Source organism: Cnephaeus nilssonii (genome assembly GCF_951640355.1).
Source record: "Cnephaeus nilssonii genome assembly, chromosome: X".
Lineage (NCBI taxonomy): Eukaryota > Metazoa > Chordata > Mammalia > Chiroptera > Vespertilionidae > Cnephaeus > Cnephaeus nilssonii.
The window spans coordinates 76,824,468-77,112,825 of NC_137071.1; the positions used below are offsets into that span (position 1 = coordinate 76,824,468).

The 288,358-nt window shown below is 40.5% G+C and overlaps 2 protein-coding genes across 4 annotated transcripts; one reads left to right on the forward strand and one right to left on the reverse strand.

Annotated features, from left to right (window-relative positions):
- Window positions 1-26,686: 26,686 nt before the first annotated feature.
- Window positions 26,687-176,348, reverse strand: GUCY2F (guanylate cyclase 2F, retinal; the record flags this gene model as incomplete). Its single annotated transcript, XM_079764569.1, is given in 31 exon segments — window positions 26,687-26,774; window positions 26,860-26,955; window positions 57,582-57,601; window positions 57,605-57,678; window positions 60,801-60,899; window positions 64,841-64,862; window positions 64,866-65,015; window positions 69,044-69,236; window positions 70,002-70,171; window positions 72,580-72,591; window positions 72,595-72,719; window positions 75,079-75,228; window positions 80,511-80,615; window positions 80,618-80,672; window positions 98,653-98,736; window positions 98,740-98,829; window positions 101,873-101,932; window positions 113,392-113,498; window positions 116,959-117,080; window positions 122,341-122,348; window positions 122,352-122,425; window positions 124,129-124,315; window positions 124,319-124,483; window positions 144,116-144,159; window positions 144,162-144,336; window positions 144,339-144,392; window positions 144,396-144,415; window positions 168,879-168,903; window positions 168,907-169,088; window positions 169,091-169,465; window positions 176,315-176,348. Coding segments are annotated over 31 exon segments (3,165 nt in total).
- Window positions 176,349-259,805: 83,457 nt separating this feature from the next.
- On the forward strand, window positions 259,806-266,166 carry NXT2 (nuclear transport factor 2 like export factor 2). Of its 3 annotated transcripts, XM_079765760.1 has the most exons (5): window positions 259,806-259,862; window positions 260,058-260,142; window positions 261,187-261,273; window positions 262,856-263,000; window positions 264,059-266,166. In XM_079765760.1, exons 2-5 carry the CDS (start codon window positions 260,128-260,130, stop codon window positions 264,241-264,243), a joined length of 432 nt encoding a protein of 143 aa, XP_079621886.1. In that variant the 5' UTR covers window positions 259,806-259,862; window positions 260,058-260,127; the 3' UTR covers window positions 264,244-266,166. The 3 variants fall into 3 exon arrangements, with proteins under 3 accessions (XP_079621886.1, XP_079621885.1, XP_079621884.1); XM_079765759.1 differs by lacking the exon at window positions 259,806-259,862 and having other exon boundaries at window positions 259,982-260,142; XM_079765758.1 differs by lacking the exons at window positions 259,806-259,862; window positions 260,058-260,142 and adding an exon at window positions 260,333-260,418.
- Window positions 266,167-288,358: the final 22,192 nt, after the last annotated feature.

Sequence of the window (288,358 nt, forward strand, 5' to 3'; positions counted from 1 at the left end):
TTGGCAGAGAGCACAAATCCTTAGGCTCTGAATATCAATCCTCCTTGAGACACCCCTTAGAGAATTAAAAAATGAATTGTTTGTGATACAAAGGATCACTTGATACAGGAGGTACTTGAAAGCAGATAAGGGTCACTTTGACTGTCCATGCTTCTGGATTCTTTGTGCCAGGTCTCTATATTAAGCCAGGTTTAACAGAAAGCAATCTACCTTAACCATACTTTTTATTTTTATTTTTTTTTTTTCCAATTTTTTTTATTAAGGTATTATATGTGTACATATCTTGCCATTGCCCCCCCCACCCCACTCCCATATATGCCCTCACCCCCCAGAGTTTTGCGTCCATTGGTTATGCTTATATGCATGCATACAAGTCCTTTAATTGATCTCTTATCTCCCCCATCTCTCCCTAACCTTCCCCCTGTAATTTGACAGTCTGTTTGATGCTTTACTGTCTCTGTATCTATCTTTTTGTTCAATTTTATAATGTTCTTTATTATCCATAAATGAGTGAGATCATGTGGTATTTTTCTTTCATTGACTGACTTATTTCACTTAACATAATGTTCTCCAATTCCATCCAGGTTGCTGCAAATGATGAGAATTCCTTCTTTTTTATGGCAGCATAGTATTCCATTGTGTAGATGTACCACAGTTTTCTGATCCAGTCCTCTGCTGACGGGCACCTAGGCTGTTTCCAAATCTTAGCTATGGTGAATTGTGCTGCTATGAACATAGGGGTGCATATATCCTTTCTGATTGGTGTTTCTAGTTTCTTCGGATATATTCCCAGGAGTGGGATTACTGGGTCAAATGGGAGTTCCATTTTCAGTTTTTTGAGGAGTTTCCTTAACCATACTTTTTAACCTTCTGAGGGAAAAAGACTCTTACTGGTTGAAGATTTGACATTTTACAGCTATTTTTTTGAAAGGGAAGAAAAGATATTTCCGTTTGAAGATTATATCTATATCTTTTATAAAGCCACATTGTCCGTTATGATAAGCACTATATATTATACAAAGAATTACATGATAAATTCCTCCTAGAATTCCATGGCAGAAAAAACAACATCTGTCTAGGCAGTTGAACTCAGCCATTTTTTTTTTACTTGACAAAGAACCATGTGACTCAATTATGTTGTTTTCTTTCCTTTTTACCTTAACTGCCAAAGAACTCAGAGTAAAATTTAGTGGTCAAATACAGTGATTTATCATGAGGCTCTCTGAAGCTTCTAGTTCTGTTTCTTAGAACATTCTTTCATGTTTTCTATTTGAATTGATCTGTTTATATGTGTTCTTAACATTTGGAAACTGCTTAAGTCTATTTTAAGTAATCATGGAACCATAGAATCTCAGAGTGGGAAAGGATCTCAAGGGATCATTTATAACAAAAAATAATAATTTATCCCAATACCCCATACAATGCTAAGAATATCATCTACTCTCTCCCCACCACATGTCCATTCAGGCTCTGTTTGAATACCCATAATATCAGAAAACTCACTATCTTTGAGGTCAAAACATTCATTTTTGGACATATTCTATTTACTGAGGCCACATAAACATGGTCCCCCTGGTATCCTTTCACATATATCAAGAGAGCTATCATGACCCCCCTTAGTCCTTTAGTTACCACTTCACTTGGCTAAGTGTTACAATGCCTAAAATGGGCACCTCTCAACACCTCAAGAGAAAACCATAGTAAACAATGACTGAATTCAATAATCAATGCATGAATGGGGAGCATTTTGCTATCAATGGTCACTTCCCATCAAGACAAAAAAGTTAACCAACAATAGCATAATAAAAATATGCTTTATTTATCTGTTTAGAACTTTATGAGAGGAATATGAAAGCCATTACTGCTTTTCAGAATAAAACAAGGCATCTAACCTAAATTTAATAAACACAACAAATTAAAAATATACTTTATTTTTATAATGGTTAATTAAATTATATATTTTATTTTATATGTGTATATCTATCTTTATCTCCATGTCTCTATCTAGCTATATGTATATACAGGGTGAGGCAGAAGTAGGTTTATAGTTATGAATATGCAAAACATGGAGTTTATTCTTATATTATTATTATTGATTAACTATTGTATTACTTTGCATATGAACAACTATAAACCTACTTTTGCCCATACCCTGTACACACACACACACACACGCACACATAGTGAGAGACAGAGGCAGGTGGAGCAAAGAAGAAGGGTGGGAGATTGAGGGATGGGAACACAGGAAAAACATTAAGCAAAAAAGGAAAAGAGTTGAAATGCCCAGAGGAAAGCTACATACACAGAGAGGCATAGAAACACACATTTATTCATTCAATAAATACTTATTGTGTGCTGTTTATTTTTGTCAGGTACTATACAGAGTACAAAGATTAATCAAACATGGTCCCTATCCTCAAAAAGCTTGTAACATTTATTTTTTTCTCTAGATCAAAATATAATAGAAACAACAAGTGAAAAAATAAGAGGTATAGCTAAATTTATTATGGAATGCAGAAATAGGGACATATCACTAGAGGGATTAAGGAAGGCTATCTGGAGAAAGTGATATTTGACTAGACTTTGAATGATGGGTAAAATTGGATCTGTGGTGGTTGGAGACAGGGATGAAATTTTAGGTAGAGTAAAAAGCATGAATAAAGGTATGGAGTCAGAAAAGGTCAGGACAAAGTACAAGTAATAGGTTTGGGCTATAGCATAAACTATAAAAAGGAGTATAAAGAACGCTAGGTTGTACCATAATAAGAAATTTATAAAAATAGAGAAATATTGAAATTTTTAGAATAGGAAAATTAGAAGATCTGAAATTTCATCCCAGAAAAATATACTGCAAAAAAAAAAAAACAGAGTTATACACACATGAGGGTGGGGGGAGAATTACTTCTCTGAAGTAATATAACAATTTTTAACATAATCTTATAACACTCTTTTGGAATACTATCATGTCAACCATTCATGTAGTGTTGCACTTTCAAATTATAGGCATAAATGGAGATACTTCATGTTAATATTTGTTCTGTGGTGTTAGTGACTAGGCCACCCCAAATCTGACCAAAGGGGCAGGTTCTACAGACTCAAAACTAACCCAATAAATTTACTCTGACCTTTTATTGCTCTTTGACCAATGTATACCCAAAAGAGCAAGCATGCCCTGCTTCTTAATTACACCAAAGATGTCACAATGAAGTTAACATACTAACACTTATGAAGAGTCTAGCTCCATGATCTAGTCCCCTTGTGGGCTCCAAACAATTGTTTTTTCTTTGATCTCTTATTCTCGGAAGGCATCCTTATAGGAAGTTCACCTGGGTCAATCATCCCTGAAGCAGGTGGAGTCAGTGAGTAGAGGGGCAAAGTCCCCCTCTGGCTAGCTTATATCTACTGGGTGCACTACTTTACCCACAGCTCAGATTTCAAGGCTTTGGAGGAGAGAGATGGTGTCAACAATAGAAATTGGAATTAGTTCTTATCCAATTTTGTATGAAGTTTGCAGGCTTGGTTCTGTTCTGATCTCCCTCACTATATACTGGAGCTCCTATTTGAATGATGTGCACAGTGAAAATACACCTAAGATGTTCTCTGAAGTCAGGCCTCTTTTTAGATATATCTGGGATTTTAATTTTACACATAGAAAAAAAGGCCATGTGCTATATAAACTACAAATAAATCCATTGGTCTGGGAAGAAATAGAGGTTTGTTTTCCATCCATTTGGGCCAGATCAACTTAGGAACATGTATGGTTCTGAATGAGATCTTGTCTGCATGGTAAAGGTGATTTAGTGACCAATAAATCTGTCTCTCTCTCTCTCTCTCTCTCTCTCTCTCTCTCTCTCTCTCCCTCTCTCTCTCCCTCTCTCTCTCTCTCCCTCCCTCCCTCCCTTCCTTCCTCCCTCCTACTCCTGTTTTGTCAGTACAGTAACCTACATCAAAACACTACAAACGAAAGTTTTCCTGCCAAGCTTGTGCCTACACATACAGTTAGGGGTCTTACTCCAGGATCTCTAACAAGAATTGTTCCTAAGGGTCAGGGATTTTCTTTTCTTTTTTTTTTAATTTCTTTATTGAAGAAATTAAATATGTGTCCTCATCCCTCCATTAACCTCCCAACCCACCCACCCCACTCATGTCCTCACCCCCCTGTTGTTCATGTCCATTGGTTAGGCTTATATTCATGCATACAAGTCCTTTGGTTGATCTCCTTTCGCCTACCCTCCCCTAGCTTCCCTCTGAGGTCTGGCAGTCTGATCAATGCTTCTCTGCCTCTGGATCTGTCCCTGTTCATCATTTTATGTTGTTCATTATATTCCACAAATGAGTGAGACCATATGGTACTTATCTTTCTCTGACTGGCTTATTTCACTTAGCATAATGCTCTCCAATTCCATCCATGCTGTTGCAAATGGTAAGAACTCCTTCTCTTTTACTGCAGCATAGTATTCCATTGTGTAGATGTACCACAGTTTTTTAATCCACTCATCTGCTGACGAGCATTTAGGCTGTTTCCAAATCTTAGCTATGGTGAATTGTGCTGCTATGAACATAGGGGTGCATATATCCTTTCTGATTGGTGTTTCTAGTTTCTTGGGATATATTCCTAGAAGTGGGATCACTGGGTCAAATGGGAGTTCCATTTTTAGTTTTTTGAGGAAACTCCATACTGTTCTCCACAGTGGCTGCACCAGTCTGCATTCCCACCAGCAGTGCAAAAGAGTTCCTTTTTCTCCGAATCCTCGCCAACATTTGTCGTTTGTTGATTTGTTGATGATAGCCATTCTCACAGATGTGAGATGATACTGCATAGTTGTTTTGATTTGCATCTCTCAGATAATTAGTGACTTTGAGCATGTTTTCATATGTCTCTTAGCCTTCCTTCTGTCCTCCTTCGAAAAGTGCATATTTACGTCCGTTGCCCATTTCTTGATTGGATTGTTTATCTTCCTTTTGTTAAGTTGTATGAGTTCCCTGTAAATGTTGGAGATTAAACCCTTATTGGTGATGTCATTGGCAAATATGTTCTCCCATGCAGTGGGCTTTCTTGTTGTTTTGTTGATGGTTTCTTTTGCTGTGCAAAAGCTTTGTATTTTGATGTAGTCCCATTTGTTTATTTTCTCTTTAGTTTCCATTGCCCTAGGGGCAGTATAAGTGAAGAAGTTCCTTCGGCATTTGTCTGAGATTTTTCTGCCTGTGGATTCCTCTAGTATTTTTATGGTTTCCCGTCTTATGTTTAAACCTTTAACCATTTAGAGTTTACTTTTGTGTATGGTGTAAGTTGGTGGTCTAGTTTCATTTTTTTTGCATGTTTCTGTCCATTTTTCCCAACACCATTTGTTGAAGAGACTATCTTGACTCCATTTTATGTTCATGCCTCCTTTGTCAAATATTAATTGGGCATAGTGGTTTGGGTAAATTTCTGGGTTCTCTATTCTATTCCATTGATCTATATGTCTGTTCTTGTGCCAGTACCAGGCTGTTTTAAGAACAGTGGCTTTGTAATACAGCTTGATGTCTGGTATTGTGATCCCACCTACTTTGTTCTTCTTTCTCAGGATTGCTGCAGCTATTCGGGGTCTTTTTTTTATTCCAGATGAATTTTTGGAGTGTTCTTTCTAGGTCTGTGAAATATGCCATTGGTATTTTAATGGGGATTGCATTGAATCTGTAGATTGCTTTGAGTGGTATGGACATTTTGATTATGTTGATTCTACCAATCCATGAACACAGTATGTTCTTCCATCTGTTTATGTCTTCCTCTCTTTTTTCAGTGTCCTGTAGTTGTTCACATATAGGTCTTTTACCTCCTTAGTTAAGTTTATTCCTAGGTATCTTAAATTTTTTGGTGCGATCATAAATGGGATTGCTTTTTAAATCTTGCTTTCTATAAGTTCACTATTGGTGTAAAGAAATGCCATAGATTTCTTAGCATTAATTTTGTATCCTGCTACATTGCCGAAATTGTTTATTAAGTCTAATAATTTTTTGATGGAGTCTTTAGGGTTTTCGATGTACAATATCATGTCATCTGCAAATAAGGACAGTTTTACTTCTTCTTTTCCAATTTGGATGCTTTTTATTTCTTCTTCTTGTCTGATCACAATGGCTAGTACTTCCAGTACTATGGTGAACAGGAGTGGTGAGAGTGGGCATCCCTGTCTTGCTCCTGTTCTTAGGGGAAATGGTTTTAGTTTTTGTCCATTCACTATGATGTTGGCTGTGGGTTTTTCATATATGGCTTTTATTATGTTGAGGTATGATCCTTCTATTCCCACCTTGCTGAGTGCTTTGATCAAGAAGGGGTGTTGGATTTTGTCAAATGCTTTTTCTGCGTCAATTGATATGATTATGTGATTTTTATCTCTCAATTTGTTTATGTGATGTATCACATTCATTGATTTGCGGATATTGTACCATCCTTGCATTACTGGGATAAATCCTACTTGGTCATGGTGTATGATCTTTCTGATGTACTGCTGGATCCAATTTGCTAGAATTTTGTGGAACATTTTGGCATGTATGTTCATGAGGGATATTGGCCTGTAATTCCCTTTCATTGTGTTGTCTTTATCTGGTTTTGGTATTAGGGTGATGCTGGCTTCATAAAAGGAGCTTGGAAGTGTTCCTTCCTCTTGAATTTTTTGGAATAGTCTGAGGATGATAGGTTTTAGTTCTTCCTTGAATGTTTGGTAAAACTCCCCTGTGAAGCCATCTGGACTGGGCTTTTGTTTGCTGGGAGCTTTTTTATGACTGCTTCAATTTCTTCCATAGTTTTCAGCGTATTGAGATTTTTAGAATCTTCCTGATTGAGTTTTGGAAGGTTATATTTTTCTAGGAATATATCCATTTCCTCTAGGTTGTCTAGTTTGTTGGAGTAGAGTTGCTCATAGTATTTTTAACAATCCTTTGTATTTCTGTGGGGTCTGTTGTTATTTCGCCTCTCTCATTTCTGATTTTGTTTATTTGAGTCCTCTCTCTTTGCGTCTTGTTGAGTCTGGCTAGAGGTTCATCAATCTTGTTTATCCTTTCAAAGAACCAGCTCTTGGTTTCATTGATCTTTTGTATATTTTTTTTGGTCTCTATGTCATTTATTTCTGCTCTGATCTTTATTATCTCCTTCCTTCTACTCACTCTGGGCCTTTCTTCTTGTTCTCTTTCTAAATCTTTGAGTTGTAGAGTTATATGATTTCCTACCATTTTTTCTTGTTTTTTGAGGTAGGCTTGTAGAGCTATAAACTTCCCTCTTAGGACTGCTTTCATTGTGTCCCATAGATTTTGGATTGTTGTGTTTTTGTTGTCATTAGTTTCCAGGATGCTTTTAATTTCTTCTTTGATCTCTTTGGTAACCCAGTCATTATTTAATAGCATGCTATTCAGTTTCCAAGTGTTTGAGATTTTTGGATTGTTTTTATTGTAGTTTATTTCTAATTTTATGGCATTGTGGTCTGAGAAGATGCTTGGTATGATTTCAATCTTCTTGAATTTGGGAAGACTTTGCTTGTGTCCCAATATGTGGTCTATTTTTGAAAATGTCCCATGTGTACTTGAGAAAAACATATATTCCGTGGCTTTGGGGTGAAATGTTCTTAAGATATCAGTTAAGTCCATCTGATCTAGTGAGTCATTTAGGATTGCTGTGTCTTTGCTGATTTTTTTGTCTAGAGGATTTATCCAGTGATGTCAGTAGTGTATTAAAGTCCCCTACTATGATTGTATTGTTGTCTATCTCTCCCTTGATATCTTCCAGGAGTTTTGTTATGTATTTGAGTGCTCCTGTGTTGGGTGCATATATGTTTATCAGGGTTATATCCTCTTGTTGTATAGATCCCTTTAGTATTATGAAGTGGCCTTCCTTATCTCTTGTTATGGCATTTACTTTGAGGTCTATTTTGTCAGATATAAGTATTGTTACCCCAGCTTTTTTTTCATTTCCATTTGCCTGAAAGATATTGTTCCATCCCTTCACTTTCAATCTGTGTGAGTCTCTTGTTCTGAGGTGGGGTCTCTTGTAGACAGCATATATATGGGTAATGTTTTTTTTATCTATTCAGCCACTCGATGTCTTTTGATTGGAGCATTTAGTCCGTTTACATTTAAAGTTATTACTGAAAGGTATCTGATTGTAGTCATATCTATTTTTGTGTCTGTGTTCCTTCTTACCTGTTTATTTCTTCTTTTTACAGTATTCCCTTTAGCATTTCTTGCATTGCTGATTTGGCGGTGATAAACTCCCTTAGCCCTTTTTTGTCTGCGAAGCTCCTGATTTCCCCTTCAATTTTGATTGACAGTCTTGCTGGATAGAGTATTCTTGGATTCAGTCCTTTGCTTTGCAACACTTTGTATACCTCCTTCCATTCACTTCTAGCTTGATGTGTTTCTGTTGAGTAATCATTTGATAATCTGATGGGTGTTCCTTTGTAGGTAACTCTCTGTCTCTCTCTTGCCACCTTTATGATTCTCTCTTTGTCATTTATATTTGCCATTGAAATTATGACATGTCTTGGTGTGGGTCTTTTGGGGTTGATCTTGCTTGGGACTCTCTGTACTTGTGTAACTTTTTTCTTCCCCATATCTGGGAAGTTTTCTGTCATTATTTCTTCAAATAGATTTTCTAATCCTTGCTGCTCTTCTTGTCCTTCTGGCAGCCCTATTATATATATCTTGCTTTGTTTCCTGTTATCCCAAAGCTCCCTTAGGCTTTCCTCCTGCTTTTTAATTTTTTTCTCCAATTGCTGTTCAGATTGAGTTTGTTTCTGTACCTGATCTTCTAACTCACTATTTCAGTCCTCTGCTTCTTCTAGTCAACTGTTGAAACTTTCCATGGTGTTTTTGATTGTAGCTATATCACTTTTCATTTCTTCCTGATTCTTGCATAAGTTGTTGATTTTCTCATCCATCCGATGTATAAATTCCACGACCATTACTCTGAACTCTTTTTCGGTCATGTTGCATGCTTCAATTTCACTAATTTCCTTTCTCAGTGACTCCTCATTTTCTTTCCTCTGTGGATTGTGTCATCTCCCCATTCTGACTATCACCAGAAAGTTCAAGTTTCAATTTGCGTGGACCTGGGCCGTGTGCTGTGGGAACTTCTTACCACCTGAGTTTCACTGAAGTGCTCTGACACTAGGACGTGTGGCTGCCATGAATTGGTGGGAACCAGGCTTGCCCAGGGTAAGTGTCCCCAATGTTCAGTGTGGTCTTGTGTGCACACTTAGAATCAGGGACCCTGCCTGCACCACACTGTTGGTATGTGCCGAAAATGAGTCCCTTAGCAGTGCCAGGAGTCAGAGTTTCCCTGTGTCTGTACCAAGAATCGAGTGTCAGAGTCTCTGTGTCTCATTGAGAATCAGGGTCCCTGTGTGTGCATGCACCAAGAATTGGAGTCACTGGCTCTTAGTGTGAATGTGTTGTGAGTCAGGGATCCCAAGCAGCTGTGTCCAGCGCACCAAATTCCCCGAAGGGGAGCAAAGTCCTGTGCGTGTGCTCTCTATTGAGCCAAACTGGTTAGGGCTTCACGCACTCTCAAATTCCCTGAACTGGAGCTGCGTTGAGTGCGTGCTCTCTCTACTGAGCCAAACTGGCTAGGGCTTCGCGCACTCTCAAATTCCCGAAGAGGAGCTGCGTCCCCATGAGAGCCCTTAAATTTTCTGTAGAGATGTTGCACCTTGGGCGAGGGACGGGTCTATCAGTTACTATGGCACTATCTGAGAGCCTGCGGGGAGGGGGATAGGCTCTTTGACTCACAGTAATCTGCTCCTGGGAAGTCTGGATTCTTGTTGTCTGTTGGACTGAAGCTGTGGTCACAGGTCTCTGTCCCCAGTGGCTGCAGGGTCCTGGTTTGCTTCTGAGACCAGATTGGGTGGTGCTGAGGCCAGGATCCTAGTCTCAAGCAGCTCTGTTTCTCAAGATGGCATGGTCTCCATGCCGCACCGGCCACCAGAAGTGTCTGCTTTGTGCACGGGCCTCCGCCGTCTAAGACTGCCCGGTTTGGCTCCCCTTGGAGGGCCTGCAGAATCTAACTGTCCCTAGCTCATACACACACACACCACACACGTCTACACTCTCCTCTATGGGTTCCTCACTCTCTCACACTTTCTCCCTCCCTACCTTCCTGCCAGTCGTCATCTTCCTCTCTCTTCGGGTCAGGGATTTTCTTGATACCTCAGATCTCATTTTGACTTTGGTAAGAGCAATACCACTTCTACCAACCATATGGTGACTTTAGGAAGATGGTTTCTCTTTTCTGGACTGAATATCCTTTTCTACATTTCAGCAGGGTTGATAGTCTCCAAGGCCCTTAGCTCTATGATTCTATGTGCATATTCATTTGCTTGGGATTAGGTCATCTTTGAAAAATCTTGAGTGGCATCTGGAACCACTCTAATTTGCAGTGAGCCAAATTGAGAATATAGGTTAATCGTCACCACTGCTCTCGGTGCCTCCTTGAAAGAGATTCACTATTGCTTGGCCTGCAGCAAATCCAAACTGGAAGAAAAAATAAGGTAGCAGGGTTTTTACAAACCAGTTCAGAGAAACCCAAATAGCATACAAAAAATCAAACCTATAATGTTTTTTAAAAGATTATAGCTTGTGTCTATGTCTGTGGTCCACTTATCAATCATCTTGACCCAAGAAGATGGCATGGATCATAGAAGAGGTGAGAAAGGATTCTATTGCACAGATTCTATTGTTTCAAATGGGCTATAAGCAATCAGCCAATAGGAAATGTGCTTGATTAGGTCAACCCACTTTGACTAGAGAAAAGGTTAAAATAAGATGATCAATCGATTATGGCCTTTTGTCTTATTAATCCTTACTTGATTCAACTGAGTCCTTAAGTTACATCCCATGGCTTGATGTCGCACAGACGTGACCACCCAGTGCATGAAGTATTTGGCTGCTTGCCACCTCCCACTCCTTGAAAAATGATTCCACTTGGATTAAGGACAAGAATGTGATGAGATGAGTAGCTTGGTAATAAAGTTGTTTATACACTAAGTTTAAGACAGGGTAGACAGAATGGGAGTTCTTAGAACAACATTTTTTGGTAGAGTAGCTTTTTGTAGTAAACCAAGTTACAGCCCTCTAATGAGGTAGATAGCCACTTGCTATCTCCTCCTGTTTAGCAACCCCAAGTAAAATAAGAAACAAGTGCATCACTGTAAGCTGTCTACAATCTAAACAGATCCATCCTCTACCATGAAAAATATCAGCAACACTGCCAGCAATAAAATAAAAGCAAAATGAGAATCAGCTGATTTAAAGTATTCTTTGTCTGGATATATGTTATAATGACATGCAGTAATCTATGAAATGAGTCCAAACAGGAAGGATAAAATAGAATAAAGGATCAAAAGGGATTCTGAACAATTTTAATTTCCTAGGTGTCTTTCTGTGTTTTCTAAATTTTCTGTAATGAAAGTGTATTGCTGTTGAGACAGGTGAGAAAAAAAATCTAACAGGACTTAAACAATCCCCCATGGGATGACCATTTTGTTAAGTTACATTTATAAAGTAAAGTAAAAACTCAATAAACAGAACCTAGCTTGCAATTCATTAGCATTAGCTTTCTTTTCCCAATAATTTATTTTGAGAAGTAAATCACAAGAAAACAAGTGATGTGATAAAACTAATTTGACTTTGTTTGAAAATTTTATGTTGTTTTATAAATATTTTGTTTTGGATGAGGAATATAAGCTACTTAGAAAAACAACTGTGAAAAAAAATCACTTTTGTCTTTCTTAACCACCAACTCAAGCCAACATGCTAGTAGTATCGGGTGAATAAAGAAAAATATTTGCTTGTATGTAAGAATAAGGCTATACTCCACTAGGTCAGTGAAATGGTACATGGGAGTAGAGAGTGTTTTGCTTCCCCACAAATAATTAAAATACTAAGGCAAATGGAAGAAAGCTTAGTTTAGGTCAATGCAGAAGGCCTTAATGAAAAAAGAATCCAAGAAAGGATGGAGTGGTTTTAGATAGGAGTTCATGACAGGATCAAGTCAAGATGTGATGATGAACAAGACAGGATCAGTAGCCTAGATGAGGTAGGTTTGGTTGACATGCTGAACTAGAGAAATACCAAAGAGGAAAATAAGGAATAGGATCAGACACAGAGCTAAGTATCACCTTCAAGGATCTTGTTATTCAATAAAAGACTGGCTGCCAGTCCTTATTCTGCAGGCCTAGCCCTGGGGCTACAGTTCTGGGTATAAAGGACTAGCTCATGTTTGGGAAAATCCTGATCTATGAGCCTATACCTACACCCCCATTTCCTTGCCCCCAACAATCCTTCCCCATTCCTACTAGAATGCAGTATTATTTCCTCTAGGAGAAGTAAAGTCCTGTTTTGAGTTAGTAACTTTCCTGGAAAATTCCCTTAGACCTTGCTTCTCTCTAGAATTCTTTTTTTTTTTCATTTTTTTATTAAGGTATTATATGTGTACATATTTTACCATTGCCCCCCCCCAACCCACTCCCATACATGCCCTCACCCCCCAGAGTTTTGCGTCCATTGGTTATGCTTATATGCATGCATACAAGTCCCTTGGTTGATCTCTTATCTCCCCCAACTCTCCCTAACCTTCCCACTGTAATTTGACAGTCTGTTTGATGCTTTACTATCTCTGTATCTATCTTTTTGTTCATCAGTTTATAATGTTCTTTATTATCCATAAATGAGTGAGATCATGTGGTATTTTTCTTTCATTGACTGGCTTATTTCACTTAGCATAATGTTTTCCAATTCCATCCAGGTTGCTGCAAATGTTAAGAATTCCTTCTTTTTATGGCAGCATAGTATTCCATTGTGTAGATGTACCATAGTTTTCTGATCCAGTCATCTGCTGATGGGCACCTAGGCTGTTTCCAAATCTTAGCTATTGTAAATTGTACTGCTATGAACATAGGGGTACATATATCTTTTCTGATTGGTGTTTCTAGTTTCTTAGAATTCTTAAAAGCTTAGCTTTTGACTGAGATCTTGCCATGAGTAGAGATGATTTTCAGTCTTCTCTTCCATGTCTATACAAGAGAATTAGAAACTCAAGAAGTTTGAAAGGCAACTTCTGCCTTTTCTGTACCCTCTTGAACAGCTTTAGCATAGTAAATAGACCACCTGAGGCTGAAAGAAGTTAGCTTCTGTAAAGAGTCCCGGGGTGCATTGACTGAAGGTGTAGGGAAAACTGCTGGGAAGATCTTTGGATTTGAAGCTCATATTCAGGTGAGTTAATAATGAAAAAATTAAGTATTAGTGAGAAAGGTATCAAATTATACCTTAGATATTTCTTTCTTTAAAAAGGTTTGTTCTAAAGGAATTAACTGCATTACTGGCTAATGTGTTTGAGTTCACTTGCTTTAATAAAGAGATTATCTTTATCTATACTAATAAAAGAGAAAGATGCCAATTGACTGTACCTCTGCAACACCCACCAGCCAATCAGGAGTGAATATGCAAATTAACCCACCAAAGATGGTGGGTTAATTTGCATACACAGGTGCTGAGAGGCCTGGGTCCCAGGAACATCCTTGAGACCTAGGCCACTCCTAGCCTATAGGCCTGCATGTAGGCCCTGATCGGCCGGGGTCCCAGAAGGCCCCCAGCCACTCTGGGCCTACGGGTGCAGGCACCAAGCAGCTGGGGATGGGGCGAGAACATGTGCTGCATCACCCGCCCTGCGGCCGCTTGTGCATACACCAGCACCAAGCAGTGGCCCAGGTCCACGCCACCAGCCCAGCGCCCACAACATGGGGCTGGCTGCCGGCCTTGGAGGTGTGCCCCCCCGGGCTGTGGGGACATGCCCCTAGCCCAGTGGACACAACGCAGGGGGTCCTCTGTGAATGAGCTGCAGAGGAAACACCTTTTCTTTTTAAAAAATATATTTTATTGATTTTTTACAGAGAAGAGGGGAGAGGGATAGACAGTCGGAAACATCAATGAGAGAGAAATATTAATCAGCTGCCTCCTGCACACTCCCCACTGGGGATGTGCCCCCAACCAAGGTACATGCCCTTAACAGGAATCAAACCTGGGACCCTTCAATCTGCAGGCCCATGGTCTATCCACTGAGCCAAACCATTTTGAGAGTAAATACCTTTTCTGACAACTCATTGGCTAAACTCCCTGTAGGCCACCAATTGCAGTGTTCTTGGTAACTTGGGTAATAAGAATCCAAGAAGGTGATCTAGGGTTTTTCCACCACACCCATGGAGGAAAAAACGAAGGTCCGCTGCTGGAGGAGCTAAGAAATGTCATATCCTGCCCTAGCCAGTTTTGCTCAGTGGATAGAGCCTCAGCCTGCCGACTGCAGGGTCCGGGTTCAATTCTGATCAAGGGCATGTACCTAGGTTACAGGCTACTCCCTGGCTAGGGCCCAGGTCAGGGCTCATGCAGGAGGCAACCAATCAAAGTGTCCCTCTTACATTGATGTTTCTCTCTGTCTCTCCCTCTCTCTTCCACACTCTCTAAAAATCAATGGAAAAATATCCTCAGGTGAGGATAAAAAGAAAAATGAAGGAAAGAAATGTCATATCCTATGAAAGACACATCTTGAAAATGCCTAAAGAAAGTTGTCATTTTTCAATGGTGAAGGGACTGGAGTCCGTGTTGATGAAAACACCTTGGCGGCTGTGGTGTCTGGAAGTGGCTGCAGCAGCGGGGTGATGGGGCTGGCACCTTCCCCTGATAAGCCCAGTCACCTCCCGCAGAGGGAAGCCAGACTGTGGCTTAGGCCCTCTCCCCGAGGGAAGCGGGCCTAAGCTGTCAGTGGGACATCCCCTGAGGGCTCCCAGTCTGTAAGAGAGGGCAGCTGGGCTGAGGGACACCCCCAGTGCACGAATTTCATGCACTGGGCACCTAGTCCTATCTAATAAAAGAGAAATATGCAAATAGACTGTACCTCCGCTATGGCCCACAAGCCACGCCCACCAGCCAATCAGGAATGAATATTCAAATTAACCCAACCAAGATGGTGGTTAATTTGCATATTCAGGCACAGAGCGAAGACTGAAGACAGTGTAGAAGGAAGCCAAGCACTGCAGAAGGGAGCGAAGCTGCAGAGAACCAAGCGGGGTGGTGAAGACTGGAGGGAAGCAGGCGGGGCTGCGGAGAAGGAGGGAAGCAGGTGAAGTGGGGGAGAAGGGAGGGAAGTAGGTGGGGGAGAAGAAAGGGAAGCAGGCGGGGCTGCGGAGAAGGGAGGGAAGCAGGCAGGGTGGTGGAGCCTGCCGCAGGAAGCCCTATTGCAGGAATCTTCCTGTAACGGGCCTCTAGTCCTACCTTATAATAGAGAAACATGCAAATTGACCGCACCTCTGCTATGCCCACAGCCAATCAGAGCGAACAAGATGGTGGTTAATTTGCATATGCAGGCGCTGAGCGGCCTGGGTCCAGGAAACATCCTCCTGACCCAGGCCGCTCCTAGCCTGTAGGCCCGTGCTTAGGTCCTGAGCGGCAGGGGTCCCAGAATGCCCCCATGCCACTCAGAGCCTATGGGTGTAGGCGCCAAGCAACCTGGCGGGCGGGACATGCCCGCATCGCTATAGCGACGCGGGGATGTTCCGCCCCACCCCAGTGGCTTGCAAAGGCTCCTGCACAAAGCGGTGGTTTGGGGCCATGCCCCCAGCCAGGCGCCCAGGACCGGGAGCTGCCGCTGGCCTCTGGGGTGTGCCGAGACCCTGGCGGCAACTGCTGTGTGCTGCCCGGCGTCCCTGCAAGCCCCCAGCCTGAGCGCCTGGCTGGGGGCATGGCCCCAAACCGCTGCTTTGTGCAGGAGCCTTTGCAAGCGGTTTGGGGCCACGCCCCCAGCCAGGCGCCCAGGACCGGGGGCTGCCGCTGGCCTCTGGGGTGTGCCGACACCCTGGCAGCCACTGCTGTGTGTTGCCCGGGGTCCCTGCAAGCCCCAAGCCTGATGCCCATGGTCAAGGTTGGCTGCTGGCCTCCCCAAGCCGCTTGCAAAGGCTCCTGCACAAAGTGGCGGTTTGGGGCCACGCCCCCAGCCAGGCGCCCAGTACCAGGGGCTGCTGCTGGCCTCCTGGGTTTGCTGAGACCCTGGCGGCCACCGCTGCGTGCTGCCCAGGGTCCCTGCAACCCTGAGCTTGGGGCCCATGGTGGGGCTGGCTGCTGGCCTTGGGGCATTTGGAGACGGGGATGTTCCCACCCCGCCCCAGAGGCTTTCCAAGCTCCAGCACCAAGTGGCAGATTGTGTCCATGCCCCAAGCCTAGCGCCCTCCACAGGGGGATGGCTTCTGGCCTCTGGGGTGTGCGGAGACCCCAGCAGCCACCACCGGGTGGCAGGGACACGCCCCTAGCCCAGTGGACACAACCCAGGGGCTGCATGAGCTGCAGAGGATACACCTTTATAAAAAAATTTTTATTGATTTTTTTTTTTTACAGAGAAGAGGGGAGAGGGATAGACAGTGAGAAATATCAATGAGAGAGAAACATCCATTAGCTGCCTCCTGCACACTCCCCACTGGGGATATGCCTCCAACCAAGTTACATACCCTTAACAGGAATCAAACCTGGGACCCTTCAGTCTGCAGGCCCACGGTCTATCCACTGAGCCAAACCATTTTGAGAGTAAATACCTTTTCTGACAACTCATTGGCTAAGCTCCCTGTAGGCCACCAATTGCAGTGTTCTTGGTAATTTGGGTTATAAGAATCCAAGAAGGTAATCTAGGGTTTTTCCACCACACTCTTGAAGAAAAAAATGAAGGTCCCTTGAGGGGTCCCAGATTGGAGAGACTGCAGGCTGGGCTGAGGGACAACACCCCACCGCTACCCCCCCCTCCCCGCCGTGCACGAATTTCGTGCACCGGGCCTCTAGTATATATATAAAAGCCTATGTGACTGAATGACTGAACAACCGGAGTGACCGGTCGACCAGTCACTATGACACACACTGACCACCAGAGAGCAGACACTCAACTCAGGAGCTGCCCCCTGGTGGTCAGTGCACTCCACAGCCAACCTCCCAGAGGCCCTCCTCCTGGCTGGCTGGCCTCCCTGATGGCCCCAATAGGGAGGCCAGCCGGCCAACCTCCCGCAGCCCCTCCCTCCCCCACTGGCCAACCTCCTACAGCCCCTCCCCCCTGGCCAGCCAACCTCCTGCGGCCCCTCCCCCCGGCCAACCAACCTCTCGTGGCCCCGATGTGGACTGGGAGAGATTGCCCAATCAGCCCTGATCACTGACCAGACTGAGGAACTCCACCCATGCACGAATTCATGCACTGGGCCTCTAGTTTTTTATAATAAAAGGGAAGAAAGCTTGCTTAACTATTTTAAACATGCCAGTGACTTATACCACTGCCAATAACCCCTTGAAAGTAGAATCTGAAAAACTAAAAGCATAATTAAGTAAAAACAAATGTTCAAATGGATTTATATTAGGGAAGGGGTAGGGATTTGAAAGGCCAGTGGGAAGGGGGGAAGGCAGGGAAATTAAAAAACTTTAAGGGAATTTCCCAATTCAATCCACTACTTCTATATCTTTTACCTTGGTAACAACTTTTACATCTCTGAACATGACTGTGAGGCCCACTTATATACTCACCTATCTAGCAAGGAAATTCAATTATGTTGCCTAGATTATACTTCCTTAGACAGTAAAAGAGGCCACAACAGTTATGGAAAGATTTTGAATAATAAGCAATAAGAAAACAAACTTCTTAGCTCTCAGTTATCCAAACAACACAATTAACCAGACTCTTTTCCTCCCCTTACCTCCTATGCATTCCAGCCAACTGAGGTCACAGTGGACTGAAATTCAGATGTATGTTTGCTAGAAGATTTTTTCTGGGCACTAATCTCATAGTATCTGAGTTATAGATTATGCTCATTACTTTCTATAAATGCAAACAAAATGAAAAATAAAACAAAGTACCTTCTACTTTTTTCTGTGAAAATAGAGACCTTCTTATTTTAGTCTTAGTTGTGCCTGCCATTTTGAAATGACCCCACTTGGAAGTAGTTCCTTCCCGTTCCTTAGGGTTCACATTCATTACCCTTTACATCAAACAACTTTTTGCATGATGGCTATGTAATGAGAAAAGCTTATTAAAGTTACTTCCAAGATTAACCAATATCACCAAAATAAATTTAATAAAAAATAAAATAACAATAATAAATTACTTCCCAGAGACCCTTACACTGTAATTAGGCTTGAATAACCCTGGATATTGGTCATCCTCATAGGTATAGTCATTCACTAATTTCTTGCCCAGGCATAACAATTTGTTGAACTAGAGTGAGCTTTTCCATTCCTTACCAAGAGAAGATTTCAATCTTGGGTCCTTTTACTCCTGGGTTGGAAAAAGAAAACACAGTAAGTCTATTTTCTCCATTTTAGGCTATTCACAGGATTTAAATATGAATGTTTCCAAACCTCTAAACACCATTCTATTCCACAAACAACTTGCAAATTGCTAAAGTTTCCTGAATCACTGAACAAATAAACATTATTATATTTGTCAGGTTTACATAATTAGATGTTGCTATTTACAAGATTTTTTTACAAATTTCACAAAAAGGGAGACATGTTAATATACAGGTAGTCCTCAACATACTAATGACGTATGTCCAAAACATTTATCAGTCACTGATTTGGATGGACATTGGAATGCATTGCTTCAGAGAAAGAGTGCTATATCGCCGAAACCGGTTTGGCTCAGTGGATAGAGCGTCGGTCTGCGGACTGAAAGGTCCCAGGTTCGATTCCGGTCAAGGGCATGTACATTGGTTGCGGGCACATCCCCGGTGGGGGGTGTGCAAGAGGCAGCTGGTCGATGTTTCTCTCTCATCGATGTTTCTAGCTCTCTGTCCCTCTCCTTTCCTCTCTGTAAAAAATCAATAAAATATATTTAAAAAAAAAAAAAAGAAAAAAAAGAAAGAGTGCTATATATGTGGTGGTCAGGTTTCTAGGCCAGCCCACATAGGTTGATTTAACCCACATGGAGCAGAATTATATTAGAGTTCTAGCAGGGGTCCTGGGAGCAGAAGAAAAGGGATTCTTTCTTCCCATTTTGGGGGTCTAAGGAAAACCCAAAGCAAATGTTTTAAGTGGTAGAATCTAACCATCATGAGCCTCCATTCCTAAAAACTAACAACTTTGTCATTTCTCCTTGTTCCAATCAAAATGAAACTTCTTTGTCCTCCTGGACATCTAGCTTAGTTCACCTTCATTATATGACTAATTGACCCTTACCCTCCAAAAGGTACATCTATTATTGAAAGAGGAGATTTATCAACCCCAAATGAACCCCAGTTGGTGAAATTTTAGAGAAAGTAATCAGATTAAGTGATAACTTTTAGGAAGGTTTGGTGAGTGGTGGATTTTTGGAAACATGCCGAAGGAGCTACTAGGTAGACAACAGGGCCTTGCCTGAGATATAGCCCCTGTAGTCACTTTCACAGCATGTTTCCTTCCTCCATGACACCACTGGACAATCTAAAGGACTCAAGTTTTCCCCTAACAGCTCCCATGATTGTGGCAGTGGATGAGAATCATTCATAGGTACTCTAGGTCTTTTGTAAGTTGGATCTATCTCACTAAAAGAAAGGCTGAAACATTCTGAAATAGATGGTATTACTGGGTGACATCAACATAGGATATTTAATGAGATAAGTGAGATATCTGGGAGCTCTTGGATTTAGAACAAGCCTTTTGAAATTTTTTAAGAGTGCCCTACTTGAGGATTTTTGTGATTTGCACACCCTTCCAAGGCCACTGTGGTTAATTAAAATGCTGATTAAAGCACAAATGCTAATGATGACAGGATCAGAGATCAAATCTACTTTTAACCCAATTGGCTTCAATCTATTCCACATGTCCACAGCCCACAGAAGCCTGCCTTCTGTCAAGGTGTTCCAAAAGAGTGAGTGTAAATGGCTTAAGCCAGTTGTCTGCAAACTCATTAGTCAACAGAGCCAAATATCAATAGTACAACGATTGAAATTTCTTTTGAGAGCCAAATTTTTTAAACTTAAACTTCTTCTAATTTTTTAAACTTCTTAAATTTTTTAAACTTAAACTTCTTAAATTTTTTAAACACCACTTCTTCAAAATAGACTCACCCAGGCCGTGGTATTTTGTGGAAGAGCCACACTCAAGGGGCCAAAGAGCTGCATGTGGCTCGCGAGCCGCAGTTTGCCGACCATGGGCCTAAGCCACATCCATCTGTAATGCTGGAAAAGCACTACCAAGCACAGCCAATGATAGTGAGTCTGCTTCAGTGCCTTTTGCTGAAAACTCCAACATGTTCTTAAGAATGGAAAGTTTTTTTTTAATTTTTTTATTGCTTAAAGTATTACAAAGAGTAGTACATATGTCTCCTTTCTTCCCCCCATTGACCTTCCCCCAGTCTCCCCTACCCCCCACCCCCGTATCATACGTCCATTGGTTATGCTTATATGCATGCATACAAGTCTTTTGGTTGATCTCTTACCTCCTCTTCCGCAATCCTCCCCAGCCTTCCTGCTGTATTTTGACAGTCTGTTCCATGCTGCTCTGCCTCAGTATCTATTTTTGTTCATCAGTTTATAATGTTCTTTATTATCCATAAATGAGTGAGATCATGTGGTATTTTTCTTTCATTGACTGCTTATTTCACGTAGCATAATGCTCCCCAGTTCCATCCATGCTGTTGCAAATGGTAAGAATTCCTTCTTTTTTATGGCAGCGTAGTATTCCATTGTGTAGATGTACCACAGTTTTCTAATCCATTCATCTGTTGATGGGCATTTACGCTGTTTCCAAATCTTAGCTATGGTAAATTGTGCTGCTATGAACATAGGAGTGCATATATCCTTTCTGATTGGTATTTCTGGTTTCTTGAAATATAGTCCTAGAAGTGGGATTACTGGGTCAAATGGGAGTTCCATTTTTAACTTTTTGAGGAATCTCCAATACCATCTTCCACAGTGGCTGCACCAGTCTGCATTCCCACCAGCAGTGCAGGAGGGTTCCTTTTTCTCTGCATCCTCTCCAGCACTTGTCATTTGTTGATTTGTTGATGATAGCCATTCTGAGAGGTGTGAGATGGTACCTCATTGTTGTTTTGATTTGCATCTCTCAGATGATCAGTGACTTTGAGCATGTTTTCATATGTCTCTTGGCTTTCTGAATGTCCTCTTTCGAAAAGTGTCTATTTAGATTTTAGATTGTTGTGTTTTCATTGTCATTTGTTGCCATGATGCTTTGTATTTCTTCTTTGATGTCTTTGGGAACCCAATCATTGTATAAAAGCATGCTATTTAGCCTCCAGGTGTTTGATTTTTTTTGTTTGTTTTTATTTTAGTTGATTTCTATTTTTTGCCATTGTGATCTGAGAAGATGCTTGATATGATTTATATCTTCTTGAATTGGAAGAGACTTTGCCTGTGCCACAATATGTGGTCTATCTTTGAAAATGACCCATGTGCACATGAGAAGAATGTAAATTCTGTGTCTTTGGGGTGGAATGTTCTAAAGATGTCAATTAATTCCATCTGGTCTAGTGAGTCATTTAGGATTGCTGTTTCTTTGCTGATTTTTTGTTTAGAAGATTTGTTCATTGGTGTTAGTGGGGTATTAAAGTCCCCTACTATGACTGTATTGCTGTCAATCTCTCCCTTGATATCTTCCAGAAGTTTTTTTTTTTTTTATGTATTTGGGTGCTCCTGTATTGGGTGCATATATGTTTACCAGAATTATACCTTCTTGTTGAATTGCTCCCTTTAGTATTATGAAGTGGCCTTCCTTATCTCTTGTTATGGCCTTCACTTTGATGTCTAATTTGTTGGATATAAGTATTATTACCCCAGATTTTTTTTTTCATTTCCATTCACCTGAAAAACCTTTTTCCATCCCTTCACCATCAGTCTGTGTGAGTCTTTGTTCTGAGGTGGGTTTCCTGTAAACAGCAGATATATGGGTCATGTTTTTATATCCACTCATCTACCCTATGTCTTTTGATTGGGGCATTTAATCCATTTACATTTAAAGTTATTATTGATAGGTACTTGTTTGTCACCATTTTTATTCTTTATGCCTGTGTTCTTTTTTCCCTTCCTATTTCTTCTTTTTTATAGCAGACCCTTTAGCATTTCTTGCATTTCTAGTTTGGTGGTAATAAACTCCCTTAGTCCTTTTTTTTTATCTGTGAAGCTCCTGATTTCACCCTCAATTTTGATTGATAGCCTTGCTGAGTACAGTATTCTTGGATTCAGACCCTTGCTTTGCATGATTTGTATATTTTATTCCATTCCCTTATGGCCTGATATGTTTCTGTTGAGAAATCAGTCTATAGTCTAATGGGAGCTCCTTTGTAGGTAACTTTCTGTTTCTCTCTGGTAGCCTTTAACCTTTTGCACTTGGATGTCAAGTGTGACTCGACACAGTTAGCATCGGTAGCAGCTCGAGAAAAAAGCAAGCGAGTGCAAAGGGTTAAGATTCTTACTTTGCCATTGGTGTTTGCCAATTTAATTATAATGTTTCTTGGTGTCGGTCTTTTGGGGTTCATCTTGTTTGGGACTCTGTGAGCTTCTTGGACTTGTGTGAGTTTTTTCTTCCCATTATTTCTTCAAACAGGTTTTCTATTCCTTGCTCAGTTTCCTCTCCTTCCGGTACCCTGATTATGCGGATGTTGTTTCATTTTGTGTTGTGCCAAAGTTTCCTTAAGCTCTCTTCCTATTTTTTAAGGTTTTTTTTCTAGATGCTGCTCTGCTTGGGTATTTTTCCCTACCTTGTCTTCTAGCTCACTGATGCAGTCCTCCACTTCTTCTAGTCCACTGTTGATGCTTTCTTTTGAGTTCTTTATTACAGTAATGTCATTTTTCGTTTCTTCTTTGTTCTTCTTCATTTCCTCTTGGTTCTTACACATATTGCTGAAATTGTCTTCCATCCTTTTCAGCAACCTTATGACAATTGCTCTTAATTCTTTCTCTGTCATATTGTTTGCCTCCATTTCATTTACTTCCCTTTCTGGTGATTCCTCCTTTTCTTTTGTATGTGAGCTGTTACTTTGTCTCCCTGTGATCGTTCCTCTCAGGATTTCTGGTTATGTGGCTCTCTCTCTCTCCTGTGTTGACTTAAAGGCACAAAATACAACACAATAAGACACAACACACAGGGCACCAAACACAAATGTATTCACAATACTAATACCCTTAAATAAAGGTGATGGCCAGAAAAAAAGAGAATTAAAGAATAGAGATGAGTGCAAAAATGATATTGAGAAAAGGAAAAAAAATGTAAGAGAGAAAAGACATAGAAGAAAAAAAGAAGGGGAAAAATATGTATAAGGGGAGAAAACTCCAATAAAATAACGAATCTAAAAAATGCAAACAACAAACACATAGAGATGAATGCAAACTACAAAGAACAGCTAATATAAAAAATGCAAATAACAAACCTCCAAACAACACCCTGATGAATCTGAGGAGGCAGAGCTTATTTCCACGAGGTAAGGTCAAGGAATTGAATGAATGGGGAAATAGCCACAATTCAGTATAGAGAAGGTAGAAAGAGAATGGGTGTATAAGAAGAAAAGTAAAAAACTAAATACAAAAAAAGAAAAAAAAAAAAATATATATATATATATATATATAGAAATATATATATATATAAAAGAAAATCATATATATAAATTTCCTCCTTCTTTAATCTATCTATCTATGTATTTGTTTACTATTGGAAAAGGAGGATAGAGAGTAGATAGGCCTGAGTTGGTGATTGGAATTAGTTAAGCTATTCGTAGAAGAAGAGAACAAACAAGGAGAGGAAAAACAGAAGCAAAACAAACAAACAAACAAGCAAAAAAATAACCAATAATCAAACAAACAACAAGACAGAAAGAAAGAAAAAGGCAAAAAAAGGAAAAAGAATTTGGATAGTGAAGAAAGCCAAGAGAGAAGTGTATATGGGTTTGGAGCTGGGGAGAGGAAATTAGATGTATGCATAAGATCATTTTTTTAACAGGGAGTAAAAAGAAAGGGTAGACAAAAGCTAAAGCAGGAACAGGGTAAGAAAAACAGGACAAAAAAGGGGAAAAGTGATGAAGAGAGTGTTGGCATAAAGGAAAAATTGAGATAGAGTAAAATAATGCTAAAGGGAAAATCAAAATAGAATGTATAACACTAATCCCAAAATAAAATAAAGAAAAAATAACATAAAACTTTTAAAAAAGGGTAAAGAATAGTATTAATACTAATCCTATATAATAAAGAGGTAATATGCAAATTGATCATGACTCCAACATACAAGATGGCCGCCCTCATGTAGTCAAAGATGGCTGCCCCCATGTGGACACAAGATGGCCACCACAAGATGGCTGGCAGGGGAGGGAAGTTGGGGGGAACCAGGCCTGCAGGGGAGAGCAGTTAGGGGCAACCAGGCCAGCAGGGGAGAGTAGTTAGGGGCGACCAGGTCGCCAGGGGTGGGCAGTTAGGGGAAACCAGGCCTGCAGTGGAGGGCAGTTGGGAGTGACCAGGCCTACAGGGAGGGCAGTTAAGAGTGACCAGGCCTGCAGGGGAGGGCAGTTGGGGGGAACCAGGCCTGCAGGGAAGGGCAGTTGGAGGCAACCAGGCCAGCAGGGGAGAGCAGTTAGTGGCAACCAGGCCTACACGGGAGTGCAGTTAGGGGAAATCAGGCCTGCAGTGGAGGGCAGTTGGGAGTGACCAGGCCTGCAGGGGAGGGCATTTTGGGGGAACCAGGCCTGCCAGGGAGGGCAGTTGGGGGCGACCTGGCTGGCAAGGGAGGGCAGTTAGGCGTGACTGGGCCAGCAGGGGAGGACAGTTAGGGGTGACCAGGCTGGCAGGGGAGGGCAGTTAGGGGTGACCAGGCTGGCAGGGGAAGGCAGTTAGGGGTCATCAGGCTGGCAGGAGAGGGCAGTTAGGGGCAACCAGGCCTGCAGGGGAGGGCAGTTGGGGGGAACCAGGCCTGCTGGGGAGGGCAGTTGGGGGCGACCTGGCTGGCAAGGGAGGGCAGTTAGGCGTGACCGGGCCAGCAGGGGAGGACAGTTAGGGGTGACCAGGCTGGCAGGGGAGGGCAGTTAGGGGTGACCAGGCTGGCAGGGGAAGGCAGTTAGGGGTCATCAGGCTGGCAGGAGAGGGCAGTTAGGGGCAACCAGGCCTGCAGGGGAGGGCAGTTGGGGGGAACCAGGCCTGCTGGGGAGGGCAGTTGGGGGCGACCTGGCTGGCAAGGGAGGGCAGTTAGGCGTGACCGGGCCAGCAGGGGAGGACAGTTAGGGGTGACCAGGTTGGCAAGGGAGGGCAGTTGGAGTATAGCTGTCCCTCACTCACAAATACTGACACTCCCTGCACGTCCACGCGCTGTCCTTTCGTTCTCTCACTCTCACACTATCCAGCAGCCTGCAGTCTTGTGGGCAGCCATCTTGGATCCTCTCCGAATGGATAGGTTTTTTTTCTACAGTGCCTCCAAAGCCTGCACTACCCTGCCGAAAGGAAAACCCTTCAAGAGCTTCCAAACCATTTTCTGCTGTGTGAGAGGAAGACAGAAAGAGACAGAAACTGAGACTGAGTCTGAGACAGAGACTGATTGTCTGTATGTTTCTTTCCCCACAGGAAAGAATGTTCCTGAAAACTGGATGTGTGTGTGTCCCAGCTGCTTATCTGTTTGTATTAGTCCATAGGAAAGAACAGAGCCAGGACCCAGGTGGCAGGGTGACAGTGGAGCCACATGCTCAGTACAGAATCCTTTCTGAAGTATAAATGTTATGACTTATAGAGAGTACTTCTGATAGTCACAAAAATGAAGATGCACTGGGTTTTCCTAGGAGAGAAAGAACCATAGAGTTGATAAAGTCAACCAAGGCTAGTAGAAAAATTGGAAGCATGTGGATGCCTTTGGTAGTTGCTGCTAGGATTGTGATTATTGTAGAACATGTTAAAAAGAAGTGAACAGGAGTTAGTGGAGATGCCCTAATGCTTACTTTAGAATTTTGTGATTTTCAAGGATATGTAGAGGGAGCAATAGCTCCTGGGTTCAAAGTCCCCATGTAAGCAAGAATTTAAAAAGCAAGATAAAGAAGAGCAGAGATATTGACAGAAGCCCAAGAAAGTAACGGATCCCTTACAGATAAATACAAGGGAAGAATTCTCGATAATTAGGTTGTTGCTGCTTCATAATCATATCTTTCTAGTAGAGGAGGAATTATCCTGAATTCAAGCCAAGCAGTAAAAGAGTAGCCAGTATTAGTTTGGTTGGCAATGCCAATCTTGGAAGGGATCAGGTAGTGCCTCCTTAAAGATGGTCTTGCCAATAGATCCCAGGAAAGGGGGGTTAATGCAATATTGCTGTGTTGCTTAGGTAGATGTGAGTCTCACAAGTCTTGAGGTGACTCACTATGTGGCCCAGGTTCACAACAATGAAAAAGACAGGTGCACCTGCTTGATAACTGGATAACAAGCCCTGCTTTGTTAATGTGCAAATGTGTTAGTGCAGGAGGCAAGGGTCTCTCTCAGGCCAGGGCAGCTGACCTCCCTCAGATGCAGCTTGCTCTGCAACAGGCTTCTCCACAAGGTTTTTGGCATAATTCAGCGGAGCTTGGAAATTCACCAACTCCATCACACTCTGCCAACAGAGTGTAGGTTGAGATTGGCACTCATGCCAAAGGGAGCCCTAGCTTTGAAAATCTGGCAAGCTCTTATGCTCTGTTTTCCTACTGGTCATTACCTTATGGCTTGTTTTTTACCAGCTGCCTTTCTGCTTTTCTTCTTTGGAGGGCTGCAATCACTACCAGTTTCAGGCCATGTCCCACTTGACTGCAGTGTAGGAGAGCAACAAAAATAGTGAAGAGAGTGTGGCAGAATAGGACATAGGAAGACTCTAATAAAGTGTGAACTTCACTTACCCACTTTGCCCACTGGTGGGGGCACAAGAAGGGGCTTTGTGAAACCTTTTTTTTTTCCAACCAGCCAGAAGGTCTCTTCTGCTTTGCCCTTACTATAGAAAATACGGAAAGTTACAGACATGCTATAAACCTAAAGCAGTCCTTCTGATCAATAGGTTACAAGCATTTATTTTGGCTCAGAAATTGCCTCTGCTTTCCTTTTGTCATCACTCCCTGGAATCTTCCTTCCTGTGTGGCTTGCTTGCTATATATACCTGAGATTCAGGCAAGCTCCATAAGCTGCCAAAGCAGTCAGATGAAAAGTGAATACCATTTCAAGCTGTCATCCAGATGTTTTATCTACCTGTTGCCATGCAGCTCCATCTTTGGGAATGTGTGGCTGTTTAGCTTCATAGCAAGTAAACACCTGGATGCTCAATTTAAGATTTTGTTCGTCATTTTTACCATGATATTTTGGCATTAGGCAAATCATTGTGGGTTTTTTTGTATCTAGAGTACATACTTCCCCACAACACCCCACCATCTAACAATGCTCACAAAACCCAAAAAAGGAATAGAAATGGAAAAAGGCTGTGCAACTTTGTTTTTATGCCCAGGGCATCCTGGCTGCTTTGAGAAGTCTACACATCTGCAGTGTTTTCATCTTGCCAGGGGATTCCTACAGGTAGGGAGAGACCCCGGGGGGTGGGGGGTCTTCATCTATAGTTGGCTGTCAAGAACCATTGGTCTGAGAAAATACTATAAAAGGAGTATAAACTCAAGCTGGTCATCCTCGAGCCTGAGTGATAACCTTAGAGGAGCCAAATTTTCAGCCTCTGCTCTGTCCTCCCTTTTTTTTCAATAAATCCTCCTCTCAATGAGTTTCTCTCTCCTCCTTTCAAAACTCTTTTGTCTGTCCTCTCATTTCCTTCAATCCATAATAAACAAATGTGCTTACTAAGACTGAGGGAAGTAATGGGATGTGCTTCTAACTCATTAATTTGAAATATGGTCTTACTTGCAGCAGATCTCATTTGGAACAGTTCAAAATTATTTAACTTACAAATTCAAATTAGGTTTGCCTCATTCAAGTATAAAATCCATTGCTCTCTATTTTATATCACATATATTCATCCCTTAACAATAATAACAACTATAACAATAATTAGCACATTGAATTGGAGAATCTGAAAGTATTTTGCAAAAATTTGCTTCAAGGCTCTGAACAACCCCTCCATGAAGAAAGTAGGAAGAGAATACCATGACTGCCATTAACTGGCAACCAACTCACCTAAACCTCATATAATTGGACTGTTTGGGCCACTCTGTTTTCAGAAGAGGTGAACAACTTGAAAATATTCTCACATCACTCATTCTTACATTTAACCCAATCTCACTGTATCAGGGCTGGGAATATAGATATGGCTCTGTCCATAAAGGGCTCAGTGTAGTTAGATAAAAACAACTGTCTTAGGCTCTAAACACAAGCCCAACTCTTCTGCCCCTTAAGCTCTTTCTTTTCTTCACAGTATCTAGTACAGTGTTCTGAACAAAACATTTGATCTGTAAATAATCAGATTGTTCTATTAACTGGAGTTATCAACCCTTGAGCATTTGGAACACTCAAGGTATCATCGGACCTCAATTTGGTAAAACTTACTCTTAACGCTCAAACTTGAGAACCCCAATCATTAGCCATATTTGACTGTCATAGATCCAGAAGCTATTAGGACAGCATGCCATCCCCAAGGAAGCTTTGCAGATTCAAGGATGGTCCAGAAATTTGAATGAGTCCTTGGACACACTGGAATGCCACAACTACTGGTTGCAAAAGATGATGGTAGTGTTATAGATTCAGGCAAGTTTACAAATCAAAGAGTATGAAGGGGAGAGGCAAAGGTTCCAAGATGGTGGCAGAGTAGGTATAAGTTTCACTCACCTCCTCCCAGGACCAACCTGGAATTACAAATAAAATATAGAGCAATCAACTGAAGATTAGCTGCAAAGAAGTCTTATAACCAAGGATTTATAGAAGAAGCCACATTAAAACTGGTAGAAAGGGCAGTAATGTGAAAAGGGCTGGCTCCACTCCCACAGGTAGCGGCTGAGATTTTAGAGAGATATTTCAGCTGCAGGGGGCTCCCCTTGAAAAGCATGGGGTCTCAATCCCAAGCTCAGCTCCACAGTCCAGAGCATCAGAGCTGGAAAGAGACACCCACATAATATCTGGCTATAAAAACCATCAAGGTTTCTGTTTGCCAGGTAGAAGTGGGAGTACTCTAGAGACACAGGAACACTCTAAAAGAGCCAACACACAAAATATCATTTTCAGCCACTCATCCTGGGCTCTGGTTGGGGGTAGGGTGTAACAGATAAAAGTTGCATGAGGAGAGACTGGTGTCTGTGGCTGTAGGGAGAGAGCTAAAGGGACCGCTGCCAGAATCCATGAATTGAGTTATTCTCCCACACCACAGATGCCATCTTTCTTGGATGGAGCATGCCCCTCCATACCCCATCAGCCTATATGAATGCAATAACCCAACCCTCTGGGCTCTTTGCCATCCCAAACAGTGGATCTTATGCCCTGATGAGGAGTCATCTGGCTTGGCCAAGGTGTAGAGGTCTGGGAAGATTCAGGAAGTGTTAATGACTGAGTTGTGTGGTTTTGGACCACAAATGCCATTTTCCCGTGAACCTGACTGGCACTTCTCCCACACATGAGATCTGCTAGCCTCACTCTTCAGGCTCCTGGAAGCCCTACCCTCCTGACTCCTGGTGGCTCCGCTCTGCCAAGGTCTGGGCAGAATCAGGGACAGACTGAGTTGTGTGGTTCTGGGGCAGGGTCTGCCCCCCCGCCCCCACTTTCTCCCAAGACTGACTGGCACCTCCCACACAAAGGAGATCTGTGAGTTCCATCCTCCTAACTCCTAGTGGCCCCACCCAGCTGAGATCCAGCTCCTGGCAAAATCTGGGACAGCCTGAGTTGTGTAGCTCAAGGATGTGGGCCATTTTTTGCTCACATACCCTATCAGTACAGCGCTCTCCCTTCAAATAGCCACATCTTGGTCTGTTTGAGCCTGATAAATTCTGATGGCCTCACCCTGACAGCTCTCTGAGACCCTGACCAAGCACAAAGGTGTGCAAGCATGCAGCACCTAGACTTGCTATACCCGGGGACTTTCGCTGAGTGACCTCAGACACAGCATTGCACTGTGTTTGAACCTGTATCAATCTGGTGAACACCACACATCCTACCTGGTGACTACTAGTAAATGAGAACCTACCTCATGCAACTCAAGTACTGCCAAAGGCTATTTCAGTGACTGAGTCTAATAGGCAGCTGGTAGCCGGAGACATGGAGAGGCAGATCTTGGGGTGCCTTGGGCCTTTTGTTGACCTGCCCCTGGCTTAGTACTGGTGAAAACTGGCCTAGGTGTGCAGCGTGGTCCTTCCTACGCACACCCAGGCCCAGCAGAGGCATCCACAAACTGCAGATTGCTTTGTAGCCCCAAACAAATTGCCTAGGGCAAGTCACAGGAAGCATCTGAGTTGACCTATACCAGAGGACCTCCCAAGAGGCTCCAGAACCAACACACTAATTAGCCACTTTCAGACAACACCAGAGCAAGATCCAATTAGCTTTACAAGCAGCAAAACCATAGGAAGATCTTAGCAGGAACAAGACCCTGCAGAGGCAAAATCTATTTCTTGTGATCAGCACCTGAACAGCAGCTCATACACTGTGGCCAGGAATCACACTCACAGTCAGCCAAACTGAGGGTCAACGCCAAGCACAAATGGGCCAATAGCAATAAAGAATTGCAACAGGAGGACCCACACAACACAAAGTATCATTCCTAGAGCACCCAGCTCAGGGGATCAAGGAGACTGCACCACTGGGTTTCATAGGCCATCTACTACATAATACAACCCAACCAAGACTGGGACTCATAGCACATCTATCTAATACATAAAAACAAACACAAACACAAAAAGTTAGCTAAAGTGAAGACACAAAGAAAAATGCCCCAAATGAAAGAACAGGAGAAATATCCAGATAAAGAGCTAAATATAATGTAAGAAAGCCATTTATAAGATATAGAGTTCAAAAAGTGGTTATAAGGTTGCTCAAGAAACTTGTGGGAACTTCAACAGCATGTAAAGGAACATAGAAGCCATAGAAAAGAACCATTCAGAACTGAAGAATACAATACCTTAAATGAAAAATACACTTCAAAAAAGTATTTTTGATGAAGCAGAGGATTGCATCAGCAATTCAGAAAAGTTGGCAGGAAACACCCAATCAGAGCAGCAAAAAGAAAAAAATATTTTTTTAAATGAGGATAGTTTAAGGGACCTTTGGGACAATATACAGCAAACAAAAGCCACATCATAGGCTTACAAGAAGAAAAGAGAGAGTGAAAGACTGAGAACCTATTTTAAGAAACAATAACTGAAAATTTTCTTAACACGGTGAAGAAAAAAGACACACAAGTCTAGGAAATGCAGAGTCCTAAATAAGATGAACCCAAAAAGGCCCACACCAAGACACATCATAATTAAAATGGCAAAAGTTAAAGACAAGGAGGGAATATTAAAAGCAGCAAGAGAAAGAAAGTTAGATAAAACAAGGGAGCTCCCATTAGGCTCTCAGCTGATTTCTCAACAGAAACATTTCAGGGCAAAATGGATTGGCATGAAAATAGTAAAAGTGATGAAAACAAGGACCCACAACCAAGACTACTTTACCCAGCAAGGATAGCATTTAAAATTGAAGGAGAAATAAAGAGCTCCCCAGATAAGAAAAAGCTAAAGGAGTTCATTACAACCAGTGTTACCAGAAATGTTAAAGGGTCTTCTTTAAAAAGATGAAGAGATTTTTGTCCATTGAGTATGATGTTTGCTGTGGGTTTATCATATAAAGCTTTTATTATGTTGAGGTATGATCCTTCTATTCCCACCTTGCTGAGAGTTTTTATCAAGAAAGAGTGTTGGATTTTGTCAAATTGCTTTTTCTGCATCAATTGATATGACTATGTGATTTTTATCTCTCAGTTTGTTGATGTGATGTATCACGTTTATTGATTTCCGAATATTGTACCATCCTTGCATTCCTGGGATAAATCCTACTTGGTCATAGTGTATGATCTTTCTGATGTACTGCTGGAGCCGATTTGCTAGAATTGTGTTGAGGATTTTGGCATCTATGTTCATGAGGGATATTGGCCTATAATCCTCTTTCATTGTGTTATCTTTATCTGGTTTTGGTATTAGGGTGATGCTGGCTTCATAGAAGGATCTTGGAAGTGTTCCTTCCTCTTGAATTTTTTGGAATAGTTTGAGGAGGATAGGTTTTAGTTCTTCCTTGAATGTTTGGTAAAACTCTCCTGTGAAGCCGTCTGGCCCCGGGCTGTTGTTTACCGGAAGCTTTTTGATGACTGCTTCCAATTTCTTCCATAGTTACTGGCATATTGAGCTGTTTAGATTCTTCCTGATTGAGTTTTGGAAGGTTATATTTTTCTAGGAATATGTCCATTTCCTCCAGGTTGTCCAGTTTGTTGGAATAGATTGTTAATAGTATTTTGAAACAATCCTTTGTATTTCAGCGGGGTCTGTTGTTATTTTGCCTCTTTCATTTCTGATTTTGTTTATTTGGGTCCTCTCTCTTTGTTTCTTGGTGAGTCTGGCTAAAGGTTCATCAATCTTGTTTATCCTTTCAAAGAACCAGCTCTTGGTTTTGTTGATCTTTTGTATTGTTTTTTTGGTCTCTATGTTGATTATCTCTGCTCTGATCTTTATTATTTCCTTCCTTCTGCTTACACTGGGCTTTTCTTGTTGCTCTCTAAGACAGGGATGCCCACTCTCACCACTCCTGTTTGACATAGTACTGGAAATATTAGCCATTGCGATCAGACAAGAAGAATAAATAAAAGGCATCCAAATTGGAAAAGAAGAAGTAAAGCTATCCTTATTTGCAGATGACATGATACTGTACATAAAAAACCCAAAAGACTCCATCAAAAAATTAATAGACTGAATAAATGAATTCGGCAATGTAGCAGGATACAAAATTAATGCCAAGAAATCTATGGCCTTTCTATACACCAATAGTGAACTTATAGAAAGAGAGACTAAAAAACAATCCCATTTACCATCGCACCAAAAAAATTAAGATACCTAGGAATAAACTTAACTAAGGAGGTAAAAGACCTATACGTGTAAAACTACAGGACACTGAAAAAAGAGATAGAGGAAGCCATAAACAGATGGAAGAACATACCATGTTCATGGATTGGTAGAATCAACCTCATTAAAATGTCCATACTACCCAAAGCAATCTATAGATTCAATGCACTCCCCATTAAAATACCAACGGCATATTTCACAGATTTAGAAAAAACTCTCCAAAAATTCATTTGGAATAAAAAAAGACCCCGAATAGCCACAGTAATCCTGAGAAAGAAGAATAAAGTAGGAGGGATCTCAATACCAGATTTCAAGCTGTATTTCAAAGCCACTGTTCTCAAAACAGCATGGTACTGGCACAAGAACAGACATATAGATCAATGGAATAAAATAGAGAATCCAGATATCAACCCAAACCAATATGTTCAATTAATATTTGACAAAGGAGGCATGAACATACAATGGAGTTAAGACAGTCTCTTCAATAAATGGTGGTGGGAAAATTGGACAGATACATGCAAAAAAATGAAACTAGACCACCAACTTACAGCATACACAAAAATATACTCAAAATGGATACAGGACTTAAACATAAGATGGGAAACCATAAAAATAGTAGAGGAATCCACAGGCAGCAAAATCTCAGACATATGCCAAAAGAACTTCTTCACTGATACTGCCCCTAGGGCAATGGAAGCTAAAGAGAAAATAAACAAATGGGACTACATCAAAATAAAAAGCTTTTTTACAGCGAAAGAAACTATCAACAAAACAACAAGAAAGCCCACTGTATGGGAGAACATATTTGCAAATGATATCACTGAGAAAGGTTTAATCTCCAACATATACAGGCAGCTTATGCAACTTAATAAAAGGAAGATAAATGATCCAATAAAAAAATAGACAACAGACCTAAATAGAATCTTTTCAAAAGAAGACAGAAGGAAGGCCAAGAGACACATGAAAACATGCTCAACGTCACTAATTATCCGAGAGATGCAAATCAAAACAACAATGCGCTACCATCTCACACCTGTCAGAATGGCTATCATCAACAAATCAACAAAGGACAAGTGTTGGCGAGGATGCGGAGAAAAGGGGACACTCGTGCACTGCTAGTGGGAATGTATACTGGTGCAGCCACTGTGGAGAACAGTATGGAGTTTCCTCAAAAAACTGAAAATGGAACTCCCATTTGACCCAGTAATCCCACTCCTAGGAATATAGCCTAAGAAACTGGAAACACCAATAGGAAAGGATATATGCACCCTTATATTCATAGCAGCACAATTTACAATAGCAAAGATTTGGAAACAGCCTAGGTGCCCGTCAGCAGATGACTGGATCAGAAAACTATGGTACATCTATACAATGGAATACTATGCTGCCATAAAAAAAGAAGGAATTCCTACAATTTACAGCAACCCGGATGGAATTGGAGAACATCATGCTAAGTGAAATAAGCCAGTAAATGAAAGAAAAATACCACATGATCTCACTCATCTATGGATAATAAAGAAAATTATAAGCTGTTGAACAAAAAGATAGATACAGAGACAGTAAAGCATCAAACAGAAGGTCAAATTACTGCGGGAAGTTTAGGGAGAGGTGGGGGAGTTAAGAGATCAACCAAAGGACTTGTATGCAAGCATATAAGCATAACCAATGGACACAAAACTCTGGGGGGTGAGGGCATGTATGGGAGTGGGGTGGGGGGCAATGGTAAGATATGTACACATATAATACCTTAATAAAAAAATGAAAATAAAAAATTAAAAAATAAAAGTATGAAGAGAAAAATCAAAAAGGAACATAGTTAAAAGAATAAAATGGCAATAAATACATACCTATCAATAATCAATTTAAATGTCAATGGCTTAAATGCTCCAATCAATAATAATAATAATAATAATAATAATAATAATAAATGTTCCAATTATAAGACATAGGTAGCTGAAAATTTAAAAAAAAGTCCCATATATGTGCTATCCACCTCAAAATGAAAGACACACACACAGGCTGAATTTAAAGGGATAGATAAAGATATTTCATGGAAATGGAAAAATAGACATCAAAACAAGGGCTGTACTAAGAGACAAAGAAGGACACTATATATGATAAAGGGAACAATCCAACAAGAGGATATAACCCTTGTAAACATTTATGCAACCAACATAAGAGCACCTAAATATATAAGGCAAATCTTGATGGACATAAAGAGAGATTTCAACAGTAATACAGTCATAGTAGGGGATTTTAACACTCCATTAACATAAATAGATATAACTTCCAGACAGAAAATCGACAAGAAAACAGTGGCTTTAAATGACATATTAGATCACATGGAATTAATTGATATCTTCAGAGCATTTTACCGCAAAGCAGCAGAATATACATTCTTTCCAAGTGCACGCAGAACATTTTCTAGGATAGACTGCATGTTCAGTCAAAAAATAAGTCTCAATAAATTTAAGATTAAAATCATATCAATCATCTTTTCTGACCACAATGGTGTGAAATTAGAAAGCAGTCACAGGAGAAAAAAGAAAAACACACGAAGACATGGAGGCTAAATAACATGTTACTAAACAATGAACGTGTTAACAATGAGATCAAGGAAGAAATCAAAAGATATCTTGAAATAAATGAAAATGAGGACACAACCACCCAAAATCTACGAGGCACAGTGAAAGCAGTCCTAAGAGGGAAATTCATCGCATTACAGGGCTACCTCAAAAAACAAGAAAATTTTCAAATAAACAATCTAACTTTATACTTATTAGAATTAGAAGTAGAACAACAAACAAAACCCAACATGAGTAGAAGGAAATAATAAAGATCAAGGCAGAAATTTTAAAAATAGAGTCTAAAAAACAACAGAAAAATCAATGAAACCGAGAGCTTGTTATTTGCAAAGATAAATGAAATTGACAAACCTTTAACCAGACGCATCAAGAAAAAAAGGGAGAGGACCCAAATAAATAAAATCATAAATGAAAGAGAAGAACTAAAAACTGACACCAAAGAAATACAAAAGATTGTAAGAAAATATTACAAACAACTGTATACCAACATATTAGACAATCTGGACACAATGGATACATTCCTAGAAACACACAATCTTCCAAAATTGAATTGTTAAGAATCAGAAAATCTAAATACAGAGATAACAACTAATGAATTTGAATCCATAATCAAAACACTCTTAACAAACAAAATTCTAGGATCTAATGGCTTCACAGGAATTTTACCAAACATTCAGACAAGAATTAACACCTATCCTTTTCCAACTCTTCCAAAAAATTCAAGAGGAAGAAGACTCTGAAGCTTATTTTACAAGGACAGCATTATCATAATTCCAAAACCAGAAAAGACACTACAAGGAAAGAAGATTATAGGCCAATGTCCCTAATGGACATAGATGCTAAAATCCTCAAGAAAATATTAGCAAACCAGATCCAGCAATACAATGAAAATATTATACACCATGATTATTATTCTGAGGATGCAAGGTTGGTACAATATCCACAAATCAATATGTGATATATCAAATAAATAAAATGAAGGATAAAAATCATATCATATCAATAGCCGCAGAAAAAGCATTTGATAATATTCAGCACCCATGTATGATAAAAATTCTTAACAAAGTGGGAGTAGAGGGAACATATCACAACATAATAAAGGCCATATATGACAAACCCATAGCCAACTCAGTGGGCACAAACTAAAGCAGTTCCTTAAGATAAGGAACAAGACAGGGATGTCCACTTTTACCATTCTTATTCAACATAGTACTGGAAGTCCTAGCCATAACAATCAGAAAAGAAGAATAAATAAAAGGCATCCAAATTGAAAAGGCAGAAGTAAAACTGTCCTTATTTGCAGATGACTTGAGAATATATATATAGAACCCTAAAGATCCGACCAAAAAACTATCAGTACTACTAAGTAAATTCAGTAAAGTAGAAGGATACAACATAAATGTCCAGAAATCAGTTGCATTTTTATGCACCAATAATGAACTATCAGAAAGGGAAATTAAGAAAACAGTCCCAGTTGCAATTGGATAAAAATACCTAGAAATACATTTAACCAGGGATGTAAAAGACCTGTACTCAGAAAATTATAAGACGCCAAAGAAAGAAATTGAAGAAGACACAAATAAGTGGAAGCACATACTGTGTTCATGAATAGAATAAATTAACATCATAAATATGTCCATATTACCCAAAACAATCTATACATTCAGTGCAATTCCTATCAAGTTACCAATGGTGTATTTCACAAAATTAGAACAAATGTTCCAAAAATTTATATGGAAACACAGAAGATCCCGAATAGTCACATCAATCTTGAAGAAGCAGAAAAAAGTTGGGGAAGTCATGCTACCAGATATCAAATTATACTACAAGCCCATAGTAATCAAAAGAGAATGGTACTGCCATAAAAATGAACATACAGATTAATGGAATGGAATAGAGAGCCCAGAAATAAACCCATGACTTTATGGTCAATTAATATTTGACAAAGGAGGCAAGAACATACAATGGGGCAAAAATAGTTTAGTCAATAAATGGTGTTGATAATTGGATACATGCAAAAAAATAAAATAAAACTAGACTACCTCCTTACACTATACACAAGAAAACTCAAAATGGATTAAAGACTTAAATTTAGACTCAAACTCACTAAAAAACATAGAAGGAAACACAGGCAGCAAAATCTCAGACATTTATTGTAGCAATATTTTTTATGATATATCTCCTCAGGCCAGGGAAACAAGAAAAATAAACAAATGCGACTACATCAAATTGAAATGTTTTTGCACAGCAAAGGAAACCATCAACAAAGTGAAAAAACTACCCACTGAATGAGGGAACATATTCAACAATGATACATCTAATATGGGGTTAATAGCTAAAATTTATAAAGAACTCATAAATCTCAACACCAAAAACAAGCAATCCAATTAAAAAATGGGCAATGGACCTGAATAGACACTTCTCAAAGAGGATATACAGATGGCCAATGACATATGAAAATATGCTCAACATCACTAATAATCAGAAAAATGTAAATTAAAACCACAATAAGATATCACATCACACCTGCTATAATGGCTATCATAAATAAATCAACAAACAAGGATGTAGAGAAAAGGGAACCCTTATGCACTGTTGGTGGGAAAGCAAATTGGTGAGCCACTCTGGAAAGCAATATGGAGTTTCCTCAAAAAATTAAAAATGGAATTGCCTTATGACCCAGTGATTCCACTTCTGGGAATATATCCAAAGAAATATGAAACACTAATTGAAAAGATTGCATGCACTCCTATGTTCATTGCAGTGTAATTTACAGTAGCCAAGATCTGGAAGCATCCCAAGTGAGCATCAGTAGATGAGTAGATAAAAAGCCAGTCAGTGAAAGACAAATATCATATGATCTCACTTTTATGAGGAATGTAATAAATAAAATAACTGATGAACAAAATAGAAACAGAGGCATGGATACATGGAACAGACTGACAGCTGTCAGAGAGGAGGGGGAAAGGGGGGACTGGATGAAAGAAGGTGAAGGAATTAGCCAAAGAACATATATGCATAGCCCATAGACACAGACAACAATGTGGTGATGGCCGGGGGGGGGGGGGAGGAGGGGAGGGGAAGGGATGGGCAAAGGGGAGGTGTGCAAAAGGGGGGAAATGGGTATATCTGTAATAGTGTAAACAATAAATATAAAGTAAAAAAAAAAAAAAAGCCTGGTACATGTACACAGTGGAATACTACTTGGCTGTAAAAAAAAAAAAAAAAAAGAAGGAAATCTTACCTTTTGTGATAGCATGGATGGACCTGGAGAATATTATGCTAAGTGAAATAAGCCAGTCAGTGATAGTCAAGTACCTTATGATTTCACTTATATGTGGAATCTATGAACAAAATAGAAACAGACTTATAGATACAGAGAGCAAACTGACAGCTGTCAGAGGGGAGGTGGGTGGGGGGTTGGGTGAAAAAAGTGAAGGGATTAAGTAAAGAAAAAAAAAACTCATAGACATAGACAACAGCATGGTGATTACCAGAGGAAAAGAACAGTAGGGGAGGGGAGGTAGAATATGGTAAAGGAGTGATAAATGGTGATGGAAGGAGACTTGAATTGAGGTGGTGAATACACAATGCAATATGCAGATGATGTATTATAGAATTGTATACCTGAAACCTATATAATTTTATTAACCAATGTCATCCCAGTAACTTCAATTGGGAAAAAGAGTATTAAGGGGAGTTCTAGGGGCTCTCTGAGGTTTTGGAGCCCATCCAGAAGACTTCTTAAAATCCTAGTTCTCTTTTTACCCACCCCCCTTCCAAAATTCTGCTGAAGAGAGAGGGGTGGGGGGAACAAGTACATAACAACTAAAGGCTAAAGCAAACTCTTTTACTCAAAAATCAATCTCTAAGCAGTCCCAGAGACACCCCGCCCCCCAATAATATTATCTTACTTTTGTCTGAAGCTTTTAAGACAGTTTGGCATCTCCTGTCTTTAATCCTCACTAAACCTCTGAAAACTAGGTTTATTATTAACCTCATTCTGCAAATGGGTTCACTAAGGTTCATGGATATTAAATGTCTTGTCAATAAGCAGGCATAGCTGGCACTTGGACCTAATTCTACTAGACCCCAAATTTAATTTTTTACTATGACTTTGCTAATTTTATTATACTATAATTGGCATGCAATGTTATATTACTTTCAGGAGTACAACATGATTATTCAATATTTGTATATATTGTGAAATGGTCATCACAATAATTCTAGTTAACATCTTAGGTTCCAAATTTTTATTGCTCTTGCCTCCATACTATATAGATTTTCCAACACACTGGAATCAAGGGGCAGGTTTAAAAGCCAAAAATCAACTGTTGGGAATTTTTAAGTTTGTAATAAATGAGTTTCCTGATAATCACAGGCCAGAAGAGGCTTTTATGTGGAGAAATGAAAGCACAGAGAGGATGTAGTTACTTGTACATTTTCACACATGAGTCATTGATGAGACAAAAAATACAGACCAGCTCTTCTGACCCTCAGAACGCTGTCAATACAAACGTTATTACTTCTTAGCTCAATTGCTGGTGTGTGTTTGTGTGCACATTCTTACATGTATGCATGTTCATGTTTATTTGTTAAGAATTGAGGGTGGGAGTGGAAAAGGTTGAGAGAAAAGAGAAATCATAAGTAAAACAGGACTACTGCTTAGGGGCCTGAGAATCAAATATTACTTAGCTCCTGAATTCAGACAAAGGTCAGAAAGTGTTCACCCCTGGCAAGGACAACATAAACTGGCTGAGAACAATCATTTGAGTAAGTCTTCTTCTTCTTCTTCTTCTGAGCTACTTCTTCTGAGGCCCTGGTAAATACAAATGATAAGCCAAGATATATACAAATCTCAGCAAGGAGCTTCAAATTTATCAGGGAATAATGTAAGAAAAGAAGTAATATGATGACTTATCACCAGGCCATCAGAAAAGAAATATCGAAAAATGCAGAATTCGTCAGTTAACCACTTATGATTTGTTACCAGCATAGTACAAGTGGGGATTGGAATGGGCAGTTGGACAATTCCCCATAGAGGCTGAGCTTCACATCTCTAAATGGGTCCTCCCCCAAGCTACCTCAGCTTCCCTTCTTTGGTCTCTTTCTTTGTACCCACCCAATTACTCAACTTCTGTATATTCTCTTCTCTTACCTAATACAATCTACATCTTTGATTCCACTAAAGGAAACATCTTAAAGTGCCACCACTCCAATGAAGAAGATGGGATGGGATGGGGGGCGGGGAATGAAGAGTATTATTAGATCCAAGCCTTGAGGCCAAGAGAAGAGACTCTGATGAAGGAATTGCAAATATCAGCCAGTTGGAAGGAGATAATATTTTTAGCTTTGAAATCACACCTGGTTGGACATCAACTGTGGTCTTTCTGACCCATGTTACGAGAGCAATTCTTGTTTTCAGTGGATGAGGAGTGGAAATACTGAATCAGAATTTCTGAAGTGTGCTGGTGATATGGTCTTATTGGGGAAGGAATCCCCCAGTCCCTACTATGTAATGTCTAATACCTGTCCTCTGCTGTGGAGGTGGGGGACACAGATAGAAAGGATCTCACCTTCTCTCCCTTCCTTTTTTTGGGGGGGGTCTTACTTTCTATCATTTTCCTTCTTCTCGTTGCTTCTTCTTTTTCCCTGGAGCGCCTCTATTCTGTCTTTGTATCTCCCTTTCAGTCTCTCTTCCTTAGGAGTCCCCTGCCACCTCAATAACCAAGACCTAAAGTGACCTTAGGGGAAGCATCTCCCTGCCTCTTTCTCCAATTTGCTGTATAGCACATTCCTAAATTTCCTGGGGAAATTGTGATGCTGCAAAGGGCCCTTTTGAAGTAGTCCTGCTTTTGTACTTAAAACACCCAAAGATCTGATTTCTTCTGAGTGGAATTTGGGGGACAATAAAAACCATGGATATAAGGGCATATTTTTCCTTTTCAGTTTCAAAGTGGCACCTCTTTAGCTTTTAAATAATTGTATTTATTTCCAGCAATACAGAGATAAAGGTGCTTCAGGAAACAAAGCTGCCTTTGTCCTATAGAAGGATCACAAAAGCCTTTGGTGACTTGATTCACCGCCCAGGTAATATCCCCATTCCCATTATCTCACTGATTTCTCTGCAGTGGTTGAAAAGAATCTCTGTCCCTTCATAAGTGACTCATCCCACCTGCTACAAGATATTAAGGATCTATTGGAAGGGACAAACTAGAACAAGCCAGAAAAGAAATTAACTAGAATCAGGCCTTCCAACCTTTAACTTCTGAAATATGTTTACATTTAAATTTCCACCATTTGAGGAAGGCATGCCAAATTGTGCATTACTCAGTGACCAGGTTTTGCTTTGCCAAGAATAACTACTGAAGAAATAATTTTCATGCACAATGGTATAGAAAGGGTACTGAATGGGAAGTCAGGCTTCCTGAGTTTTGGCCTGATTCTGCCATCAATTGACTGTGTGAACCTAATCAAATTACTTCACCTTTCTTGATCTGAAATGAAGGAATTAGATTATCAGATCTCTAGAGTCTCTTACAGCTGGACAGCCAGGGGTCCTGGAGTCATCCAGAAGATGATGGAAAAAATCCAGTGGAAATAGCAAAGAGAGAGAGAGAGAGAGAGAGAAGAGAGAAAGAGAGAGAGAAATTATTCTAATCCTGAATCCTAGATCAAATGATAATCCTAACAAAGAGAAAAGGTGGCACAAAATCTTTGTCTTTCATGGGAACTTACTTTATTCCTCCTGGTCCTTGGATAAAGACATAACAGGGGATCAATGGTGGAGATGAAAAGTCGGAAAGGTTTTCTGATCAAATAGAAAACCCAATTTCACCAATACTGTAGCTTATGGAACAATGTCTTAAATTGCCAAAAAGTAAAAAAAAAAAAAAAAAAAAAAAAAAAAGGAAGTTAAAAATGTAAATAATATTTTGGGGGGAGTGGCATCAGAGGAATGGCGGCCTAAGGGCGCATCTATCTTCTCCCCCTAACATTTCAACAAAATAACCACCTATAATTCAACAAAGTAGTCCCTGCTCAACACAGATGCGTGCCTGAGAGACCTGCATACTAGAACAACTAAGGTGGGCTCCTTGAAATAAGCGGGGAGGAGAGACAAGGGAGGGAAACCGAACAGCGCAGCATTGTGTCTACAGCACAGCCATCAACTGACGGCAACCATCTTGGGCATCTTCCTCAGCAGGTCTAGACCAAAGGAGCTAACCTAGCATGTGGCTGGCTGTCGGAATAGCCACTCGAGTGGCAGCATTGTGTGGTCGCACACACAAAGAATGAGAGAGTGTATGAACCGTGGGGGCGTGCAGTGAATGGGATCTGAGTTGCATGCGTAAACTGTGAGTCAGTAGACACCCTCCCTACAGAGTCCCTCCCCACAGCTGGGCCTGGCTGCCGGCTTTCAGGCAAAGAAAGTAAATCGCAGAGATTAGACTCCCAGGTCTCACCTCCTATTGCCCTTGAATTGTTTCCAGTAGTGTATTATCTGTAGGCCAAGAGTTGTTGTAGTAGAAACACAATTTCCCTGTGACTGAACCCCAAGAGGGGTACTTGGGCTAGACCCTTGGAGGTCAGGGACTGACATTACTGCGAGGGAAAAACAAACCTCACCCCCAAACAGCAGAGGCAGTACAGCCCTACAGAAGCCACAGAGGCTCAAAACTGTGAGGCCACAGAGGAAAATAATCTTGCAATTCAGCGCCATCTACTGGAACAGAGTAGAAAGACCTCCTCAAAGATAAATGGGAAAACAAAGAAGAACAAATGCCATGAACAACCACAACAACAACGATGACAAGAAAGAAAATGAAAAATCCCCAGAAAAAAGGCTGTAACACACGGAATTATGCAAGCTGAATGACAGAGATTTCAAGATTGCAGTTCTGAAAATACTCAATGAGATGCAAGAAAATACTGATAGGCAATTCAGCTCACTCAGAAAACAAATCAATGAACAAAATGAGTATTTCTCCAAAGAAATTGAATTATTAAAAAAGAATATAGCATAAATCCTGGAAATGAAGCAGGCAGTTAAAGAAATTAAGAGTGAACTGATGAGCATAGAAAACGGAACCAACCAGTTAGAGGAAAGAACTAGTGATATTGAAGATAGGAATCAAGAAATGATGTAGAGGGAAGAAGAGAAATACCTGAGAATAAAGAAATACAAAATAGCCCTACAAGACCTCTCTGATTCCATAAAAAAAAAAAACACAACACATCAGAATCATAGGCATAGCAGAAGAGGAAGAGTATGGAATGAAGAGTGTATTAAAACAAATAGTGGATGAGAACTTCCCAAATTTATGGAAATAAATAGATCCATGAATCCAAGAAACAAACAGAACACTTAGTTACCTCAATCCAAAGAGGCCCTCTCCAAGGCACTTGGTAATGAAGCTGTCAAAAATTAATGACAACAAAAAAATCCTCAAAGCATCCAGGGAAAAGAAGAAAGTGACCTACAAAGGAAAACCCATCAGAATTTCACCTGACTTCTCAGCAGAAACTCTACAAGCAAGAAGAGAGTGGAACCAAATATTCAAACGCCTGAAAGAGAGAAATTACCAGCCACGCATATTATATCCAGCAAAATTATCCTTTAAATACAAAGGAGAAATAAGAACATTCCAAGACATACAGAAACTGAGGGATTTTATCTCTAGAAAACCTCCATTACAGGAAATACTCAAGGGAGTTATTCTATCTGAAACAAAGAACATAAGGTCATAACACTACCAGTAACATTGCCAAAAACTTACAGCATAAACAGGGATAATTTGTGACAATAAAAACATACAAGGAGAAGAGGGACAGGTATAGACAGTCAAAGGAAGATGAAGATCAGATGTACTCAAAAGGGAAAAAAAACACTATGGTATATATGCAACTTCACTTTTTATAAAAATAATGGCAACCACACACAGAAATTTCCCAAAACAAGACATATAACTTAGAAAACAAGAGGAAACATGTATGGAATACCACCAAACAAAAACAACAGATAGAAGCATAAAGGAAGAGAACCAGTGGAGGCACAGAGTTACCAGAAAACAAAAGTTAAAATGGCTATAGGAAATCCTCATACATCAATAATTACCCTAAATGTAAATGGTCTAAATTCACCGGTAAAGAGGCACAGAGTAGCAGAGTGGATCAAAAACCAAAACCCAACCATATGCTGCCTACAAGAAACACATTTAAACAGCAGAGACAAAGGGAGATTCAAAGTAAAAGGGTAGAAAATGATTTTCCAAGAAAATAACATCCCCCAAAAAGCAGGTATAGCCATACTTATATCTGATCAAATAAATCTCAAGATAACAAAGATAACAAGAGACAAAGATAGACACTTTATAATGATAAAGGGAACACTACATAAAAAAAAATAACACTTCTCATGATGTTGAAAAACATGGTGGCAGAGTAGGAGGATGCTGCACAGACATGCTCCCAGGAACAAGCTGGAATTACAACTGAATGGAAAACTCACAGGCGAGAATCCTGATACCCAAGGACCAAAGGTGGAGACAGCATGGAGACTGGTAGGAGGGGTGGAGGCATGAAAAGGCTGTCCGGGCACCCACAGACAGCAACTGAAGTCCCGGAGAGATATCTTAGCTATGGAGTGGGGGTGCCACTGAGAACTCTGGGACTAATCCCAAAGCTGGGCTCCCCAGCAGAGAGCACCAAACTGAGGAGGGTACCCACATAACATCTAGCTATGAAAAGCAGTGGGATGCTGTCTTCCAGGGAGTGGCAACTGAAAGTTGGGCACCCTCTTAAAGGGTCAATGCACAAAAATTCCCTGTCCAGCCACCCACCTTGTGTTCTGGCAGAAGGAGGGTGAAGTGGACTGGAGCTGAGAGAGTAGAACCCAGGACTGGGGACTTGGGGGGTAGAATTCAGAAGGCAGACACCCCAAGTTCCCTGAGCTGTGTCATTCCCTCACACAATGGAGGACATCTTTCCCACATAGACATCTGCCTTGCCTGGGGGAAAGACAGTCCACACACCCTATTGGAAAACACCTAGCCCTGAGGCCACTTAAGAGATTAAAAGTAACAATTAGCCTCCAGGCAAAAGCAACTGCCCGACCCTGTTGAAAAAACTCTCGCCACACCTGAGGATGATTGCCTGGGAGCAATTCAAGTTGAAATCCTATTAGTCTGTAGACAGAGGTGGTCTCTGGAGGCTTTGAGTCTTTTAACACTGTCCTGCACTAGAGACTGAGAGGTCTAGAGGATCTACCTAAAACATAGTCACAAACCCAAACAGATGACCAAAATGAGGAAACAAAGAAACAAACCCAAATGAAAGAACTAGAGAATTCTCCAGAAGAAGAGATAAATGAAGCAGAGATAAGAAATTTATCTGAAACAAAGTTCAGAGTAATGATGTTAAAAATGCTCAACAGTATGAAAAAAGATATAGTAATTATGAAAAAAGAACAGTCTGAGATAAAGAATGACATAACACAAATAAAGAACACATTGGAAGGAATACACAGCAGATTAGGGGAAGCTGAGGATCGAATCAGTGAATTAGAAGACAAAGTTGAAAATATCACTCAATTAGAGAACCAAAAAGAAAAAAACAATTAAAAAACAGGAGGAAAGCTTAAGGGAGCTATGGGAAAATGTGAAACATAACAATATTAAAATAGTAGGTGTGCCAGAGAGGCTGAAAGGAATAGAAAATGTGTTTGAAGAAATAATGGTATAAAACTTCCCTAACCTGGTAAAGTAAAAAGTCACGCAAGTTCAGGAGGCATGGAGAACCCCAAACAAGAAGAACCCAAACAGACCCATGTCCAGACACATCATAATTAAAATGCCAAAAATTAAAGACAAAGAGAGAATCTTAAAGGCAGCAAGAGAAAAGAAAACTGTTACCTACAAAGGAGTTCCCATAAGGCTGACACCTGATTTCTTATCAGAAACTCTATAGGCCTGAAGGAATGGCATAAAATACTCAAGGTAATGGAAAGCAAGGATCTGAGAGCAAGATTACTATATCCAGCAAGGCTATCATTCAAAATAGACGGTCAAATAGAGCTTTCCAGAAAAAAAAAAGGCTAAAGGAGTTCATCACCACCAAGCCAGCATTACAAGAAATGCTAAAGGGAATGCTGTAAGGAATTGCTGAGAAGAACAAACAGAGAGAGAAACCTACCATACAGAATAAAAATGACTATAATTAAGTACCTCTCAATAATAACCCTAAATGTAAATGGATTAAATGCTCCAATCAAAAGGTGTAGCGTAGCTGAATGGATACAAAAACATGACCCAATTATATGCTGTCTACAAGAGACCCACCTCAAAACAAAAGACACACACAGGATGAAAGTGAAGGGATGGAAAAAATTTTTCCATGCAAAGGGAAAAGAAAAAAAAGCTGGAATAGCAATACTCATATCCAAAAAAATAGACTTTAGAAGCATCATGCTAAGCAAAATAACCCAGTCGGAGAAAGATAAATATCATATGATCTCACTTATTTGTGGAATATAATGAACAACATAAACTGATGAACAAAAATAGAGCCAGAGGTGGAAAATATACTAGAATACAATAGAAGTTATCCTGTTATTTGTAGATTTTTAATATTTCTTACAACTTTTGTGATATCATACTATGTTAGTACAGTTTTGGTAAATTATTATACTTAAAATCCTCTTATTCTTAAAATATTAATGTTTATTACATGTAATATTATCATATGCAAGATAATTTGTCTTGAATAATTAGTATTTTTGCATGTAACATTATCATATTTAAAGTCATTTTTCTTGAGACATTAATGTTTATTGCATGTAACATTATTATATTTAAAATCATTTTTCTTAAAATAAAAAAAAACTGAAAAGAAAAAATAACACTTCTTAATATATATTCACCCAACCAGGGAGCACCAAAATACTATATTAAAGAGCTACTCACAGAATTAAAGGGAGAAACACATCAAAAGATAATTATAGTTGGAGACCTTAATACTCCATTGACAACTCTAGACAGATCAACCAACCAAACAAACAAAAAAAAACAATAAAGAAATATCAGCCTTAAATGAAACACTAGACCAAATGGATATAATCAACATTTACAGAACATTTCATCCCGGAACATCAGACTATACATTCTTCTCCAGTGCGCATGGAACATTCTCAAGGATAGACCATATGTTGGGTATGTTGAGTCACAGAACAAGCATCAACGAATTCAAAAAGATTGAAATTATTCCAAGTATATTTTCTGACCACAATGCCATAAAATTAGAAATCAACTGCAAAAAGGAGGTAAAAAAAAAAAAAAACCTACAAATACGTGAAGATTAAACAACATACTACTAAAAAATGACTGGGTCAAAGAAGAAATAAAAGATGAGATTAAAAGATATATAGAGACAAATGAGAATAACACAACATATCAAAACCTCTGGGATGCAGCGAAAGCTGTAATAAGAGGGAAGTTTATATCACTACAGGCCTATCTCAAAAAGCAAGAGAAGTTCCAAGTAAACAACCTAATATCACATTTAAAAAGGCTAGAGAAAGAAGAACAAAAGCAACCCAAAGTTAGCAGAAGAAAGCAAATAATAAAAATCAGAGCAGAATAAAATTAAATAGAGAACAAAAAGACTATAGAAAAAAATGATAAAAGAAAGAGCTGGTTCTTTGAAAAGATTAATAAAATTGACAAACCCCTGGCTAGTCTCACTAAAGAAAAAAGGGGAAAGACCCATATAAACAAAATCAGAAATGAGAGAGGAGAAATTACCACAGACATCACAGATATACAAGGGATCATACTAGAATATTATGAAAGCATTTATGCCACCAAATTCAATAATCTAGAAGAAATGGCTAAGTTCCTAGAAACATATAACCTTCCTAGACTAAATCATGAAGAACTGGAAAATATAAATAGACCAATCAACAGTGAGTAAATTGAAACAACCATCAAAAACCTCCCAAAAAACAAAAGTCCAAGACCAGATGGCTTCACCAGTGAATTCTACCAAACGTCCAAGGAAGAATTAAAGCTTATTCTTTGCAAAGTCTTCCAAAAAATTGAAGAAGAGGCAATACTTCCTAACACATTCTATGAGGCCAATATAACCCTAATACCAGAACCTGGCAAAGATAACACAAAAAAAGGAAACTACAGACCAATATCCCTGATGAGTACAGATGCAAAAATCCTAACCAAAATACTAGCTAATCGAATACAAGAGTACATCCAAAAAATAATACATCACCATCAAGTGGGATTCATTCCAGGGGCACAAGGATGGTTCAACATTTGCAAATCAATCAACATAATACACCACATTAACAAAAGAAAGGATAAAAATCATATGATCTTGTCAATTGATGCAGAAAAAGCATTTGATAAGATACAACATCCATTTATGATTAAAACTCTCAATAAAATAGGAATAGAAGCAAAGTACCTCAACTTGATAAAGGCCATATATGATAAACCCTCAGCCAATATCATATTCAATGGTGAAAAACTGAAAGCTTTTCCCCTTAGATCAGGAACAAGACAAGGATGTCCTCTCTCATCACTTTTATTCAACACTAGAGGTCCAGGCATGAAATTTGTTCGCAGGTACAGTCCCTAGGCCTGGTCTGTGATCAGGGCCATCTTCCCCAGCTGCCCACAGTCAGCCCTGCCCTCTGCCGCCACCCATGCCTGGTTCCCCATTCACCATGGGGGGTGGGGAGGTACCAAGAGGTGATCAGTGCACCTCATAGTGATTGGTCGAGCGGTCCTCTGGTCATTCCACCATTCCATCAATTTGCATATCACTCTTTTATATATATAGATGTGCTCCAATCCTTCCACTTCCAGGGAAAGGGGCAAAGGAGTGTTGCTGAAAGTGATAAGGGAGGCAGCAGGGCGAACTTTATTTTGGTGGGAGGAGTTTCCTCTGATGAGGGGCTTCAAAGGACAGCAGCCTACTTCTGCTACCCTCTGTCTCCAGAGACAAAATTTCTGATTGGCATCTGGCAGGACAGAGCAGTTGCAGGTATAGGACTGGGAGCACCTTTCTGCATGCAGCTCCCTGGAGAGTCTCTCCCGGCCAAGGAAAGCTTTGTTCTAACCACTTCTCTCAGATCCAGGGCTGCTGGGTGGTCTGGGGCAGGAAGGAAGAATGGAGGTCGGGCTGGGCAGGGCAGGAAGAAGTATGGGGTAGAAGACAGGAGGGGGAGGGGAGGGAGAGGGTGTAATCTGTGTGTGGGGGGGCGGGGAGGGCTGGTGCAGAAGGGGAGTTGGGGTCAGCATAGGAAGGTTTGGAGGTACTGGGGGAGTAAGAGGGACCAGCAGATGCCAGAACAGGGGAAAGGGTCTATGGAATCAGGTGGGGGTCCGCGAGGGTGAGTATAGACTAAGTCCCTTCCCCAGAACCTGCCATCCCAGGTGGCTAGTGGGAGGGGTCCATAGCGAGGTGCTGAGCCCCCTACATTTTTGTGTCTGAGACTCCAGAACATGTGGCCAACACGCCACACCCCTGCCACCCCTGCCGAAGTGCTGCCATTTGGAACACATTTGCAGACACATGGATTGTTTTTAAGTTAATGCTTTTTAATTCACTCTGTTTCCCACTTGTCGTTTTTTATTGAAAAGGCGGATTCTGCTGGTGTGTGTTCCTTTGCAGAGGAAGCAGGGGTGTTCTCCACGGGCAGAGATCCCATGAGAAACAGAGACAAAAGGCCCAGTGAGATATGGGGAATGAGTAAACAGGGTCAGAGAGCAAGGAACAGGGAGAGGGATGCACAGGGTGAGACAGACAGCCACAGAGAGCCCAGGAAGGCTAAGGGAGGGACTCAGCCCTAAGGGCAGAGCGAGTGTGCTGAGAAGTCCTGCTTCGGAAGGCTGATCCCTCCACCTCCAACTAAGGCCCCTGGGGCTGAGCTTGCTCTCCTCTGCTCTCTGGTTCCCTTCAGCATAGACATGGCTGAACTGGCCTCAGGGAAAGGACTGGAAGGATGTGGTGAGCAATGGACAGAGTAAGCAGGACCAGGGTAGCCAAGGGCTAGGTATCCAAAATCAGACAGAGAGAGGAGGACCTGGAGGCATTCCCTCCCAGGTCCCCGCACACCTTCTGTTTTTGAGCAAAGCCCGAATCCCAAATCCCCGTGCCAGGGCTCTGGAGAGTGGCGGCCCTGGCCTCCTGTACTGCCTATGGTGAGTTCCCTAACCTCTCTGAGCCCTGGCTATGCCACCTGTAGGACAGGAGCACTGGTGGCTGAGGTTCTAAATGGCTCAGGGGGCAAGGAGACAGAGCATGGTCTAGGACACCTCGATTTGGTGGTTACATCTGAAATCCCAGGAATTTTTGGCCTTGGCTGCTGCCCCCGGCTCACATTTATGTAGGACTTGCATAGACAGGAGAGCCGAAAGCTAGCACTTCCTTCACAGCTGAAAACCAGTTCATCCTCCCCCTTCCCCCAACCTGCCACCCCCTCCTCTCCTCACTGGTGCCTGGTACTCAAGAACCTTCCCAGCAGCCAGTGTAGACACACAACCTAGGACCCACAAAGATATCCCCAAGCCAGCACGTGGTGGCTGTGTACACAGTTGGGCAAACACAGACACACCACACAGGGTGCTGTGGATGGGGATAGAGCTTGCCCGCCCAGTGAGAGGGCTCATTCTGCGGAGCAGTGGCTCCGTGGGTTTGTTCAGCCCGGGTGCAGCTCCCAGGCCTGGAGTTGGTGAACTGAAAGCCCAGGATAATTAGAGCTAACTACATGTGTGCAAACAGCCACAGAGGATGCCTGGGCCGGCCGCCCCTCCCCCGGCCTGCCCCTGTGATCCCACCCCAGTGATCCCACCCCAGCAAAGGGGCTTTGCTGGCACAGCTGGGGCTGAGCGCCTGGGGAAAGGGCATGCAGGCAGAGAACCCCTGGGGCCCAGGGGTTGGGGTGAACCTTCCACTTCCAGAGCGCCCCCGCAATTACACACTCCAGTGCACACTGTGGCCCCAGGATGGCAGGTTGTGATTGGGTTAGGAATTGGACCAGAACTTGGTCCGAGCTCCCCTTGGCCTTGTGCTGAGAGGGTCCTGGTGGCATGGGCCCCAGCATTTGGGTCCTTAGGTTTCTATTATCTTGGCCTCCTGAGCATTCTCGTCTCTGCAAAGATTCAAGACGGGGCTCTCCTTGTATCCTGCCACGGGGAGTGCCTGTCTGGAGGAAGGGACAGAATCTGGTGCTTGGCTTTTAGTGATCAGTTTGTCTCTGCCTGGATGTGCCACAGGACCCCAAAAGAGTGACTCTTCTGAGCTTTCATTTGCGTGTCCATATGGTACATGCTTCCTATGAGATGCGGAGTCCAAGGGGAAGGGGAAAGGTGTGAATTCCTCATGTGTGAATGAGGCTTTATACTTTGAACTGCTAGCCTGAATCAGTGATCTAATTGTGGTTTCAGGAGCCTTTGGTGGATTGGGTTGGAGTGGTGGTGGGGTTGGGTTTTACATTTTTATAGAGGCCCAGTGCATGGGTGGGGTCTGGCTGGCCTGACGTGATGGGAGCCCCTGATTGGGGTGGGGGTCCCCACTGGGGGGTGGGGTGGCTGGGACGAGGTGCCACGGTCATTCTGGTTGTTCTGGTCATTCTGGTAATTCCACAGTTTTGGTCACTGGCCTTTTATTATATAGGATAGTACTGGAAGTACTAGCCAGAGCAATAAGGCAAGAGAAAGAAATAAAAAGCATCCAAATAGGGAAGGAAGAAGTCAAACTGTCACTTTTTGCAGATTACATGATGTTGTATATAGAAAACTCTAAAAACTCTACCAAAAATCTACTGGAAACAATAAACAAATACAGTCAAGTTGCAGGATACAAAATCAATGTGCAAAAATCCATTGCCTTCTTATATACCAACAACAAAACCTCAGAAAAAGAAATGGAGAAAACAATTCTGTTTGCAATCGCAACCAAAAGAACAAAATACATAGGAATAAACTTAACAAAGAATGTGAAAGTCCTATATACTGAATATTATAAAACATTATTAAAAGAGATTTAAAAAGACACAATGAAATGATAAAATATCCTGTGTTCATGGATTGGAAGAATCAACATAGTTAAAATGGCCATTTTACCCAAAGCAATATACAGATTTAATGCAATCTCCATCAAAATCCCAGTGTCATTTTTTTTAAAAAAAAATACAACAAGAAATCATCAGATTTGTATGGAACCACAAAAGACCCAGAATAGCAAAAGCAATCCTGAAAAAAAAAAAAAAAAAAAAAAGAACAAGGCTGGAGGTATCACGCTACCTGACTTCAAAATATACGACAAAGCTACAATAATCAAAACAACATGGTATTGGCAGATAAACAGACACACAGATGAACAAAATAGACAGCCCATCTATAAAACCAAACATATGTGGACAGATAATTTTCAACTAAGGGGCCAGAAATGCACATTGGAGTAAAAATAGTCTCTTCAATAAATGGTGCTAGAAAAACTGGAAAGCCACATGCAAACTAATGAAATTGGATTGCAGTTTGTCCCCAGGTACAAAAATTAATTCAAAATGGATCAAAGACTTAGACATAAGACCCAAAACTATAGGTCACATAGAAAAAAAATATCAGTACCAAATGTATGGACCAGGGTGGCAAATAACATTTTATGGACTTGACCCCAAAGGCAAGGAAGGTAAAGGCAAAAATAAATGAATGGGACTATATCAAACTGAAGAGCTTCTGCACAGCAAAATAAACGAACAACAAAACAAACAGACAGCCAACCAGATGGGCGATAATATTTGCAAACAGTAGCTCCAACAAAGGTTTAATTTCCAAAATATATAAATAACACATAAAACTCAACACCAAACAAATAAACAACCCAATCAAAAAGTGGGCAGAGGACCTGAAAATACACCTCTCCCAAGAAGACATACAAACAGCCAATAGATATATGAAAAGATGTTCAACTTCACTGGGAACATCAAATTAAATGATTGAATTGATTGCAATCAGGGAAATGCAAATTGAAACTGCAATGAGATACCACCTTAAATCAGTTAGAGTGGCCATTATCAACAAGATAAACAACAGCAAGTGTTGGAGATGTTGTGGAAAAAAGGGAACCCTCATTCACTGCTGGTGGGAATATAGACTGGTACAACCACTATGGAAAGCAGTCTGGCAATTCCTCAAAAATTAAAAATAGAGCTACCATACGACCCAACAATCCCACTCCTGGGTATATACTTGAAAAAACTCGAAATCATTTATACGCAAAGATATATGCACCACTATGTTTATTGCAGCATTATTCACAATGGCCAAGAGTTGGAGACAGCCGAAACCGGTTTGGCTCAGTGGATAGAGCATCAGCCTGCGGACTCAAGGGTCCCCGGTTCGATTCCGGTCAAGGGCATGTACCTTGGTTGCGGGCACATCCCCAGTGGGGGGTGTGCAAGAGGCAGCTGATTGATGTTTCTCTCTCATCGATGTTTCTGACTCTCTATCCCTCTCTCTTCCTCTCTGTAAAAAAATCAATAAAATATATATATACTAGAAGCCTGGTGCACGAAATTCGTGCACGAAATTCGTGCACGGCGGGGGGTTGTCCCTCAGCCCAGCCTGTACCCTCTCCAATATGGGACCCCTTGAGGGCAGTCGGACATCCCTCTCACAATCCAGGACTGCTGGCTCCCAACTGCTTGCCTGCCTGCCTTCCTGATTGCCCCTAACCGCTTCTGCCTGCCAGCCTGATCACCCCCTAACCACTCCGCTGCCAGCCTGGTTGATGCTTAACTGCTCCCCTGCCAGCCTGTTTGCCCCCAACTTCCCTCCTCTGCCAGCCTGGTCACCCCTAACTGCGCTCTCCTGCAGAGTTGATCACCTCCAACTGCCCTCCCTTGCAAGCCTGGTCCCTCTCAACTGCCCTCCCTTGCAGGCCTGGTCCCTCACAACTGCCCTCCCTTGCAGGCCGGGTGCCTCCCAACTGCCCTCTCCTGCTGGCCATCTTGTAGTGGCCATCTTGTGTCCACATGGAGGCAGGATCTTTGACCACATGGGGGCAGCTATATTATGTGTTTCAGTGATGATCAATCTGTATATTACTCTTTTATTAGATAGGATAGAGGCCTGGTGCACGGGTGGGGGCCAGCTGGTTTGCCCTGAAGGGTGTCACAGATAAGGGTGGGGGTTCCCTTGGGGTGTGGGGCGGCCTGAGCGAGGGGCCTGTGGTGGTTTGCAGGCCGGCCACGCCCCCTGGCAACCCAAGGGGAGGCCCTGGTATCTGGAATTTATTTTCCTTCTACAATTGAAACTTTGTAGCCTGGGGCGGCAGCCATTTCTGTGGCAGTTAATTCACCTTCTACAATTGAAACTTTGTAGCCTTAAGCAGGTGAGCCGGGCCAGGGTGTGCGGAAAGCTTTGCTTCCCCTGTTGCCATCGGCAACCCTGGCCTGCTTTCTCAAGCTCCATTCTGCCGCCATTTGTTTGAATTTGTTTACCTTCTATAATTGAAACTTTGTAGCTTGAGTGGAGGCTTAGGCCTGCAACGGCTATGGAAAGCTTGGCTTGCTCTGTTACCTGGGAAACCTTGCTCTCTGTGGCTGTAGCCATCTTGGATTGGGGTTAATTTGCATACTCGCCCTGATTGGCTGGTGGGCGTGGCTTATGTAGCGGAGTGATGGTTAATTTGCATATTACTATTTTATTAGAGAGGATTTTTAAAAAGAGTTGGAAACAGCCAAAGTGCCCTATGATAGAGTTCTTGGATCAAGAAGATATGGTATATATACAAAATGGAGTACTACATGGCCATAAAAAATGATGAAATAGTGTCATTTACAACAACATGGATGGACCTTGAGAACATTATGCTAAGTTAAATAAGTCAAACAGAGAAAGCTAAGAACTATATGACTTAACTCATATGTGGAATATAAAGCAGAAACTTATATACACAAACAGCAGTGTGATGGTTGCCAGAGGGAGGGGGAGGGGGAAAGAAAGGGGTCCTAATATGAGGTGACAGGAGAAGATTTGACTTTGGGTGGTGGGCACATGGTCCTATATACAGATTTTGCAAATTAGTAATCCACACATGTAACCTATATGTTCATGTAGACTAATGTTACTCCAATAAAATTTAAAATAATGGAAAAAAATAAAATAAATTCCTATATAATAAAAGTGTAATATGCAAATTACTGAACGACTCAATGACTGGTCAGCAGGAGGCGGGGCCAGCGAGTGGGTGGCACCAGGCCAGCCAAGGTGCATGCCAGCGGGCAGAGGGAGGGGGCAGCAAGGGGGGGGGGGCAACAGCAAACAGCAGTGGTGCAGGGGTGGTCAGGAGGGCAGGGCCGGCTCCTTGCTTGCCAATGCAGGTCCCTGATCAGTTTGTCCAGTCGCTTCCCACAGAGGGAGGCCACCAGTGGGGCAATGGGGGGCGGGGCCAGCCACTTGCCACTGGCACTGTCCCCTGATCAGCCTGCCAGTTGCCTCCTGCAGAGGGAGGCCAGACTCTAAGCCATCAGTGGGACATCCCCTGGGGGCTCCCAGACTGCAAGAGGGTGCAGGCCAGGCTGAGGGACCCCCCTGAGTGCACGAATATTCATGCACCAGCCTCCAGTAAAATCAATTAAAACATGTAAACAATAGTGCACCTCATAGGAAAGCCAAATTCTGGGCAATAATTTAAGAGAGAAAGATGCAACTCATAGTCTAAAAAATGTGGGAGTTTTAACAATCTTACTCACTGTAGCCATATATATATATGGCTAATATGCTAAGTGTCTGACCATCTGACCAGTCGCTAGGACATGCACTGACCACCAGGGGGCAGACGCTAGATGCAGGAGCTGCCATAATGTGCACTGGGTATTTACAAAGAAACGGCACCGCGTACCTGGAGCCCACAAAGCAACACTCAGCTTCCCCCAAGTGGGACAGATGCCCCACCACCACTCCAGAGCAATAGCCCACCAAATTGCAGTCAACACTGGCCAGACACCATGGCACAAAATTCGGCCCACAACCCAGTCCAGCCCAGAAACGGTTACTGTGGGCACCGGGTAATGACATCATGTAGCAACACCCAGTTTCCTCTCCCTAGCAACTAGCCTTCTTGGAGTTTCTTCAAGCCCAGCAACATGACTTGCTTTATAGCCAGGTGGAAACATTTTACACTTTAATCAAATGTCTGTGAAGCATTTTCCCATGCCTCATTTCATTCGCTCCTCACAGAAATCCTGGAGTAGGTAGATAGGAGACTCAGTGGAATCCAATTTTCTTTTCATTAGCAGGAAAATGGAGAGTTAGAAAGTTTAGAAACTTGACCCAACTGAAAAGAAGTAAGAAATAGTGTTCTCACTGTGCAGAATACAGTCCAACACTGCTGCAGTTAAATATTTTACCCTTTGTTCTCCCTGCATGATCTATAATAATAATCTGCTTCATGTTGATATTTACTGCTGTGTTGCTGACAATTACCTGAAGGAGAAGTTGGGGTGCTTCACTGGGCTGGAAAAAGTTTAGCTAAATCAGAAAGCAGGTCTAGTTAAGCAAGTTTATTCTACATATATAAAAGGCTAAGTTGACTCACACATCCGCGATAGATATAAAGTTCTCACTGGAGCCAATCGCATGTGTGTGCTTTGATCTGTCATTGTAGATCTTGAATTTGGTTGACACTTCTATTATAGAGAAAAGGCAAATAGCGATATTAAAATATTTATTTTATTTTCCTTTCAATGTGCACAAATTCATGTACCAGGCCACTAGTATTTCAAAGAAAACTGAGGCAAAAGGCAACAATATTTTGGGAACCACAAATGGGGCTGAAAATTCTGCCCAAATTATAGCTCTGAGTCTCAGACAGCCAGGTAAACTTTTTCAGCAGACCATGACCTCTCCAGAAGCAGGTGTGTCCAAGGATTTGACTTACAAAACAAAAGGACATTATATCTTCCTCAAAGTTCCACTTCATAGCCCTCACTCAGAGCTTGAAGAATTGTCTTGGTGCTATGACTGACATGAATGTGATAAACTGTAAAAGAGAGAGAGAGAGAGAGGGAGAGAGATATGATTTTGGATCCTTTTAGGTAAAAAGAAATGAGAAAATATTAATATAATAAATACCACCACATCTAAGTGAACTAGACCGTAAACAAAGTCCCTGAGAGAGAGCTTTATACTTTTTTAATGTGTTTTTATTGATTTTTAGAAAGGGAGGAAGGGAGAGTGAGAGAGATATAGAAATGTCAATAATGAGAGAGAAAAATTGATCAGCTGCCTCCTGCACACTCCCTACTGGGGATCAAGCCTGCAATCTGTATGTGTGCCTTGACCAGGAATCAAACCAGTGACCTCCTGGTGCATGGGTCAACCCTCAACCACTGAGCTACACAAGCTAGGCCCTGAGAGAGAGCATTAGTTAGTATTTCATAGGAGGAGGGGGGAATTATGGTCTTCCTCACCAGGCCCAAATAAGGTTATAGCATCTTTTAGCTCATAGATACCACCTCAGATGAAAGACCATGCAATAGAAAGGTGTTAATTTAATTTGAGGGTTGAGGTGGAGAAACCAGCAACCACTGTTGTGCTCTCAGCTGATATGTGATCTCCTCTGAAGGAAGTGAGGCTTCAAGGAGTCTCTCATAGGCTGCTGCCAAGGTTGAACTTCCAAGGTTTACATATCCTACTTAAGAGACGAAAGAGTGACTGACTTTTCCATATACATCCATACAACCATCTTTCAATATTTCTGCACATAAAATTTTAAAAATCAATGAGAAGTGACTCAAGACCTCTCATAACATTTTGTGCCTACTACATATTTATAGTTGACCTTTGAGTAGGTTTATCTAGCTGTGTACACATATGAATGTATTATTTTTCAACTAAGGATCCTAACCTGGGGTGAGAGCTTTATATGGGGAACTAAAAAATTTTGTTGGAAACTAAGTGTAATTACTTGGTAAAGAAAACTCATTTATTAACTGAAGCAGATTCCTTGGCCTTCCTGAAAACTGTTGTCCTATAAAGTAAAACCTTGTTCAAGTTGAGTCTTAAATAAAAGTCCAAGATTTATTCTCATGCACATTTGAGAAGGTAATTCTTTTACAAGCTTAGTATAATCTAAGTAGGAAGGCATGGCTGAAAAGTATTGGAAGAAATTTCTGGTATGTTTACTCTAAATGACTTTCCTTTTTTGACATGTCACTACTGTTGTTGGTGTCTTCCTCACTAACTCATGGCCACCCAGAAAACTTGTTCAAAAAGGGTTGTCCTATTCCTAAAAGTCATATAAGCATCTAGTGTGTTCCTAGCCAGCCTTATGTGTGCCATTTCACTAGCATCTGGTTTTCAGGGAGCCTTTCACTAGAGTAATCCCACTGGCGAGGAACACACAGCTCATAAGAGAGAGACCACCATCTACTTGTGTGGCAAGGAGGATCACTCCAGGGCTATGTCACTAATCACTTCCATTCCAGAATCAATGGATACAACTGGGCACAAAGGAGGTATTGATGAAATTTACTTTTTAATAGACCTGTGACATGCCCCAGTCTCATATCCAATATGAGATTAGAGGTACCATTTTACAGACACTCAGTCAAGTATAGATTTTAATGCCATATTTCAGTTATTAGCTTCCAGAAAAGCATATTAACCAGCTCTTTTAGTGCAAAGATCACATGTGTATACTTCTTTGTATCCCTCCTAATGTCTTCTTTGCATAGTCACTGTTAAACACCTGCTGTATATGATTCATTCCATTTTCTTCTTCCTAGCTCATCACAAAACAAGATGCTGTCTAAATCTGAAAATTCAATTTCTGCTCTCAGCTTTATATATTCAATGTGAAATGTGTGGAGTTTCCTTGGTGCAGACCAGAATATGACTTTAGTCTTCTACAAGCTTACATCAGTCCAATAAATTGTGCCAAATCTGCATTGCGGCTCCATGATCAATTTCACTTAATCTTGAGATGCACTTCAAAAGCAAAGTCATATGCTTATAGCAGTTCTTGTAAGACTATGTCCATGTCCTCAGCCATGTCTATAGAGTTTGAAGACTTTCCCAGATGTCAGAAAATTTATTCTGACAACAGCTTCTAAATTCCATGCTGCCTCCTTAATCATGGCTGCATAGGCTAGATTGACTAAGACTGGACCCATTGTGCAAGCCTATTTCTGCACATGAGTGATGAGGAGTGGGGTCAGACAGGGCACCACCCACTGTGATATAGGCCACCATATCATCAGGGACTAGTTTGCATATATTGCTGAAATTTAAGACGAGCTGTGTTACCTGGTAACTGCCAAAGCCAGGGCTACTAAGGGCCTATGTTTTTTAAGTATAAAAACCATAAAAAGTATATATAAAATTTATTATTTTCCTATACTAGCATGAACAAATCTATGCTCAACCAAGATATATGTTAAAGCATATTGTGATTCAGATACTGCCTTAGTAGTAGCAGTACATAACCAAGAAAGAGTTGCTGGCAACAGACAGATGTCATAATAGTTTGTACAGTTTTCTTCTCAAAGAAGGAGTGGTATCATGGACACAGTGGATATTTTGATAGAAGCTAATGGTTTCATATACAAGCAAGTTGGAATTAATTATTTCAGAATCCCAAACTCCTTAGGTTGGGGGGTTATTGGTAGCTAAATTCAAGGGAGATATTTGATAAAGCCAGAACTCCTGGGGTCCTAACTAGTTCAAAAAGAGGACCAGAGCAGCAAACAGCAGCTGGCTCTGGGTATGTCTCCATAAACTAGTTGAAAAACTAAAAATGTCAGTTCCTTAGTTATTTCTTTTTTCAACATGATTCCCCTAAACACATCAAGTTGGCAAATTTTTTCCTTTACCCAAATAATTTTTTTACTTGTTTTGATCAAATACTTGCTGCTTCAGTGTCACTTAGCTACAATTTCATTTCTATAACAAGAAAGATACATGTTCAATCCAACATCACCCCCTACTGTTTTGCCATTACAGACCAGGAAAAATATGTTAAATCTTCTTAATCTTCTCAAATTGTGTTTTCTTTTTCTTCAAAACATCAAGTACTCTGCTCTCTTCCTCCTCTCTTGAGGAAGAATTACTTTCTCAAAAGTAAGAGATTACTATCCCATCCACCTTACTATAGGTACTCACATAACCCTGTTGATTCCATCCGAGAAGCTGTGTTCACAGTATCTCCGAATAAGCAGTATCTGGGCATGGTGAGGCCTATCACTCCAGCAATAACTGGCCCTACAGAGTAGCAGGCAGTTGGGATTACAGTCAACAGGTATGCATTCAATGCTTCATAAAAGAATAAAGTTGCCACCAAATAGCTCTGAGAATCTGAAGGAAGTCTTATAATGAGTAATTAATTCTTTGACCTATGAGAAGCAAGTTTATAATGATGCAGACATGACTACTTTTCTGATTTATAGCTTTGTTCCAAGCAACAGTTATACCCAAGATGCTTATATTTGTCAACAAGGACAAATAAGTATCAAACCCAAACCAGAAAGAATGGGCAGAGACTCAGGATCCAAACATATTTGTTGCAAGGAAAAAAATGGGACACTCTCTTGTGCCTTAGTATTGGAAGTAGAAATGCCATAGGGCTATATGTCTCTCAAACTGTGTCTATCAAGACAATTATTACTAAGACAGTTTTAAAATCCAAAAAGAAGTGGAGTTGACTTTCAATCATTTGTATTAGGAGCACGGAAGAGCAGTGTATATAGATAACCCACGAATATTTTCTATTTGCCCTTAGAATGTTTTTTGTTCTTATATTTTAATATGGTTGTGTTAGGTGTTCATAGAGTGAACATTACTTGAAAAACTTCAACAACCATACTGAAAACCTAGTTCTAGAAGTAACTAGGAAGTTCTTCACCTTTACCTTTCTGATTTCCACTCTGTTTCTATTAAATTTGTTCAGCATTGTCTTATTGTTGTTTCCTGAGTTAGAAAAAGTAATTAGTCTTTCTGCTTCAAAAAGTCCTTTCTAAACTTTAATTTTTAAGAATAAAAATAATAATTACAAAACTTAAGTTTCTCATTTTAATTCATTTCTTACCCATTCAGAAGCATTCACTGAGCCCTGAGCTGGGCACCTAGGGGAATAAAAAAGAAATGTAACACATAGTCTCAGTTCTCCAGGAGATTATAATCTAACTAGAAGCCCGGTGCATGAAATTCGTGCACTGGGAGGGTGTCCCTCAGCCCAGCCTGCACCCTCTCCAATCTGGGACCCCTCGGGGACTGTCTGACTGCCGGTTTAGGCCCAATCCCGGAAGTCGGATATCCCTCTCACAATCCGGGAATGCTGGCTCCCAACCGCTCGCCTGCCTGCCTGCCTGATTGCCCTAACCGCTTATGCCTGCCAGCCTGATCACCCCCTAACCACTCCCCTGCCAGCCTGATCGACACCTAACTGCTCCCCTGCCAGCTTGATTGACCCCAACAGCCCTCCCCTGCCAGCCCAGTCACCCTTAACTGCGCTCCCCTGCCAGCCTGGTTGTCCCTAACTGCCCTCCCCTGATGCCTGGTTCCCCCCCGCAACTGCCCTCCCTCCCCTGAAGGCCTTGTCACCCCCAACTACCCTCCCCTGCTGGCCTGGTTGCCCCTGCTGGCCTGATCATCCACAACTGCCCTCAGTGGCGGCCATCTTGTGACCACATGGGGGAAGCCATCTTGTGCAAGGGTGTGATGGTCAATTTGCATATTACCTCTTTATTATATAGGAGGATTGAAGAGAAGAGACAACGAAACAGGAAGCAATTAACTAACAACCTAGAACAATGTATGGTTGAGGCAAGATAAATGCTACAGGCAGAAGTGCTATACTAGTTTGGGGAGGGGGTGGTTATTAGGACCTGATTCAGTTAAGAAGGGTCACGTGGAGAAAGCAGAATTTGATCTGAATTTTGATGGGTGGGTAGGATTTAAGTAGGACAAAAGGGACATGAATCAAAGGTTTGTTGTTGGGATCAAGCATGAAATTTGGGGAAGCTCATAGGGAAAGCAATCTGTGTAGTTCAGGTGGCTAGGGAGAAACTGTAAACAAGGTTGGATATTAGTTTGTACAAGCTATAGGACATTGAACTACTAGGTAACTTTGAGCAGGAATTGTAGGATGAAAATGATTTTTCTTTTTTTTTTCTCACCTCAGTATATAGAATGCATTGAAAGTAGAGAAAGTATAACCAAGGAAAACTGTTAAGTGGAAGGTGCAGCAATCTAATTAAAATGTTGTGAGTACTAGAAAGGAGGTGCTGATAGAGGAGGGGGAGGGCAAAGAGTTGATAAAAGAGAGAGACATTGTGAAAGGAGAACCAACAGACTTGTTGGCTATCTGACTGATGACCATGAGGAAATTGGCATGATCTTATGAACTTATGCTGGTTTGTGGGAAAAGATGACTTGAAGTTTTAGGTATGTTGAATTCACAGTAATGGTGAATTATCCAAGAATTGATGTGCTAAGGGGTTTTGGAGATGTTAAACTGAAGTACAAATGAGAGATGAGAGCTTTTCTTTAAAAGAAAAATACTGAACACTTACAAAGTGATAAGCATTCAGGATACAAACATGAGTAAGATATGGTTCCAACCATCCAGGAGTGTATGTCTAATGGAAGGACAGACAAACAAATGTAGATTATGCTGATGACTATGAGAAGGATGGATAGAAAAAAGTAAGAGTGGAACCACAAAAATGCAATAGCAATGATCCAGGCAAGAGATGCTGGTGACCTAGCCTTGAGTAGTGAGAGTCAAGAAGAGATAAGACATATTCAAGAAATATTTAAAAGGTGAAATATTCAAGACTTAATAGTTGGTTGAATGGTGAAGGTCGGGGTGAGGAAGGAGTCAAGGATAATGACTCCCAAGACTAACTGGAATAACAAGATGATTGGTGATACCACCAATTGAAATAGAGAATAAAAACAGAAAGAAGAGGAAGTTAATGTGGGAAGAAAATAATTATGTTTTGGATGTGTTGAGGCTGAGGTTCGTGTAGAACATTCAGGTAGAAATGTCAGCTGCAAGTTTGGTATGCAAGACTAAAGCTTAAGGAAGAAGACATGTGCTGAAGTTGTGCAGTTGGAAGTCATCAGCATACAAGTGGCAGTTAAATAATAGACATGAATGAGATCACCCAGAAGAGTATATAAGGAAAGGAGAACAGTGGATTAAGGACAGAACCCTGAGTAATATCAATATCTAAGGGAAAGATAGAGACAGAAGAGATTATCAGACAATGGTAGAAAATGAAAGGCAGGCTGCAGTGCATAGAGAATGAATTAGAAGTTAGAATGGGCAGAGAGCAAGGAGACCATAACTCAGAGTTTTGCAGAAAATATGGGACCAGCCACACTTAGAGAGTAGGACTAATTAAGAGCGGCAGGAAATGAAATGGAGAAGAGTCATTTGGCAAGTGAGAAGCATGTCAGAAAAGCCAATTGAGGGAAGATTTTTAGGGAGGATTTTCAAGAATATAAAATGCTGCAGAAATAAGAAGAGAACAGAACTGGGGACAGTGTTGAAGGCTGAAGCCAGATTACAAAGGAGCTAAAGAGGGAGTGGATATTGACAAAATGGCAGAATGAATATCAATCACTCTTTTAAGAAATATGGTAGGAAAGGGATGAAAAGAATGGAGGAAGAAAAGGAGCCTAAAAGAGCAAAGCAATGATAAAGAGGAGGTAAGTGGAGATGGGAGCAAGAAGGACTACCAGGCCAGATATCTGTGACATCAAGTGAGATATCTGTCAAGATAACTGTGAATTTGTTAAAGTAGATGAGAAGGATACAACGAAGGAGAGATCCTGAATATATTCAAACAAGTGGGGAGTAGTGTGGGAGACAAATACTTCAGGAGTAGAGATTTTAAATAATTAAGTGAATTATCCTAAATACAACATATACATGTCGATCTTGTATCATATAGTCAAACACTGAAATGTTGGCTTTAACAAGAAAGGTAGACTGAAAGGGTTTGGTATCTTGAACAAGGATGCTGACCACTGTGAAGAGAATAAATTTGAGTGGGCTTAAAAGAATTATGCAGCACTAGACAGCTGGATAATCCAGCTACCAATAATCAGGGAAATATATATCCTCTCCCTCCTTTTCTAGTTTTCCCTTGAGGCACATGGGATTGTCATCTCTTGTTTTAGCTGGTCATTGTTACTTGAGTGCAGGCCTCGTTGAATCTAGACTGGCACCTCTGGCATGTGCTGCATCTTGAAGATACTCACGGAGCTCAGGATACCTAGGGACATGCTTGCAATCTCAGCTGCATGCCTACTGCTATTCTTCTTTGGGAGGCCTGATACCACCATGTAAGCATCACCAATGGTCTCTACCTGGGAAATAGGGGAAAATAGATTTAGCAAGCAAATAACTTCTGGGGTGTGTGTGTGTGTGTGTGTGTGTGTGTGTGTGTGTGTGTTCACAAAGTTTAAGTGGTATGATGGGAACCAGGTGTACTTTTGTAAAGTGAGAAGGAAAGGGAAATTGTCAGTGGTTCATAGGACTGGCTGCACAGTAGAATCACTTAAGAAACTTTATTAGAAAATACTGATGTCAGGTCCCACACCAATAAATTCTGAAATAAGTACAACTACTTTGTAGGCTTCTGGCTGGCCTTAGAGCACTATTAGGCTCCATATAATTCCTGGGAAAAGGAAAAGGGCAGATTTCTGAGACTGTCTGTGGGTATCCATGGGGAAGTACCCTAGGAAAAGGTGCACATGGTACTCCTCCATCAAACATTTCGCTAAATGATTTCAGATAAACGAGCTAGGGCAACCTTAATGCAAGTATAGGAAAAGGGAAATAATGGCGGTGGAAGAGTTCATTCCTTTTGCTTTGCCTTCTTAATATGATAAAATTAGTTTTGCAGTCTCATTGGATATGAGAACTGGGTCTTTTACCACCAGCTATCTCCTCCTCTCATAGTGCTACTACTTAAGGGTCAGCACTACTAAGCCTCAACTGCTTTGGAGGGGACAGTTAGAGCTGAAAACTTGTAAATAAAGGAAAATCTGTGCTCCTCATCTTCCCCACAGAAATGTGCTCACTTTTTTAGGTGACCAGTAAGTTGGAGCTTTTCAAGTAAATCCAAAAGATAAGTAAGCTGAAAGGACTTCTGTGAAATCTGCCAATCTGACTCTGCTATTACAAGTGTGGATGCAGTTTAAATCCATGTTCTCCTAAAGAGCAGTACTCATGACTGCAATGGTTAAGACCATGAAATTGTGAAGCCATGCTATCTTGGTTAAAATCCAAGATCTATCATTTATAAACTGTGTGGCCTTGGGCAAGTCACTTAACCTCTCTGTGCTTCAGTATCCTTATCTGTAAAATAGGGATTATGACAGTATCTACCTCATAGAGTTTTCTAAGAACTAAAATCTTAATACATATCAAAGCACTTAAAATCTGCCTGGTGTATGATAAGTGCAAGATATCTCCTCATCATCATAATTGGCATCATTACCAAACTGACAAGTCTTGAAACGAGCCTTAGAGAAAGTAATCAGTAGTAATCAGCAATAGGCCTCTCATCATGATTTTCTATATAGCTAATAATAATGATCTTTTGCACTAATGAGACTTTGTACCTCAGCATGCTTCCAATCAGGGCCTCCCTTACCTGGTGGACTTTGAGAAAAGGTTCCCTGCCCTCAAATAAGCATGCCTGTCTACACAGCGGGAGGCAATGGGTATCGTGCAAATGCTATATGGGAGGGGAAAACTCACTGGCTGGCCATTATCAAAGACTGGTGGTTGACCATTAAGATTTGAATCAGTCACACAGGAGTTCCCAAGGATATGGATAAAAAGATTTGAAGGGCAAGGAGCATAGGCACTGCCTAGCCTTGGTGTGGGACTGCAGGGGGAAACTGTGGGTTGCATAAGTCGACAAAAGGACAGAGAAAGGGAAGAAGAGGTATAGAAAAGGGTCTGGTTGAGACGAGGTACTAGCAGGAGAATTGAAATTGAAAACAAATCATGCACTTCGTAATTCTGCAGTAGCCTTCTCATTTCCATTTCAGATTATCAAGTGCCAGAGGAAGCGATTCCAATTTTATGGGGGGTGGGGAAGAAAACACAAACAGGTTTGATGAATCACTGCTGGTTCAATATTTTTCCTTTGCACTGTTTATTTTTAATAAACTGGACTAAAAAATCAGATTCCAATTTTGGATTCACATAGCCCTGCTCTGTCCTGGAAACAGCCAACTAACTCCCTACTATAACCATAAAGTACCAAAATATCTAACAGCCTCATCCCTAAGATCACCAACAATTGTCTGAACAATATCAGCTGGACTTGATTAAACCAGTGACTGTGTTACTGCTCATGCTGAATCACCGTTTATTTTAGTTTCAACTGAATTAGCTTTTGGTGATTTGTTTTTCTCTTCAGGCTGCTTGAGTTCAACAAGTTGAGATGAGTAGTCTGATTCCATGGATTTTTTCCTCCTTCATAGTCTCTATGTGTGCTTCTTGACTAATTTGCAGTTCCTCCTGATTGGCAGGTATGATGTCTATTTGTGAGTCCTATTTAGATGGCTTTGCCTAGCCCTGAGGCTCTCTACCTGACCTGAAAGGGCCCTGTCTAATCTGAGATAAACACACTACCCTGTGTGTGATTTAAGAATTGGAACATTTCAGACTCCTGTGAAGGAGCCAATGAATGGAGCTACTCATTCTCCAGCAATGCCTTGGTTCCTGGGACAGAGGAGTTGTCTAAAGTTTGGAATGCCTGTGGCATCTTTCTACACCAATAAGATAAGTATCCATGTTGCAGACAGTGTGGAAACATCTATGCAAGGCTATGGAAATTTTAGCAAGTTTCTTCCTAGAGACAAGATAACAAATAAAATCAAGTGTAAGGAAGCATCACACCAAAGTGAGTTTATGAAGTCATCTATTCTCTATTCATCTTCTGCAAACTTTGAAAGGAAGAGTAGAAATTAAAAGGCTGGAAGGGTAGGGAAAGGTGTAAGCAGGGGATTGCAACCTCACAATTAACCACTTCCCAGACCTCAGACCAATAGGTGGGCTTTTGGTTACCCTGTAGCAACCCCTAAGAGCCTCAGATTTAATAGCTCTTCAACATGAGTAATGCTAGAATTCTCTTCTGTATAAAAAAAAAAAATTTTACCTAAACGGGAAACCAACTTTTATCAGCATGTATTTCTACATAAACTTTACCAAGATGAACTCTGTGGCAGTTACCAACTACAGGCAAAGCACCAATACTTCTGTATCCCCTTCAGTGCCTAGCATTATACTGCCTACACTGTAGGGAGTCAGCCACTGAAGTGCAATAACACTTTTGGACCTAACCTCTTCTTAGTCCCAGTTCTAGAAAACAGCTCAAAAGAAATGTGACCAGCAATCATGTCTGGCTTTCATTTCCAATGAGATACTCATGAAAAAATTTTAATTTACTATTTAAATTTTAATTCCTAAATAACATTTAACAAAATAGCCTCCTTTTATTTTGAAGTATACATAGATGGGCCTCATATAAAAATTTCTCTCTGGAATATACACTGAGTGGCCAGATTATTATGACCATCTGACCTTTGTAGGCAAATTAGCCATACACTGCATCATATGGGATATGGAAGCCAAAGGCCTGTTGGAACACCGTTGCTGTCTGCAGTTACCAAGGTAAAATGTCTCCAATTCGCACAGGAACACAAGGATTGGACAGTCAAGCATTGGAAAAAAGTCATGTGGTCCAATGAATCACATTTCCAGTTACATCATGCAGATGGCAGAGTGAGAATTTCATGGAAACAGCATGAAAGCATGCACCCCACATGCATGAGTACAACCCTTCAAGCTACTGGGGGCAGTGTTATGGTTTGGGGCATGTTTTCCTGGCATGATTTGGGCCCTTTAATTCATGTGGAACAACATCTGAATAGCACAACATACCTAAGTACCGTTGCTGATCAAGTTCATCCTATCATGTTGGCATATCCCAATGGAGATGGCTTCTTCCAACAAGACAATGCACCATGCCATGGTGCTCGCATTGTGCAGGAGTGGTTTCAAGAACATGAGGGAGACTTTACCTTGCTTAGGTGGCCCCCACAAACACCAGATCTCAATCCAATTGAGCATTTGTGGGACAAAGTTAAAAGAGCCATCAGGCAGCTGGTTCCACAACCATCAAATCTCACAGAACTGGACAGTGCTATTCATTAGGCATGGTGTCATATTTCTCGCATCACCTTTCAACATCTCGTGGAGTCAATGCCAAGAAGAATTGCCGCAGTATTGAAGGCAAAAGGTGGCCCAACGAAGTACTGATGGGGTGGTCATAATAATCTGGCCACTCAGTGTATTTCTGTGCTAATTAACTTACTTTGTAGACATCATGACTGCTAATGATGGCATCAAAGAGTATGTACAGGTCATTGAGAAGATCCACCACCTCAATGGGATCACTCATGGCTGAGATGGTGGTGAAGCACACAATGTCACTGAAGTACAAGGTGATCAAGTCAAAACCCTCAGGTTCAACCGTGCAGCCCTTTTTGAGGGATTCAGCAACTGATCTGAAAAGCAGACACAGTTATTCCACAGAGGAAAGATGCTTCCTACTATGTAACACACAGATCTGCTAGAATAGAATTTATCTAAAAATTACTGTCAAGTAAATGATGAGGAAGAAAATATCACCTGGATAAAAACATTAATTCTTTCATTTATTCTACAAATATATATCAAGTGCTTACAATGTGCCAAGTATTGTGCTAGGCGCTGGAATACAGCACTGAACAGACAAACCTAGTCTGTGCCTTTGTGGAATTTTTTCAGCTCTCTTTCTTCTTCAGCATCCCATGCCCTTAGGGAATGTTCTCAGTTGGTTGCCTTTGCAAGAGACTAGTTTACCCAATTATCTCCTAGAAGATCGTGTTACAACAGAATAAGGTGCCTGGTAAATTTTGGAAATTGTAGTAACAGATAAAACTTTCAACTAAGGAATGAAAATCATAGAAATAGAACTCTACTACTTTCCTCTAGGAGTTCAAAGAACTGCTTCCTTTTAATTGATCAACTACAGGCAAAGTCATGAAATGACAGAAAAACCAAGGTACCAAAACTTAAATGACCAGCATGATGCACAGGTAGTGGAAAATTAGCAAGTGTGCTCTGCTCCCTTGATTTCCAATTATTCTTTGATTTGAATGTGTGACTCAAGCCTACTGGGAGTAGAGAGGATGCAGGAGAGAGAGAGAGAGAAGTTAGTTGATAGGTGTGTTTTTTCTATATTTCATATAACACACAGTTACAAGGATTCACACTCCTCAGGGGTTCACACATATGGTGGTAGCATCTGTGTTAGAAGCTTTTCTGTTTTCTGTTTTTCAATTTCCAGCTCTTCAGTCAATTCCTGGATCAGATCTTCCAAGTTGCTAGAATATTGTTCCAACATCCAAAATATAGAATCAATGGTATTAGTCTTTTTACCTTTATTGAAAATTTTAAACTGGAAGTAAAACAGAAAGAGGAGTCAGGGAATTCTTACTTCCCAAACTCAGTGATAATGGAACAGGACCCCTTATCAAAACCCCCTTCCTTTAAAATGCCAGGTGAGGGGAAGTAAACCCAGGTAAAAGTGGCAAAAGTCACCACCCACCCTCATATTCACCCTGGTCCATTCACAGGGATCATTTTCTTTGAGTTCTGTTTCTTTCAAGTCTGAGCAAAGGTGATCTGGGCAGGATCCTTCAGTTCTGAGATACAAACAGATGAATAGTAGCCACTTCTAAAGCAACAGGATTGTTCTTGAGCCCAGTCCAGTTGTGAGTGGTATAAGGGGAAAGAAAGCAGGGAGTGCTGTTTTACCCTTCTAGATTATCAACCTACTAAATTATCCTCATCTTCAAGTGCTGCTGTATTGCCAATTCTTGGGCAGTGGAAGGTTCCTTGACCTCTTAAATATGACCCAAGATCTACATGGTAAGATCTAACCCTATTTCTTCCCATGGAATCCAGGAAGAATGGTGTGCCCTATCACCTGCCCTTCATGTTAGTCAGGGCAATGTAGAAATTCAACTGGTCTTGTCCCATTCTATGCCCTGATTCTTTAGAAGTGACTGCATAATATAGATCAGGCATCCTCAAACTATGGCCTGCGGGCCACATGCGGGTGCTTTTGCCGTTTTGTTTTTTTACTTCAAAATAAGATATGTGCAGTGTGCATAGGAATTTGTTCATAGTTTTTTTAAACTATAGTCCAGCCCTCCAACAGTCTGAGGGACAGTGAACTGGCCCCCTGTTTAAAAAGTTTGAGGACCCCTGCATAGATTTTCAATACGCCTTTCTAGGACCCTTCCCATCTACAGAAATAGGGAGCCTGGCATAGCATTGGAATAATGATGAGGTAGTCCCACCTTGTTGCAGTATTTAGCATGCACAAGGCTGTGTTCACAACAAAAAGTTTTGCTGGGCAGACATCTAGGAATCTGTCCCAATGAACCCTCCTATATGGCTGGGCCACACATCTGATACTCAGTATGCCAAGGCCAACACTAGTAGATTTCTTATGAGCCTGGTCCACATCTACAGTCCACCAAAGTCCTGCTGATAATCTCAGTAGCCATATCAGATGCTTTGGGCTCCCCCTATTGCCTAATCCAGGGATTCCTCACAGTCTTCTCTCCATTTAAATTTTATTAGCTATAGGGAGTTGGGAGACTACCCTTGTCTTTCAGACAGTCTAAACTTCCACTGAAGCATTTCAGTGAGGGCAGCTCCAGCAATGTCTTCTTTGAAGGTCCCATGATGTACAACTCCTTCTATCACCGACTTCTCTGCTGTCTTCTGAAATAACATATCTAGCATCAACACAAGGGCAAATGCTTTTTCTCTTGATTTATGGGAAATTTTTAGTAATATGACCTTCATGGTTTTTTTGTCTTTTACATACTATTAAACACCTGTTTGAGTGTCTTCAAGAAAGCCAGCTAGGCTAATGGAGGCATTGTTAACTGGGGACACGGATGAGTTCATATGCAGGGCCTGTCAGGCTTTCAATCCAACTCTTTCTTTTTTCTGCCTCAGATACCTGCCACTCAGAAAGCATATCAGTGCTGTAATCCAGCCAGGCTCAAAAGCCTCTTCACCAAAGCTAACACAGCACTCATAGAGAGCACCCTGAGTTTCAGTATCCTGTAGTTTCAACAAAGCACTAAACTGCTGGCTCCAGCATAGGAACCATAAGATCCCTTAATAGGACTTTCTCTGTCCTTTTCTCATTTCCCCCTTTTGGTTCCCCACTCTAAAGAAAGAATCAGCCTTTTTAGAAATTTCATATTTTAAGGAGAGAGTTTATAACTTTACAGGTACACTTGCTCAAGTCATTCCCTAGAAATCTAAGGAATCTCCTGCTTTTGTACTCCACATTTGCACTTTCTTCCACCTTGAACAACCTTTCAAATACCTATATTCCTGACCCTCCAAAACAACCCACATTGCTTAAATAGTATAGTCATCATAATTCTCTGTGATCTTCAAAGCAATTATGACTGTATGAAGATCCCATCTATTCCATGATAATCATCTTGAAACAGTCTCAATGCTAGTGCCTCGCAAATGCTTGATGGTTCAATTCCACCACTGAAAAGTTTGTTAGGTCAGATTGTGGATTGTCTGGAACAGAGGTTCACATACAGAAGAGCACAGAAACCAATGCTTGTGCTCTTTGAGGCTGTGCTGGGATGCTCCAGTATGAAAGGCCTCCAAGTAGCTACCTCCATGCTTCTTTGCCTAAAGAAGTGTCTTTTTCTCTTTAGAGTTTCCTTCCAAGATATGACAAGAATCCAGGGAGTTAATATGGGATAGGCTGGGTTCAAAATGGCTGCTGAGCAGTGTTAAGATTCACAGTGTCCTTACCTGATTAAATATTTAATGAAAAGTTGGTCGTTGTTCTGAAGACTCAGCCCAGGACTTCTTCATCAGCTGGAGACATTCTGGAGGGGCATGCTCAGGAGGAGCTACTGGTCTGTGCACAGGAGGAGGCTTCTTAAGTCTGTCTATGATTTTTACCCAGAAGCAATAATAGAAAGGTGTACAAATCATGGGAAAAGCACCAAGACTTAACAAAAACAAGTGAGTTTCAGCCAAAAAAGAAGTTCTTGGTCAGCAGAAATCACAGAAAGCCCATCTCTTTGCTTTCTGCTTTGGTGACATGAATATAAATTGTATCTGAGCAAATGTTACATCAATTGAAGGCAAACAAATGGTTAGTTGAGGATGGGGTAAGAAATTAATCAGTTGAACTACTGGTATCATTTAGGCACAGCTTCATTCTGCTTCTGCTAGGTTTTAGATGAGGCCTATCAGATGCCAATTATAAAACTATAACTCCAATTATCTAACTCCCTTCACTCATCCACAAATTATCTAAGTTTTCTAATCCCCATAGAAGACACAATTACCACCTCACCCCCATAAGGTCTAAGACCAACTCAGGTCCAGGCTATGGGTCTGACAGGCCCCTAGAAAAAGGGGATTTAAAAATCCAGTAGATAGTTCAGAACCTCATTGGTATCCTCCTGGCTGTCCTTGAGCTCCATTTTGGAGGAACATTTATCAGACTATGGCCTGAGTGAATACTTTATATGCATTGTTTCACTTTATTCTCATTACAGACAGATGAAGTAGGAACTCTTCATTTCTCAAAAGGGAAAACTGAGGCACACAGAGAGAGTAACTTACTCAAAGTCACATGGATAGTAAGTGAACAGAATTCAAATTTGATCCTAGGTAATCTCAGTCTATAACATTGTCCTTCTTGCAAATGTGTCAAACCTCAACTGGGAGTTTTAAACTCTTAATTCAGACACAACAGCCATTAGTGACCAGAGGTCTATATCAGTCCGACTGATGTTTTTACAAAGGGAGAAAACTCCCTAGAAGTAGGAGAAAATGGTTAGCCTTCACTGCCCCCCAGCAACCTGCACTAGTCTCAAATTGGTCTCTGCTTCCAGCCTAGCCTTCTCAAACCATTCCTAAAACATGAATTTGGCCATGTCGCTTTCTTGCCTAAAACCCATTCATGACTTCTTATAACTCACAAAATAAAATCCAAACTCTATATCTTCAGCTCATGTCTTATCCTTAGTCTGCTGTCCACAACCCCAATCCTAACATTCTCACCATGAACCAAACCTTACTTACCCTACCTGTGTGCTCTTCCCATTGGCTATAACACACAACAGTGATGCTTCAGACCATAATAAATGTCACCTTACCCCATGAAAGAATTTCAGCTGTTACCTCTGACTTCTTAGCTCCTTGTGACATCACACCTTCTACTCTTATAACTCAGGTTTGCTTATACCAGTAATGGTTTCTCAATCACAGCACCCTCCTCTCTCAGTGCAATTAGAATTCATGTAAATCAACCCCTTGAGATACAACTGCCCCATCCACTCTCTAGCAGAGGGAGTCTTTGTTTCTTTCTCAGAACACCATCAAATTGAATGGGTCACTTCTCTACTTAGGTCAAGCATGATTCACGCCCTTGAGGAGCTCACAGTCCAATTAAGAAAATAAACAATGACCAACAATATAAGTGCTCTAGCAGACAAACATGCAGGTAAACACAAGGGGGGCACCTGACTCACACCAAAGAGTTCAGAAAAGCTTTCCAAGAGGAGGTGACACAATTTGTATGAGGCAAGGTGGGGGAAAGGTGAGGTCATTCCAGGTACTATGAACAGCCTGTGTGAATACACAGAGGTGGGAGAGACCACAAGGCTTTCAGGGCACTGCCAGTCATGGGGTTTAGGTGGAGTGTGGGAGTGAAGATAAGCCTAGAGAGGTGGTTAGGGGCCAGAATGTGAAAAGCATTATATGTCATGTGAGAAACATGTGTTTCGTTTAACAACTGATAGGGAACAGTTGGGGAGCTTTGAGTAGACAAGTGATATTGGACGCTAAGTAGGGCAAATGGTAACTATTTGGGGGGTTTTGTTTTGTTTTGTTTGCATTTTTAAAATCCTTTATTTAGAAATAAATTTAGACTTCCAGAAAAGTTGTAAAAAATAGTACAATTGCCTATATGCCCTTCACTCAGCTTCCCTTCATGTTAGTAACTTATATTACCACTAGTGACCTGGTGCACAGATTTGTGTACATTGAAAGGAAATTAATTAGAAGGTGGCCGGTGGGGTGGGACTGGGCTAGACAGACCAGACATGCCCTGGAGCCAACCTCCCGCAGTCCCTCCCCAGCTGCTGCACCTGGGGCTGCACCGTGGCTCAAAGGGTGTCTGCAGAGTGAGCGGGGTTCCTTTAGCAGGTGGGGTCCCTCGGCCTGGCCTGTGGATTGGCATGATAAACTGGGTCATGGTGAGCCCCTGGTGTGCTTTTCTCACCTCCTGCTTACCTTGAGCAGGCAGGTCCATCATGCACAATGGGGTTCCCTGGACCGTCACTTCATGCATGATGATGGCAAAGCTATAGACATCTACTGCAAAAGAACCTAACCTGCTTTCCTTGGGGGCTCTCAGCAGTTCAGGGGCTGTCCACAACAATTCTAAAAAGAAAGTATTGTGTAATGAATGCAGGGTAGATTAACTGACAGTATGTGCAATGGCCTCAAGGGCTCCAAGGGTGCTATTTCTTTGACTGCTTTATATTGTTACTAGAGGCCCATTGCACAAAATTCATGCACGAGTAGGATCCCTAGGTCTGGCCAACGATAAGGGCCAATCAGGGCCTTCCGGTTGCCGGCCAGGGCCTCGCTTTCTTGGCTGCCAGCTGCCAGGTGCTGGCCAGAGCCTTCCTTCGTTCCACACCATCCCCTGGTGGTCAGCACATGTCATAGTGAGTGATCAAACTCCTGGTCTCCCGGTTGAACTCCCGAGGGGATACTTCGCATATTAGCCTTTTATTTATATAGATTAGACAAACCGGCATGCTAGTGCCTTCCCAGGGTCTGAATCTATGAACCTAAGGAATTGTGCACAGAGAAAGCATACCACTTTCCCCACCCCAGGACCATGCAGGCATATACAACACATGTGTGGTGAAGGACAGAGAAGCTCAAAGTAGAAAACTATCTGGCTCTTGCTTTCTTGCTCTCTTGAGCCTGCCAGTAGCAGTTGGCAGGCTTCCAGGGAAAGGTAGTGCATTTCCAGACTGGTTGCCATGGATTTGCTGTTTGCTAAAATCTATATGTGCCTAGTAATTTGATTGTGCTGAAGCTCAGGGATTCATAGGTTGGTTTCTCCAGGTCTTCTCTAAAAAGATTAGAGGATCCTCAGGCCTCCTCTGTTCCTTGAAGAGCGAAAAAGGTATAGCAAATCCTTCAACTCAGTTATGCAAATATTTATTGAGGATCTACTATGTATTAGACACAGTGCTAGGTATATGCGAGGTGCCAAAGATAAATTAGGCCTTGCATTCGCCCTTTCACAGTTTACAGACCAATGGATAAGACAGATATGTGTATCCCTAACTGCAATACAAGAGAGATAGTGATGAGGCCCACTATATAGTACAAGAAAATGAATCCATTAAAAGCCAAATTTGACCACCCATAGTGTGCTCTGCATCATTTCAGGCCCCATCAAGGTAAAAAATACATTATTTCTGCTTTCAGAGTGTTATGGCAGTTAGAGACTCAGAAATTTTTTGGGAGGGCCCCTTAAGCAATATATGAAGAAATACACATTAACAATATAAATAGAACAGTCAAAAGTTGGCGGGAGTCTTTTACATTGAATCGCATAAAATTTATGTTTCTATAGGTCACAATGGCTAAATATTGACAATTTCTTAAAGTGCAAACAAATATAAATCTGAACTGATCAACTTAATCCAGAAAAGCTTCCTGGAAAAGTTAAATCTTAAAGGAACTTGTTAAGAAGGTTGAGGTGCAGTTTCCTAGAACTGAGAGGGTAAAGGCTTTGTAGGGATAAAGAACAGTACATGCAAAAGAATAAGAGGTACAAAGGAGCAAATTGCAGATGGGGGTGCTGGTAAGCAGATTAGCTTGGCTGAAAGGAGTGGCTCTGTTAGGAAATAATGAGAAATGAAAAATGGGGTTGATGAAGTGGGGGAGGAAGGATATGTGGAAGAATGAGGTCAGAAGGTGAGAGGTCCTGAGAGCCAAATGAAGGCATTTGGAATGAATACAAAAGGCAGTAGGGGTACAGAAGTTGGAGAGGAATTTGATGAAAACCGTGTACAAGAATATGAACCTGGCAAAATGCACAAGCTGGATTGAAGAACGAGAGAGGCTGGAATCAGGGAGACTAGCTAGGAAGTTGTTACTGGAAGAGCCAGAGTTGAGGTGAAAGGGGCCTTTATGGGAGTGCGGGTGGCAGCAGCAGGACAGAAACCAGATACATAGGAAGGCTACAATGGGGAAGGAAGTGATAGGGCTGGGGATAAGCTCTATGTGCTCTGAAAAGGGGTGAAAGTTGTAGTAAACAACCGGTTGATGGCCAGATACAGAGGTTGAAGTAATATTCACTGAGGGTGTGGGGGAAAGTGGTAGCTTACTTTTCATCTTGTTAAATTTGGGGTATTGGGAAGGGAGTCCAGGGGACAAACTTCTATGAAGCAGGAAGGAGAGTGAAAGGTCTGGGATTATTTTGGTTTGTTAGTAAAATCCCGGAAGGAGAAACTCACCCTGGAAATTCTTATTTTAAGCCAATCCTGATCAAAATGGTAGAACAGGGAATTCTCGCCTTTCCTCAATCATATACTCATCTTTTCTCTTTCTCTTTTAGGTATCCCAAGTCTTTTTTCCCTCTCCCCTGCCCCCATGAAAGTCTCTGATACACTATAGTGATTTTGCCCTTATGTCTCCGTACCTAAGTGGACTGATATTTATAAATAAAACTGAAAAGATTAAATGATACTTCAGTCAAAGAATATATTTATGTCTGTGGAATTTCAGGCATATGCTTTTGAGGGGGAGGGCAGGAGGAACATTTGGGAGTAGAGAAAATGGTGTGTGACTGCTTCTTCCTGGCATCCTCTCTCTGCAAATTTAAAAGCACAAGAAGGAAAAGGGGGACAGAACTCTCTGGTAAAAGCTGGATTATTAAATACAATCATTACCAGATAGTATTTTCAGAGAGCACTTACATGTATGTTGTTAATGGCTAAAATGTGGCTTTATCTGCACTATAATTATATAATTGAGAGTAGACAGTAATGAATATACTTACAAAACACCCCATTTCCCCATCCCTACTCCAGAGCCAAGTAAGAGCACTACATGCCATACTTAAACTCTCAAGAAAACTAGAAAAATTACCTTAGCTTGTTTTGTTTTGTTTTTAATCTGCTGGAGGCAATACTAACTCTGAGCCTTGCTATGGTGATAAAATCACCTTTCAATAGTCAGTGTGGTAAAGTACAAAAATAACAAATATGGAAATAAAGAGACGTGAGTTTAAAATCTCAGCTTGGTCACTAAATAGCTCACCTTTCTGAACCTCAGTTTCCCCAAATATAAAATGGAACTTGAGCCAGATCATCTCTAAGAGCTCTTCAATTATAAGATTGATTAGCCCCTATTATGTACAGCAGGGAGCAGCAAGTTACTTCATCCATTTGTTGATGCAGCAAACATTTATCCTGTCTGGTTGAGAAAGGTGCTGAGGGAAGAAAACCTGTTTCTTGCCTTCACGGAGCTTATAGTTTAAACAGGGAAAGAGGACAGCTAATTAAACACATAATACCAAAAATGTATAGTATTACAACAAAGTTCAAAGCCCTAAGGATCTTTAAGAGAACTTAGCCCAGCATAAGGAAGCATGGGAACCCTCTTGAATAAGTGGTATTTATGCTGAGCCCTAAAGAAGGAATAGAATTTAGCCAGAATCAGATAAGTATATAAAAGAGCGGGAAGGGAAGACTATCTCAAGTAATGTGCACAGTGTGTGTGAAGATCTGTAAGTAAGAGAGGGCCTGGTGTAAATAAAACAACTGGAAGGAGTTCAGCACCGCTGGAGCATAGAGATGGAGGGAGGTTTACAAGGCCCAGCCCACTCAAGGCTCATAAGCCATGTAAAAGAATTTGAACTTTATCTTAAACCATGGGAAGCCATTGAATGAATTTTGGCACAGCTGTGACATGATCAGATTTGGAGTTTAGAAAACTCCTGGCTGCAGTGTGTGAAGAATGGATTGAGCATCCACACTGCCATTGCAATTTGGAGAGTGAAATGAAACAGAAAGAGAGAGAGGTAGAGAAAAAGACAGACACAGTACACACACACACACACACACACACACACACAGTCTGCAACTATCCTTTACTCACTCTGAGACCAGAGTTACTTAAGTTTGAAAGTTGTCAACCTGTGAATTAAATGGAACTTTGGAAACTTGGCATTGTGTTTTATCTTTTGTGGGTAACTAATTTTGATAGGAAGCTAAGTACTTGCCACTCTGCAGCTGCTGTCCCAACATGTTAGCTCTAAGACCAGAAAACTATTCCAAACTTTTAAAGTGGAATCAGCCAAATAATAACCATAGGACTAAGTCTGCAATGAGAACAAGGAGAGAGAGAGAGAGAGAGAGAGAGAGAGAGAGAGAGAGAGAGAGAGAGAGAGATTTTAGATTTTTATTGCGATTACCAGGAGCTTCATCCTCCAAAGCATGGATGGATAGAGAAAAAAGAAATTAGTATATGTTTTAATTTAGTTGGATGAAAGGGCTAGTCTGCAGAAGACCAAAATTGAATTCCTGGAAATGCTGCTAAGTAGCTGCATTATTTGAGAAAATATTGAGCCTCAGTTATCTTATCTGTTAAATAAGAATTGGACTAGATGATTCCCTAAAGTTTAATATCCCACAAGTTTTGTAAAGCACAAAGATGATACCACTTGTGACCAGACTGTCCATCTCTATCTGCACATGTGTCCCTCTGTCTTTCATTCCTCATTTTTTCTATGTAATACACTCAGCAGTTTTAAAACTTATAATGCCAAAGATCCTTTAAAGAATATGAGAATATGTTGTGATTTTATCTCTCTCCTCCTGTCTTTCTTGTGTTTTTCTGTGTTTTCTGTGTCACTCTCTTCTTTGCCCTTGCAATACTGGTTAAAACTTTTAATGCTTGTTTCTTATGTGTATTTTACCTGATTCATTGTTTCTCCTTCTTACTTTTTCTCTTTCTTACTCCCTCTCTTCCATCAGTTCATTTTCTCCTAGTTCTCACTCACTCCTTCCCATTCCCCATTGCAGATTTCTATTTGATATGTGATGATTTCTACAGACATTGTTTGGTGCTGCCACTAGTGCATTAACAGAAGACAAAAACACAAAATGGACCTTAATGCCATACCTACTTATTTACTAGAATGCCATAGTTCTGTCTGAAGTCATCCCACACAACCCATAGAGCATTAACTTGCTAGGGGACCCCTACTTGCTTCTATCTCTCTGACAGAGATAGTGAGGGTAGGCACTAATGATATGCCATTTCAGAATGTGCTTTGTAGGGGTCCAGCTACCAAATTACCTTCCATTCAATCTGACAAGTATTTATTGAGCACCTACTGTGTGCCCAGCACTCAGTACTTTCCTCCAGGGACTCCTGGGGTCTACAAACAATACAGCCTAATCCTGCCACAGCAGGAACTCAACATTATTGCACAGGCTTTGTTCTGAAGGTTAGGCTTTGCTAAGATTACAGCCTACAGAATTCATTCAACTCCTTTGGCTTGGAAATGAGGCTGATTTTTCAACAAAAGTGAGGAGTTGAATCAGCCTGAGGCTTTAATTCAGTGCATATACTCATTTGAACTTTGGAGCTACCTTATGTGCATCAGAAAGGTAAAATACACCACTTACCTTCAGCAGAAGGTTTCTGTTGGGAGAGTGTTAGCATGTCCAAGATGTCATTAAAGCCATAATCTGTTACTTTTAGTACAAAACACCCATCTACCACATTGTTTAGTTCCGAGATTTCAGCTTCCCATGAGCAAACTCTCTATAGTGTAAGTACTTCATACCCTAAAGATGATACAAACAGGATTTACCTAGCAACTTATTTAACTATTTTTTGCTTATAAAGCTGCTTTCTGAGATTAATGGCATGAGCTATTATGATCCAGAATTCAGCCTTTTTTTTTCTTATATCCTGGCAAATCAAACTCTGACAAGAATTGTTTCCAGGTCCATTTTAACTCTAAAATTGTATCCTTTGATAAGGAATCATATCTTGAGTGTATCAAGAATTGTGTGTTAAACTGCCATTTCAAACACAGGATGGATTCATACATATATAATTACCAAGAATTTGAAGATTCTGAACCCCCTCCCCCACAAAGGTCTAGTGCAACTCTCATCTACTATTGGCAGGAATGGAAATTGGTACATCCATTTGGATAGGCAAATTGGCTGGAGAGAGAGAGAGAGACTTACAGATTCTAAGATTCTACTTCTTCTCCAAAGAAATGCTTGCTCATCTGTACAAGAAGACATACAAGAATTCTCATTGCAGCTTTGCTTTATAATCCTATCTAATAAAAGAGTAATATACAAATTAATCATCACTCCACTACACCCACAAGCCACGCCCACAAAGCCATGCCCACCAACCAATCAGGAGTGAATATGCAAATAAACCCAACCCAGATGGCTACTGCCACAGAGAGCAGGAGGGAGGCTTGGGTTTCCCCGACAATGGAGGAAGCCAAGCTTTCCGCCTGCCCTTGCCGGCCTAGGCCTCCACTCAAGGATACAAAGTTTCAATGATAGAAGATACATAAAGCCAAACAGAAATGGCTGCAGCCACGGAGCTGGAGAGAGCAGAAGGCTAGGGTTGCTCCTGGCAATAAAGGAAGCCAAGCTTTCCACACACCCTGGCCGGCCCAAGCCTCTGCTTAAGGCTACAAAGTTTCAATTATAGAAGATACATAAGTCCCAACAGAAATGGCTGCTGCCATGGAGCAAGCAGAAGGCTTGGCTCCGCTCCAGGCTTCAAAGTTTCAATTGTAGAAGATAAAAAAACCCCAGATACCAGGGCCTCCACTTGGGTTGCCAGAGGGCGTGGCCAACCTGCAAACCACCACAGGCCCCTCGCCCAGGCTGCCCCACGCCCCAAGGGAACCCCCACCCTGATCTGGGACACCCTTCAGGGCAAACCAGCCAGCCCCCACCCGTGCACCAGGCCTCTATCCTATCTAATAAAAGAGTAATATGCAGATTGATCATCACTCCAACACACAAGATGGCTGCCCCCATGTGGTCAAAGATCCTGCCCCCATGTGGACACAAGATGGCCACCACAAGATGGCCACCAGGAGAGGGCAGATGGCAGGGACCAGGCCTGCAAGGGTGTGCAGTTGTAGGCGATCAAACCAGCAGGAGAGGGCAGTTAGGGGTGACCAAGCTGGCAGAGGAGGGAAGTTGGGGGCAATCAGGCCTGCAGGGAAGGGCAGTTGGGAGGGACCCCGGCCTGCAGGGGAGAGCAGTTAGGGGGGACCAGGCCTACAGGGGAGGGCAGTTGGGGGCAAACAGGCTGGCATGGGCGCAGTTAGGCATCAATCAGGCTGGCAGGGGAGTGGTTAGGGGGTGATCAGGCTGGCAGGTGGAAGCGGTTAGGGGCAATCAGGAAGGCAGGCAGGTGAGCAGTTGGGAGCCAGCAGTCCTGGATTGTGAGAGGGATGTCCGACTGCCCTCGAGGGGTCCCATATTGGAGAGGGTGCAGGCTGGGCTGAGGGACACCCCCTCTCCCGTGCACAAATTTCGTGCACCGGGCCTCTAGTACTGTATAATTGGAAATACAAAAAATACCTATCTGCTAGGGTCTTTCCACAGCTAGGGTCTTTTTCGCAGCTGCAAGGGTTCGGAAATCTGGAGAAGGGCTGTGCGTAAATGAATAAACTAGACATGAAATATAAATTTGGGAGGCATGGGGGAGCCAGGGGAGGCTCTACTTTCTAGTGAAGTGGGCTCTCCAAATCTCCGGACCCAGGGCTTTTCATTCCCACATTTTTCCCTTTAGCAAAGCAGATATACATATCAAAGGTAAGGCCTGGTAAACAATAAAGGACCATCAGGTTAGGGAAATTGCCTTTGGCTGTTCTAGCAGCAGGTAATAACATGCAGATTTTTAGCCCTGCTGAAAGAGTCCATTCAACCTTTTGAGGCTTCTCACATGTATTATGACCCACTGGACTTAGTCTCCAGCATATCACCCTTTTTGATTTAATAAATTTAACAAGAATGTATGCCATTTGCAGAGCTCTGGTCCTTTTAAGATTTTTAAATTCAATGATAAAAATTGAGTTCTATAATGTCCTTTTAAATTGCTGCCAGGCATCAAAGGAATCAGTCTGCAGTAAGCTCCTTTCTGGGCCAAGTTCCTTGAGCCCCCTTCTTAATTACTGTCTAACAGTTTTTTATAGGTTCCTTTCTTAATCACTGTCCCCTATGACATGACAGCAATGATACTCTAGTTCTGGATGGTGGATAAACAGTGAGCAATGGCAATGCAGGTCTGACCTTCTTTGGCTTGTCCTGGGCAACCTGCAGCAATGCACAACTAATGTCTGCTAGCATGGCAAGGCGTCTTTACTATCCCCCATCTCTGGACTGTTTCTCCTCTGTCTCCTCAGCATGTTGCTTGGGGCCACTGCCATCTGTGGCTGGAGTAGTCTGGTCAGTTCTTCTCTTAGATCCATTGTTACAGGAATCCACACAGGCTTGGAGGAGTTTTATGGAAATATATAAGCATATTCTTGACCAAAGGTTAATAAAGGAATCCTTTCTATAAACTAGACTCGGGATCTTTTCATTCTGCCAAACCATTTTCCATTGGCTTATTTGGAGACCATGTGTGTCTTGCCATCAGCATTACAAGTGAAAAAAATTTTAAAGTAAAAATTTAAGTAATTAAGGCTTGATGTGATTTACTTACAGGAGATTACTCTTTTTTTTGTTTTAAATAATATCAAGAGGCTTTTGGAAATCCTGCAATGCAGTCTTGAGAGCTTTTTAATTCAATTCTTTGCACAGAAATATGACTGGTTTGGATTCATCGCATCATTAAGCAGCTTTCTTATGAGATGAACCATCAGTAAAAAAATTAGTTAATGCTCCAGGTATAGTTTCCTGCCTAGTACAACTAAGTTCCCCTGAATATTCACTTATTTTCAATTTGCCAATATAAATTAGTCTGAAATAAGGCTTATTTTCTAACTTTACTTGTCCTTGGCTGTGGACAGTAAATGACACTAATTGAATTTCTTCTATCAGTCTTTGAGTATATCTACATAAGCTTTGTTAGGGAGGCAAAATGCAAATTATTTATTTCTCTTTTTGAGGCCTAATACATTGACTTTTAATTACAGTTTTCCAAACATTTGAAGGAAACCTCCTTTTATTTCCTACCAGAGTAATTTCTAGGCCACCTTTAGAGAGTTTCTTTTAAAAACTTTTTTTCTTTCTTTCACACCAAGCAGCAAACATGGTTGTTTTTTAGATGCTGACTGGTACTGTGATGCCTACATATTAAGTGACTCTCTTTCTACTTACGGTGACTTTATGAATGACCAGTTTTAATGCTTGAATAATACCCTTCAGTTTACCCTGTAAATATTAGCAGAAGAGATTTAAAATTTTTTAAATTTCTCCTTTTTATTAAACTTAAAATTTACTTCTAAATAGCATTCCTTTTGGTTAATGCTCATTTGCATACACAGAGGGATTATGGGAAGTCTCAGGAACTATTTCAGAGGAATTTACTAGAATCCAATTGTTTATACAAATATTTGCTTCTCATATAACTGAAATTATATGAGACCTTGATTATATTTTAAAAAGCTAATTTATTAGGTAATTAAAGTAGGCATCTTTATTGAAAAAGCAAAGTAAACAAAATTATACGTAGGAGGTACAAATTCCGTCCCCTCCCCCAGCCTATTTGAAGTGCAGGCTGTCTGAGGCTTTTTGTCTTTTAAAATTTCGCTGCTGAATGATCTGGCTTTACTTAAGAAATATTTAGCAACTTTGCCTGCCCTCCCTTAGAGATGAAATCTTTATAATATTTAAAATATATGTATATAAATAAAATATATTTATTAATTTTTATTTGATAAAGCTTTCCACATGATTTCAAGTATATTAGACAGCCTATTTAAAAAATATTTCTTTTAAGAAGAGAGAATAAATTCTTGAATCACTCCAAGGCCCATGGAATGTCCCAAAAGCCATCTCTCAGTTAAAGTCTTAAAATTTAACTTGGAAAGACCATCATATATATATATATATCCTATATAATAAAGAGGGAATATGCAAATTTACCATCACTCCACCACAAAGATGGCAGTGCCCACCACAGAGGCGGGGGTTTCCATAACACAAGATGGCTGCACCCACAGTGGAGGCTGAGTTCCCATAACAAGCCTTAATGAGCAATCAGCAGGGACTTGACAGGGGACCTCAGGCCACACACCCCACCCCACCCTGGTGCCAGGCCAGGAGATCTTAGGCCATGCCCCCCACCTTGGCACCAGGCCAGGGTACCTCAGGCCACACCCCCACCCAGCAGGGCTTAACAGGGTACCTCAGGCCACGCCCCCAGCCCCAGAGCCAGGCCAGGGGACTTCAGGCTGCACCCCCGCCAGGTGGAGCTTGAGAGGGGGACCTCAGGCCATGCTCCCCGCCCAGCGGGGCTTGATGGGGGACCTCAAGGTGCACCCCCTGCCCTGGTCTGGGCTGGGAGACCTCAGGCCATGCCCCCCTCCCCAGCGCTGGGCCAAGAGACCTGATGCTGTGCCCCCCACCCAATGGGGCTTGACAAGGGTGGGACCGGCCAGGTCTGGATCTAGCCCAATGGGCGGGGGGAGCTGGCCAGGTCTGGGTCTCACACGATTTTGAGGCACACGTGGGAGGGCAGGGACTTGACTCTGGGTCCTGTGGTGCACCCCAGACTCTGACAGGAGGAAGATTTTGATATAAATTTTACTAATTTTTTTTCATCTCTGACACTTCTATTATAGAGAAAGGGCAGATAGCAATATTAAAATATTTCCTCTAATTAATCCCCTTTTAATGTGCACAAATTTCGTGCACTAGGCCACTAGTATATATATTTCCCAAAGATTATATTATATACTTTTTATAATTATTCTAAAAGATATCAATTAAATTTAAACTGGTTTTTATATTAAAAATTTGGTTCACACCATAGAATTAATCCTCTTTTTTAAGCAGACCATATAAAATATTATACTCTAGGTTGAAATTTTACCACACATAGTTAAGACTGCAATATATTTTAAAATACTAATTTCTCCAGAGAAAATACAAGAATTATTTTCTTAGAAATAAATTTCTATACTTTATGTATTTTGTTACCACAACTATATAATTTCTCCTAACTTAATTTGAACTTTAAATTCTTAGAGCCTTAAATTTTAGCTGGTAAGTTAAATACTTAGCATTTCTGAGTAGTAATAACTTCACATTTTTAAGAATATATTGCAAACATAAAATACATGACATATTTAATTAAATAGATTCAATTCTGTCCTCTAGATTTTTCATATGAGGCAAACTCAGATTAACATTTCAGTATTTTGTCATTTCAAAATACCTAGACATTCAATAAATTTTTATCAATTAATTTAGCAAACTCTAAAGCTCCAAGTTGCCAAAGGCTCTGGAATACCAAGTTTCTAGCTGGCAAAAGGAGGGGAAACCCAGGAAGCAAGGTTGTAGCTATTTAAATGTAAAATCACCACATTCTTTCTTTAGAAGTTGCTGCCAGTGGGAAACTAGCCCCCTCCATTAACAAAGGGTGCAGCCAGTCTTCACCTGGGCTACTGGACCTGCATTATCAATATACCTATACTTATTACTGAAAAGCTCTCCCACAAATCCTTTATCTTAATTATATTTATTTATCTATGTTTTTATAATTTTGAGATTTTAAAGCCAATTATTATCATCCAAGGCATTTACTTTGGCAAATTCTATAACAGATAATTTACTGACATTCTGGCAGCCTTAATGTTGACTTTGGAATGCGGTCCATTATTATTCAAAAACTACCCTTTATTATGGAAATACCAATCTTATTGCCCAAACTCAGCCTGTATTTTTTTTTTTGGGGGGGGAGGGTCATCTTCGCCATCTTTTTTCTTTTGAGAAAAAGAGTCTTGGGGTTTATTCTATGGCATCCATAAAGAGATTTAAACTTAGCCCAAAACTATATAAAATCCAAAATCAGATGGTATGCACTTTTTGTCTTAAGCTAGCTTTCTCTTTTTATGAGTACAGAAATCCCAGATGCATTTCTAAATTCTGCTAAATTTTTAAATGATGGACTGGAGAAAAACATGGCAAGAATGAGACTTTTTAATAGCACTCTTGGGAGTGGGCATCCATTTTACAGGATCACCATGTGTCTCCCCACCCCCACATCCCGCTTGCTTTGGAGAAATTCAGTAACTGGTCTGGCTGCCCAGGTGGTTTCTTTTCCCAATTAAACTAAAGGCATGCTTAATAAACTAACAATAAACACATTAAACTAAAAAAAAAAAAAATGACAGAAAAAAAAACACAATAAAAAAAACATATAGACAAGACCCAACAAATCACAGCTCTTTTCCTGAATCTTTTCCTATTCTGCTCTCTATAGCATTGACTGGCCTTTAAAGTTATTTTAGCTAAAATCTGCTTGTCCCAAGGTGTTCTATGGTAATTTTTAAAACAAAGTATCAGAGAGTTTCCCTGTGAGAGGATTAATAGCTCCACCCTCTCTAGCTGCCAAGACTTTCCACACTAGAAGCAGAACAAGACCCCATATAGTTAAAGATGACAATGGCACTCTTTTCCTTGAGCCTGATGTAAAAAAGTACCTTTTGATATTTTAATTTCTTTACAATTTTGCCTTTTGGTTGAATTCTTCCCCATTATGGCCTGGCTTGAAACAAAAGTTGTCCCTTCCCACCTAGGTTCGTGATTTCCTAGGCTTGGTATGGGCTTTACATGCAGTGAATCTCCCCACTGAATTTACCAGTGAACCCCACCTTTACCGGTGATCCATCCCCACCTTTACCAGTGATTAACTTCTTTTCTTTGCTCTGGCAAATAATCTTCTACAGATGTCCCTGTTTGGGCACCATAAATGCTAGGGTCTTTCTGCAGCTAGGGTCTTTTATGCAGCTGCAAAGGTTCAGGAATTTGGAGAAGGGCTGCATGTAAATGAATAAACTAGACATGAAATATAAATTTGGGAGGCATTGGGGAGCCAGGGGAGGCTCTACTTTCTAGTGAAGTGGGCCCTCCAAATCTCCGGACCCAAGGCTTTTTATTCCCACATTTTGCCATTTAGCAAAGCAGATATACATATGAAAGGTAAGGCCTGGTAAACAATACAGAGAGGAAGGGAGAGGGATAGAGAGTTAGAAACATCGATGAGAGAGAAACACCGACCAGCTGCCTCCTGCACACCACCTACTGGGGATGTGCCCGCAACCAAGGTACATGCCCTTGACCGGAATCGAATCTGGGACCTTTCAGTCCGCAGGCCGACGTTCTATCCACTGAGCCAAACCGGTTTCGGCAGGCCTGGTAAACAATAAAGGACCATCAGGTTAGGGGGATTGCCTTTGGCTGTTCCAGCAGCAGGTAATAACATGCAGATTATCAGCCCTGCTGAAAGAGTCCATTCAACCTTTTGAGGACTTCTTGCATTTATTATGACCCACTGGACTTAGCCTCCAGCACCTATCAAAAAGGGACTGTTCAAATTGTGGTATATCCAAACTATAGGATGTCCTGCAGCAGTTGAAAATAATCAGGTAGATCTACATGTGTCAACAGGGAAACATCTGTAAGCCATAGAGTAAGTAAAAAATAGTTAAGTAGAACTATATGACAGTATATATTTTAAAAAAACAAACAAAATCTGTAATGTATGCCAATACACGTGAAATTAATTACAAGGCTAATCACCAAATTGTTAGCAGTGGCTAACTTTGGAGGAGGGTATGAAAAAGAATGAATAAATGTATTTTTATATCATTTTATTTTAAAATTTAATTTAATACATTATTTTTATAATTTAAAATAGGCAATAAAAAAGAAGAAAGCTGAATACTCCTGATCTCTGCAGCTTGCTTGGCAACTTTATGACACTCAAATGTCATCTACCAGAACTCTTTCAGATGGATTTAATCATTCACATATAAATATATCCATATTCTAGTGTAATCATTTCAGATCTATTTATGCCTAGCCTTTTAAGTATCTGGCTCCATTTTATAGCCTGACATCCCTTTTATATTTGTACTAGGGGCCTGGTGCATGAAATTTGTGCACTGAGGGGGAGACCCTCAGCCCAGCCTGCCCCCTCTCACAGTCCGGGAGCCCTCAGGGGCTGTCTTTAGGCAGTGGTCAGCAAACTCATTAGTCAACAGAGCCAAATATCAACAGTACAACTATTGAAATTTCTTTTGAGAGACAAATTTTTTAAACTTAAACTTCTTCTAATGCCACTTCTTCAAAATATACTCGCCCAGGCCGTGGTATTTTGTGGAAGAGCCACACTCAAGGGGCCAAAGAGCCGCATGTGGCTCGCAAGCCGCAGTTTGCCGACTACGGTCCTAAGGCGCAGTCTGGCCTCCCTCTGCGGGAGGTGACCAGGCTGATCAGGGGAAGGCACCTCCACCATCAGCCCACTGCTGCTGCCACTGCTGACTGTGGAAGCTGCCAAGGTGTTTTCATGAACACGGACTCCAGTCTCTTCACCAGGACAAAATGTGTGTGTCTGCTTCAGGCCTGCTCAAGCTGTACCACAGTGGCTCGGGCATGCCCCCCTGTCTGTGTCTGCTCCAGGTCTGCTCAAGCCGTGCTGTGGAAGCTCGGCCAGGCCCCCTTGTCTGTGTCCCTGCCCACCAGCTCCTGCCTGTGTGTGCCTCCATTGGGAGTGGCTTCTGCCTCTGAGGCAGTGTGACATTAGCATTGGGAAGGCCTGCACACACTCTGCTGGGGGCGGAAGTCCCCGCCCTCATCCTCCCCACCATCTCCTGTGCATGTGCAGCCTTTTGACCAGTTGTGACTGAGACACCATTAGGACCAATTAGCATATTACCTCCTTATATATATATATATATATATAGATGCTTTATATCGTATGCCCTTAAAAAGTCTGCAGTCCCCTGTATTTCCTAGCAGAGTCCGCAGTGGATAAGATTTTCCCCAGGTTGTCTAATGCTTGGGTTTCATTCATCATGGGCCTGAGAGTACTGTCATTTATAGGTTCCTCCCTTAATTCACAGGACCTTGCTTACAAGGTAAGTGGAAAAGTACTAAAATAGGAATTAGGAGATTTGGATTCTATTATTGATGAGGAAAATAAGACATTTGGGGGGGGGGGGGTTGGTGCTAGCAGCCTGACTCTGTATCCCTAAATGTACATTCCTGTTAGCCTGTAGTCTAGTCACTGCCCCTTCCTTAATTATCTGGTCTTACAAGACCTATTTACCTAAATACTCTCATTTTACAGAGGCCATAAACCATGAACAATACACAACCCCCGGAGGAGGTTATCAGTGCTGGCATGAGACCAGGCCTTTAGGTGTGGTCTCAAGGCTCCCATCCCAACACATGGGGCTTTTTGCAAAGCCCGTGAAAGTTCTGGAAGTATGATCCATATTTGGGGGACAAAGAAACCTAAGGGTATAAAGAGAAAGCTTCCTCCATATTGTTTCATTCAGGATTTGGAAACAGGTTTCCCTGAGTCATGGTACTAGTACATCTAGAAATAAATGAGGTTTTTCTGTATCTCTGGGTAGTCCTGTGTATATTTTGGTCCCCTAGTAAATTCTGTAACATAAAAATGGTTTCCCTGACTGAGAACACAAATTTGCCCCCTTGAGTCACTGCTGCACGAGAGCAGGTGGGTGGGCCCACTCGACTGAGCCCCTGATGACAGGAAGGCACACTTCCAGTGATTTACTGGGTCCCAGTAGACTGGGTCTCTAGTAGACTCCAAGGAGGACAGGAAAGCCCTTTTCTGGAATCAGACATCTGACTGGTGAGTTTTCCCCTGGGGGACCAGTTTGAGTTCAGGCCTGCCTTTAGGGACAGAAGAAGTAGCTGATCACTATTCAAGCAAATTATTTGCCTTGGTTCAGGGACTTTCCATCGGTAGAAGTCAAAACTCGGACTGACTGGTGTGTGAATGTGAGTGTGAGAGCCTGTGTGAAGTGAAAACTACCTTGTATTATCCTGTGTCTCTGTTAACTGGGAGAGGTTTACACGGCTTAATGGCAAATATGGGAAGTAGCTCCTGTAAACCTGCCTTAGAATGTATGCTAAATAATTTTAAGAAGGGTCCAGACCACTGCCTGCAATGCAGATGTCTCTCCATGAAATCAGGGGCCCCCAGCTTTTGGCCGAGAATGGGAAACATGAGAGTGTTTGTTGATATTTTATGTGTCTTTGTTGTTTAATTTGTTTAAAGATGGGGCAAGTCTCGTTTTGGGGGAAGCCCAGTGTGTGTGGTGAGGATGAACACATGACAGAGATTTCAGGACGTCCCAGCAATTGCCAAGGATCCTTATTCTTGGGGACTCCTTGCTCTTCCTGTCAAGGTGTTAGCCCACCAGAAACTCTTTGCTAGTGAGCTCTCTGTCTGTCTGTCTGTAATGTAATTTTGATTTTCTAACTTTTAGGTACTTTAATTTGCTCTTCCCTGATTTATGATTTTGCTGTGCTGGGTTAAAATTTTAAGGTTCTAAGATTAATTTGAAAGTGCAAAATTTATAATGGTTGCAACCCAGGGAAGTTAAAACAAAGGCCAGCTAATTCCAAGCCTAACAAACCATTATCTTCCCCACCTGAGGCAAAGTGGGAGGGGAAAAGAACAAAAAGAGAGGGGAGGGCCATTTTACTCTGAGCAAAAGCCGAGGTTTCAGTTCCCAGGCCAGATAGAATGAAAGGCAGTACTTTCTGAACACAGCAGGGCAGATAAATTTGCAAAACCCCACCCAGCATCACGTCCATTAAGCATCCAGTTGTCAGCGTTGGTATTAAAGGGGACAGGGAACAGGACGGGAAGCGGGTGGCCTGCGCCTGCTTGTGACATCACAAACCCACACAGGCCAGCCAAGGCAGAACTGAGGCTGCCTATGAAGCAGTCACAACTTTGCGGCTTCTGTGCCCTTGAGGTTAGGGCAGCAAGGAAATGGGTGAGTGTTAGGTGTGTCCTCCCAGCATTTTCTCTGAGACATTCAAAGTATGTCGTATCTGTGACATTACTAAAATACAAAAATTTAGTAGCCAAATTGAAAATAATTAATTCTGTGGTCAAGACCAAATCTTTAATGTTAAAACCGGTTTAAGTTTTGATAATCTTTAAATTGAGTATATTTGACAGCTTTTCTGAATGTAACTGAAAGACAGCTTTGTGACATTTCAAGAGCCCTGAGGTGGCACAAAGATTTATTCTCTCTCCCTAAAAAGAAATATTTTTGAACTAAATTAGACCAATACAATATACTTTAAATTATATAAGGAAGTAAGCTATGCAGGCTGGTTTGGGTAACAAGATTAATGCTTCCATGATAATGGGCAGTTCTTGAATGAGGATGACCGCATTCCAAGGGTCCTGGGGGCACACAACTCCCAGCCAGATTAGCATGTCCTTTCCTTCAATAAAAAGGACAATCATGGTTATCTAATCTAATAATAGACAAATATGCAAATTGACCGCACCTTCGCTATGTCCAAGCCACGCCCACCAGCCAAGCCACGCCCACCAGCCAAGCCACGCCCACCAGCCAATCAGGACGAATATGCAAATTATCCCAACAAAGATGGCAGCTAATTTGCATATCGCGACAGCGTAGAAAGAAGCCAAGAGCTGCAGAAGGGAGCAAAGCTGCAGAGAAGCAAGCAAGCCGGGGGGAGGAGAAGGGAGGAGCGGAGGCGGGGCCGGGGGAGAAGGAAGTTGAGCAGGCGGGGCTGGGGGAGATGGGGCGGGGCCGGGGGAGAAGGGAGGAGCAGAGGCAGGGCCAGGGGAGAAGGGAGGAGCGGAGGCGGGGCCAGGGGAGAAGGGAGGAGTGGAGGTGGGGCCGGGGGAGAAGGAAGGAGAGCGGGCTGGCGGAGAAGTTAGAAAAGCAGGGGGGCTGGCGGAGAAGGCGGGCGGGGGAGAAGGGAGGAGTGGAGGCGGGGCCGGGGGAGAAGGGAAGAGAGGAGGTGGGGTCTGGGGAGAAGGGAAAAGCAGGCGGGCTGGCAGAGAAGGCGGGCCGGGAGAGAAGGGAGGAGCGGAGGCGGGGCCAGGGAAGAAGGAAGGAGAGCGGGCTGGCGGAGAAGTTAGAAAAGCAGGGGGGCTGGCGGAGATCGCGGGGCTGGCGGAGATCGCGGGGTGGGGGACAAGGGAGGAGAGCAGGCAGGGTGGGGTATAGTGCAGCAGGAAACCCTATTGCAGGATTTTTCCTGCAACGGGAATGTTAGTTGTTCAATAAAATGCTTTAGGTAATAATTGGCTTTAAAATCTCAAAGTTATTAAGATATAATAAATAGATGTAACTAAAATGAAGAATTTGGATAAAGCCTTTTTAGTAATAATTATAAATATGTTAATAATGAAAGTTCAGTCACTCAAGAGGAAACTGACTGTGCTCTCTGTTGGAGGAAGGGGCCAGCCTGTAAAAGTAAAAAAGCCTAAAAGAGAATATGGGCAGACAGAGGAGTGAGACCCTTATCCTGCCTTCCCCTCCCTATGTGACCAGGGGGATGACCTGAGGGAACAGCCAAGATGGCGATTTACAATCCCAGTCTCCCCCTCAGTAGGAGAGCTTTCTTGATAAGGCTCCAACCACCATGCGTCCACTGCGCCACCAGAAACCAGCTGCAAAAGGAGTTGGAGCAGTAGAAAAAAAGAAAGTTAAAACATCTGCAGGAAGAACCATGTGACTTAGCTGACTAGCTAGACTAAAAGAAGGGGGGGATGATTTAAAAGTCAGCTATAGCTATCTGGGATAGGGAGCACCTGGCTGGCCCTGGGGTGCTTTCAGCAGATGGAAGATTTCCAAACCCTGGAGCCCCAATTGGACTCAGAACTTAAATAAAGCCTTCAATATTCAGCAAGGCAAAGAAGAAGGGCCTTCCAAATTTTACCAAAGACTAAAAGATAAAATGAGAAAGTACTCTGGGCCGGGCCCTGAGAACCTGTTAGGCCAAGAAATATTAAAAATTACATTTTGTCACCAATAGTTGACCTGACATTTCAAGAAAACTGCAAAGGTAGAGAACTGGAAGGATAGAAGTGCAGAAAAGCTGTTAAAAGAGGCTCAGAAAATCTATGTGCATAAAAATAAGAAAGGCAAAACCAGAAAACTAACATAATGTTCACAATTATAGAACAAGTGGCCTAGGGAAGGGCTGGCCCAGAGGGCCAGAAACAGAAGCCACAGCAGTAACCTTAACATGTTATCTCTAAGGGAAAATCTGGCAGTTTAAATCCAAGTGGTGAGAGGCCTGGGAACAGCCTGCTCACTCCCCCCGCCCCCACCTTTTCTCTAGCCTCATATGCCTATACATAATTTTCCAAAGTCTTTGGTAACTTAAAGGCTTTGGAGCATTGCTGGGTTAAATAATAAACACCTAGAATATTTTTTTAAAAACTGAAATATTGATTGCTAGACAAGTTTTAATTCACCTGCTCTTAGCTTTTATTACAGAAGGTCTCTTGTACTTTGTTGAAGGTATATTTTCTTGAAAGTAAGAGTGCATTTAAAGTGTGTTCATAAATGCTAATCTAAGAAATACTGGCTGTTTACTTTTTGGTTATCATTGAAAAATTAAGGTTTCCAAGAGTGAAGAATTCTAATACATTTTAAAGAAAAAAGAAAGAGAAGGTCTGTACAAGTTGCTGATGATATGACAGAAAGAAAGAATATTAGAGTAGAAATACTTAATGGAAGGACTGAGGCATGTTTATCCATTTTGAAAGAAAAAGGTGGTTTCTAAAGGTGGTTATTTTTGAAAGTTGTAAGAATGTCTGTGGAAATTATAAGAAGTTTATAAAAAGAAATGTTAAAAGGACATTGATTAAATGATACAGGCCAGTAAGCCAAGACAAGCAGAACAGCGAAACTGAAATAGTAAAACAGCAATTTGAAGCATCTAGAAAACGCTATCTTCCCTAAACCAAGAGCACTTAAGAGTCAATGATTTGTATTTTGCCTCCCTAAACAGAGGGTAAATAGCTTATGTCAAAGTACTCAGGGAGACTGATGGGAAAAATCTAATTAGTGTCATTTGCTGTCCACACCCAAGGACAAATGAAGTTAGAAAATCAGCCTTATTTTGGTTAGTTCTTTTCTAGTAAAATAATTATGTTATATTAATCAGTTATTTAACAAATAAAAAGGGACCATCTTTTAATCATGGGAACTGAAGTTTGCTAGCCTATGTTCCTGTCTAATACACCTTAATATATAATCTTTTGGTAAAATCATGTTTGACAATCCTTCAAGGGTTTGAATTTTTTTAAATTTCTTTATTGATTAAGTTATTACATATTTGTCCTCATCCCCCCATTACCTTCCCAACCCCCCTTACTCATGCCCCCACCCCCCTGTTGTCTGTGACCACTGGTTAGGCTTATATGCATGCAAGGGTTTGAATTTTAAGAAACGTTCTCTTGATCTAAAATTGGCTTTAGATCATTCCAATAGGTTCTGAAATGCCTTGAATGTTTGTTTCCTCTCTCATGAAAGAAAGTTTTATACTGAAGGTACATAGGAACCTTTGTCAAATACAGTCATAACTAATGGTTATTAGTTATAATATTATAATATGTTGGGTTTTACAGAAAGGACAACATTTCATGTCATCTGCATTATAATAAAATCCATAAACATCATTTTAAATTTTGTCTTGTCATTTGGAGACAGTTACTGTTTTGTTATAACGTATTTGGAAAATATTACATCTTTTGAAGAGTCCATGGAAAGGACTGGCAAGGAAAATCAGACAATCTTAAAGTAAGTTAGTGTATTTTTCTCCCTCTGAAATTTGGCAATACTTAATGAATGAATCATGGCAATGCATTTCTTTGCATAAATTCAATAAAACCAGTTTCTAATGGTGGTTTTATTGACCAAAAACTTTGACTGGAGTATCATGTTTTAAAGAACCCTGTATGAACTCTGAAGACTTGAAGCCAATAAGAGTGCCATGGATAAAGCCTGGTATCTTGCTTGATAGCCCTGAAAATGGATGATGCTGAAGCATCAGGTCCATACCCTGCCATCGCTGGCGGTTGATCAGAGTGGAAGGGGAGCAACAAGGGTGCCTCTGTGTCCCTGCAAAATCCCCATGCACTCTAGGCCACGACAAGTAGGAGAGCTGCTGAGATGGGCCTTGAAGCCTAGGGCTTGGGCCCGGGTGGAGTCGCTGCAGGTGAAGAATTCACCTAACCCAGCAGATACTGCAGGTAGACCTGATGGCAGCTGGATGGCTTTGCTTCCTGGCCCTATGGGGCACATTGAGACTCAATCATGAAATTCCAACAAAGGTGGTCAGATACCATTCTTTTGTTTATGCAAACAATCAGGCCAAATTGAATGCAATAGATAAATTGGTCTTAATTTGGCTCTTTAATAAACATAAGGGTGATTTTAAGGAGAAAAATTCTATTTCAAAAGGAGTTATTAGAACTGAAATGTTTTCTTTCCCTTCCACCAGACCATTTGTTGTAACTCTTGCTGTTCTAATTGCTCAATAATACTAAATTTTATAAGTTTGTCTCCGCCAGGTCACAAGCCCACCTTCTTCCATGCCCAGACTTCATCATCCCTCTGACAGACAGCAAGGATCTCTTGGCTCTGAAAGAAAACTCCATCCCTCTTCAGCATGGAAGTAGCCAGAGGAGCCCACCGACACTCACTTTCCCTGAAAGAATTCAGAGCCAGGATCCTTGAGGGGATGTGTTAGGCAGTTAGACAGACATGAGCAGAGCAAGGATGATGGGCCAACTGGAGAAGAAATAGATGGAACCCTGAGATGTGTTTCTTATCACGCCAACTGCTCTGAAGCTGGAAATGAAGAAACCTGTGTAGACTCACTCTCCCTTCCTCTAAGAAAGCCAACAGGTTTTAGAACAGCTAATAGAGATAGAATCAGTAAGCCCTGAAGCCCCAGATGCTACTCCAGACCAGATCTCTGGATTGCCAGTACAATCCCTTGGGGGATGAAGATGAAAAAGACTCGAGCTGCTGAACAGCCTACTCCCTAGCTTTGAGCCTTCTATTGAATCCCCAAGGCTGAAAATCTTCTTGAGAATCAAGGGTTAAATAATGAAGAAAATAAGACATTGGGGAGGGGGGTGCTAGCAGCCTGACTCTGTATCCCTAATGCACATTCCTGTTAGCCTGTAGTCTAGTCACTGCCCCTTCCTTAATCTTCTGGTCTTGCAAGACCTGTTTACCTAAATACTCCCATTTTACAGAGGCCATAAACCATGAACAATATACAACCCCCCAAGGGGGTTATCAGCGCTGATACCAGACCAGGCCTTTAGGTGTGGTCTCACGGCCCCCATCCCAACACAGGGGGCTTTTTGCAAAGCCCGTGAAAGTTCTGGAAGTATGATCCATATTTGGGGGACAAAGAAACCTAAGGGTATAAAGAGAAAGCTTTCTCCATATTGCTTCACTCAGGATTTGGAAATAGGTTTCTCTGAGTCATGGTACTAGTACATCTGGAAATAAATGGGTTTTTCCTGTAATTTTTGGTACTCCTGTGTATTTTTCAGTTGCCTGGTAAATTTTGTAACATTATCAACTCTGCCACTTAATAGGTGGCTGATAAATACAGGTGAAGGCAAAAGTAGGTTTATAGTTGTTCACATAAAGGCATGCAGTTTATAATTATTATAATAGTTTTATTAACTCAAAAGAATGTCACAATGGCAAAGTGCACTTAGGTACAATCTCATAAGTGCTCAAATTGCTAGCCTTCATTTTTTATACATTCTTGTAGTCTACTTTCTATACTCTGTGTTTCATGTACACACAAATGTAAACCTACTTTTGCCCACCCCTGTATTTATTAAGCACCTACTATGTGTGGCAGATACTACATAAGAAAGTACACCTCATTTAGCTTCTCTGCGCCTCTGTAAAAGGAGGCTAATCACATTTTATAGATAATTGGAACAAGATAATGTCTATAAAAGCTAGCTTGAAAAAGGTTAGGCCATAATACAAAGGTCAAGACAATGATCAATATGCAAGAAGCTCAACAGGTCATTGATTATCCAGATCAGCCTCATAAAAATCCACATAGACAAAATTTGCATATTATTCCAGGGAGTTCATGGACTCCTGTGAAGCCCATCCATGAACTGTCTTGGCTGTCAATAATTCTTGCCTCAGAAAATGAATGTGCTGCCTAATAGACCCAATGGTCTTTCGTTTTTCTTGTCATGCTGAGTTCCATATCTACACCCATGGTGTGCAAAGACCCATCATCCAGTTCTAGACTGAACCACTTGTTAGAAGGTTAACCCTTTACACTCGCTTGCTTTTTTTCTCGAGCTGCTACTGATGCTAACTGTGTCGAGTCACACTCGACATCCGAGTGCAAAAGTTTAAAGCCAGGAGATGGGACTAAGCAGCACCAAATAATCTGGAAATGAGCACTTTCCCTCATCCAGAAAGCAAAGAAGTGGAATGGAAGAAAGGATTACTGAAAGTAAAGACTGCTCAATGCCAATAGGAAGTAAAATATATATATATATCCCTCAAATTTGGGTGAGGGGCAGGGCAAGTAAAACCTTTCTATATCAGTACCTTATAACAGATATGGGCAAAAAGACTGTGAGAAGGGGTGGGAGGCATACCCTGGGAAGGAAGGTAGAAGAGTGAGATCATCACAAGGATCCAAGGAAAACAAAACATACGAAAATATTTAAGTTCTAATCCACAAGGAAAATTCAAGATTTCCTCAGTTTTCCATTAACCTTAATGAGATCCAGCAGGAGTGATGATTTAAACATCCAGTCTAGTTTCACATCTTCATTCATCAGTATGTCTTCTAGACTCCTTCAGAAACAGATTTCTGTCATAATGGCAAACTTCCCGGAATCATAGAAGAAGCCCAACAAAGGGTTAATATATTCATGATGTAGGTCCTTTATCTGGAAACAGAAGGAGAGAGAGTCGGAACTGTCCTGTCTCAATTAGGGACCAGACTTTATGGCACATACCCTTTTTCACCCTTTTTATGATTGCTGGTTGTGGTAAGCAGAATTTTGGCCCAATAATCTCCAAACCCTAGTGTTACTCCTGTGATTGTGCTATGTGGCACAAGGGAGAGTATAGAAGTGGGCTTAATCTAATCATGTGGGCCCTTTAAATCAGAAAAGAAGGAATGAGAGGAATTCAGAGATTCAAAGTGTGAGGACTCAATGCTCTATTCTTGGCTTGTGGACTGAGGAAGGAGGCTACAAACTGAGGAATATGGGTAGACTTTAGAAGTTGGAAATGGCTCTCAGCTTACAGCCATCAAAGAAATGGGGATCTCAGTCCATCAACTGTATAGAACTAAATTCTGATGACATCCTGAATGAGCCTAGAAGTGTTTTCCCCCCAGAAACTTCAGATGAGAGCCCAGCATGACTAACACTTTCACTTCAGCTTGTGTGATGCTTAAGTGGAAGACTCAACTGAGCCCACTTAGACTTCTGATATACTGAACTTTTAGATAATAAATGGGTGTTTGTTTTAAGCCACTACGCTTGTGCTATTTGTAGTGGCAATAAGGATTCTAATCGCTAATTTCATTTTGTGTGTGAGACGGGGAGGGGAGTGGTTTTCCACACAACCAAGCAATTCTCTGACACCAGCTGGGTGTCCAATAACTCAATTCGATTCTGGCACTATATACCTGGAGATAGAGTCAGATCCCACAGGTTAAGGGTTCAATCCTATAAGACTATTCCAATCCACTTGAGACACCAATCATAAATCCAGGTTAACTGGGTTTTAACCAACCAGCTGTATAGATTGGAAGTTTAATTAACCCCTCTTTGGGTTTATTTAATTTGCTACAGCAGCTCACAGAACTCATAGAAACATTTTTCTTACTAGATTACCCGTTTACGATAAAAGGATATAACTCAAGAACAGCCAGATAAAAGAGATGTATAGTGCAAGGTAGGTGGAAAGGGCACAGAGCTTTCATGCCCTCTCCCAGCCATTCTCTCTAAATTTCCATGTGTTCAGAAACCTGGAAGCTCTCCAAACTGTCTTTTTGGGGTTTTATGGAGGCTTCATTACATATGCATGATTGATTAAATGATTGGCCATTGGTGACTGATTCAACCTCTCTCCCTACTCCCCTCCCCCACAGTCAGGGTGATGGAACTGAAATTTCCAACCCTCTAATCACAAGGCTGGTTCTCTTGGCAACTGCTCTCATCTTTTGGTGCTTTCTTAGAGTCACCTCATTAACATAACAAAAGGTACCTTTATAATTCTCATCACTTAGGAAATTTCAAGGGTTTTAGGAGCTCTGTGCCAGAAATGGGGACAAAGGCCAAATATATATTTCTTATAAATCACAATATCACAGGCAGTGGTAGAAAAAGAGTGCAATGGTCAGAGGGAAATTTCAGAGAGGGATATTTCTTAGCACAGTAGTCGGCAAACTGCTGCTAGCGAACCACATGCAGCTCTTTGGCCCCTTGAGTGTGGCTCTTCCACAAAATATCTGTGCGATTGAAATGTACAGTGTGATTGAAACTTCGTGGCCCATGTGCAGAAGTCGGTTTTTGGCTCTCAAAAGAAATTTCAATCGTTGTCCTGTTGATATTTGGCTCTGTTGACTAATGAGTTTGCCAACCACTGTTTTAGCATATCGTAAATGAATACTGGAACTGTGGCCTTCTTCCAGATTCTTCGTGGACTCTGTGGAGTGAAACTCAGTGACCCAGGAGGATTAAAGAAGGTTAATACATTAAAAGCTGGAATAGATTGCCTATAAAATTTGTTCCAGAAGAAACACCTAGAATTTTGGCTATATTTTCTCTTTGCAACTATTAATTTCTTCACTAATGTGAGAAGCATTTAGTATGTGCCCACAATGCACAAGACACTGGACTTCATGCTAGAGATACAGACATAAACAAAATAAAATCACAGTCCAGCCTAAACCAGCTAAGGCAGACATGGAAAATCAGCCCACACATAGCAAAGTGGGCAACTTTTTCTCAGGTTTCATTGTAGCAGCTTTTATGGACCAAGTAACCAAAACTATGGGGCTCTGAACCACTGTTGAAAGACAGAGTACAAAGTGGTTGTCAGAGACTGCTAGAAGTTCAATACAAATCCACTCTTTTTTCTTATTGGAAAACAACTAGTGCACATTTTCTAGCCTAGCTTGGAGCTAAGTGTAGCCATATGACTGAATTCTTAGCAATAGAATATGAGAGGAAGTGACCAGTGATATTTCTAGTCTAAGGTTTTTGCTATTTTCCCAGTTCAATAGATGAATGCAGATGATGACAAGGCCCTAGGAGAGAGCAGAGTCATAAAATAGTAATATATTAGGCCCCTGAATCACCATATTAGAAGAGTCACCAGCCAACTAATGAAACCTAACTTATACTGGTCTTTGGATGAAAAACTTGTGCTGTGTTTGAGACATTAAATATTTCAGGGTGTTTTGTTACAACATCTAGCTTTACACTAAGAGCCCTAGTATGGAAAAATTTAGGCCTAAATTTTCCATAGATCTTTACAGTCATATGTCCTCAGTTACAACCAAGAGGGCATACATGCAGTCATGCCCTACTCATATTCTGGACAAACCCAGGAAACAGAGAATATTTGGAACACCTGTGATAGCAAGATGGTCATCTGAACATTTACTGGGTAGGCATGTACTTTACCTCTGCCATATCTCCCTAGCTGGTTACCATCAAAAGTTCAAGATTTGAATGCGTCCTGTCACCCAATAATTTAAGTTTCACAAATCTTTTATGTTCAAGGAGGAGTCAAGATTTTAAACTGAACCCTATTACCCTATTTAGTTTCTGTCCAACCCAAATCTTCAGGCTGCTTTATTAAATAAACCACCCAAGTATTCTTTGAACATAATTGATGGGATTGGGAAATAATTTTTTTATGTAAATAGAAAATGTTAGTTATTTTAGAGAACGGATTGGTTTTATTACTTGCACTTGATTTGATGGACTTAACATCTCCAGAGGGGAACTTTTTCAGCCACACCCAATCACCCTAAAAGAAAAGGTAGAGAATGGTAATGAGACTTAGTTGCTTTAGCGCTGTACAGCAAATGTCCCTTCCACATGAAGGGTTTATAGTTAGACCATCAACTTAAACAGGCTTTATTCTTCTTCTCTCATCCTCTGCCCATAGACATTCTGTATTCTGAGCTAAAAATGAGGTTATACAGAGAAATTAAAAATTCCAATTAAGCCCAGCCAGTGTTGCTCAGTGGTTGAGCATCATTGATGTTTCTTTCTCTCCCTCTCCCTTCCTCTCTGAAATCAATAAAAATATATTTAAAAAATTAAAAGACGAAATTTATTTTTTTAAGTTCCAATTAACTAGAGATAGAAAAACAATTGAAGGTATTCAGACCCCCAGAAAGGAATAATACCACTCTCTGCAAGAACTCCCTTAAGTAACTGCAGAAAGTGCTAGGTCATTTCATTTATTCATAGTGATGTAGTACCCGGTTCCCTGTGATTAATGGTGATAGTTGGTGGTTGCAATTCTCACTGCCATGAGGCATCTGTAGTGGGAGACATAGTGCAGCAAATGTTTCCTGCATTTACCTTCATCCATTTTCTCTTGTGAGACAGGCCATTTTGAGGGCTTCTTATGCTTTAATCATAAACCAATTAGCTTAAATATAGATTAAACATTTTTATTGGGATGCACAAATGTATTACCATAGTAATATGAGCAACTTAGACTCTTTCAAAAGTCTATTTCTGAATTTTTAAGTATAAAAAAGCAATTTGTAAGGTTGCTGTCAAGTAAAAAACAACAATTATTTTATTGTCTTCACTTTAACACTGGTAACTGATAATTTTCTTCTACATGCATAGCTTCAAGAATTCATCAGTCATCAAACTCTATTTAGTTTCTGTCCAACCCAAATTTTAAAAAAAGCAATACAAATATAGATTCTTCTCCATAATAATAATAATGCCTTATATTTGCACAGTGCTTGCTACTCTTCAAAGTGCTTTCACATCTATTACCTATAGCCTGGAGATTCCATTTCAGGCTGTACCAATTTGTCATTAAGTAGAGATAATAAAGCAGAATATGAGAGTGCAACCATTCTCTCATTAAGGAATATCCAGCTGTGGTACTGCATCTGGAGACTTGCCAGAGGCAAAGGCTAAATAATAGGAGCTACAGGCATCTGAGTTTCCTGCGCACACTTTGTGTTAGAAGACATCTTCTAGCCAAGGAACTCAAAACTCTAACTATGAAATGGCTCTTGGAGGCCTTCAGCAGCTGAACAAAACGGTGCCAGTCAGGCTCAGTGCCCACAGAGTTCAGAAAGGTAGTCCAGGATCAGTGCCTGGCAGCAGCCAGTCAAAACATCAAAGGCAGCCTTCCTGGTCTTGTACCTAGCAATTCTTCAATTGTGACCCGGTGCAGCTGTATCATGGTCACCTGGGAACTAGCTAGAAAGGCCATTCTCAGGCTCCTCCCCACACTTACTTAATCGTAGAAGTCATGAGCTTGAAGTTTTAGCATTCTGAGGACTTAAGCCTTTGGAGGGGTCAAAGCTTAAGCTGAAATGAGAATTCACAAAATCAGCCAAAGTGTGGGATATGCCAGTGGGCAATAAAGCCTTCCTAGAGCCTTTGCAACTCAACTATATTACTCGACTCATGGTCACTCCTAGCCATCATGGCACCTTTGTGCTAATTAGAAAAGGGTGCTTTCCCTCAAGTAAAAATAAAAAATAGTTATTTTTACAGCCTGTGGCAGCCCTGTGATGTTGAGCAGCAGCCACAACTATAAACACACATGGATACACCACACTCTCATTTACTCATACATCTTCCAAACACCAGGGAATACTTTCCACTAGTGGCATGAATACTCTGTATACCACCAAGCCCTGCCTGCCAGGTGAGGCCTCTTTGTCAGATTTGGAGTCAGGCTGTAGAGATGGGGTTGAGAAGCTAAAACTGTATCTCCAAGAATATTAGGCAGGAGAAAGGAGTAACCTCAAGAAACTCCTGGGGTACAGTCAAGATAGCACATAGCCAGGTGCACATATGTTTACCAGTGACTATATATGTGCATGGGCTGGTATGCTGGTACAAATGTAAATATGAGAAGGTGCCCCTGACACCTCATTCCAAAACCAGGCTAGAAGGGCAGAATCTCTGCCTGCACCTGCACCCCTCTCATAGAAGTTAGTATATTTCTACAACATGAATGGTACCATCTGAGATACGGTGCCCTTGTGTAAGGCACAACCTGAACATCAGTACTGATAGCCCTGACTCTGCCTATACCCAGTACCAGATACCTGCTTCCTGAAGTCAATCTTATTATAGACACAGTTTAGCCTTCACTCTGGCTTATTAGCTTTTACAGGTAGGTAAGCAGAGCTTTTTTTTTCTCCTGCCAATTCATTAAATTTGAGAGCTGGAAAGGGTCTTGGGTATCCCTAGGCCAATCCCTTCATATGATAATAAAGAAACTGAATCCCAAAGAGATTAAAGGACTTTCCCAAGGTCAGAAAGCTAGGTGGGAACAGAACCAAGTTCTTCCATTTCTCACTTTGTTGCTCTACTTCCTTGGGCTTTCTTTGGTTTAGGGGATTTGTATGTATTTGTTTTAAGATTTAAATAATTCTCACAAATTTTATAAGAATATTTTTATTGAGTCTGTGTGTGTCCTACTTCACAAATAATGAGGGAAAGGGAGGAAATAGTCAAGTTTTATCTTTACCACACATGCACTATTTGTTTTGAGGTGTGTTTTTTTTTCCTTTTAAGAGAAAGAATGATAAAATACTTCACTCATCATTCACTTTTTAATTAAGAGGAAGAAACATCAAACTCTATCCACTAAAGTTTTTAGAAGTAATTTAATGTCCATTAGTTTTGAACCGAGGCCATGGTGTATTAACTAAGAGTCAAGAGAACTAGGTTCTAGACCTGACTCTGCCTCAAATTTAGGGGTGGCCTTAGGGTAGCCACTTAAATGGCCTAAGCCTCAGTTTCCTCACTGATACAGCTGGATGACTTAGATGATTTATTAGGTCCTTTTCAGATTTGATGATTTCATTCTATAATGAGAGAGGGAGAGGGAGAGGGAGAGGGAGAGGGAGAGGGAGAGGGAGAGGGAGAGGGAGAGGGAGAGGGAGAGGGAGAGGGAGAGGGAGAGGGAGAGGGAGAGGGAGAGGGAGAGGGAGAGGGAGAGGGAGAGAGAGGTGTTTGGGGAAAGGAGAGAGGAGGAGAGAGAGCTATAAAGAGTATAGAGGAAGGACGGAAGATGGGAAAAAAGGCTCTGGAAAAGGGAGATGAATATGAAGGATGTGAAGGGAGAGAGGGTGAAATGAGAAAGAAGAAAAGAAAGGGAGAGGGCTTGAGAGACAGATGGAGTCAGAGAATGGAGGATGATCATTTCAGTGGGTTCTCTCTGTGTGTGGCAGGGTTGTAATAATGCCCATCTCAATCCTCTACCTTAGATTGTGGCTATTAGAGCAAGATCACAACATGCTCCCACTGTATCTGCATTCACAATTCTTTATCCCAAGAGGTCTGCTCATCTGGCTTTCCTTTCACATCTCCAAGAGAATATGAAATAAAGGTTGAATTTTCTATGAAGTTATGAAGGATATGCATCTGTGTGTACAATCAAAGTATGAATTTGTATCAGTGTAGTACACTGTTATGGCATATCCTTAGAGAAGTCTGTCTTTTCCTATTAGGTGTTTGTTACTCTAGGCACATTTTCTGGAACTTCTAGATCTTTCAATAGTAATTCTCATGAAAATTTGATTTATTTTTTTAATTTCTTTATTGATTAAGGTATTACATATGTGTCCCTATTCCCCCATTACCCCCCACCCCCACATTCATGCCCTTACCCCCCTGTTGTCTGTGTCCATTGATTAGGCTTATATGCATGCATATAAGTCTTTGGTTGATCTCTCCCCCATACCCACACCGTCCCCTACGTTCCCTGAGGTTTGATGTTCTGATCGATGATTCTCTTTCTCTGGATATGTTTTTGTTCATCAGTTTGTGTTGTTCATTATATTCCATAAATAAGTGATATCATGTGATATTTATCTTTCTCTGACTGGCTTATTTCACTTAGCATAATGCTCTCCAGCTCCATCCATGTTGTTGCAAATGGTAAGAACTCCTTTTTTTACCGCAGCGTAGTTCTCCATTGTGTAGATGTACCACAGTTTTTTAATCCACTCATCTGCTGATGGGCACTTAGGCTGTTTCCAGATCTTAGCTATGGTGAATTGTGCTGCTATGAACATAGGAGTGCATATATCCTTTGATTCGTGGTTCTAGTTTCTTGGGATATATTCCTAGGAGAGGGATTACTGCGTCAAATGGGAGTTCCATTTTTAGTTTTTTGAGGAAACTCCATACTGTTCTCCACAGTGGCTGCATCAGTCTGCATTCCCAACAGCAGTGCAGGAGGGTTCCTTTTTTTCCGCATCCTCACCAGCACTTGTCATTTGTTGATTTGTCGATAATAGCCATTCTAACAGGTGTGAGATGGTACCGCATTATTGTTTTGACTTGCATCTCTCGGATGATTAGTGACTTTGAGCAGGTTTTCATATGTCTCTTGGCCTTCCTTCTGTCTTTTTTCGAAAAGTATCTATTTAGGTCAGTTGCCCATTTTTTGATTGGGTTATTTATCTTCCTTTTGTTAAGTTGTATGAGTTCCCTGTAAATGTTGGAGATTAAACCCTTATCATTGATATCATTGGCAAATATGTTCTCCCATGCAGTGGGCTTTCTTGTTGTTTTATTGATGGTTTCCTTTGCTGTGCAAAGCTTTTTATTTTGATGTAGTCCCATTTGTTTATTTTCTCTTTAGTTTCCATTGCCCTAGGAGCAGTATCAGTGGAGAAATTGCTCCGGCATATGTCTGAGATTTTGCTGCCTGTGGATTCCTCTAGTATTTTTATGGTTTCCCGTCGTATGTTTAAGTTCTTTATCCATTTAGAGTTTATTTTTGTGTATGGTATAAGTTGGTGGTCTAGTTTCATTTTTTTGCATGTATCTGTCCAATTTTCCCAACACCATTTATTGAAGAGACTGTCTTGACTCCATTGTATGTTCATGCCTCCTTTGTCAAATATTAATTGAACATAGTGGTTTGGGTTGATTTCTGGGTTTCTATTCTATTCCATTGATCTATATGTCTGTTCTTGTGCCAGTACCAGGCAGTTTTGAGAACAGGGGCTTTGTAATACAGCTTGATATCTGGTATTGTGATCCCACCTACTTTCTTCTTCTTTCTCAGGATTGCTGCAGCTATTTGGGGTCTTTTTTTTTTATTCCAGATGAATTTTTGGAAAGTTCCTTCTAGGTCTGTGAAATATGCCATATGTATTTCAATAGGAAGTGCATTGAATTTATAGATTGCATTGGGTAGTATGGACATTTTGATGATGTTGATTCTACCAATCCATGAACACGGTATGTTCTTCCATCTGTTTATGGCTTCCTCTATCTCTTTTTTCAGTGTCCTGTAGTTTTCACATATAGGTCTTTTACCTCTATAGTTAAGTTTATTCCTAGGTATCTTAATTTTTTTTTTTGGTGCGATGGTAAATGGGATTGCTTTTTTAGTCTCTCTTTCTGTAAGTTCATTATTGGTGTATAGAAATGCCACAGATTTCTTGGCATTAATTTTGTATCCTGCTACATTGCCGAATTCATTTATTAAGTCTAATAATTTTTTGATGGAGTCTTTAGGGTTTTCTATGTACAATATCATGTCATCTGCAAATAAGGACAGTTTTACTTCTTCTTTTCCAATTTGGATGCCTTTTATTTCTTCTTCTTGTCTGATCACAATGGCTAGTACTTCCAGTACTATGTCGAACAGGAGTGGTGAGAGTGGGCATCCCTGTCTTGCTCCTGTTCTTAGGGGAAATGGTTTTAATTTTTGTCCATGGAGTATGATGTTGGCTGTGGGTTTGTCATATATGGCTTTTATTATGTTGAGATATGATCCTTCTATTCCCAACTTGCTGAGAGCTTTTATCAAGAAAGAGTGTTGGATTTTGTCAAATGCTTTTTCTGCATCAATTGATATGACTATGTGATTTTTATCTCTCAATTTGTTTTTTTTCCAATTTTTTTAATTAAAGTATTATATGTGTACATATCTTACCATTGCCCCCCCCACCCCACTCCCATATATGCCCTCACCCCCCAGAGTTTTGCGTCCATTGGTTATGCTTATATGCATGCATACAAGTCCTTTGATTGATCTCTTATCTCCCCCATCTCTCCCTAACCTTCCCCCTGTAATTTGACAGTCTGTTTGATGCTTTACTGTCTCTGTATCTATCTTTTTGTTCAATTTTATAATGTTCTTTATTATCCATAAATGAGTGAGATCATGTGGTATTTTTCTTTCATTGACTGACTTATTTCACTTAACATAATGTTCTCCAATTCCATCCAGGTTGCTGCAAATGATGAGAATTCCTTCTTTTTCATGGCAGCATAGTATTCCATTGTGTAGATGTCCCACAGTTTTCTGATCCAGTCATCTGCTGACGGGCACCTAGGCTGTTTCCAAATCTTAGCTATGGTGAATTGTGCTGCTATGAACATAGGGGTGCATATATCCTTTCTGATTGGTGTTTCTAGTTTCTTCGGATATATTCCTAGGAGTGGGATTACTGGGTCAAATGGGAGTTCCATTTTCAGTTTTTTGAGGAAACTCCATACTGTTCTCCACAGTGGCTGCACCAATCTGCATTCCCACCAGCAGTGCACGAGGGTTCCTTTTTCTCCGCATCCTCGCCAACACTTGTCCTTTGTTGATTTGTTGATGATAGCCATTCTGACAGGTGTAAGATGGTACCGCATTGTTGTTTTGTTTTGCATCTCTCGGATAATTAGTGACGTTGAGCATGTTTTCATGTGTCTCTTGGCCTTCCTTCTGTCTTCTTTTGAAAAGATTCTATTTAGGTCTGTTGCCCATTTTTTTATTGGATCATTTATCTTCCTTTTATTAAGTTGCATAAGCTGCCTGTAGATGTTGGAGATTAAACCTTTATCAGTGATGCCATTTGCAAATATGTTCTCCCATGTAGTGGGCCTTCTTGTTGTTTTGTTGATGGTTTCTTTTGCTGTGAAAAAGCTTTTTTTTTTTTATGTAGTCCCATTTGTTAATTTTCTCTTTAGCTTCCACTGCCCTAGGAGCAGTGTCAGTGAAGAATTTCTTTTGGCATATGTCTGAGATTTTGCTGCCTGTGGATTGCTCTAGTATTTTTATGGTTTCCCGTCTTATGTTTAAGTCCTGTATCCATTTTGAGTTTATTTTTGTGTATGGCGTAAGTTGGTGATCAAGCTTCATTTTTTTGGATGTATCTGTCCAATTTTCCCAACACCATTTATTGAAGAGACTGTCTTTATTCCATTGTATGTTCATGCCTCCTTTGTCAAATATTAATTGAGCATAGTGGTTTGGGTCAATATCTGGATTCTCTATTCTGTTCCATTGATCTATACGTCTGTTCTTGTGCCAGTACCAGGCTGTTTTGAGAACAGTGGCTTTGTAATACAGCTTGAAATCTGGTATTGAGATCCCTCCTACTTTATTCTTCTTTCTCAGGATTGCTGTGGCTATTCGGGGTCTTTTTTTATTCCAGATGAATTTTTGGAGAGTTCTTTCAAGGTCTGTGAAATATGCCATTGGTATTTTAATGGGGAGTGCATTGAATCTATAGATTGCTTTGGGTAGTATGGACATTTTAATGATGTTGATTCTACCAATCCATGAACATGGTATGTTCTTCCATCTGTTTACGTCTTCCTCTATCTCTTTTTTCAGTGTCCTGTAGTTTACCGTGTATAGGTCTTTTACCTCCTTAGTTAAGTTTATTCCTAGGTATCTTAATTTTTTTGGCGCGATGGTAAATGGGATTGCCTTTTTAGTCTCTCTGTCTGTAAGTTCACTATTGGTGTATAGAAAGGCCATAGATTTCTTGGCGTTAATTTTGTATCCTGCTACATTGCCGAATTCCTTTACTAAGTCTATTAGTTTTTTGACGGAGTCTTTTGGATTTTTTATGTACAATATCATGTCGTCTGCAAATAAAGACAGCTTTACTTGTTCTTTTCCAATTTGGATGCCTTTTATTTCTTCTTCTTGTCTAATTGCAATGGCTAATACTTCCAGTACTATGTCAAACAGGAGTGGTGAGAGTGGGCATCCCTGTCTTGTTCCTGTTCTTAGGGGAAATGTTTTTAGTTTTTGTCCATTGAGTATGATGTTTGCTGTGGGTTTATCATATATAGCTTGTATATGTTGAGGTATGAGCCTTTTATTCCCATCTTGTTGAGAGTTTTTATCAAGAAAGGGTGTTGGATTTTGTCAAATGCTTTTTCTGCATCAATTGTTATGACTATGTGATTTTTATCTTTCAATTTGTTTATGTGATGTATCACGTTTATTGATTTGCGGATATTGTACCATCCTTGCATTCCTGGGATAAATCCTACTTGGTCATGGTGTATGATCTTTCTGATGTACTGCTGGAGCCGATTTGCTAGAATTTTGTTGAGGATTTTGGCGTCTATGTTCATGAGGGATATTGGCCTGTAATTCTCTTTCATTGTATTATTTTCATCTGGTTTTGGTATTAGGATGATGTTGGCTTTATATAAGGAGCTTGGAAATGTTCCTTCCTCTTGAATTTTTTGAAATAGTCTGAGGAGGATAGGTTTTAGTTAAAATTTGATTTATTTTAAACAGAAACTAGACAATAAATCTTCTTTAAAGCACTCTTAATAGCCCTAACCAGTTTGGATCAGTGTATAGAGCATCGGCCTGCAGACTAAAAGGTCCCAGGTTCGATTCTGGTCAAGGACATGTACCTTGGTTGCAGGCACATCCCCAGTAGGAGATGTGCAGGAGGCAGCTGATCGATGTTTCTCTCTCATCGATGTTTCTAACTCTCTATCCCTCTCCCTTCTTCTCTGTAAAAAAATCAATAAAATATATATTTTTTAAAACACTCTTAATAGAGGACAATTTCAGAAGGAACATTGGACCTCATTGTTTAATCTGTTGATTCAATTAACTTAGGCTCTCTCCCAGAGTCCTACTCAGCCCTAGGTAGGCAGTTTTCTAGTTCCAGCTGTCTTTCTTTGCACCCCATCATCAGCTTAATATTGAGTTCAGTGTGTGGTATTATTCTCATTAACACTCCTTTGGGCAGATGAAGGCCCCTTTTGACCTATATAGTTTAGAAATACTCATCTGACTGACCAACAGTCATAACGGGAACTAACTGAACTTTCTGCCTCCTTCCCAAATGAGGACATATGTGACATATTATTAAAAGCCAGTTACATACAGATGTTTATTTTTTCCCTTCTCAATTCTACACTATAACCTTCCAACTCCACCCAATAAAACATACCATAATTCAACACATAGATTCTTCCATAGTATCAGAGAATCATAGCATATATGAGCCAGAAGAGGCCTTAGAGATCTATTTGTCTAGCAATTCTCAACCCTGGCTGCACATATAGGGGAAATTTTTAAAACTACCAAATGCCTAGGCCCATCCCATATCAAATGAATAAAAGTTATTAGCCTGGGCATAGGTATTTTTAAGTTTAATCTGGAGATTCTTTAAAATATATCTTATTGATTTCAGAGAGGGAGGGAGAGGAACAGAGAAATAGAAACATCAATGATGAGAGAGAATCATCGACTGGCTGCTTCCTGCACGCCCCCCACTAAGGATCGAGCCTGCAACCCGGACATGTGCCCTTGACCGGAATGGAACTTGGGACCCATCAATCCTTAGGCTGACTCTTTATCCACTGAGCCAAACCAGCTAGCGGTCATCTGGAGATTTTAATGAGCAACCAAGATAAAGAATTTAGTTCAAACCCTCATTTTGCAGATGGAAAACCAAGAGACTGCCTTAAGTAAGTAAGATTTATTTCAGAATATTGGAGGTGTCAATACAGGTATAAAACCATCAGCCCATTCCATTGACATTCAAAAGCTATATGATCATCTTGTCTGTAGTTTTTGAAAGAGTAGAACTGTCAATTTCCCAATACCTCAAGTTTATACTTAAAGCAAATTAAATTAAGAACAAGGCACGATCCAGAGGTTTACTGCCACAAATTTAACTCAAAGCATTCAGCTATTCTGAGAAAATACATACTATGCCAATTTTGGTGTTTTAGGACCCTGTCCATAATTTATCCAATGGAGGAGAGCATTCACTTTGAAAACCCAATGTGGTAGACAATTTAAAAACTGATTATGTCCTGTTTTGGACTTTCTTTGTAGTTACTATTGACGTTGAGAATGTTTGATGCTTTTGGGAGTACCTTCAAACAAAACAAGGAAACCACATTGGGAAGGCCTCACTTAGGAGGGAAAGAAAGACAGTTTAGTTTCCCTTTTACCCCCTGCTTAATTATTCCTGCTGAGAAGAAACCGTTCATCTCTCCAACTGATGCAAGATTTGTTCTGGTTGTCAAATTCCAGTATCTTAGAACAAGGGGTCAGAGGTAGCCTCTTAAAGCTTGAAAGACAGAAACTTAAGTGAAATAAAAAATATTTCTATTTTACACAGAAGAAAGTAACCTGTTACTTCAAGAGTCAGTACAGGCTAAAAAATAAATATATGAATACTTTAAAAAATAAATAAATGAATAATCTTTAGAATTATTATTTCAATAGTATCAGAGAATAACAGGTATAGGAAGAACAACTAGCATTTGAAGAGAAGGGTTTGTCCTAAACTCTACACAAACATTTATCTAGACATTCCATCACAAGCAATTGCCTTAGAAAGTCATTTCTTCTATTATTATATCTATATCTTCTGGAAGGAGTGATATTGTTAAGTGTTTGGGTCTCACAGGTTTTTTTGGGTTTTTTTTACATGTATAGTAAAAACATGGATAAGCCAATCTGAGAAAGACAAATATCACATGATCTCACTTATTTGTGGACTCTAATGAACAAAACGAATTTACCAAAAAAATAAGACCCGAAACATGGAGGCATGGAACAGACTGATATACCTCCATGTGGGGGTGGGGGGATGAGAAGAGAGAAACCAAAGAACTTACATGCATAGTCCACTATGCATGTAAGTTCTTTGGCCCATGGACACAAACAATAGGGTGGTGAAGACCTGGGGGAGGGGAAAGGTGCTGGGCAGAGCGGGGAAATGGGAGACATCTGTAATACTGTCAACAATAAAATAAAAAATTAAAAAAACAATGAACTTACAAGTAATTTGATTAGTTGCTGAGGACAATCATTGTCAAAAATACCAACCAAACAAGTCCATAATGGAATAAAAGACAAAAAACTGAAAAGACTTACCAAAAGTGTCAATATTTTTGCCTGCATACTAAATCTTAAGTCACTGCCTCATTTTAAAACCCAAGGAGGCAACAGATTACTATAGATAGCTGTTAATATCTTACCTCATAAATCGCTATGTTGGAGTTTTCATAGGTAGCTGGAGTTAGATTCCCTGAAGAAAAGGAGAGCCTTGGGGACCTCCCACTTTGGACTTCCCTTCTGATGTTATCTGGAAGCCTACACTGGCACAACTTTCTGTTTGTGAAAGGATTAGGGGGACATTTTGTGAACAAAATTCTCATGATTTAGGACAGAGTATTAAGCTATGGTATACTCTTTTTTTTTCTTTTTTATTCCAAAGAAAGTAACTATGTGAGTCAAACTCTGGAAACATGACATTGATTAATGTTCCATATCCCCCAGCACTTTTTAAGCCAGGGTTGGTACCATGCTTGAAATCCATATACCACAAAAGAAAGGTAAAGGTTTGCAGGTACTTCCATCTCTTAGGACTAGAATCATAGATTTGGAAGGGCAAAACACACACACACACACACACACACACACACACACACACACACACACACACAACTAGTCATAATTTAATCTGGGACCCTCATTTTATTTTAGAGACAAAATGAGAAAAATCTAGTATTTTGAAAGAAATCAATTGCCAGAACTAGGACAGAATCTGCTCCTAATGTGTTGAAATTCCAACAGCTCAAAATTCAAACAAGATGTAAAACTTGACTCTTCACATAACCCTTACATAAGAGAAAGGCCAGCGAGGAATATACTTCCCTTTCATTCTTTATTTTTCATATCTCAACAGGAGCATCTAGATCTGTATATTGAGATATAGATCTCTCCATTAAGAGCAAAGGAGAAAATAAGAAAATATACCCAAAACCACATACATTTGGGCTTCAGCTTTACTTTCCTCTAAAAACTTCCTTTCCTGACTTGACTTCCACTGACCTGCTAGTTTTATATTCACTGAAATAATTTTATATTCACCAAGAGTTTACACTTTCAGATATTCCATTTGCATGGAATTCCTGGCTTGGTTTATTGACTGATTAAACACAGCCAGCTGCAAGTTTGTGACTACACAGCAATTCAGGAAAATGTATGCCCCCTATCTTTTCCCCTCAAAACCCATGATACAAGCTGGCAAATGCCAAAATGTATCTGGAAGCCAAGAGCTATGTTCTCCTAGGGTAATGCCATCCTTTTCCATTTGGACAAAAACAGTTAAAAAATAAAAAGAACATTCTCTATAAGGATATTAATCTCTATTGCTATTAATTTAATTTTTCTCACTCATATGGTGAAAAGTGATGATGATTTTTTCCTCTCATTATGACAAAATATATGCAAAGTGAAAGAAAAGATCTATCATAATAAACAAGATTTGAAAACCCAAGGTATTTGTTAATTTGAAGGTAGCACTGTTCTGCTATTTATGGTGATCTTGTGAGAACCAGTATGGGACCCAAATGCATTATTTGTCTCAGTAGGAAAATGAGAAGGCATATATGGAGGCTTTATAGACATTACTTGACCATTGCAAAGCGTATACAAAGAAAAGGATAATTCAGTCCAAAACTGAACTATGTTTATTGTTTTGATACTTTTGAGCCAAACCATCTAGGCAATTGATATGAACTGTCATTTTGACATGGATAGAACCAAAGAAGTAAGGACTTTAAAAATAGATTTATTGAAAAAATAGATTTATTGCTTTTGATCAAAACTATACTCTATATTGCTACCTTTGGACACTAACTTCTAACTATCTGCTTTCACTATTGATCATCCATTTCTGGATAAAAATATTTTGTCACAGAATTGAATACTTGCTTTTTTAGTTTTGTGTTATGTATTGCGATTACTTTAGCCCTTGAACTTCAGTATTTTCCCTTTCTAATTGAGGTGGGAAATTTCATACAAGCATATTGAGTGTGACAAATCCAGACAAATTATACCAACTCAGGGTTCTCTGGTGGCTTCAAAAATAGATACTATCATCAATATATTTTTATGACATGAATGTGGAATGTGATTCTTAGTCAGAGTGACAATTCTGGCATTCAACAATACATTTCCAGGAATATGATATCAACCTTACAACAAGATCTGATTATTTAAACAAGTAAGATTTAGAATTGTAATTAAAATTAAATCAAACAACTGAACTTTTCATTTGATTCCAACTGTATAGGCTATTACCCTGTAAATACATTCTCATCTAGCCAACTAGTTAAATTACACCTTTCAGTGTCACATTTAGGCAAATAATCAGTTTGGTCACAAAGATAATTATCAGATCTGATACAAGAGTGTAGCAAAATTAAATAGGATATGGGAACAATATGAGGGGTTTTTATCCTCTCCCTACATTCTGCCAACACCATACTAGAATTTGCAAAAACTAAGGTCTTTATTTTGGTCATAGACTGGGTACAGAAAGGCACACTCTCCCATTACTAGCTATATTTTACAAAACTCTTCTTCACACATCTCCTTTTCAAGTTTTGTTTATTCTGTCTTCTCTACCTAGGATGCCTATAGGGGCCAGATGGGTGATATAAATTGACGAAATGGACTGAGTATGACAATAGAGTAATGGAAACTGTGTCAAACTGTAAAAAGGGCACCTACTACGTAGAGTTCCAATGAATTGTCACAATGATACCTAAGGTTGATAGAGTGTCCAACCTTTTAAAAAATACCCAGAAATTCAGAATTTTATGTTTAATCTCACAATGTCAAAAATCTGGCTACTAATTTTTGTAACCATAAGGGTCGAACAAAAGTGGTTACCAGTTTCTTACCTGTGATCTAGAAAAACCCTATTCTTCCTTCTTTAAGACACAGCTTCAGTGCTGGGTCTCTAGAAAGCCTTTATCCACTGATCTGTCTCATCTGAAGTACTACCATATTTCTAGTGTCTTTTGTACAATATGTCCATAATCTTTCTAGTGTAGTATGATATGACTCTCTGCCTTGACTCTAATCTCGTTAAAGGCAGAAACTATATGCCATCACTAGCACAGGGCCAGAACATATTAGAAGCCCCTCAATAAAGATCATGAATTACAACACAATCAAAATCAGAACAGAACCCCTGGTGAAACTCAACTATCTTTCACTAGTTGATTCATTAAAAAAAACTTTCATAAGCACCTATTATATTATCAGCACCATGTCAGGTGCTTTGGGCTAATATTAAAAAAAAAAAAAAAAGATGTGCCCCTGCCTTTGAGGAACTAGCAATCAAATGTTGAGTCTAAATGAACAAAGAGGGGATGCATAAAGTAAAAAAACACACCATTGCTCAAAGTCCACTGCATCACTTCCACATAACTGTTCTAAAACAGCACTATCCAATAGAAATGTAACATGAACCACATATATAGTTTTAAGTTTTCTAGTAGGCACATTAAAAAACATAAGAAGAAAAAATGTGAGATTAACTCTAATAATAGATTGTAACCCAATATATACAATGTATTATAATTTGGCATGTAATTAATATATTTTTAAATGTAATGAGATATTTTACATGGTTTTGTACTGTCTTCTAAATCCAGTGAAAATTTTATTCTTACAGCCCAATTCAGACTAGCTACATGTCAAGTCCTCAATAGTCACTTGTGGCTTGTGAATACCATATTGAATAGTACAGCAAGAGAAATAGAAGCTCCTTACCTTACTGCCAAAATGGGGATTGATAATTGTCACATCCTCCAAAGTCAGTAGAATTCTATTGGGTCCTTTAATCAAATGGATTTTATTTATATGACACCTGAAACAAGCATAATGTCGGCATAGAGGGCTGGATGCTTTCCAAACCCAGGGTAAATTTGTCTATGATAAAAGTTTAAAAATACACAAAATAATTGAGAGAATAACCACACATGGATCTTTTTCATAGTGCCCACAGCAAAGAGAGGCACCAACCCTGGTACTCACAACTTGCAGAGTTACAAAGACCAAAAGAGAAAAGAGAAAATGCTATTCAAGAGACATCAAAGGGAGGGGGAAAGTGTTGTATAGTATGGTATCTGAGATCAAAAAGTGGTATTCCTACATCAAGGGCACATTCAAAAACATAATGTCTGAATACTTTTAAAGAACCCAATGCCCTTTCTCATATGCCATAGCTTATTTTCTAATAATACCAGGGCCAATAATTATTAATCTTTATTTTATAGTCACACAAACATATTAAAGAAACAAATAAAAATTGAGCAAATTGTGTGAGGCAGAGCTGGAACTTGAATCCTTGGTCCCTGGCTGTGGGCCCAATTTTCTTCCCACAAGACCACTTGTCTTACAAAGTTGCATGTATGTGTTGTCAAAGCAACAGTTTGAAAAGTGGAAAAATTCAATTAGTTGGTTGCTTTATCTACTTGATTCCAAACAAGTGGGCTCTACCGTTGTTTTCTTTTACTGAACTCGTCTCTTGTCTGAACATTACATAGACACAGTTTAAATCTGATTCTCTGCAAACATGCCTGTTAATTTGCACTGAATGCAATTATTTCTTAAAAATCAATTACTAGACACATAGGAGTTTATGATGTATAACCACATAGCCAGGTAGGTCATCTCAGTTGAACTGATGGGACAACTTGAGGACCTGGAAGGAATCTTGGATTAGTCCATGTGGTTGTTTGCTTTTGTTCTGTCTTGGGTGTCTGACAGCTACAGTTTGGCTTTACTTTTTCTGTAACCCCTTAATGATTACCCTGTGGGATGTATTAAAGCTGAGTACCAGAGTGGGGAAAACAACTGAATCAAAGTGCTTTGTCAACTTGCTCTAAGAAATCTACAATGTCACTGTAGCTTTAAGTACCAGCAATTGAGTCAGTTTTTTCAGTGATTCCACTGATTTGTAAACAAATAATTAATGTGTTTCTAACTGTCCGCCAACAAATATGTCCATTATCATTGTGGGAGGTACAGCCCTGCAGAGAAAATTAAAAGAGCCCTGTAGTGAATTCTTGGGTAGACCACATGAATCTATTGGCAAAGTAAAACATCTCTCCCTAACTTATCTGTTTCTTATGTATAGGCAATTGTCTTAAAGCAGGTACACCTGTCAAAATAATCATGATGCAGAATATATTCAGGTAGAAAGAGAACTGGACTCCCAATCCAAAGACCTGGGGTATAGTGTAGATTCTGTCATTTATTAGCCAAATGACCTTGGATAAATAATTTAACCTCTTCATGCCCCAATGTCCTCATTTAAGTGAGATAATTCCCCTTGCATTATCTACTTTTATACTGTAGTTGTTTTGAAAATCAAATGAGATAATACATATGAAAGTGCCTTGAAAAGCATGAAGCACTATGAAAGTATAAGGCCTCATTATTATCATTATCATAATTAGTATTACAAAACACAGGAGAGCTTTATAGAAAGGAGAGGCAATCTGTTTTGGATGAGAGAGAAAGGAGGGGTTCAAAGAATCCTTTGTTTTGGGGTGGTTGAGTTCTTTGTATGTCCTTAATTCTGAAGAAAAAAAACTTAAACAATCAAAACATAGAAAACGAAGGAACAGAGAGTCACTCTCCTGCAAGTAATCACCATCTATTACAGAAACTCATCAGCCACTCAGCTCCTCTGATTGCAGCTGTGTGGGCAGAGAGAGGTAGGTAGGTAGCAAAGAGAGGGCATCTTTTGTGCTTTGTTAGCTGAAAACCAAGAACCAAGTTACTCTGGAAAATTATGTGCTCTTCTCCCCTTTCTGAGTTTTCTGTGACCACTCCAAGTACCAATTGTCTCAAACTCATTTTCCTCTCCAATCATTTTAATCTCTAATCATGTCCCTCTCCAATCAGTTTCCTCTCCAGTCTTCTTTGCCCTTCAGCCCACAAGCTCCAAACAAATGCCTGCCAAACCCATGATTTTTGTTTCTTTTTTTCCTCCCTTTACTAAGAATTGCAATTGGACTCACTCTAAGCCCAAAGAACCAGTGAGTTCCATGGGAAAAACCAGTTAGACCAGTCATTTGGGGTGGGGGTTGGGTGATAAGGAACACAAACAGCTGAGTGACTCCATTTTCCACCTTACCATGGAATGTTTTGGCACTGGGTAGCCAGAGCCTATTAGTCCTCAAATCTCACTGGAGGGGGAAGCTTTTTGATTGAATGAAATTTATTTTCACTAAGTAGTTAATTAAATACTTTATTCTTTGGAAGCAGCTAAATTACAGACATTAAATTTCTGCTGTGAGCAGGGATATGTAACAGTCACAGAAATTAAAAGAAAAACTTCCTTTGATTTATTGATATAGTGGGCAGTTAAACAGACATGAGCAGAGTAGGAATGATAAGCCAGGTACAGAAGGTCATCAGGGCAGAAAGCCCAGGGTGCCTAGCAATGGGAAAACAAGTACTGTATGGTGGGACCTCGCCCCCATGATGGCCTTTCCTCCCATAGCATACTGCCAGTCATGTGATTTAGACCCCATGACCTTTCATATATCTGGTCATATGGTTCGGACCTTCCCCTGGCCTTTTCTTCGTTGGCATGTTGCTAGTCGTGTGGTAGACCCCCTTATAGGAGAAACAAGGGGGCCAGAGAATAGCCTCATATTACTCCCACACAAGCACTTGCATCACCACTCCCTTAAGCATTAAGCCCCCAGTACAATGAGGCTCTGTCTTGCATCAAATAATCTTAGGAACAAAGCCTCAGGTCTGTTGACCACAGAGACAGAGTTTTGGTCAAACTAGAGATAGCATTTAGGCCTCAGTTGTGTTTCAGCTTCACACTTAGAAAAGCAGCAAAACCAGATGAAGTGACACCATGGCTGACATCAGGACTAGTTTCAGTGACTAATAATCCCCTGCCCCAATCAGTAGAGACCATGACCATAAAAGGACACCCTGGAAAGCTGATGAATATTTTATTGAGATGGTACTCTGAGACCTCCCTTAAAATCCCCACCTTTGGAAAACAGATAAAACCCCTTAAGACGAAGGACCCACTCTCTCTAGAGCACACATATGCCTTTCCACCTTTCTGTTCCCCAGGTGTGTTTTCTTTGCCTTTCTTTTCCCTAAGTTCCAAGGGCCTTCTTTTGCCTCTGTAACGTGTTTCCTGAGTCCATGCAGCTCAACTGGCTCAATTCTTCTACAGATCACTTCTACCTCTGTGACTTTCTAAATAAACTTCTTATGTTAGAGTTCTTGGCACTGAATTCTTTCTTAGCCAAACTCAAGGACTGAGGTCTAGCTCCACTGGTAACATCTGGTGCTGTCCTGTCTGCTGTTAACATTTATCAAGTGTGTTTTACCAATTCATAAGTTATCTACTACTCTGTGTGGCTTTCTCAAGTTTCTAATCACAGGGAGAATGGAGCACACTGTTTTTTCACAGCAATGTCAACATATTAAACACTAAGAGCTATACTTGTTATAGTTTCAATCCAGGATGTCACAGTCATTAGAATTTCAGAGCTGGAAGGACTCTTGAAGATCATCTAATCCAATTTCTTTATTTTAAAATGAGAAAATTCTGGCCAAGAGAGGTTTAGTGTCTGGTCCAAATTTATATAGCTACTTAATACACTCTAGACATTCTTTCTTGAAGCTAACCAAAATAGCTCCATTCCATTTCCTACCAAATTGGCATCACATTGCTGTTAGTACCACCCTTACAAAAAGATAACAAAGGTGTGGCTTGCAGGGTGGAAAGCTTAACGCAGGAGAGATGTGATAGATTTAATTTTTCACTCTTCCTAAATCATCCTAGTATGGAGGAGGGCCCAATTGTTAAAATGCAATGATTATAAGAAAAGGGTGTCATATTAAGCCATCTTCAGCCATTTATCCCTGATCCTGAATTAGTTCATCAGAGTAGTTGGTCACCTATTAAGGGATTTGAAGGAGAAAGCAAAGAATGATGACAAGGATGGTGGTAATGATTAGCTAGGAGAGCTTTGGTCCAAGGGAGAAGGATAGTAAAAATCTGGAATATGAATGTCAAAGTGGGAATTCTGGGCTCCCAACTATCAACAGGCAAGTCTCATATGTCTGGGAAAGAGTTAAGATTTACTATTTGATGAGCACCTACTATAAGTCAGGTATTGTTGTAGGTACTTTACTTTGGTTTCTTTAACCCCCACTACAATCCTGTGAGTTAGTATCAAAATCCCTAAATCTTGGATTCTAGCTAATTCTGCCTAATTCTTAGAACTTTTAAAATGCCCAAACTCCGTTCCCTACAAGTCTATACCATTTAGGGAAGGAAAGATACTGCCAGTGGAAAAAAGAGGACAGATAGGGAGTCAGATAGGGCGTAGACAGGCCCTAAAGTACTAGTTCTCTTATTTTATGACTAGAAGCCCGTTGCACGAAGTTTCGTGCAATAGACTTTTCCTTCACCTGGCTGCCGGCACCAGTTTTCCGCCAGCAGCAGTTTTCCTCTGCCCACCCGCCGATCGGAGTGCCTCCAGCCAGCGTGATCGGCCACCCCGAGAGGAACTCCAAGATCGGGAGGCACTCCGATCGGCGGGTGGCCAGAGGAAAACTGCTGCTGGCGGAAAACTGGTGCTGGCAGCCACGCAATTGGCCACCCCGAGTTCCGCCACCAGCGTCTTCCGCAGGGCCCCATGGGTCCTTCGGCAGCGCTGGCCGTTTAGGCCAGCGGGAGGAGCAGAGGTCGGGGACTCACGAGTCCCCGCCTCCCATTCCTACCGCCAGCCAATCGGCCACCCTGAGTCCCGCCCCCGCACCTCCAGCCGGCCCAATCGTGGGCGTAGCTGAGTGATGCAATTTGCATGTTACCTTTTTATTATGTAGGATAGTGTTGAGCGCCATATCTACTCACAGGCAAAAACACTGACAACACAACTGAAGAAGTTATTCTTGGCATCATGAAACCGCTTCACCCTAAATGAGGCCAGTAGGAATGGTAAATCACTGATAAAAAGAAAATCAGTGCGTCATGTAATGAGGCAATTGTACTTCAACATGACTTCCTGGAAATTAATACTAACAAGGTTATTATGGGCTTATATTTTTATATACAAAAAACATAAAAAATGTACCTTATAAATTAAGCAAATCCATTAATAGATAGCAGGGGTATAAGCAAAGCAAGGCAGACCATCACAGCAAAGGCAGGGCCCATGCCTGCAGAGAGCAAGAGGAAGAGAAAGAATGGCATTATCAAAGAGAGGCTGTAAATAAATGGCACCACAAAGAGACTCTTCACTCTTTCTGGTGACTCTAAAATCAAGCCACATCTACCTAACTTAATCCTATTTTTCTACAGCACAGTCTATCTTGTTGACTTTATGGACACAGAAAGCAATTTCACTGTTCTGAAGCAAAACCACTCACCACTCTGACAATAGCAAATCACATGAATTAAGGCTGTTTGACCTGGGTGTTTCTTTGGAAGAAAAAGTCCACGAATGGAAAACTTTGAGAACCTTATTTTATGTTGGATAGCAATAGAGTTCTTCAGCATAAATATGTTATCTCACCTGTGAAGGGTAAGTATTATGTTGCCTTCATAAAATAAAAGACCTTCATAATTCATCAGAGCCCATAGACCTTGAGTTTTTTTATGAAAAATATAGCACTTGTCCTTCAAGGGGAGTCTGGTTTTGATAATTAGTGTTTTCATCAGGATATAAATTGGTCTCTGGAAAATCTAAATATTTGGATGGATTACTAACATTTCAGAGGGAAAATATATGATGATGTGAGTAAAGAGGTGGTTGGGTATGCCATACTAAAGCAAAATAGAAATGAAAGTCCATTTCAAATATATGCATTTGGTTTTAGAAGGTTGTGGTGTACATTTACATATCAATAATATGGATCCTTCCAAAGTTCCCCTCTGACTCTCAGAAATTTGGTAGTTTCCCCTATTCCACAGGCCAGAGTGCCATCAGTCAACCAAACTGCAAATATTTATTGGAGGCTGACTGTGTCAGGCAGTTGGGGGGGTGCATAAGAATTATTAGCTATAGCCCCTACCCTCAAGGATCAGTCTATTTGGCAGGAGAGGACACAATCAATATTCAGGAAACAATTGAAAAGCAATTTTGCGCTAATCTCTGAGGTACAGACTTTTAGTTCAATGGGAGTTCAGAGAGGAGAGGGGCTAGATATGGTATTTCTGCAGTGGAACCTGATCCATAGGATTTGAATATACCAAGGGAAAGACAGGTGATCTTTTTAGCGGGTGGGGGGCGGGGAGGAATAGCAGACTACAAAAGATGGAGAAGGCTCGTGCCTTTCTCTTATAACCCCTCTGGGAGTAGGATCCTTTTAAAAATAACTAAGGGATACAGAGAACAGACTCATGGTTGCCAGATGGGAGGGGGGCTGGGTTGCTGGATGAAAAATTTAAAGGGATTAAGAACTACAGATTGGTAGCTACAAAATAGTCATGGGATGTAAAGTACAGCATAGAGAATATAATCAATAATATTGTATTAACTATGTACTAGTATGGTGCCAGGTGGGTATTTGAAATATCAGAGGGACCACTTTGTAAAGTATATTATTGTCTAACCACTATACTGTAACCTGAAACTAATACAAAATAATATTGAATGTAAACTATAATTGAAAAAATAGATTTTTAAATTAAAAAATAACAAGTGGAGGAAGCTTTTAAATTGTGGATGATTACTCAAGGCTGTAAAGTACCTCGCATTGTCATTATTTTAAGTTGACTACACAGCATGCCAAGACATTTATGTCATCTGAATGCAAATGATTGGTTCTATGAGTGTTCTAATATTTAAATATCCCTAAAGAGGTTCCCTTGTACACCAAGCTGAATCAAATTGACTACCAGTGATTTTTCTATTCCTTACCTCCCCGGTAGATCTTCCCTTCTGCAAACCAACATTTTGCATCTGCTCTAGGAGGCCTGCCACGAGGGAAGTTAATGGGAGTCCCTATGAATTGTAGCAGTTCTGTTTCCACGCCCACAGTGTAAGTTCCATGGAGTTCCCATTCTTTCCAGTTGGTGTCCAGGATTACATATTCTGAAATTCCATTTCAATTTGAATCTGTCTTTATCAACTGGTTGAATGAACAGAACTGCATGTTTCTGGAATGCTGAACCAGGCTGGCAGCACTAGCCCGTCCATTTTCTTTCACAGCATTATTCATGGCTTGTGTGATAAGGTAAATTGAATTGTAGATGGTTCCAAACAACGGTGAAACCCATTTTTAAAAATTACAATTATCTTGAGTCCTAGTCACCCTAGCAATCTCCAAATATATTGCAAACCTGTATTCATTATAATGTGCTGCACGTCTGAGTGGAAGAGAGCTCTGAAAACCAAGAGGGGAAAAAACAATTGTTTCTGAGGACCTGCTTGTTTTCTCCCCTGAATTTTTCTGCTTTTCTCCCCCAGGCCTTCACAGTTTTAAATATAACAAATATGATAATTTTATGGGCAAGCCAAGTCATACAGAATATATTTTTATATCTCTAATCTAAGAAACTGATTTAGAGTTATAAAGGGCACTAAAAAGAACATGTATGGTCCTAGCTGGTTTGGCTCAGTAGATAGTCAGCCTGTGGACTGAAGGGTCTTGGGTTCAATTCCAGTCAAGGGCACATGCCCAGGTTGTGGGCTTGATCCCCTGTAGGGGGCATGCAGGAGGCAGCCAATCAATGATACTCTCTCATCATTGATGTTTCTATCTCCCTCTCCCTTTCTTTCTGAAATCAATAAAAAATATTTTTTAAAAACACACAAAAACACGTATGGAATAGACAAGAGGCACTCAACGGAAATTTACCAGATTAATTACTGGTGCAATATGCATGATAAAATCACTTTGCTGGCACTACTAGAGTAGTAAGTATATGTGGTAAGACTATAAATAATGTTTCCACAGTCCATGTCTTACCCTGTCTCAGTTTAAAATGGCTATTCTCCTAGACACATGCACCCCAGAGAAAGTGAACACTAGAATACAGTTTTAAATACATATCCCCACACATATACATGCAAACATGCATACTAACATATACACACACATAAATACAGAGCAAAATGTTGTAGTATATGGAGAATGTGGTTTTAATCAAGAGACGCTATATCTTATTGGTATTCAAAGTGCAAAGCCTTGGTGACAAGCCACCATAAAGCAGTAAGGCTGCTATGGTGGACAGCATGACTCTGCCTGCTTTATAAATACGGTAAAGCAAAAGTATTTGTGTACTATGTCTGATGTACTCTTCATTAACCTTATAAGTTTATTTTTGTAACAAATCTTGCATCTTTTTTCCATAAAGGGAGGGAGGAAGGAAGAGGGCACAATCCATCTCTCCATCCCTCTCCACGCCAGATATGGCTTCATGGTTTTTCATAACGTTTCGCTTCTAGGATGGAATTCAAGAAAACTATGGTAAGACCATTTAACTGAGCTTCATGGAAAGCTGGTACTTGATATGTTGGTTTCACAAAGTCTAGAAAGCTATCCTCCTGTAACAACATTCATCTGAGTTAAAAGATTTAATATTGAGTGAATCATTTTTGTGGTGGAAATACAAGTCAAGATTCAGAGAGTTGCAGCAGCTAACAAGACACTGCCATGCCTTACTAGTGTAGAGCAGAGGGTTTCAGTCCTGGCTGCACATTAGAATTATCCTGGGAATATAAAAAAAAACCAGCCTAGCACCAGGAATGCTCAGGGCCTACTCAAGAAAGCAAATAATCCTTTCCACTAATATTTACAGGGTAAAATAAGATGGTTGTTAGAGTATTAAATTTGACAGTAAAATAGTAGTCAAGTTTTCAGGCTAATTTAAATTGGCTAATTGAAATAAGTGAATATTCTAGAAAAATCAATTGTACTGGACAAAAAAGCTGTTCCTAAAGTGATAACTAAAATATTTATTGGTAGTTCATCTCATGGTAAAATTGCGTAACATGCAATGAACCTAAAGCAGTCACATTTTAGTGCAAAAAATTAAAATTTAAAAGTTATCAAGATTACAGCATAAAATTTCCAAAAGCCTCCTAATATTTAAACCAAAAAAGGGGGGATAGTAGAAGAATATAATGTAAGGATAAATATCCTGTAAGTAGATTACATCTAGAAAATTTTTACTTTAGAAAATTAACTTTCATTTGTAATGCTAACAGCAAGACACCCATGGAAAACATACATGGGGTCAAAACAAGCCAAAGGAAAATCGTTTGGGCAAAAAATGAAAAAGGATCGCAAGTCAAATTTATAGAAAAGCTTCCTTTATTAACTTTTGGTCGAGAATATGTTTGTATATTTTCAGAAAACAACTCTGAGACCATGTGGATTCCTGCAACAGAGAGGAATTGACAGGAGTGCTCCAGTCATGAAGACAGAAGAAAAACAGTCCAGAGACGGAAGACGCTGACGATGCCTTGCCATACTAGCAGTCAGCAGCTGTGCATCACTACAGGTTGCCCAAGACCAAACCAGAGAGGGTCGGACCTGCATTACCACCATTTGTCCACCATCCAGAACTGAAATATCATTGCTGTTATGTACACATAAGGAACTGTTGGACATAGAATTTGGGACTCAAAAGAACTGTTGGCCCAGAAAGAAACTCACTATAGACTGATTCATTTGCCTCTCAGCATAACCATTATTGCTTGTCTCATTTTCAGTTCTTATAAGTGAATTTCTAGTATCACATGAGCTCACTCATCTAGGGGAAATGATGAACAACATAGACTGATGAACAAGAACAGCATCGATCAGACTGTCAGACCTCATAGGGAAAGTAGGGGAGGGTGGGGATAAGGGAGATAGATCAACCAAAGGACTTGTGTGCTTGCATATGAGCCTAACCAGTGATCACGGACAACAGGGGGGTGGGGGCATGCGTGGGGAGGGGTTTGGGATGGGAATGGGGGGATGAGGACAAATATGTGATACCTTAATCAATAAAGTAATTTAAAAAAAATACCAATGCCAATTCCATTCAAACCCAGACCAACAAAATAAGGCACAGTAGGTTTGGAGCCCAGTAAATCAGTATTACTAAACGCTTCCCAGGGAGTCTAATATACATTTAGGGTTTAAAATTAACAACATAGAAGACACATTGGCCTAATGCCAGGATGTTGGTCAAATCAATTCTCCCCTCTCTCTTCAAAAACAAAGAGATCATCTGGTCTAGCAATCTTTCTTTCTAGGTACGAAAGGGAAACCCAGAGTAGTTAAGTGATTTTTCAAGGTCACTCACCTAGGTATAAAATTAGGACTAGAACTGAGGCCTCCTATTTCTTAGTTTAGCATTCTTGATTGAAATAGATGATCCGTGTGGTCCCTCCTAGTTCTGAACTCCTATGAAATTTCCAAACTCTTAGTCTAGTCCAGGGATCAAACTTAGCTTGCACACCTTTTTTTTTTGGCCTATATATGGGTTATTCTTCATCTCTCTGATCTTTTAACATTGGAATGCCCCACAGCTCAGTCCTTCACCCTCTTCTCTATCTATACTCTTTCCATTGATAATGTCTTCTAGTCTTATGGCTTTAAATACCATAACTTTGTCATAAATCTCCAATTTATATTTCTAGCTCAGGCCTCTTTCCTAAATTCCAGACTGATATGGTCAACTGCCTAATTTGATATATCTACTTGAATGATAAATTTTAATGTACCCAAAATCAAAATTCTAATCTTTATCACAAATCCCTCTGCTATCTACAATGAGTCTTCCCCAATTTTTAAAAGTTACTCCATGCTTCTAGTCATTCAAGCCAAAAACCTTACCTCAGATAACAGAAATAACTAATATCAGCACAGAAATCAACACCTCAGTCTCGTGAGCTTTATTTCAATGACTTCCCTTTACCACTATGCCTTAACATGTACTATACAAATAGGTATGGTGAATGGATGACATATGCAGCCACCAAGACATCTACCCTTAGATGCCTAGCACACACTGAGGTCCCTTAAGGGGTTTCATTACCTATCCATCCTGACATTCTCAGATGCTTCATTTAATTGTCTTTGGGATTTCTGCAAGATCCTGCCTGTTTTCTGGGGCTTTGGTAGGTTATGACAATATGTGAAGGCTAGAAGGTATAGTACAAAATCAATACTAGTAAAACAAATGAGTAGAAAGCCACAGGGCAGTATACCCCTGAAAGTAGAGAGAATGTTAATATTCTGTTTTGAAAGACACAGAGCTTTCTGGGAAAGAAACTACATCTACCTACAGCCAAAAGCAAAGATTGAAACTCTTAAAAACAATACCGTCACCTCTGAGTTGACCCATCTGAAAGGGTTTTCAGCTGGCCAGACTACAGTGCCCTTTGTGTTCTCAGATTGACCCCTGTTAGAGCTGACTGACAGTATCTCTCCAAGATTACTGAAATCTGAACCTTGCTGTTCAGGATTCTCTAGCCTCCACCACATAACACACACACACACACACACACACACACACACACACACACACAGGCACACACAGGCACACACACACACAAACACACATGTACAGCCACAAAAGTATGGTATTGTAGAGGGCCTTGAAACTAAGGTGAAAAGCATAGCTGTAGCAACAGTATTCCGTTGCAAAAGAGTGACTGTCACAATGGCCCACTCTTATTATAAGGGCTTGGATTTGTGTTCTAGCTGGTTTGTGTTCCTATTTCACCCATTGTGCCCTTCAGCAATGGGAATTGCCTTTTCCCATAAATAAAAGGCGCACTCAATTAGCAACTGTCTCTAGTTGCAGCTGCTCCAAATAATGAGAAGAGGAGGAGGTAGAAAGTGGGACAGGGAAACAAGAACACTCCCCACAACCCTCTGTCCTGGCTTTCGACTACAGCTCCAAAGAAGATAAACATAATTGGCAGGAACTCCTATCAGACAGATGACCTTCTTGACATCACAGCCCAGAATTGGGAAACCACTGATGACTTATCTGCCTGTAGACCTGAACCTGAATGAATTTTGAATAGTGAATGATAATTAAAACTTATACTTGTTATTCATTGACTTTAGCTACCCCTACCCTCAGCTTTTTGGAGCTTATATCTGAGAGAACAAGATCTCAGCCAAGAGCAATTTTATTTGAATTTGTTGACTATAATGGTTCATGCTGTTACTGAGTTGACTATCATCAGTTCAGAGTTATTGTGCTTGAAAGACACAAAAATGTCTTCCAAAAAGTTTTGTCCTTGAAAGCATGCATTAAACCTGGCTTAGAAAGCATCACCTGAATGACAAAATGATAACATCACTTTTGAACAAAAAGCTAGGCACATGCAGAAATCATGAAACCAAAAGGCAACTGAATTTCAGTTATTAAAGGTGGTACCTCCAATAATGCATTATCTCATCCCTTGGACTTAGCCAAGAGATGGCTAATAACCCAATCTGTTTGATATGATACCCATGAATACAATACCCTTATTTTATATAAAGAATGAGGTACAAAGACAGTTGTAGTCACTGTGAGCTGCAGGCAACCTTTTCTGACAAACTACGTGGTAGGCCCCATCCTGGAATGCTCCAGTCTTAACCACATTCCCTTCAGCCTAGCATCCCAGGCACCCATATTTAGGGTGATAGAAAACAATAGGTGCAAGGAGCTTAATGTCCTCCAGGCTAGCTGAGAAATACAGAGGACTTCCTTTGCTTAGTCAAATAAGACCACATTTGGAAAAAAACATCCAAAATATGTGTTCCAGAAATATGCACTTGTAGCCAATGGAATTTCATTGAAAACAGGGAATATAATAAAAGAGAAGCATGCAGACAACTAAAACCTTATTTCAGAAGTCTATTCTGTGCCAAAATATAAAGATACAAAGTAATAAAACTTGCCCAATCATCCTGAGACCAAATTAGGAAATTTGTCACTTGTGTCCCACTCCCCTAGTCTCTTCATTCTGATTTATTGTTCTCTTTTCATGGGTCCCCATAAAGCCCTATCACCTCCTATATCAGAGGAAAACAATCCAACAAACCCATTCCAATCAAAGTATTAGTCATTTAGTAATGTTATTTTGAGTAAAGCACTAGACATGGGACACAGTGTAATTGCTTAAAGGCTAATGTGTTGTTAAATGGTAAGGTTTTGGTAGCAGACTTAGGTTGGAATCCTAGCTCTGCCTCTTGCAAGCTGTATTGCCTTTGGCCAGTTACCTTGAGCCTCAGTTTCATTGTCCATAAAATGGAGCTTTTAATACCTAATCTGTAGGCTCGATGGGATCATTTATGTAAACTATAATCGTTCAGAGTAAGTGCTGAACACATAATAGCTACTACTGTTTGCATCTCAGAAGAGGAAACAGGACTCTAGTAATATCATCCTGGAATTGCAGTGTTCAGATCTTTTGCTCCAGTCTTGAATTTGTGACCTATAGGTAACAAAGTCCCAGTTTTATACCCAATGTCTTAGTGCCCTGAAATACGAAAACTGTTCCCCTTCACTGGGAAAGACCTTGTTCCTCTTTGTTCTACATTATATTACCTGCACAGGGACTAACCCATAGTAATAATAAAAATAACAACATTGCCCAGCCAGCATGGCTCAGTGCTTAAGCGTCGACCTATGAACCAGGAGGTCAGGGTTTGATTCCTGGTTAGGGCATATGCCCAGGTTGCGGGCTCAGTCCCCAGTGTGGGAAGTGCAGGACAGAGCCGATCAATGATTCTCTCTCATCATTGATGTTTCTATTTCTCTCTCCCTCTCCCTTATTGTCTGAAATCAATAAAAATATATTTAAAATAATAGCAATAATAATTTACATTTATTGATGAGATTAAGGTTCCAGGCAAGCTCTTTATGTGTGTTAACTTGTTAACTTATTTAATCCTCATAACTGTATGAGGTAGTTACTAGTATTATTCTCAATTTAAAAAAATTAAAAAGTTAGAGAGCTTAAGTAAATTCACATCAGTCTGCCTTCAAAGCCCATGCTCTTAACTACCATGTTATATCTGAGCTTAACAAATACTTGCTTAATTAATTAATGGATTGTGGTAAACTCATCAAAAAAAGTTACACCCTTTTGTAACTTCTTTTTTCCTTTATGACTTCCTGATTAAAGATAGTGAAATATTTTTTTCTTCACTCCCTTCCTTCTCTTAAACATCACTCCCAAACAACAAAGAGAACAAGGAACAAAAACCTCCATATCTAATGGCATTAGCAGACATCTGTAACTCTAAACCACAGAAAATGAAGATGAAAAGCTGCTACAGGAGTGGCAACTAATTTAGCAGAGTGGAGGGTGATTAAACCTAAGTACTTGAAGAGGTGAATATTGGTAAGCAACAATCAGATTTGCCCCCTGAGAATCCCGGAAAAGCTTAGGAATTAGAGGCACCAATTACTATGGAAGTTGTTGTGAGGCAGAGCTCTAAAAGAGGGAGGGCTGCTTGAGTGTCTGTATAAAGAGCAGTGAGACATCGTCATCCCCACTTCTACTAAGGACAGTCAGATCTCCATGGAAAAGAGGTTAAATTAATTCAGAGCAGCTCCAGATCTGGGACACTTGATCCAAAGGAAAGTGGGAGTTAGGTGGGCCACACAAAAAAGAGACATGGAGTTAAAGTCTTCATACTTAATGATGAAGAGTCCCAGTCTCCTTCCCTTAATGTGGTTCCTAGTGAGGAGGCAAAAAGGGCTAATTCCAACGTAGCCCTGATATTTGGGGCTAGTGATCTGAATCCAGGCCAGTAAGCTCAGTGTACATTCCTGATAACCTATAATTAAGTCACTACCTCTTTCCCAGACACTGGTCTTGCAGAACCGGTTACAAAGGCCATTGGACTGTGGATAGTACACTGCCCTGAGGGAGGGCTACTAACTCTGACGCCAGGCCAGACCACCAGATATGGCCTGGAGACCCCCAACACCTGGGGGCCTTCTTGCAAAGCCCGAGAAAAGGACCGGAAGCATAATCCATGCTTGTGGGACAAAGATCACAGGGAGGGAGATGTAAGGGAGGGCTCCATGCGTGTTCCTTCACTCAGATTTGGAAGGCTGTTCTCTGAGTCCACTGGCATTATTAAACAGTGTCCCTCCAACTTCCTCAGAAGCGTCCTTGGTGTTCTTGGTCTTCTGCAACACTAGAATAGTGACAGCCAGGATTATGATTCCCAAGAAGGAGATTGGAGCAGTCTTCTCTGAAGAAAGTGACTAGCCCAACAGGCAAGACCTACAGATATTGTCAAAAAAAGAGAAAAAAATCTGTTATCCAGTTGCCCTGTACTGAAACCCACTGGTCAACATACCCACCATGTATATACACCTTCAAATCTTTCTTTTGGAGCTTAACTCTTTGTTTTAAACATATTTTTAAAAACAAATCTTTATTGTTGAAAGTATCACCTCTGTCCCCCCTTTACCCCCATTGACCCCCTCCAGCCCACCCTACCCAGGCTTTCACCACCCTATTGTCTATGTCCATGGATTATGCATATATGCATACAAGGTCTTTGGTTGATTACCTCCCAACCATCCACCCTCCCCGCCTTCCCTCTGAGATTCCATAGTCTGTTCTATGCTTCCATGTCTCTGGATCCATTCTGTTCATCAGTTTATTTTGTTAATTAGATTCCACATATGAGTGAGATTGTGTGATACTTGTCTTTCACTGACAGGCTTATTTCACTTAGAACTTTAACTCTTAAGTGTAAACAGGCAGGCAGAATCATCAAATATTTAAGGAAAGCTCCAAAAATAAAATAGAAACACCAAAACAAAGGAGCATGAAAAATTAGGAATTGAGGAAAACACAGAGAGAAGATAACTTCAAGGGAACTATAGTGTACATCTTCAAAGAAATAAGAGAAAATACTATACTCATGAAACAAATGCAGAATGTTATTAAAATAAAATAATCAAGCAATGAAAGTTGATTCTTGAAATTAAAACTGTGATAGCAAATTTTGTTTTTAAATTAGTAAAAAAGTTCTAACAAATATTGAGGAATTCTTCCAGAAAGAAAAATGAAAAACAAAGATATGATAACACAAGAGAAATAATAAGACAAAAGAAAATTAACCCAGGCAATCTTATATCCAACAAAGAGTACTTCCAGAGATAACAAAGACAATATTAAGGAAATTATCAAATAAATAACAAGAAAAATTTCTATGCAGAATAAGCTTCTAGATTGAAAGTCTCCACCAAATGTACAGCATAATATATATCAGACATCATCATGAAATTTCATAATATCAAGAATAAAGAGATAATCTTAAAAGCTTCTGGGGTAGATAAGGAGGAGTGAAAATAGGTTGCATCACAGGATCAAGAATGAGAATGACGAGAGGAGGAAAACTCGCCATCTTGCAAGGAAAGGAGGGTTTTATTGGAGGCCTGACTTTCCACGACAATGGCAAACACTGAACAGCTGTGAGCACCAGAACACCAGCCCCCAATCTGCGCAAACACACGGATTCAAAGGAACTCTTCACTGCGCCAAGAAAACGTCAGATTTCGCGGGGATAAGGAGAGAGAGAACTATATAACCAGACATCCCTAGAAGAGAGACCATGGGGAGACAAAGAAACAGCCCCCATAGGAAAGAAAAGCAGGCATCACCAGAAAAGGAAGTAAATGAATTAGACGCAAGCAACCTATCAGAGAAAGAATTCAGAGAAATGGTCATAAGGTGGCTGAAAAGAATGGAAGACAAATTCAACAATATGAGTAAGAACCAAGAGGAAATGAAGAAGAACCAAGAAGAAATGAAAAATGACATCGCTGCTGTAAAGAACTCAATAGAAAACATCAAGAGTAGACTAGAAGAAGCAGAGGACCGCATAAGTGAGCTAGAAGACAAAATGGGAAAAAATACCCAAATAGAACAGCTTCTAGAAAAAAAAAAATTAGAAAGCATGAGGAGAGCCTAAGGGAACTTCAGGACAACACGAAACAAACCAACATCTGAATAATAGGGGTACCAGAAGGAATGGAAACTGAGCAAGGAATAGAAAACCTGTTTGAAGAAATAATAACAGAAAACTTCCCTGATATAGGGAAGAAAAACCCCACACAAATCCAAGAAGCTCACAGAGTCCCAAGCAAAATGAACCCCAAAAGACCGACATCAAGGCACATTATAATTAAATTGGCAAATACCAATGACAAAATAAGAATCTTAAAAGTGGCCAGAGAGAGACAGAAAGTTACATACAAAGGAACCCCCATCAGACTAGCAACTGATTTCTCAACAGAAACTCATCAGACCAGAAGGGAATGGGATGAAATATACAAAGTCATGCAAAGGAAGGTCCTCAATCCAAGAATACTGTACCCAGCAAGGCTATCAATCAAAATAAAGGGTGAAATCAGGAGCTTCACAGACAAAAAAGGACTACGGGAGTTTATCACCACCAAACCAGCAATGCAAGAAATGCTAAAGGATCTTCTGAAAAAAAAAAAAAAGAAAGAAAGAAAGAAAGAAAGAAAGAAAGAAAGAAAGAAAGAAAGAAAAAGAAAGAAAGAAAGAAAGAAAGAAAGAAAGAAAGAAAGAAAGAAAGAAAGAAAGAAAGAAAGAAAGAAAGAAAGAAATAGGAAGGAAAGAAGGAACACAGGGGTATAGAATAAAAATGGCAACAAATAAGTACCTATCAATAATAACTTTAAATGTAAATGGATTGAATGCCCCAATCAAAAGACAAAGGGGAACTGATTGGATAAGAAAACAAAACCCACATACCAGCTGTCTACAGGAAACCCACCTCAGAAAAAAAGATGCATACAGACTGAGAATGAAGGGATTGAAAAAGGTTTTCCAGGCGAATGGAAATGAAAAAAAAAAGCTGGGGTAGCAATACTTATATTCGACAAGTTAGATCTCAAAGTGAAGGACATAACAAGAGATAATGAAGGCCACTTCATAATACTAAAGGGAGCAATCCAACAAGAAGAAATAACTCTTGTAAACATATACGCACCCAATACAGGAGCACCCAAATACATAAAAAAAACTCCTGGAAGATATCAAAGGAGAGATTGACAGCAATATAATCATAGTAGGAGACTTTAATACCCCACTATCACCATTGGACAAATCCTCTGAACAAAAAATCAGCAAAGAAACATCAATTCTAAATGACTCACTAGACCAGATGGAATTAATTGACATCTTCAGAACATTTCACCCCAAAGCCACAGAATATACATTCTTCTCAAGTGCACATGGGTCATTTTCAAAGATAGACCATATGTTAGGACATAGGCAAAGTCTCTCCAAATTTAAGAAGATAGAAATCATATCAAGTATCTTCTCAGATCACAGCGGCATAAAACTTGAAATCAACTACAATAAAAACAATCCAAAGAAATCAAACACATGGAGACTAAACATCATGTTATTAAACAATGACTGGGTTACCAAAGACATCAAGGAAGAAATAAAAAAACATCATGGCAAAAAATGACAATGAAAACACAACAATCCAAAATCTATGGGACACAGCGAAAGCAGTTCTGACAGGGAAGTTCATAGCTCTACAAGCCTACTGCAAAAAAACAAGAAACAATGGTAATAAATAATCTAACCCAACAACTCAAAGCGTTAGAGAGAGAGCAACAAGAAAAGCCCAGTGTAAGCAGAAGGAAGGCAATAATAAAGATCAGAGCGGAGATAAACGACATAGAGACTAAAGAAGCAATACAAAAGGTCAACAAAACCAAGAGCTGGTTCTTTGAAAGGATAAACAAGACTGATGGACCTCTAGCCAGGCTCACCAAGAAGCAAAGAGAGAGGACCCAAATAAACAAAATCAGAAATGAAAGTGGTGAAATAACAACAGACCCCACCGAAATACAAAGGATTGTTACAAAATACTACGAACAACTCTATTCCAACAATCTGGACAACCTGGAGGAAATGGACATATTCCTAGAAAAATATAACCTTCCAAAACTCAATAAGGAAGAATCTAAACAGCTCAACAGGCCAGTAACTATGGAAGAAATTGAAGCAGACATCAAAAAGCTTCCGGCAAACAAAAGCCTGGGGCCAGACGGCTTCACAGGAGAGTTTTACCACACATTCAAGGAAGAACTAAAACCTATCCTCCTCAGACTATTCCAAAAAATTCAAGAGGAAGGAACACTTCCAGGATCCTTCTATGAAGCCAGCATCACCCTAATACCAAAACCAGATAAAGACAACACAATGAAAGAGAATTACAGACCAATATCCATCATGAACATAGATGCCAAAATCTTCAACAAAATCCTAGCAAATCGGCTCCAGGAGTGCATCAGAAAGATCATACACCATGACCAAGTAGGATTTATCTCAGGAATGCAAGGATGGTACAATATCCGCAAATCAATAAACGTGATATATCATATAAACAAATTGAGAGAAAAAAAATCACATAGTCATATCAATAGATGCAGAAAAAGCATTTGACAAAATCCAACACCCTTTCTTGATAAAAACTCCCAACAAAGTGGGAATAGAAGGATCGTACCTCAACATAATAAAAGCTATATATGATAAACCCACAGCAAACATCATACTCAATGGGAAAAACTAAAACCATTTCCCCTAAGAACAGGAACAAGACACGGGTGCCCTCTCTCACCACTCCTGTTTGCCATAGTACTGGAAGTATTAGCCATTGCAATTAGACAAGAAGAAGAAATAAGAGGCATCCAAATTAGAAAAGAAGAAGTAAAGCTGTCCTTATTTGCGGATGACATGATATTGTACATAAAAAACCCGAAAGACTACATCAAAAAACTAATAGACTTAATAAATGAATTCGGCAATGTAGCAGAATACAAAATTAATGCCAAGAAATCTATGGCATTTCTATACACCAATAGTGAACTTACAGAAAGAGAGACTAAAAAAGCAATCCCATTTACCATCACACCAAAAAAACTAAGATACCTAGGAATAAACTTAACTAAGGAGGTAAACGACCTATACACGGAAAACTACAGGACACTGAAAAAAGAGATAGAGGAAGACATAAACAGATGGAAGAACATACCATGTTCATGGATTGGTAGAATCAACATCATTAAAATGTCCATACTACCCAAAGCAATCTACAGATTCAATGCACTCCCCATCAAAATACCAACGGCATATTTCACAGACCTAGAAAGAACTCTCCAAAAATTCATCTGGAATAAAAAAAGACCCCGAATAGCCACAGCAATCCTGAGAAAGAAGAATAAAGTGGGAGGGATCTCAATACCAGACCTCAAGATGTATTACAAAGCCACAGTTCTCAAAACAGCCTGGTACTGGCACAAGAACAGACATATAGATCAATGGAACAGAATAGGGAATCCAGATATCGACCCAAACCACTATGCTCAATTAATACTTGACAAAGGAGCCATGAACATACAATGGAGTCAAGAGTCTTTTCAATAAATGGTGTTGGGAAAATTGGACAAATACATGCAAAAAAAAAAGAAACTAGATCACCAACTTACACCATACACAAAAATAAACTCAAAATGGATATAGGACTTAAACATAAGACGGGAAACCATAAAATACTAGAGGAATCCACAGGCAACAAAATCTCAGACATATGCCAAAAGAACTTCTTCACTGACACTGCCCCTAGGGCAATGTTAGCTAAATAGAAAATAAACAAATGGGACTACATCAAAATAAAAAGCTTTTTTACAGCAAAAGAAAGCATCAACAAAACAACAAGAAATCCCACTGCATGGGAGAACATATTTGCAAATGGCATCACTGATAAAGGTTTAATCTCCAACATCTACAGTCAGCTTATGCAACTTAATAAAAGGAAGATAAATGATCCAATAAAAAAATGGGCAACGGACCTAAATAGAATCTTTTCAAAAGAAGACAGAAGGAAGGCCAAGAGACACATGAAAACATGCTCAACGTCACTAATTATCCGAGAGATGCAAATCAAAACAACAATGTGGTACCATCTCACACCTGTCAGAATGGCTATCATCAACAAATCAACAAAGGACAAGTGTTGGCGAGGATGCGGAGAAAAAGTAACCCTCGTGCACTGCTGGCGGGAATGCAGACTGGTGCAGCCACTGTGGAGAACAGTATGGAGTTTCCTCAAAAAACTGAAAATGGAACTCCCATTTGACCCAGTAATCCCTCTCCTGGGAATATATCTGAAGAAACTAGAAACACCAATCAGAAAGGATATATGCACCCCTATGTTCATAGCAGCACAATTCACCATAGCTAAGATTTGGAAACAGCCTAGGTGCCCGTCAGCAGATGACTGGATCAGAAAACTGTGGGACATCTACACAATGGAATACTATGCTGCCATAAAAAAGAAGGAATTCTCATCATTTGCAGCAACCTGGATGGAATTGGAGAACATTATGCTAAGTGAAATAAGCCAGTCAATGAAAGAAAAATACCACATGATCTCACTCATTTATGGATGATAAAGAACATTATAAACTGATGAACAAAATATAGATACAGAGACAGTAAAGCATCAAACATACTGTCAAATTACAGGGGGAAGGTTAGGGAGAGGTGGGGAGATAAGAGATCAACCGAAGGACTTGTATGCATGCAAATAAGCATAACCAATGGACACAAAACTCTGGGGGGTGAGGGCATGTATGGGTGTGGGGTGGGGGGGACAATGTTAAGATATGTACACATATAATACCTAAATAAAAAAAAGTGAAAAAAAATGAGAATGACATTGGATTTCTCAACAACAACAATGGAAACTAGAAGCCAATGTGCCATGTCTTCAAATTGCTGAGAAAAATTATTTTTAACCTAGATTTATATACTCAAATAATCAAAAGTGAAGATAGAATAATGACTTTCAGACATGCAAAATCTCAAAAATTTACCTCCTGTATACCTCTCTTAGAAGCTATTAGAGGATGTGCTCCACCGAATGAGTAAACTAAGAGAATGGGATCCATAAGATTCACAAAACAATGGATCCAGCACATAAGAAAGAAGAAAGGAATTTCCAGAGACATGAAAAGGGAGATCTTACCACAATAGTTGTGCAAAAAGTTTAGATTTGAATAGAAAGAGAACAGAGAGCCTCAGGGAAAACAAATGAAATTAATAAGGGATTTAACAGGTTTTATCATATATAAAATTGTTTTGAGAAGTTTCTATAGCTTTATCAGACAGTACTGAAAGACTTAGAAATTTAAATTAAGGTAAACAATTTTAAAAATACAGCAATTATGAATCCAGTAAAAATCAAAAGTTATATGTAAAATGAATTATTACCATAATATACCACATTGATCAGCTATGAATTATATTTATATAGGTATAATATAAAAATTCTAAATATAAAGATTGTGATATAACTATATTGAAGGTTTAAAAGAGATAAGGAAGTATATGAAATAACAATTCTCAACTATCAAAGAAAACCTATGAATAGTGCCCAAAATTGATAAATCAAGAGACCAGTGGCAGTAAATGTAGAAGTAAATACCAAAATAGAGACTTAAAAGACATGAAAGTGTTGCTTCTGATGAAGGTTCGGGGGAAGTCTTAGGACTGCTTTGTTGGTGATACAAAACTTTCAGCATTTCTTGACTTTTGAAATTATGTGTATTTATCACTTTTATGGTTTTATTTTTTGTCTGTTTTACTTTTTAAAGAAGCAAGGGTATAAAAGAAAAGAGGTTGCAAACCATTGCTATAGGCAATATAGCCTTTGTGCAGACATTTCAATTCCACTGTAAGTTATTGGGCAAAGCAAAAATACAGCCATATTTTTCATATTTTTATTGAATCATTTACTACCTACATCTCTCACTAGAATTTAAGCCCCATAAGAGTAGGGACAAATGGTGTGCTAGCAAATGTTTATCATCTCCATGAGATGGAATTAAAACTCTTACTTATAGCATTTATCAATTTCTGTGGTGTAAATAAATATTCTCAATGCCTGATTTCAAGCTACCATCATGATGCCACTGACACTGAGTTGAGAAAAGATGCACACTATTGACTTTTTGTGTTTGTTTGTTTTTTTAATTACAGTTTACATTCAATATTATTTTGTATTAGTTTCAGGTGTATAGCATAGTGGTTAGACAATCATATAGTTTACAAAGTGCTCCCCCCAATATTTCCAGTATCTACCACAAGATTTTTGTCAGTTGTGCATTGTAGCCACAAAATCTAACTGTGTTGCTCAAACAATTTTCACACAATTGACTTTTGTGGACTGACTCCAACACACAACTGACAAAAATCCTGTCTTGATCACTATTCTATCTGGAGTTCAACATAGTGTGTGGCACATAGCAGGTACTCAATAAATAGTTGCTGATCTGTTGACTGAATAGGAAAAAAAGCACACACAGGAGCCCAGAGATAAGCAAACATTGAATTACATAATTTGATCTGAGAAAATACCATTTGGATGTTAAAAGTAAAATAATTTTGAAAGCTAGAACTACTGAGTGTCTCTGCCAGTAATTCGAAAACAAGAAAGTAGGAAGCTGAAGTCATATTGTAATTTAATGCTAAATCACATCAAAAAGATCATTCTGGCCCAAAGGAGAGGAAATGGAAAGCAAGGTAGCTATGAGCCAGGCACTCTGCTAAACACTTTACACACCATTACTTTGTTTAATCTTCACAGTAATCTTAGAAGATGTAGACCACTAATCCATTTTACAGATGGGAAAACTGAGACTCAAAAACGTCTAAGTAGCCTGGCAGGTATGGCTCAGTGGTTGAGTGCCAACCCATGGACAAAGAGGTCAGAGATTTGATTCCTGGTCAGGACACATGCCCGGATTGTGGGCTCAATCCCCCGAAGGGGGCATGCAGGAGGCAGCTGATAATGAAGTTTCCCATCAATGTTTCTATCTCTCTATCCCTCACCCTTACTCTCTATCTAAAATTCAATAAAAACATATTTTAAAATGTCTAAGTAATATAGCCACTATGCTGTACACCTGAAACTAATAAAAAATAATACTGAACATAAATTGTAATTAGAAAAAAAAGTCTAAGTACCTTGCCCAAGGACACACAACTAATAAGAATGAGAGCTGAGATTTACCAGAGTTTATCTATCTCCTTATTATATGCTCTTTCTGCTATACCAGCTGCCTTAAAAAATACCTTAAAACAATATAATTTAGGAATGGAGGTAGGGAAGCTTTGTTTATCACAAATGTGAAGATAATTGTCTCACTCTTTATCATTCTTTGGTTATGAAAGTAAAGATTAGGCACCTGCAAAGTGGGGGTAGAAGTGCATCTAAACAAGATTCTAAAAAAGCTTTTTATAAGCTTTAAAGTATTTTTTAGCTCTATTTCCTTGTCTAAAGCTGAGTACAGGCTGCCTAGCAACCAAGCTAATGGTATCTCTTTTTTTGCCTTAATTATCTTTTCCACAAGCTCAAAGAGATTGGCTCAAATATTAAGAAAATGTCTGAATTTTTTGTATCAAAATATCTGCTCATATATATTTACTAGAGGCCCGTTTCACAAAGAGATTCGTGCAATAGGCCTTCCTTCCCTTGGCTTCCAGCACCGATTTTCCTCCGGCACCCGGGACCCAGGCCTTTGCTCCGGCTAGAGTCTGCCTTCTTGGTCTTTGCTGCAGACTCCGGAGTCTGCAGTCTTGTCTTCGCTACAGCACTCCGCTCCTGTAGATCCCTTCGCGCCCTCCCCCCCCTGCCTTCCCTCTCATAGCAGGCGTCCTACCCCGCCTGGCCACTCCATGCTTGGAGCAGCTGGGCGGCTTCCATCTTTGGCCTTCTAATTTGCATACTCACTCTGATTGGCTGTGGGCATAGCGGAGGTACGGTCAATTTACATGTTTGTCCATTACTAGGTAAGATAATACACAGGCATGCGCGCGCGCGCGCGCGCGCGCGCGCGCACACACACACACACACACACACACACACACACACACACACACATTCCTCTTTCCCTAAATCCTGTGATTAAAATACAAAGACGATATAGTCTATATCTATGTGATTCCATATCATTGTCAAAAAGTACAAGGATCAACTATATTGTGGCTTGCCTATGAGTATACTAAACAACTGTTATGAACAACCATTCTTAGCAATTTGAGGGATCCTTGCAATTCTGGACCAAATTGATTAATTGTATTCAGTTAAATATATGTGTGTGTGTCCAGCACTGTTAATATCTCTGCTAGTCACTTTTTTCATCAGAACAAGAATCAGTAAAATTTTTGCTATCAATACTCAGGAGAGAAAGAGATAAGTAAACCTAAGTGTCATCTGAATCACTTATTCAGAGAGAGAAGCAGTCCACAGGATAAAGAAATAAAGAGTGGGTAAAAAGGAGAATATATATCATGGAGAATGTGATTTTGTTCACATTTTGTTCACAGTTTTCCAATAACCATAGGGTAAGTCACAGTGGTCTCATTCATCTTTCTAAATTATTGGTTTAAGTATGAGGATGGGACAAGATTGTGACAAGGACCATGTGGGGAGAAGTTTGCTTGAAGAGCTTCTTTGAGAGGAACATTCCCCATTTTTGTCTATAGACAGGTCCAGCCGTATGTGATGTCTGGAACTGTGGCAGCCATCTTGGGCACATAAGAGCAACCAGATCATAAGGTCAAGCTAGCATGCTGTGACTTGTAAAGTGGAAAGATGAAAAGAAACTGATTCACTGAAGACATCATTGAGCTGATGAATAAATGACACTGGATCTCCCATAGCTTCAAATTTTGAAAAAGAAAATTACTTGGATCATTTTGTGTTGAGCTGTCTGTTACTTACAGCCAGAAGCATTATAATTAATACAGTATGCTAGCAAATACTAGAGCACTTAAAACTTATTTATGTGTCATTCTAAATACTCCTGAAAATTACTGCCTTCTACATCTGGCCTCTAATCTAACTGGCATCTTTGGCTTCCCCATATTCTTCTTATATTCCTCATCTTTTTTATATGTGTATATTTTTCCTCTCTGTTTTTGCCTTTACTCTCCATTCTTTTCTCTGTTTTTCCCCTCCCCATTCCTTTTCATTCCTTTGCCCTTAAAAGGCAGTTATTTATACATACATTCATTTAAATATTGTTTCTTATATGTTAGAAGGTATTAAGTCTTTCTAATTCCAAATTATTTCTTTCATATAGAGGTAGCTCTATTAGCAAAAGACACCTGGCCTTTCTTCTCTCCCTAACTTATTTCTTTCCACAAAGGAGAAGTGATTTAATTGGACTGGTTAGTTTGGAAAGAGAACTAAACATGTGTAGCCCGGCCTCTCCTAATATCTTTCTCTTGGGAGTGACCTACCAATAGGGAACACATGCTCTTCTATGCTTCTCCAGGCTGTACATTTTACAAAAGGCATGCTGCCATAAGGCAGGAATATGGTGGTCTAGTAATATTGATGACTAGATGGAGAAGTCAGATTTAATCCTCAGATTCATTAGTAGGAAGGTCAAATACCTACAGATAGAAGCCAAACTCTCTAATACAAGATTTATCAATAATAAAGGTAATGTCTTCTTATATACCAGCTCTCTTGTCTTATTGTTGAATTGGTTCACAACTTGGGTCAGAAACAAGACTTCTTTTTACTAGGCCCCTTTGAACAGCACTAGTCTATATTATAGTTTTACTGCCCCATTCTTAAATATATTTTATTTAATCTTCATGGCTGTATGCTGTCATTGTGGGTTGCTTGAAGGTGAAAAAAGATCTCTAAGAATATAATATGTATTTGTTTTATAAATGCTTTCTGCAAGCAAAAAGTGTTTTTCATTTATGTGTGATTGCCTGTTACTGATTAGGTTTCCTATGGAATAGAGGCTCTTGATAGGAAAAATATTTACCTTCATGATTTCTTAGTTTCCTCTGAATCTGTGCTTACTTGATCTGACTCCAGTTTCTCAAGAATTTCACCTCTAGTTGCTCTTTATAGGCTTGAAAGAAGGTCTTTTTTTGGGACTGCACTGTAATGGTCAACACAGCATCATAGGCTTCCCAGAGTTTTGGATTACTCTTTGGGACCTGGTAGGCGGTATGCTTATAAGGTAAATTGTAGAGCAGGGCATCATAGGGAACAAAGACATAAGTTCCATCAGTCATTTTTTAAGATCATGAGCCCATTCCAAGGAATATGTCTCAGTCCCTCTCACAATCAAGGCCTAATGCATACACATGATGATTACTGTAACAAAGCACAAAGGTTATGGCAGCAATATGTCAGTAAATATATTGCCCAAAACTACAGATTTGGAGAAGTAAATAAACGTGTTCCAATCAATTTGTAAATGATTTCTATCTTAGGCCTCCAAGATGAGCAAGATTAGAAGCCCAGATCTGAGGGTGAGGTATGTTCAAGGGACTCTGGATAAGGCATAGGGATAAGACCAATATGTCTACAACTGCAGAATCTAAAGTAGATAGGAACATCAATAAATATAACAAAGAGGAGGTAGAATAATGAAGAGGCTTTGGGGTTGGAATACCTAGGTTTATATCCTAACGTCATCAGTTATTAGCTGTATACCCTTAGGTAAACTACTTAATCTCTATCTGTCTCATTCACAAAATGGAGATAATAAATATGTGCTTTATTGGTCATAGTGATGATTAAAGGAGCAATTAATATAATGGGCTAGCACATACCACTCAATAAGCAATAGCTATTATTATACTTATAATAAGAAGGATAAAAGGAGAGGATAGAGACATTCCACTAGCCACAGTCGCTTTTCATTGCCAAATTCCTAAATATGTTCCAATAGATGTTGACCAACTGTTCCCAACCTTACCAAGGACATTATAGACAATGAATGACACTAACTTACACTCACCTATAAGTGCTAATATTATGAGTAAGTTCAACTTTTAAAAATCTAACTTTTCTATAATTGAAAAACTTTGCACTCAATTTAATTATTCCTAGATTATGAAACTATGCTAATTAGCAAGACTATGCTAAAATAAAATGGAATAGAGGGAGCCATGGTTGAAGAATGGCAACCAGATCATAAGACTGAAAGTCATATCCAATTTTGCTTTTAGGCATGCCAAATGGGTTTAGTGTAAACCCACTTGTGCTTCAGTACCCACATCTTTAAAATGTAGATTCCAATGCATTTCACAGATACATTGAATAATTTATTAGTAAATAGATAATGACTGGCAAGTATTCTGAACTCCTTGAAGAAAGGAAAAGGTCCTATTGCCATTGGTAAATATTAATTATACATGTTTAAATGGGAACTTTTAATCCCAGGATATGACTGTTTTTAACTAATTTCAGTGACTGGTCTTTGGCATTTACACAGTGCTTTATCTATTTTCAAAAACCTTCTTTGCACTTGTTAAATACCCCCAGAAAGTTTCCCCTTTGAGCTAAAGCTGGTAATCTTCACTTTTAAGGTATAACTAGTAAGTTATGAAGTTGATTTAAACACCACACACACACACACACACACACCATAACCTGTTTCCAAATGACCATTAGCTCCTTCAATATAATTACCCTAAGGGGCTCTACAGGTATTTATGCTCAAATATTCCTTCAAATACTCTCAGGATATTCTTGGAGCTAGTTCATGAGCCATAAAAGGGATTCAGTCCCCTTGTGCATAATCACATCTATATATATAAAAGCCCAGTGACCAAACGGCGGAACAACCAAAACGACCGGTTGACCAGTTGCTATGACCAGGGAGCAGACACTCAATGTAGGAGCGGCCTCCTTGTGGTCATGTGCTCCCACAGTGGGAGCACCGCTCGGCTGACCGGGATGAGCGGCGATCCCACATCAGGCCAATCCCTGCAGGCCAGGCCCCCCACCAGTGCACGAATCCATGCACTGGGCCTCTAGTATTGTATAATGGGAAAATGGAGTGCCAAAGAGGTTTGATAAGGTAAGGGTTGGATTTAGAAGGAGAAACTAAAACCAAAGGCTTCCAACTCCCTAACTTATCTATACTACTAAACATGAATCAGTTTGGTCAAATTCACCCAGTAACAGGTCCATTGATGGGGAAAATTGAGTTAAGTCAAGTACTTCAGTTATTTGTACAGTTTGTCCAATAGTATCCTTGGCAAATATCTCAGTATTGACAACTGTCTTCTACAAAAACAGAGTTTAGATGACTCAATCAATGTTATCCAATAGAAATAGAATTCCATTTAATTTATTTAACAAAATATTAAAATCACTTCACCGGATGGAAAGTGCTAAATAGAACTAAGTGATTTGTGTTGGTTAAAATATATGAAATAATTTTAACATATAATACATGTAATCGGTGCTATGGTGTGCCACCCAGATGGAATTCATTCTCCTAACTACTGGGGGTGTTAGGAGGTGATAGCTGATACCTCTCTGGGAATTTCCCTCAGCCAAGAAAAGCCGCATATCCCAAGGTCACATCCCATCATTAGTGTGCTGGAGTCAGCTTGTGCTGGTTCACAAGAGTTTATGGTTAAATTTTCAGGGATTTTTTGAGCTAGTTAATGTCATATTTGTAACATGAAATTGGGCATGGTGGCAGTGATTACACCATTGAAATAAGAAAATGCTACAAAATCAGGGCTTCCTCCCCAATTCCCACCCCTGGAATGCTGACTTAATTATTATCACACTGCACCCCTTTCTCTGCATCAGTCTGTACTCAACATGGAGATTTAAAGGCCAAGAATCCTTACCTCAATTCTGGACAACTCTGAAGGGCAATTCCATCTTGAGAGTTCCCGTTGGTACTAGGCCTTAGTTGCAACTGTATGACCGGTTCATTTTTTCTTTCTGCCAAGTTCTTTCTGCTTTCTCTCTCTCACAGGTGATGTACTTGAGCATATACCCAACAACCTTCCTGCACACAAATCTTCATTTTACAGACTTTTTTCCAGGGCACTGACTTGTGACACTGGTTTAAAGCTCCATTGTACTCTGAACTGACTTCTGTTATGGCACATACAAGATGTTTTGTCCCTATTTATGTCAGACTCCACTATGAAACTGTGAGCTCCTGTTACTGTGTGCTATCCTGTACATATTATTTTGGTACATATTATGCACTGGATAAACATTGTTTAGATGAATATTTGAAAATTTCAGAAAGAGAGGTTGTACACGCGGGTATCTTTTGTTGGTTCCTTAAAAGACATCGCATATTTGAGTTGTTAGTATGGAGAAAAAATTTGAAGAGATAGTTGCTGGGCAGGTAGATATTATCATGGCTGTCTTTAATGCTTAGTATCATTAAGTATGCTCAAGACTTTACCCCCAACCTGAATATCTCCTTTTCATTTTCCTTTCATTGACCTACACTGATGACAGTTCAGACAAAAAGTCAGAAGTTTTATAATTGGAAAGACTATCTAGCTCTTCTCCCACTCCCATTATTTTATAGATGAAGCAATGAAAGCCTTGAGAGGGAATAATCATAAGTTTCTTTATTTTCTTTTTGCATGGCAAGACCCTGCTATTGAACATAATTAAAGTAAAAAGTCTAAATACTGAATTCAAACAACAGCATCTTAATTTAATATATTGAGTCTTCATGAACAGGGATTTGTGGATACATCTGGTCTACATGATGATTTTACTAAATAGTTTTATTATCTCAAAATTACATTCATTAAAATGGGATTTTTACCTGTAAATTGTTGTCTGGAAAGGATTAGTGGACAGAAATGTTAAATCCTAGACAATGCCTGGGTCAGCAGGTATTTGTTGAATAATACCAATTTGTAAGTTTCCATTCTGATTATTAATAGTCAAGCTACTCCATAACCAAAACAAAGACCAGGAGATATATTCTCCTGAAATCCCATCTCACCAAGATATAATATTAGCATGCTCTCTGAGTTACCTGAGCTCGACTCAAGCTGTCTAGCAGCTCTACGTGTTTATACTGTGGTACCCACTATGGCAAGCTGTCCAAGACCCCTCTCTTTCACCCTCAACACTAGCAACAGGAAATATGAAACTCTAGGAAAAGCCAGTCACCAAGTCAATCAACTCCTACTTATCTTCCTATATTGAAATACTCTGTCCAATAATTCCTTGAGATAGAGGAACTACGTTTCTTAGAAGGCAAAGTTTGCTTTTTTTAATTTCTCACAGATTACTGGCTCTATAGTCCTTAGTGGAGTAAACTGGGCCCAGTCTCACACCTAGTGAGATGGAAATGCTTCCACTAGCATGTGCTGAAAAAGCCCTTAAGAGTCATATTTATATTGTGATCCTATGATATTGCTCTGAACCCACAGAAACCCCCATTCTATTGTACTTGCTCTTCATTTTAACCATTTTGTGACATTTCCTACTACTGACTTGTATTTTAACCTAATTTATTCTAACAAATGTTGAGAGAGAGGGGCGGGGAGTCAGGTCATGGGAGGAGGGGTGCATGCAGTGTAATTTATCCCAAGTCTCACATTTCTCCAGGACTTATCCCATCTGGCCATACTGTGAAAGAAGTACATTCCTATCCTATTCCTCTCAGTTTTCCCCACCCAAGTCTATAAAATTGATACATAAAAAGAGGATAGGAAGGTCTAGAATCTGCATGTTTCCCAGCCCCACCCCACAGAATGATTCTGTATAGGAGGTCCTCAAAGCATACTTTAAGAACACTGCACTAGGCAGTGTGTGGCTCTTTCTATTGGCTGAGGACACCCCACACATTTCACTTGAAGTGCTGAGACCACCACTTACTTAGCTGCCACTAATGATGGTCCAAGTAGTTCAGCATGCTGTCAAACACATATTATAGTCAATGACCATTCTATGTGCATCAGATCGTGTTTTTTTCACACCCAATAAAACTGGTAGTGCAAGCATATTTTTGGAATTGGCATTGCTGCCCAGCTTGAGATAAGCTTTTACTAGGCCTCCAAATCTTGCAAGATATGTTTTCTTCAACTTTCCTAAACTGCTATACAAATAAGGCCTGTTAAATGCAGGAAGCCTAGAATTTTAGAGATTTCCTCTTGAGCTGGGTCTTCAATAAGTTTATCATTTCTGATAGTGGACTCATTTATGAGAGCAAGTTATCCTTACATCATTTATTTTCACCTTCATTTATCTATACCAAATCCTATTCCCTATCAGGACTAAGACTTTTGACAATAACTTTATGAGTATCATTATTGTTATTACCATTAGGAAAACAGGGCATGGTACCCTAAGGCACTTAAAATAATTCCATCAATGGATCAAAAAATTAAGAAAGAAAAATGGAAGGGCTGAATTATATACCATACACAGAACACAAGATCTCCAACGAGAATGCTTTAGGGGCATACCTCAAGTGGACAGGAGACAGCAGAGCAAGCATGGCTGCATGTAGCCCACAAGTAATATTTTTGCGGCCCAGCCAATATAACAGTATGTAAGAAACATTTTAATAAAAATTTCATAACTTAATTTTTATAATATCCTGTTATACATAATTATTAATAACAAACTACAATGTTCCCTAATGACTGATTAATATAATCGTGTTGCATTCATTTCCCTTAGGCGCCTTACATGCAGGCACACCATTTCTCTCCACTAATACTAGCAGCGAATATTTTAGCAGCCGATTGCCATGTCATTAGTCTTTTTTTTTCAATTTTTTTTATTAAGGTATTATATGTGTACATATCTTACCATTGCCCCCCCACCCCACTCCCATATATGCCCTCACCCCCCAGAGTTTTGCGTCCATTGGTTATGCTTATATGCATGCATACAAGTCCTTTGATTGATCTATCTTCCCCACCTCTCCCTAACCTTCCTGCTGAATTTGACAGACTGTTTGATGCTTTACTGCCTCTGTATCTATCTTTTTGTTCAAGTTTATAATGTTCTTTATTATCCATAAATGAGTGAGATCATGTGGTATTTTTCTTTCATTGACTGGCTTAATTCACTTAACATAATGTTCTCCAATTCCATCGAGGTTGCTGCAAATGGTAAGAATTCCTTCTTTTTGACTGAGAGAAAAAGATGGCGACCGGCAGGAAGGTAGGGAGAGAGAGAGTGTGAGTGAGGAACCCATAGAGGAGAGTGTAGATGTGTGTGGTGTGTGTGTGTGTGTATGAGATAGGGTCAGTTAGATTCTGCAGGTCTTCCAAGGGGCTCCCGAACAGGGCAGCCCTAGACGGCGGAGCCCCGCGCACAAAGCGGACACTTCTCGGCGGCTGGTGCGGACGCAGAGACCACGCCATCTTGGGAAACAGAGCTGCCCGAGACTCGGATCCTGGCTTCTGACACAAACCAGGACCCTGCAGCCACTGGGGACAGAGAACTGCTATCACAGCTTCAGACAAACAAACAAGAATCCAGACTTCCCGGCAGATTTCCGTGAGTCAAAGAGCCTATCCCCCTCCTCGCAGGCGCTGATAGCGCCATAGTAACTGATAGACCCGCCCCTCCCCCAAGCTGCTGAGCGCCCACAGGCGTGCGGAAAGCGCCATAGTAACTGATAGACGCGCCCTTCGCCCAAGCTGCTCACAGGCGCGCGCGCACAGACAGCGCCATAGTAACTGATAGACCCGCCCCTGGCCCAAGCCGCCGAGCTTTGCGCAGGGACGCGCTCCCTCTTAGGGAATTTGGCGCGCGCTCGCGCACGGGACAGAAGCAGCTCCCCGTCGTGGAAATCTGTCAGTGCGCACAGAGGGCTCCCCTTCGGGGAATTTGGCTAGCGGGGCACAGCTCCCCCTTCGGAGATTCTTAAAAGCGTGCACAGAGGGGCTTCCCTTTGGGGAATTTGGCGCGCAGGACGGACTCCGCCCCCCTTCTGGGACTTTGGGAGAGTGCACTGAGCCGGCTCACCTTCAGGTTTTTAAGAATGTGCGCTCTAGCCGGTTTGGCTCAGTAGAGAGAGCACACACAGGACGCAGCCCCACTTCAGGGAATTTGGCACGCCGGACACAGCTGCCTGGGATCCCTGACTCACAGCGCATTCACACTAAGAGCCAGCGACCCCAATTGTTGGTGCGTGCACACACAGGGACCCTGATTCTCAACGAGAAACCGCACAAGGCAACAGAGACTTTGACACTCGAGTCTTGGTGCAGACACAGGGAAACTCTGACTCCTGGCACATGCTAAGGATCTCATTCTCGGCACATACCAACAGTGTGGTGCAGACAGGGCCCCTGATTCTAAATGTGCACACGAGACCACACGGAACACTGGGGACACTGATCCTGGGCAAGTTTGGTTCCCATCAACCAAAGACAGTCACACGTCCTAGTGTCAGAGCACTTCAGTGAAACTAGGGTGGAGCGAAGTCCCCACAGCACACGGCCCAGGTCCACGCAAACAGAAGCTTGAGCTTTCTGGTAATAGCCAGAATGGGGAAACGAAATAACTCACAGAGGAAAGAAAATGTGGAGTCGCCAAGAAAGGAAATTAGTGAAAATGAAGCTTGCAACATGACCGAAAAGGAGTTCAGAGTAATGGTCATGGAATTTATACATCGGATGGATGAGAAAATCAACAACTTATGCAAGAATCAGGAAGAAATGAAAAGTGATATAGCTACAATCAAAAACACCATGGAAAGTTTCAACAGTAGACTACAAGAAGCAGAGGACCGAATTAGTGAGTTAGAAGATCAGGTACAGAAACAAGCTCAAGCTGAACAGCAATTGGAGAAAAAAATTAAAAAGCAGGAGGAAAGCCTAAGGGAGCTTCGGGACAACATGAAACGAAGTAACATGCGTATAATAGGGCTGCCAGAAGGACAAGAAGAGCAGCAGGGATTAGAAAATCTATTTGAAGAAATAATGACAGAAAACTTCCCGGATATGGGAAAGATAAAAGTTACGCAAGTAAAGAGAGTCCCAAGCAGGATCAACCCCAAAAGACCCACACCAAGACATGTCATAATTTCAATGGCAAATATAAATGATAAAGAGAGAATCCTAAAGGCGGCAAGAGAGAGACAGAGAGTTACCTACAAAGGAACACCCATCAGATTGTCAAATGATTACTCATCAGAAACACAACAAGCTAGAAGTGAATGGAAGGAGGTATACAAAGTGTTGCAAAGCAAAGGACTGAATCCAAGAATACTATATCCAGCAAGACTATCAATCAAAATTGAAGGGGAAATCAGGAGCTTTGCAGACAAAAAAAGCCTCAGGGAGTTTATCACCACCAAACCAGCAATGCAAGAATTGCTAAAGGGAATACTGTAAAAAGAAGAAATAAACAGGTAAGAAGGAATACAGACACAAAAATAGATATGACTGCAAACAAATACCTTTCAGTAATAACTTTAAATGTAAACGGACTAAATGCTCCAATCAAAAGACATCGAGTAGCTGAATGGATAAAAAAACACGACCCATATATATGCTGTCTACAAGAGACCCACCTCAGAACAAGAGACTCACACAGATTGAAAGTGAAGGGATGGAAAAATATCTTTCAGGCAAATGGAAATGAAAAAAAAGCTGGGGTAGCAATACTTATATCTGACAAAATAGACCTCAAAGTAAATGCCATAACAAGAGATAAGGAAGGCCACTTCATAATACTAAAGGGAGAAATCCAACAAGAAGAAATAATTCTGGTAAACATATACGCTCCCAATATAGGAGCACCCAAATACATAAAAAAACTCCTGGAGGATATCAAGGGAGAGATTAATAGCAACACAATCATAGTAGGAGACTTTAATACCCCACTATCACCACAGGACAAATCCTCTAAACAAAAAATCAGCAAAGAAACAGCAATCCTAAATGACTCACTAGACCAGATGGAATTAATTGACATCTTCAGAACATTTCACCCCAAAGCCACAGAATATACATTCTTCTCAAGTGCACATGGGTCATTTTCAAAGATAGACCATATGCTGGGTCACAGGCAAAGTCTCTTCAAATTCAAGAAGATAGAAATTATATCAAGCATCTTCTCAGATCACAGTGGCATAAAACTGGAAATCAACTACAATAAAAACAATCCAAAGAAATCAAACACATGGAGACTAAACAGCATGCTACTAAACAAGGACTGGGTCACCAGAGAGATCAAGGAAGAAATAAAAAACATCATGGCAACAAATGACAATGAAAACACAACAATCCAAAATCTATGGGACACAGCGAAAGCAGTCTTGAGAGGGAAGTTCATAGCTCTACAGGCCTATTGCAAAAAACAAGAAACAATGGTAATAAATTACTTAACCCTACAACTCAAAGAGCTAGAAAAAGAGCAGCAAGAAAAGCCCAGTGTAACCAGAAGGAAGGAAATAACAAAGATCAGAGCGGAGATAAATGACATAGAGACCAAAGAAACAATACATAAGATCAATAAAACCAAGAGCTGGTTCTTTGAAAGGATAAACAAGATTGATGAACCTCTAGCCAGGCTCACCAAGAAGCAAAGAGAGAGGACCCAAATAAACAAAATCAGAAATGAAAGAGGTGAAATAACAACAGACCCCGCTGAGATACAAAGGATTGTTACAAAATACTACGAACAACTCTATTCCAACAAACTGGACAATCTGGAGGAAATGGACATATTCCTAGAAAAATATAACCTTCCAAAAATCAATCAAGAAGAATCTAAACAGCTCAATAGGCCAATAACTATGGACGAAATTGAAGCAGTCATCAAAAAGCTTCCAGCAAACAAAAGCCCGGGGCCTGATGGCTTCACAGGAGAGTTTTACCAAACATTCAAGGAAGAACTAAAACCTATCCTCCTCAGACTATTCCAAAAAATTCAAGTGGAAGGAACACTTCCAAGCTCCTTCTATGAAGCCAGCATCACCCTAATACCAAAACCAGATAAAGACAACACAATGAAAGAGAATTACAGACCAATATCCCTCATGAACATAGATGCCAAAATCCTCAACAAAATTCTAGCAAATCGGCTCCAGCAGTACATCAGAAAGATCATACACCATGACCAAGTAGGATTTATCCCAGGAATGCAAGGATGGTACAATATCCGCAAATCAATAAACGTGATACATCACATAAACAAATTGAAAGATAAAAATCACATAGTCATATCAATTGATGCAGAAAAAGCATTTGACAAAATCCAACACCCTTTCTTGATAAAAGCTCTCAACAAGGTGGGAATAGATGGCTCATACCTCAACATAATAAAAGCTATATATGATAAACCCACAGCAAACATCATACTCAATGGACAAAAACTAAAGACATTTCCCCTAAGAACAGGAACAAGACAGGGATGCCCACTCTCACCACTCCTGTTTGACATAGTACTGGAAGTATTAGCCATTGCAATTAGACAAGAAGAAGAAATAAAAGGCATCCAGATTGGAAAAGAACAAGTAAAGCTGTCTTTATTTGCAGACGACATGATATTGTACATAAAAAATCCGAAAGACTCCGTCAAAAAACTCATAGACTTAATAAATGAATTCGGCAATGTAGCAGGATACAAAATTAACGCCAAGAAATCTATGGCCTTTCTATACACCAGTGAACTTACAGACAGAGAGACTAAAAAGGCAATCCCATTTACCATCGCACCAAAAAAATTAAGATACCTAGGAATAAACTTAACTAAGGAGGTAAAAGACCTATACACGGAAAACTACAGGACACTGAAAAAAGAGATAGAGGAAGACGTAAACAGATGGAAGAACATACCATGTTCATGGATTGGTAGAATCAACATCATTAAAATGTCCATACTACCCAAAGCAATCTATAGATTCAATGCACTCCCCATTAAAATACCAACGGCATATTTCACAGACCTTGAAAGAACTCTCCAAAAATTCATCTGGAATAAAAAAAGACCCCGAATAGCCACAGCAATCCTGAGAAAGAAGAATAAAGTAGGAGGGATCTCAATACCAGATTTCAAGCTGTATTACAAAGCCACTGTTCTCAAAACAGCCTGGTACTGGCACAAGAACAGACATATAGATCAATGGAACAGAATAGAGAATCCAGATATTGACCCAAACCACTATGCTCAATTAATATTTGACAAAGGAGGCATGAACATACAATGGAATAAAGACAGTCTCTTCAATAAATGGTGTTGGGAAAATTGGACAGATACATGCAAAAAAATGAAGCTTGATCACCAACTTACGCCATACACAAAAATAAACTCAAAATGGATACAGGACTTAAACATAAGACGGGAAACCATAAAAATACTAGAGCAATCCACAGGCAGCAAAATGTCAGACATATGCCAAAAGAAATTCTTCACTGACACTGCCCCTAGGGCAATGGAAGCTAAAGAGAAAATTAACAAATGGGACTACATCAAAATAAAAAGCTTTTTCACAGCAAAAGAAACCATCAACAAAACAACAAGAAGGCCCACTGCATGGGAGAACATATTTGCAAATGGCATCACTGATAAAGGTTTAATCTCCAACATCTACAGGCAGCTTATACAACTTAATAAAAGGAAGATAAATGATCCAATAAAAAAATGGGCAACAGACCTAAATAGAATCTTTTCAAAAGAAGACAGAAGGAAGGCCAAGAGACACATGAAAACATGCTCAACGTCACTAATTATCCGAGAGATGCAAATCAAAACAACAATGCGGTACCATCTCACACCTGTCAGAATGGCTATCATCAACAAATCAACAAACGACAAGTGTTGGCGAGGATGCGGAGAAAAAGGAACCCTCGTGCACTGCTGGTGGGATTGCAGACTGGTGCAGCCACTGTGGAGAACAGTATGGAGTTTCCTCAAAAAACTGAAAATGGAACTCCCATTTGACCCAGTAATCCCACTCCTGGGAATATATCCGAAGAAACTAGAAACACCAATTAGAAAAGATATATGCACCCCTATGTTCATAGCAGCGCAATTCACCATAGCTAAGATTTGGAAACAGCCTAGGTGCCCGTCAGCAGATGACTGGATCAGAAAACTGTGGTACATCTACACAATGGAATACTATGCTGCCATAAAAAAGAAGGAATTCTCATCATTTGCAGCAACCTGGGAGGAATTGGAGAACATTATGTTAAGTGAAATAAGTCAGTCAATGAAAGAAAAATACCACATGATCTCACTCATTTATGGATAATAAAGAACATTATAAACTTGAACAAAAAGATAGATACAGAGACAGTAAAGCATCAAACAGACTGTCAAATTACAAGGGGAAGGTTAGGGAGAGGTGGGGGAGATAAGAGATCAATCAAAGGACTTGTATGCATGCATATAAGCATAACCAATGGATGCAAAACTCTGGGGGGTGGGGGCATATATGGGAGTGGGGTGTGGGGAGGGCAATGGTAAGATATGTACACATATAATACCTTAATAAAAAAAATTGGAAAAAAAAAAAAAAGAATTCCTTCTTTTTTATGGCAGCATAATATTCCATTGTGTAGATGTACCATAGTTTTCTGATCCAGTCATCTGCTGATGGGCACTTAGGCTGTTTCCAGATCTTAGCTATTGTAAATTGTGCTGCTATGAACATAGGGGTGCATATATCCTTTCTTATTGGTGTTCCCCGTTTCTTAGGATATATTCCTAGGAGTGGGATTACTGGGTCAAATGGGAGTTCCATTTTCAGTTTTTTGAGGAAACTCCAAATGTTCTCCACAGTGGCTGCACCAGTCTGCATGCCCACCAGCAGTGCACGAGGGTTCCTTTTTCTCCGCATCCTCGCCAACACTTGTCCTTTGTTGATTTGTTGATGATAGCCATTCTGACAGGTGTGAGATGGTACCGCATTGTTGTTTTGATTTGCATCTCTCGGATAATTAGTGACGTTGAGCATGTTTTCATGTGTCTCTTGGCCTTCCTTCTGTCTTCTTTGGAAAAGATTCTATTTAGGTCCTTTGCCCATTTTTTTATTGGATCATTTATCTTCCTTTTATTAAGTTGTATAAGCTGCCTGTAGATGTTGGAGATTAAACCTTTATCAGTGATACCATTTGCAAATATGTTCTCCCATGCAGTGGGCTTTCTTGTTGTTTTGTTGATAGTTTCTTTTGCTGTAAAAAAGCTTTTTATTTTGATGTAGTCCCTTTTGTTTATTTTCTCTTTAGCTTCCATTGCCCTAGGGGCAGTATCTGTGAAGAAGTTCTTTTGGCATATGTCTGAGATTTTGCTGCCTGTGAATTCCTCTAGTATTTTTATGGTTTCCCGTCTTACGTTTAAGTCCTGTATCCATTTTGAGTTTATTTTTGTGTATGGTGTAAGTTGGTGATCTAGTTTCATTTTTTTGCATGTATCTGTCCAATTTTCCCAACACCATTTATTGAAGAGACTGTCTTTATTCCATTGTATGTTCATGGCTCCTTTGTCAAATATTAATTGAGCATAGTGGTTTGGGTCAATATCTGGATTCTCTATTCTGTTCCATTGGTCAATATGTCTGTTCTTGTGCCAGTACCAGGCTGTTTTGAGAACTGTGGCTTTGTAATACATCTTGAGGTCTGGTATTGAGATCCCTCCTACTTTATCCTTCTTTCTCAGGATTGCTGTGGCTATTCGGGGTCTTTTTTTATTCCAGATGAATTTTTGGAGAGTTCTTTCAAGGTCTGTGAAATATGCCGTTGGTATTTTAATGGGGAGTGCATTGAATCTATAGATTGCTTTGGGTAGTATGGACATTTTAATGATGTTGATTCTACCAATCCATGAACATGGTATGTTCTTCCATCTGTTTACGTCTTCCTCTATCTCTTTTTTCAGTGTCCTGTAGTTTTCCGTGTATAAGTCTTTTACCTCCTTAGTTAAGTTTATTCCTAGGTATCTTAATTTTTTTGGTGCGATGGTAAATGGGATTGCCTTTTTAGTCTCTCTGTCTGTAAGTTCACTATTGGTGTATAGAAAGGCCATAGATTTCTTGGCGTTAATTTTGTATCCTGCTACATTGCAGAATTCATTTATTAAGTCTATTCGTTTTTTGACGGAGTCTTTCAGATTTTTTATGTACAATATCATGTCGTCTGCAAATAAAGACAGCTTTACTTGTTCTTTTCCAATTTGGATGCCTTTTATTTCTTCTTCTTGTCTAATTGCAATGGCTAATACTTCCAGTACTATGTCAAACAGGTGTGGTGAGAGTGGGCATCCCTGTCTTGTTCCTGTTCTTAGGGGAAATGTTTTTAGTTTTTGTCCATTGAGTATGATGTTTGCTGTGGGTTTATAATATATAGCTTTTATTATGTTGAGGTATGAGCCTTCTATTCCCACCTTGTTGAGAGTTTTTATCCATGTCATTAGTCTTGGACTGACTTATTTGGCGTGTGCAACAGAAAATATTTCACTTTTGAGAACAAGAAAAATAGTTTTATTTCTGTTATGCTTATTAATATGTGCAGTTATTCAGTGTCTGGTAAGTTAATGCTCAATAAAAAAATACTAATTTTTATTAAAATGTTCTATTATTTTATGCTAACGATTACTCATTTATTCCCGGTTCCCACCCCACACTCTACCCTTACCTCCCCCCAATGTCCTCATCCATAGGTGTACGATTTTTATCCAGTCTCTTCCCGCACCCCCCACACCACTTTCCCCCCTGAGACTTGTCAGTTCACTCCCTTTCTATGCCCCTGATTCTATTATATTCACCAGTTTATTCTGTTCATCAGATTTTTTATTCACTTGATTTTTAGATTCACTTGTTGATAGACATGTATTTGTTGTTCATAATTGTTATCTTTACCTTTTTCTTCTTCTTCCTCTTCTTAAAGAATACCTTTCACCCTTTCATATAATACTGGTTTGGCAGTGATGAACTCTTTTAGCTTTTTCTTATCTGTGAAGCTCTTTATCTGACCTTCAATTCTGAATGATAGCTTTGCTGGGTAGAGTAATCTTGGTTGTAGGTTCTTGCTATTCATCACTTTGAATATTTCTTGCCACTCCCGTCTGGCCTGCATAGTTTCTGTTGATAAATCAGCTGACAATCGTATGGGTGCTCCCTTGTAGGTAACTGTTTTTCTCTTGCTGCATTTAATATTCTCTCTTTGTCTTTTGCTCTTGGTATTTTAATTATGCTGTGTCTTGGTGTGGTCTTCTTTGGATTCCTTTCGTTTGGAGTTCTCTGCGCTTCCTGGACTTATAAGTCTATTTCTTTCACCAGGTGGGGGAAGTTTTCAGTCATTATTTCTTCAAATAGGTTTTCAATATCTTGCTTTCTCTCTTCTTCTGGCACCCCCAGATGTTGGTACGCTTGAAGTTGTCCCAGAGGCTCCTTACACTATCTTCATATTTTTAAATTTTTTTTGCTTTTCCAGTTGGGTGTTTTTTGCTTCTTTGTATTTAAAATCTTTGACTTGATTCTTGCGATCCTCTAGTCTGCTGTTGAATTGCTATATATTATTGTTTTATTTCATTCAGTGTATGCTTAATTTCTAGTTGGTCCTTTTTCATATCCTCGAGGGTCTCACTAAATTTATTGGCCTTTCTAGAAAATTCTTGAAAAACCTTATAACCATGGTTTTGAACTCTATATCCAGTCATTTGCTTTCCTCCATTTCTTTCATTTATGACCTGTTTCTTTGTCTCTGCATTTTGGCTGCTTCCCTGTGTTGATAGAGTGGCTTTGTGTGCTAGGTGTTCTATAGGGCCCAGTGGCTCAGCCTCCCCAGTTACCTGAGGTTGACACTCTTGGTGCAGCCCTTTGTGAGCTGTGTGCACAGTCTTGTTGTAGTTAAGCCTTGATTGTTGTTGGTATCACTGGGAGGAATTGAACTCCAGGCCAATTGGCTGTGAGGATCAGCTGTATCTATGATGGGAGAACTTCTGTGCTGGATACACCCTTATGAGACAAGACTTGCAAAAGCCTCTGTGCTCAGCTTGCATTGGGCGGAGTCTCAGGGCGGAGCAGACAGCAATGGTTTCCCATCAGCTCTGCCCTAAGAGGCCCCTGTGTCTCAGTGTCCTGTGGTAATCGCTGCAAGCACCTCTGAGAGAAAGCCGCCCTCAAGTTTCGCCCGCTGCCAGATAGTCCAGTTTCTCCCCGAATGAGTCTGGGTCCCCAGAGTCTCGCTCAGAACTGGAGTTCAGAGCAGTCAGGAGCTTTTGTCTCCCTCTCAATTGAGAAAGCCAGCCACGTACTCAGTTGCCAGCCCTCTCCGCACATGCGCCTCTGTACCTCTGCCTTTTGCAGCTCCTCTGAGTCTCAGTGTGCTTTTCTCTTTCCTTCTACTTGTAGAATTTCCACTCAGCCAGCCTTCCTGTGGTTCTGGATGATGTCCGTTTTGTCTTTTAGTTGTAGTTTTGAAATTGTTGTGCAAGGCAGCAGTTTAGGTGTTTACCTATGCTGCCATCTTGGTTTCTCCTAAACCTATGTTTCTATGAAAATTGAAGCTTTTGATTTTTTGTGGCCCACATAAACTTAAACCTTGTTTACTTGGCCCATGTTAGCCTTTGAGTTTGACATGCTTACAGTAGAGCATAAGTTTTTCATTAGACTAGTGGTTCTCCAAGTGTGGACCCTGGACCAGCAGCATCAATACCACCATGAACTGTTTAGTAATAAAAATTTTGGGCCCTACCCTAGCCCTTATGAATCAGAAACTATGAAAGAAAGACCCAGCAATCTGTGTTTTACCATGTCCTGCAGGGAATTTTGGTACACACCTGGGTTTGAGAGTCTCTGCCTTACAACAACCTGAATATATATCCTGGTTTTCCCATTCACTAGCTGTGTGACATTGGGCAAGTTATTTAACCTCAGCCTCAGAAGTCTCTTTCATTAAGTGCATTAAATAATTATCACCCTTACTTTATAACGATGTTGCAAGAGTTGAGTGAGATGGTCCATACAAAGTCCTTACAAAATGATTAGCACATAATAAACTCTCAATAAATAATAGCTATTGCTATTGTTGTTATTATTTTTATGCACAAAATTTTCAACAGATGGGAAGAAGTAAGCCAGGTTCCTGGCAATGAGATAGTAATATGATATCTAATTTTTGGAAGAATAAATGAAGGCCATTTTGCTTTTCTCCTATTTACTGAACATCATATTGTCCTGAAGAATTCCCCATTTAGAGGGATTTAAAGGAATCCCCAAATAGTTCAACAACCTGATAAGCCCAAATTGAAAGGATTTCACAATCAGCCAAGCATTGATAGGCAAGAAGTTGAGGAGAAAGGCGGGGGCTTGAAATAGCCATTTGAAAAGTTTTCTAAAGCGCTTTTTTAGTGAGGCCTCCTGCTAGCCTTTGTGAGAATTAGCAAAAGAACCTTTTCAGGGTAATTGCAATCCCACAAGTGCTCTGCCTGGTGAATGGATGCTCTTTTGTCCCATTGGATCAAAACCTCCATCAAAGCTCATGGATAAAGAAGCAGAGAATGAACTGAATTTTGGCCCTCATGCCTACTCAGATTCCTTGTGCAGGGCACAACCTACATAACCACACACAGCAGCCCTGACTGTAAATTGAGGCCTTTGCCTATGATTAATATATTTCCTATTTGACTTTGTCAGAAACAATGATGATTGGTAATTGCCCCTGAAGTTTAAAGAAAATGAGTTGATAATATGGGAGAGGCTGAATCCCCCTTCTCTGTAACTTCTACATTTACCCCATTATTTGGTGTTAATAATGCCTACACCTATCTACTTGTTATGTGAGTCTCACAGGTGTTGTAAAATTTAAAAGGAAAATACTTATCTCCTCCCTAATCCTGAGGATTAAATGAGATTATCTATAATCAAATACTTTATAAACTGTAGAGAACTGTTCACATGTAAAGTGGTATTATGGTTGCTTTTATTATTTCTATAGTAGCATCTAATAACATCCGTGTTGCTTCCCAAAAGCCCACAACTATAATTATTGTTATCATATTTACTGTAAAGTTTTTATCATTGTCTTACTATTGTACAAGCACAATTTATACCTGGTTCTGAGAAAGGCAGTCTTCCTGACTCCTGTAAAGATGTTAGTGTTATTTCCTAATATGAAACATAAATTTACAAGAGAGAGAAATAACATACCAGCCATTAGTAGGCTAGCTTTCTCTCCCCTTCCTCCCACCATTTCTTTCACTACTATCACCACATGAAGCTGTAATCCAAGCATATCAAACTCAAAGGCTAACACAGGCCAAATAAACAAGGTTTAAGTTTATGTGGGCTGCAAAAAATCAAAAGCTTCAATTTTCATAGAAACATAGGTTTATTTTGATAGAGACATGCTGAATACAAAGAGCTGAAATAAATGCATAATTGTTAACATAAAATAATAGAACATTTTAATAAAAATTAATATTTTCCTTGAATATTAACTTACCAGACACTGAGAACTGCACAAATTAATAAGCGTAATGCAAATAAACCTATTTTTCTTATTCTTCAAAAGCAAAATATTTCCTGTTGCACACACCAAACAAGTCAGTACAAGACTAATGACGTAGCAATAGGCTGCTAAAATATTCACTGCTAGTATTAGAGGAGAGAAATGGTATGCCTGCGCGTAAGGCACCTAAGGGAAATAAATGCAACATGATTATAGTAGTCATTAGGGAACATTGTTGTTCGTTATTAATAATTATGTATAAAAGGATATTGTAAAAATCAAGTTATGAAATTGTCATTAAAACGTTTCTTACATACCGTTATATTGGCTAGGCTGCAAAAATATTCATTGTGAGCCGCATGTGGACCTCGGGCCTCGATTTTGACATGCTTGCTGCAATCACTGTTATTTTGAGCAGATCAGACAAAACCAATCTTCCAAATATTTCTATTATTTCCAAATATTGTCATATCTCTTCAAAGTAAGGGCTTGCTTTTCACTGTATTTTTTATATCTCAAAAGGACCTTCTCTGAAGGTTTGTTTAGAGGTCCACATTGTTAAGATGTAACCTCATATCCAACAGAATAGGAAAGGTCTGCTTTCCCCAGCTCTTCTCAGATGTCACACAAAAAGTTTAGTGCCTTTTTCCTGGCCAGTGTGGCTCAGTTGGTTGGAGTGTTGTCCAGTACACCAAAAAGGTTCTCTCTCTCTCTCTCTCTCTCTCTCTCTCTCTCTCTCTCTCCCCTCCTCCCTCTCTCCCTTCCTCTCTGTAAAATCAGTAAAAAGCATATCCTCAGGTGAAGAAAATAAAATATATAGTTTGTGGAGAATTAAAAACTATTTAAAAAAAAAACCTTAATGCCTTTCCAGTCAAGATAGATAATAACTAGGAACACTTTATTTTTTAAAATTTCTTTATTGATTAAGGTGTTATATATGTGTCCTTATTCTCCCATTACCCCCCCCATCCACCTCACTCATGCCCTCACCCCTCCTGTTATCTGTATCCATTGGTGTTATAGTAATAGTGATAAGAATAATATAGAATAAGTATCAAAGTGTGGAATTACAGTGTGATATTAAAGTATGATGTTAAAAAGTATTGAATGTAATGTAAACAGGTTGATTAAACACCCCTGAGTGGCCTGTATGTAGAAAATATATAAAGTGATCTGCTCCCCATATGTAAAACCAGATATGCAAGGCTCCTGGGACCCGCTGATAAGACACACTGAAGACGCCCATCTAGGCACATAAAAAGAGGAAGCACCAGAGGAAGATCAGAGAGGCTGCTCTGCTCCTCCACAGACGGTCACTCTCCACCCCCCTTCCTGCAATCTGCCCAAGCTCTGCCGTGGACCGTGAGTCCAAACAGTGAGCCGGAAACTGAGGCCTCAAGCAAGACGCCGAGCTGCAGCTGCAACGTTCACGTCCAGTGTGTGTGTCTGTCGGCACGGATCCCCGGGTGGCCTGCCGAGGTCTGGAAACCACCAGGACTCTGTACATAAACCGTGAGTGATTCGTGCATTGCATGTCTGTCTCCTGTGTAATTTATGCTCGGTCAATATTAAGTAAGTACCTTGGGTAGTACGTGTCAGTTTAGAGACTGGCTGAGGCACCCTTGGTCACCTGTGCTTACGTCCCTAAAGGAGAAATTGGGACAATTGGTTAGGCTTATATGCATGCATACAAGTCCTTTGGTTGATCTCTCCTCCTTACCCCCATTCTCCCCTACCTTCCCTCTGAGATTTGATGGTCTGATCGATGTTTCTCTGTCTCTGGGTCTATTTTTGTTCATCAGTTTATATTGTTCATTATATTCCATAAATGAGTGAGATCATGTGATATTTATCTTTCTCTGACTGGCTTATTTAACTTAGCATAATGGTCTCCAGTTCCATCCATGCTGTGGCAAATGGTAAGAACTCCTTCTTTTTTACTGCAGCGAAGTATTCCATTGTGCAGATGTACCACAGTTTTTTAATCCACTCATCTGCTGATGGGCACTTAGGCTGTTTCCAAAGCTTAGCTATTATAAATTGTGCTGCTATGAACATAGGGGTGCATATATCCTTTCTAATTGGTGTTTCTAGTTTCTTCGGATATATTCCCAGGAGTGGGATTACTGGGTCAAATGGGAGTTCCATTTTTAGTTTTTTGAGGAAACTCCATACTGTTCTCCACAGTGGCTATACCAGTCTGCATTCACAGGAGCAGTGAAGGAGGGTTCCTTTTTCTCCACATCCTAGCCAGCACTTGTGGTTTGTTGATTTGTTGATGATAGCCATTCTGACCGGTGTGAGATGGTACCTCATTGTTGTTTTGATTTGCATCTCTCGGATGATTAGTGACTTTGAGCATGTTTTCATATGGATCTTAGCCTTCCTTCTGTCTTCTTTCGAAAAGTATCTATTAAGGTCCGTTGCCCATTTTTTGATTGGGCTGTTTATCTTCCTTTTGTTAAGTTGTATGAGTTCCCTGTAAATGTTGGAGATTAAACCCTTATTGTTGGTATCATTGGCAAATATGGTCTCCCATGCAGTGGGCTTTCTTGTTGTTTTGTTGATGGTTTCTTTTGCTGTGCAAAAGCTTTTTAATTTGATGTAGTCCCATTTGTTAATTTTCTCTTTAGTTTCCATTGCCCTAGGAGCAGTATCAGTTAAGAAATTGCTTCGGCATGTATCTGAGATTTTGCTGCCTGTGGATTCCTCTAGTGTTTTTATGGTTTCCCATCTCATGTTTAAGTCCTTTATCCATTTAGAGTTTATTTTTGTGTATGGTTTAAGTTGGTGGTCTAGTTTCATTTTTTTGCATGTATCTGTCCAATTTTCCCAACACCATTTATTAAAGAGACTGTCTTGACTCCATTGTATGTTCATGCCTCCTTTGTCCAATATTAATTGAGCATAGTGACTTGGGTCGATATCTGGATTCTCTATTCTATTCCATTGACCTATATGTCTATTCTTGTGCCAGTACCAGACAGTTTGGGGAACAGTGGCTTTGTAATACATCTTGAGGTCTGGTATTGAGATCCCACCTACTTTGTTCTTCTTTCTCAGGATTGCTGCAGCTATTTCGGGTCTTATTTTATTCCAGATGAATTTTTGGAAAGTTACTTCTAGATCTGCAAATATGCTATTGGTATTTTAATGGGGATTCCATTGAATCTATAGAGTGCTTTAGGTAGTATGGACATTTTAATGATGCTGATTCTACCAATCCATGAACATGGTATGTTCTTCCATCTGTTTATGTCTTCCTCTATCTCTTTTTTCAGGGTTCTTTAGTTTTCCGTGTATAGGTCTTTTACCTCCTTAATATAACTAGGAACACTTTAGCATTCTCAATCCTACCAATTGAGAGGAGCTAGGAAATAAGCTAGAAATTTAATCTGGTTTGTGCTGTACCTGGTGTTTTGTAACTTTCCTCACTGCTCTATTGGTCCAAACCATACTCATTGACTTCTGGCTCAGTTTTTCACCAGATCTCCAATTCTCTGATGGGGCTGGAGATATGCCCTGAACCAAAGGCCACTTAGCTAAGTCCTAATACTCTGTCTATTTATGTTCATACTCTGGATCCTACTTCTCATGCTCCCAGTGGCTTGGGCACTGCTCTCAATGTATGATAAAGTGGATGACAGGTCTATCTTACTTTAAGACTCTTTCCCCTTCCATAACTCCTACTGTCATATTCCACCTACCACGTGGCATGTCCTCAGATACCAACAATTGGCAGTATCAACTGTGAGTACCACACACTCTTTTGGACACTTGCACACTTATCTACCAGAAGTCATACTTGGGGCACAGCCTAACCAATGGCTCACTTTCCCTGCCTGTCCCTTCCCCTCTACCCACCTACCCACATTATGACTTATGTTGCTGAGGTCCCGGCATGCCTCATCTCAGTCTGCCTATGTTTTATCAGAAGCCAGGGGCAAAATCCTGGAGTACACAGCTTTGTCTTCACTACCTTTTATCTCCCTTTCTGAGTTCCTACTGCACTTCTTATTGCTGTCCTCTTTACCCAGGGTCTGTCTTTGTTCCATAATCACATACCTTCCTCTCTAGCTTTCACCTCTAGTCTTACAAGTTTCATTCCCTTAGTGGGCTCATCCATACTGTCACAAAGAAAATAATCTGATTAAACAAGTCACAAAACAAAAATGACTAATGGCTTAAAGTAAGAAACATTCATTTGCATTTTCATTAACTTAAAGCAGTGTTTCTTTACTCTGGCTATATTTTACAAGCATCTGTGCAGCTATTTAAAATACCTTTGCTGGGACCCTACTATCAGACCATTAGAGAATCTCTGGAGGAGGCACTCTGGCATCAATCATTTTGAAAAGATGTCCAGGTAATTCCAGTGTGCAGTTGCAGTGAGAACCACTGACCTAAGGAAATAAATATCTAATAGTAGGGCAATATTGTGTACATTTGCTACTTCCCTACCTCAAAGGAGTTGTGGGTGTTGAGTACTCAGCCTTAACTTCTCTGTCTGACAGTCCAAATTGCTTCAGGACCTAGATTTATTTAACATTTCGTGGTAAAGGTCAAAATGCCATTTCAAAGAGTATACTATTTAGAATGGGTGGGATATGAAACACTCATGGAATGTAAACTTGCAAGAGACATTGGGATTCATGAAGATTTGTAACATATCATAAAGTTATGATATTACATATGTTAGTCTGTTTCTGGCATCACACCTCCCTGGAAATGGTTTTAGATCTTTAAAAATAATTCTGAGCTCTGCTTCAAAAGTATCAGCTCTATTATGAAGTAATCAGAGCCACACCAATTGCTTAACATTATAGAATCGTGTAGAGTGGAGCTAAAAGCAGACTACGATAGTTCCTGGAACTAAAAATCATTGCCCTCATCCTCCCATAATAATCATAATTAAGGTCCAATACTGAAGACACTTGAAACCTAAAATGGGATTCTGGGTATGAGCCAGGACTTAGCTGGACCATTCTCTAACAAGCCCATTGTTATGTTAAGGAAATGACTGGGACTAGGACTAATCCTAGAAGTAATCAGTTTGACAAAGTAATGTCTGAGCTATCTGTCCCAAAGTGGTGGAGTGGCTGCCATGAGGAAATGAGCAGTGTTCTTACAAATTACTGCCACTTTCTAGAAAAAAGGTAAAGTGGATATTTAAAAAATTAGAACAGAAAAAATCATGACCAAGTGTCACGAGAGTTTGCAATAAGTGTAAGTAAAAGATCTGATTTAAAAGGATCAGGAAGGGCCCCCTTCCCCAAAATGTTCCCACTCACCTTGCTAATGCTAGCTTCAGTGGGTTGATCCAAAGTGTTCACAATTTGTCCAATGCCTTTGCAAAAATTATCTTTGAACATAAAACTTCTCTTGATCAGGCGGGGGGAATGGGAGATATCTGTAATAATAGCAACATTAAAAATATATTTAAAAAAACTTTTCTTGAAAGGGGAAATATTAAAATGCAGACAGCCTTATTTTAATATGCTTTAATTTATTAGCCAGAAATGATGTTCCATATCTGCTACTTGTGTGTTGCAGAGAAAGTAGCCCTGGTTTGGGGGTAGAGGACACAAGGGGGACATGCATTTCAGAGTCCAGATAAGACAGTGATATGTGATAACACAAGGGCCTTGGTCACCTATGAGGGCAAGTACCCAGAAGGGAGTGAAAAGAAAGTCCCCCTTCAGTGACTAGAACAGACAAAAATGGAGCAATAAAAACACTCCTCTTTGGCTAAACTGAAGCCTCCAGGGTTCTAAGGGCATAGAGGGTATGTGGATATAGTTGCTCTTAATGCTATTGTTCCCCACCCAGGTGCTGAGAGCAGGCATTGGCACCTAAAGGCACTTTACTTTTTTAATTTTTTTATTTTTTCCCCATTTTTTATTAAGGTATTATATGTGTACATATCTTACCATTGTCCCCCCCGACCCCACTCCCATACATGCCCTCACCCCCCAGTGTTTTGCGTCCATTGGTTATGCTTATATGCAAGCATACAAGTCCTTCGGCTGATCTCTTATCTCCCCCACCTCTCCCTAACCTTCCCGCTGTAATTTGACAGTCTGTTCGATGCTTTAGTGCCTCTGTATCTGTCTTTTTGTTCATCAGTTTATAATGTTCTTTATTATCCACAAATGAGTGAGATCATGTGGTATTTTTCTTTCATTGACTGGCTTATTTCACTTAGCATAATGTTAAAGGCACTTTAACTGCAGAATTCTTTGTACCTTTTTTCATTCTCCAGCCTGTGTGGGAATGGAAGGGGGCAAATGCATGAAGAACTGGGGAGTAATTTGGTACCCTAGGGCATGAAGATAGGAAATAGGTTGGAAATTGTAGTACCTTTCTCTGAGTCACATTTAAACCTCAGCCAGGAGAAAAGCACTCACTGCGAATTCTGTCCACCAGGCAAATTTACTGGAGAGCTTCCTGAATGCTTTGGCTGTCTTGTCCCGTGTTCAGGACGACCCCTACAGGTAGGCAATGGCTCCGAAGAGTATTTGCAATTTGGTTGGCTGTGTGCACCCAAATGTCTTCATCTGAAGAAATTACTCCAGTCTGAGCCCACTGGAAATATTCCATGACAGTTACCAGCACCAAATGGAAGAAGGGAGTGTCTGAGAAAAGGTCAGGTAGTTTATTTTTTCATATGATTCATAATTTACACAAGCCCAAAAGAAAATCCCTTTGTCCCAGATGTTTCCAAGCAGCACGGCTGCCTCACAGTAGCTGGGGTTGACAGGTCCAATGAATCCTGAAGCCACCTGGTGGTGAGAAATGAAACTGGAAAGGGCCCTGGAAGTCTGGCAGTCTTCACTGAAAATCACATATTCAAAAGAATAACCCGGGTCAAATGATGGGTCTCTGTTGATATGTTCAGTAGCGAATTGAGCAGCAACTTCAGGCAGGGCCTTTGAGAACAAATGATCACGAGCCCAAGGGCCCACAACACCTATCTTGTGAGGGGTGCTCACACCTGCTTAGGGAGAGATGTGAAGGCCAGGAAGCACAACCACCACAAGAGCTTGTACAATGCAAGGTCATAGTGTCCTCTCTATCTTCTGAGAGCCTTAAACCAGAGCATAAGATGAGAGAAAGGCCAGGTTCCAGGAATATATCCTTCCTGTTTCCAGCAAGCTAACAAAGAGATACTGGAAACTTAATGTGCTTTCCCGAGATGGACAGTGGTATTTCCAAATGCCTATCAATGAGAGGGAAAGATGTGTTACTCACACTATTCCTGAAGCTTCTGGAAATATTGGTTATGAAAAATGGCAAAGGGATAGCAGTTCCCAAACTGGAAATATTTCCCCGCTCCCTCCAACCAAAACTCCTCCTTTTCTTGTTCTTCCTGTACTACTTATATCAGTGGATAGCACTTCCATGCACAGTTCACCCATTTGCTCCAGTCAAAAACCTGAGAGTCAACTGATACTCTTCCTTCTTCTCTGACCCCACATTCAATTCATCACCAAGTTCTGTTGATTTAACTTTAGTAATAACTGCCTACAGTGTTGCGAGGATTACATGGGTTAACATACAGCAAGCATTTCTAACAGGGTCTGGTATGTCGTTAGCATTATATTAATGATATTATCACTATTATAGTATTAAATATGTCCACATTTCTCCACCATACTGTCCTCTTGGAGAGAGACAAAAATGTAAACAGATAATGTCAATACAGAGTAAAAAGTGCTGTGATTGAAATAGCCCAGACAGAGGAAGACAGAGAAGATCACCCAAACCCAGATTTCAGGGGAGGGGAGGAGGGAGGAGAAGAGACATCTCTCTGAGTTGAGTATTGAAAGAAAAGTTAGCCTGGAGAATGGGGTTGCAAAAGGTATTGGTATTAAGAGACTTACAGGCTGAAGGAACAGCATGTAGTAAAACACAGAATTTAAAAAAGAAAAGGATATGTTAGATTTTTCAGAATTCCAAGTCATTTGCTCTGCTTGGGTCTATATTATCAGCCAAGATAAGGAGAAGATCACCAAGAGTCATAAATACCATTCATAGGTTTTTAGATTTAATCCTGTAGACAATGGATTTAAGTAATGGGTTGGAAGTGGGGCAAGACTGGGGGCTGGGAGACCAGTTTGGAAGCTGTTGTAGTAATCCATATGAGAAATGATGACAGGCCAAGAGACAGGTAATAAAGATGTAGAAAAAATGGAGATGAATTTCACCAAGATAAAAAATACCAGAGTTTAAGATAGTAGAACCAACAACAACTTGGTCACTGACAAGATATAGAAGGTAAGGAGTAAAAAGGAAGACTCCAAGATGATTTTAAGCTTTTGAGGCCTAGGCAACTGAGTTGAAAAATGATACAAGTCTCTAAATAGAGAACACTAAAGGAAGGAGTGGGAGATATAGTGCATTCTATTAGACATGTTGAACTGGTGATGCCTGTAGAATGTACAAGTGACAATATCCAGTAGACAGTTTGACATATTGCATCTCATAATAGAAAGCTGAACTAGAGATATAAATTTGACTGTAATAAATTGATAAAGGGTAATTGAAGCTATGGCAGTATATGAAATCAACAAAAGACAGTGTAGAGTATAGAAAGAAGCCAGAGGACAAAACTCTAGAACCTACATTTAAGGGTCAGGCAGAAAGAAAAGAAGTCATAATAAAAACTTATATGAAAAGTCCAGAAAAACAGCAAAATCCAGGAGACAGTGATATCTTACAATCCAAGGAAGATGAAACGTTGAGGATGAAAAGTGCCTGTCACATCTTACATTCTGTTGAAGAATTCAGGTAAGCTAAAGATAGAAAGGTGTCTGTCTGTTAGATTTGGATTCAGAGAGTAAGGTTATAAGTTGAGGGACCACAATGAGTAGAAAACGAATAGGAATAAATGAAGTGGTATCAGCAAATGTAGATACTTTCACGATGATGCAGGCTAAGTCTTTCTCCATCTGGCCCTTGCCTTTCAGTATACCTCCATGTCCCACTGTTCTCAGCTGATGCTACAGTAAAATTCTTACAGTTCTACAGACAAATATTTTATAGTCTGTCAAGCATCAGATTTGGAAAATGCCATTTCTTCTGCCTTGAATGTCCTTCTCTCCTCCCATACTCCACTTCTAGATTATCCTGATGAACTCCACCTTCAATACCTAATGGAAGTGTTCCCTACTCTGTGCAGCCTTAGTTAACACCCCCAGGTTGAGTTCATTGTTTTTCCATCTGTGCCTCATACTTATACATTAGGAAATGTATCACTCTGATTTATACACTATCCCTATTTCTGGTATATATTGTGGCAAAGATACTGAACTGTTTAATATCTCTTTATTTATAGGACTTCATACTTTCAACCACAAGGAGTGGGCAACAATGAGGGCAGAGCTGTCTATGCAGAACACAGCCCACTGGAATGGAAACTTCTAGAGGTCCTCTTCATAACCCTAATGCCTAGCCAAATTCCCAACATAGTGTAGGTACCAGACAAATGCTTGTAAAATGAAATAATAAACATTAAAGTTTATCTAAGATCAGTAATAACCACACTAGACATAGTCAGAAGAATTGCTTGGGGGAGATGTTAGTGAGGAAAATCCTTACTACCAGTAAATTGTAAATTTTGACCAAAGATAAAAGTAGTGGCATGACTCTCTTCCGGGCTGATAATCAGCACTGGCACTGGTGTGTACTGGTCAAGCTCAGCCTAGTTGTTTATTGTCAGAAACAATCTGCCTATACCAGGACTCTTAGTTATTTATAATATTGACTTGCACCATTAATTTTAGTATAAGAAAGCCTGACTTCTCAAGAGACCAGTTAGGGGAACACCTGCTGGATCTTAAAGATCTGTCACAATAGTATGTCCCAACAGTTATAAATAAGTGAAAGCTGGTTAAAGCTAGGGTGAAAAAAGAAGGAAACATCTCACAAAACAGCATAAGTCAGAGGCTGAGGAGTGTATAGGATGGAGAGGGAAAACTTCCAACTTTGCTTTGGGGAGGGGGTGGGAGTGGAAAAGTGATTCTGAACTGCCTATATGCAAAAGAGCACAAATTTATTCCTAGACCTTCAAAAATAATCCAGTTCAACTTCTCTCCCCAAAAATAGGTTTATTCCATGTGCGAGGTTGAAGGCATGAGGTTCAGATTCACCATGGATGATGTGTGAGTTGTAGACTCAGCCTTCAAAGAGCCCCAGTCTGGCACTACAATCTAAACTCTAGTCAATAGCCACATGCTTCTCTTCTCACCTTCCCCCAGCCCCAATCTCCCATCTTTGTTGTTATTGTTGTTGTTGTTAATCCTTACCTGAGGATATTTTTTAAATATATTTTATTGATTTTTTACAGAGAGGAAGGGAGGGGGAGAGAGAGTTAGAAACATCGATGAGAGAGAAACATCGATCAGCCACCTCCTGCACACCCTCTACTGGGGATGTGCCCACAACCAAGGTACATGCCCTTGACCGGAATCGAACCGGGGACCCTTCAGTCTGCAGGCCGACGCTCTATCTACTGAGCCACACCAACCAGGGCCTGAGGATATTTTTCCAATGATTTTTAGAGAGAGTAGAAGGGCGGGGAGAGACAGAGAAAAAGAAACATTGACGTGAGAGAGACACATGATTGGTTGCCTCCCAAACGTGCCCTGTGGGCATGGGTTGAACCTGGAACCTAGATATGAGGTACGAAACCTTTCAGTCCTCAGGCCAATACTTCATCCACTGAGCCAAACTGGCCAAGGCTAGCCCCAATATTTATTTTTCTTTATTGATTAAGGTATTACATATGTGTCCTTATTGCCCCATTGACCCCTTCCCCCCACCCCCACTCATGCCCTCACCCCCTTGTTGTCTGTGTCCATTGGTTAGGCTTATATGCATGCATACAAGTCCTTTGGTTGATCTCTCCCCCTTACCTCCACCCTCCCCTACCTTCCCTTTGAGTTTGGACAGTCTCATTGATGATTCTCGGTCTCTGGATCTTTTATCTGCTATGGCAAATTTGGGAGCCAAGTCACTCTAGGAACAGCCTGTTTTCTGGAGTAGCATGGAAAGGGTCCCTATTTTGGGTCTGCATTATAACAAGGATATTGAACTGTTTGATATCTCCGTTCTTATAGGACTTCACTCTTTCAACCATTAGGAGTAGGAAACAGTGAGGGCAACTCCATATGAAGAATAGAGCCCTATTCATAGCAACGGGGCAAGGAGGCCAACCTACTGCCTCTTTTCCCCCAAACACACCTAGTTTGAAGGGTTTTCTTGTAGAAGTAGTACATTTGAGCCAGAAATTAGCACTCAAATAACAAAAGCTATAGTAATTACTGAGTTCTTGCTATGTATCAAAGACTGGGCTAATCTCATTGCATGTATTATGTTATTTTAAAAACTTGATTTAAAAAAACCTAATCACAGCCCTTTAAGGTAAGGACTATTACCACCCTCATTTACAGATGATGAAACTGAAGCTCAGACAGGGTAAATAACTTGCCTGAGGACACACTGTAGTAGAATGGGGATTTGCACCCCAGTAGATTGAGCACTGTACTAGATGGCCTGCCAGCAGACCCTAAATTATGAAGTCATTGAGACCATCATTATTATACCTTTTATGCAACTCAGATTGAATTTGAATGATTCATTTGTGTGTTGTTGTTTTTAAGCCCCTTAGTCCCTAAAAAAAATTAGGTAATGAGTGGGACGGATGGAATAAACTTGGAGAAGCAAATAGAAATTTATTATCCATCTGGAAGGAATTTGCCACTAGTGTTCAAGACCAGCCTTGGGACAACCCACTTACACCTTACTCAGAGTTCAGTGCTGCACAACTGGTGTATGTTTTTTGGGGTGGGGACTGCCAACTATATTATATTCTAATCTTTGAGAATGGAAGTCTTGGGAGTACAGCCTTTGACATGTTTGCTCCGATTCTCAATTTACTCATCGGCAAAATGGAAATAAAATTAATGTAATGCCTTGATGTAAGGGATTAAATAAGATAGAATGCTGAGTATGCAACTGTATTTCAATAAATACTAGCTCTTCCTGATCTTTGGAAAGAATACTGTTGGGTATCAGAAGGTCTGGGTCCTGAATCCATTTCTGCCACTGACTCCCCAGGTAACATTGAAGAATTTGTTCCCCCTCTTTAAGTCTCGCTCCCCCCTCCTCAGCTGAATTAGAAAATCTAAGTCCCTTTCTTCTCTGATGTACATTTATCCTTGGATTCTATACTTCTTCCAGGCTGTGATTTTCTAAATCTCTGAACTATTAAACTGCATTCTAAATTTATTCAACATTCTCTAGTCTTTGCCCTTCTAATTAGTTTATTTTACTGGATTCCCCTAACGGATTTGTACTTAGTTCTATATTACATATCCAGTTCCTGATCATTTTAAATATGGTATAACATCCTCTACCAAGTACTTACAATGTGAAGTACCCCCCACCCAATGCTGGAGTTATGCTATACTGACAATATCGGTTCCTAAAATCATTCACTATCTTATCATCATTATTAACAAGTACACATTGAGAACACGGTTTGAACTTAGCCTGAAACTACAAAAAAGTGGGGGAATATAGGGCCTGGCTAGGAAATCTCACCAGGTAAAGCAACTATGTATATCAAGAGGAAGAGGGCAATAATGTTCACCAACAGGGTTCATATGTAAGGTTAAATATGTAAGTTCCCTACTTGCTCTTGCTCACCATTGTATCTCCAGTGCCCAAACACAATGCCTAACACATAATAACTACTCAACAATAATTTGTTAAGTAGTAAAGAAGAGACATGGAGCACAAATAAAATGTTTTACATTACTGTTCTTAAAAAGGCTCTATTTTAGGCGTTGGTCAGAAACCACTTTTGGCAAAATTATCTAGTAGGTAAAGTGTGTCTTCAAACTACTAGTCCAGTTCTCTATTAATCGAGAGAAATACAACTCTTAAAAAAGAAAATCTTTATATAATTTTCACTGGTATGTAAAAGATTAATCATATTAGACATTTTCATCTACTCCTCTCCAACCAACGGTGTTTGTTTCTAACAGGGGATGAGAAGTTTATGCCAGAGTAATTAATCTATATATTAATTTCAATTTCAAGCATCATTTGCAAGTAGGCAAAGGAGGATGAACCACTTTTTTATTAGAAAAATTAAGAAACTTTTCATGCTCCTCAGGTCAAAGTGATCAACTGTCTATGCTAGGTATAAGGCTGGTATTCTTATAATCCAGCTCATTCCTCTTAAGCACAATGCCTACCCATACCAAGTTCAAAAAAGTTTGCTTTTCAACTGCACATTAAAAGGATTATGCACCATGATGGATAGTAACTAGACTTTAGGGAATGATCATTTATAGTGTACACAGATTTGAATGATAATGTTAAACACTTGAAACTTATATAATAAAAAAAGAAATGTTCTTTGTAGAGAGCGCCTGGGTAAGGTCCCTGAGCTGATTGTCATCTGAATCCAGTGGCACCTGGCAGAGCCATGCCCTGGAAACATACCTTTCCAGAGGCAGGTGTGTTGTCAGTCTGACCTTTAGCTCAGGTGCCAGAGGGTGGATTTCATTATCTAAATCCAGCCAGGCACCAGGAACAAACACAATTATCCGGGCCCACCCAGAAGTGACGATTACAAAGAAGCCACAAGAATGCACATATTTTCTTTATCTTAAACTTTAGTAAAACTTCCTGGTATCTTACTGTATAAAATAGACACACTGTATCGGCTCTAGGTCCCTGTATCTCCATCAGAGGACAGCTGTCCCACCCGGTCCCAGCTTTCCCTACTGTCTTTGTGTCTGTCTCTTTCATTTTCTCAATCCCCTGTCACCTTTACTCAGGACTCCTGTCTGCTCTCTAGCCATGCTGGATGCAGAAAAGAGAGAAATATTTATAGTTTTTAACAAAACTACTTGCAAGCTGCATTCAGCACAGGTTTTTGAAGTTAATGGAAGTAATGCATGTAATAAAGTTTTTCAAGACTTTTGATAAAGACATTTCAAACTAGCTACTTTCATACAGCATTCAAGATAATGCATTTTCAGTGAATGAATTCAATAACCATTCTGTAATGCATGTAGTAAACTATTTAACAAGACTAATAATAAAGATGTTTATAACAAGGTACTTCTAAGCTGCTTTCAGGATTCTTTCAGAGAATGCAAGTGATACCCTTTCTATAATGTATGTAGTGAATCGTTTAACAAGTCTTGTAGTAAAAATGTTCCTTATAAGCTACTTTGCAAGGTGCATTCAGCATAGTGTACTTTCAGTGAATAGAATCCATACCCTTTCTGTAATTTGTGTAATTAGGCATAACAGCAGTTGTAATAAAGATTTTTCTAACAACGGTGCTTGCAAACTGCATTCAGCACAGTGTTATATGAATAAATGGAAGCACAAGCTTTTCTATAATGCATGAAGTGATTATCAAGACCTGCAATAAAGATGTTTATAACTATCTAAAAAAGGATCCTACACCATGATCAAGTGAGATATATCCCTGGGATGCAAGGATGGTTCAAAATATGTAAATCAATAAATGTGACACACCACATTAACAGAATCAATGATAAAAATCACATGATCATCTCAATATATGCAGAAAAGGTATTTAACAAAATTTAACACCCTTCTTGAGAAGAATTCTCAAATAACTAGATATAGAAAGAATGTACCTCAACATAATAAAAACCATATATGACCAACCCACAGCTAACATACTCAAAGATGAAAGAATGGATGCTTTTCCCCTAAGATCAGGAACAAGACAGGAATGCCTGCTCTCACCGCCCATATTCAATATAGTACTGAAAATTCTAGCCAAAAGCAAGTAGGCAAGAAAGAGAAATAAAAGTCATCCAAACTGTAAAGGAAGAAGTAAAATTATCTTGGTTTCTAGATTTCATGACCTTATATCTAGAAAACCCTAAAGACTCCACAAATAAACAAACTAAATCCTATTAGAACTGATAATTGAACTCAAAAAGTTTCAGGAACAAACTCAACATACAAAAATCAGTTACATTTCTATACACTAACAATGAACTATCCAAAAGGAAATTTAAAAAGTTAACCCATTGACAATAGGATCAAAAATAATAAAATACTTAGGAATAAATTTAACTAAGGAGGTAAAAGACTTGTACACTGAAAAGTACAAAACGCTAATGAAAGAAAATTTTTAAAAGACACAAATAAATTGAAAGACATCCCCAACTTATGGTTTTGAAGACTTAAGTATTATTAAAATGTCCATACTACCCAAAGCAAGGTACAGGTTTATTATTTTTTCCAACAAAATCCCAATGACATTTTTTACAGAAACAGAAAAAAAAAATTCTGAAAATGCATATGGAACCAGAAAAGACCATGTATTGTAAAAGCAATCCTGATAAAGAAAGAATCTGAAGGCATCACACTTTCTGGTATCAAAATATATTACAAAAATATAGTAGTCAAAACAGTATGGTACTGAAATAACAACAGACATAGACAGTGGAATAGAGAATATAGAAATAAAACCACTCATATACAGTTAATTGGTCTTCAACCAGAGACTTAAGAATAGACAATGAGGAAAAGGATAGTCTCTTCAACAAATGGTTCTGGAAAAACTAGATACCCACATGAAAAAGGATGAAGTTGGACCCTTACCTTATCTATCTCTATATATATATAAAGCCAGTGACCGTAATGATGTAAAGACCGGAACGACGAGAGACCAGAACACTGCAGCCCCTCGCCCAGGCTGGCCCCACCCCCAAGCAGGGACCCCCACCCCATCGGGGGCATGGCCGACCTGAAAACCCCTGGCAACCCCTCGCCCAGGCCGGCCCCACCCCTAGCGGGGACCCCCACACCAATCTGGGGTGTGGCCAGCCTGAATACCACCAGCGGCCCCTTGCCCAGGCTGGCCCCACTCCCAGTGGGGACCCCCCACCCATATCTGGGGCCCCCATCAGGGCAGGCCAGCTGGTCCCCACCCGTGCACCAGGCCTCTATCTATACTAATCTATACTAATAAAAGGGTAATATGCTAATTAGACCGGACATCTTCCGGACATCCTTCCAGAAGTCCTTCCAGACAAAGCCATGGTGGCGGGGGCAGAGGCAGAAGTGGTTAGGGGTGATCAGGCAAGCAGGCAGAGTGGTTAGGGATGATCAGGTAGGCATACCAGCAGTTAGGGGTAATCAAGTAGGCAGGCAAGTGGTTAGGGGAGATCGGGTAGGCAGGCCAGCAGTTCGGGGCAATCAGGTAGGCAGAGGGCCCCTCGCTGGACTGGCCCCACCCAAAGCAAGTGGTTAGGGGCGATCAGGCAGGCAGACCAGCAGTTAAGGGTGATCAGGTAGCCTGGCCAGTGGTTAGGGGCAATCAGGTAAGCAGATGGCCCCTCCAGGGCTGGCACCACTCCCCAGCAAGCAGTTAGGGGTGATCAGGCAGGTAAAGTGGTTAGGGGTGATCAGGTAGGCACACCAGCGATTAGGGGTGATCAAGTAGACAGGCCAACGGTTAAGGGTGACCAGGTAGGCAGACGGCCCCTCGCAGGGCTGGCCCCACCCCCAGCAAGCAGTTAGGGGTGATCAGGCAGGCAGGCAGAATGGTTGGGGTGATCAGGTAGGCATGCAAGTGGTTAGGGGTGATCAGGCAGGCAGAAGGCCCCTCGCAGGGCTGGCCCCATTCCCCAGCAAGCAGTTAGGGGTGATCAGGTAGACAGGCAAATGGTTAGGGGTAATCAGGTAGGCAGGCCAGCAGTTAGAGGTGATCAGGTAGGTAGACAGCCCCTCGCTGGGCTGGCCCCACCCCAAAGCAAGTGGTTAGGGGCAATCAGGCAGGCAGGCAGCATGGTTAGGGGTGATTAGGCAGGCAAGCAAGTGGTTAGGGGTGATCAGGTAGGCAGATGGCCCCTTGCAAGGCTGGGCCTGCCCCCCAGAAAGCAGTTAGGGGTGATCAGGTAGGCAGGCAAGTGGTTTGGGGTGATCAGGCAGGCAGGCAGACAGGTTAGGGGCAATAAGACAGGCAGGCAGAAAGGTTAGGGGCAATCAGACAGGGAAGCAGTTAGGGGCATCAGGCAGTCAGGCAGGCAGGTAAGCGGTTAGGATCCAGCAGTCCTGGATTGCGAGGGGGATGTCCGACTGCTGGCAGTCAGACATCCTCCACAGGGTCCCAAGTTGGAGAGGGTGCAGGCCAGGCTGAGGGACACCCCCCCTCCCATGCACGAATTTCGTGCACCGGGCCTCTAGTACTATATAAAAACATTAACCCAAAATGGAACAAATATCTAAATGTGAAAGAGCTAAAACTATAAAATTCCTAGAAGAAAACAGGGTTGGAAGTTTCTTGGCATTAGTTTTGAGAATGATTTCTTGAATATAACAGTAAGAGCACAATCAACAAAAGCAAAAATAGACAAGTGGCACTACATCACTCAATAAAGGTTTGCACAGCAAAGAAAACAACACAGTGAAAAGGCAACCTACAGAGTAGGATAAAATATTTGCAAAGGAGGAAGTAAAACTCTCATTATTCACAGATGACATGATATTGTACATAGAAAACCCTAAAGACTCCACCAAAAAAACTACTAGATTTAATAAATGAATTTAGCAATGTAGCATGATACAAAATTAACACCAATAAATTCAAATTTCATAAGTACCATCCAGATGATTTATCCTAGAACTTTTTTCCAGGATTACCAGCACAAGACAAAGTCCATGCAAATACTGCAGAGCTACTTTACTTCCTCCTTTGCAAATATTTTAGAGTACCTGAAAAGACAGGTTCCTAGTGAGAATCTTTCTTCTCTCTATTTGAGAAGCACCCATAGTTGTGTTTATAACCAGAAATGAGGAAGGTGAAGCACTGAAGCAACCATGAGCCAACAAATGCATGATTGCAATTGCAAGTTCAACACTGAAAAAAGAAATACCAGAATGGGCACATAGGAGGCTTTATTTCAGTAGATTAGCTCTAGACGTGCAAGATGTTCTCAAAAAGACCAAAGAATTGCCCAGCTGGTGTTGCTCAGTGGTTGTTGACCTATGAACCAGGAAGTCACAGATTTGGTTCCCAGTCAGGGCACAGGGTTGCAGGATCAATCTCCAGTAGGGGATGTGCAGAAGGCAGCCAATCAATGATTCTCATCATTGATGTTTCTATCTCTCTCTCCTTTCCTCCCTGAAATCTTTAAAAACATTTTTGAAAAAAGAGAGCAGAAAACTGAGTTTATATTTGGAATGTAACACATTTTTTAAAATGACAGGAAAGTCATAAATTCATAAATATTTCACAAGAGTGATAAACTCTCTCTTATTCCTATTTATTTACATTTAATCTTAACACCAAGAGAAAAAAAATAGCTAAGTTCACCAAATATAAATATCCAGGCATCTTTTCTTAATCTCCCCATGTTAACCCTAAGATATAATAAAATTGTAAACATCATTCATTGATGTTAGCAGCAACCATTCTAAAATAAATATATTTCTGTTTTAATGGTCACATTTGAGAAGGACTTCATCTCCTACCCTCTCTCACTCAGTGTGTTCCTTCAACATTCCAAGCACAGTCTTCCACTCAGGACCTTTGCACATGGTATTTCCTTTGAGTAGAACACTCTATCCAGACATCTGCATAACCGACTTCTTCAGTTCCTCAGGTCTTGCATTCATCTATCTGATTAGAGGCTTTCTTGAGTCACTCAATAATTCAAAACTGCTCCTGCTCCCTGCAAAGCCCCTTTCTCTCTCGGCCTGCTTTATTTCCTCCAAATATCTGTTACCACCTGGCAGATTATATATTTCTGTTTATTTATTTCTCATATTTATCTATCCACTAAAATGCAAGCTCTATGAGGGATTATTTTATTGTTGTTCAGTGCTGGATTTCCAGTTCTTGAAGTACATTCTTGCTCATAATAGGTGCTCAATAAATATTTCCTGAACAATTGAACGAAATAAAAAAAAATTTTAAATCTTACCATACATTTCTCTAGCTGGGAATACCACTGCAATAGTCTGTTCAATGGTCAGAAAATAAATTTCTGAATTTGGAACGACTTTCCAAAAAGTAAGTACTAAAATTAGAAATGTGTTTTGTTGTTTTCTGATCCCTAACCAGAAAATCAGCCAGCCATGGTATCTCAGATTCAATCCCCATGTCTTCTGAGTTTTTCCTATATTTACTTTATAATTTTAAAGATCACTTATGAAGAAAGAGTGTAAGAGATGGTAATAATCTGATTATCAGACTATCTGTACTATTAATTAGCTAATATCACATTATCTCATCTATTATTACTTTGAGAGATTTATTAAATTCCAAATGATTATAACTTGCTCTGAATCATATTGTACTCTCAGGATTATAAATCTATGCAACAAACATAGTGTATGAAGTCAAACACATATTTAAGGAAGCATGGTGTAATGGAAAGAATTTTGAAGTCAGGCATGCTTGAATTTTAATCCTGGCTCAGTCATTTAAGAGCTGTGTGGCTTTGGGAAAATGATTTAATTATTTGAATCTCAGTTCCTTCATGTATTAAATGTAGGTAATATCACCTCCCTCATCAGGATATTTTGGGAGTAAACCATGCAATAAGTGCTCAAAACCCAAATATTAATTATAACTTAAAATTAATGAAATTATGTGCCAATGCAGGAATTTTGCAGCTTAGTGTCCCATAGCAATAATAACTTCTGGGAGATATTTTTTTAAATGTATTTTTATTGATTTCAGAGAGGAAGGGAAAGAGAGAGAGAAACATCAATGATGAGAGAGAATCATTGATTGGTTGCCTCCTGCATGCCTCACACTGGGGATCGAACCCACAACCTGGGCATGTGCCCTGTCAGTGTATCAAGCTGTGACCTTCTAGTTCATAGGTTGATAATCAACCACTGAGTTACACTGGCCAGGATGGGAGATCTTTCATGAATGGGCTAGTGTATGATCATTCATTCAACAATTATTTATTGAGTATATACTCTACACTCAGCATTGTGACACATTTTGTGGGAGATACTGTGATCTCCTACTACAATGTAGTAGGGTAAACTGCTATTAACAAACTAGAGGCCCGGTGCACAAAATTTGTGCGGGGGGGGGTCCCTTGGCCCAGCCTGCACCCTCTCCAATCCGGGACTACTTGGGGGATGTCTGACTGCTGGTTTAGGCCTGATCCTGGGTATTAGGCCTAAACTGGAAGTCGGACATCCCTCTCACAATCTGGGACTGCTGGCTCCTAACTGCTCACCTGCCTGCCTATCTGATCACCCCTAACTTCCCCCCTGCCAGCCTATCGCCCCCAACTGCCCCTCTCTGATGGTATGGTGGCCCCTAACTGCCCCTCCTGCTGGCCTGGTTGCCCCCAACTGCCCCCTGGCTGGCTTGGTTACCCCTAACTGACCCCTGCCGGCCTGGTTGCCCCACGCAGCCTGCTGTTCAGTCATTGGTCGTCCCTCACTAATCCCCTTGCTGGCCTGGTTGTCGCATGCAGCCTGCTGTTCAGTCGTATGGTCATCCCTCACTAACCCCCTTGCTGGCCTGGTCACCCCACGCAGCCTGCTGTTTGGTCGTCCGTCCAGTTGTTTTGGTCGTGACGGCCCCTGGTTTTTTATATATTAGGATAATGAACTCTCAGAAAGAGAAACAAAAAAAAAACAATCCCATTTACAATTGCAATAAAAAATTAAGATAATAGGAATAAACTAATCAAGAAGGCAAAAGAACTGTACTCAGAAAACTATAGGATTTTGAAAAAAGAGATAGAGGAAGATATTAGCAAGTGGAAGAAAATAACGTGTTCATAGACTGGTAGAATCAATATCATTAAAATGTCCACACTACCCAAAGTAATCTACAGATTCAATGCAATCCCTATTAAAATACCAAGGACATATTTCACAGATCTAGAACAAATATCCCCAAAATTTATGTGGAACCAAAAAAAAAAGATCCTGAATAGACACAGCAATCTTGAGAAAGAAGAACAAAGTTAGAGGAATCATAATATCAGATATCAAGTTATAATAAAAAACTACTATACGCAAAACAGCCTGGGACTGGCACAAGAACAGGCATGTAGATCAATGGAACAGAACAGAGAACCTAGAAATCGACCCAAGCCATTATGCTCAATTAATATTTGACAAAGGAGGCAAGAGCATCCAATGGAGGCAAGACAGTCTCTTCAATAACTGGTGTTGGGAAAATTGGACAGGTATATGCAAAAAAAATGAAACTAGGCCACCAACTTACACCACACACAAGAATAAACTCAAGGGGGAGAAGATGGCTGCCGACAGGACAGCAGGCTACAAGATAGTGTGTAAGTGAGAGAACAAAATGAGAGTGAGTGGATGTGCAGGGAGTGTATATATTTGTGAGTGAGGGATATCTATATTCCAAGGAATTGTTGGGGACTGCTGGACCGGGCTCCCCTGGTCGGTCAGCAACCACTGCTGCTGAAATCTCTCCTGGAGCAGCCAGCTCTGCACAGAGACTGCGCCATCTTGAAGGGGAGAATGGTGGTGATCTGAAGCCCAGCCTTAACTTCAAATGGAGAGAAAATCGGACACCTATGGGGACCCTACAACCATAACCCCCAGGGATCAGCTACCACAGCTGCGAACCCAGGCATACCAAGACTCCAGCCTCTCTGACTGCAGGTGCCTAGAAAGTCTGTCCAGGAGGAGACAAATCAGCACAAGTACACAGATAACCCCTGTGCCTTCTCACAGAGCAGAGAGAAGGGGAACAGCTGAATCGATTAATATCCACCTGGAATTGGCAAATTAAACGCAGCTAGTGAGAAATCCGTGGACAGTGAGGAAATCCATGGACGGAAAAGTCAGCTATTGCCTAGGGAGAGTTTGATTTATATTGCTTGTTTGTATTTGTTTTTTTCTTTTCTTGTTTGTTTGTTTTTGTTGCTTTTTTTGTTTCTGTTATTCCTTTCCTCACTTGTTCTCTTCTTCTACTAATAGCTTAACTAATTACAATCACAAACTCAGGCCTATCTACTTTTCTTCTTATACACTCATTCACTACCTACCTCCACTATACTGAATTGTGGCTATTTCCCCATTCATTCAATTTCTTGCCTTACCTTCTGGAAATAAGCTTTGCCTCCTCAGATTCATCTGGATGTTTGTTGTTTGAGGGTTTGTAGTTTACATATTTTGGATTAGTTGTTATTTGTAGTTTGCATTCATCTCTGGGTAATTGTAGTTTGCATTCATCTCTGGATGATTGTTGTTTGATTATTTATTTGTTGTTGTATTGGAGCTTTAGCCCCATATACATATATTATCCCCTTCTTTCTTCTTCTCTTTCTTTTCACTCTTAATTTTTTTTTCTTTTCTCAATATCATTTTTTCACTCTTTTCTATACCCTAACTCTTTTATCTGGTGGTCACCTTTAATTGGGTTTATTAGTATTGTGAATACATTTGTGTTTGGTGCCCTGAAGGCTGTGTCTTGTTGTGGTATATTTTGTGCCTTTAAGTCAATGCAGGAGAGAGAGACAGCTACATGACCAGACATCCAGAGAGGAACAATCATGGGGAAACAAAGAAACAGCCAGCATACAAAAGAAAAGAAGGCATCACCAGAAAAAGGAAGTAAATGAAATGGAGGCAAGAAAAATGTCAGAGAAAGAATTCAGAGAAACTGTCATAAGGTCGCTAAAAAGGATGGAAGACAAATTCAATAGAATGTGTAAGAACCAAGAGGAAATGAGGAATGACATCACTGCAATAAAGAACTCAATAGAAATCATCAACAGTAGACTAGAAGAAGCGGAGGACCACATCAGTGAGCTGGAAGACAAGGTAGTAAAAAGTACCCAAGCAGAGTAGCATCTAGAAAAAAACATTTAAAAAGAGGAGGAATGCCTAAGGGAACTTAGCGACAACATGAAAAGAAACAACATCCGCATAATAGGGGTGCCAGAAGGAGAGGAAACTAAGCAAGGAATAGAAAACCTGTTTGAAGAAATAATGACAGAAAACTTCCATGATATAGGGAAGAAAAAACTCACACAAGTCCAAGAAGCTCACAGAATCTCAAACAAGATGAACCCCAAAAGACCAACAACAAGACACATTATAATTAAATTGGCAAACACCAATAACAAAGTAAGAATCTTAAAGGCTGCCAGAGAGACAGAAATTTACCTACAGAGGATCCCCATCAGACTAGCAACTGATTTCTCAACAGAAACACATCAGACCAGAAGGGAATGGAATAAAATATACAAAGTCATGCAAAGGAAGGGTCTGAATCCAAGAATTCTGTACCCAGCAAGCTATCAATCAAAATAGAGGGTGAAATAAGCTTCACAGACAAAAAAGGACTAAGGGAGTTTAATAACACCAAACCAGCAATGCAAGAAATGCTAAAGGGTCTGCTATAAAAAGAAGAAATAAGAGGGGAAGAAGGAACACAGGCATAAAGAAGAAAAATGGTGACAAACAAGTACCTATAAATAATAACTTTAAATGTAAATGGATTAAATGCCCCAATCAAAAAACATAGGGTAGCTGAGTGGATAAGAAAACATGAGCCATATATCTGCTATCTACAAGAAACCCACCTAAGAACAAAGGACTCACACAGACTGATGGTGAAGGGATGGAAAAAGGTTTTTCAGGCGAATGGAAATGAAAAAAAAAGCGGGGGTAACAATACTTATATCTGAAAAATTAGACCTCAAAGTGAAGGCCATAACAACAGATAATGAAGGCCAGTTCATAATACTAAAGGGAGCAATTCAACAGGAAGATATAATTCTGGTAAACATATATGTACCCAATACAGGAGCACCCAATATATAAAACAACTTCTGGAGGATATCAAGGGAGAGATTGACAGCAATACAGTCGCAGTAGGGGACTTTAATACCCCACTAACACCACTGGACAAATCCTCTAAACAAAAAATCAGCAAAAAAAACATCAATACTAAATGACTCACTAATCAGATGGAATTAATTGACATCTTCAGAACATTTCACCCCAAAGCCACAGAATATACATTCTTCTCAAGTGCACATGGGTCATTCTCAAAGATAGACCGCATATTGGGACACAGGCAAAGTCTCTTCCAATTCAAGAAGATAGAAATCATATCAAGCATCTTCTCAGATCACAATGGCATAAAACTAGAAATCAACTAAAATAAAAACAAACAAAAAATAAAACACCTGGAGGCTAAATAACATGCTATTAAACAATGATTGGGTTACCAAAGAAATCAAAGAAGAAATACAAAGCATCATGGCAAAAATATGACAAAGAAAACACAACAATCCAAAATTTATGGGACAGAGTGAAAGCAGTCTTGAGAGGGAAGTTCATAGCTCTACAGGCCTATCTCAAAAAGCAAGAAACAATGGTAATGAATTATCTAACCCTACAACTCAAAGAGTTAGAAAGAGAGCAACAAGAAAAGCCCAGTGTAAGCAGAAGGAAGGAAATACTAAAGATCAGAGTGGAGATAAATGACATAGAGACAAAAATATATATATTAACCAAACGAAGAGCTAGTTCTTTGAAAGGATAAACAAGATTGATGAACCTCTAGCCAGGCTCACCAAGAAAGAAAGAGAGAGGACCCAAATAAACAAAATCAGAAATGAAAGAAGTGAAGTAACACCCGATTCCAAAGAAATACAAATGATTATGAAAAGATACTATGAACAACTCTATTCCAAAAGATAGGACAACCTAGATGAAATGGACATATTCTTAGAAAAATACAAGCTCCCAAAACTCAATCAAGAATAATAAAAAAAACCTGCCGAAACCGGTTTGGCTCAGTGGATAGAGCGTCGGCCTGCGGACTCAAGGGTCCCAGGTTCGATTCTGGTCAAGGGCATGTACCTTGGCTGCGGGCACATCCCCAGTAGGGGGTGTGCAAGAGGCAGCTGATCGATGTTTCTCTCTCATCGATGTTTCTAACTCTCTATCCCTCTCTCTTCCTCTCTGTAAAAAATCAATAAAATATATTTTTAAAAAAATAATAATAATAAATCCTGAATAGGCTGATAACTACTGAAGAAATTGAAGCAGCAATCAAAAATCTTTCAGCAAACAAAAGCTCTTGTCCAGTCGGCTTTACAGGGGAGTTCTACCATGCATTCAAAGAACTAAAACCTATCGTCCTCAGACTATTCCAAAAAATTCAACAGGAAGGTACACTTCCAAGCTCTTTCTACAAAGCCAGCATTACCATAATCCCAAAACCTGATAAAGACACCACAAAAAAAATAGAACTACAGTCCAATATCCTTGATGAACATAGATGCTAAAATTCTCAACAAAATTCTAGCAAATCGAATTCAGCATTAAATTAGAAAGATCATACACCATGACCAAGTGGTATTTATTCCAGGGATGCAAGGATGGTACAATATCCGCAAATCAATTAATGTGATACATCACATAAACAAATGGAGAAACAAAAATCACATAATCATATCAATCAATGCAGAAAAAGCTTTTGAAAAAATCCAACACCCTTTCTTGATAAAAACTCTCAGCAAAGTGGGAATAGAAGGATCATACCTCAAGATAATAAAAGCCTTATATGACAAACCTACAGCCAACATCATACTGAATGGCCAAAAACTAAACTCATTTCCCCTAAGAACAGGAACAAGACAAGGATGCCCACTTTCACCACTCCTGTTTGATATAGTACTGGAAGTGCTAGCCATAGCAATCAGACAAGAAGAAGATATAAAAGGCATCCAAATTAGAAAAGAAGAAGTAAAATTGTCATTATTCGCAGATGGCATGATACTATACATAGAAAACCCCAAATACTCCATCAAAAAACTACTAGACCTAATAAATAAATTTGGCAATGTAGCAGGATACAAAATTAACACCCAGAAATCTATGGCCTTTTTATACACCAATAATGAACCCACAGAAAGAGAAATGAAAAAATAATCCCATTTACCATAGCACCAAAAAAATTAAGATACCTAGGAATAAACTGAACTGAGGAAGTAAAAGACCTGCACTCAGAAAACGTCAGGACATTGAAAAAAGAGATAGAGGAAGACATAAACAAATGGAAGAACATACCATTTTCATGGATTGGTAGAATCAACATCATTAGAGTGTCCATACTACCCAAAGCAATCTACAGATTCAATGCGCTCCCCATTAAAATACGAACGGCATATTTCAAAGATCTAGAACAAACTCTCCAAAAATTCATCTGGAATAAAAAAAAGACCCTGAATAGCCACAGCAATCCTGAGAAAGAAGAACAAAGTTGGAGGGATCACATTACCAGATATCAAGCTCTGTTACAAAGCCACTGTTCTGAAAACTGCCTGGTACTGGCACAAGAACAGACATACACTGAGTGGCCAGATTATTATGATCTCTGAACGCATAATAATCTGGCCACTCAGTGTATATCCTATATAATAAAAGGCTAATATGCAAATTGTCCCCTCGACCAGGAGTTCGACCAATAAGCGGGCCGGTCAACCGCCCATGTCCCCTCCCCCTGGCCAGGCTGGCTGGACCCTACCAATGCATGAATTCATGCACCGGGCCTCTAATATATATATGTATATATACACTGAGTGGCCAGATTATTATGCGTTCAGAGATCATAATAATCTGGCCACTCAGTGTATAGACCAATGGAAGAGAACAGAGAACCCAGAAATCGACCCAAGCCATTATGCTCAATTAATATTTGACAAAGGAGGCAAAAGCATACAATGGAGTCAAGACAGTCTCTTCAATAAATGGTGCTGGAAAATTTGGACAGATACATGCAAAAAAATGAAATTAGACCACCAACTTACATCATACACAAAAACAAACTCAAAATGGCTAAAGGACTTGAATGAAAGACTGGAAACCATAAAAATCTTATAAGACTCTATAGGCAGCAAAATAGCAGACATATGTTGTAGCAATATTTTTACAGACACACCCACTAGGGCTAAGGAGAAAATAAACAAATGGGACTACATCAAAATAAAAAAAAACTTCTGCACAGCAAAAACAAACAAAAAAACCATCAACAAAACAACAAGAAAGCCCACTGCATGGGAAAACATATTTGCCAATGATATTTCCAATAAGGGTTTAATCTCCAAAATTTACAGAGAACTCATATAACTGAACAAAAGGAAGATAAATGCTCCAATCAAAAAATGGTCAAAGGATCTAAATAGACACTTTTCAAAAGACATACAGAAGGCCCAGAGACATATGAAAACATGCTCAAAGTCACTAATCATATGAGAGATGCAAATCAAAACAACAATGAGATACCATATCACACCTGTCAGAATGGCTATCATCAAGAAATCATCAAAGGACAAGTGCTGGCGAGGATGTGGAGAAAAAGGAACCCTCCTGCACTGCTGGTGGGAATGCAGACTGGTGCAGCCACTGTGGAGAACAGTATGAAGTTTCCTGAAAAAGTTAAAACTGGAACCTCATTTGACCCAGTAATCTGACTTCTAGGACTATATGCCAAGAAAACAGAAACACCAATCAGAAAGTATATATGCACCCCTATATTCATAGCAGCACAATTTACAGTAGTTAAGATTGGGAAACAGCCTAAGTGCACATCAGCAGATGAGTGGATTAAAAAAAAACTGACCAAAACCGGTTTGGCTCAGTGGATGGAGCGTTGGCCTGCGGACTGAAAGATCCCAGGTTCGATTCCGGTCAAGGGCATGTACCTTGGTTGCGGGCACATCCCCAGTAGGGGGTGTGCAGGAGGCAGCTGATCGATGATTCTCTCTCTTCGATGTTTCTAACTCTCTATCCCTCTCTCTTCCTCTCTGTAAAAATCAATAAAGTATATTAAAAAAAACTGTGGTTCATCTACACAATGGAATACTATGCCACTATTAAAAAGAAAGAACTTTTACCATTTGCAACAGCATGGATAGAACTGGAGAGCATTATGCTAATTAAAATAAGCCAGTCGGAGAAAGATAAATATCACATGATCTCACTCATATGTGCAATATAATGTTCAACATAATTTGATGAACAAGAATAGATTGATCAAGAGACAAATGGTAGGGGGAGGTTTAGAGAGCAACCAAAAGACTTGTATGCATGCATATTAGCATAACCAATGGACACAGACACTGGGGTGGTGGGGCTTGCCCTGACTGGGAAGGGATGGGGGAGGGGGTCAATTGGGGAAAAAGGAGACATACCTAAAACTTTAGGCAATAAAAAATAAAGAATAAACTCAAAATGGATAAAAGACTTAAATGTAAGTTGTGAAGCCATAAAAATCTTAGACGGAACAGAGGCAGAAAAATCTCAGACATCTCCCTCAGCAATATGTTTATGGATACATCTCCTAGGGCAAAGGAAACTAAGGGAAAAAATAAGCAAATGGGACTATATCAAAATAAAAAGCATCTTCACAGCAAAAGAAACCATCAGTAAAATGACAAGAGAGCCCACTGCATGGGAGAACATATTTGCTAATGATACATCCAATAGGGGTTAATTTTTAAAATATATAGGGAACTCACACAACTTAACAAAAGGAAGACAAACAATACAATTTAAAAAATGGGCAAAGGACCTAAATAGACACTTCTCTAAAGTGGACATACAGAATGCCAAGAGACATGAAAAATTACTCAAAGTCACTAATCATCTGAGAGATGCAAATCAAAAGGACAATGAGGTATCAGCTCACACCTGTCAAGATGGCTATCATCAACAGATCAACAAAGGGCAAGTGTTGGCGAGGATGTGGAGAAAAGGGAACCCTAGTACACTGCTGGTAGGAATGCAGATTGGTACAGCCACTGTGGAAAACAGTATGGAGTTTCCTTAAAAAAATTAAAAATTGAATTCCCATTTGACCCAGTGATCCCTCTTTTAGGAATATATCCTAAGAAACCAGAAACACCAATCAGTAAGAATATACTGTATACGCCCCTATGTTTATAGCAGTGCAACTTTCAATAGCTAAGATTTGGAAACAGCCCAAGTGCCCATTAGTAGATGAATGGATAAAGAAGCTGTGGTACATTTACAGAATGGAAAACTATGCAACTGTACAAAACAAAGAACTCTTACCATTTGCACCAGCATGGATGGACCTGGAGAATATTATGCTAAGTGAAATAAGACAGTCAGAGAAAGACAAGTATCACATGATCTCACTCATATGTGAAATCTAATGAAGAAAATAAACTGATGAACAAAATAGATCCAGAGACATAGAAGCATAAAACAAACTGTCAAACCTCAGAGGGAAGGCAGGGGAGTGTGGGTGGGCAGGAAGAGATCAACCAGAGAACTTGTATGCATATATGCATGACCCATGGGCACAGACAATAGGGTGGTAAAGGCCAAAGGAAGAGTCAGGCTGAAAGTGGTCAATGGGCAAAATGGGGCACATATGTACTACTTTCAACAATAAAGAATTTTAAAAATTAAATATTTCTCTTTGAGATAACAGAAAAAAACGAATACCTATAAGTCAATAGCAAATAATAATAACCTGACTAAAAATGAGCAAAGGACTTATATAGATATTTCTCCAAAGAAGACATACAAATGACTGGTAAGTAATGAAAAGATGCTCACCATCACTCTTCATCAGGGAAATGGAAATCAAAACCATAATGAGATAGCACTTCACAACTCTCATAATGGCTGTTATATGAGAAAAGATATCACATGTTGGCAAGGATGTAGAGAAACTGGAACCCTTGCACACTATTTGTGGGAATGTAAAATGGTGCAGCTGCTATAGAAACAGTATGGAATTTCCTAAAAAAATTAAAATAGCACTACCATATAATTTAGTAATCCGGTTTCTGGATATATATCCAAAAGAATTGAAATCATGGTCTCACAGAGATATCTGCACTCTATGTTCATTGCAGCACTATTCACAATTGCCAAGATATGGAACTAAACTAAATATCCATTGACAGATAAATGTATAAAGACATGTGATATATACATAAAATGGAATATTATTAAGCCTTTAAAAATAAGGAAATCTTGCAATATGCAATAACATGGGTGAACCTGGAAAACATTATGTTGAATAAAATTAGCCAGTCACAGGACAAATTCTGCATGATTACACATATATGAGATATTTAAAATAGTCAAGCTCGGAGAGGACAAAATGGCAGCGGAATAGATAGATGTGTCCCGAGCCTTCTCACAGAGCAGATAGAATGAGCAGCTGAAATGAATAACAACCACCCAAATTGGCAAAGGAGACTCAGCTGGTGAGACAATTTGCAGCTGGAAAGGGCAGAGGATCCCTAGAGAAAGGTAAAATCAAGGATCTGGGCAGGAGAGATCTGCCAGACCTCTGAGCCCAGAGGGTCATAGGGAAACTGCATGGCACAGAGCCACATCCCATGGGACAGGCACAGTGTCTGACTGTGGAAAGGAGGTCTGCAGAACTGCTGGTGGCAGGGTATTCTAGATCTGGGTCCACAGTCATGACAGACTGAGCCCAGAGTGGGCAGCCTGAAAGGCTGACCAGAATGTGCAGTGCCAGCAGGAGAGGAGCTCACAGAGGCGCAGTCTTTCCCCTCTCTGTGGCCTGTGCTTTGCTTCACTGAACTTAATTCCTAGGAGCTTTTGGATATGGACACTCATCCGTGGCTGAGGTGCAGGAGAAGGTGTGGGAGAGTCCTGGGAGAGGCTGGGGAGAGGAGAGGGTCCAGGAGAAGTGGCAGTGAGTCTGGTGCTGAGTCATACCTGAGCCCGGGACCTGGGCAGCCATTTTCTCCTGAAGAGATAGTCCCTCCCTCCAGTCTCCAGGCAACCAATACAGGCACACCCAGAATACACCCTGAATGGTAAAAAGGATTTAAAAAAAAATCTGAATAGTCCCTGAGAATCCAAAGGGACTGGTCTAAAGAGAGGCCTTCAGTTTTAGCAACAGGAAACAGAAACTACAGACAATACAGAAGACTGGGATCTTAAGCCAGCCAAAGGAACAACACTTCACTTTTGCATTTTTATTTTTATTTTGTTTTATTATTATTTTGTTATCTTTTATTTCTTCATTATTTTCCTTTTTATGTTTGTTGCTTTATTTTCTATTTCTTTTTGCATTATTTTTCCATCATTCTATTTAATTGCTATTTTTTATTTTTTATACCATTTTTAAATCAATTTTTTTTTGTAAATTTATTATTATTATTTTCTTCTCATTCTCTTTCTTCTTATCCACTCATCCCCCTTCTACTTCCTCTATACTGAACTGAGATCCTCCCCATATTCAACCAATTCTTAACCTTATCTACACTAATAAAAGAGAAACATTCCAATTGACCGTAGCTCCGCTACACCCACAAGCCATGCCCACCAGCCAATCAGGAGCGAGCATGCAAATTGACCCAACCAAGATGGAGGCAGCCACGGAGCTGGAGCAAGCAGAAGGATTGGGTTGTCCCCAGTGATGGAGGAAGCCAAGCTTCCCGGCCCCCCTGGCCTGTCTTGGCCTCTGCTCAAGGCTACAAAGTTTCAATTATAGAAGATAAATTAATTCCAGATACTTCCAGCTGGCACTGGCCTCCGCTTGGGTTGCCGGGGGACGTGGCCAGCCTGAAAACCACCAAAGACCCCTCGCCCAGGCCTCCCCATGCCCCAAGGGAACCCCCACCCTGATCCGGGACACCCTTCAGGGCAAACCAGCCAGCCCCCACCCATGCACCAGGCCTCTATCTTATCTAATAAAAGAGTAATATGCAAATTGACCGTCACTCCAACACACAAGATGGCTGCCCCCATGTGGACACAAGATGGCCAGCAGGGGAGGGCAGTTGGGAGGGACCAGGCCTGCAAGGGAGGGCAGTTGGGGGCAATCAAGGCTACAGGGGAGGGCAGTTAGGGGTGACCAGGCCAGCAGAGGAGGGAAGTTGGGGGCGACCAGGCCTGCAGGCAAGGGCAGCTGGGGGCGATGAGGCTGGAAGGGGAGGGCAGTTAGGGAGGGGGTACCAGGCAGGAGCAGTTAGGCATCAATCAGGCTGGCAGGGGAGTGGTTTGGGGGTGATCAGGCTGGCAGGCAGAAGTGGTTAGGGGCAATCAGGAAGGCAGGTAGGCAAGTAGTTGGGAGCCAGCAGTCCTGGATTGTGAGAGGGATGTCCCAGTAGGATTGGGCCTAAACCGGCAGTCAGACATCCCTCAAGGGGTCCCAGATTGGAGAGGGTGCAGGCTGGGCAGAGGGACACCCCCCCGTGCATGAATTTTGTACACTGGGCCTCTAGTTTTCTGTATATAAGCTCAGCCTCTACAGATTCTGCCCCCAAACTCTTTGCTGGGTGTTTGGTGTTTGCATTTTTTTGGTTTATCTGTTTGTTCTGTGGTGTTTTCTCCCCTTATATATATTCTCCTTTTTCTTCCTCTTTATTTTCTCTCTTATCTTATTTTCTCTCTTCGATATCATTTTTGCTTTCTTTTCTCTCCCCTAATTCTCTTTTCTCAGGTGGTCACTTATATTGGGGTTATCGGTGTCATGAGTATATTTGTATTTTGTTCCCTTTGTGTGGTGTCTTGTTGAGGAGAATTTTATCCTGTCCAACCAATGTGCTAGAGAGCAAGCCACATAACAAGACACCTGGAGAGGAAACTCCATCCAGGAACGTGTCAATAACATCCCAGACCATCTACAGAGGCAGGAAGAAGATGGCAGTGAGGGAGAGAGCGTGAGTGAGGGCGGGAGCAAAAGAGGAGTGTGTGGTTGTGTGTTGTGTGTGTGTGTGTGTGTGTGTGTGTGTGTGTGTGTGAGTGTGAGGCACAGTTAGATCCCGCAGGACTTTCGGGGGCAGGCTAACCGGGCTCGCCTAACTAGGCAGTCTCTGTTACCATTGCAAACAGTACCGGGAGGCCAGCTCTTCCTCAGAATCTTTGCCTTTTTTAAGGGGAGAGCTGCTCTAACTGGGAGCCCAGCCTCACCCCCACCTAGGGTGCCCTCAGATAACACCTGGAACTCTACATCCACCGCTGCCAAGGACCTGCTACCTCAGCTGTGATCCAATGGTCACCGAGTCTCCAGCCACCCTGGACACAGGCTCTGGTGAGTTCTGAAGCACGCTCCCCTCTGACTGGCCCAACACATTAGCCCAGGGCACTATGACCATGCAAGCAGCAGATATGTGAGCAGCCCACTCCTGTCCAAAGAGCAGCAGCCCCGCGAGCAGGCAGCACAGGCAGAAGAGCAGCAGCTTCACGTGGCCTAACCATGTCCAAGGAGCAGCAGCTGTGTGAGGGGCCTGCTTCCCCATCTGAGGAGTAGCAACCACATGAGCAGCCCACCCTCGTCCGAGGAGCAGCAGCCGCATGAGCAGCCTGACCACAACTGAGGAGCAGCGGCACCGTGTAGCCCGTCCCTGTCCGAGAGCAGCAGCATCACACAGACCGCACCCTGCACCCATCTGAGGAGCAGCAGCTGGGCAAGCAACCGGCTCCCATCCAAAGAGCAGCAGCTGTGTGAGCAGCGTGTCCCCATCCACAGAGCAGCAGCTCCACAAGCAGCCTGCCCCCATTTGAGGAACAGCAGCCATCCAAGCAACCTGACCCAGTCCAAGGAGCAGCAGTCACACGAGCAGACCACCCACATCCAAGGAGCGGCAGCCCTGCACAGTCCATACTGGTCTGAGGAGCAGCAACCACATGCAGTCTGCCCCCAACTGAGGAGCAGCAGCCATGCAAGCAGCCCACCCCCATCTGAGGAGCAGCAGCCACACACAGCCTGCCCCCATCTAAGGAGCAGCAGCCTCATGATCAGCCCACCCCCATCCGAGGAGCAGCACTGCAGCGAATAGCACCCACCAGAGGAGCCTCGGCCAACTGAGGAGCAGCCGCTGCCGTGACTGCCCAAGGAGCAACTGCAGCCCGAGGAGCCACTGCCACCCAAGGAGCAGCCCTTGCATGACTCGACATCTAGATCCGTAAATGAGAAAAAAAATGGGTAGACAAAGAAACCCCCAAAGGAAAGAAAAGGAGAAATTGCCAGAACAACAGCTAAGTGAAACATAGGCATGCAATATGTCAGAAAAAGAATTCAGAATAAGGGTCATACAGTTCATAAACCATATGGATGAAAAAATGAACAACTAATGTAAGAATTAAGAAGAATTGAAGAGTGATATAACTGTAACAAAAACACCATGGAAAGTTTCAACAGTAGACTGGGAGAAGCAGAAGACCAAATTAGCAAATTAGAAAACAGGGAAGCAAAACACACCCAAACTGAACTGCAATTGGAGAAAAAAATTAAAAGACAGGAGGAGACCCTAAGGAAGCTGTGCAACAACATGAAATGAAGCAACATACAAATAATAGGGGTGTCAGAACAACAGGAAGAGGAACAAGTGATAGAAAACCTATTTGAAGAAATAATGTGAGAAAACTTCTTTCATGTGGGGACGAAAAAGTCACACAAGCACAGAGAGTCCCAAAGAAGATGAAGCTGAAAAGACCCACACCAAGACACATCATAATTACAATTGCAAATGTTCAAGACAGATAGAATCTTAAAAGCTGCAAAAGAGAGACAGAAAGTTTTGTACAAGGGATCTCCCATTAGATTATCAAATGATTTCTCAACAGAAACATATCAGGCCAGAAAAAAATGGAAGGAAATTTACAAAGTGATGCAAAGCAAGGGACTGAATCCAAGAATACTCTATCCAGCAAGGCTATCATTCAAAATTGAAGGGGAAATAATGAGCTTCACAGACAAAAAAAGGCTAAGGGAGTTTATGACTACCAAGCCAGCAATGCAAGAAATGCTAAAGTGACTGGTATAAAAAGAAGAAATAAAAAGATAAGAAAGAACACAGTCACAAAAAATAAAAATGGCTACAAAGAAGTACCTAGCAATAATAACTTTAAAAGTAAAAGGACTAAATGCTGCAATCAAAAGACATCAAGTGGCTGAATGGATAAAAAAAACATGACCCATATATATGCTGTCTATAAGACACCCACCTCAGAACAAGGGATTCACACAGACTGAAAGTGAAGGGATGGAAAATATCTTTCAGGCAAATGGAAATGAATAAAATCTGGAGTAGCAATAGTTATATCTGACAAAATAGACCTCAAAGTGAAGGTCATAGCAAGAGAGAAAGAAGTCCACTTAATAATACTAAAGGGATCGATACAACAAGAGGATATAATCCTGGTAAACATATATGCACCCAATGTAGGAGCACCGAAATACATTAAAAAAACTCCTGGAAGAAATCAAGGGAGAGATCAACAACAATACAATCATAGGAGGGGACTTTAATACACCACTGACATCACTGGATAAGTCCTCTAGACAAAAAAAAAATCAGCAAAGAAACAGCAATCCTAAATGACTCACTAGATCAGATGGACTTAATTTACATCTTCAGAGCATATCACCCCAAAGCCACAGAATATACGTTCTTCTCAAGAGCACATGGGACATTTTCAAAGATAGACCACATATTGGGTCACAAGCAAAGTCTCCCCAAATTCAAGAAGATTTAAATCATATCAAGCATCTTCTCAGACCACAGTGGCACACTATTAGAAATAAACTACAATAAAAAGAATCCAAAAAATTCAAACACTTGGAAACTGAATAGCATGCTATTGAACAATGATTGGGTTACCAAAGGGATCAAAGAAGACATTAAAAACATCCTGGAAACTAATGACAATAAAAACACAACAATCCAAAATCTATGTGACACAATGAAAGCACTCCTGAGAAGAAAGTTTATAGCTCTACGGGCCTACCTCAAAAAACAAGAAAACATTGTAGTAAATCATCTAACTCTACAACTTAAAGAATTAGAAAGAGAGCAACAAAAAAAGCCCAGAGTGACCAGAAGGAAGGAGGTAATAAAGATCAGAGCAGAAATAAATGACATAGAGGTAAAAAAAAAATACAAAAGATAAATGAAACCAAGAGCTGGTTCGTTGAAAGGATAAACAAGATTAATGAACCTCTAGCCAGGCTCACCAAGAAGCAAAGAGAGAGGACCCAAATCAACAAAATCAGAAATGAAACAGGTGAAATAACAAGACCCCACAGAAATACAGATGATTGTTAAAAAACACTATGAACAACTCTATTCCAACAAACTGGACAACCTGGAGGAAATGGACATATTCCTAGAAAAATATAACCTTCCAAAAATCAATCAGGAAGAATCTAAAAATCTCAATAGGCTGATAACTATGGAAGAAATTGAAGCAGTCATCAAAAAGCTTCCGGCAAACAAAACCCTGAGGCCAGACGGCTTCACAGGGGAGTTTTACCAAACATTCAAGGAAGAACTAAAACCTATCCTCCTCACACAATTCCAAAAAATTCAAGAGGAAGGAACACTTCCAAAGTCCTTCAATGAAGCCAGCATCACCCTAATACCAAAACCAGATAAAGATAACACAATGAAAGAGAATTACAGGCCAATATCCCTCGTGAACATAGATGCCAAAATCCTCAACAAAATTTTAGCAAATCGGATCCAGCAGTACATCAGAAAGATCATACACCATGACCAAGTAGGATTTATCCTGGAGATGAAAGGATGGTACAATATCCACAAATCAATAAACGTGATACATCATATAAACAAATTGAGAGATAAAAATCACATAGTCATAACAATTGATGCAGAAAAAGCATTTGACAAAATCCAACACCCTTTCTTGATAAAAACTCTCAGCAAGGTGGGAATAGAAGGATCATCCCTCAACATAATAAGACCCATATATGACAAACCTACAGCCAACATCATACTCAATGGCCAAAAACTAAAACCATTTCTCCTAAGAATAGGAACAAGACAGGGATACCCACTCTCACCACTCCCATTCTACATACTACTGGAAGTACTAGCCTTTGCAATTAGACAAGAAGAAGAAATGAAAGGCATCTAAATTAGAAAAGAAGAAGTAAAACTGTCCTTATTTGCAGATGATATGATACTGTACATATAAAACCCTAAAGACTCCGTCAAAAAATTATTAGACTTAAGAAATGAATTTGGCAATGTAGCAGGATACAACATTAACGCCAACAAATATATGGTATTTCTATACACCAACAGTGAACTTACAGAAAGAGAGACTAAAAAAGCAATCCCATTTACCATTGCACCAAAAACGATAAATACCTAGCAATAAACTTAACTAAGGAGGTAAAAGACCTGTACAAGGAAAACTACAGGACATTGAAAAAAGATAGAGGAAGACATAAACAGATGGAAGAACATACCATGTTCATGGATTGGTAGAATTGAAATAATTAAAATATCCATACTAACCAAAGCAATCTATAGATTCAATGCACTCACCATTAAAATACCAATGGCATATTTCACAGACCTAGAACAAACTCTCCAAAAATTCATCTGGAATTTTTTTTTTAAAAAGACCACAAATAACTGCAGCAATCCTGAGAAAGAAGAACAAAGTAGGTGGGATCTCAATACCAGATATCAAGCTCTGTTACAAAGCCACTGTTCTTAAAACTGCCTGTTACTGGCACAAGAACAGAAATATAGATCAGTGGAATAAAATAGAGAACGCAGAAATTGACCCAAACCACTATGCTCAATTAATAATTGACAAATGAGGCATGAACATACAGACACTCTCTTCAATAAATGGTGTTGGGAAAATTGGATAGATACATGCAAAAATATGAAACTAGACCACCAATGTACACCATACACAAAAATAAACTCTAAATGGATAAAGGACTTAAACATGAGACAGTAAACCATAAAAAAACTAGAGGAATCCACAGGCAGAAAAATCTCAGATATATGCTGAAGCAATGTCTTCACCGATACCGCTCCTAGGGAAATAGAAACTAAAGAGAAAATAAACAAATTGGACTACATCAACAAAACAACAAGAAAGCCCACTGCATGGAAGAACATATTTGCCAATATTATCACTAATAAGGATTTAACCTCCAACACTTACATGGAACTCATACAACTTAACAAAAAGAAGATAAACAACCCAATTAAAAAATGGGCAACGGACCTAAATAGAAATTTTTCGAAAGAAGACCGAAGGAAGTTCTAAGATTCATATGAAAACATGCTCAAATTCACTAGTTATCCAAGAGGTGCAAATCAAAACGACAATGTGGTACCATCTCACACCTGTCAGAAAAGCTATCATCAACAAATCAACAAAGACAAGTGCTGGTGAGGATGCGGAGAAAAAGAAACCCTCGTGCACTGCTGGTGGAAATGCAGACTGGTGCAGCCACTGTGGAGTACATTATGGAGTTCCCTCAAAAAACTAAAAATGGAACTCCCATTTGACCCAGTGATCCCGCTTCTAGGAATATATCCAAAGAAACTAGAAACACCAATTAGAAAGGATATATGCACCCCTATGTTCATAGCAGCACAATTCACCATAGCTAAGATTTGGAAACAGCCTAGGTGCCTGTCAGCAGATGACTGGATCAGAAAACTATGGTACATCTACACAATGGAATACTACGCTGTGGTAAAAAAAAAGGAATTCTTACCATGTGCAACAGCATGGATGGAACTGGAGATCATTATGCTAAGTGAAATAAGCCAGTCAGAGAAAGATAAATATCACATGATCTTACTCATTTATGGAATATAATGAACAACATAAACTGATGAACAAAAACAGATCCAGAGACATAGAAACATTGATCAAACCATCAAACCTCAGAGGGATGGTAGGGGAGGGTGGGGGTAAGGGGGCGAGATCAACCAAAGGACTTGTATGCATGCATATAAGCCTAACCAATGAACACAGAGAACAGGGGGGTGAGGGCATGAGCGGGGGGGGGGGGCAATGGGAGGATAAGGACACCTATGTAATACCTTAATCAATAAAGAAATAAAGAGAAATAAAAAGCTTTAAAAAAAGAAAATTAATGTTGAAAGTGCAATCACTTGGGTTCTTAAGGTCTTGATATTAACCTCTGTACCAATAAAAATAAAATGCTTGAAGAAAAAAAATAGTCAATCTCTTTTGGGGAGCACAGGAGAACTGGTTGGAAAGTTTGAAAGTTCAACATAGGGGAGATGGCTAATGGCGGCCATTCCTAATTGTTCTTTGACCTTTCCATACAAGTCTGTGTATGTACAGACCCTCAGGTATTTTCCAGAATCTTTATGCTTAATCTTTAGGTGTCCTTGCTTAAAGGACATTGCAGACACATGTGTCCTCCCAAGATTACTTACCCTACTAATTGTATCTAAAAGATAAACTTTATCTCAAACTGCTGTTACAATAAAAGCCTTAAGAGGCAGGCAATATAGGCTCTCTGGTTCCTTTAGCCCAGCAGTCCCTTAGCCCTCTCTTTCACAGCAATACTGTGTCAGAGTAATCATTCATCCATCACTCAGGGTCTGCTGGTCAGCCCCGGCAAAACTCATAGAAGCAGAGAATAGAACAATAGTTTCTAAGGGGTATGGGAAGAGGGAAATGGGGATTTGTTATTAAATGGGCATAAAGTTTTAGGTAAGATGAATAAGATGTACAGATCTGCTTTACAAAATAGTGTTTGTAGTTGACAATACTCTATTTGTGCACTTAAAATTTTAAGAGGTTAGATTTCATTTTAATTGTTCTTACTATAACAACAGATTAAATAAAATTTTGCTTTTTGATAGCATTTTCCAAGTTTACACATTTACAACATGGATCCTTCCTCAAACCATGTGTCAGAAAGTACCTCTTGCTATTTGTTCTTGGTTGTTGCCCTTTGTTAAACAACCCTCAAGCTGAAGATTTGTCCCTCCATTATTCCTGGTCTCTATTTCATGAATTCAATTGGTATTTCTAACTCTGCTAGGACTTCCTGGAGAACCAGAAAGTTCTATGTCACTCTAGGATTTAGCCTCAATCAAGATTTTGTAAAACAAAATTTATTCTGAAAAAAAAGAGTAGAAAGACATGAAAGGTTGGAAGGAAAAAAGGGAGGGATGGAAGAAGATGCACTAAGCCTTTACCTGCTGAAACAAAATTACAAAGCTCTTATGTAAAAGCCACTGTACTCAAAAGAAGCCAGCTGAAGCCTTACCCAGAATTAATGGGACATGTGGACATAACTAAATTTTTAAAGGTATGAAAGTTCGGAAATAGAATACTACTGACCCACAGCTCTTTTGGAGTCATTGCCAAGGTAAGTCAGGTTCCAACACCTGTATGGAATCAGGCTTTCATGCAAAGTAACTACAGTATAAGGATGCATCATTTCATTGCAGGTAGCTTTCAAAATCTGGTAGGAACCTTGATTTCACAAGGAAACTGTTTTTTTAAATATGTGCAAAGAAAGACTATGACAACCCTAGCTGATTTGGCACATTGTATAGAGCATTGGCCTGTGGATTGAAGGGTCCTGGGTTTGATTCTGGTCAAGAGCACATGCCCAGCTTGCGGGCTCAATCCCCAGTGGGGGGGGGGGGTGTGCAGGAGGCAGCCAATCAATGATTCTCTCTCATCATTGATGTTTCTATCTCTCCCTCTCCCTTCCTCTCTGAAATCAATAAAAATATATATATTTAAAAAAATAAATACCATGACAAATAACTGAGAAAAATGGTCCCTCATTCTAGCTTGTCAAGCCAAGGACTTATATGGATGATTGATCTTTTTTTTTATAGCCTGAATCAAGTTAACAGCTTTTGTTAAGACAACATCAGGAAGAAATAAAAAAGAATCATGAGAGAAACTAAATAAAGCTTGGATGAGAGCCTTTGAGCCCAAATCTTGATTTAAAGTGTCTTGAAAGCTCTTTTTGCCCCCTTTCTTTCCTTCTTTCTTTATTTTATTTATTTTCTTTTCCTACGTATTGCAGTAAAATTCATGTATCTCAGTGCCGCAACCTTTTGCAGTGATGATTCAGGATCTGGAGAAGGGGCTGCACATAAATGGATATACTAGACAAGAAATATAAATTTAGAAGGCATTGGGGGAGCCAGGTGGAGGCCTTACTCTCTAGTGGAGAGGTTCCCCGAATGTCTGGACCTATCAGCTCTTTATTTACTAGAATACACATTTGCCCTTTAGCAAAGTAAACATGCATATCAGTAAAAGATTATCAGGTTAGGGGGATTGCCTTGGGCCACCATTGTCTTGACAGAACAATCAGTGCATAGCTTTTAGCCCTTGCTAAAGCCCAAGGTCCATCAGCCTTCTGTGTTCCCTGCTGCACTTTCATGATAGTATAGACAATGGGTATCTTCCACATCTCCCCCTTTTTTTTCTTAATAAACTAGGGGCCCGGTGCACAAAATTGGTGCACGGTTGGGGGGTGTCCCTCAGCCCAGCCTGCACCCTCTCCAATCTGGGAACCCAGTGGAATCGGGCCTAAACGGGCAGTCGGACATCCCTCTCACAATCCAGGACTGCTGGCTCCCAACTGCTGGCCTTCCTGCTCGCCTGATTGCCCCTAACCACTTCTGCCTGCCAGCCTGATCACCCCCTAACCATTACCTGCCAGCCTGATTGATGCCTAACTGCTCCCCTGCCGGCCCGATTGCCCCTAACTGCCCTCCCCTGCTGGCCTGGTCGCCCCTAACTGTCCTCCCCTGCAGGCCTGTTCATCCCCAACTGCCCTCCCATGCTGGCCTGGTCCCCCCCAACTGCCCTCCCCTGCCAGCCATCTTGTGGTGGCCATCTTGTGTCCACATGGGGGTGGCCATCTTTGACCACATGGGGGCGGCCATCTTGTGTGTTGGAGTGATGGTCAATTTGCATATAAAAGTTGTATGCCACCTGAAGGACTTGAGTCCTTTTAAGACTTTTAGATTAAATGAAAAGGATTGAGTTCTTTCGTGTCTTTTTAAAATTGCTGCCAGGCATCAAAGGACCTAGTTTGCACTAAGCTCCTTTCTGGACCATCAGTTCTTTGAGTCCCCTTCCCAATCACTGTCCCCTGTGACATAACAGCAATGATATTCCAGTTCTGGATGGCAGACAAATGGTGGGCAATGGCAATGAAGGTCTGACCTTCTTTGGGTTGGTCCAGGGCAACCTGCACTGATGCACAGCTGATGACTGCTAGCCTGGCAAGGTGTCTTTACCATCCCCCATCTCTGGACTGTTTCTCCTCTGTCTTGTCAGTGTGCTGCTTGGGGCTGCTACTATCTGTGGTTGGAGTAGTCTGGTCAGTTCCTCTCTTGGATCCATTGTTGAAATTTCCACATGGGCTTGGAGGAGTTTTCTGGAAATACACAAGCATATCCTTGACCAAAGGTTAATAAAGGGACCCTTTCATAAACTAGACTCAGGATCTTTCCATTTAACCGGACCATTTTCCTTTGGCTTATTCTGACACCAGTGTAATTCCATAGGTGTCGTGCCATCAGCATTACAAGTGAAAAAATTTTAAAGTGAAAAAATTTAAAGTAATTAAGGCTTGATGTAGTTTACTTACAGGATATTTCTCCACTATTCCCCCTTTTTTGTTTTAACATGCAAGGGGGGGCATTTTTTGCTTGCTCTACAATATTTTGGCTTTTGAAAACACTGTAATGCAGCCTTGATAGCTTCTAATTCAATTATTTGTACAAAACTATGACTGGTCTGGATGACTCCATCTGAATTCATTGTATGATAAGCAGCTTTACTATGAGATGAACCATCAGTAAAACATAGTTAATGCTCCAGGAATAGGTTTCTGCCTAGTATAACCAAGTTCTCCTGAATATTCACTTATTTCCATTTGCCAATTTAAATCAGTCTGAAATAAGGCTTATTTTCTAACTACATTTTTCCTTGGGTGTGGTCAGTAAATGACACTAATTGGATTTCTGCTATCAGTCTTTTAGTATCTTACCTTATAATAGACAAATATGCAAATTGACCGCACCTTCGCTACGCCCAAGCCACGCCCACTAACCAAGCCACGCCCACCAACCACACCCACCAGGAAACTGTTGCAGGGACGCTGGGTGCGGCCGAGCCCAAGGCCAGGAAAGCCTGGGGCGGAGGCTTTCAGGGCCTTGGGCACCAGCGGGGAGCCTGCACCCATCGCAGGAAACCACTGGGGGTCGGCTCCTGCGATCAGTAGCAGGGACGCTGGGTGCTGCCGAACCCAAGGCCACCGCCCAGGGCCAAGCCCCGACCCTGAAAAAGGCAGAAGGCGGTGGCCACAGCCAAGGCCTGGGTCCCCGGTGCCGGCAGAAAACTGGTGCAGGCAGCCAGGGGAATGAAGGTCTATTGCACGAATCTTCGTGCAAACGGGCTACTAGTATTGAGATAAGCTTTGTTAGCGAGGCAAAATGCAAATTATTTACTTTTCTTTTTGAGGCCTAATGCATTGACTTTTAATTACAGTTTTCTAGATATTTGTAGGGAATCTCCTTCTGTTTTTTCTCCTAGAGTAATTTCTAGGCTACATTTAGGGAGTTTCTTTTAAAAAACCTTTTTCTTTCTTTTAAACAGAGCAACAAACTTCGTTGCTTTTCAGATGCTGGCCAATACTGCAATGCATACATATCAAGTAAAAGTAACTCTCTTATTACTTATGGTGTCTTATTAATGCTGGGATATAATACTTGAATAATAACTTTTAGTTTACTTTGTAAATATTAGTGGAAGGGATTTTTAAATTTCTCCTTTTTATTAAGCTTAAATTTTACTTTTAAACAGTATTCTTTTTAGCTAGTGCTCATTTGCATATGTATGCAAATTTTACTTTGGACTTTGTTAAGACCCAATTACTTATAAAATATTGGCTTCTCATATAAATGAATTTATATGAGACCTTGATTATATTATAAAAAGCTAATTTATTAAGTAACTAAAGTAGGCATCTTTATTGAAAAAGCAAAGTAAGCAAACTTATACATTTGACCTATGAAGTACAGATGCCGTCCCATCCCCCTAACCCAGTGGTTCGGCAACCCGCGGCTCGAGAGCCATATGCAACTCTTTGGCCCCTTGAGTGTGGCTCTTCCACAAAATACCATGTGTGGGCGTGCACGTACAGTGCGATTGAAACTTCGTGGCCCATGCGCAGAAGTCGGTTTTCGGCCTGGGTGAGTCTATTTTGAAGAAGTGGTTCTAACGCTGAGCCACACTCAAGGGGCCAAAGAGCCGCATGTGGCTCATGAGCCGTGGTTTGCCGACCACTGCCCTAACCTATTTAAAGAGCAGGCTGTTTGAGGCTCTTTGTCTTAAAATCCCACTACTGAATAATCCAGCTCTGCTTAAAAGGTATTCAGCAACTTTATCTTGCCCTCCCTTAGAGGTTGAAACCTTTATAATATTTAAAATATATGTATATAAATAAAATATAGGTATAATTTTTATTTGATAAAGTTTCTCATGTGATTTCAAGTATATTAGATCAGCCTAAATTAGTTCAAAAATATTTCTTTTAAGAAATGTCCCAAGACTATCTCTCATTTAAAGTCTTAAAATTTAACTTGGAAAGACTATCAAATATATATAACCCAAATATTATATTATATACTTTTTGTAATTATTCTAAAAGATATTAATTAAATTTAAACCGGTTTTTATATTAAAAAATTGGTTCAGACCATAGAATTAATCCTCTTTTTTAATCAGACCATATAAAATATTATATCCTAGGTTGAAATTTTACCACATGTAACTACTAATTTCTTCAGGGAAAACACAAGTATTATTTTTCTTAAAAATGAATTTCTAAACTTTATTATTACAACCATATAATTTCTCCTAACTTAATTTGAATTTTAAACTCTTAGAAGCCTTAAATTTTAGGTGGCAAGTTAAATATTTAGCATTTCTTAGATTAGTAATACCTTCACATTTTTAAGGATATATTTCAAATAAAATACAAGGTATATTTAATTAATAGATTCAATTCTATCCTTTAGATTTTTCATATGAGGCAAACTCAGATTGATATTTTAGTATTTTGTTATTATAAAAGATCTAGATATTCAATAATTTTTATTATTTAATTTAGTCAACTCCAAAGTTTTAAGTTACCAAAGACTTTGGAAGCAGGCCTGTAGCCATTTGAATTTTAAAACTGTCACATATTTCCTTAGAGATAACATCTAAGGTTACTGCTGCAGGAAACGTGGCCAGCCCCCTCCTTCAACAGAGAGCAAAGTCAGTCTCCCCCTGGGCGACTGGACCCCCACCATTAATATATCTATAATTATTACTAAAAAGCTCCATCACAAATCCTTCATTTTAGTTACATTTATGTATCCATGTTTCAACAATTTTGAGATTTTAAAGCCAATTATTATCATCCAAGGCATTTTATTTGGCAAATTCTGTAACAGAGATAACTTACTGACTTTCAGTGGCTTTTAATGTTAACCTTGGAATGCAGTCCATTATTATTCAAGAACTACCCATTAGTATGGAAACACTAATCTTATTGCCCAAATACAGCCTGTATATATTCCTTGTGTCATTTTGCCATCTTTTAGAGAAAAAGAGTCTTGGGTTTATTCTATAGCTTTTGTAAAGAGATGGAGCTCAGTTTAAGAGGCCATCCAAAATCAGGCAGGGTGTGCCTTCTCTTTTTTTTTTTTTTTTTTAATATATTTTATTGATTTTTTACAGAGAGGAAGAGAGAAGGATAGAGAGTTAGAAACATCGATGAGAGAGAAACATCGATCAGCTGCCTCTTGCACAACCCCTACTGGGGATGTGCCCGCAACCAAGGTACATGCCCTTGACCGGAATCGAACCTGGGACCTTTCAGTCTGCAGGCGACGCTCTATCCACTGAGCCAAACCGGTTTCGGCCAGGGTGTGCCTTCTCTTAATCTAGCCTTTTTCTCTTCATGAGTACAGAAATCCCAGATGTATCCCTAAATTCTGCCAAACTTCAAATGATGGACTGGGAAATAAAAAAGCATGGTGAAAATGAGACTTTTAATAGCACTCTTGAGAGTGGACATCCATTTTACAGGATCACCAAAAGATCTAGTAATTAATGGGCTGGGGCCTTTTTTTTTTTTACTTCCTTTTGTCTCCTAGGATATGTAACATCGACCAGTGTCTCCCCACCCCCACATCCTCTTTGCTCTGGGGAAATTTAGTAAATTATCTGGCCACCTAGGTTTCTTTTCATATTAAATTAAATCAAAGGCATGCTTAATAGACTAACAATAAACAAAAAAGACAGATAAAACAACAATCAACAGACAAGTACTCATAACACATAGACAAGACTTAATAAATCAGAGTTCTTTTCATGAATTTTTTTAGATGTTTTATATTGCCTGGGACTTAAAGCCAGAATGCAGCCTAGATCTCAGCTTATTGTTCACAGATCTTATCTTATCTTGTTCTTCATAGCATTGACTGTCATCTAAAGTTGTTTTAGCTAAAATTTGCCTGTCCCAAGGCATCATATATTAATTTTCAAACAAAGCATTAAAGAATCCTTTTGTAAAATGATGGATAACTCCATTTTCTCTAGCTGTTGAGCCTTTCCACACTAGAGGCAGAGGATCTGGGGCCTTAGGTATAACAGACTTTTGATCCCCAATACAAATTAGGCACAATATAATTTGAACAAGAGCCCACATAGTCAAAGATGACAAGGGCATTAGTTTTCCTTGAGCCTGATTTAAGAGAGTACCTTTTGACATTTTAATTTCTTTATCCTTGAGCATAGAAGCTAAAAATTTACAATGATATTCTTGCCTTTTAATTGAATTCTTCCCCATTATAGCCTGGCTTGAAAAAGATGTTCCCGCCCACTTTGGATCACAAATACGGAAGCTTGGCACAGGCTTTATGCGCAGTGAGCCTCCCCACCTTTTTCCGTGAATCCCACCTTTCTAGTGAATTTCTTTCTTTTTTCGCTCTGGCGAATCTTCTTCTCCAGATGTCCCTTTTGAGGCACCAAAATGCTGCAACCTTTTGCAGTGAAGATTCAGGATCTGGAGAAGGGGCTGTGCATAAACAGATATACTAGACAAGAAATATAAATTTAGAAGGCCTGGGGGAAGCCAGGCGGAGACCTTACTCTCTAGCAGAGAGGTTCCCTTGAATGTCCAGACCTATCAGCTTTTTATTTACTAGAATTCACATTTGGCCTTTAGCAAAGCAAACATGCATATCAAAGGCAAGGTTTGGTAAACAGTAAAAGATTATCAGGTTAGAGGAGTGCCTTGAGCTACCATTGTCTCGACAGAACAACCAGTGCTTAGCTTTTAGCCCTTGCTAAAGCACAAGGTCCATCAGCCTTCTGTGTTCCCTGCTGCACTTTCATGATATTGTAAACAATGGGTAGCTTCCAGCATCTCAGTCAGAAGTCTGAGCTCCCAAGTGAACTGTATTTTCACCCATTACAATATTTTTAATAAACAAAAGGTGACAACTACTCACCATGTCAGTCAGTGCTCAAATGTCTTCAGTTTACCTTCTGGCATGCAAAACTCTGGCATGGCTACCCAGTGTTTACATTTCAGTGAATCTTCTATGCATTCATAATACTGCCAAAGACTCCAGTCTGTTGATAAATTCCACTTATGGGGTAAATAATTGAGAGGGATACAAACACTTTTGTGAAGCACTCTTCAGCATCCCCAGACCAAGACCAGGATTAGGATTTAAACACGTCTAATCCTTTAAATTGATCCCACCTGTGGCAGACCCAGAGCTTAACAACATTACATTGACCTAAATGCATTGACCCAGGGATTAACAACAATTAGAGCCCTCTGGATAAGTGCATTCTCCACAGACTACTGCTCTCTTCTACCTTTCAGAGTCAGACTCACATACCCTTGGATTTTGTCTCTGTGTTCTTCCTTTTTCCCTTTTTTCTAGTAATCACACATCATTTTTTTTTCTCTAGGACAACTTTAAATGCCAAAACATTCATCAGTTGTGATTTCAGCCCAGAATATGAAAGATTATCTAGGCTGGCTTCCTGCATAATTCAAAGTAGGTGAAATTTGTCTCCTATTCCCCTTAAATGCCTTCACTGCCTTTCCTTCTAAGAGAGACTTCCAACTTCCCCTCACACTTCTGCACCTACCCCATACTTTATTTAGATCTATCCCTTTTTCCTTAGCAGTCCTCTTTGTCATGGACACTATCCATTCAGGGCCCAGTTCTGGGTTCCTAAAGTAAGAACTAAGTTGTTAGTAGCTAAAAATGGCTTCTATTAAATAAGGACTACATTTTAAAAATAAAATAGCTTATATTAAATGAGGCTTATATTAAATTTTTAGAATAAAAATTTTATCGAGACATAATTCACATATCATAAAGTTCATTCTTTTAAAGTGTAGAATTTGGTGTTTTGTAATATATTCACAAAGTTGTACAATTATAATAACTATTCAATTCCAGAACATTTTTATCACCCTCACAAAGAAAACCTGTAACCATTTAGTAGTCACTCCCCATTCTTCCTCTCCTCCTAGCCCCTGTCAACCACTAATCTAATCTCTGTGATGTGGCTATTCTTGCCATTTCATATAAATGTAAACATACAATATATGGTCATTTGTGACTGGCTTCTTTCACTTAGCATAATGTTTTTAAGGATCATGCATGTTGTAGCATGTGTCACTACTTCATTCTTATTTTATGGCTGAATTATATTCCATTTTATTGGATGTTACTTCTTCTATCCTAAGTCGTTCCTTGTTTCACTGTCCCCAGCTTTAATAGATGTACTCTCAAAATTTTAAAGGAAAAAAAAAACCACTTACAATAGTGCCTGGGTCATAATGCACTCTTAATGAATATCACCTATTTTTAATTTCATTCATTCATTTATCAATGGCTGGACATTTGGGTGGTTTCTACTTTTTGACTTATGAATAATGCTTCTATGAACATTGTATACAAATTTTTGTGTGGACATATCTTTTCAATTCCTTTGAGTATATACCTAAAATTGGAATGGCTGAGTCATGTGATAACTCTATGGTTAACTTTTTCAGAAATTGCCAAACTGTTTTTCAAAGAGTCTGGGACATTTTAAATTCCCACCAGCAATATATGAGGGTTCTTGCCCAAACTCATTATTATCTGTCTTTTTTTTTTTAGTATGGTAGGCATTTTTACATGTACATTATCTCATTTTATATTCATAAAAACCATGAAAGTATATTTTATTTTCCCCATTTTTTAAATCAGAATACCAAGACTCTGATACATTAGACAATAATAATATTTATTGACTACTGATGATATGTCAGGCATTCTTGGAACCCCTATCTCCTTTAATCTACATAGTGACCTATGGGGTAGATACTAATTGAATTCCCAATGTACAGAGAGGTTAAAGTAACTTAACCAAAGTCACATAGTCACTAATCAGTGGAGCCAGAATTTAAACCCAGTCTGATTCTGGATAAGTGGTAGAGTCAGAATTTAAAGGCAAACCATTTGACAACAACAAAGCCCATGCTTATTTTTGCTACATTCTACTAATGCATTTCTTGTGCTATCCCTCAAAGGCTATTTGCATTTTAACAAGGGCTCCAGGAATACACCATGACTACCTAAAGAAAACAATCCCTAACTGTAGAACTTGGGTTAACCTAATCAAAATATTTGTTCAAGTGAAGGCCTTCTAGTCTTCTCTACCTACCAGTGCCATGGTGCTCTATATGAGCCCCAGCAGCTACTTCACAGGAGAGTTCTGATGAGGACTAGGATGCTCAAAAAACCATCATTCAAGGAATGCTTCAAAATCTTGAATAGACATGAGATTCCAAATTCATAGCTAAGAGTAGCTTTGAATTAGCATATAAATAAAATGTCTAAAGTGATTTTCTTTAAAAAAAAAAAGAGTTCCACAAACACTTGTCACTTGTCTCTCTCTCAGGGTGGGGCAAGAGTATGTTTGCAGTTGTGAGTACATGAAACACAATTAATTATTGTATTACTAGAGGCCTGGTGCACAAAATTCGTGCGGGGGGGGGGTCCCTCAGCCCGGCCTGCACCCTCTCCAATCCAGGACCCCTCAGGGGATGTTAAATCAGCAAGTCGGGATGTCCGACTTGCAATCCAGGGCCACTGGCTCCTAACTGCTCACCTGCCTGCTGGCCTGATTGCCCCTAACTGCCCTCCCCTGCCGACCTGGTCACCCCTAACCTCTGCTGCCTCAGCCCCCACCACCGTATCTTTGTGTGGAAGAACATCCGGATGGATGTCCGGAAGATGTCTGGTCTAATTAGCATATTACCCTTTTATTAGTATAGATTATACAACATAAGCTTTAAGGTAGAATTGCATTAGTAGAAATAAGAGACATTTCATTAAAAAAAATGTATATTGGTTTGATATGATTCGAATCCACTTGTTTATGACAAAAATAAAGACTTTAAGAATAGGATTGCTTGCTGTAGCTGGTTTGGCTCAGTGTCCAGAGCTTCAGCCTGAGGACTGAAGGGTCCCAGGTTCGATTCTGGACAAGGGCACATGCTTGGGTTACAGGCTCGATTCCCAGTAGGCAGCCGATCAATGATTCTCTCTCATCATTGATGTTTCTATTTCTCTCCCTCTCCCTTCCTCTCTGAAATCAATAAAAATCTATTTAAAAAAATAAAAGAATAAGATTGCTTTGCTATCAAATCCAAGTAAGTGTGTCATTCATTGTCCCTGATGAAGTCTGAGCAGCTCAGTTGCTAAGTGACTTCGCTAGGTTCTTATCAAATAAAATCCGTGGAGAAGCAACTAATCACACCATGCATTTAGGCTATAAAGACTGAAAATTGGGGAGGACAGAGTGTTTCTGGGATAGGAGACAATGAGGGTCAGTGGCTGGGAGGCAGGGAAGACGGCAGGAATGCCCAGTGCCTGGAAGTACCGGAGAGTCTGGGATGTGCAAATCTGCTGGGGGTTGAGTCAGGCCCTGCACTCTGAGAGGTCAGGTCTGGAGGGAGGGCAGGGGTGCGGTTCCCGGTAATCCCCTTCCTGCAAGACTCCTCCTCCTCCCCTTAACCCCCTAACCTGTCCATTTGGATAAAGTGGGTGGGAAGCAGGTACACAATGCCTGGGCAGGATGCCCCTCAGTCCCGGATCTCTCCGGGGTGGAGGAAGGGTGTTTGTATTGGTTTATTTCATTCTTCTTACACATTGAAGGGGGTAGCAGGGGAGTGTCTGCCAGACATGGTTTCCTTCTGCTTGCTCACCAGAGCTGCCCCATGTGACGCCTTTTCCCTTCCTTCCCCACTGCCCCAAGCTAATGCACATGAGATCGCCAGGGACGAAACTGGGACCCCAGTTGTATTGTGTGGAGACTGCACTCCACAGGAACCTGCCTGATCCAGGGAGGGTTGGCATCATTCCCTGCTGGAAAGGCTCGATTTAAACCAAGCCTCCACTTGCCGCCACTTAGATAGGCACCAGCTGAGCCGTTTGCAGAGGGTTTATCATTCTTTCTGGCTGTTTCCTTGGAAACCACAAACTCAAGATAGCAGAGCCAGGGCTGCAGGGCTGCGCGCTTCTCAGTGCTGGCTCTCCTCAGTCAGCTGCTGAATTTACTTGAAGGATGTAGAATAATTTGTAAATGATACTAAAGTGTGTACAATTAGTTCAAAGCATTATGCAATTGTTTCCTATTAATTTGTACGATTGAGGGTCCTGAGTGTTTGAGGATGTCAGCTCTCACAGAGCATCCTATCCTATCTAATAAAAGAGAAACATGCAAATTGACCATACCTCCACTACACCCACAAACCATGTCCACCAGCCAATCAGGAGCAAGTATGCAAATTAACCCAACCAAGATGGCTGCAGCCACGGAGCTGGAGCAAGCAGGAGGCTTGGGTTGCCCCTGGCAATGGAGGAAGCCAAGCTTCCTGCCTGCCCTGGCTGACCCTATCCTCCGCTCAAGGCTACAAAGTTTCAATTATAGGAGATAAATAAATCTCAGATACCTGCTTCTAGCTGGCCCTGGCCTCTGCTCAAGGAGGTGCTGAAAAAAAAAAAAAGCAAAAAAGGAGGGGCTGGGAGCCTGGATCACCGGGGGGCATGGCCAGCCTGAAAACAGCCCTCAGCCCCTCACCCAGGATGGCCACACTCCCATGGGGTGAAGGTCCCCGCTGGGGGGCTTGGCCAACCTGCAAACAGACATCAGCCCCTCACCCAGACTGGCCAGGCACCCCAGCGGGGACCCCCACCCTGAAGGGGGTGTGGCCAGCTTGAAAACAGCCCTCAGTCCCTCACCCAGGCTGGCCACACCCCCATGGGGTGAGGGTCCCCACTGGGGGTCTTGACCAGCCTGAAAACAGCCCTCAGTCCCTCACTCAGGATGCCCCATGCCCCAAGGGAACCCCCACCCTGAGCCGGGACACCCTTCAGGGCAAACCAGCCAGCCCCCACCTGTGCACTAGGCCTCTATCTATACTAATAAAAGGGTAATATGCTAATTAGACTGGAATACCTTCCAGGAGAACTTCTGTATGTTCTTCTGGACAAAGCCATGGTGGCGGGGCTGAGGTAGAGGCGGTTAGAGGCCAAGAGGGGAGGGCAGTTGTGGGTGATCAGGCCAGGATGGGACAGCAGTTGTGAGTAATCAGGCTGTTGGGGGGCATGGCCATTGGGGGTAAGCAGACCAGCAGGGGGGCCAGTTGGGGGCAAGCAGGACATCAGTGGGGGTCAGTTGGAGGTGATCAGGATAGCGGGGAGGCAGTTTGGAGTGAGCAGGCCAGCAGGGAGGCAGTTGGGGGCAAGCAGGCCAGTGGGGAGGGAAGGTAGGGGTGAGCAGGCCAGCAGGGGGGGCAGTTGGGGGTGAGAAGGCCAGTAGGGGAGGCAGTTGGGGGTGAGCACACTGGCACGGGGGGCAGTTAAGGGTGACCATGACAGCAGGGGGGTGGCAGTAACGGTTGACCAGGCAGGCAGGCAGGTGAGAACTTAGGAGCCAGTGGTCTAGGACTGTGAGAGGGTGCAGGCTGGGCTGAGGGCCCCCCCCCGTGCACGAATTTTGTGCACCGGGCCTCTAGTAGTGATATTAACTATTGAATTTAACCAAAGTCTCCAGTGACTCTTTCAGCCAGGCGGCCTCCAGGCCGGGTGCAGGGTGCCCACATGCCCCTGCCAGTGGCCACTTCTGCCGGGGGCCGCTACTGGGCCAGGCAGTGCAGCATGCCTGTTCGCTATCCCTGGCTGGTGTGGCCTCCAGGCTGGGCAGTGCCGCGGGCCCGCTCGCGCCCCCACCGGTGGCCACTTCCGCGGGGGGCCACTCCTGGGCCGCGCCTGACCAGTCGTGACTATTAATCACCTGACTGGTCGTGACTAATTAGCATACTGGGCTAATTAGCATATACCTCTTTTATTATAAAGGATTTTCCATACAAACAACTGTGAACCTACTTTGCCTACCCTATATGTTAATAATAATAGCTAACAGTCATTGAGGGTTCACTGTGTGCTAGACAGTGTTCTATGGACTTTATGTATCAAATCATTGAACTATCACAACAGTTTTATAGGGTTGGTATCATCATCCACATTTAATAAATGAGGAAACTGAGGCACAAAGAGGTTGAGTAAAGTTACAAGGGCATACAGCTAATATGTAATAGAGCCAGATTGTGAAACTAAATGGTCTAGCTCTATAATCCAAGGCTCTTAACCACTGTCTCTTAAAAGAAATCAGAGGGTGGGTCTATTGGATTTATCCATATGTTCAAATATACCCATTGATCCCCTTAACTTCAGTTGCAGTATAATTAATGATGATGTTAAGACAGAAATTAAAAACCACTTAGGATCCTTTTGAGTCTAAAATATAGAAAAACTCCAAATCCATTTGGAGTACAATCTTAGGGATCATTCCTATAGACCTTTTAGAACCAGGTGTCAGAAACATCAGCTACATTGTCTGGTTAAATATTGTCCCGGGGGGATCTTGTTCATGAGATTCTACTGAATTTTATTAAAACTTATATCAGTTCCTGTTCTACATTCCCAATATGAAAGCCTAACAATTTAGAAAATTTGGTCATCATTGCATGATCTTTAATTTCTAAGGAGCCACTGAATGAAAGGATCGAAAATGGCCTCCTCCCCCTCCACAAGACTGGTTGTGAAGCCAAACATATCTCTCTAAATTCCCTCTTAACTTTAATTGCAAAGACAAAAACAGAGTCCCTTAACATTTAATATTTTTTACTGCTAAATACTATAGAGAGGGGAGGAGAAAAATGGCAGCAGAATAGACAGAAGTATTCTGAGCCTTGTCCCGGAGCAGAAAGAACAGCTGAGGGTTGCACGGGGAGTGTTTATTAGCAAGTTAAGGGACAGCTAAACTCCAGGAGAAGGTGGGGGACTGCTGGACGGGGTTCCCCTGACCTGGCAGCTCCCACTGAGGCTGGCTGGGTCCCCTCCCGGAGGTACGGGTTCAGACGCGGAAACCGCGCCATCTTAAAAAGGGAAAGTGGATCTTATCAGAAGCCTGAAAATCCTCAACTGCAGCAACCACCGAACAGCAACCACCGAACAACCCAGAACACCGGTCCCCAATCAGCGCAAACACGCGGATTCAAAGGAGTTCTTCACTCCACCATGGAAAGGTCAGATTTTGCCTGGGATAAGGTGAGGTCTCTGGTCCCGGCAGGAGAGAGAAACTCTCGCTTTGCGGGAGCTGGAGGACAATCTGGGGAAGTCTGTGCCTAGAACAGTGATGGCGAACTTATGACACGTGTGTCAGCACTGACACGTGTAGCCATTTCTGATGACACGTGGCCGCTGAGGCAGCCGCATGCCGAGGATGAAACATTTGCTGCTCCTGAGGTTGAAACATTTGCGAAATAATGTTTTTTCCTCAAAGTGACACACTACCTGAGTTATGCTCAGTTTTTTGGCGAAGTTTGACACACCAAGCTCAAAAGGTTGCCCATCACTGGCCTAGAAAAATCCATGGCTGTTGGGGCTGGCATGATCCATGAATGTGGAAGGGGATCCTCAGAGCTGCTTAACAGAAGGGATTTCTAAAAAGCAACCCATTTTGATCTGACGCGAAGGGACAGCCTAAGAATTTCAAAGGAATGCAGGCTGCTTAGACTTGCGTGCAGACCCACTGTCCGCACACTTGGGCATTTTCCGCTTCTGATTACTAAGCCCAATACATAGGATAACCCAGTTGGGATACTATGGGAGACTGCAGGGGGAAGTTGTTTTTCTGGAACCTGGGGATCAGAGCAGGGAGTGACCATAGGAGAGCCAGCTCTGAAGCAGCCCACCTCCACAAACCGGTATTGAGTGCCACAGGGAAAGAAGGCTAGAGAGACCATAGAGGCACGTAAGTCAATCCAGAAACACTGCCACCCAGGAGCTGAATCACAAATTGACTCTTGTGTAATCAAAAATAAAGTAATACAAGAAATTAAGACACCACCTGCTTAAAAATCAGGACTGGCTTACAACACTGAGGAGCAGTGAAACGCAGGGAACTGCAATACTGTCCGGACTGGGAAACAGGCGTGCCAAACAGAACAATAGAGGAAGTGAATGACCTTCACTACTGCACATTTTATTTTATTTATTTATTTATTTTTATTTTTTTATTTTCATTTTATGCATCTTTTACTTAAGAAACTATTTATTTTCTTTTTTCCTCACTTGATTTTACCTTTTTAATTATTACATTTTTATTTTCAATCACTATTATTACTACTACTATTTTACCTTTTTTTTTTAAGTGTCATTTTATTTTCTCTTTATTTTACTTTTGGATTAGTGTTCTACATTCTATTTTCATCTTTCCTTTAACATCGTATTACCCTATCTCAACTCTACCTTTATGCCATCACTCTCTTCCTAACCTTTCCCCTTTTGGTGTCCTGTTTATCTTAACCCTTTCCTGCTTTAAATTTTCCCTATTCTTTCTGTTTACCCCCTGTTAAAATTTCACTCTACTTATATACCTAATTTCCAATCCCCTGCTCCAAGTCCATACACACCTCTCTCTTCACTCTCTTAACTATCCAACAATTGTTTTTCTCTCTGTCCTTTTGTTGTTGTTTGCTTGAATGTTGCTTATATTGAATTTTTATGCTTTTTTCTGAGATTGTTTTGCTTATTCTTTTTTTGTTTGTTTTTTTTTTGTTTGCTTTGTTTTTTATTGTTTTTTACTTCTGTTTTCCCTTGCCTCGCTTAATATTAGTTGGTGTTGTAGTTTGTATTAATCTCCAGGTACTTGCTGCTGGCATTTGCTGGGATTAGTGGTTGTTCTATTGGAGTTTTCTCCCCATATATATAGTTGGTTCCCCTTTCCTCTCTTAGTCTCATTCTTGTCTCTCTTACTTTTTTTTACTTTTCCCAATTTCATTTTGACACTCTTTTTTTCTTTCTTTTTACTCTTCTCCTTTCTCTCCTATCCCTTAATTTGCCTTTCTCTGGTGGTCACCTTTATTGGAGGTTATTAATATTGTGAATACATTTCTGTTCAGTGCCTTGTGTGTTGTACCTGGTTGTGTTGTATTTTGTGCCTTTAAATCAATGCAGGAGAGAGAGAACTACATAACCAGACATTCTGAGAACAGAGACCATGGGGAGACAAAGAAACAGCCCTCATATGGAAGAAAAGCAGGCATCACCAGAAAAGGAAGTAAATGAAATAGAGGCATGCAACCTATCAGAGAAAGAATTCAGAGAAATGGTAACAAGGTGGCTGAAAAGAATGGAAGACAAATTCAACAATATGAGTAAGAACCAAGAGGAAATGAAGAACCAAGAAGAAATGAAAAATGACATCACTGCTGTAAAGAACTCAATAGAAAGCATCAAGACTAGACTAGAAGAAGCAGAGGACCACATCAGTGAGCTAGAAGACAAGATGGAAAAAAATACCCAAGTAGAGCAGCTTCTAGAAAAAAAAAAGTTAAAAAGCAGGAGGAGAGCCTAAGGGAACTTTGGGACAACATAAAACAAAACAACATCCAAATAATAGGGGTTCCAGAAGGAAAGAAAAATGAGCAAGGAATAGAAAACCTGGTTGAAGAAATAATGACAGAAAACTTCCCTGATATAGGGAAGAAAAAACCCACACAAATCCAAGAAGCTCACAGAGTCCCAAGCAAAATGAACCCCAAAAGACCAACGCCAAGGCACATTATAATTAAAATGACAAACACCAACAACAAAGTAAGAATCTTAAAAGAGGCCAGAGAGAGACAGAAAGTTACATAGAAAGGAACCCCCATCAGACTAGCAACTGATTTTTCAACAGAAACTCATCAGGCCAGAAGGGAATGGAATGAAATATACAAAGTCATGCAAAGGAAGGGATTAAATCCAAGAATACTGTACCCAGCAAGGCTATCAATCAAAATTGAAGGTGAAATCAGGAGCTTCACAGACAAAAAAGGACTAAGGGAATTTATCACCACCAAACCAGCAATGCAAGAAATGCTAAAGGGTCTGCTGTAAAAAAAAAAAAAAAAAGAAATAGGAAGCGAAGAAGGAACACAGGGGTAAAGAATAAAAATGGCAACAAATAAGTACGTACCAATAATAACTTTAAATGTAAATGGATTGAATGCCCCAATCAAAAGACAATGGATTGGATAAAAAAACAAGAATCATACATCTGCTGTCTACAAGAAACCCACCTCAGAAAAGAAGACACACACAGACTGAGGGTGAAGGGATGGAAAAAGTTTTCCAGGCGAATGGAAATGAAAAAAAAGCTGGGGTAGCAATACTTATATATGACAAATTAGATCTCAAAGTGAAGGACATAACAAGAGATAAGGAAGGCCACTTCATAATACTAAAGGGAGCAATCCAACAAGAAGAAATAACTGTGGTAAGCATATACGCACCCAATACAGGAGCACCCAAATACATAAAAAAAACTCCTGGAGGATATCAAGGGAGAGATTAACAGCAGTACAATCATAGTTGGAGACTTTAATTCCCCACTATCACCATTGGACAAATCCTCTAAACAAAAAATCATCAAAGAAACATCAATCCTAAATGACACACTAGACCAGAGGGAATTAATTGACATCTTCAGAACATTTCACCCCAAAGCCACAGAATATACATTCTTCTCAAGTGTACATGGGTCATTTTCAAAGATAGACCATATGTTGGGACATAGGCAAAGTCTCTTCAAATTCAAGATGATAGAAATCATACCAACCATCTTCTCAGATCACAGTGGCATAAAACTGGAAATCAACTACAATAAAAACAATCCAAAGAAATCAAACACATGGAGACTAAACAGCATGTTATTAAACAATGACTGGGTTACCAGAGAGACCAAGGAAGAAATAAAAAACATCATGGCAACAAATGACAAGGAAAACACAACAATCCAAAATCTATGGGACACAGCAAAAGCAGTCTTGAGAGGGAAGTTCATAGCTCTACAAGCCTACTGCAAAAAACAAGAAACAATGGTAATAAATTACCTAACCCAACAACTCAAATAGTTAGAGAGAGAGCAACAAGAAAAGCCCAGTGTAAGCAGAAGGAAGAAATAATAAAGATCAGAGCAGAGATAAATTACATAGAGACTAATGAAACAATGCAAAAGATCAACAAAACCAAGAATTGGTTCTTTGAAAGGATAAGCAAGATTGATGAACCTCTAGCTAGGCTCACCAAGAAGCAAAGAGAGAGGACCCAAATAAACAAAATCAGAAATGAAAGAGGTGAAATAACAACAGACCCCACCAAAATACAAAGGATTGTTAAAAAAAATACTACAACTCTATTCCAACAAACTGGACAACCTGGAGGAAATGGACATATTCCTAGAAAAAATATAACCTTCCAAAACTCAATCAGAAAGAATCTAAACAGCTCAATAGGCCAGTAACTATGGAAGAAATTAAAGCAGTCATCAAAAAGCTTCCAGCAAACAAAAGCCCGGGGCCAGGCGGCTTCACAAGACAGTTTTACCAAACAGTCAAGGAAGAACTAAAACCTATTCTCCTCATACAATTCCAAAAAATTCAAGAGGAAGGAACACTTCCAAGCTCCTTTTATGAAGCCAGCATCACCTTAATACCAAAACCAGATAAATATAACACAATGAAAGAGAATTACAGGCCAATATCACTCATGAACATAGATACCAAAATCCTCAACAAAATTCTAGCAAATCGGCTCCAGCAGTACATCAGAAAGATCATACACCATGACCAAGTAGGATTTATCCCAGGAATGCAAGGATGGTACAATATCTGTAAATCAATAAATGTGATACATCACATAAACAAATTGAGAGATAAAAATCACATAGTCATATGAATTGATGCAGAAAAAAGCATTTGACAAAATCCAACACCCTTTCTTGATAAAAACTCTCAAGAAGGTTGGAATAGGAGGATCATACCTCAACATAATAATACCTATATATGATAAACCCACAGCAAACGTCATACTCAATGGGCAAAAACTAAAACAATTTCCACTAAAATAGGAACAAGACAGGCATCCCCACTCTCACCACTCCTGTTTGACATAGTACTGGAAGTATTAGCCATTGCAATTTGACAAGAAGAAGAAATAAAAGTCATCCAAATTGGAAAAGAGGAAGTAAAGCTGTCCTTATTTGCAGATGACATGATATTGTACATAAAAAAACCCGAAAGACTCCTTCAAAAAACTAATAGGCTTAAAAAATGATTTCGGCAATGTAGCAGGATACAAAATTAACGCCAAGAAATCTATGGCCTTTCTATACACCAATAGTGAACTTACAGAAAGAGAGACTAAAAAAGCAATTCCATTTACCATCGCACCAAAAAAATTAAGATATCTAGGAATAAACTTAACTAAGGAGGTAAAAGACCTATATGCGGAAAACTACAGGACACTGGAAAAAGAGATAGAGGAAGATGTAAACAGATGGAAGAACATACCATGTTCACGGATAGGTAGAATCCACATCATTAAAATGTCCATACTACCCAAAGCAAGCTATAGATTCAATGCACTCCCCATTAAAATACCAACGGCATATTTCACAGACCTAGAAAGAACTCTCCAAAAATTCATCTGGAATAAAAAAGACCCCGAATAGCCACAGCAGTCCTCAGAAAGAAGAATAAAGTAGGAGGGATCTCAATACCAGATTTCAAGCTGTATTACAAAGCCACAGTTCTCAAAACAGCCTGGTACTGGCACAAGAACAGACATATAGATCAATGGAATAGAATAGAGAATCCAGATATCGACCCAAACCACTATGCTCAATTAATATTTGACAAAGGAGCCATGAACATACAATGGAGTCAAGACAGTCTCTTAGATAAATGGTGTTGGGAATATTGGACAGATACATGCAAAAAAATGAAACTAGATCACCAACTTACACCATACACAAAAATAAACTAAAAATGGATACAGGACTTAAACATAAGATGGGAAACCATAAAAATACTAGAGGAATCCAGAGGCAGCAAAATCTCAGACATATGCCGAAAGAACTTCTTCACTGATACTGCCTCTAGGGCAATGGAAGTTAAAGAGAAAAATAAACAAATGGGACTACATCAAAATAAAAAGCTTTTTTACAGCAAAAGAAACCATCAACAAAACAACAAGAAATCCCACTGTATGGGAGAACATATTTGCAAATGTTATCACTGATAAAGGTTTAATCTCCAACATCTACAGACAGCTTATACAACTTAATAAAAGGAAGATAAATGATCCAATAAAAAATGGACAACGGACCTAAATAGAATCTTTTCAGAAGAAGACAGAAGGAATGCCAAGAGACACATGAAAACATGCTCAAAGTCACTAATTATCCGAGAGATGCAAATCAAAACGACAATGCGGTACCATCTCACACCTGTCAGAATGGCTATCATCAACAAATGACAAGTGTTGGCGAGGATGCGGAGAAAAAGGAACACTCGTGCACCACTGGTGGGAATGCGGACTGGTGCAGCTACTGTGGAGAACAGTATGGAGTTTCCTCAAAAAAACTGAAAATGGAACTCCCATTTGACCCAGTAATCCCACTCCTAGGAATATATCCTAAGAAACTAGAAACACCAATCAGAAAGGATATATGCACCCCTATGTTCATAGCAGCACAATTTACAATAGCTAAGATTTGGAAACAGCCTAGGTGCCTGTCAGCAGATGACTGGATCAGAAAACTATGGTACATCTACACAATGGCTGCCCCATGTGGTCAAAGGTGGCCGCCCCCATGTGGACACAAGATGACCACCACAAGATGGCCGGCAGGGGAGGGCAGTTGTGGGCAATCAGTCCTGCAAGGGAGGGCAGTTGGGGGCGACCAGGTCTGCAGGGGAAGACAGTTGCGTGGGACCAGGCCTGCAGGGGAGGGCAGTTGGGGGCAACCAGGCATGCAGGGGAGGGCAGTTCTGGGTGACCGGGCTGTCAGGGTAGCATTTAGGCATCGATCAGGCTGGCAGGGGAGTGGTTAGGATGATCAGGCTGGCAGGCAGAAGGGGTTGGGGCAATCAGGCAGGCAGGCAGGCGAGCAGTTGGGAGCCAGCAGTCCTGGATTTTGAGAGGGATGTCCCAGATTGGAGAGGGTGCGCTGAGGGACATCCCCCCCCCCCCTGTATGAATTTCATGCACCAGGTCTCTAGTGTGTGTGTGTGTGTGTGTGTGTGTGTGTGTGTGTGTTATGTGAAAGTGGTAAAGACTTTCCATAACATTAGGTTGGGATCTATGTATTCCTTTTGAGACTGAGACACAGAATGCACAGCTCTACAAAACTTGGGCATGTGCTACAGAACTAGGTCCAGAATGGCATGTTCCTGGTTAATCATCCAGAACAAACCTTGGGCATGTAGCTCCTTGCAGTCAGGCATCACGTGAGAACCTGGGGAGCCAGGGAGGTAGAGGAAGAAGACTGAGAGTGGGAGAGGAAAACTATAAAAAAGACCTGCCGGGGTTCTTTTCCCAGCTTTACAAAGGATTCAGCATTCTGGAGAAAGGGGCTGTGCGTAGATAATGAGTAAGAAGGAGTCCAAAGATGAAATATAATTTTGAAAGGCATTGGAGGTCAGAGGATCTTCAGCTAAAGAAGCTAAAGACTCTTACCTTGACCAAGGACCAGTGCTTTTATTCAACACAATTTGTCCTAAGGCAAGGTGGAGTCATATATTTCAAAGGGTAGGGTATCAAAGGATATTGCCAGATTGGGGAATAGCCTACAGCTGTTCAGGTGTTTGGCCAACAGGAGGCAATAAAATGCCCTCAGCTGTCTGGCAGCAGACAATCCTATTCAGGTTTGGGGGAAGTGCCATTTATCCAGTTTCCCACAGGTAAACTACATTTGACTCAACCCTGTTGAGTTCCCCAAGTCCCATTAACCTTTTGATGGAACTCTTATAATTATTCCATGCTGGAATTGGTTCCCGGCAAAGACCATTAGACAAATGTCCATATTCTGCCACAAGGGCTGCTGTGTCACATAAACCCCACTGAGGATAAGGAGGAAAACAAAATTTAATAGTTGCTGTGAGTTCTACATGCCAGTCACTGTGCACCAAGCATGAAAGACACTCTCATTTCAATTGTCAAAAAAATTCTATGACACATGTAATATTATTTTCCCCATTTTCAACAAATGAGCTTAGGCAGAGCAGGTAACTTGCCCAGGCTCCGGCTAGATTCAATCCAGATATGCCTGATTCCAGTGCAGTCTCTGAACCTCTCTTTAAGTGTTTAATATAAACCCTACCCCACTGAAATTTCTTTTGGGAGTTCAGCAGTAATAACAAAGTTCTCTCTCTCTGTTTATAATGCTTAATAACATATATATGTATTCTTAAAAGAAGGATAGCTTTGGGCAGAAGGCAATGTAATAATTACTAATTATTGAGCACCCCTCTTAACTGGCACTATAAATATATTATTTCATTTATTTTTTCCAACAACCCTAAGAAGTTGGGACAATTCTTATCCTCACTATAGAAATGGAGAAAAAGATAAAATCCAGAGAGGTTATATGATTTGGCCAAGGTGGAGTCAGGGCTCAAATTGAGACAGCATGGCTGCAGGGCTCAATGCTTAATAATTCTGCTATATTGTTTCAAGATGCAGAGGAGCTATGGGAAGGTATTTTGATTATCTATCTATCTATCTATCTATGGCATTATAAATGGTTTGTTGTTTTTCTTTTAGTTTTGAGGGAGAGGTGGAATCCTGATCTAGCTTTCTGTCACATTCAGCCCTGAAAACTTGACCAGAATAAAGCTCAGTGCTGCCCTCTAGTAATCAGCTCCCAAGCTGAAATTAAAGCTGAGACTGTAATGACTCTATAAAACCACAAGATGACACTATTATACAAGTATTCTTGAATGCTTCTTAAAAGGGGGGGGGGGGGGCAGATATCTGTAATACTATCAACAATAAAAAGTTCATTAAAAAAAAGAAAAGAAAAAGGCACATCAAAAATTGGGAAACACATTTTCCAAACATACTAGTATATCTAACGAATGAAATACATCCAAAATATACAGAATTTCCTACAAATCAGTGATAAAAAGACAATCCAAGCCAGTTTAAACAATGAGCAAAATATTTAGAACAGACACTTCCCCAAGTGGGATATTCAAGTAGCCAATAGCACATTAAAATCATGCTGTACAATCATTGTTATACAAAGAAATGTACATTTAAAACCATAATTAAATATTATTCTATGGCTACTTGAATATCTCAAATTAAAACCACTGAGATGCTTGGTGCTGGGCTGGCTGTGGGACAACTCAATCACCCACACACTGCTGGTGCGAGTGTGGGATGGTACAGCTACTCGAGAAGACAGTGTGGCAATTTCTTATTAAGTTAAACACACTTGCAGCATCCCTCCTAGGTGTCACCCAAGCATCCTTCCTACCTGTCACCCAAGATAACTACATGTCTGAAATAAGACTGGTGCAATGTTTAAGGAAGCTTAATCCCAAACTGAAAATTACCAAATGTCCATCAACAGGAGAATTAAAGAACCAGCTGTGGACACTCACGCAATGGAATACTACCGTACTCAGCGATATAAAAGTAAATAACCAAATGCATGGATGTTAAAAACCTGATGCTGAGTGGAAGAACCCATTCACAAAGGATTAAACTCAGGAGGAGGAGAAAGGAACCTGTGGTGATAGAAGCAGGACAGTGCTTTGTGATGGTGTGGCGAGCTGTCTTGAAGAGAAGCACCGGGAACTTTTCTGGGGTGATGGAAATGCCTTTTATCTTGGTTGGGGTGCAGTTACACACATGTGTACATTTAAAAAATATATATGTGTATATATATATTTTTTAAAAGGTTGGGGGGAGTGAAAAGAGGTAGAAGAGGGTAAAGGGGTGATAAATAGTGATTGAAGGAGACGTGACTTAGGATTGTGAACACAATACAAAATACAGATGAGTTATTATAGAATTGTACACCCAAAACCTATATAATTTTATTAAACAATATCACCCCAATAAATTCAATGTAAAAAAATCAATACATGTGTTGCACAACCATTTTAAAGATAGTTTAGAAGATACAGAATGGTAAAAATCAGAAGCATGTTTTGTTTTCAATGAATACAGTTATTTTTTCCTAAAATTATAATCAAACCATGTATACAATTTTGTAAGCTTTTAAAAATTATTATTATTTGATACCATAACATTGTAATTTCTTTCTCACAGCTCAGGATTTGGAGTCAAGCTGGCTTGCCTTCAAATTACAGCACTGCCTTTCTTAGCTATGCAACCTCGTGCTAGTTGGTGATAAACAGAGCTACAACCCAGAACTGTTGTAGGGATTAAAAAAGATGATGCATATTATGTATCTGACACATAACATGGTAAAAATAAGGCATTTCTTAACCAAAATATTTTAAGACCATGCTAAATCCTAGTCACTCTTACTTTTGGAGGTCCCACTGCACATATATACTTTAACGTGTACCCACATTCTACATTAATATTTTAAAATTTTTTGAAGTAATTTTTAAATTTTGCTTTTGAAATATATTATTCGTTATGACTTCTTAACAGAGGTTATATATACTCAGGACTTCTTGCAAATGAACTATTTTTCCAATGTATTCAACTTTTCTGAATAAAAAAGAAATAATTATAAAATTGATTCATTACAGTTTTGACATTTTTTATTTAAACATTTATTTAGCAGCAGTTACATTCATGTTTTGTAGCCAATAATTTTTACCATGCTTCAAATATCTTTGTGGGTCCTTGAAAAGTTCAGAGGCGTGAGTCTTTGTGCCTATAGTGTTTAATGGATTAAAATTAAAGTTTCTGACTAACATTATTGTCACTTCACTTATACATTATTTTATGGCTGTGGAATATTTAATTTTGTGTATGAGCTAAAATTTATTCAACCATTCCTCTGTTATTATATATTTAAGTTGTTTCCAATTTTCCCTATTATAAATGAAGTTACAATGAATAACTTTTAGTACAAACCTCTTTTCAGTATATTAGGATGATTACATTAGAATAACTCCCAGAAGTGGAATTACTGGTCCAGAGTTTATGAAAATTAGTAATGATTCTTGATATATATATAGTCTATTTAGTTTCCAAAATATTTGGACCAATATATGCTCTCTCCAACAATGAATAAAAGTGTATTTTATTGCTCTGTCACGAGCTTCAGGTTGTCTCAAATTTATATTTATTAATTTCACAGGCCACAAAATTATATCTAGTTTCAATATCCATTTTTGGATTACTAAGAAGTTGCTTAAAAATTCTTTTACCATAATTTTCTAAGCCATTTGCAATTCCTGTTTTGTGAATTGTATCTTCCACCAATTCTAATGTTCAGTGGTAGGCAGAGAATACAGCAAAATTAGCATCTTGCTCAGAAGTGGGTAATTAGTAATGTTACGTAATAACTACAGACTGGGCCAATATTATTATTGGTTTACTCCACTTGCACTCCACTCAAGAGTCCAAAGCAGCTAGGGTTTTATATGCAAATTATATATAACCAAGGAGATATACTTATGTGAAGGCTGGCAGGTGGAAATGGTCTGACAAACTACAAAGAGCAGTCCTGTATGTATATATGAGATTCCTGCAATGTCTCTTCTCCAGCATTATGAGTATCAAGAGGAATTGAGGGGTTACCCTCCAGAAAAGGCAGCAACAGAAATTTTTTAAAAATATTTTTTTATTGCCCAGCTGGCATGGCTCAGTGGTTGAACATCCACCTATGAACCAGGAGGTCAAGGTTCAATTCCCGGTTGGGGCACATGCCCAGGTTTCGGGCTTGATCCCCAGTGTGGGGCGTGCAGGAGGCAGCTGATCAATGATTCTCTCTCATCATTGATGTTTCTATCTCTTTCTCCTCTGATTTCAGAAAGGAAGGGAGAGGAAAAAGAGATAGAAACATCAATGATGAGAGAGAATCATTGATCGACTGCCTCCTGCATGTCCCACACTGGGGATTGAGCCCACAACCTGGGCATGTGCCTCAACTGGGAATTGAACCCTGACCTCCTGGTTCATAGGTCAACGCTCAACCACCGAGCCATGCTGGCTGGGCAGCAACAGAAGTTTTTATACCTAGCTTGTAATCACTGGAGCACAGCGATGGATGTTCTTCACCTAGCTCCTTGGGTATTCAAAGACAACTGCAGAAGTGACAATGGCAGATTCTTGATTTTGGCAGAGCTCTAGGGGTAACATCAGAGATAGTAGCTCACTTAAGCTTTCAGTTCCATATTTTTGTGTAACAATTCTTTTATATCCAGCCAATACCCCTCTCCAGACCTTTCAGCAATTTTGTAAGCACTCAATTCTCTATTTTAGATTCTTCCTGTAAATTGTTAGAAACTTTAAAAAATGTAATCTATGTCTATTATAGTTTGAAAATATGTATACTCTTTGACCTAGCAATCTCACTTGGAAAATCCTATTGCACAGAAATAAATGGCCACAAAGGCATGTATTGCTGTGTTATTTTTAGTAAAAAGAAAACCCCAACAAACTGGAAAAACCTAAGCATCCATCAATAGGGGAATGATTAAATTCATTAGAACATCCACACTATGGAATATTTCGATCAAACTGAAAAAAAAATTGCTGTGTGTATTAGCCTAAAACTATGTCATGATATGTGATATATTTAATGAAACAGGTTGTATAATTCCATTTTTGTAATAAAGAGTTAGGGACATCCCTTCCTGCTTAAACTTCTTAATGTGGCTTCTGTTTCCTAAACTGAACTCTGAGTGATACACACACCATCATCATCATCATCATCTGGTTTTCAATCCAATTATAGACCACATAAATGAGATAAATATACAAGAAAAAATTTGGAGGCCAAATACTTATTAAAATATTGTACCACACAAGGGACTTCTGCTTCAAGATGGAGTAACTTAGAACAGAGCAATGCTGCTGCTGAGAACAACTAGAGAAATCAGGTTAAATTCCTTAAAAAATCATTTTTGAAAGTATCAGAGAGGCAGTATTTGAGAGGTGAGATTCCAGAAAGAAGGCAACCTCATCAAAGTAAATCCAACTTTCTATATGTTGATATTTTTTCTATTATGATATTTGTCAATTCTTGTCCCCGACATGGTACAGGATAGCTCCTAAGAGGCAGAGATGCCACCAGAGTTTTAGGTACTATCACAGGACTTGGAGGGGAGGAAAAATTGGAATTTAAGGTCTGCCAAGGCCAGCTAGGATTTGAGCAGCCACCGTCTGGAGAAAGGAGAAGCAAAGAAAAGTGAGCCTGACGGTACAGGAATTTTCCAATTAAGGCGCACAGGGCAAAAAAGTAGAAGTCTAGCAGAGTGGCTAAAAAGTGGAGTGGAGTTTTGGGAGTTTCACAGAGCTGAGAAGACAAAGATTAGAGTTCAGAATTTCTCAAGGAGGAAGGTCCCTAGAAAACATCCACCCTGATTCTCATTTGAGACCCCCTAAAGATCTAAATCCTATAATTGGGGCAAACTAGAGATAGGTTGAGTCTAGCAAACACTGTAAACCAGACACAAGTCACTTCAGTGGCTGATTGGATAAAGGTTATTTGCCCTCCTGCTGCCTTGCAGAAAGTAGGGTGAATCCCCTCTGGAAGGACATAAAATCATTTAGAACCTATATACCTTTTCAGGTACAAAGTCTGACAGTCAGTAAAAAATTAATTGACATACTAAGAAACAAGCTCAAGAAGAAACAAAACCAGCCTGTGACTGGAGATTAAAAATGGTAGCAGAGTAGGAGGGTGCTGCACTGACATGCTCCCAGGAACAAGGTGGAATTACAACTGAAATATGGAAAGGCTTACTGAATAATCAATGGAAAACTCACAGGCGAGAACCCTGATACTCAAGGACCGAAGTTGGAGACGGCAGGAATAGAAACTAGTAGGAGGGGCAGAGGCACGAAAGGGCTGGCCGGGCACCCACAGACAGCAACTGAAGTCTGGTGGGGGCGGTGCCACTGAGAACTCTGGGACTAATCTCAAAGCTGAGCTCCCCAGCAGAGAGCACCAAACCGAGGAGGGTACCCACATAACATCTAGCTGTGAAAAGCAATGGGGTGCTGTCTGCCAGGGAGTGGCAGCTGAAAGTTTGGCACCCTCTTAGAGGGCCAATGCACAAAAATTCCCTGTCCAGCCACCCACTTTGTGCTCTGACAGAGGGAGGGTGAAGTGGACTGGAGTTGTGAGAGCAGAACCCAGGACTGGGGACTCAGGAATAGAGCTCAGAAGGCAGACACCCCAAGTATCCTAGGCTGGGTCATTCCCTCACACAGGAGAGGACATCTTTCCCACATAGACATCTGCCTTGCCTGGGGGGAAGACAGCCCACATACCCTATTGGAAAACACCTTGCCCTGAGGCCACTTAAGAGATCAAACGTAACAATTAGCCTCCAGGCAGAAGCAACTGTCCCACACTGTTGAAAAAAAAAGAACTCTTTCCACACCTGAAAACGATTGCTTGGGGGCAATTCAAGTTGGAATCCTATTAGTCTGTAGACATAGGCGGTCTCTAGAGGCTTTGAGTCTTTGCCTGATCCAATTAGTCAGAAACATCCTTTAACACTGTCCTGCACTAGAGATTTAGAGGTATAGAGGATCTACCTAAAACATAGTCACAAACCCAAACAGACAACCAAAATGAGGAAACAAAGAAACAACCCCCGAAATGAAAGAACTAGAGAATTCTCCAGAAGAGATAAATGAAGCAGAGATAAGAAATTTATCTGAAACAGAGTTAAAGTAATGATGTTAAAAACGCTCAACAGTATGAAAAAAAGATATAGTAATTATGAAAAAAGAACAGTCTGAGATAAAGAATGACATAACACAAATAATGAACACATTGGAAGGAATACATAGCAGATTAGGGGAAGCTGAGGATTGAATCAGTGAATTAGAAGGCAGAGTTGAAAACATCACTCGGTTAGAGAAACAAAAAGAAAAAAAACAATTAAAAACCAGAGGCCAGCCTAAGGGAGCTGTGGGATATTGTGAAACGTAACAATATTTGAATAGTAGGTGTGCCAGAAGAGGCAGGATGGAAGAAAGAAAGAGAGAAGGTGTTTGAAGAAATAATGGTAGAAAACTTCCCTAACCTGGTAAAGTAAAAAGTCACGCAAGTTCAGGAGGCACGGAGAACCCCAAATAAGAAGAACCCAAACAGACCCATGCCTCGATGCATCATAATTAAAATGCCAAAAATTAAAGACAAAGAGAGAATCTTAAAGGCAGCAAGAGAAAAGAAAACTGTTACCTACAAAGGAGTTCCCATAAGGCTGACACCTGATTTCTCATCAGAAACTCTACAGGCCAGAAGGGAATGGCATGAAGTAATCAAGGTAATAGAAAGCAAGGATCTGAGAGCAAGATTACTATATCCAGCAAAACTATCATTCAAAATAGATGGTCAAATAAAGAGCTTCCCAGACCAAAAAAAAAAAAAAAAAAAAAAAAAAAAAAGGCTTAAGGAGTTCATCACCACCAAGCCAGCATTACAAGAAATGCTAAAGGGAATGCTGTGAGGGATTGCTGAGAAGAAGAAACAGAGAACGAAACCTAGCCATACAGATTTTAAAATGTCTATAAATAAGGACCTCTCAATAATAACCCTAAATGTAAATGGATTAAATGCTCCAATCAAAAGGTGTAGGGTAGCTGAATGGATACAAAATCATGACCCAACTCTATGCTGTCTACAAGAGACCCACCTCAAAACAAAAGACACACACAGGATAAAAGTGAAGGGATGGAAAAAAAATTTTTCATGCAAATGGAAAAGAAAATAAAGCTGGAGTAGCAACACTCACATCCAACAAAATAGACTTTAAAAGCATCATGCTATAGGCTACCAAGGAGACAAAACTGAATCTCACGTCACCCTGCTTGGCCCCGGAGGATGGCTGGTTAGCCAGAGATGGGTAAGATTCCTCAGGGAAGGAACAACCTAAGACAGGCCCAGTCGCAGTGGGGCCATCAGGAGAGAACTTGGGGGTCAACAGAGGTGGGGCACAGAACCTCACCCCCCCAACATTGCAGGGGCCTGAACCCTAGCCCCTTCTGAGGGAGGTCTCCTGCCCCCATGGCTTCTTCGTGCTTCCCATGCCCAGCTCAGATCAGGACCCAGGTGACCGACAGAGACTTGGCTGACAGCAGCTGTCCTCTCACTCCAACAAGAATTGTTTGAGTTGTCTTGTACCCATGGCGTCGGGAAGTGGGTTTATGATATCTAATTCCAGCCTACCACCAGGAATGCTCAGGACCTACTCAAGAAGGCAAATCATCCTTTCCACTAATATTTACAGGGTAAAATAAGATTGTTGTTAGAGTAATATATTTGACAGTAAAATAGTAGTCAAGTTTTCAGGCAAATTTAAATTGGCTAGTTGAAACAAGCGAATATGCTAGAAAAATTAATTGTACTGGACAAAAAGGTGTTCCTAAAGTGTTAACTAAAATTTTTATTGGTAGCTCATCTCATGATAAAATTGCGCACCATGTAATGAACCTAAAACAGTAATATTATAGTGCAAAATATTAAAATTTAAAAGCCATTAAGACTACATTATAACAATTTCAAAAGCCTCCTAATATTTAAATCAAGAAAGGGGGAGATATTAGAAGAATATCATGTAAGGAAAAATAACCTGTAAGTAAATTACATCTAGAAAATTAATTAATACTTTAGAAAATTAATTGTAAGGCTAAAAACAAGACACCCATGAAAAACACACAAGGTGTCAAAACAAGCCAGAGGAAAGGAGTTCATTTGGGCAAAAAATAAAATAGGATCCCAAGTCAAATTTATAGAAAATATTTCTTTATTAACTTTTGGTCGAGAATATGATTGTATATTTTCAGAAAACAACTCTGAGACCATGTGGATTCCAGCAACAGAGAGGAATCGACAGGACTACTCCAGCCATGAAGACAGAAGAGAAGCAGTCCAGAGATGGAAGATGCCGACGTAGCCTTGCCATACTAGCAGTTAGCAGCTGTGCGTCACTGCAGGTTGCCCAGGACCAAACCAGAGAGAGTTGGACCTGCATTACCACCATTTGTCCACCATCCAGAACTGAAATGTCATTGCTGACATGTACACATAGGGAACTGTTTGACACTGAAATTGGGTCTCAAAAGAACTGTTGGCCCAGAAAGAAACTCACTACAGACTGATTCATTTGCCTGTCAGCATAACCATTATTGCTTTTCTCATTTTCAGTTCTTATAAGTGTATTTCTAATAGCACATGATCTCACTCATCTAGGGGAAATAATGAACAACATAGACTGATGAACAAGAACAGACCCAGAAACAAGGAGGCATGGATCAGACTGTCGGGCCTCAGAGGGAGGGTAGGGGAGGGTGGGGGTAAAGGGGAGAGATCAACCAAAGGACTTGTGTGCATGCATATGAGCCTAACCAGTGGTTAAGGACAACAGGGGGGTGGGGGCATGCGTGGGGAGGGGTGTGGGATGGGAATGGGGGGATGAGGACAAATATGTGATACCTTAATCAATAAAGAAATTTTTAAAAAAAGTAAGTAAATAAACAAAGAAACAAATAAAAAAAAAAAGAAAGAAAAAATAAATAAATAAAAGCATCATGCTAAGCGAAATAAGCCAGTCAGAGAAAGATAAATATCATATGATCTCATTCATTTGTGGAATATAATGAACAACATAAACTGATGAACAAAAATAGAGCCAGAGGGGGAAAATATACTAGAATATAATAGAAGTAATCCTGTTATTTGAAGATTTTTAATATTTCCTACAACTTTTGTGATATTATACTATGTTAGTACAGTTTTGGTAATATTATTATTATACTTAAAATCCTTTTATTCTTTAAATATTAATGTTTATTACATGTAATATTATTATATATAAGATCATTTTTCTTTAATAATTGGTGTTTACTGCATGTAACATTATTATATTTAAAATTGTTTTTCTAGAGATATTAATGTTTATTGCATGTAACATTATATTTAAGATTGTTTTTCTTGAAATATTAAGATTTATTGCATGTAACATTATTATATTTAAAATCATTTTCTTGAAATTAAAAAATAAAAATAAAAAAAAGAAGAAACAAAACCCAAGCAATAGAAGTAGATTCATAGTGACCCAGTTATGGCAGTTATATGACATGGACTATAAATATTTAAGAAAATAAAGAACAACATGAGGATTTTCACTAAAAAGCTAGAATCTATTTTTTTAAAGAATCAAATTAAAAGTATAAAAATTTAAAAAACACAATAACTAAATTTAAGAATTCAATTGATGGGCCATATAATGCCTAAGGTTTACTGCTACTTTTCAGGACATGCCTAGTGCCAGGCAAATTATTTCCTTTGGAAGGTTCCCCTCCCCATCGTGTGTAGCTTTTGGGGCCTGCCAATAAATACTACCTGTGCTCCTCTGGTCAAGAGGTGGGCACAAGATCCAAGCCAAGTCTATGAATTCTCCCAGGCAATTGAATCTTAAGCTGAGTAATGCAAAGATGGAAAACAGTTGGAGCTGATTCATAGTGTCAGTGGTGCCCTGAAAAAGTGACCCCTTTATCTGGATCTAAGAAGATACCTTATTCCCAAGACCTGGTTGTTTAGTTTTTCCTCTTTGAGCTAACGCATTGCCTCTCAAATAAATTCTTTGGTTAGTCAATGTATTTGTTTGGGTAAGTAATAAACAAATTCTTAAATATTAGTGGATTTTTTAAAATGTCCATTTTTTATCTATGTCCAATCCAAAATGGGTCAGGAGGAAGACTATGCTCCATAGTTGTTCAGGGATCCAGGCTCCTTCTATTCTTTGGTTCTGTTCTCTTCTAGGTCTTAGGAGTTGCTATAGACTGGCTGTTTATGTCTCCCAAAAATTCATGTGTTGAAGCCCTAACCTCCAATGTAATTTTATTAGGAGTTGGGCCTTTGAGAAAGTAATTAGATCATGAAGATGGAGCATACATGAAATGGATTAGTGCTCTTACCAGTATAAGAAGGAAAATGAGAAGAGACATGTGAGAATACAGCAAGAATGTGGCTCAACTGGTGGTCACATTCTGCAGATAGAAATAAGGTCCTCACCAGGCTGGTACTTAGATCTTAAACTTTCCAGCTCTAGAACTGTGAGAAATAAATTTTCTCATTTTATGGTATTTTGTTATCACAGCTTGAAATAAGACAGGCATCCTCTGCATCAACTGGAAGGATCAAATGTGGGAGGTTTTTGTGGAAAATGATATATATCACTTCTGCTCACATTCCATTGGCCAGAATTCAGTTACATGGCCACACTTAGCTGTAAGGCAGGCTAGGAAACATAATATAGATGGACATCCAGAGAAAAGAGAGCACTGATATTAATGAGCACCTGCAGTCTATACCACAGCCAAAAGTCAGTTCTGTTGCTTACAAACAAAGGACCCTCATCAATACAGGCACATAGGATTTAAACAGACAGCACTTGAAAAAGAGGGGAATCAGATAGAAGAACTAGTATAAACAGAGATAACAGAAAATCAACTGGTTTGACTGGAGTTTTTAATGAATGACTGGCATTGGAGGAGGTCATGAGAGGATGTGACCACCAGTTGAGCCACAAGCTGGACCTGGGCAACTGGAGGCTCCTCACCTCTTCCCCTATAATTGGAATGTATTCCACTTGCTTTTCCCATGCTAGAAGCCACCCCAAGGACACAGCCTTGAGATAGTAATGTGTTGTTGAGATCATGGTGTATGTGACTGATCCAAGATAAGGTCTGTATTGAAACTTAAGATTCAGGTAGGCAGATACAGAGATCTACTTGTATTGCAACTGTACAAGACAAGCCTTAAAGTAAGTGCCCTTGCTTGTTAAACGTACCACCTACCAATCTGGAGAGCCTGCCTCTTTCTTCTGTCTCTCCTTTCCCTCTGTGTACAGGGGTCAGTTTGCAAACTAAAAATTGAGAGCAGTTGGAGGCAAGGTTCTTAGAAGCAGGTAGGGTCATGAATGCCTAACTTAATTCTGTAGATAAAGGGTTGACAAACTATAGCCTGTGGGCCAAATCTGAACTTCCCCATGGTTTATTTTATGTTTTATTGGAATACATCCAAGATAATTTTTATGTATTTCCTATGAATGCTTTTGCTATACAATGGCAGGGACAAGTAGTGGCAATATAGCACATATGTTCCATAAAGTCTAAGAATATTTACTATATGGTATTTTACATAAACCATTGACCTACCCCTGCTGTAAGCAATTGGGAGCCATTGAAAGTGAGCAGTATGTAAGATCACAGTGACACCACTACTACATAGAGATAAATTGGAATATGTGAGCTGGTTGTCTGGTTTGGGTTCATGGGAGGGGATGGTGCAGCTGGAGAGTGAGGAGTCAAGTAGGCCATCTAGAGACATATTACAATAGTGTCAGAAGTAATAATAGTAGCTGCCATCTATCAAGTGGCTACTTGACAGGCACTGTGATGTGTACTTGGCAAGCATTATAAGATTTTAATCTTCACAACAGCCCTGTGAATCACATACTATTTTTATTTCCATTTCACAGATGAGAGAACTGAAGTTCTTAGAGGTTATATTACTTTGCAGTCTCTTTTTTTGACTTTTTCTCCTCTTTCTCTTAGAGGGCAGTATTCTTCAAGGAAGTTCTGAACAGGGATTTTAAAACAAAACCAACTCCAAACCCCAGTTTTAAAATTTGCTTTCTATTTTACCTTGGGTAAGTTACTTATCTCTTAATGCCTCAGTTTCCTCATTAGTAAAATTATGTTAAAAATCAAAATGATACCTACTAGGGTTCTAGCAAGGATTGAATGAATTACTGAATGTAATTCACTTAGGACAGCACCTGACATTTAGAGCAATAAGCTCTTTTGCTATTACAGCGGGTCTTCGAATAGTGTCATTTTGTTCAATGCCATTTCTTTATAGTGTGGATATGAAAAAAATTATTGATTCCTAGCTGGGGACACTGTATGTGCAGAATGTACATGTCCCCATGTCTGTGTGGGTTCCCTCCGGGTACTCCGGTTTCCTCCCACATCTCAAAGATGTGCATGTTAGGTGAACTGGCATGTCTATATTGTCCCAGTCTGAGTGAGTGTGGGTGTGGGTATGAGTGGCCCTGTGATGAAAGGGTGTCCTGTCCAGGGTTGGGTCCTGCCTTGCACCCTGAGCTGCCCATCTAGGCTCTGGCTACCTGTGACCCTGAACTGGAAATAGCAGACTGAAAAAAAAATCTTACTTGTTTTTATTCATTTTTCTCAAATGTACATATAGCTCATATTTATTTCAATGCTTAACATTTGAAGTGTTTGGGGTCTTTATTTAGAAGTTTGGTGATGTTTTTGTGACCAGAAATATGCCATGGGAACTTAACTCTTGTTTTTATCAATTAGCCTAGTGTAAAGTTGGTTTCATTATATGTCATTTCACTTAAAGTCAGTTTCCAATAACCCATCGACTTCGTTAAATGAGGACTTACTGTATATTTCCCAACCTCTAAATCTTGGCTTGCACCAGAACTTGGTCCAGGACCAACATTTTTTCTCTAGCCACATTCATCTTATGTCTCTATCTAAAATTTCCTTCTTCCATGGCACTTATTTCTCATTACCCTATTTTGTTTTCAACAGGGCACAATCTGAAATTATCTTATTTGTTGTTTTATTCATGTATTTATAAATCTGTCTTCCCTACTGGAATGTAAGGTTCATGAAGGCAGGCACTTAGTCTTCTTCATTGCTGAATCCTCGGGGCCTAGAATAGTAACTGGCACAAATTTGATGCTCAATAACTATTTATTGAATGAGAGAATGAACTTATCCAAGTAAGTGGCAGATATAGAATTCAAATGCAGGTCTGACTGAGGCCAATGCCTATGTCTTACATTGCCATACCATGAAACTAGAGAGAAGTAGATGAAAGAAACATTCAAGAGATAGAATGGAGATAACCGCAACTGATTTGATGTCAGTGGAGGTGGAAGTGGAAAGGGTTATGAGTCAAATATGATTTTGAGATTTAAGCCTGAATGGGTGTTATCAGCTTAGCAATAATAGTTGAAATGCTAGTAAATAACCTAAAATTAAGAAAACGGGAGGAGGAAAGGGACAAGACAGAGAGGGAAGAAACAAGGGGGAGGAACATATTAGGGTCCCAATAGGAAACAGATGCACACTCAAAATAGGAAAATTCGAGGAGGGTTTAATAAAGGTATTGTTTAAAAAGGTATGATGGGCAGGATTTATCAAAACCACAGGGTGTGGCACCATACACTGGAGTTGTTAAAACCCTGAGGCTAGAAGAAATGAGAGAAGTGATTACCAGAACCCAAAATGATTCATATAAAAGGGTAACTCTGAGAAGAATTGTGACCTTTGGTAGATGGACACAATCAGCTCTAGATGACCCTAAAAAGAAGGAGCTGTGGGTAATAAATAGATTAACCTCACTCTCCTATCTCCTGCCATGAGCTTCCAATGGATAAACAAAACTAGAAACCAAATAATGGACAAGGGAGCCTATTGATGAAATATGTAAAGGTCAGCCTCCAGGTATCAGAGCAGGGTAAAAAAAAAAGTAGAGGAGTGGATCTGGAGGAGCAAGTGAAAGATCTCTAAAAGTCCACCCCTTAGGCTCCTCAGTGTCCACTCTTATCCTTTGTGCAGGTGAAAAGTTTGTGTCACGAGCACAGGGTTACACTAAATCCCACCAGCTACTGTTTGATCATAGGGTGATTTCAATTCGGTCATATTTCCACCTGAAACCAAAAACAATATTTACTACTAGTGTTTTTCACAAAAGGTAGTGTTGATAAAATAGGGTTAAAAACAGTACCATAAAACATAGCTGAATCAAGCTCTGTTTTTACAGTGTGTGTAGGTAATAATCAAAACTGCCTTCTTCCACCATCCATTGCAATATTCCCCTTATCTTCTGCCAGCATCTAGCTAGATACAGTCCTTAAACTTGTGGGCAAAAAAAACTCTTTACATCTATAAGATATTAGCTCTTAGTGGTCTTATCTATATTATTGGATTGCTTCAGTTTCCCTTTGACTGGTATAAATTGTACAAAGGAGAATAGTAACAACTTGGTGAATCACCTGGGTTCAAAAATATTCCTCCTTTCTCCCACTGTATATTAACCCAGTTTTCCAACCCCTCGTAACTGGGATCAGTAACTCTAACCAAGGCCCTAATCCCTTATCTGCTTATTAGTTTAGCAGCAGGGTGTGTCCTAAATGACCAGGTGATGTCTCAGCTCCCAATTCATTGGAAACATGAACATATACCCTGGAGCAAGCACACCAAGTCCAAGGTTGGAGATCTAGGAAGAGAACATTAATTATTAGATAGTATAGTAAGAAGGGCTACTCCAAAATACACTCCTTGGTTCTCATACCTATACATTCTGGCAATGGGCTGCTAGTTTTAAGCATAAACTGTCCTATAGAACAGCACTTCAACCTAACAATGTGTCTCCCAAATGTTGCCATAACTGAGTCTTCAGCTGAGCCCTACATATTCTGTCACAGCCCTACACAGCTATTTCTGGCTAATGAAGTACATGATAAGACAGTGAATTCCATGGGTGTGAGTCCACTGTTTTACTTCCTTTGCTGTAAAGTGTATTTCTGGTCAGCGGTAATGTGGCATAGATGTATTAGCCAGGGTTCTTGGGGAAACAAAATAAATAGGATGTATATGTATGTGTATGTGTATGTGTATGTGTATGTGTATGTGTATGTGTATGTGTATGTGTGTATATAGTGTCCAAAAATGTATGCACACACTTTGAATAATTATAAAGGCAGTGTTTATTAAGATACATTTCATTTTCCAAATTGAGCTATCCTCTATAGATCTTTTTGGGACACCTTGTATATCTATATCTATCTATCTAATGCAGTGGTCACTAATAGGTGGTCTGCGGACCACTGGTGGCCCATGAGGTCCTTGGCAACCACTGATCTAATATATACTAGTATATACCTATATATATAAAAGCCTAAGCAACCAGAACAAACAACCGCTATGATGTGCACTGACCACCAGGGGGCAGATGCTCAATGCAGGAGCTGCCCCCTGGTGGTCAGTGTGCTCCCACAGCCAACCTCCCATGGTCCCTCCCCCAGTCCCTGGGCTGTGACAGGGAACCGGGGGTGGGTGGTGGTAGATGCGGCCCCTTACCCAGGGGGGCTGAGGGCCAGCTCCCTCCTTGCGGCCAGTGGCCAACCTCCCATGCCCCGTCCCTCCCCCAGGCTGGCAGGCCCCAATCAGCCCACTGCCCGCCCACCATGGTGTCAGTGCAGTGACGAGGGAAGGAGGAGTTGGGGAAAGCGGGGAACCGTGCGGTGGCTGGGCACCGACAGTGGTGACATTGGCATCCCATGTCCATTCCTTCTGCACCCAACCCAGTGACCATCGTCTCCTCTCCGGCCCGGCCCTGATCAGCCTGGCTCTGATCTGCCCTGATCACCAACCAGGCCTAGGGACCCCACCCATGCATGAATTTTGTGCACCAGGCCTCTAGTGTATCTATATCTATATCTATATCTATATCTATATCTATATCTATATCTATATCTATATCTATATCTATATCTATCTATCTACCTATCTATCTATCTATATGTAGATATAGATAGATAGGTAGATAGATATAGATATATGTAGATATATAGAAATATAGATAGATAGATAGAGATAGAGATAGAGATAGAGATAGAGATAGAGATAGAGATAGAGATAGAGATAGAGATAGAGATAGAGATAGAGATAGAGATATATAGAGAGAATGTTATTTTAAGGAATTCATGCAAGTCCAAAATCTGCAGGGCAGGCTGACAGGCTAGAGACCCCAGGTAGAGTTGTAGTCCAAGTCCAAAGGCAGTCTTTTCTGTTTCTGGCAAGTCATTCTTTTTCTATTCAGGCCTTCCACTGATTACATGAGGCCCGTACATGTTATGGAGGGCAATCTGCTTTACTCAAATTCCACCAATTTAAATGTTAATCTCATTCAAAAAACACTTCCACAGATATATACACAATAATGTTTGACCAAATATCTGGGCATAGCCAAGTTGACACATACAATTAGTCATTACAGTGTGCTGGTTCTGACGCAAATAAATCATCCTCTAAATCTATGATGGTGACTAGGCAGAAGCCTGTGAACAGGAAAAACAAATCTATACCAGGATATGTGTCTATTCCTGTGAAGACAAAGTATTGCCCTTTCAGAATAGGAAAAGTCTGATGTAATCAACCTGCCACCAGGTAGCCAGCAGGTCCTCCAAGGTAAAGGTGCCTTAACAAGAGTTGGCCTATCCTGTTGGCAGGAATAGTAGCCAGAATCAAACTTAATAAGCCTTATGCTGCCGAGTCCATGCTAAATCCTTTCTATTGCACATGGGTCAATTGTGCAAGCACTGGAGTGTCTAAGAAGGGATATCCACAGGCTTGGTCACTTTTCTCACATGATCACTAAGGATCTCCTCTGAACTAGGTACCTTCAGGTGGGCATTTATATAGGGCATAATTATCTTCACACTCTGCCCAATCCAAGAGGTTCATCTACATATCCTTCCCCTAGATCTTATACCAGGAATTGTTCAATTATGTTTTTTTTCCAAATCCCTGACCAGCATATAACATATCTCAGGCCATTTCTCCTTCCACACCAAGTTAACAATGAGATGTCCCAACTGAGGTTCAGTGCACTGGGAGAAACTGCCTTCCCACTGTCTTTCAGAGCCACTCAGAGTGGACTTGTAGGGCAGTGACCATATAACTCACAACAGAGTGATTAGGGTTAAAGTGTTCTACATATTCACTGTATTGCTTAAAAGAATGGCAAACATATTGATTTACTTTTATAATTTTATTAAATATGCATGTTAACATTTCTAGGTTAACCACTAAAAGAATAGATTTATAGCATATAATTTTCAAATAGAAAAGGAAAAAGTAATAGAGATAAACAAACATATTTTACAATATAATTCCAAATGGAAGCAAGAAGTGAGGTAGACAAAGAGAAAAAAAAGAAGTAGGCCAATGAGAAAACTCAAAATATGATGTTAGAATGTAGAAACATTCAAATATATCATTAACCACAATAAATATAATAGACTAACATCTTCAATTCGAGTCAAAGGCTGGACAGAAAAAAGAAATCTTCCAATTCCAGTTGTAAGGCAGTAGCTTTTAGCAGACTAATTCTTCCACTGGAAATAATTATAACAATTTATATATGTGCTTTGAGATATTGACAAGAAACCAACACAGGCAGGACTTTATATGCTACTTTCCTTGAAAGATGGCATGCACATAAGGTGAAGTTCACATTTATACAGGCATTTCTCAGAGGACATTTTTACAACTTGTGGAATAGCAGGGGGTGGAGGGGTGGGAGGGGCAGGCGATAAACCCCAAGCAGAAAGTGTCAGAATTTCTGGGACAAAGAGACAGAAGTACAGTTCAGGGCTACCAAAGTGGCTAAAAATTCAGGGGCAAAATTATAGAAAGAAGAGAATTACAGAGAAATTAACTCCAAAATCTGCATATGAATTCCTGTCAAATCATTAGGAGATTCCGAACCTACATATGTGCAGTGTGAAACTCTGTGGTATATTGAAACAAGTGGCATGTTGGAGTCAAAACTTACACCATTTCCTTAAAGGTGATTGTGCACATCTCTTCCCTACTTCACATTCTATATTACTTGACATTGTCTATGGTGGGAGTATTTACAACATATAGCTCAGCAAATACTACATATCAGGGTTTATCCACCCCCTGGAGAACATGAAAGCATACAACAATATAAAGCCCTCTGGTAAATGTAAATAGATAGACAAATAGAGATTCCTATAATACTGTAGAGGTAGTGCATAAGTCACCTCTACTTTAGGTATAGCATCCTATATAATAAAGAGGTAATATGCAAATTGACCATCACTCCAACACACAAGATAGCCACCCCCATGTGGTTAAAGATGGCCATGCCCATGTGGACACAAGATGGCCAGCAGGGGAGGGCAGTTGGGAGGGACCAGGCCTGCAAGGGAGTGCAGTTGGGGGTGATCAAGCCTGCAGGGGAAAGCAGTTGGGGGAGACCAGGCTTTCAGGGGATGGCAGTTGGGAGGGACCAGGCCAGCAGTGGAGGGAAGTTAGGGGCAACCAGCCAGCAGGGGAGGGCAGTTAGGGACAACCAGGCCGGCAGGGGAGGGCAGTTAGGGGTGACCAGGCCAGCAGGGGAGGGAAGTTAGGGGTGACCAGGCTGGCAGGGGAAGGAAGTTAGGGGTGACCAGGTCTGCAGGGGAGGGCAGTTAGGGGCAATCAGGCCAGCAGGGGAGGGCAGTTGGGGGCGACCAGGCTGGCAGGGGAGATCAGTTGGGGGCAACCAGGCTGGCAGAGGAGGGTAGTTAGGGGCAATCAGGCTGGCAGGGAAGCAGTTAGGTATCGATCAGGCTGGCAGGGGATTGGTTAGGGGGTGATCAGGCTGTCAGGCAGAAGTGGTTAGGGGCAATCAGGCAGGCAGGCAGGCGAATGGTTGGGAGCCAGTAGTCCTGGATTGTGAGAGGGATGTCCGACTGCCCGTTTAGGCCTGATCCCACTGGGAAGTCGGACATCCCTTGAGGGGTCCCAGATTGGAGAGGGTGCAGGCTGGGCTGAGGGACAAACCCCCCACCCCCTGTGCACCGGGCCTCTAGTTTAAAAATAAAACTATAAAACTATGTCAAATGATACAAAATTAATATATTTTATGACATCAACCATCCTATCTAATAAAGAGGGAATATGCTAATTGACCCTCACGCCATCACAAAGATGGCGGCACCCACAGCCAATAAGGAGAGAATATGCTAATTGACTGCCCCACCCTAAAAGATGGTGGTGTCCACAGCCAATAAGGAGGGAATATGCTAATTGACTGCACCGCGCTCAAAGATAGTTGCACCCACAGCCAATAAGGAGGGAATATACTAATTGACTGCCACGCCCTCAAAGATGGTGCCGCCCAGTCCCTTCAACCCTGCTGGGGCAGCAGGCACGCAGCAAGGCTGGGCCCACCTTCAGGCAGGCCCAGCTGCTCTGTGCCTGCCTCCAGAGTCCCCCAGTCCCCTCAGCCCCCCAGCTGCCCAGGGCTGGCCCGAGGCACAGGCAAGCCTTGGATGGTGGCTACCCAGCTGATGTGGAAGCACAGGCAAGCCTCAGATGTCAGCTGCCCAGCTGACCAGGGCCAGCCCGAGGCACAGGCAAGCCTCAGATGGCGGCTGCCCAGCCACCCAGGGCCACCCGAGGCTCAGGTAACCAGGGCCGGCTGAGGCTTGTGCTGCCGGCAGTGGCAGCAGCAGAGGTCTGATGGGGCGTCACCTTCCCCTGATAGCCGGGTCGCCTCCTGCCCCTGAGGGCTCCTGGACTGTGAGAGTGGGCAGGCTAGGCTGAGGGAACCTCCCCTCCAGTGCATGAATTTTCATGCACCAGGACTCTAGTAATATGATAAATGTAGAAATAAATAACAGAAGGAAAACTGGAAAGTTCACAAATATATAGAAATTAAACAAGGAAAACGATCATAGATGGAAGCATAAAACTGTAGGAGAGAACAAAGAATACTGTTTAAACCAATGATAATAATATCCTATGGTGTTTTTATCATGGTAAAAACTAATTCACATAGGATTTTAAACATACATAGAAATAAAATATTTAACAACAACCACACAAAAGTTGAGTGGTCAGAAAATAGTAACACTGTTATATGGTGATTACATATTCAGGAAGTGGTATAAATACTAATCTAAGATTGACTAAAATAAGTCATGGGTACATATTATAATCTCTAAGGTAACCTATAATACCATCATGCATTTTTCTTCAGCCTGAAGTATCCACTTTCAAATTTCTTATACTGTGAATCTGCTGCCAAAAATAATTTAATTTTATTTGAAAATATTTATTTTACAAAAGGAAAATAAAAGAATATATCACTAAAAAGTAATAGATGAAAATATGGTGTGATAAAATACTTGAATAATGAAAAGAAGGCAAGAAAGAAAAAATAAAGAATAGATAGGCCAAATAAAGAATAAGTAGCAAGAGCGTAGCTATAAGCTCAACAATATTTGATAATTACTTTAAAATTAAATGGGTTAAAAATTTCAATTAAAATATAATGATTATCAGACCACTTTTTCTTTTATAGAAAATAAAATGCAACTATATGCTGCTTAATGTAAACTCAGATTAAATAATAGGATATGGAAAAGTTGAAAGTAAAAAGGGTGAGAATATATAAAATGTAAAGAGTAGAAAAGAAAGTCAATGTAGTTATATTTAAGTAGAGGCCTGGTGCACGAAATCTGTGCATAGGGGGGGTCCCCCTCAACCCAGCCTGCACCCTCTCCAATGCAAGACCCCTCTGGGGATGTCCGACTGCTGGTTGGACATCCCTCTCACAATCCTGGACTGCTGGCTCCTAATTGCTCACCTGCCTACCTGCCTGCCTGGTCGCCCTAACTACCCCCCCACACCAGCCTGATCGCCCCTCACTGCCTCTGCATGCCAGCCTGATTGCCCCTAACTGCCCCCCCTGACGGCCTGGTCGCCCCTAACAGCTCCCCCCTGCAAGCCTGGTCAGCCCCAACTGCCCCCCCTGCTGGCCTAGTCACCCTTCACTGCCCCCCTGCCAGCCTAATCACCCCCAAATGCCCCCCTGCCAGCCTGGTCACCCCCAACTTCCCCCCTCCTGGCCTGGCTGCTCCCAACAGCCCCTCTGCTGGCCTGGTCGCCCCTCATGCCTCCCCCCGCTGGCCTGGTTGCCCCACACAGCCTGCTTGTTCAGTCATTTGGTCTGCCCTCACTAACCCCCCTCCCAGCCTGGTCGCCCCATGCAGCCTGCTTGTTCAGTCTTTTTTTTTTTTAATTTCTTTATTGATTAAGGTGTCACATATTTGTCCTCATCCCCCCATTCCCATCCCACACCCCTCCCCACGGATGCCCCAACCCCCTGTTGAACTTAACCATTGGTTAGGCTCATATGCATGCACACAAGTCCTTTGGTTGATCTCTCCCCCCTCCCCCCACCCTCCCCTATCCTCCCTCTGAGGCCCGATACTCCGATCGATGCCTCCTTGTTTCTGGTTCTGTTCTTGTTCATCAGTCTATGTTGCTCATCATTTCCCCTAGATGAGCGAGATCATGTGTCACTAGAGATATACTTATATGAACTGAATGTGAGATGAGCAATAATAGTTATGCTGACAGGCAAATGAATCAGTCTGTAGTGAGTTTCTTTCTGGACCAACAGTTCTTTTGAGACCCAATATCAATGTCCACCAGTTCCTTATGTGTACATGTCGGCACTGACCCCTCAGCTCTGGATGGTGGACAAATGGTGGTAATTCAGGTTCGATTCCCTCTGGTTGGGTCTCGGCCGGACCCAGGGGCACGGCTTCATCCGGACCCAGGGGCACGTGGCCTCACCCGGACCCAGGGGGTGCTTGGCCTCACCCGGACCCAGGGGGTGCATGGCCTCACCCGGACCCAGGTGCGCGTGGCTTCCCCCGGACCCGGGATCCAGCCTCACCCGGATCCAGGGGCACATGGCCTCACCTGGACCCGGGATCCAGCTTCACCCGGACCCAGGGGCGCATGGCCTCACCTGGACCCAGGGGCGCGTGGCCTCACCCGGACCCAGGGGCGCGTGGCCTCACCTGGACCCAGGGGCGTGTGGCCTCTCCCAGACCCAGGGGCGCATGGCCTCACCCGGATCCAGGGGCACATGGCCTCACCCGGACCCAGGATCTAGCTTCACCCGGACCCAGGGGCACATGGCCTCACCCAGACCCGGGGGCGTGTGGCCTCTCCCAGACCCAGGGGTGCGTGGCCTCAGCTGGACCTAGGTGTGTGCAGCCTCACCCGGACCAGGAACCCAGCCTCACCCGGATCCAGGGGCATACGGCCTCACCCGGACCCGGGATCCAGCTTCACCCAGACCCAGGGGCGCGTAGCCTTACCCAGACCCAGGAGCGCGTGGCCTCTCCCAGACCCAGGGGCCCACGGCCTCACCCGGACCCAAGACCCAGCCTCACCCGGATCCAGGGGCACACGGCCTCGCCCAGACCCAGGATTCAGCTTCACCCGGACCCAGGGGCGCATGGCCTCACCCGGACCCAGGGGCGCGTGGCCTCTCCCGGGCCCGGGACCCAGCCTCACCCGGATCCAGGGGCACACGGCCTCGCCCGGACCCAGGATCTAGCTTCCCCCGGACCCAGGGGCACGTGGCCTCACCTGGACCCAGGGGCGCGTGGCCTCTCCCAGACTTAGGGTCGCGTGGCCTCACCCGGATCCAGGGGCCCACAGCCTCACCCGGACCCGGGACCCAGCCTCACCCGGATCCAGGGGCACACGGCCTCGCCCAGACCCAGGATTCAGCTTCACCCGGACCCAGGGGCGCATGGCCTCACCCGGACCCAGGGGCGCATGGCTTCTCCCGGGCCCGGGACCCAGCCTCACCCGGATCCAGGGGCACATGGCCTCACCCGGACCCGGGATCTAGCTTCTCCCGGACCCAGGGTCGCGTGGCCTCACCCGGATCCAGGGGCGCACGGCCTCACCCGGACCCGGGACCCAGCCTTACCCGGATCCAGGGGCCCACAGCCTCACCCGGACCCGGGACCCAGCCTCACCCAGATCCAGGGGCACTCGGCCTCACCTTGACCCGGGATCTAGCTTCCCCCAGACCCAGGGGCGCGTGGCCTCTCCCAGACCCAGGGTCACGTGGCCTCACCCGGATCCAGGGGCCACGGCCTCACCTGGACCCGGGACCCAGCCTCACCCGGATCCAGGGGCACACGGCCTCGCCCAGACCCAGGATTCAGCTTCACCCGGATCCAGGGGCGCATGGCCTCACCCAGACCCAGGGGCACGTGGCCTATTCCGGGCCCGGGACCCAGCCTCACCCGGATCCAGGGGCACACGGCCTCACCCGGACCCAGGATCCAGCTTCACCCGGACCCAGGGGCGCGTAGCCTTACCCGGACCCAGGGGCACGTGGCCTCACCCGGGCCCGGGACCCAGCCTCACCCTGACCCAGGGGCACGTGGCTTCACCTGGATCCGGGACCTAGGGGGGTTTCGTCTTCTTGATCCCATTTCCTGTTGGTCAATTCCATCTCAGCAATTCCTTCGGCCATTTTCTCAGAGCTCCAGGGCAGCCACCGCAGAACTCGTTGGGCGGCGGGCTCGGCGAAGCTCCGGTGTGCCCAGTGCGCGGCGGCGGGCTGGTCCGGGGTGGCTGCGTCGGCCCTTGGGTCTGCAGCGGTGGCCGGTCGCCGAGCGTGCGCACCTGGCCGCTTCCGGGGCGTTGAGATTCTTGAAGGACTCGGAGGTCAGCAAGCGCGGAGCTTCCCACCCCATGTCTCCCAGTGGCTCGTCTGTCCGTGCTCGGCAGCGAGTGGGGCCTTCCCCTCAGCCGGAGACCGCCGGGGGAACTGCACCGAGCACGTTCCAGGCCGCCATTGTGTCGCCTGAGCCGTAGTTCTTAAAGTGTGATCTTTGGGTCACCGGCATCAGCATCATCCCGAGTACCCCTCTCTTTTATTCTAGTTGTAGAGCATCTGCTCAGCCAGCCCTCCGGTGGTTCTGGATGGTGTCTGCTCTGCTCTCCCGTCGTAGACTCAAAATTGTTGTGGTAGGCAACAATCAGGTTTCCGCCCTATGCCTCCATCTTGGTCTTCCTTTGTATAGTTAAGTCTTGATTGTTGTTGGTGTCGCTGGGAGGAATTGTCCTCCAGGCCAATTGGCCGTTCGGATCCTCTGTGTCTATAAAGGAAGAGTTGCTGTGTAGGAGACACATTTATGGGCCGGGTCTTGGTGCAGCAAGGCTTTGGCGCTCACTGAGTCTGCCTCTTGAATGTGTCCCTTATGCGAGTGGTTGAAATCTGGTGTCATCTCACACCAACCACTAGATGCCCTCATTTCTGGGTCTCCAATGGTGTGTAGGTCAGCTACTGCCTGAGGCCACTCAGCAGGAATTACAGCAAAAACTGCAGTTTCCTCCTCCTGTCTGAGCGTCCCTGGAGCAGTCCGACTAGAACCGCAGTTTATCTGGTCAAGCTGCCATAGGGCAGGCCACCCACATGCAAAAGCCGTTGTTTGGAGCCCAGGTGGGCCTGCAAAACGTGCGGGGCGGGCCTGCAAAACGAGCGGGGCGGGTCCCAGGGCAGGGCGGGTCTCAGGGCGGGGCGGGGCCTCAGGGCACCACCAGGCCATGGCGTGGCGAACCGCACTGGCTGCAAGTCTGCTTTTTCTGCTTTCCACGTTTCTAAGCCCCCTCGTTCCGCACTCCAGCACAGCAAACACTGATTGCTGGGCGCACCTCCGCAAGGAAGTCACTCCCACTCTCCGACACGAAGGCCGAGAGTCCAGCCTCTCCCCGCAGGCGTCTGGGGAGCTAATCTCCCCTAGGGTTGGAACAAAAGCCGCACGTCCCTTCCCCCGCCCCCAGCCCGACCCACGCGCCTCCGCACCTCAGCTCCTCCAGAGTTCGCTCTTTCCTCTTCTCTCTTAGCTGTAAATCCACCATTCAGCCAGCTCTCCTGTGGTTCTGGGTGGCAGACGCTCTGTGCGCGGCGAAGTTCCTTTGTTTAACTTTGCTGCCTTCTTGGTTCTCCTCTCTCAAAATGGCTAGAGGACTTGAGTGTAAGACAGGAAGTCCTAAGAATCCTCTAAGTCGGTGTTGGCGGTCTCCGGGGCCCCGAGGATCTCAGTGGGGAGCTGGGCCAGGTCGGTGACGTGGATGGGCCCGTCCTGCAGAAAGATGGTCTCTTCCTTCACCAAGAGCCGCTGCGCCGAGTCCGCGGCCGCCGCCACAGCAGCTGCCGCGGTGCCCACGAGCTCATGGCCCCGGCTGCGGTGCTGACTGAGAGGAGCAGCCACCCGGCCTGGGGAGACGCGAGCAGGAGTCGCCGCGCTCACCAGTCCATCTTTTAGTTGTATTTCCGAAAATGCCATGTGAGGCAACAGATCAGCCGTTCACCTCCGCCACCATCTTGGCTCCTTGTTCAGTCTTTTAGTCGTCCCTCACTAACCCCCTGCTGGCCTGGTTGCCCCATGAAGCCTGCTTGTTCAGTCATTTGGTCGTCCTTCACTAACCCCCCTGCTGTCCTGGTCACCGCATGCAGCCTGCTTGTTCAGTCATTTGGTCATCCCTCGGGCCGGCCCTGGGCAGCTGGGCAGCTGGGCAGCCGGCATCTGAGGCTTGCCTGTACCTTGGGCAGCTGGGGGACTCCAGAGGCAGGCACACGGAGCCTGCTACCCTGGTGAGGCTGAGGGAACTGGGCACTGCCATCTTGTGGCTGTGGGCACCACCATATTTGAGGGTGTGACAGTCGATTAGCATATTCCCTCCTTATTGGCTGTGGGCACCACCATATTTGTGAGGGTGTGACAGCCAATTAGCATATTCCCTCTTTATTAGATAGGATAAGGCCAGCAGAACCCTGATACCAAAATCTAACAAGGATATAGCAAGACAGGAAAATTGCAGGCCAATGAATGTCATAAACATACATGCAAAAATCCTAAACAAAATATTAACAAAATGAATCCAGTAATGTATAAAATGAATCATGACTGAGGTTTATCCCAGTAATGGAATCTTGGTTAAATATTTGAATATCAATCAATATGATTTATTATATTAGCTGCATAAATGTGAAAACTGCCAATAGATGCAGAAAGGGCATTTGATAAAATTTAACACCTGTTCATAATTTTAAAAAAAAAACATACACACCAAAATATAAATAGAAAGGAACTTTTCTAATCTAATAAGAGGTAGTTTTTAAAAACTAGCATCGTACTTAATGGTGAAATATTAAACTACTAGAGGCCTGGTGCACAACATTCATGCACTGGGGGGGGGTGGTCCCTCATCCTGGCCTGTTCCCTCTAACAGCCTGGGACCCCTCAGGGAATGTCTGTGGGGAGCAAGCCTAAGCCTGCAGTCAGACATCCCCCAAGGAGTCCTTAGCACAGCCGCAGAGGCGGGAGAGGCTCCCGCCACTGCGCTGCGCTCATCAGCCATGACCTGGCTTCTGGCTGAGCAGTGTTCCCCCTGTGGGAGCTCACTGACCACCAGGGGGCAGCTCCTGCATTGAGCGTCTGCCCCCTGGTGGTCAGTGCACATCATAGCAACCAGTCATTCAGCATTTCAGTCAATTTGCATATTAGCCTTTTATTATATAGAATTTTCCTCTAAGATCACTTTTTTTGTGCATTCTCCCATTGACTGACATTGGTGTCATTTCCAGTTTGAAATTAAATAACAAAAACTATTATCATAAAAGTTGTTATAGTGATTACTTTTGGGGAGTACTGACTGGGAGGGGACAGTAAGGAGACTTCTGGGACACTGAAAATATTGTTTTGATATAGTTAGTGGTTATATGGATGTTTACTTTTTAAAAATCCATTAATCAGTACACAAACTTTATGAACATTACTGTAGGTAAATTACATATCATTTAAATACAGATTACCAGGCCAACAAAATCCAGCTATATGCAATTTACAAAAGATACACCTCAACATGAGGACTCAAAAGGTTCAAATAAAATAATAGGGAAAATTGTGTCAGGCAAATACTAACAAATATTTTTGTAGATCTATGTTAATATCAGGAAACATACACTTAAAGATAAAAAGAAGAGATAAAAATTGAGTGAATACATTAAGCCCATAACAACATTTTCTTTGGGGACAGTGAACGGACACTTATTGTTTTGTTTATTATTACTGAGTTCATGGGCATAGGAAGAGAGTTGGAAATAGGTTGAATGGGGAAAGTTATAAAGAAATAGTTGTTTACTGTGACGAAGATATCTCAGATAGAGCCAAATAAGATCAGAAAATATGCAGATTTTACTTCATCGTCTTGTTAATTAAATGCATGCCCCTGTCTTAATCTTACAATATGATGTCTTGACAATTATAGTTCACATTTTTCTAAGAAAATTGCAGACTTGTGAGCCAGTTTTAGTGGAACTTCCCAAAACCTGAGAGCTCAAGCAAGACAAAAGCCTTATTATACATTTTGCTTCTGAATATAATTACTTGAAGAAAAAGAAGTTTCCAGCAGAGTGTTGAAAGAATTGCTCTCCCCTAAAGATAAGACTTGTGAATAACCCATACAGGAGTCAATTGAAAAATAATGAGGTGAAAATGGATTATTCTCTCAATTCTATCATGACATGAAGAAAAAGATCCCTTTATAAGAAATTAGTTCACACTTTCCCTTCCTTCATAATGGATACAGAAGGGAGATAAAGGCAAGCTAAAAAGAGGAGGAAATTTCATTTGGTCATTCGTTTCTTAACCACCTACATTGTGTATGGTTTTTACTCAGTGCCAGTAAGTGTTTAATATATGAAAAACACATAATGTTAGCCCCAGGAATTTAAAATCTAGTCATGATTTTATAGTCTGCCTATTATAAATAATAAATATAAATAATAAAAGGCAGACTATAAAAATGTCTTTTAAAAGATATACAAAAGTGTTAGGTCTGATCAAATAATTGAATCAATACCCCCTCCTCTGGGAACTGACCTTTAGGCCACTTCACAATGGACATTCCACTTGCTTAGACCACATTCCACTTGCTAAGACCATTATCTCTCCCCTCTGGACTTTCCCAGAATCCCGACCTGCACAGAGAATTTTCCACCCAGAAAAAGCCCACATAGAGTCCTTTAAAAACCTCTGACTCCTCGTCTTTGGGTGCTGATGCCAATTTGGGGCTCAGTCCATCTGGTATCCAGATGACCTAATAAATTTATAATTCCTTACCACTTTGGCCTTATGCATTCCTCCTTCAGCGACCCTAACAAAAAGTATTTATCTAGGCAGTACTTCTAATCTAGAATGACAGAATAAGGACCTCCATAATTTCACACCTCAAAAAAAGCAATGAAAATACTCGCAAAATTGTAAAAATTAACTATTCAAAACTGTAGAAATTAAGCAAACACTTGCAAAAATCTAAGGAGCATTTATTTAAGGAAAACTACTGAACACCCATAAGGGCAGCAGGGTTTGTAGTATTGTAACTTGACCTACTCACTTATTTCCATACCTCTTTCCATGGCTCCACAGTAGTGAGAAAACAATCAATAGAATGAAGAAAAATATTTGCAAATCATATGTCTGATCAGGGACTTGTATTTAGAATATATAAAGAATGTTTAAACTCAATAATAAAAAGAAAACCTAATTTTAAAAATAGACAAAGGAGTTGAATAGACATTTCTCCAAAGAAGATATACAAAAGGTGACTAAGCCCATGTAAAAATGCTCAACATCATTAGGTTTCAAAGGGATGCAAATTAAAACCACAGTGAGATACCACTTCACACCACTAGAATGGCTACAATAAAAAAGGTAGACAATAACAAGTATTGGTGAGGAGGTGAAGAAATCAGAACCTTTATGCATTGCTGGTGGGAATGTAAAATGGTACAGCCACTGTGAAAAGGAGTCTGGTAGTTCCTTAATATATTAAAGATATGTTAAAAACAAGACAATAGGCCCAAAATGGAGTTGCTTACCCTAAGCCTCTTGTTATCAAACTAAGACTGAATTACAGTTTCAGCTCTCCAAGAAATGGAATCTTTAATCAGTCAAGGAAGAATTCCCTGATTACCACTAGTCACATAATCTGCTTGATAGACCACTGCCTTCCCCTAAGCAGGGGAAGGGAACATCCAACCCTCGGGCCATATAAGGCCTAGGAAATCATTTGGTCTGGTCCCACTAAGGCAGTAAGGGTGAGTTAATTAAATGTTTAACCAAATATAGCAGGCTAATTTTTAAGTTGACAATTTTGTATGGCTCTTGAATTATGTTATAAATATTCAAATGGCCCTTGTCAGAAAAAGGTTCTCCATCCCTGCCCTAAAGAAAAGTGACATCACTAGCTATAACTAACTCCCACTCCCTTCTGACTATAAAAGTCATTTTGTACAGCTCTTCAGAGCTCCTTTCTATCTGTTAGATTGGATCTGACCAATTCATGAATTGTTGAATAAAGCCAATAAGATCTTCAAAGTTTACGCAGTTGAATTTTGTTTTTTAACACATAAGTTACCATATGACTTAGCAATTCCCCTCCCAGGGATCCACCACAGAGAACTGAAAACATATGTCCACACAAAAACTTGTACACAAGTATTTATAGAAGCATTGTTCATAACACCAAAAATAATGAAAACCACCCAAATGTTTATCAATGGATGATGGATAAATAAAATCTATTATAGCTATGCAATGGAATATTATTATGCAATTAAGAGGAATGGAGTACAACATGGATAAGCTTTGAAAACATTATGCTAAGATGGAAAGAACCACATATTTTATGATTCAATTTATATGAAATGTCCAGAATAGGCAAATGTGTAGAAGTAGGAAGTAGATTGGTGGTACCAAGAGCTGGAGTGAAAGAGAAATGGGAACTGACTGTTAATGGAAAAGGGGGTTATTTTCAGGACAATGTTCCTAAATTTCATGGCGATGCTTGCATAACTCTGTAAATATACTAAAAAACACTGAATTGTATATCTTAAATGGATAAATTGAATGGTATGTGAATTATATCATAATAAACTTGTTTTTAAAGCCCTATCTAACATGAACAGACAGACCAAAGGCACCTGGCTAACTTAGTAGAGCACAAGACTTAATGTGAAGAGGCTGGTTGCCAATTAGAGACCTGAGAGGAAGGGGCTGACTGCTCAGATCACTTCCCTGATTGTTACTAAAGTCCTTATCAAGTCCAGAGAAAGATATAGATTCAGATAGGGATGTTGGTATCTCCAAACAGCTTTAATTCCCTTAGGCTTACACTTGACCAGGAGAGATGGCTGCACAGCACATCCACAAGTAATCCTAATCAACCCACTTTATTGCTCCTACAATCTGCTATTTCAGGGTCCCTATCACTCTCCTGAACTTTACTAATGCCTCTCAATATACCAAAAGTTATCTCATCTGTCCCAACTTCATACTCTGAAATGGGTGGCTGCATAATCTTATCTTCCATGGGTAAGAAAATACTATAATATTCCTCAAGCAAGGACAGTATGCCAGGCACTGACTTGTTTAATTCTTACAACAGTATTATGAAATATGTAGTAATACTTTCATTTCCATTTTACAGATTGAGAGACTGAGGCATGGGATGTTTAGGTAATTTGGCCAAAGTCAAAGAGCTACTCAGTGGCATGGCAAGGATTTAAACCCAGATTGATGCTGACAACAATGTGCTTAACCAATATGCCATTCTGTGTTTCTAAGAAAATCTCACACCCTTGCTAGTCACTCTCTCCATTTTTTGCATATGTGCAGTTATCTAGTAAAGAGCAATTTTGTGCCTTATTCACCTGGTTCCCATTCATTCCACCAAACATAGTTTTCTTAAGGTTCAGATTCACTGTTCTGACCAGAGCCCAACATTGTTTTCTACATTATCAGTTTACCCAGTCTCCCACCGTAGTAGCACATTAATAGAAGTGCCCAAAATTTTGTGCAAGCATTCAGTGCAAAACTCCGAGCCTTTCCTCTACCTCTAGCTCAGCTGTCCTTTTTATTTTCTTTACCTGGGGTAGGGGTGGGGGTGGGGTGGGCAGTGACACCTACTTCACTCACACATGCTGGTGAATATGTGATTAAATACCAAGGGAAGTGACAAGAGTCCCTGTTGAGAGTTCAAAGCTAATTACATAAATTGTCTTGAAAAGCATTTGAAAACTTATAAAAAGTGTCAAGAGCCCTAATGCTTTTTTAGAGACAGAAAAGTAAAGTATAAAAGATTAAAAGAGTCTGGGTCTGTCCAGAGCTCTTCTTGGGCACGGAAATGACTGAGTGGCTGGGGATGTAGCCACAAACAACCTTCACTTCCAGAATGAAATGACCAAATGTTTTTAAGTACATTTAAAATATATATATATTATTTTACAGAGAGAAACGGAGATGAGAGAGAGAGAGAGAGAGAGAGAGAGAGAGAGAGAGAGAGAGAGAGAGAGAAAGAGGTGAGAGAAACATCAGTTACCTCCTACAACCCGGACACCCTCTTGTGCACGGGAGGATGCTCCAACCAACTGAGCCACACCAGCCAGGGCTTTAATTACATTTAAAATTTATATTTTTAACTAAAGGAAAGTACCTCCTTTCCTTTGCACATATGCATGTGCCCGTCATGCTCAATGTTGAAACATTCTGAGAGGCAGAAACTGTGAGCACCTGGACCACACTCCACAATAAGTCTCAAGCACCCCTGGGTCCCTTATGTGTCATCTATGGTAACTGTTTTACCTCCTCCAATTTCTGCACTGTGAGTACCTGGTACAGTGCCCTGTGTAGCTCAGGGGCTGAGCTGATGGAGGAAATGAAAAGGGCCTGACTGGCCGGACACAGGACAAATGGGAAGCCACTGAAGGGCTTTAAGCAAAGAAGGGTTCCAATAAAACCCAAATTTTCCAAGTCACACTTTGGTGACTAGTTTGGAGAGGAGAATGACCCAGAGGCTGCCTCAGCCAGAGACAACGGCTGTGTGAGCTATGGTGCTGGTGCTGGCAGAGGCCTGGTAAAGAGGAGGGAACCTGCACCACTAGGGTCTGGGAAGGGCCTTCACGTCCTTTTTTGGGACTGAGCCATCCCCAGCACAGCTTCTGCTTTGCATGGGCTGGGGTAGTTTGCCCTACCTCGCAACAGCCTGAGGCCCCTAAAACTCACTGCACAGCCACCAGCTGTCCCTTTTCAGTACTCAACACTGCTGCAGTCCCTGGCACTACTGCCCCACACCAAAAGCCACTCCTCATAGCCATAAGAGAGATAATATTCTTTGGGGTTCTGGGGACATGAAATGAGGGAAGTCTTCATGGAAGTGACTTTACCTGTCCTGATCCCTGAAGGGCAGATATAAATGGAGGGAACAAACATTCCAAAATAAGCATACTACAAACAAATGCATGAATAGTAAAGTTTCTAAGAGCAAAGACAGTTGTAGGTTGTAATCCCAGCTCCATTAGTTGTGTCATCATAGCCAATTTACACCTCTTTGAACTTCTGTTTAAATTCTTAAAAATCTAGATAATAATATTCCCTCTCCAGAGGCTGGGAAGATTGAATGAAATCATAATAAACACCAGACACATTCTAAGCTTTCAATAAAAAACACAATCAACTATAAAGCAATAAATATGAGTCATTTTTTTACAAACAGTAGTAGTTAACTTTGCCAATATTGGTGAATAATGGGAGAAAAGTTTGGAAAGGTAAATTGAGACCAGACCAAGGTAGGTCTTTAAAAAATAGGAAAATTTTAGAAAAATGAGAATATAGCAAAGTCAAAATTTGTATACAGAGGAGAGAGACAGAGAGGTTGCTTTAAAGATGGACAAGTTACTTGGAACTCCTTTGTAATTCATTCATGTTTTGTATATTGTCTAGCACTCTGAGCTTCATGAGCTATGGATCAGGTCTATTTTGTTCACCATTCTATATTTAGAACCTTGTACAGTGCCTGGCCCACAGTATGCACTTAATACACATTTACTGAATTAATGAATGAAACATGATAATGGGGTGGACCCAAAAATATTCCAGGAGTACAAGTATAAATGACAGAAAAAAAAACACACATAAGATTGTTAGGACAGAGGAAATAATGAGTTTAAATTCTGGACTCTACAAGTTTGAGAAGCCTGTAGTGCCTTGTGGTGTTCATATCCATATGTGGAATCGGAGCTCAGAGCGGAGGTAGGGGCTCGAGATGTGTCGTTGAGATTCATTAGCATATAAGTAACAATCCAGATCACGTGGGAGGACTGTAGCTTTAAATAGGAGACACGTCCAGAAGTGCCGTTGGAGAGAACTTCGGAGCGGAGAAGGAACTCGGAGAAAAGCGGCAGTTAGAACTAGGCAAAAGGAAAGACAAACGGGGTGGGGAAAAGAAAGGTTAAGAATATGAGACGATTTGGAAGAGGCTGGTATCAAAGAGACAGAGGAGGATATCGAGGAAGGAGTGACCGTGACCGAGACTATTACCGAGACCGTGACCGAGACCGAGACTATTACCGAGACCGTGATCGTGATCGTGACCGTGTCCGTGATCGTGACCGTTTCCGTTATTATGAGGCGTCGCAAGGCAGTTACTCAAGGTAAGACTATAGAAATACTTAATTGATTTGAATCCCCAGAAGTTGTTCGCAGCTTTGACATGGGCCGTTTTAAAGGATGCTGGGGAGTAAAGTGCGTTTGCAGAGGTAGTTAAATTAGGTTAAGCTTGAAGTCCAACTAGTTTATGACTGAAGCCAGTTAATTAATGTCTTAACTATAAAATGGAGATAATATGCCATAGTGTTATTGTAACTGAGTAAGTGAATATGGGTTAAAATGCTTAGAAAAGTACCTTGCTGGTTGTCACGAATTGGGTGTGGAAGGTGGTGAATGGTGCTGTAGACAAATCTTCATTTTAGGTCTATAAGAATGAAAGCATTGGATGAGCCTTTTCCACTGAATAATGCAAAGTCAAATAGTGAATTATCGTAGGAATACTATGGAGATGTTGGGGTTCAATACGAGGATCGATTCTTCCAGATTGTTCCAGAATTCTAAAACTTTCTTTGCCAGTCATGCGCAGTATGATTGCGCGCGCTTCAAGCTCCACCCATTTTTCCTATAGGCTACAGGACCTGTATGTCTTTCCTCTGTTTCTCATTGGTCTTCAGCTAGCCTTGGACCCGCCTCTTAAAGTAAAGAGGTTCCCCCTGTTGGATCTTAGTTCTTTTTGCTTGTCTCCGCGCCTGCGGTTGGAAAAGTGGCAGCATTAGAGTACCTAGTTTAAAAAAGCAAAGTGACTTTTTTTCTTCCAAACTAAGTAAATATCAAACAAGTTGAATACCTTGGGCGATTGGGAGGGTACAGTCGGAACTAAAGGGAAGCGTCTTAAGGTTAGAACATCGGGATCCTTTTAAGTACGGACCGAACTACTTCCGGGAGAGAATGGGCGGAGAAAGGATTCCGTATGTTTGGCGGGTTTCACTATCTTCCTTAATATTTGGTCCTCCTACAGCAGAGGGAGTCGGACACGTGAGGAAGTAGTGACGCCGCCACTGCCTCCACAGGCTGCTTCAGGCTCCCCGATGGCCATGCCTGTGGTGAGTGCCGGGACCCTGGGGGAGGGTGCCTGAGCGCCGGTGCTTGGGCGGCTGAGGGGAGGGTCGCCGGGCCGGCTGCAGATCACGTGATCAAGTAGCGAATCAGGGGCTGGCCCGCCGGGCTCGGGGCGGGGCCCGGTCTATGCAGACCCCCTCTATTCCTACACCCGCTGCCTGGGACCTCCAGCTCCTGACTTCCTATTCCCTTGGGTTGTGCAATCTAAGATGCTGGAAAGGACCCTGAGATGGGAGCCAGCGAGAGGCGGGCATATTGGGGTCTGTCGTTTATGGCTTGCAAACTCCTTTTTGGATTATCTCCCTCTCTGTATAATTTTGATCACCTGAACTAGAAATGAAACTAGTTCTTAATTCAAATAGTAGGCTGGGCTGGGTAAATGCCTAGGGAAGAAGGTTTTTTCCCTGCAGGAGAAAACCCCAACATTTCTTTTTTTTTTTTTCGGTTTTACAATTCTTTACAAATGCTGGTAAATTTTTATGTAATGTGAAGAAGTTTCCTAAGTACCTAATTTTTCAAGTAGTTCATTGAACTTTATTGTTACTATACCTTTTTTTTTTTTTCATTCAACAACTTGATTTTGGTCATAACTTATCTCTTGAAAAAAGAACTCAGCACTTTCCAAATTTATTCAGTGGCAATTCTTCCACCCTCACTTTTTTAAAGTTTCTGGCTGGAACATTTTTATTACGGTAAATGTGTTATAAAATATTGGAAGCCTAAAGTAAGTACTGAAGTACCAGTTTTCAAGTTAAGATTATAAAATTATATTTAAAGTGAGGAAAAATACAGTATATCAAATGCACTAATGAGGGACAAGTGTGTCCTAAATATATGTACCCAAACATAGTGAAAATTGGAAACTTTTGAGCCCTAAGCCTTTAAAACGTCAACATTTATATGGAAGAATGTGGACTATGTACAGAGCTGCAAAGTGATTGAAATAAATCATCACCTTCTGTTGCTGATTTTGTGTTTGTGAACATTTGGAAGGATGGTAATGTACACTTCTAAAATTTTTCTTGTAGGATTTTAAAACTTATGTAGACCAGGCATGTAGAGCTGCTGAGGAATTTGTCAATATTTACTATGAGACAATGGACAAAAGAAGACGGGTGAGTGTTATAGGCTATATTACTCTTCATTAAATACCATTTCTTTTTTCAATCCAGCCATTCATCTGACTTGCATAAGTGATAACTCTGATATTGAACAGACTGGCATATTTCAGAGGGAAGGGAGTGGTGGGAAGAGATTAACCTAAGAATGTATATGCATATATACATAGCCCATGAACACAGACAATAGTGCCATGAAGGCCTGGGGAGGGGGTGGGAGTGGAGTGGAGGGGGTAAATGGGGGAAAGAGGGACAGCTGTAATACTTTCAACAATAAAAATAGGTATATATATCAGCTTTGTTTACCTATCTCTGACCTTGGGCAAGTTGCTAACCTCTCTTAACCTCATTTTATTTTTAGGGTGGTAAATGGGAATTTAAATACTGCACTTAACTAAGGACCCAACAAATATTTATTTAAATATGTTACATTTTCTCAGTCCCAATTAACTTCAGTTTGGTTAAAATAGTATTAGTGCTGTTGAAGGGGTCTGACATTATAGGGAATGTTCCCCGATTTGTCCCTTTAATAGAATATATTAATAGATAACTTTTAAATTAAATCTCACAGCTGTAGCTGGCACTCACAAGCATAATCCACATGACTTGGATACTTTTAGTCTTCAAAAGAACAACTTATCACTTTGTCAGCTTTTTTCATTGTAATTTGTCCCTGAACCATATCTTCTAAGTAATTATTTCAGTATGTGCTCCAAGCTTGCCTAGGTCTCTTATCAGTATAGCATTGTATTTTAGAGAACTTTCTCAAAAATAGTTAGCAGGCATAAAAGAAGTTCCTGGTACTGATTTTTTATGACATGAGACCAGGAACAATGGATGTGACAATGGATGTTTATTGTGCCTTCCTGATTTCAAAAATAAAATAGAAAAAAAAAAAGCAGAGTCAAGATATGTGTTGGCCTTTTAATCCAAGATAAAGTTTTAGAATTAAACAAATAGAGCCCTGTGACACACTAAACTGCTGTGACTAAAGAGTTAACTGTTGAATTTTGCCTTAGTGAAGCTTTAACTTGACTTATAAAAAACTGCTTTAGCAAGTACTGGTGATTCTTTTGAATTAAATATGCTGTTTGAGTAGTAAAAAGAACCCATTCTTCCTAACACATACAACATTAAATGGCTAGGACATGAAATGACTCCATGTATATAAACACTAGGTTTAAAGTATACAGATAGGGCCTGATGGAAGATAGCTTTGTTAATTCACAATTAGAAAAAGGAGGGAGACTAAAACTGCTTTGGGTTGTAGGTGCTTGAAACTTGTGACCATTTAATTCATTTAAATGCAGAAAGCAAATTTTTAAAACTCTTCCAGTTGATGCATAGTTTTCTCATTGTGGCTAAAGTAAAATATAAAATAAAAGTATATTTAGCTGCCTGGTTTATTAAGAGTAAACCTTGTTCATGTTGTATTCCAGTGCAAGGGGGCAGGGGAGTAGAGATTGACATAGAACTATGAAAATGTTTGTATATCACCTATAACCTTTCATTTCATTTCTGTTAAAATGCCTTCCCAGAAACAAAACTATTTTTGCCTTTCTTTTATCTTTCTTTTTAGGCACTGACCCGTCTGTATCTGGACAAGGCCACTTTAATATGGAATGGAAATGTTGTTACAGGGCTGGAAGCCTTAACTAATTTTTTTGAGGTGTTGCCTTCTAGTGAATTCCAGGTTAATATGTTAGATTGCCAACCAGTTCATGGTAAGAGCATGGTCTTTCAAGGTTTTTCTTTTGTTTTACTTTAGTGAGCACTGAGCTATCAAATTAAACTTTTGGTATCCTTTTAGAACTATCTCACTCCAGCAGATCACTAGTATGTTTTGTTGGATTGTGTGATTATAATTTATTAAGTTATGTGAGAAATTGAAGCTAAATGTGATTTTTATTGATGGAAAGAAATAATTATTTATTTTCTCTAAATAGTTGCCTTCTATGCATTGAAATATCTCCAAAAAAGTTATACTATATCCCTAATTAATGTGTTTTATTATCTTACAATTTATTAAAATTTCACAGAGAAACTTTTTACTCTGTTACATGAAAGGATTTTTGGAAACACAGAATTAGATTTAATATAGACTGATGTCATTTATAAGATTAACCTCTAGGTGGGCCCTAATTTTCTCTAGTAGGTTAGGGTGATTTCTTTTTCCTTTACAATTTTAAAAACAGCTGTAGATTAAGAAGCAAAACATGAAAAAGCTCTGTTAGAAACCCAATGAAATATTAATAAATATAAGCTCTTTATTTTGAAACTTTAGAGTACCCAGAATCTTTCTGGACAGAAAATAATTTTAGTATCTTTGAAATGATTATTTAATTTTTTTGGCTTTGGGTGTACATGCTTAAGAGTATGCTGAAAGTAAAGTTTATGAAATGTTGTTTTTTTTTATATATTTTATTGATTTTTTTTTTTTTTTACAGAGGAAGGGAGAGGGATAGTTAGAAACATCGATGAGAGAGAAACATCGATCAGCTGCCTCCTACACACCCCCTACTGGGGATGTGCCCGCAACCAAGGTACATACCTTGAACGGAATCGAACCTGGGACCCTTCAGTCTGCAGGCCAACGCTCTATCCACTGAGCCAAACCAGTTAGGGCATGAAATGTTTTTTAAGTGTTAAATCATGAGCAATGTCTTTTAAGCCTGAAAATCTGCTTATTTAGAGATAGAAACCAACCTTTTGTTTTTTGTTTTGTTTTGTTTTGTGTTTTTTTTTTGTGTGTGTGTGTGTGTGTGTGTGTGTGTGTGTAAAGAGCAAGCTACTCAGGCCCAGACTACAGTTCTTGTTGTGACCAGTGGAACTGTGAAGTTTGATGGAAACAGACAGCACTTCTTCAATCAGAATTTCCTGCTGACTGCTCAGACTACTCCTAACAACACTGTGTGGAAGATTGCAAGTGATTGCTTCCGTTTTCAAGATTGGGCTAGTACTACCTAAAGGGAAGAAAGTCCATTCTCCTTTGGTCCATTAGTTTCAGCAACATAGTTTATGTGAATTAATTCCTTTCATTGTAGTTTTAATTCCTAGCAGCATCTTTTCTAGCAGCTGCCAGTTTGGGTTATTGCCCTTAAAAGCTTTAATGCTAGATTTTTACATGCCTTACATACATTTCACTAATAACATACTTATAGTAATATTATAAACACATGATCTCTGTACTAACATACTCACTGTGAGCCCAGCCTATCGCAAAAATGAAATCCTTTTATAATACTATCTACAGGATATCAGCACAACATAATTCTCTGGGAGGAAGTAGAGTATTTTTTTTTTGTTAGGTTAATTTTGTAATAGAACACATGTATTTTCAGTAAACACTGGTAATACAATTTTGGTATAAGGCTTTTTCAAATAAGTTCAAATGAAAATATTACTACTTTTGGTTTGTATAACTACTCTGACATATTAGAATCACAGATAGAGATGTTCGGTGTTACCTAATGTTTTCTATGTTAACATGTTCTTATGAAGTGAATTAATATACTAGAGAGGTATAATATGTTCTTAGTTGATACCTGGGTATTAGATATATTTAGTGACTTATAAGCAGAACTTGTTATAAAGATTTTTCATGGCAGCTCCAGGTTTATAACTTTAGGTAATGAATATTAGTGGGTCTAATAGCTTTAATGGGAGAATATGGAGTGAGAAATATAGAGAGCCAAAGTTGGCCAAAAATTAGGAGGGGTGGCCACATGGTAAATTTTTGGTACTTGTTTTCTACCTCCTAAAAATTTAGCCTATTTTTAGGGTTTAAGTCATTAAGATAAGTATCATTGCCAAATGGTCACGAGTGTCACTTTTGTTCTAAAGATTACTTTTAAAGGTTTTTCAGTTCACCTCATCATACTTATCATCAATATATGTCTCAATTTATTCAAGAACTTATGTAGGTAAAATGTCAGCAATAAACCAGACCCTGCAGCAGAGTCTAACAGGAAAGTTGGAAACAAAGCCATTGTTCTCTCTTTGAGACACCCTTAACTTCTAAGTCTTCCATATGAACTTAAGGCCAAAAATCTCCTAAGTATTATCCACCCCCAAAGTAAGTGATTTCTTTCCTGTGTTTTACACTGTGAACTCCATTGTCTTTTTTGCTCATTAAAGCCAAAATTATTTAATTTTATGGTTTGTTCTTTTATATGGCATTATGAGCAAATAGATTTTTTAAAAAACATGTTCTAGTTATGTAGTTAAGTCTTTGTCTTTTTAACAAGAAATAGAGAGCAGCAGATCTTCATTAGCCCATAAACTTCAAGAGAACAAAGTGATTCATTTTATGTCTCAGCATCTAAAGAGAAAGAAATATAGCTTTGGCTTTTGGTTAAATTTTAAATATTTTTTCATTCTTGAATTTGTTGTTTTAATGTTTTTAAGCTAGATGTGCCAGTTTTGTTTGTATATTGCAGCTCAAAGTTAATGTTTCTTATTACTTCTTTTGAAAACCAGTAATTCATTTACTCTTCCCCCAAACCACACATTATATTTCTGACATATTAACAAAATAGAATTAAATAGAAGAAGGGGGTACAATTGGAATTTGACCACTCCTTCTTATAGTACTAACCAAAACTTATGCTTTATTCAAAATGAACTTACTCTGATTTTGGATTGGCTTTCTAAAGACCACAGCTTTAACAGCAGTATTCAGAGTGCCCAAACACTGCCCTTTCCTTTGTGGAGACCAGTCTTAAGTAAAGCTGCATATAACTAGCAATAAGTAAATTGAATGGTTGTATACTATTCATGAACTGAATGTTTTGAGACTTGTGTATGAACTGGTTTGTTTTTTTCCAAAATTCTGTATAACTTTTAAATGGCTGAAACTACTCGTATATGGACTAGACTGTATTTTTGACATGCACATATTTTTGTAACTTGAAAAAAATAAAATTTGTCTTGACAAGTTTTCTCAAGCTCGTTTTAAGGTCTTTTTTATATTTTTAAGGCTCCAGAACAGGTAGTAGTTTCTTTACAATATAAAGTTTTTCAAATTTAAAAACTTATAATGTTGAAAACAATGTTTGACAACTTGGACATTGTCTTTTCTCCAGCCCACCTGTTCCTGTTTTTCTACCAAATGTTCACATTGCCAAAATTACCCATTTGATGTAGCAGTGAAGTGTCTGGTGAGACATTGAAAATTTCACCTTGAGCAACTAGCTAAAATGCTATGTTTGGTAGGCAGTGAAACCAAAAGACAGTTGGTTTCTAGAAAGTATGGTTCCATTAACTATAATTCTACATTAAAAATATGTCAACAGACATTTGGAAAGGAGTGAGGAGAGACAATAGCCCATAAAATCAACTACCGTATTTAATGTCTTCAAAGGTGCATACATTTTTCACAATTTATTTATTCTTGAAATTGATATGAATCATAAGTTGGTGCCAAATCACAATTAAATCAGCTTCTTTTTTAGGCGGGGGAGAAACACCTACGTGAGAGAGAAATATTGATTGGTTGTCTCCTTCACGCACCCCAACCAGGGACTGAATCAGCAACATGGGTATGTGCCCTGACAGAATTGAACCAGAGACCTTTTGGTACACAAGAGGACTTCAACCAACTGAGCCACACTCGCCAGGGCACTAATCAGCTTTTTTCCCCCTTCTCTTTGTGGTACATAAAACACTGTTGAGTCTTATAATCTGTCATCTTATATTGGTGAAATACATTGACTTACGTCTGAATTTGTAGGCATTAGTAAAAGTAAAAACTTGTAAGCTTAAGAGGCTAGTAATTCATGACTCAAACTCTGTCAACTAGTTATTTGTATTTTACTAGAGGCCCAGTGCACGAAATCATGCTGGGTGGGGTCCAACCGGCCTGCCCCAATGGGGGCCCATTGGGACGAGCCTGCAGGGGGGAGGGGCTGTGGGAGGTTGGCCGGTGGGGTCAGCTGGGAGAAGGGAAGCTCCCTCTGGTTGGTGTGATTCTCTTAATTTGACCTCTACTTTCTGAGACTGAACCTGGGTTTTCTCGTCACTCCTTGACTTCATTCATGTGCTTTTGATTTGGGCGTGGTAACCTCACTCGGATGTTTAGGGCTCCTGTCTTTGAGCTGCCGTGTCGGTTATCGCCTCTTTCACCCACCCCTTCCTCCTTCCCACCACCTTCCTCCTTCCCCTCTTTCCTCCAGCCAGGTTTATTGAGTCAGTAGGTGATTCAACCCGAATGTTGACTCACTAATCAAATCAGTGGGCATTTATTAATTTGGCTCACAAAAAGGCTCAAAACAAAGGTGTTGGGGGCCAATTGGGGGCCAGGCCAGCCGGGAGAGGGGGGAGGCAGTTGGGCCCTGGATCAGGGTGGTTGGCTGCTGCAGTGCGCATCATAGTCACTGGTCGTTACAGTCATTCCAGTTGTTTCGCTATTCCAGTCGCTGGGCTTTTATGTACACTGAGTGGCCAGGTTATTATGACCACCCCGTCAGTACTTTGTTGGGCCACCTTTTGCCTTCAATACTGCAGCAATTCTTCTTGACATTGACTCCACGAGATGTTGAAAGGTGATGCGAGGATCTGACACCATGCCTGATGAATAGCACTGTCCAGTTCTGTGAGATTTGATGGTTGTGGAACCAGCTGCCTGATGGCTCTTTTAACTTCATCCCACAAATGCTCAATTGAATTGAGATCTGGTGATTGTGGGGGCCACCTAAACAAGGTAAAGTCTCCGTCATGTTCTTGAAACCACTTCTGCACAATACGAGCACCGTGGCAGGGCGCATTGTCTTGTTGGAAGAAGCCATCTCCATTGGGATACGCCATCAACATGATAGGATGAACTTGATCAACAACGATACTTAGGTATGTTGTGCTATTCAGACATTGTTCCACACGAATTAAAGGGCCCAGATCATGCCAGGAAAACATGCCCTAAACCATTACACTGCCCCCACCAGCTTGAAGGGTTGTACTCATGCATGTGGGGTGCATGCTTTCATGCTGTTTCCGCGAAATTCTCACTCTGCCATTTGCATGATGCAACTGGAAACATGATTCATCGGACCACATGACTTTTTTCCAATGCTCGACTGTCCAATCCTTGTGTTCCTGTGCGAATTGGAGACGTTTTATCTTGGTAATTGCAGACAACAAAGGTGTTCGAACAGTCCTTTGGCTTCCATATCCCATACGATGCAGTGTACGGATAATTTGCCTACAAACGTCAGGTGGTCATAATAATCTGGCCACTCAGTGTATATGTGCCCACTCATTGGTATGTCTCATCAGCATCTTATGTCCTTACCTCCCTGGCTGAAAGGCTCCTACAGCCAGTGGTAAATATAGAGACACATAATTAGTATATACATCACAATTGAGGGTGAAACTTGGGCTAAAAGAAGGAAAAACACAACAGCACAGGGTGGGAGCCATTCTCATCCCCACCCTTAAAAAGAAGAGGAAACCAGTCCAAGTTGTAAACCCTGTATGTAATTACAGTGTATTTCCTTCCTTTCAAAAAGGAAGAAACTGATACATTATTTGCAGATAATACAATTATATTCATTTAAAATTGTGATTTCTATGATTATTGAATGTGATTATTTTAACCCTTAAAAATCTGCAAGTGATTATAAATTATAAGAGATTAACCAAGGTGACCTGCTATAAGATCGATATTCAAAATTCATTACATCTTTATATTAGCAATAAAGAGGTAGAAATTGTAATAAAAATGCCATTTACAATAGCAATGAAAACTATAAAGTACCTGGGACTAAGTATAACAAAAGATTGCAAGACTTAGTCATCAAAATTTATAAACAACTCTATAAAAAGACATAAAAGAAGCTCAAAATAAATGGAATGATGCTACATGTTCATAACTAGTCACACACAATAATCATAAAGATACCAACTCTTCCCAAATTTATTTCTAGATTCAAAGAAACTCCATTCAAAATCATGAATTTTTCATTGAATTTGGCAACTGATTCTCAAATTTATATGGAATAACAAAGTACCAATAGCCAAACTACTCCTAGAGAAAAAATAAGGTGAGGAGATTTGCCTTATCAGAGACTTGTTATAAAGACTTATTGAGACTTATTATAAAGCTATAGTAATTAAAACAGCATTAAGCATGATGCAGGGATTGACCAATTGACTAATTGAACTAAATGAGGGCTCAGAAAGAGCAACCATGTCTGCAACATCAAGGTGGTTTGTGGTATTTTCAAATCAGATACCATGACTCATCAGTGTTACTTGTGGTGTTTTCAACTCAAATACCATGACTTATCACACATATATGGAACTGAAGATTATTGAGCAAGAAGTGATTACTTAATAACTGGTTTGGAACAAGTGGTTATCCATATGCCAAAAAGAAAATAAATCCATGTTATATACCATACACAAAATAAAGTCCAGATGGATTGAAGACTTACATGTGAAACACTAAACTTTTAGAAAAAAACATAAGAGAATATCTCTGTGACTTTAAGGAAGTAATGGATTTCTTGAACAAAGCACACACACACACACAAACAAAAAACACTAATTATAAAAAAGACTGACAAATTAGAATATATTAACACTGATGTATTATTGAGTAAATTGAGAACTTCTATCTGTCAAAAGAGACAATTTTAAAATGAAAAAAGCTACAAACTTAGAGAAAACATTTATAATATATACAACCAAAACAGGATTCCTATCCAGAAATTTGAAGGATTTCTACAAATTAAAAAGAAAACAAATGTACAAATGGTCAAAGGCCATACACAATCATTTGCAGAAGAAACATCGATGGTCAGTAAGTCTATGAGAAGATGCTAAACTTCATTAGTGATCAAGTAAAGGCAAATTAAGACCATGATGAAATAATATTTCATGCCTATGACAAACATTAAGACATCTGATATACCAAATGTTGAAGAGGATGTGAATAAACAGAAACTCTTATACATTTCTGCTGTGATTGTCAACAGGTACAATGACTTTGAGAAACAAGTTGGTATAATTTTGTATTTGTATACTCCACAATTCATCAATTACACTCATTGGTCTGTTCTCTTGCACATGTGTGCCAGGATTTAAAAATAGAAATGTTCTTATAAGTACTGTTTATAACAGCAAGTATTTGGTGGCAACCCAAATGTTCAGGGTTTACAAAGAGTGGGATAGGATAGATAGGTGTAAATTATTAATAACGTTCTATTACTTGAGTTAGGTGGTAAATTCATGGGTATTTATTCTATTATTATGAATTTTTTTCCTTTATTGATATATGCATCTTATGTATAGTTTTATGTACCCCGAAGTATGTTTAAAGAGATGAAAGATTGAATGTGATCTATACCTCTCTGGTAGTATAATGGTTTAGAACAGTGATGGGCAACCTTTTCAGCTTGGTGTGTCAAACTTCGCCAAAAAGCTGAGCATAACTCGGGTAGTGTGTCACTTTGAGGAAAAAAACATTATTTCATGATATTTATAGTTTAAATAACATAAATGTATAATTGTTATATATAATTGTATTTAATAAACCAAAAACTAAATATTTAACTTACCTGCTTAGTGACTTCTTTGTTCATCCGTCAGTCGGTTTCTTTTGTTGGTCTCGATATTATTTAGCTTGTGTGGGGTGCTGTGAACTAAGATAAGTGAGGGGGAGGGGGAATTCTTTAACTAACCTGCCTATTAGTGACTTTTTTGTTGCTGAATTTCATTGGCTAAATCTTCAATTGAAGGTTGGTATTTTGTACACTTCAGGCCCAAGCAAGCGCTACTAACTTCATCTGTCAATCTGTTTCTTTTGTTGGTTTTGATATTATTTAATGCTGAGAATAAGGCCTCACAAAAGTATGTAGAGGGAAAAATTGTGAGTAAAGCCATTGCTATATTTTTCAGGGTGCTAAAAGTGTCTGGTAGACGGTTCCAGGCACTCCAAATTTCCTGTTCATAGTGGCACTCCTCTTGATTCTCCAAGCGGCACCTTTCCAGATTCTCAAGCTTTGACCTCAAGTCGACAAATACCTGAGCCCAGATACTGTCTTGAAATTCTGCAAGTTGCATCTCTGAATCATCAATTTGCATCCATTGGAAACCATTTAATTCCAAACTACTGTAGACTACTACATCAGGATACTTAATTATTTTCATGGTCTGTTCTAGACTTCTAAATTGACTAAATCTATCACTAAACTGGTCAAGTAACGAGTCTAAAACATGCTGGTACTTCATATGCAAGAGTTCCATTTCATTTTGTACAGCTGCACTGGCCTTCTCAAAATACTTTGTTACTCGAGGAAAATACTTATAAGTTTTAGTTTCTACATCTCGCTTGAAAAATTTAACTTTACTTTCAAAAGCTTTTATGTATCCAAACATAACGTCAATACTTTTGCCAAAACCTTGTAACTTTAAGTTCAGTTCATTAATATGAACAGAGAGATCTATAAAAAACATCAGGGTGTTGACCCACTTATCATCATTAAGCTGAGGAAAGTTTCCCAGATCCTTATCGTCAAGAAATACCTTAATTTCTTCAAAGCACTCCACAAAGCGCTCAAGAACTTTGCCTCGGCTCAGCCATCTTACATTATTGTACATCAGCAGTCCACTGTAGGTGGAATCAACCTCCAGTAAAAGTGCCGAAAATTCTCGCTTGTGAAGGGGGCGAGCAGCTATTAAATTAACTATTTTTGTAACAACTGACATTAAGTCTTTTAAGTCGGTGAATCCTGCCTTGGCACATAAAGCCTCCTGATGGATAATACAATGAAAAGGCACAATCGGATGTCCAATAGCTTCTGTAAACAATTTGATAAATCCGAATTTTTCCCCCACCATATTTGGTGCCCCATCTGTTGTCACTGACACAACTTTAGAGATATCAATGCTTAGGTCACAAAATGTTTGTATAACAACCTTACATATTTCGCTTCCTGATTTACTTGTTGACACTGATACTAACTTTATCAACTCTTCTCTCATTGTGAGACCATCAGAATATCGACCAATAATGGCCAACTGAGCATGTGATGTGACATCAGTAGTTTCATCAAGAGAGATCGAAAAATATTTACACTTCCTTATGTCTCTCTTTAATTGATGTTGTACGTTTGTGTTCAGTCTCATTATTCGGTCTTTTATGATATTTCTACTGAGTGGTAACTCAGATATTCTCTTAATAATTGCATCTTTATTCTGCTTATCGTGAAATAGAACTGGTGCACATCTTAGGAGAGTTTCTTTAATAAATTCTCCCTCACTGAGCGCTTTTCCATGCTGAGCTATAGAGTGAGCAATGCTCAAACTTGCAGATGTTAAATTTGTAGAGCCTTTCATAAATTTAAGGATGGAATTAGATTGGCTCTTATAAAGGTGTAGCTGCCTGGAAATGTATTCCTTCCTTTCATCCTCACTTTTTTCCAAGAGCTGGGAATGATTAGTTTCAAAATGTCTATTTATATTCCACGTTCTGCTTACTACCGTTTCAGTACATAGAACGCAAAATGATCTGCCATTTTTTTTTCCATAAAGCCATACATCTTGGTCCATGTCTCTTGAAAGGGTCGGCCACGGCTACTACCACTTCCTTTACTTAACCTTAGTTTTTTTATTTTGTGGGTTCTCCATCAGAGGGGCAGTGACAGAAGATAGAATTATAGATAGCTTGTTAGGCCTGCAGGCAATTAGGGGTTAACTAGCCTAACTAACCACAAAATGGTGCATATAACTATCTTTTAGGAAAGGGCAGGGTTAATAAGCAGAAATAGGGGTTAATAAGGATGCACAACAGTAATAGTGGTGAAATGGAGTCTGCACTATGGAGCAAGATGGTGTTCCTTATGTGAATTAAAATGACTGCCGCTATTTCTAATGGCGGGAAACAGCACCCATAGCACGCCACAAACCCTCGCCTCTCCCAGCCTCCCCCTCACTTATCTCAGTAATGATGGATTAGAAATCCATGACACGCCAGAACAGTAGATAATGGTTGCTGTGGTTAACTGTTATTTGGTTACTGGTAATGGCAGGGCCCCCAGAGATGCGTCCCCCGCTGCATTCCACTGCTCCCTGCTCTGCCGGCGGAAGTGAGGGCAAAGATCCTGGCTTAACCGGAAGTCCCAGAACTAGACGCTCTGTGCCAGACTTCTGTTGTTTTGGCCTACAGACCTCCAGCACAGAGTGTCTAATAGGGGAGGATGAAACATTTGCGACTAGAGTCTTGGAGTTAACTCCAAGACTCTAGTCGCAAATGTTTCATCCTCAGGAGCAGCAAATGTTTCATCCTCGGCATGCAGAGGCCTCAGCGGCCGAGTGTCATCAGAAATGGCTACGCGTGTCAGTGCTGACACGCGTGTCATAGGTTCGCCATCACTGCCTTACACCATCTCCAACTCCTCCCCATGTCTTCTTCCTGCCCCCACCAGTGCTGGATCTAAAATCTTATCTGGTCTTGGAGTGTCCTCAGCTGTTTGCTCATTTTCCACCAGCCTGCTGTGGGTCCTCCAACCCACATTGCCTTGGGGCACACCTTCACTTGGATAGTGAAGTAAGTATGAGAGTTCTCACACAGGCTCCTCTCTTCCAACTCCCTGTGGAACCAAGAAAGGATACCAAATCCCATTTGTTAGGCCTTTAGGGGTGCTTAAGGAAGCCAGCCGCAGCAAATGCTTAATATTGGGGGTTTTCTCTCAAGCATATTCAGTTGCTGGGTATAACACTAGCCTCCTTCCTCTGTGAAATGTGTGAATGTGCTATGGTCAAACATTCTGCCTATTGATTCTCTCACATTTCACTGAGTTGATCCTTCTCTGAGCCCATTAACCCTGAATAATAGGCACTAGCCCTTTCCCATGCAGCTAGAACCCCACAGATGGCCAAGTGTCATCATAGTTTACCAGCCATCCCTTGCTCCCCATCTCTGTTCAGAATATGCTATTGTATGTATGAAAATGTGGGGTGTAAGAAGGAAGCCAAGAATTATATCTTTGAACCATCACTGGTTTTGCCAAAGTATAAATATGATGCTGCAGAATATGTCCAAATGTTCCCAAAATAGACCCAGTGCTGAGGCTGTGCTCATGCCTGGGCATTCCCAGAACTGGTTTCACTCTCCAGCTTCAAGTCTCTATCTACACGGAACATGGTGAGGAGTTCTCACTTGATGTAGTGCTGAGTAGTCAATTCTTCAAGATTAAAAAAGCTCTTGATTTAGGAGACATTTGTTATGGGGAGATTTCAGTCCCCTTTGAGGAATCTCCCCCCCCCCTCAGTCCTCTCCTGCCCTCCTCCCCAGCCTCTCCTCAGGCAGGTTACAGCCACTGTAAGGATGTACCTGCATGTGGTCAGCCTAGACCATCCTAGGCAACCATAACTTTCCATATTCTCATTTATTTTCTTCAAGTTGTTCAAAGTAGACATGCTTATTTTTAATTACTTATCAGCCACCTCATTCCTCCTCAGTACCCACCAACATGCCTTTAATATACCCGCCCCCCTGCAGCTCCCACCAGCTGGCTGAGCGGTGCTCTCTTTGTGGGAGCTCACTGACCACCAGGGGGCAGCTCGTCCACAGTCGATTTGCATATTATGCTTTTATTATTAAGTCTGATTACAAAAGTTAAACATGATTATGATCAGTATGCAAAAGTTACAGAAACACAGTTTAACCATTAGAGGCACACCAAACAAGCCTACCAGTAAATTGAGGGATATTAATAAAATACTTGACCAGTACTCTTCAAAATTGTCAAGGTCATCAAAACCCAGGAAAGCCTGTGAAACTGTCACAGCTTTGAAGGAGCCAAAAGAAATATGATATCTAAATAGAATGTGATATCTCAGATGGAGCAAAAAAAAAGCACTAGGGAAAAACTAATATAATCTGAATAAAGTATGGACTTTAGTTAATAATATCATATTAATATTGGATCATTAGTTGTGACAAATATATCATAGTGATGTAAGATGTTAAGAACAGGGGAAACTATGAAGGTATACAAGAACTTTCTACTAACTTTGCAATTTTTCTGTAAATTTTAAAATTTTCTAAAACTAAAATTGTATTTAATTTCAAAGTTACAGAATGGAGTGAAGTAGAAATTGACTGGGATGGGCACAAGGAAACTTTCTGGAGCAATGATAATATTCTATGTTCTGATAGAGATTTGGGTTACACAGGTATATCCATCCTTTACAACCTGTTGATTCACTCACTTAAGCTTTGTGTGATTCATTGCATGTAAATTTTATCACAAAAAAGAAAAAAACCTGCAAATAAATATTGAAATCCAGTAAATAATATGCATAGTGAAGTATTTTGGAAAAAGTATAGTTATTTCAGCAACTTATCTTGAAGTTAAAGGTAATATAATACTTTAAAATATAAGATGGATTGAAGGGATGAATGGAGGGATAGTAAGAGAGATATGTGAGAAAGCATGTAAAGTAAAATGTTAATGGCAGAACCTCGGTAGTGAAAATTCAGGTGTTCACTGTACAAGTCTTTCTAGTTTTCTATGTTTTAAAATTTTTATGATGCAGTGTTGGGAAAAATTTGCAGAAAGACCTAAAGTTTAAAGTCCTTATAATCTCCCTTCTCAATAATAACCATTGTTAAATTTGTTGTATATTCCTCCACATATTTTTCTATACTCTACATATATTTTAATTATTTTATTTTATTTTCAATTACAGTTGACATTCAATATTATTTTGTGTCAGTTTCAGGTGTATGCAGAGTGATTAGACATTCATATAATTTACAAAGTGATCCCCCCAATATTTCAAGTACCCACCTGGCACCATACTTAGTTATAACATATCATTGACTGTATCCCCCTATGCTGTGCTTTACATCCTGTGATTATTTTGCAACTACCAAATACAATACAACTATACACATACAGTTCTTCACTCATTATTTTCATATAATCATTTATCTTGGATGTTTTCCCATTTCTTCTTTTTAATGTGGCTCCATGATAGTCCATCATATATTTACACAATAATTTTTTCAAGGAAATTTTAGTTGTGCACAAGGATGTTTGTTTCTTACTGTTACTAATTTTGAAAGTGGATATCATGACACACATATCTTTGTGTACTTGTGTGAGTATATTTGTAGAGTAAATTGCTAAAAATATTTTAGTTTTTGTAAATGTGGTAAGTGAAAATATATTAGTAATTGTTTGTTTTCATTCTGATTTTTATATTAGTGATATTGAACATCTTTTCTATGTATGGCTTTTTGTAGTTCTTATGTTAATAGCCTACTCATTCTTTTTGCCTAATTTTTTCTTTGTTTTTGATTTGTAAGAGCTCTTTGTATAGTAAGTTCATTGTAATATGTGTTGTAAATATTTTTGTCTTTTATATTTTCCCACAATTTAGCTTTCAAAATGTTTATCTTGGAGCTCTTTTTCCCTTTCTTTTGTTTTGCCAATTTCATGTTTTGTGTATGGCTTTTGTCATTCTCCATCTTCTTTCTTTCATATAACAGCCTTTTGAAGTAGCTAATACATGTAAAAGGTGACATTAGTTCTCCCATGACACACAGAAGATGATGAAACACTGGACTTGAACCCAGGTGTTCTCAGTTCTAGTCTACTACTTTTCTCATTACCAAGAAAAAGTAGAAATAGTTATCTCCACTTAAGAGAAAGGAAAACTTCTTTCTCCATGCCTGTTGCTGTGTCCCGTGTGTTTTTCTATACACAAATAAGCTGCCTGTCCCATACTATACAGTCATGCCTACCAATCTCAAAAGGGCTCTCCTGCTGTTGCACAATATTTGGGATTTTCTAATTAGCTCTTTCAAACCTTCTCCACAATGACAATTTAAAATATTCTTCACTTTTACCAAACCTGTGATCATCATCCTTCATTTCCCTGCTCTCTCATTTCACAGAGAATAAAAACTGTCAGGTGGGAATGTTGAACTGCCTTCCCCACCCTTCCTAAATCATATAACTAGGTAGGGCCCCATCTAGAGCTTCATCCCCCTTCCTGTCACAAAAGATAGAGGAGGGGGTCCCAAGAATTCCATTCCACTCACTCCAGGACCCAGCTCCAGCTATTATCCCAGCTATTATTCTTGTACTTTCACCTCTCCCTGTCTATTGACTCTCCTCTCAGTATTGAAACATATTCAAGCCTTTCCCTTCTTAAGAAAGAAAAACAAATACAAACACTTTTCTTCAACCCTAGGTCCTCCTCAAAAACCAACTTTCAATAAATGACTGGAGTTTGATGAAGATTCTGAAAACTTTTCTACAGCTCGTAGAGATACAGACCTGCACAATAGATGTGTCTGCCCTGTGAGATTTTACAAGATCCTTAAATGTATCAAAAATCCTGAAAGAATAAATCAATAATATTTAGGAGAGTTTGGGTATTGTGAGTGTTCTATTACATTCTTATTTTTAAAAGACAATATTTCTATGGGGGTTTGTGGAGGCTTTTAAATGTGGAGAGCGAGAGCGAGAGCGAGAGCGAGAGCGAGAGCGAGAGCGAGAGAGAGAGAGAGAGAGAGAGAGAGAGAGAGGAGAGAGAATTTCCCATCTTGCAAGTGGGGAAATCTCATTAGATACCTAATGCAAATAAGTGCTAGAGTTTATTTGCTTTCTTAGATGCTTAGAGAAACCAAGCCAGGGAATGGTCTGCGATAAGACATTTCTCCTTCAAAGTTCTGATTCTCTACCTAGTTACTCACATACGGAGCTCTCACAAGCTGTACCTGTTTCACTATTCAGGTAATGAGTTGAAGGACCATCAGTCTTAAGCTGCTATAGTTTGAGTTTAACCTCATGACTTGAGGCAAGTCTGAAGTGACTCGGTGACTCAAAGAGGTTGGTGACTCAAGTATGGTCATCGCTGATCTCAAGACCCTAAGATTTTCCTTAAGCCTCTACCCTCAGCCTTGCCTCTGTTCTCCTAGATTCAGCATTATCCCTCTGTAGATGAAATGGCCTTTGTGAGAGGCAGCACAGCATAATGTTTATGAACACTGACCCTAAAGTCATTCTGCCTGAGTTCCAATTCCCCCTCTGTCACATGCTAGTAACTTTGGTGAGTTATTTTATACCTCTTTTTGTTCATATATAACATAGGGATTGATTGAGATCATGTATATAGAGCACTTGGACCAGAGTCTGATAAGTAGTGAGCCTCCTGTAAGTGTTTGCTATTATAAAGTCTGGACCCTCAGGCCCTGACTTTCACCTGTTATCCAGATCCACTCCAACAGGTTGCTTCATATCTTCCCCTGAAAGTCTCTGAGAAACTCATGTCCATAATTGTCTTCATGTCTCCTTCATTGCTACCTGTGCAAGATTCTTTCCATTTACTCATCTCTGTTAGAGATCACCATTATCCCGATCAGCTTGCCATCCAAACCTAATGAGCTTGACCCACCCCTCTCACTCACCATCGCTATTCTATCAGTTACATAGCCCTGCCAGGTCTACCTTTTCAAATTCTCTACTGTGGGTGATGAAAATGTTATGAAATTACAGAATCTGTATATTGTATTGTGTGTTTGCCACCCAAAGTGAAGTCTCCTTTCTTTACCATTTATCCCCCTTGTACCCTCTTCTACCTCCCCCACCCCCTTTCTGATAATCACCATATTGTCATCTGTGGTTTGTTTTTCTTAATCCCATCACCTTTTTCATCCAGTCCCCCCAACCCACCTTCCCTCAGACAGCTGTCAGTCTGTTCTCTGTATCTATGAGTCTGTTTCTATTTTGCTTGCTTATTTGTTTGTTGACTGGATTCCACATATAAGTAAAATCATATGGTATTTGTCTTTCTCTGACTGGCTTATTTCATTTAGTATAGCACTCTCAATAGAATTGTATACTTAAAACCTATACAATTTGATTAACCAATGTCACCCCAATAAATTCAATAACAATTTTTAAATGTTCCAAAATTGATGGTAGTGCTAATTGCACACCATGTGAATGTACTAAATGTCACTGAATTGTACAATTTAAGGTTCTTCAAACGGTAAATTTATGGTAAGTGATTTTACCACAGTTTAAAGAATCTGCCCATGTCTCTCCACCTCCATAGCCACTGCCATCTCCTCTGGAATAATGTCACAGCCTCCTAACTGGTTTTTATGCTTCCATTTTTGCCTACCACCAAAGGTACTGATCCCATAGGTCTGAAGGTAGAACCTGGGAATCTGCCCTATTAACAAGCACCCCTCAGAGAGCTTACTGAAGTTTGGGAATCGGTGTCTACAGGATGAAGTTCAAACTCCTTAGTCTGGCAAGATATTTCATGTCTTTCCCTAGTGTGTCTCTCTTCCCCTTTATTTTACTTTTTCTTATAGTTGCTTTATATTTTGGCCAAGAATGATAACTGGGCATGAACTGAGGAATAGGATTAAAAGAATCATCTGAACTTCAAGAGAAGAAAGGGAGAATTCTGATTTTAGATTTTAGCTCAAATCCTAACTTCACCACTTACTAGCTATATGACACAAAAAAAAGTTACTTAAACTTTTTGATCCGGTGTCCTTATCTGGTGTGGGTTTTTTTAAAGCATTATGCTACAATCTGACTGTGAGATTAGATTCAATGTCAAGTGATTAACATTTGCATACTTTTATTTAAAAATGATTTTTTAAGCTTGGGAGGGGGGAAGGAAATGATGCATGTTAAAGACATAGTTTTTGAGTAAAAATCAGAGAGCTGTTTTCTCAGAGCTTAGCTCTATGCGTGGTCCATATCGAGAGCTAAGTACATTTTGTGCTGCTACTGTTGTTATTAATATCATTAAAGTTGGGGCTAAGATCAAGCACACAGGCAGAGAGCTTAGGAACACATCCTCCCGAGAGCCGGAAGCATTTGAGATGGCTATGTGAAAATGTCTCAGATGGAAGTTGAAGAAGCTCCTGTCAGTTGGCCTGAATCATCTCAATCATGAAGGAGGTGAAGTCATCTCCTGAGAATGAGGGGGCAATGGGACTGGGGGCTTGAGGAGATGGCAGGAAGTTTGGAGCAGCTGCTGTAGGGAATGTGATAGGGAGTCAGCAAGTGAGGAATGAATGGATTGTTGAACAGCCGGAGTGTCCAGCTTAGAGTAGAGCATGCACTGGCAGTGAACCTGATAAGCAAGGTTTCTCTAGCAGCCAAGAATGGAAACAGTCACCTTCAAGGGGTCACCCTTCTTGCAGATTAGAAAGGCAAGAAGAGGACAAAAGTTATGGTGGTAAAGGATTCTTGAGTAAGCACAAAAACAATGGAAATATCCATTCCTAAAAAGAAAGACCCACTCGTTTATTCAATAGATATTTAACTACCACATACTGTATAAATACTATACAATTGCCTGGGCATGGCAGATGCTATAAAGAAATCCCTGCATTCAGCATATATCCCCACAAGGACTTGCGCACAAATGTTCATAGGATCTTTGTTTATCATTGTGAAAAATGGGAAACAACCCAAATATCTACCCTTCAACAGATGGAAGGACAAATAAATTATGGTACATCCTGCAATTACTCAGTAATAAGGAGGAAATAAATATTGATTCATGTAAGGACATGGGTGAATCTCAAAATCAGTATGCTGAGTAAAAGTGCACACTGCATGACTACATTTATATAAAATTCTAGAAAATGCAAATTTATAGCAACAAAAAACAGATCATTAATTTTCTGATCCAGTAGGAAGAAGGCAGAAAGGATCACAAAGAAACTATTTGTGGTGGATATGTTTATTAACTTAATTTTGGTGATGATTTCACAGGTGCATGCATATGTCAAAAATCAACCATTATATATTTTAAATGTGTGCACTTTCTTAAGTTAACTATATCTCAAAAAAGTTATAAAAATAAATTATAAATATTTCAAATGGACCTAAAATTTTTGGCATTCATGGAATTTACAGCCCACAAGGGGGAGGCTGATAGATAATAAACTAGTAAGTAAACAAATATGGTATTTTTAGATACTTTTGACTTCTGCTGTGAAGTTAAAATAGGGTTATGGGATAAAGAATAGGGTGGGGACAGAGAGAAAGGAGCAACTAAATTGGTCAAGGACAGCCTCTGAGGAAGTGGCATTTGAACTGAGACCCAAATAATGAAAAGAAAAGAGCCATGAGAAAATGTGGAGGAAGAATATTACAGGCAGCACTAGCTGGTTTGGCTCAGTGGATAGAGCGTTGGCCTTCGGACTCAAGGGTTCCAAGTTCTATTCCAGTCAGGGGCGTGTACCTTGGTTGCGGGCACATACCCAATAGGGAGTGTGCAGGAGGCAGCTGATCGATGTTTCTAACTCTCTATCCCTCTCCCTTCCTCTCTGTAAAAAATCAATAAAATATATTTTTTTTAAAAAAAAGAATATTACAGGCAGAGGAAACAGAACATACAAAGGCTCTGAGACAGAAAGGATCTTGATGTGTTCAAGGAGCAGCAAGAAGATAGTGTAACTTGAGTTTATTGAACAAGAGGGAAAGAGGGAATGGTATTAAGAGATGAGGTTTAGAGAAGTTGGCAAGGGTCATTGGGGCCTGGTAGACCATGATAAGGAATTGGGATTCTATTCTAATTGTATGGTTAATCCAATAGAGGGACTTAGGTAAAGATGGGACACAATCTGCTTAATGCTTTAATATTGCTCTGTCTATTGGGTAAATAACTGACTGCAGGGGGGCAAGGGTAAATAAAGAAGAACAGTTAGGGAGTGTTATGTTAATTATAAATGATGTATGGTATATCTAGGGTGGTAGAAGTAGAGATCATGAGAAATGATCATATGTAGAATCCCTTTTGAAGATAGAGTAAAAGGATTTAGTTCCTAAATTGAATATGGGAGGGTGAGGGAAAGAGTATAAGCATTATGACACCTATTTTGGCTTAATTATTTACACAAAAATGGGGAGGATTAATGTGCCAATGCCCTCTAGCCAATGACCAACAGGAACAAACCTGTAATTGAACAAGTTGGATATATTACTCATGGCACCAAGGGAGATTTCACACCATGGAGAAACATAGATATCTAAGTAAAAGGTGCTAGAAAGGACTTATTATTGGATTGGTGCTTATGTTAGGTGATTTTAGGCAGGATCAAAAGAAGCAAATGTTCACTCTGGATTGGATGCTGTTAGGAAGTGAGGGTAATTATTTGATTGGGTATCTTTTTTCTTCCTTTTGGGAGAGAGAGAGAGAGAGAGAGAGAGAGAGAGAGAGAGAGACTTGTTATCCCACTTACTTATGCATTCATTGGTTGATTATTGTATGTGCCCTGATGGGGGATGGAACACATAACCTTGGCGTATCAGGATGATGCTCTAACCAACTGAGCTACCTGGCCAGGGCTATGATTGGCTATCTTAATATATCTTATGGAGAATGAAGGAAAGGAAGAGTGAGTCTAAAGCTGAATGGGTATAGAAGTAGCAGTCATCAGATTAGCCAGGGAGGAAGAACAGTTAGTAGTTTGTGAGTTTCACAGTAACCTAGTTTTTGTCTGTACTTAGATAACATTATGAAATGGTCTTTTGTCTCACTCTATCATGCTCACAGAGACATTTCTTATCATTGGACTAGTCTGATGTTGGTGTTCTGTGAGATAGTTTATATCCAACAGGAGTATAACATGCCCTACCTGTGAATAAAAGGCCAGCTTCTTACCAATAGTGAGGACTAGATATAAATGTCAGACTAGTTCCCAGATCCTTTTTTCTTTTTCAAGTTGAAGAACTTGGGGGTAAGGGACTCAAAAGTTCTGATTTGGATATGCTAATCTTCAGACAGGTTTAGATACCCAAGTAGAGATGTTAGGTAGGCAGTCAGATAAGCAAGTCTGGAGCTCAGAGTAGGAGTTTCAAGAACAAAAAATATATACAAAATTTGGGTATCATTATTGTAAAGATGACATTTATATATGAAAATGACATTTTGAATGTTGGAACTAGTTGACATCACCAAGGTAAAGAGAATAGATGGAAAAGAGAAGAGGCCCCAGAATGGAGACCTCAACAATGAAAGGTTGAGGAGATGAGGAGGAGCCAGCAAAGGAGACTAAGAAGGAAAAGGACTGGTGAAGAAGGAGGCAAACCAGGATTCTGAGGTATTATCAAAGTCAAGAGAAAAGTTTCAATGAATGAGTGATCAATTGCATTAAATGTTGCTAAGTAGTCATAGAAAATGAGGACTAAGAACTGAGCATTAGCTTTGCCAGTATGCAGGTCATTGGTGACCATGACAAAGCAGTTTTCATGGTGTGGTGTAGATGATAACACTATTGTAATGGATTTGGGAAAGACTGGAAACTACCATTACTAAACATTTACCCTGAGCTAGACACTATGCTAGCTACTCAATCTTTACAACAACCCTGGGAGGGAGGTAGTATTTATTATATCCAATTTACAGATGTGGAAAGGAGGCTTGGAGGTTAAGTAACATTCCTGATATTACCCAGCCGGTGAAAGGCAAACCACAGATTTGGACCCAGGCAATCTGGCTCTGGAGCCCATGCCCCATGTAGTATAATAGTCTGCTTTAGTGGATGATGGAAAAAGTAAAAAAGTAAAGGTTCTTGAATTGACCAGCCCCCTGGACTTGCTAGAGGAAAAGCCAAAACCATCAAGGGATGGTGCCAGTTACTTGGGATATGGGATAAAGACTTACCCAGCTGATTTCCAGAGCAGCCTCCTCCAAGCGGGGCTTGTCATTTGACTATGGCCTTGCTTTGGTAGAGTTGTATAGGAAGATGGCAGGAAAAGTATAGGAATTAGTCCTCAGGGGATCCATTCTAATATTTTTTCCTTCATTAACCTCAAACAGTCCCCTCCAGTGTCCAATGGACAGAGATCTAACTGGGGAGCAGGCCAAGGGCTTCTTTCCCCTTCTGCCTCTCAGTTACTTCTATCTTCATCCCCATCCCACCCTCCACCCTAGGTTATTCACATAGAAATGCAGGTGCTCTCCTAGATGGCTGAAGGTTGCAGTCCTCCCAACACCCCCAAAAGTAATGGGGATAAGGAAAATGCCAAAGTTCTGTCCTTAAGCTTACCACAATGAGTGGCTGCCAGAGCAGCCTTACCCATATCAGATTTGAGAGTCTTAGGACAAACTCCCTCCTTCATACTTCTCTCCCTTACTCAGTGTCTTAAAACCACCATTAAAGATTCATTCATTGGATCATCACTAGAATGAATAGCAGTTTAAATGAAAATGAATAAGATCATTGAACCTTGGCAGTAGGGAAGGAACAATTTCAGAGAACTGGGACTGGGAATGGCAGGGGGAAGCTTGAAACAGAAGTAAAAATGAGATAAATATAAATCCTACAGTTTTGCCAAGGTCTGGTCCTGACCACAGTACCTCCAGAGGATTAGCCTCATGAGAAGAAGAGCAAAATTAACATGCCCATTGACTCCATTTTTTCTTTTCCAGGTCTTCTGGAGTTGCAACTTCTACTAGATCACATCTAGATCCTAAAAAGATACCAGGGGAGATCCCCTGTCTTTCCAGGAACCTGAGGTGTTTCTGTGAATGGGCATCTTATGGATCAGATATATGGGAATTCCGCAAATTCCTACTGAAATGCAGTCATACATGGACACCATAGTCCTCCTCAGAGTACTAAGAGCATTTGACAGTAAGAGTAAGATGTTATTTTCCCCAGCTGGGGTAGCTCAGTTGGTTGGAGTGTTATCTCATACAGCAAAAGGTTAGCCAGCAAAAGGTTCTATTCCCATTCAGGGTCATACCCAGGTTGCATGTTCAATCCCCAGTCATGCAGGAGGCAACCAATGGATGTTTCTCTCTCACATCCATCTCTCTCACATCCATCTCTCTCTCTCTCTCTCTCTCTCTCTCTCTCTCTCTCTCTCTCTCTCTCTCTCCCTCTCTTTAAAATAAATAATTTTAAAAAACTAATTGACCCTTTAAAAAAAAAAGGCACAAAAAGTAAGATGTGATTTGAGAAGCTGTGGGAAGTACAGTACACCCCAAAACGTAAACATTTCAAGATATCTCTCCTTCTAGATTCCACTGAGATCCACACTAGAGATATTTTTCTTGGATTTCACCCTCACATTGTTCTAAGTGATCTAGTATAAAATATGAATATCCTAGAGGAGGAGTCATCTGAAGCAATGATTAAGTCTTGCTGCTTCTATATAAAGTAATTTAGTGCTTGCCTTTTTCTGTGGCTTAAAAGGACACTGTGGCACCATAACAGGAATGTACTTAACACTTCTAATCTGTACACTTTTACAAATGGCTAAGGTGGTAAATTTTACATTGTGTATATTTTAACACTATATATATATATATATATATATATATATATATATATATATTATCTATCTATATAAAAGCCTAATATGCAAAGTGTCCCCTCAGAAATTCGACCTACTAGGAGTTCTATCGCTCACTATGATATGCACTGACCACTAGGAGGCGGCACGGAATGAAGGAAGGCCCCGGCCAGCAGCTATGAGATATCCCCCTGTATAATCTGCACTCTTTTCAGAGGATGAAGCCAAGGCCACCAAGACCCTGCCCTTCTTCAAATCACAACTGATGGGGGACTGATTGGGTAACCTGGTCCCATTTTCTGACATCTTGCACAGAAAGAAAAATTAAATTAATAGCATGATTTGGCTTTCTGGACAGACTGTAGGTTGTGTCAAGTAACAAAAGGGGCTGAAAGGTGACCGCCCATCTAATGTCTCCTAAAGCCATTTTGAAGGATGGTTCAAGTTCACCTAAGATTGACTATTGACCAATTTAACCTACTCACCCTTGTTGGTCCTCAGTCATGCTCCCTTACATTCACAGAGCACTTTAAATTGCTCTTCCCCCTACTTCTCTCCTAAAGCCCACAGCCTGTTATTCTTTCCATTCATTCTCTTCCCTTATGCCCTCTCTCAGTCACTGACCTATGTCTTCAAAGTCTATACTCCAGTCCTGGTGGAGCCCTGAAAATACAATATTATTGTCATAATCTGTTAAAGGCACTGTGGGCATTTAGGGAAAGGGGAATAGAATAAGATGGTGAGACAGTTATGCACAGGTGCCTGGTCATCCACTATTCTGAGAATGGGGGAATTAGACTCAGAAATCTGGCAACTAGTGGCCAAGTCTCTGCAATCATCTTTTTAAGCAATGAGAGTAAACTTTACATAATGCAAAATTTACTCTTCCCTCTTCCCCACACAACTTCCCAAAGAAGGAAAATTAAAATATAAACTGAAATTTTTGCTTCTATAGCTGCTGTACTTTCCCTAGCCTTTCCCCACATGTTATTTCACTTGACCCTCAAATTCTCACCAGTGGAGTTGGCCCAGAGAAGTTAAGCATTTCACTCTGAGATCAAAGCCTGCTAATTAGCAAAGCTAATGCTGGACTCCAGTTCCCCTGATTCTGGCCCTGCGTTCTCTCCAACACCACCGCACATTTGCTTTAGCATTCGGGCAAGATAGTTTGGAAAGTATTTGTTGATACAAATCTTGTCCGATCTTTGGTTTCTAAAAGAGATGGCAAATTGAAACAAAGATGGTAAATACAAACAAATGAGAGATCCCATTTATATCTCACTATAAAAGTGAATCAACAACACATAATTATGTCTGTAATGGAAGAAAAGCTTCCATTTCTTTTTTCACTATGAACACTTTCAGATATTGGAACTCAAAACAACTTTTAGTCAGGCTTTGTTCCAAGCCTCAAGTTCCAAGTAAGGGATGTGGATCTTCTTCTTAATTATTATTATGGAGCAAATATCTGAACCTGAAGTGAAACAGGATCTGCTTACACAGAAGAGAGAAATAGACTGCTGGGCGGGTTGAAAAAAAGAAGACTCTAATTTATTAGAATCACATTAAGGAGAAGGCTAACATTTTCCCAGTTTGTACAGTCAGCTCATGCTATTCAGGAATACATTATCAAAACTGGAGGCTATCCAAACATCTAGTTTTGCTTTTTTTCTCTATATATTTTGCTGAGCACAATATGATCACTTCAATGCTGTTGACACCTCCACTGACTTCTGGGAAACTTCATCATCTGAGACACAGTTACACCCCTGAAGGTATTTGAAGAAAGTGACTGGCAGTAAAGGAAATCACTCTTCCCAGGCTAGTTCATTTTTCCCCCCCACTGGGGAAGTTCTGTGGCTACTTTTGCTACATGTTCTTAATGAATAACCTAATCATCATAAAAAGCTTAAAATATTTTTAAAACTAGGATTTTTTTCCCCCTGTGAGATTTGTTTTACATAGCTGGCACATTGATGTTTGTCATGGGCATTGTCTGAACTGATCCCAGCTTCCTTCCTTCCTTTCTTCCTCCCTTCTTTCCTTCCTTCCTTCCTTTATATGTTTAATTAATAAAACAATCTTGTGTCCCAAATGATGACACATAAGTGACTGACATCTTTGTACCTGAAATACAGACACTGTTGTAATTATCTGTTCCTCAGTATGCCAGATAAATGAGGGGCACTGTTGTACTTGAAATACATTTCTGGGGAATGGCCCCTCCAGAATGCATCTGGCATAGCTAAATATATGTGCCCTCCCTCCACACACCACTCAGGCCTTCCTGCCTGGCCTGGAGATGATTTTGCAACATCCCCTCTCTTCCTATCATTGACTGGGACTGTTGCCCAATCCCTGGCCCCCACCTGCAAGACAGGGGACTATCTTAGTGCTGAAACTGGGACTGGAGAGGAGCCAATGGAGTAAGGCCAGTGCATCTTCAAGGAGTTGACCCTGGGAATGAAAGTAAGATCATTTAACTTATTAATAGCTCCAGTAAAATACCAGATGGGCTACAAGTTCAAAATCAATGCCTCAGACAAGGTTTGTGTATTATCGATGCATTTAAGTTACCCATAACATCTTTGTCCTGCTATTACTGAGAAACCACCAGTATTTAAGCAAGTCGGCTTAGTGTTAAGAGGTGAATTTGTGTATTTGATGAAGACCAAACAGCTATCATCAGGTATAAGCATTTAAGCCATAAGCAGACAAGTTTCTGATGATCTTCTTGAGACAAGGATAATAAATCAATAAATATACACTTCTAAATTTATTCATCATTG

What these genes read in the sequence shown, in the direction of transcription:
- NXT2 (XM_079765758.1), top strand. Translation starts at nt 260,368, where the DNA reads ATGCTGGAAAGGACCCTGAGATGGGAGCCAGCGAGAGGCGGGCATATT. An exon ending in CGAGAGGCGGGCATATTGGG is followed by an intron (nt 260,419 to 261,186) that starts GTCTGTCGTTTA and finishes TTTTTCTTGTAG; the next exon opens with GATTTTAAAACTTATGTAGA. An exon ending in AGATTGCCAACCAGTTCATG is followed by an intron (nt 263,001 to 264,058) that starts GTAAGAGCATGG and finishes GTGTGTGTAAAG; the next exon opens with AGCAAGCTACTCAGGCCCAG.